General features: G+C 38.2%; 3 protein-coding genes across 8 annotated transcripts; all 3 read right to left on the bottom strand.

Moving 5' to 3' along the window:
* Positions 1–100363: 100363 nt before the first annotated feature.
* RAD54B (RAD54 homolog B) lies at positions 100364–189874 on the bottom strand. 6 transcript variants are annotated; one of them, XM_049854014.1, is made up of 15 exons: positions 189685–189874; positions 183726–183876; positions 178312–178468; positions 136138–136332; positions 132298–132579; positions 127669–127831; positions 124603–124828; positions 124155–124362; positions 118324–118463; positions 117401–117691; positions 111891–112066; positions 109810–110071; positions 108250–108316; positions 107688–107888; positions 100364–100777 (listed from the first exon to the last, which is right to left on the bottom strand). In XM_049854014.1, exons 2-15 carry the CDS (start codon positions 183858–183860, stop codon positions 100560–100562), a joined length of 2721 nt encoding a protein of 906 aa, XP_049709971.1. In that variant the 5' UTR covers positions 183861–183876; positions 189685–189874; the 3' UTR covers positions 100364–100559. The 6 variants fall into 6 exon arrangements, with proteins under 6 accessions (XP_049709971.1, XP_049709972.1, XP_049709976.1 ...); XM_049854015.1 differs by having other exon boundaries at positions 189790–189874; XM_049854016.1 differs by lacking the exon at positions 100364–100777 and adding an exon at positions 100912–100968.
* Positions 148708–153772, bottom strand: FSBP (fibrinogen silencer binding protein). Its single transcript, XM_049854020.1, has 2 exons — positions 153262–153772; positions 148708–150387 (listed from the first exon to the last, which is right to left on the bottom strand). The coding sequence occupies exons 1-2, from the start codon at positions 153633–153635 to the stop codon at positions 149862–149864; spliced, it is 900 nt and encodes a 299-aa protein (XP_049709977.1). The 5' UTR covers positions 153636–153772; the 3' UTR covers positions 148708–149861.
* Positions 189875–203087: 13213 nt separating the features above from the next.
* VIRMA (vir like m6A methyltransferase associated) lies at positions 203088–273923 on the bottom strand. Its single transcript, XM_049854552.1, has 24 exons — positions 273636–273923; positions 262602–262717; positions 258676–258762; positions 257165–257213; positions 255537–255705; positions 253183–253305; positions 252333–252605; positions 247683–248823; positions 244308–244799; positions 243127–243281; positions 228127–228209; positions 225976–226069; positions 225297–225841; positions 224564–224799; positions 223836–224088; positions 221939–222156; positions 216948–217080; positions 209075–209227; positions 208462–208622; positions 207490–207586; positions 206330–206496; positions 205355–205686; positions 204066–204209; positions 203088–203413 (listed from the first exon to the last, which is right to left on the bottom strand). Exons 1-24 carry the CDS (start codon positions 273696–273698, stop codon positions 203259–203261), a joined length of 5439 nt encoding a protein of 1812 aa, XP_049710509.1. The 5' UTR covers positions 273699–273923; the 3' UTR covers positions 203088–203258.
* Between the last annotated feature and the right edge of the window lie 14435 nt (positions 273924–288358).

Genomic DNA, 288358 nt, shown 5'->3' with positions numbered 1-288358 from the left:
ATGGAATACTATGCAACAATGAAGATCAACGATGAATCTGCAAAACATCTCACGACATGGATGAATCTGGAGGGCACTGTTGTTGTTGCTGTTAGGTGCCATCGAGTTGGTTCCAACTCGTACCGACCCTATGTACAACAGAACAAAACACTGCCCGGTCCTGATCCATCCTCACAATTGTTATGCTTGAGCCCATTGTTGCAGTCACTGTGTCAATCTGCCTCGTCCAGGGTCTTTCTCTTTATCGCTGACCCTCTACTTTACCAAGCATGAAGTCCTTCTCCAGGGACTGGTCTCTCCTGATAACATGTCCAAAGCATGTGAGACGGAGTTTACCATCCTTGCTTCTAAGGAGCATTCTGGTTGTACTTCTTCCAAGACGGATTTGTTTGTTCTTTTAGCAGTCCATGGTATATTCAATATTCTTCATCAACACCGCAATTCAAAGGCATCAGTTCTTCTTCGGTCTTCCTTATTCATTGTCCAGCTTTCACACGCATATAAGGCAATTTAAAACACCGTGGCTTGGGTCACCCTGGTGGAATAGTGGTTAAGTTCTACAGCTGCTAACCAAAAGGTCAGCCGTTCGAATCTGCCAGGCCCTCCTTGGAAACTCTACAGGGCAGTTCTACCCTGTCCTATAGGGTCACTATGAGTCGGAATCAACTCGACAACAGTAGGTTTGGTTTTTTGGTTTGGCTTGGGTCAGGCACACCTTAGTCCTCAAGGTGACATCTCCGCTTTTCAACACTTTGAAGAAGTCTTTCGCAGCAGATTTGCCCAATGCAATGCGTCTTTTGATTTCTTAACTGCTGTTTCCATGGGTGTTGATTGTGGATCCAAGTAAAATGGAATCCTTGACAACTTCAATCTTTTCTCCGTTTATCATTATTTTGCTTATTGGTACAGTTGTGAGGATTTTTGTTTTCTTTATGTTGAGGTGTAATCCATACTGAAGGCTGTGGTCTTTGATTTTCATCACTAAGTGCTTCAAGTCCTCTTCACTTCAGCAAGCAAGATTGTGTTATCAGCATAAAGCAGGTTGTTAATGAGTCTTCCTCCAATCCTGATGCTCCATTCTTCTTTATAGAGTCCAGCTTCTCTGATTATTTGTTCAGCATACAGATTGAATAGGTATGGTGAAAGGATACAACCCTGATGCACACCTTTCCTGACTTTAAACCATGCAGTATCCCCTTGTTTTGTTCAAACAACTGCCTCTTGATCCTTGCACAGATGCCTCATGAGCACAATTAAGAGTTCCGGAATGCCCATTCTCCACGATGTTACCATAATTTATGATCCACACAGTCGAATGCCTTTGCATTGTCAATAAAACACAGGGAAACGTTTTTTTGATATTCTCTGCTTTCAACCTGGATCCATGTGACATCTGCAATGATATCCCTGCTTCCACATCCTCTTCTAAATCTGACTTGAATTTCTGGTAGTTCCCTGTCGATATACTGCTGCAGCCCTTTTTGAATGACCTTCAGCAAAATTCTCCTTCCATGTAATATTAATGATATTGCTCAATAATTTCTGCATTCGGTTGGATCACCTTTCTTAGGAATAGGCATAAATATGGATTTCTTCCAGTCAGTTGGCCAGGTAGCTGTCTTCCAAATTTCTTGACATAAAGGAGTGAGCACTTCCAGCACGGCATCTGTTTGTTGAAATATCTCATTTGGTATTCCGTCAATTCCTGGAGCTTTGTTTTTTATCAATGCCTTCAGTGCAGCTTGGACTTCTTCCTTCAGTACCATTGGTTCCTGATCATATGTTATCTCCTGAAATGGTTGAACATCAACCAATGCTTTTTGGAATAGTGACTCTGTCCATCTTCTTTTGATGCTTCCTGTGTCATTTAATATTTTCCCCATGGAATCCTCCACTATTGCAACTAGAGGCTTGAATTTTTTCTTCAGTTCTTTCAGCTTGAGAAATGCTGAGTGTGTTCTTTCCTTTTGGTTTTCTATCTCCAGCTCTTTGCACATGTCATCATAATCCTTTGTCTTCTCAAGCTGCCCTTTGAAATCTTCTGTTCAGCACTTTTACTTCATAATTTCTTCCTTTTGCTTGCTTTAGCTACTCAATATTCAAGAGCAAATTTCAGAATCTCTTTTGACATCCATCTAGGTCTTTTCTTTCTTTTCTTTTTAATGACCTCTTGCTTTCTTCATGTATGATGTCCTTGATGTCATTCCACAACTCGTCTAGTCTTCGATCATTAGTGTTCAACCCACCAAATTTATTCTTGAGATGGTCTCTAAATTCAGGTGGGATAGACTCAAGGTGACACTTTGGCTCTCATGGCCTTGTTCTAATTTTCTTCAGTTTCACTTGAACTTGCATATGAGTAATTGATGGTCTGATCTGCAGTCAGCCCCTGGCCTTGTTCTGACTGATGATATTGAGCTTTTCCATCATCTCTTTCCACAGATGTAGTTGATTTGATTCCTGTGTATCCCATTTGGCGAGGTCCATATGTATTAAAAAAAAAAAATCATTTATGTCAGTGAAAAACGTATTTGCAATAAAGAAGTCGTTGGTTTTGCAAAATTCTATCATGTGATCTCCGGCATCATTTCTATCACCAAGGCCATATTTTCCAACTACCAATTCTTTTTCTTTGTTTCCATCTTTTGCATTCCAATCACCAGCAATTTTCAGTGCATACTGATTGCATGATGGATCAATTTCAGACTGCAGAAGTTGGTAAAAATCTTAATTCCCTCATTTTTGGCCTTAGTGGTTGGTGTATAAATTTGAATAATTGTCGTGTTAACTGGTCTTCCTTGTAGGCATATGGATATTGTCCTATCACAGACAATAGCAGTGGAACATTGTCTGATATAGTGCCGAAAGATAAGCCCCTCAGGTTGGAAGGCACTCAAAAGACAACTGGGGAAGTGTTGCCTCCTCAAAGTAGAGTTAACTTTAATAACATGGATGGAGTCAAGCTTTTGGGACCTTCATTTGCCGATTTGGCATGATTAAAAATGAGAAGAAACAGCTGCAAGAATCCATTAATAATCAGAACCTGAAATGTACGAAGTATGAATCCAGGAATATTGGAAATCGTCAAAAATGAAATGGAATGCGTAAACATTGATATCCTAGACATCCGTGAGCTGAAATGGACTGGTATTGGTCATTTTAAACTGGATAATCATATGGTCAACTATGCTGGGAATGACAACTTGAAGAGGAATGGTGTTGCATTCATTGTCAAAAAAAAATTTCAAGATCTATCCTCAAGTACAACACTGTCAGTGATAGGCTAATATCCACACACCTACAAGGAAGCCAAAGATTAGACAGGCCACAAAATGAGACTAAATGGGCACACCAGCCCAGGGGCAAGTACAAGAAGGCAGGAAGGGACAGGAAAGCTGGTAACGGGGAACCCAAGGTCAAGAAGGGGAGAGTGTTGACATGGCATGGGGGTTGGAAACCAATGTCACAAAACAATATGTATATTAATTGTTTAATGAGAAACTAACTTGCTCTGTAAAACTTCATCTAAAGGACAATTTTAAAAAATAATATTTACATGATTCATAATATTACAAATATTTTTATATGTCCCATTTTTATGGTAAAATAAAATAAAGATTCAGAAAACCACACAAAGCGAAAGTATAGCTTAATGAATCTAACCGTCACTCAGCTTAAGGAACAGAGCTCACATCAGAAGTCCCTCCGTGATTTACCATCCCAACCTCAACTTTCCCACTCCTCCCAAAAGTAAAACTATCCTGGCTTTTTTAGTAATCATTTCCTTGGCTACTTTATCATTTTATTACACAAGTGTGCATCCCTTGGATCGTCATTTAATCTTCACAATTTTTTTATTAATTATTTTTTAAGACTTTTTTTTAATCTTCAGGTTTCCCCTCCATCCTTTCCCTTTTCTGAGTGTGCATATATTGAAGGACAAGTCGTCTGGATTTTGTCCACACTCATGGTGCAATTTTCATACTCATGGTACAATTCAGCATATTCCTCTCCCCCTGCATTCCAGTAAATATGCATCTGGATCCAGAGATTGGATCAGACTCAGGTTCAGTTCTTTTGACAAGACTATAAGCGGTAATGTGTTCTTTTTTTCTTTTTCTTTTTCCTTTACTTTACTTTTTTATAACAGTTTTATGGAGATAAAATTCACATCCCATACAATTCACCTATTTAAGGCATACAATTCAATGGACTGTAGTATATTCAAAGAGTTGCACAACCATCATCCCAATTTTAGAACATTTTCATCATTCCAAAAGGAAGCCCTGGTACCCTTTAGCCAACACCCCTTGCATAATCCTCAACACCCCTCCATACTCACAGCTCTAGACAACCTCTAATCTACTTTCTGTCTCTATAGACTTGCCTATCTGGATGGTCCCAGGTCGTGCAAACAGTTTGTACTCAACTACTAACCTAAAGGTAGACAGTTTGAACCCACCAAGCAGCCCTACAAAAGAAAGGTCTGGTGATCTGCTTCCATAAAGATTACAGCCAAGAAATCCCTATGAAGCAGTTCTAACACATAGGGTCACCATAAGTCGGAATTGACTGTACAACAATCTGTTTGTTTGTTTGTTTGTTGGATATTTCATATAAATGGAAACATATGTGGCCTTTTATGACTAGCTTCTTTCACCTAGCATGTTTTCAAGGTGGTGATGTGCCCTTTCATCAGAAGGCACAAAATTCCCGTGTTTACTCTTTTTTAACATTAAAAGGCTTTAAGGCTGAATGCCTAAAACCATTAATTCATCAGGGATTGCAGCCTGGCGATATTCTACTTTTGTCATTTATTTTGTATTTATCAGCTCAAATACTTATATAAAGTGTTGCTTCCCCTCTTTTACTCTATGCTTAACCAGTAGCACAGTTCAGAGAGAAAAGGTAGCATAAATGCTTGATTCTTTCTCTTTCTTTACAATATTTCAAGATAATAAATTGTTTCTCTGTTATTCTCCAAATGTGGTAAGGGTATAGAATGAACGAAATTAAATATATTTGATAAGTTTTGATTGATTCCAACTATTATTCTTTTTCAAGCTCAAATAAATTGGATTATCTTTGGCCAGTGACACCCTCTTCAAGTCCTGAGTCTTTTTTACCGGACTCTATGTACACAACAGTCTCAAAATAACAGTACTAATATGATTGTCATCAATATTGAACCCAGTTAAAAAATTTTGCTTATGCTCTCCCATTCTTGCTCTATTTTTTTTTAATATTTGTAGTACATCTACATTGTCTATGCATTTAGTCATTCCATGCTATACTCTCTTCCTTTTGTCTTCATTTAGTCCTAGTTCTAAAAGGAATCGTATGTTTAATCATCCCCACTGGTTCTTGTGTCTACTGATCATTTTGATATTCTTAATCTCTACTAAATTCCTTAGGAAGGTCTCATATTCCCTGATTTTTTGCATGTTGATAACAAGTTTGCCATTTACACTTGAAAGTCAATTTTGCTGGACATTAAGTCCTTGGAGAAAATTTCATTCCTTGAGTATCTTAAATGTGTTACTCCATAAAATATAAAGCATTTTTACTAAAAAGTTTGATGATAATCTATCTTTTTTGTAAGTGACTTGCTATTTTTGCCCAAATGCCTAAATGACTTTAGGATATGCCTTTTCATTAGTTACTCTGGGGAAATATTCTCAGGTATGTGGTGTGCTTTTTCAATATGTAGTTTTAAGTCTTTTTTATTTTAATTTAAGGAAGCTTTGCTTGATTTATCATTTTTAGTACTTTTTTCTTTGCTCTTCTTCATGGGCTCCTATTATCCATATATCGGATCTTCTTCCCTGTATACAATATTTGTCATTTTCTCCTAAATCCTTCTTATCTCTTTCTTTGTTTCTTTTAAATATTTTTCTCCTTTTCACCTTCTATTTATCTTAAGGTATTTTCTGTTGTGTTAGTCCCTGTTATGTTCCTTTTAGTTTACTATACATTTCTAAAATAATTTTTTATTTTCTTTCTAATATTTTCTGAGCTCTGTCACTTCATTCCTGAGGTTGTCTAATTATGAGATATGTTGTTCTTTCATGTCTTATGTCATTTTCTTGATTATTTTGGCTCATTTTGAAATAGAAGGCCACAACTTTAATTGTAGGTAGGTCTTTTCTGGCATGCAGTCATTGTTTGTAGGGATATAATCCTGCTCCTATTTTTTTTTTTTTTTCTTATAATAACTTTGTATGGTATTTGACCGCAATCCTTTTCTGTTGTTTATTTTTATGTGATGTTAGTTTTCATGAATTTCAGAAGGAAAACTTGAGGTAGCTTTGCTAACTTCACAGAATTCTATCATTTGTATAACTCTAGTATCTGTTCTTTTTGTTGTTGAACTGTGGTGGTGAGTTTTTCTTTTCTTTTCAGGGTACAAAAATATTGTACTGTAATTTCTAAGATTTTCTGCCTGTTTCCCTCTCCCATTTTTTCTGAACCTTCTCTTTTCTTCCTTTCTATATTCCCTATCCTGTTCAATTTTTGTTCCACTCCCAGCAGTTTCTCCTCAGGTTGGAGCCCTGTCCTGGAAGAGAACTTTGGCTGGTCCAGCCCCTTCAGATCTTACCTTGGGCCCCTTGCATTCGTCAGTTAGTGGAGAGAGCAAAACTTCTCCCACTTTCAACTGCTATTCTCAAACTGGCTTTCCATGATCCTCAGTGAATATCTGTTGGGATTCTCCTGGTCTCAAGCCTATAAGGTGCCCCACTGTTCACTCTGCTTCATTCTGCACAGATATGATACTACAACAAGTTGTATGGATATTTGGGGTTTTTTTGTCATTTGTGTGTGTGTTGGGGTGCCTAGAGATAACCTGTCACCTAGTTTTGTTGTAAATGTTGTCCATAAGCTATTGATTTTGCTATCTAGTCACTCTGCCTACTTTTACATGGGGATTCAGAGTGAATCAAACACTCCCGGGATCCCATGTTTAGAACCAAAGCATGATTTCTTCACATTTATAGAACACAGTGCAAGCAATGGTAGAAAAATAATGGTATAACTGAGAAAGGCTGAGAAGGGGAAGAACAGGAGGAGTGAAGGGAAGTGCATTGGGCACTAATTTTCTCATCTTACTCAGTAGGGAACTAAGAGATAGTGTCTAAAACTGGTGGATAAAATGATGGTATATACCTTGATAACCCAAAGAATCCACTGAGGAGCTCTTAGAAATATTTAAAAAGTTCAATAAAATAGTTAACTACAAAATTAATTGATAAAAATCAATAGCTGTGCAACATATTAACATTTCTTCAGTGTAGCAGACGTTCCTCTGAGTGCTTTTCAAAAATAACTTGCTTAATCCTCAATTACATGGGGTAAGACAGTTATTATACTCATTCTGCAAAAGAAGAGGAATTCCTGGGTGAGTAAATGGTTAACATGCTCAGCTGCTAACTGAAAGGTTGGAGGTTCGAGTCCCCTCTTAGGTGTCTCAAAAGATAGTTCTGGTGATCGATCTACTAGTGAAAAACCCTACAGAGCACAGTTCTCCTCTGACACACATGGGGTCGCCACGAGTCAGAGCCAACCCAACGGCAACTTTTTTTTTTTTAATGAAGGAAGAAACCGAGACACACAGAGATATTAAGTAACTTGCCCTAGTTCACACAGCTAAAAATCAGAATAAATCAGGCAGCTCGCTTTGGCCACTATGCTTTGATACTGCTACTTCAAAAAGAAACAGCCACCAATTCAAAAATATAATAAAAGAAAACATCTCATTTATCAAAACATAAAAATGACAAAATATTTAGAAATTTACCAAGAAATGTGAAGGGCATACATGAGAAAAACTTTAAATCTATCTGGAAATAAAATAAGATTCAAATAAATAGAATTATATACCTTTATCTTAAACAGGACAATTCAGTAGCATAAAGGCATTAATTATCTGTAAATTTTTATTTAAAGTAACTCTGAATTGTCTATTTTCTCAAAATCAATCTGATTTCAGTAAAAGTACCCAAAGAATTATTTGTTGGACTAGACGAACTGATTCTAAACACAAAAACAAAAAAATGTGTGTTTCGTATGGCAAACAAACATGCAAAATAAGCCATAAAAACAAAAAGAAGAATGATGGGGGTGGGGATATTGTCTACTACATATTTTCCAATAATATAAAGGTATAATAATTGAAACAGTTTGGTACTGGGCAAAGAAAGAGAAAGACATACCAATGTAAATAGATTCAAATACATATAGGAATTTTATACATGATAAAGGTGGCATTTCAAAGCAATGGGGGAAGAGGGATTATTCGATCAGCAAAGTTGGGACTATTGGCTAACGGTTTAGAAGAAAATAAAACTGGACCCTCTTCTTTTCCTACAGTAAAATAAATCCCAGGTGGATCAAAACTTTAAAACAATGGGATCAGTAGTAAAACAAAGCAGATCAGTGGTTGCCTGAGGCTAGGAGTGGGAAGCCAGGGACACAAAGAAGCTTTTTAGGCTGTGCTGGAAGGTTCTCTATCTTGTGGGGGTGGTGGTTACATTTGTCAAACTCATCTAACTGCAGACTTAAAATAAGTTAAAATAAAGTTGATTTTTGAAGTAGATTCATGAAAGTACTAGAGGAAAATCTGGGAGAATTTTTAATATTCTTAGAATGAAAAATAAAGGGAATATATACATATTTGTGCTTTCATTTGCAAATAAATTTATAGATGAATATTTAATAAATTATAGCAGTATCTGCCTCCAAGAAGGATGACTGGGCTAAGAAGGAAAAAATCCTTTTCATTTTATTCTCTCTTGTACTGTTTAGATGTTTTATTATCTGCCTGTATTATCTTTTCAATGAAAAAAAAGTTTAAACAAAAGGAAGCCAATAAATTAAGAAATAAAAGGTTTTAAAGTTAAAAAAGTACTCAACAGAAGATCTAATATAAATTTTTTTTCAAAAGTAACAAAGGGATGGAGAAGGAAAGGGGATGAGAGAGTACAGTTTATATCTTATCTTTTATAACAGGGCATCGGTAGGTATGGTTTAAAATTGATGTATAGAGAAATAGAAGAATATAAGCAGAAAAACAGGATGGGTTCAAAGAGATTACCTCTACTGAGAAAACCAGGGTAGCAAAGAGTGAGGTTGTGTCATGCAGAAAATCACCTTCGTGCAATTTAGGTAGACTCCACGAACACTAAGGAGTCCTGGCGGTGCAATGGTTAAGTGCTTGGCTACTAAGTGAAAGGTTGGCAGTTTGAACCCATCCAGTGCTTCTGTGAAAGAAAGACCTAGCAATCTGTTTCTATAAAGATTATAGCCAAGAAAATCCTATGGGGCAGTTCTGCTCTGTCACATAGGGTCACTATGAGCCAGAATCAACAGCACCTAAAAACAATCAAGAACACTACCAAGCAAGCTATCTGGGAAGTCATAGAACAAAAAGACTCAGAAACCAAATTAAACCCATTTAAAACTCACAGCCAGAAGCAAGAAGGAAAATACAGGACAGGTTAATACCTCCATTCTGCAGAGAGAGGAAGAGAACATATAACCTGTCCTGTGAAACCCAGGATTAGGTACTATCTCTGCAGCATTGGCCTTCCTCACTGATGGTGTAGCTCAGAGGGCCAGAGTTGAGGTTTGAGGAAGGGGGCCCAACAGATGAAGGGCTCTGGAGCCAACACATACTCTTGTTCAAATGAAGAAATGCAGGACAAGAACACCCAGCAAGGGGCTGAAGCCTGGGGATCATAGTTTCGGGGAACATCTAGGACAACTGGCATAACAAAGTTTGTTAAAAAAATATTCTGCATCCCACTTTGGTGAGTGGCATCTGGGGTCTTAAAAGCTTGCGAGCAGCCATCTAAGATGCATCAATTGGCCTCATTCCAAAGGAGAATGAAGAAAAACAAAGACATAAGGAAAATATTAGCCCAACAGACTAAAGAACCACAAAAACCAGAGACTCCACTAGCCTGAGACCAGAAGAACAAGATGGTGCCTGGCTACCACCAATGACCGTTCTGACAGGGAACACAACAGAGAGTCCCGGATATAGTGGGAGAAAAGTGTGGAGCAGAACTCAAATTCATGTAAAAAGACCAGACTTAATGGTCTAACAGAGACTGGAGCAACCCCCGAAATTATGGCCCCTGAACACTCTGTTAACCCACAACTGAAACTTTTGCCAAAGCCCACTCTTCAGACAAAGATTAGACAGGACTATAAAACAAAAAATAATACACGTGAGGAGTGTGCTTCTTAGTTCGATCAGATACACTAGACCAAATGGATGGCTCCTGTCCGGAGGCAGGATGAGAAGGCAGAAGGGGACAGGAACTGGTTGAATGGACACAGGGAACCTGGGGTGGAAAAGGGGAGTGTACTGTCACATTATGGGGATTGCAACTAATGTCACAAAACAATATGTGTGTAAATTTTTATATAAGAAATTAACTTGAGCTGTAAACTTTCACCTAAAGCACAAGTAAAAAAAAAAAAAAATGGGAGCATCCTGGGTGTTCCCAGTGGGTGATGCTCTTGTTTGTTCCACTCTTTCTATCATATAATATGCATTCCAAAACCAAAAACTCATTGCTGTTGAGTCAATTCCAATTCAAAGTGACCCTATACATCAGAGTAGAACTGTCCCATAAGGTTTCCAAGGAGCAGCTGCTGGATCTGAACTGCCGACCTTTTGGTTTGCATCCGAGCTCTTAACTGCTGCACACCAAGGCTCCATAATGTGTCTACAGATTATTAACTTATTATCTGACACATCTTATGAAGCTGCTTTGTAAACCCTATGGGGCAGTTCTACACTGTCCTATAGAGCCATTATGAGTCAGAATCAACTTGATGGCAAGAGTTTGGTTTTGTTTGTTTGTTTATGAATCTGCCTGTGTCTCCCATGCTACTTGCTTACTTGCTAGCTATACCTACCAGTGGAGTCATTGGGTGGTGCAAATGGTTAACATACTTGGCTGCTAACCAAAAAGGTTAGAGGTTTGAGTCCACCCAGAGTTGCCTCAGAGCCCTGGTGGGGCAGTGGCTAAGAGCTACGGCTGCTAACCAAAAGGTCAGCAGCTCAAATGCACAAGTGCTCCTTGGAAACCCTATGCGGCAGTTCTACTCTGTCCTATAGGGTAGCTCTGAGTCAGAATCGACTCAACGACAATGGGTTTTTGGTTTAGAGTTGCCTCAGAAGAAAAGCCTGGTGATCTATTTCAAAAAAATCAGCCACAGCTCTACTACTGAGCACACTTCTACTGCAGCACACATGGGGTCGCCATGAGTCAGAATTGATGACAATTGGTTTTCTCATACCTACCAGTACCAATTACCATCAAGCAGATTCCAACTGTGCTCCATAATGTTTTCAATGGCTGATTTTTTGGAAGTAGATGGCCAAGACATTCCACCTAGGTGCCTCTTTCAGTTAGCAGCTGAGCACACTAACTGTTTGCACCACCCAGGGACCCTAGCTATGCCTACCAGTTCTTACAAGTTGCATCCATCCTGTTTGTTTTCTTTTATAACAGAAATGAATATTCTCAAATAATAGAAGAAATACTTAATACAGCTGGAAGACTTTCATTTTTCATTTTATACACTTCAAGATTGTTTGGAAAAAAAGTTATGTGCCTGAATTACTCTTAAAATGCTAATAATCAAAAATGAAAATGAAAACTGTCTATACTTTTACCTATGCATGATTGTAAATGTTTATCTTTTATTAATAGTTTGAAATTGAAGTATTAATTTATTTTAACATTATTGTATAGCTCATGTTCTAAAAATTTAATAGCTAAGAATTTCGTCGTATAAATCACCAGGTAGATCACAAGAGGGACATACAATAGAGCAGCTAAGAGTTTAGGCTCTGAGACCAGACAAACGTGGGTTTGGATCCTGGCTTGTTACTTTCCAGCTATGTGATCTAGGAAAGTTATTGGAACTCTGTACTCAGTTTTTCCATCTGTAATTTAAAGTGGAGACAATAAGAGTACCTACGTTCCAGAGTCATTGTGAGGAAGAAATAATGCATGTAAAATGCTTACCACATCACCAGGCACATAGTAAGATTTCTATTCTTACCTTCATTACATTGAGGGCAAGGGTACTAACTCCACAAAGGGTTAGTATTCAGCAGACTCTCAGTAAAGTCTTTGTGAATTGAATCAACCGTAGCTGCTGTACAGAAGGAAAAAAAAAGGAAGGCCTAAATAAAAACAGTCCAAATGTTTAAAGGAAGGAATTAAGGATAACAGTCCCAGTTAATACGAGCCAGCTACTAAGATTTGCAAAGTACCTGAGGGTTTCCCAACAATTAGTCCATTATGAAAAGTTTTGTTTGTTCCTTGACAGGAATTCTGAGTCTTTATTTAATTACACTGATTTTGGTCCCAGATCCTGGCAACATTCTTCCGGCATTCCCTACTCCATTAGGCTTCAGAATGGACAAGTTGAAGCAAGGCCTCTAGGATCTTTGTTATTTCCCCAAAGGAAACCTAGCAGTGGTCTCCTCGTAGTTAGTTATCCACAGGGGTCTTTAAAGAAGGTTGTTTAATTACTTGGTTTTGTAAACAGCCCTGAAATGGTGGGTGTAATCTGGTTGGTGTCAGGTAATCAGCTTTAGGACTGGGAGAATTTCTGGAGCCCATCCAGTCAACCTCTGCCTTCTAGAAGGACCAACCTTTAATTCCCTGGGAGAGATGTTGTCTCTGCTAAACCCAGATGTTGAACAATCTAGAAGAAAACAAATAAGGCTTGAGTTCCGCCCCCCCCCCCAAAAAAAACCAAACCCATTGCCATCAAGTCGATTCCAACTCATAGCGACCCTATAGGACAGAGTAGAACTGCCCTGTAGAGTATCCAAGGAGCGCCTGGTGGATTCAAACTGCCAACGTTTTCTTTAGCAGAAGGCTTGAGTTCAGGGGATATAAATTCTGATCCTAATTCAGGCACCCAAAGTGTCTGAGCAACTTCAGTGAATATTCATTCATTCATTCATTCATTCATTCATTCATTCATTCATTCATTCATCTGTTGCTCACTAACCATGCTAAGTTCTGGGAATTCAGAGATGAATAAAAATAGTTATCCATAGTATTTCTGTCTAGACAGATAAATAGATATACACACACTAATACATACCTATATACATTTATATATATACACATATACTGGATCCTGGTGGCACAGTGGTTAAGACCTATGGCTGCTAATCAAAAGGTTGGCAGTTCGAATCCACCAGCCACTCCTTGGAAACTCTATGGGGCAGCTCTACTCTGTCCTATAGGGTCACTATGAGTTGGAGTTGACTCAACAGCAATAGGTTTTAATAGGTTATAGTGTATATCAAACCAAAAACCAAACCCCGTGCAGTCGAGTCGATTTCGACTCATAGCAACCCTAAAGAACAGAGTAGAACTGCCCCGTAGAGTTTCCAAGGAGCACCTGGTGGATCTGAACTGCCAACCCTTTGGTTAGCAGCTGTAGCACTTAACCACTACTCCACCAGGGTTTCCACAGTGTGTGTGTGTGTGTGTGTGTGTGTGTGTGTATATATGTGTGTATACATATATATCGATAATTCCCCAATGTATGAGAAGCAAAGGTACAAAAGGTGCTTTAGGCTTTGTACCACACATGATTAAAGGACACTCAACCAGAGACAGGCAGGGGTTCTCTTTTTAGGTCCCTTTCAAACCTTCCGATTATGTCAAGGAGAAAGCTTCCGTTTGGTGCTAGTCTTAAACAAGCTTCTAACCCTTGCTAAGTTCCTTTTTTAGCTAAGAAAGAGCAGGTTTCCAGCTCAGAGTCTTCTGCAGACAAGAATAGAAGTTTAAGACACTTCACTGTTTATTGTATTTATTGTTATGGGGACCTATTCTTTATGGCAAGGGACACTAGTTCCTAATTAACATAACTCATACAAAGTTTAGTTTTTAAATATACTAAGTGGATTTAAACAAAAATGATAAGTAATTTACAGAAAGAAAACAAGTAAATAATAGTGCAGAGGGTAGAGGGCAAGGCAACAGCCTTTAAGATGGTAAGTAAATAACCTGAGTTGGGAGACAAACTATGTAAGGACGCACCACGTCTGCTCACCTTCCTTGCAGAATTGTTGAAAGGGTTAAATATGGAAATAAATGTTAACGCACTTTCAGAGAAGGCTAAAAGTCACTCAATCTGTGCTATTAAGGAAAATCCAGATACAAACCCACATGTTTACAACTGTATTAATTTGAAAGAAAAAGAACAAAATGTTCTACTAGTTCTTCAGATTGATATTTGTGTTATATTCTTAATATCACTCAGAGTATGTTTCTTCAGAAAAGCTGAGAGTTCATTTCATTTCTGTCCCATCCTAGCACGTACAGAACACTATCCAAATGATTTCATTTCTAGGCTGTTAACGATCAGTGCTTTTAGGATTAAGTATCTGTGGCATCACTGGAGAAAGTTGGCCCAAGGTGCCTTGAGGAGAATTAGAAAAAGGCATCCTCAGGCAGATGTAGGTCCCCCCGGGGGGCAGGGGCAGGAGTTCCTGGCACCTTTGTGCATGCACGACCTGCACAAGTGTACACAACAGCCATGCACAGCTGTTTCAGAACAAGTCATTACTGAAGAGTTAAAGGTCTTTTGTCATCATTATCCTTAACACGAGCCTCAGCATTTAACAATAGATACAGGAACTGTGGCCTGGGACATGTCAATACGTTTTGGTGCTGTCAGGCCAAAAGATGAACCACGAAAGGGATTCATTCAGAATTCCATAGACAAATACGAGAAATGGGGAGAAATATTTGCAAATACATGAGAGACGCAAGTCAACATATAAAGAGAGATTATACATCACTGAGAAAAAGATGGCTAGTATGACGTTTACATGGGCAAAGGACATGAGAAGACAGGTCTCCCAATGAGAAATAAAGTTGTTCAACTTCAGTAATGATCAAAAAAAAAAAAAAAGCAACTTTGTGACAATAAAAGCACCACTCAATCAATTGGACAAAAACCAGCCAATGTGTGTATATTGTTGCTGTTGTTAGGTGCTGTCAAGTCGGTTCTGACTCATAGGGACCCTGTGTACAACAGAATAAAACACTGCCTGGTCCTGCGCCATCCTTACAATTATTGTTATGTTGAGCCCATTATTGCAGGGTCTTCCTCTTTTCCACTGACCCTGTACTTTGCCAAGCACGATGCCCTTCTCTAGGGGCTGATCCCTCCTGGCAACATGACCAAAGTATGTAAGATGCAGTCTTGCCATCCTTGCTTCTAAGGAGCATTCTGGTTGTATATGTATAGGGTAATAGGTGCCTCATAGGCTGCTTGTGGGAATGTAAATTGGATGAATATTTCTGCAGGACAATCTAAAAATAATTTTCAAAAGCCTGAAAAATGTTTATACCCAACATACATATTTGTGGGCATTCATCTCAAGGAAATGGATATATATACATATTCATTAGAATACAATTTCTCATGGTATAAAATTGGAAATAACCTAAATGCCCAACAGTAGGGAGATTAAATAAGTTATGGCTCATTAATACCATGAAATAGAATGCAGCTATTTCTTAAATATTTTTATCCCTCCCCCATCCCTTGCTTTCTCCAAGACTCCAACTACACATATATTGGCAATCACTTAAAGCTGTACCATAACTCACTGATGCTAGGCTCTTTTTTTTTTTTTTTAATTCTTTTCTCTCTGTGTTTCCTAAGGGCATTGATGCCCTGCACACAGGCAAAGTGGGCTTTGGCAGCCAAAGCCAGCCTTCGTGCAAGGAGATACAGTGCTGGCAGTTGGAAATAGGGCAGGAATGAATGGAAATGGTGAGGGCCAAGGACAGACCACCAAGAGCCACTCTTGTCTCAACACTGCCCTTTCCCAGTTCCAGATTCCACTATGGCTTCTGCACCAGCCCCGCAGCCAGCTGACATTCCACGTACATCTTCACATTGAGGTAAAGAATTGTGGCCTCAGAGGAGTCAGGGACAGAAGGACTACATTCACGAGAAGGGGAAAAAGGAGACATATTCCTAGGGGCAAGCCATGCCATGGAGAAGGCTGCATAAACAGTCCTAGTTATCTTCCACTTCTGCTGGAGGGTAAGCCACCTGAGGGCTTCTTCATCTTTGTCACTGTTTGTCCTTGGATTGGTCCATGAAGCTTGGTTGGTTAAACCCCCAAAGTGGGCAGACAACGAGAACAGCTGTGACCTGTTTGGGCCTGCAAAGTAGGGTGGGGAGGGTTAAAAACAGGAGCCAAAGGGCCGGTGGCAGGCTGCCAGATAAGGGAAGGTGAGCCAGGCAGGCTGCCGTTCTGTTTGGAAACAGGAATAGGCTGCAATGAAGTGGGAAAATCAGGGCCGCAGATGGTCCATGCACCATGGAGAAAGCTGGGTATGGCAGGACTGAGGTGTGTGGGCCTCATGTCCTTTCAGCCAAGCTCTCAGGCTATGCTGTCAGGAACTGTTTTTGAATGACATCAAAATTCATTCCTAAGTGATACTAAGGAAACATTCCCAGGCTCCAACCTTGTCTCTGGCAATTTTTCCTCATACAGCCTTTTTTTTTCCACTTGCAGGGAGTTTATAAGTTATCCATAATTTATTTCCTCAGCTTTATCTCTCACTTCTCCCTCACACAAACTCCATGCTGTCCAAACTGATGTACCCACTGACCTTGAACAAAGGCTTCCATTTCCTGCCTCCCAGGCTCAGCCTGTATCTTAGTTATCTAGTACTGTTATAACAGAAATATTGACAGGTGAGTGGCTTTAATGAACAGAAATTTATTTTCTCACACTTTAGAAAGCTAGAAGTCTTAATTTAGGGTGCCGGCTCTAGGGGAAGGCTCTCTGTCTCTCTCCACTCCGGGGGACAGTCCTTGACTTATTTCAACTTCTAGTCCTAGGTTCCTTGGCAATCATGTGGCGTCGATCTTCCCCTCCATCTGTGCTTGGTTGTTTAAACTGCTCTTTTATATCTCAAAAGAGATTGACTTAAAACACACCCTACACCAATACTGCCTCATTAACATAACAAAGAAAATCCATTTCCAAATGAGGTTATAACCACAGGTATAGGGGTTAGGATTTATAACACATATTTTGGGGGGACACAATTCAATCCATCACAACCTGCGAAGTTCTACTACTCACACAGCCAATTCTGTTATTCACACACAGTCAAGCTCCCATGTGCAAGAACACACATACATCACTATCCAGAATTGTGAAAGGTCTCATATTTTGCCCTACTTACAAGCTAACAAATTAGTCTGCCAAAATTTCATGGATGCTGGCAGAAGACACAAGGCTCCTGGGTCAGAGACAAAGGACTTGAGCATCAGCATATTTTGCACTGGTTCCCCAAGATCCAGTTCCCATAGGGCAATATGAAGAGGGCCAAATGATACCTGTACACAGTGGGTTGCTTTCCAAGAAAGGAACCCTGATCTTAGGGAACCTGAATCTTTTAAAAGTGAGCACTGAGCCAGCTTGTCCCTTGCTCTGAAATGAGACACTACAGGTGTCTTCCAAGGCTGTTTACTATGCAAATAACTTAGAAAGATTGTTGTTGTTAGGTTCCGTCAAGTCGGTTCTGACTCATAGTGACCCTAGCACAACAGAACACAACAATGTCCGGTCCTGCACCACCCTTACAATCCTTGTTATGCTTGAGCCCATTGTTGCAGCCACTGTGTCAATCCACCTCGTTGAGGGTCTTCCTCTTTTCCGCTGACCCTGTACTCTGCCAAGCATGATGTCCTTCTCCAGGGACTGATCCTTCCTGACAACATGTCCAAAATGTGTAAGACGCAGTCTCGCCATCCTTGCCTCTAAGGAGCATTCTGGTTGTACTTCTTTTAAGCCAGATTTGTTTGTTCTTTTGGCAGTCCATGGCGTATTCAATATTCTTCACCAACACCACAATTCAAAGGTGTCAATTCTTCTTCAGTCTTTCTTATTCGTTGTCCAGCTTTCACATGGATCTGATGAGACTGAAAATACCATGTTTTTTTTTTGGGGGGTCAGGCACACCTTAGTCTTCAAGGTGGCATCTCCGCTTTTCAACATTTTGAAGAGGCCCTTTGCAGCAGATTTACCCAATGCAATACATCTTTTGATTTCTTGACTGCTGCTTCCATGGCTGTTGATTGTGGATCCAAGTAAAATGAAATCCTTGACAACTTCAATCTTTTCTCCATTTATCATGATGTTGCTTATTGGTCCAGTTGTGAGGATTTTTGTTTTCTTTATGTTGAGGTGTAATACATATTGACTGCTGTGGTCTTTGATCTTCATTAGTAAGTACTTCAAGACCGCTTCGCTTTCAGCAAGCAAGGTTGTGTCATTTGCATAACACAGGTTGTTAATGAGTCTTCCTCCAGTCTTGATGCCCCATTCTTCTTCATACAGTCCAGCTTCTCCAAGAAGCTGGACTTTGAAAGACAGTCCTGAACAAAGAGCAGGCATTACCTCACACAAAAGACATGTAGAAACACAAGAGACAATTGTCTCCCAACAACCACAAAAAGATACAAGTAGAAGCTTTAGGGATAGACTCACCTTTGTTCAAATCCTAGATCAGCCTCTCACTAGCTGTGTGACTTTTAACATGTTTCTTAAGTCTTCTGAAGTAGTGTTCTCATCTGTAAAATAGATAAGTAGCAACCACAATAAAGTTGCTGTAGACTGAATTAATAATATCTTATAGTGCTTAGCAAAGAGTGTGATTCCGTGTAAGTGCTCTATAAATGGTCACCATCATTATTATTGCTATTATTCAACTTTCTAATTCCATAAATCCTTAAAGCCCAGCTTGGCTCACCCTCTTTGAGCCAGACCCTCTATGTGAGTCATCCCCAGCACTTACAGGAAGGGTCTGTCAAGAACCCAGGAGGAGCTGTTCCCTTGGCAAAGGGAGAGAAATTCTGGCTAGTTTGAAAAGAGCCAGTTGATTTTATGTAAAAAAAGTGTTATCCTCTGGAAAGCCAACTCCCAGCCATCTTCTGGAATGAAAAATAAACCCTCTCCCGATCCAAATATCAGTGACATTTTTTAATGAGATGGAGAAACAAATCACCAACTTCATATGGAAGGGAAAGAGGCCCAGGATAAGTGAAAAAAAAAAAGCATTACTGAAAAAGAAGAACAAACTGGGAGGCCTCACACTACCTGATTTTAGAACTTATTATACCTCCACAGTAGTCAAAACAGCCTGGTACTGGTACAACAACAGATACACATACCAATGGAACAGAATTGAGAATCCAGACATAAATCCATCCACATATGAGCAGTTGATATTTGGCAAAGGCCCAAAGTCTTTTAAATGGGGGAAAGACTGTCTCTTTAACAAATGGTGCTGGCATAACTGGATATCCATCTGCAAAAAAATGAAATAAGACCTACACCTCACACCATCCAAAAAAACTAACTCAAAATGGATCAAAGACCTAAATATAAAATCCAAAACAATGAAGATCATGTAAGAAAAAACAGAGACCATGCTAGGAGCCCTAATACATGGCATAAAAAGTATACGAAACATAACTAAAACTGTACAAACAGCAAAAGCGAAATTAGATAACTGGAAGCTCCTAAAAGTCAAACACCTATGCTCATCCAAAGACTTCACCAAAAGAGTAAAAAGATTACCTACAGACTGGGAAAAAGTTTTTAGCTATGATTTTCCAATCAGCGTCTGATCTCTAAAATCCATATGTTACTGCAAAAACTCAATAACAAAAAGACAAATAACCCAATTAAAAAATGGTCAAAGGATATGAACAGTCACTTCACTAAAGAAGACATTCAGATAACAAACAGATACGTGAGGAAATGTTCATGATCATTAGCCGTTAGAAAAACGCAAATCAAAACTACAATGAGATTCCACCTCACTCCAACAAGGCTGGCATTAATCCAAAAAACACAAAATAATAAATGTTGGAGAAGTTGTGGAGAGACTAGAACACTTATACACAGCTGGTGGGAATGTAAGATGGTACAACCACTTTGGGAATCGATTTGGTGCTTCCTTAAAAAGCTAGAAATAGAACTACCATACAATCCAGCAATCCCACTCTTTGGAATATATTCTAGAGAAGTAAGAGCCATCACACAAACAGATATATGCACAACTATGTTCATTGCAGCACTGTTTACAATAGCAAAAAGATGGAATCAACCCAGGTGCCCATTAACGGATGAATGGATAAATAAATTATGGTATATTCACACAATGGAATACTATGCATCGATAAATAACAATGATGAATCTGTCAAACATTTCATAACATGGAGGAATCTGGACAGCATTATGCTGAGTGAAATTAGTCAGTTGCAAAAGGACAAATTTTGTATGAGACCACTATTATAAGAACTCAAGAAATAATTTAAACAGAGAAGAAAATATTCTTTGATGGTTATGAGAGGTTATTAGTTCTTGTCTACTATCTAACTAGATAGTAGACAAGAACTAATTCAGGTGAAGGGAAGGACAACACACAATACAGGAGAGGTCAGCACAACTAGACTAAACCAAAAGCAAAGAAGTTTCCTGACTAAACCAAATGCTTCAAAGGCCAGTGTAGCAGGGGTGGGGGTTTGGGGACCATGATTTCAGGGGACATCTAGGTCAACTGGCATAATATCTATTAAGAAAACATTCTGCATCCCATTTTGGAGAGTGGCATCTGGGGTCTTAAATCCTAGCAAGCAGCCATCTAAGATGCAACAACTGGTGTCAACCAACATGGAGCAAAGGAGAATGAAGAACACCAAAGACACAAGGTAAGTATAAGCCCAAGAGTCAGAAAGGGCCATGTAAATCAGAGACTACATCAGCCTGAGACCAGAAGAACTAGATGGTGCCTGGCTACAACCAATGACTGCCATGACAAGGAGCACAACAGAGAATCCCTGAAGAAGCAGAAGAGCAGTGGGATGCAGACCTCAAATTCTCATAAAAAGACCAGACTTAATGGTCTAACTGAAACTGGAGGGAACCCAGAGGTCATGTTCCCCAGACCTTCCGTTAGCCCAAGACAGGAATTATTTCCAAAGCCAACTCTTGAGACAGGGATTGGACTGGACTATAAGACAGAAAATGATGCTAGTGAGGAGAGGGCTTCTTGGATCAAGTAGACACATGAGACTATGTGTGCAGCTCCTGTCTGGAGGGGAGCTGTGAAGGCTGAAGGGGGACAGAAGCTGGCTGAATGGACACAGAAGTACAGGGTAGAGGGGAGGAGTGTGCTGTCTCATTAGGGGGAGAGCAACTAGGAGTATATAGCAAGGTGTATATAAGGTTTTGTATGTGAGACTGACTTGATTTGTAAACTTTCACTTAAAGCACAATAAAAGTATTTTTAAAAAAGAAGAAGAAAGAAAGAAAGAAAAATAAACCCTCTCTGCTTAAATGCCGTGACCCTGGGCGCAAAACACATATACCTCTAACCTGGCTGTAAACTGGCACATCAAAGACATCTTCTGTGGGCACTTTAGTAGCCACTTGACAGCTGACTAAATCCAGATGTGCTTGGCAGCCTTTTCTGGTCAGCAGAGAACAAACAGGTCTTCCCAGCCATGCTCCACCCCCACCAGGGCTGGACTCTGAGCTGTCACACTCAGCCTCCTGTGGGATTGGGGCTGTGCCTCACAGGCTCCCACCATGTCGCTTTTAAAGCAATCCCCACATCCAGCCAGGGGCATTTCTGAGAAAAACCGGCTCACTGCAAAATTCTGACAAATCTTCACCTGTCACTTCTCTGGAACACTCCTTTTAAAAGTCAAAGTACTGAAAATTCATAGTGTTAAAAAAAAAAAAAAAAAGTTGCCATCGTGTGGATTCTGACTCATAGCGACCCAACAGGACAAAGTAGACCTTCCCCATAGGGTTTCCAAGGAGTGGCTAGTGGAGTCGAACTACCAACTTTAGATTAGCAGCCAAGCTCTTAACCACTGCGCCATCAGTCCTCCAAAAACCCGTTACCATCAAGTTGATTCCGAGTCATAATGATAAAAAAAAAAAAAAAAAAAAATTTTTTTTTTTTTTAGATGCTGCAAAATGCATCGGTAGGGATAGCCCCAGCCAGCGGACTTGCACACTAAGTGCTTTTGGAGATGGAGCGTTAACTCTCTTCTCTTCTTTCGCTGAGGTGCAGTGAGAGGGAAAGCCAGGTGCAGCCATGGCACTGTGGCCAATACAGAGTGCTGACTGGGAAGCAGAGCATGGCACCTCCCCTCACACCACCAAATGGGAAAGGGCTTATGCTATGCAGCCAGAGCACTACCATAGGCTGTCCAGTGTGTGGGAAGGGTGGGGATGACAGGGCACAGGAGCAAAATACAACCAATCTGAAGAGATCATTGTGGTGGCCATTCTAACATGGAGGTCACAACTCCACAGTGGGAAGCTGAGGAAAAGATGGGGAGAGGGCAAGGCTACGGATGGTGGGAGGAGGGAGTCAGACCTAGCTCTGCCACTTATGAGGTGAGTGGCTCGGGTCTGGTTGCTTACCTCTGTTAGCTTCAAATACCCTCCCCACATAAGATGGAGAGGATCATACTAATTTTATCTTCCAGCATTGGTGTGAGGATAAAGCGCATGATGAGTGTTTGGTACAGAGCTTGGGGCATGGTAAGGGCTCAACACCACAGAGCTATTTTTAAGTCCCATTCAGATGACTCCATCACCTGAGGGCTAGTAAGTCAGCTTTAAGGCACAGAGTTCCCCACAGCAGAGATTACATGAAAGGAATCTTCTTCCCTCATCACCTGGTGCAGGGAGTAAGGACAGCAGGGTAGTGGTTTACGGGTAGTCAAATCCCAGTCCAGGACTGACAGTGCTCATCCTTGTCTCCATCCTGATAAAGACCTGCACCAGGCCCTGATTACTACACCCACCACCTCCATCCAAGGAGCTGGGAACCCAGAAATCTGGGGAGTTACACTTTTCTGCTGGAGTCCCTCCATTTTTCAAAAAGCTTTTCGGTGAATTTGTTGGAATGTATTTTAACCAACATTTATTGAATACCTGCTTTGGGGTTTCTCAAACTGGGGTCCTCATATGCTGCTGTTACAGAAGCTACAGATGACACCAGGCACAGCTCACCAAGCATCAGTTTCAATGGATGATAATAATTTAATGCATTTTGTACTAAAAAGAAACACAGGCTTGTCATGGAAGAGAACGCAAACCTTGCGCTTTAACAAAAGGTTAAGTATATAGCGACTGCTTCTGCCAATGTCCTCTGCCTCATCTTTAGAGGGTTCACATTTCTCTGCTTGTTTGGGGATTCTAAGGGCAAGTTTCAGAATCTCTGAATGTACAAAGTGCACTTTTGGGAGAGAAGTGTCAATGGTGGAAGTTTTAATCTTATGAAGGAGACAGAGAGGAACACTAACAAGACACGGGAACGGCCAGAGGGATGGGTTTGGGAAGCTGATGTGGAAGAAGTATAGATTGAAGCCTCCTTGATGTCAGTGAGGCAGAAAGTGTAGGCCCACACACAGCCGTGCTCCTAGCACAGAGCTGTGGGTGAAATTACCAGAAACCATCTCAGGCTCCCTTGGAGATCAATCACCAGTCTATGACTCAATCCTGGCCAGAGGGTCGTGGAGGGAAGTCTGCTGAGGAAGGGAAGTAGTCAAGGAGCTTCTGGAAAGGGTGTTTCTTCCCAAATAAAAAGAGACCCATGGGGAAAATGCCCCCTTCTTCAGTCAGATGACTCCTCCAACCCGATGCCTAATGCAGCAGCAGCCACCTTCTGACCTCAATGAGACAAACCCAAGAATGAGCCAATGTGCCAAGAACCCCTAAGAAGAAGGATGGAAGGGGCTAGGTCATTTTCAATATCATCCAGCTCCATGTTAACCAGCCCTGGAACCACCAACTCCAGGCATCTTGTTCTATGAGACACTGAGTGAGCTTATTGTTTACGCCATTTTTAGTTAGGTCTTGTAATACTTGCAGCTAGTAGTCAGTATGGAGGTGACACTCTTAAGTCCAGTGAAAGTTCAGGAGTCTTTCCTAGGTCTAGGAGAGAGGAAAGCAGCACACAAGGGCTGCTTTAATATGGGTGATTGCTCCCATTTACTGAGCTCTTACAACATGCGGCACCCTGTGCTTCACTTTAGAGTTCCTAACAACTCCATGACTCCAACTAGTTGTATTATATTCTTAATAGTTTACAGACGGGAAAACTGAAGCACAGAAGATTAAGTAACTTGCCCAAGGTCACTCAGCCGGTAGATGGCAGAGGCAGGCCTTGAACACACAGCGTAACACCAGAGCCCACAGTCTCAGTGACTCCTCTACACTACCAGTCTAGTACTTAGAGAATTACAAGAGCCCTAGGAGGCAAAGCAACTCCCTAAACACAAAAGTAGAAATGGTTGAACATTTCCAAGGGGCTCCAATGCCCCTCATTCTGCTTTAATGTTTTGTTTTCACATTACATAAACACAATCAAATTCACTGGCTTTGATTGCCCTCGTTCCAAAGTCATTGGGGATTCACCAGGTGTTGCCCAACATCTAGGGAGTCTCTTGAAATTATACGCAAAGTGCTATGTGGCTTAAGGACATTTTCCCTGGAAGAAAGTCAATGCTTTTCAAGGGAATCTATTACCCAAAAATGTTCTAAATCAGCTTCCTAGAGGGACATCTCAGACCCAGCCACAGCTCCACCAAACTTTTTTAGCAAGGTCTTGATGGGCCTTAGAGACCACCACAATCAATGCCCTTGAACTGAGAAGGAAAATGAGGTTAAGAGGTAAAAAGATTTGCTGAAGTTAGTTACGAAGAATGCAGGGACTGGAACTGACATCTGGTAGCACTAACTTCTCCATACTGGCATTGCTTGAAATTCCACCATCAGAATTCCTTTTTTGAGTTAATTAAGTCCTGGCCTATTAATAAGTCCTGCCATATGTTCTTCCCTTTCATGCTGTATTGTTGTTGCCTACCGTCTTAGGCTGGGTTCTCTAGAGAAGCAAAACCAGTGAAGCATACACACACACACATACAGAAAGAGAGATTTATCTCAAGGAAATGGCTCATGCAGTTGTAGAGGCTGTTAAGTCCCAAGTCTGTGGGTCAGGTGTCAGGCTGGAGGCTTCTCCCTACTCACGTAGCTGCAGGGGCTGACAAACCCAAGATCGGCAGGTCAGGTGGCAGACTGCTGGCTCACAGACTGCAGAGGCTGACGAGTCCCAAGATCAGCAGGTAAGCTGCTAGCTTAAGTCCCAAGAACCAGAGGTCAGATGACAACGAGCTGGATTCAAGATCCAGAGTGAGAACCTCACTGGAACATCCATTTATATACCAGAGGCAGGCCACGCCCCAAGGAAACTCCCTTTCTATTGATTGGCTGCTGATGGCAAATCTTACAAGAGTTGGTTACATCATTACATAACCGCCAAATTACATCATTACAGAGCTGCCAAACCACTGCGAATCATGGCCCAGACAAGTTAACGCAACCTTAACCTTCACACCTACTTGTTTGTCCTGCCCTCCAACAGTCCCTCTTATAAGCTCCATTAGGGTTGTTGTTTTCCGACACTCATGGCAACCCCGTGTGACAGGGTAAAACTGCCCCATAAGGTTTTCTAGGCTGTAATCTTGATCTTTATGGGATCAGATTGCCAGGCCTTTCTCCCTCGAAGATGCTGGGTGGGTTTGCACCACCAACCTTTCGGATAGCAGCCGAGAACTTAACCACTGTGCCGCCAGGACTTACTTGCTAGGCACTGCAGCCCAGGATCTAGCACATCCCATTAAAACCATTGCCATGGAGTTGATTCTAACTCATAGTGACCCTATAGGACTGAGCAGGACTGCTCTATGCGGTTTCAAAGGTTGAAATCTTTACGGAAGCAGAATGACACATCTTTCTCTTGAGGAGCAGCTGGTGGGTTCGAACTGCCAACATTTTGGTGCAGCAGAGCTCTTTAACCACTGTGCCATCACAGCTCCTTGTCTAGTACATAAAAAAAAAAATTTTTTTTTAGCAGGCTCTTAATAAATATTTGTTGTATAAAAAAAAAATGAATGAATGATAAACACCTCCTTAAAGAATAAGCCCTTGTAAGGCTACATGCAGTTTGGTATAATCAGCTGCTTTCCTCCTCAATGCTAGTTGATGTAAGGCTCATGCACACAGCAAAGAGGCCTGTCAATGGTTTAATGAGAAGAGGAAACAAATCCAAAATAACATGTTGAGGAAGGCCAGATGGGACAAGAAACCCAGTGGATATATGAAAGTCTGGCTCACCTAGCTGAGATAGGAAGACACAGTGAAAGGAGATGACGGAATGGATGAGACCACCACCCAAATTCTGCCTGGCCCACAGTTCCGTGCAGGACTTACCAGCTCTTTCAAACCAGGGCCAGCCCTCCCCACGCGCCAGCAGGTGTTTTCCAGCTAGGAACTTTGCTGACATTACCCATGTCCTTCTCCTTCGCCAAACACAACGTCTGAGCCATTAATTTTCTTTCAGCGTACAGAGGAGAATGCCAAGAACTTCCTGTAGCTCATGAGTCATGGCCCCTGAGCACAGAACATCTCCCGAAGCAAATAAGGGCTGCAAGGGGCTCCCGGAACCCTAAGGCAAGCTCTGTCAGAGGATGCACTAACCAAGAAGAAGCAACCCAGGAAAGGCCTCTCAAGATGCTGGGATAAACCGTACAGAGTGCCATGGAGACACCACTGTGTGGCCAGGGCTGCAAGAACTCAGAGCAGGCAGGAAAGCAGGCACCTGACCTGGGCATGGCAGCCTAACGTGAGCCTAATAGTGTTATCAAGGGAACCAAATGAGAAAATGTATGTGAGATTGATCTGCAACCAGTAAAGCATTGTTTACTACTAGTTGCTCTGACTAAGCAAAAGTTAGACATCAGAGCTACAAGGCATAATGTCCCTGTCTCTCCTTTCTATTCCCTTTGACTTCCATTTTCCAGGAAGGATTAATAAGGACAGAACACTCAGAATATCTTGATTGTAAACTTGAACTCAATCGGATTTGCTGCAGGTGGACGCATATATTCTCTTCGTCGATGGGAAGTTGCAAAGCAGAATCAGGGTGCAAGAGGAGAAGGGGTGGCATTCATGACTGGGGCTGGGACTCAGAGAGTCCTGCAAACCCAGTGCAGAAGGTGCAGCCTGTTAGTGGTGCACACACTTTCTTACACTTTGTTTTAATCCTCAAGTCAACAACAAATATTTATTCAGCACCTGCTATGTGTCAGGACTGTGTTAGACATGTGGTTTCTAGAAGCTATCCAGAATATTTTTCTCCCTTAAAATTCTAACATCCTACCCAACACCAGCAACAGAAACCCAAAAACAAAATCCGTTGCCGTTGAGTCGATTCCAACTCATAACGACCCTATAGGACAAAGTAGAACCACCCCATAGGGTTTCAAAGTCTGTGATCTTTATTAAAGCACACTACCATATCTTTCTCCTAAGGAATGGCTGGTAGGTTTGAACCCCCGATATTTCTGTTAGCCACTGAGAACTTAACCACTGCACCACCAGGGCTCCTTCATGTTAATATTCTCATCACTTCTCTGACTCAGATGACCGATATTACAGGGACAGTATGTCCTCAGAATTTACCTCCATTTCAAACGCTATTGTTTTCCCAAATTGTATCAGTTTTTGCTCCTGACTTTCTACAGAATCTATTCTCTTTGACTTGCCTCTGTGTCTCATGCAGGCTAGTCCCCACACGCACATGGAGCTAAAATGCTGACAACTGCAAGACACATTTCCCCTGAGGGTCAGTGTGATGGTTAATGTTATGTGTCAATTTGTCTAGGGCTTGATTGTAATTATCCTCTATTTTGTGATCTGATGTAATTATCTTACATTTTATGCGCTGTAAATTCTAACATCTATATGCAGTTCAAATCCACCAGGCGCTCCTTGGAAACTCTCTGTGGGGCAGTTCTACTCTGTCCTATAGGGTTGCTATGAGTTGGACTCGACTCAAGGGCAGTGGGTTTGGTTTTTGGTTTTTATATGTTAATGAGACAGGATTAGTATAGGGTGTATCATGAGTCACACCCTTATTCAAGTCATGCACTTATTCAAGTCATACCCTTACTCAAGAATTGATGAGAGGGAAATTTCCTTGGGGATGTGACCTGCATCCAATATATATAGATGCTCTGGCAAGGTTCTCCTTTGCTCTGGATCCTGCATCCAGCTCATCATCATCCAACCTCCAGTTCTTAGGACTTGAGCCAGCAGCCTGCTGTCTGACCTGCCAACTTTGGGATTTGCCAGCTTCTGCAGCCCCATACGTCAGCAGCCTGCCATCTGACCTGACAGTTTTGGGTTCAGCAGGCCCTGCAGAAATGTGAGTGAGGAAAGGCCTCCAGCCTGACACCTGACCCACGGATTTGGGATTTGCCAGCCTCCACAACTGCATGAGCCATTTCTTTTAGATAAATTTCTCTCTGTATATATATATATATACATATATATATATATATATATATTTACACACACTTCACTGGTTTTGCTCCTCTAGAGAACCCAGCCTAAGATATTTGGTACTGGGAAAAGTTCTAGAGAAACAAAATTGTAAGGATGATTTTTCTAAATTGGTTCTCAAGTCTAGCTAGTCTTAAAGATGCTGTTGACTCTGCCTCTAGTAGTAAAGAGTGCACTGCTAATCCATTGCATGAGGTGGCAATAAAAATACGCAAAATATCACCACCAATAGATCAAATATTTGAGAGAAACAAGGCCCCAGGTGATTGCATATTGGATACTTCTCTACAATTTTATCAGAATGAGAAGTATAAAGAAGCTGGTTCATTGGTCCTACTTTTGCTAGATAAAGTGGTAAAGCAAAGAGGTGAGCTCAAGGTTTCAGAGTCACAGCTCAAGTGCTGCATAAAAGTCCTGAAAGTTGTTACTTGTGCTCTGAAAGAAAATCTTATTTATTTTTTGTAGTAACAGAGCTGATATTGTCAAAAACCAAACCCAGAGTCTTATCATTAGAGTGGCTGAATTACAATACCAATTGAATTCTCAACCTCAAAAGATGTCTGCAGTCTGAAGTGAGGGCATTAATTACGAAGAAATGGGCTCCTAAAACTTGAGATGGGGACATATGGGCAGGTAATCAGGAAGCTGGGGAGGCTAGACCCCTAAATTCTGCTGAATCACTCCTGCCAATGGCATCACCCCTCCCATCTGAAGAGATTACTCTAGCTTTGTCTACTAAGCCACCCTCCCTGGTAAAACCATTAGATCCTCCACCTCCATCTGATGAGATTAACCCAGCTGTGTCTGAAAAGCTTTTGTCTGAGACATTGCCTGGGGCATCACCCAAGGCAGATGCTTTGCAAGAGGTTGCTGAATGTTCCTAGAACCCACCCCCACCACCTGTTTTTGCTTCTAGACTCATAACTAGACTTAAGTCCCAGTAAGTCCCAAACGGTGAAGTACAGAGTATGACCCAGGAGAAGGTACACTACACTCCAAAAGAACTGCTTGACTTTTCTAATATATACTAACAGGAACTTGGGGCACATGTGCATGAATGGCTATTAAGCGTGTGGGAAAACAATGCAAGAAACATAAAGTTGGATCAGTCTGAGCTTATTGATATAGGCCCACTAAACACATGTCCTTCATTTAATGTTTTAGCTTGAGAGTTTGGGAAAGGGTCTAATAGTTTATTTGGCTGCTTCACTGAAGAATGGATTAAGCAGTGGCCTACACTAAAGCAATGACTAAGAGTTCAGCTGCTAATAAAAAGGTCAGCTGTCCAAATCCACCAGCCGCTCCTTGGAAACCCTAGGGGCAGTTCTACTCTGTCTGCTATGAGTCGGAATCAACTTATTGGCAATGGTTTGGTTTTTGGTTTTTGGTACACGAAATCAAGTTGAAGTACCAGACCTGCCTTGGTATACTCTAGATGAAATTATTCAAAGGCTTAAGGAAACTGACATGTTAGAGTGGATTTATCAGATTGGGCCCAACAGACTGACCCCTGGAGTGCCCAGAGGACACACATTTTACCACAACAGTGAGGAAAAATTTGAAGACTGCTGTGAGTGCTATTTTATGTAAGTCAGATTTGATGGTGGGAACTAACCCAACTGACTTAAGACACCTAACTACGATGGGGCCGATTGGACTCCATGATGTAGGGACCAAGTGTCAGCACTTAATTGACAATGACAAGGTGGGTGTGGTTACCGTAACAGAAGGCAGAGTAACCAGAATAGTTGACTCATGGATTTATGCATTGGCTACTTAGTCGTGGTGTCCGTAGGAGTGAAATAGATGGGAAATCTACTAAAAATTTTCTTAATCTGTATAAGTGGAAGAATCCTAGGTCAAGTGAATGGCAATCTAACTTGAATCACCAGAATAGTCACAGCCCTCAATCAATTCTCAGACTTGAGCCAGTTTACAGACCCACAACCCCTTGAATGAAAGGGAGGGTAGATCCCCTTGAGGAAGGACCCCAGTGCACTGCCAAAAATTTATACTGTTAATTTTTTCCTAGCCTTCTCCAAAGAAGTGAAGATATTTACATTTCATGTAAATGGTCACCAAACGGTGACCTCGGCAGAGGAGGACTTTAACAATCAAGTGGATAGGATGATGAGTTCTGTCGAAACCAGTCATCCTCTTTCCCAGCCACTCCTGTCATTGCCCAATGGGCTCACAAAAAGTAACCATGGTGGCAGGATGGAGGTTATGCATGAGCTCAGCAACATGGACTTCCACTCACCAAGGCCAACTTGGCTACAGCCACTGCTGAGTGCCCAATCTCCCAGCAGCAGAGACCAACACTGAGTCCCCAATATGGCACGATCCTTCAAGGTGATTGGCCCAACCTGGTGGCAGGTTGATTATATTGGACCATTTTCATCATGGAAAGGGAAGCGTTTCATTCTTACTAGGAGAGACACTCTGGGTACAGATTTGCCTTCCTTGCACAAAATGTTTCTGCCAAAACTACCATCTGTGGACTCACAGAACGCCTTATCTGCCATCATGGTATCCCACACAGCATTGCCTCAGATCAAGGGACTCACTTCACTGCAAATGAATCATGGCAATGGGTGTATGTTCATGGCATTCACTGGTCTTACCATGTTCCCCATCATCCTGAAGCAGCTGGCTTGACAGAGCGTTGGAATGGCCTTCTAAAGATACAATTATGGTGCTAGCTAGGTGGGAATACTTTGCAGGGTTGGGGCAATGTTCTCCAGGGGGCTGTAAATGCTCTAAGCCAGCATTCAATACATGGTGCTGTTTGTCTCACGGCCAGGATTCACAGGTCCTGGAATCAAGGGGTGGAAATGGGAGTGGCATCATTCATTATCATCCTAAGAGACCCACTCGTAAAATTTCTGCTTCCTGTCCCTATGACTCAATGCTCTGAGAGTCTAGAGGTCTTAGTTTCAAAGGAAGAATGCTTCCACCTGGAGACAAAACACTGATTCCGTTGAATGGGAGGTTAAGAATGCCACCCAGCCCTTTTGGGCTTCTCATGCCTTTGGATCAACAGTCAAAGAAGAGACTTACTGTATTGGCTGTTGTGATTGATCCTGATTCTCAAGGGAAAATCAGATTGATATTACATAACAGAGGTAAAGAAGAGTATATCTGGAATGCAGGGGATCCCTTCCAGCGTTTCTTAGTACTACCATGCCCTATGATTAAAGTCAATGGAAAACTACAACAACCCAATTCTGACATGACTACTAATGGCCCAGACCCTTCAGGAATGAAGGTTTGGGTCACCCCACCAGGCAAAGAACCATGACCAGCTGAGGAACTTAGTGAGGGTAAAGGGAATACAGAATGGACAGTGGAAGAAGGTAGTTCTAAATACCAGTTACAACCACGTGACCCAGTTGCAGAAACGAGAACTGTAATTGTTATGAGTATTTCTTCCTTGTTTTATTATACATGTATGTGTGGAGATATATATATATATCTCCACACATACATATATATATCTGGATCCCTGGTGGAGCAGTGCTTAAGAGCACGGCTACTGTCTTACTTATATGTTGCTGCTATAACAGAAATGCCACAAGTGGATGGCTTCAACAAACAGAAGTTTATTCTCTCACAGTTTAGCAGGCTACAAATAGAAATTCAAGGCATCGGCTCCAGGGGAAGGTTTTCTCTCTCTGTCAGCTCTGGGGGAAAGTCCTTGTCATCAATCTTCCTCTGGTCTATGAGCTTCTCAGCACAGAAACCTCAGGTCCAAAGGATGCACTCTGTTCCTGGCGCTGCCTTCTTGGTGGTTATGAGGTCCCCATGACTCTCTGCTAGCTTCTCTCTTTTATATCTCAAAAGAGAATGACTTAAGACACAATCTAATCTTGTAGATTGAATCCTGCCTCATTCACATAATTTCCACTAATCCTACCTCACTAACATCATAGAAGTAGGATTTTTTTTATTAACTTTTATTCAGCTTCAAGTGAACGTTTACAAATCAAGTCAGACTGTCACATATAAGTTTATATACACCTTACTCCATTCTCCCACTTGCTCTCCCCCTAATGAGTCATCCCTTCCAGTCTCTCCTTTCGTGACAATTTTGCCAGCTTCCAACTCTCTCTATCCTCCCATCCCCCCTCCAGACAGGAGATCCCAACACACTCTCAAGTGTCCACCTGATATCATTAGCTCACTCTTCATCAGCATCTCTCTCCTACCCACTGTCCAGTCCCTTTCATGTCTGCTGAGTTGTCTTCGGGAATGGTTCCTGTCCTGGGCCAACAGAAGGTTTGGGGACCATGACCGCCGGAATTCCTCTAGTCTCAGTCAGACCATTAAGTCTGGTCTTTTTATGAGAATTTGGGGTCTGCATCCCACTGTTCTCCTGCTCCCTCAGGGATTCTCTGTTGTGCTCCCTGCCAGGGCAGTCATCGGTTGTGGCCGGGCACCAACTAGTTCTTCTGGTCTCAGGATGATGTAAGTCTCTGGTTCATGTGGCTCTTTCTGTCTCTTGGGCTCTTAGTTATCGTGTGACCTTGGTGTTCTTCATTCTCCTTTGATCCAGGTGGGTTGAGATCAATTGATGCATCTTAGATGGCCGCTTGTTAGCATTTAAGACCCCAGACACCACATTTCAAAGTGGGATGCAGAATGTTTTCATAATAGAATTATTTTGCCAATTGACTTAGAAGTCCCCTTAAGCCATAGTCCCCAAACCCCCACCCTTGCTCCGCTGACCTTTGAAGTATTCAGTTTATCCCGGAAACTTCTTTGCTTTTGGTCCAGTCCAGTCCAGTTGAGCTGACCTTCCATGTATTGAGTATTGTCCTTCCCTTCACCTAAAGCAGTTCTTATCTACTAATTAATCAGTAAAAAACCCTCTCCCACCCTCCCTCCCTCCCCCCCTCGTAACCACAAAAGTATGTGTTCTTCTCAGTTTATACTATGTCTCAAAATCTTATAATAGTGGTCTTATACAATATTTGTCCTTTTGCCTCTGACTAATTTCACTCAGCATAATGCCTTCCAGGTTCCTCCATGTTATGAAATGTTTCACAGATTCGTCACTGTTCTTTATCGATGCGTAGTATTCCATTGTGTGAATATACCACAATTTATTTAACCATTCATCCGTTGATGGACACCTTGGTTGCTTCCAGCTTTTTGCTATTGTAAACAGAGCTGCAATAAACATGGGTGTGCATATATCTGTTTGTGTGAAGGCTCTTGTTTCTCTAGGGTATATTCCGAGGAGTGGGATTTCTGGGTTGTATGGTAGTTCTATTTCTAACTGTTTAAGATAACGCCAAATAGATTTCCAAAGTGGTTGTACCATTTTACATTCCCACCAGCAGTGTATAAGAGTTCCAATCTCTCTGCAGCCTCTCCAACATTTATTATTTTGTGTTTTTTGGATTAATGCCAGCCTTGTTGGAGTGAGATGGAATCTCATCGTAGTTTTAATTTGCATTTCTCTAATGGCTAATGATCAAGAGCATTTTCTCATGTATCTGTTAGGTGCCTGAATATCTTCTTTAGTGAAATGTGTGTTCATATCCTTTGCCCACTTCTTGATTGGTTTGTTTGTCTTTTTGTGGTTGAGTTCTGACAGAATCATATAGATTTTAGAGATCAGGGGCTGGTCGGAGATGTCATAGCTGAAAATTCTTTCCCAGTCTGTAGGTGGTCTTTTTACTCTTTTGGTGAAGTCTTTAGATGAGCGTAGGTGTTTGATTTTTAGGAGCTCCCAGTTATCTGGTTTCTCTTCGTCATTTTTGGTAATGTTTTGTATTCTGTTTATGCCTTGTATTAGGGCTCCTAAGGTTGTCCCTATTTTTTCTTCCATGATCTTTATCGTTTTAGTCTTTATGTTTAGGTCTTTGATCCACTTGGAGTTAGTTTTTGTGCATGGTGTGAGGTATGGGTCCTGTTTCATTTTTTTGCAAATGGATATCCAGTTATGCCAGCACCATTTGTTAAAAAGACTATCTTTTCCCCAATTAACTGACACTGGGCCTTTGTCAAATATCAGCTGCTCATATGTGGATGGATTTATATCTGGGTTCTCAGTTCTGTTCCACTGGTCTATGTGTCTGTTGTTATACCAGTACCAGGCTGTTTTGACTACTGTGGCTGTATAATAGGTTCTGAAATCAGGTAGAGTGAGGCCTCCCACTTTCTTCTTCTTTTTCAGTAATGCTTTGCTTATCCGAGGCTTCTTTCCCTTCCATATGAAGTTGGTGATTTGTTTCTCTATCACATTAAAAAATGACATTGGAATTTGGATCGGAAGTGCGTTGTATGTATAGATGGCTTTTGGTAGAATAGACATTTTTACTATGTTAAGTCTTCCTATCCATGAGCAAGGTATGTTTTTCCACTTAAGTATGTCCTTTTGAATTTCTTGTAGTAGTGCTTTGTAGTTTTCTTTGTATAGGTCTTTTCCATCTTTAGTAAGATTTATTCCTAAGTATTTTATCTTCTTGGGGGCTACTGCGAATGGTATTGATTTGGTTATTTCCTCTTCAATGTTCTTTTTGTTGATGTAGAGGAATCCAAGTGATTTTTGTATGTTTATCTTATAACCTGAGACTCTGCCAAATTCTTCTATTAGTTTCACTAGTTTTCTGGAGGATTCCTTAGAGTTTTCTGTGTATAAGATCATGTCATCTGCAAATAGAGATAATTTTACTTCCTCCTTGCCAATCTGGATGCCCTTTATTTCTTTGTCTAGCCTAATTGCTCTGGCTAGGACTTCTAGCACAATGTTGAATAAGTGCAGTGATAAAGGGCATCCTTGTCTGGTTCCCGTTCTCAAGGGAAATGCTTTCAGGCTCTCTCCATTTAGAGTGATATTGGCTGTTGGCTTTGCATAGATGCCCTTTATTATGTTGAGGAATTTTCCTTCAATTCCTATTTTGGTAAGAGTTTTTATCATAAATGGGTGTTGGACTTTGTCAAATGCCTTTTCTGCATCAATTGATAAGATCATGTGGTTTTTGTCTTTTGTTTTATTTATGTGGTGGATTACATTAACGGTTTTTCTGATATTAAACCAGCCTTGCATACCTGGTATAAATCCCACTTGGTCGTGGTGAATTATTTTTTTGATATGTTGTTGAATTCTATTGGCTAGAATTTTGTTGAGGATTTTTGCATCGATGTTCATGAGGGATACAGGTCTGTAATTTTCTTTTTTTGTGATGTCTTTACCTGGTTTTGGTATCAGGGAGATGGTGGCTTCATAGAATGAGTTAAGTAGTATTTCATCATTTTCTATGCTTTGATATACCTTTAGTAGTAGTGGTGTTAACTCTTCTCTGAAAGTTTGGTAGAACTCTGCAGTATAGCCATCCGGGCCAGGGCTTTTTTTTGTTGGGAGTTTTTTGATTACCGTTTCAATCTCTTTTTTTGTTATGGGTCTATTTAGTTGTTCTACTTCTGATTGTGTTAGTTTAGGTAGGTAGTGTTTTTCCAGGAATTCATCCATTTCTTCTAAGTTTGCAAATTTGTTAGAATACAATTTTTCGTAATAATCTGATATGATTCTTTTAATTTCAGTTGGGTCTGTTGTGATGTGGCCCTTCTCATTTCTTATTTGGGTTATTTGTTTCCTTTCCTGTATTTCTTTAGTCAGTCTAGCCAATGGTTGATCAATTTTGTTAATTTTTTCAAAGAACCAGCTTTTGGCTTTGTTAATTCTTTCAATTGTTTTCTGTTCTCTAATTCATTTAGTTCAGCTCTAATTTTTATTATTTGTTTTCTTTGGGTGCCTGATGGATTCTTTCGTTGCTCACTTCCTATTTGTTCAAGTTGTAGGGACAGTTCTCTGATTTTGGCTCTTTCTTCTTTTTGTATGTGTGCATTTATCGATATATATTGGCCTCTGAGCACTGCTTTTGCTGTGTCCCAGAGGTTTTGATAGGAAGTATTTTCATTCTCATTGCATTCTATGAATTTCCTTATTCCCTCCTTAATGTCTTCTATAACCCAGTCTTTTTTCAGGAGGGTATTGTTCAGTTTCCAAGTATTTGATTTCTTTTCCCTAGTTTTTCTGTTATTGGTTTCCACTTTTATGGCCTGTGGTCTGAGAAGATGCTTTGTAATATTTCGATGTTTTGGATTCTGCAAAGGTTTGTTTTATGACCTAATATGTGGTCTATTCTAGAGAATGTGCGCTAGAAAAAAAAAGTATACTTTGCAGCAGTTGGGTGGAGAGTTCTGTATAAGTCAATGAGGTCAAGTTGGTTGATTGTTGTAATTAGGTCTTCCGTGTCTCTATTGAGCTTCTTACTGGATGTCCTGTCCTTCTCCGAAAGTGGTGTGTTGAAGTCTCCTACAATAATTGTGGAGGTGTCTATCTCACTTTTCAGTTCTGTTAAAATTTGATTTATGTATCTTGCAGCCCTGTCATTGGGTGCATAAATATTTAATATGGTTATATCTTCCTGGTCAGTTGTCCCTTTTATCATTATGTAGTGTCCTTCTTTATCCTTTGTGGAGGATTTAAGTTTAAAGTCTATTTTGTCAGAAATTAATATTGCTACTCCTCTTCTTTTTTGCTTATTGTTTGCTTGATATATTTTTTCCATCCTTTGAGTTTTAGTTTGTTTGTGTCTCTAAGTCTAAGGTGTCTCTTGTAGGCAGCACATAGACGGATCGTGTTTCTTTATCCAGTCCAAGACTCTCTGTCTCTTTATTGGTGCATTTAGTCCATTTACATTCAGCGTAATTATAGATAAATAAGTTTTTAGTGCTGTCATTTTAATGCCTTTTTATGTGTGTTGTTGACAATTTCATTTTTCCACATACTTTTTTGAGCTGAGACGTTTTTCTTTGTAAATTGTGAGATCTTCATTTTCATAGTATTTGAATTTATGTTTGCTGAGTCGTTACATTTTTCTTGGTTTTTATTTTGAGTTATGGAGTTGTTATACCTCTTTGTGGTTACCTTAATATTTACCCCTATTTTTCTAAGTAAAAACCTAACTTGTGTTGTCCTATATCACCTTGCTTCCCTCTCCATATGGCAGTCCTATGCCACCTGTATTTAGTCCCTCTTTTTGATTATTGTGATCTTTTACTATATATTGACTTCAATGATTCCCTGTTTTGAGCATTTTTTTTTTAATTAATCTTAATTTGTTTTTTCGATTTCCCTATTTGAGTTGATATCAGGATGTTCTGTTCTGTGACCTTGTGTTGTGCTGGTATCTGATATTATTGGTTTTCTGACCAAACAATTTCCTTTAGTATTTCTTGTAGCTTTGGTTTGGTTTTTGCAAATTCTCTAAATTTGTGTTTATCTGTAAATATCTTAATTTCGCCTTCATATTTCAGAGAGAGTTTTGCTGGATATATGATCCTTGGCTGGCAGTTTTTCTCCTTCAGTGCTCTGTATATGTCATCCCATTGCCTTCTTGCCTGCATGGTTTCTGCTGAGTAGTCTGAACTTATTCTTATTGATTCTCCCTTGAAGGAAACCTTTCTTTTATCCCTGGCTGCTTTTAAAATTTTCTCTTTATCTTTGGTTTTGGCAAGTTTGATGATAATATGTCTTGGTGTTTTTCTTTTTGGATCAGTCTTAAATGGGGTTCGATGAACATCTTGGATAGATATCCCTTCATCTTTCATGATGCCAGGGAAGTTTTCTGTCAGCAGATCTTCAACTATTCTCTCTGTGTTTTCTGTCCTCCCTCCCTGTTCTGGGACTCCAATCACAAGCAAATTATCCTTCTTGATAGAGTCCCACATGATTCTTAGGATTTCTTCATTTTTTTTAATTCTTTTATCTGATTTTTTTTCATCTATGTTGGTGTTAATTCCCTGGTCCTCCAGATTTCCCACTCTGCATTCTAATTGCTTGAGTCTGCTCCTCTGACTTCCTATTGCGTTGTCTAATTCTGTAATTTTATTGTTAATCTTTTGGATTTCTGCATGCTGTTTCTCTATGGATTCTTGCAACTTATTAATTTTTCCACTATGTTCTTGAATAATCTTTTTGAGTTCTTCAACTGTATTATCAGTGTGTTCCTTGGCTTTTTCTGCAGTTTGCCTTATTTCATTTCTGAGGTCATCCCTGATGTCTTGAAGCATTCTGTAAATTAGTTTTTTATATTCTGTATCTGATAATTCCAGGATTGTATCTTCATTTGGGAAAGATTTTGATTCTTTTGTTTGGGGGGTTGTAGAAGCTGTCATGGTCTGCTTCTTTATGTGGTTTGATATCGACTGCTGTCTGTGAGCCATCACTAAGATATTGTAGTGATTTATTCTATGTTTGCTCACTGAGTCTTATCTTGTTTTGTTTTCTTTCAATATACGTGGATGGGCTACTAGATTGTGCTGTCTTGATTGTTGTAGCCCTTGACTTACTTATGACCTATTACCAGCTGGTTAGGGCTGTTGCCAGATATATATGCCTGAGTCTATTCACTATTCTTGTGTAGAATCTGATTTTGGGTCATCAAGTGTGTGCTGCACTCTAACACCTATCCACCTTGAGAAGTAGTGGTGATAGTTGTGTGCACCAGATTCTATTAGCAGCTAGGGTTCACACTCCAGGGGGGGCAGGATGCTGACAGGCTTCCCCCAAGTGTCAGTGAGGTAGGTGTGTCTCTATTCCTAAAGCACCTTGGTGGGAGGGCTCTGCAGCTGTACCTTAGGCCCCCAATGCAAGTACCTCTACAGATTGGTAGGTGTCACCCTCCTTAGACCCCTAAGGCAAGAGGCTAGGTGGTCTGGGGGGAGCTTCAGCCCTCAGTTCCCTGTTGTGGGTCAGTTAGGGCTCTGTTGAATATGCAGAGATATCAGACCTGGAAAACTTGTTTTTCAGGAAATCAGCTAAAAAAAATGCAGTCAGATCCCTATTAGAAATGCCTTTGCATTGTAATAGCCACCTTGTTCCCTGTAGGGATGAAAGCCCGAGATATGGATCATATATGCTTGGCTGGAGCTGGTTCTGTGTTTTTAGTCCAATTAGGGAAGGATTTTTGGTTCCTGGGTTTTTTGTGGTTGCTTCTCTCAGGCCGGAAGAATGGGTTAGGAAAAGACCAAAAAAAAGAAAAGGGGGGGGGAGAAATGCCGCAGAGCCGGAGCCGTTCTCCCTCCGGCTCAGGAAATTCCAATGTTAATGAAGCCACCTGGGAAGGGGAGGGGAGGGTTCAGGAAAACAGGAGAGAGTAGCACCCCAGGATATAGCCAAAGTTGCTTATCTTGTTTAGGATGACTATTTTATCTGAGATTCCCGAGGGGCGTGTCGCCTACGTGTGCTGGCTGGGTAGAGATTACCCCCGAGGGTCTGGCCCACAGAAGCCGTGGTCAGTTCCTCCGCTGCCAGTCTACAGCCCAGCGTCAAGGTTCCCCGGCTGGGATGCTGCACTCCCGGTGTTTTTAGTCCAATTAGGGATGGATTTTTGGTTCCTGGGTTTTTTCTGTTTGCTTCTCTCAGCCCAGAAGAATGGGTTAGGAAAAGACCAAAAAAAAAAAAAAAAAGGAAAAGAAAAGCCGTGGAGCCGGAGCCGTTCTCCCTCTGGCTCAGGAAATTCCAATGTTAATGAAGCCGCCTGGGGAGGGGAGGGGAGGGTTCAGAAAAACAGGAGAGAGTAGCACCCCGGGATATAGCCAAAGTTGCTTATCTTGCTTGGGATGACTATTTTATCTGAGATTCCCGAGGGGCGTGTCGCCTACGTGTGCTGGCTGGGTAGAGATTGCCCCCGAGGGTCTGGCCCGCAGAAGCCGTGGTCAGTTCCTCCGCTGCCAGTCCACAGCCCAATGTCAAGGTTCCCCGGCTGGGACGTTGCACTCCCGGCTCCAAAACCAGTCACTGCCTCCCGGCGACTTCTCCTCCCAGCAGCCCCTTCGCCGTGCTGCTGGCGTGGACCAGCTGGGCCCCCTCCTGGGGTCAGTTCAGGGGGGTAGGGCTGCACCCCGTGTTTGTGCCATCACAGATGTCGTGTTTAGCTCCCCTGCGCCCAGTCCTAATCCTGGCACCAAGGTTACCTGATTGGGATGCGGGCTCCAGGCTCCGAAAACAGTCGCTGCTTCCCCGTAGTTGTTCGTTCTCCGTCTCTGTCACTCAGGTCAACTCTTTAAATCTGTGTTTGTTGTTCAGGGTTCAACAAACACATAGATTGTCGTGTATGTGATCGATTCACTTGTTTTTCCGAGTCTTTGTTGCAAGAGGGATCCGAGGTAGCGTCTACCTAGTCAGCCATCTTGGCCCCCAGTCCTCAGAGGTAGGATTTACAACACATAGGAAAATCACATCAGATGACAAAATGGTGGACAATCATACAATACTGGGAATCAGGGACCAGCCAAATTGACACATATTTTTGGGAGACACAATTCAATCCATGACAGCTGCTAACCAAAAGGTCAGCAGTTCAAATCCACCAGCTGCTCCCTGGAAACCCTTCAGGGCAGTTCTACTCTGTCTTATAGGGTTACTATGGGTCGGAATCGACTTGATGGCAATGGGTTGGCTTAGTTTACATATGTAAAAAAAAAAAACCCAGTGCCATATACATATATGTATATATGTGTGTATGTATATACAGATATATATATATATGCCAAATATTTTTGTTTTCTTTCCTCCCTTATCCCATTACTTATAAAATATAAGATGTAAAGAGGGCTAGTGCATTTTTGGTTGTACGCGTGTTAGTTTTATCATGTTAACGTGCAAGTATGACTTTAAAATTGTCTTTTTTTAGAGATTATGTATGGTTTAAGGAGGTGAGTACAGGTCCTAAGTTGACAAGAGGTGGTCTTTGATGTTTAATGTATGTGTCAACTTGGCTAGGCCGTGATTGTAATTATCCTCCATTTTGTGATCTGATATAATTATCCTCCATTTTATGTGTTGTAAATCCTAACCTCTATATGTTAATGAGGCAGGATTAGTATCCAGTCACAACCTTGCTTAAGTCACACCCTTACTCAAGTCACACTCTTACTCAAGTATCTGATGAGAGGGGAGTTTCCTTGAGGGTGTGACCGGCACCAATATATATAGATGTTCTGGTAAAGCTCTCCTTTGCTCTGGATCCTGCATCCAGCTTGTCATCACCTGACTGCCAGTTATTGGGACTTGAGCCAGCTGCCTGCCATCTGACCTGCTGACTTTGAAATCCATCAGCTTCCACGATCCTGTGAGCCAGCAGCCTACCATCTGACCTGATGATTTGGGGTCTGTCAGCCCCTGAAACCATGTGAGTCACGAGGAGCCTCCAGCCTGATGCCTGACTCACAGATTTGGGACTTGCCACCCTCCACAACTGCAAAAGCCATTTGCTTGAGATAAATCTCTCTCTCTCTATATATATATGTATGTATGTATGTATTTATATGCACACACACACTTCACTGGTTTTGCGTCTCCGGAGAACCCAGCCTAAGACATGCAGTTTCCTCATCTGTAAAATAAGGGTGTTGAAGAAGATGAACTCTAAGGACCACCCCAACCCCGTCTTTCTGGGGTCTGGAAGTTCTAAGTTTCCAAGTCTTCATTTTTAAATAAGGAAAGGAAGCCTAAAGCAAGTCATGGGCAAAGTAGAGATCAGAGATGCTAAATTGTTGAATTGCTAATTGCTCTGCCCACCCATATTATAGAATCCAAACCAGCTGCCATCAAGTCGATTCATATTCATTGGGACCCCGCGTGTGTCAGAGTAGAACTGTGCACCACAGGGTTTTCAACAGCTGATTTTTTTGAAAGTAGATCAACCAGGACTTTCTTCAAAGTTACCTCTGGGTGGCCTTGAACCATCAATCTTTTGTTTAGCAACCAAGAGCATTAACCGTTGTACCACCCAGGGACTCCACAGTATGTAGTAAAAAAAAAAAAAAGATAACCTGAATTGCATGAGACACTATACACCATTCAGCCATGTCTGAACAAGAGGAAAACTATTACATTGAGTTGAGGGAAAAACTATTAAATTTTAAAAGGATCGAGGTTCTTTAGGAAGTTGTTTTGTCACTAGCTCTTTACCAAGAAGGTCGACTCTGGCCTGAAATTGAGGATAGGAGCCTTGAGGTGGCAGCAAGCCAAGGATGACCAGGCAAGAAGAAGGATAGATTTTATCCCTCCTTAGACAGGACATTGGCCAGTCAGCATTACTGCCTGGCCCCCGATAGCCTCTCTAACAGGGGGCTGTGGCAGCTCAGAACACAACTCACCTCCAACACTTGTGTAACGGGAAAGAAAATTTTAAGAACTAGTCACAGCCTTCTTTACCCTCACATATTCGTGGAGTGCTACTCTGAGTAATAGGTAAACACACAATTGATGAAGGGAGAAAAAAGCCAGAAAGATTAAGTCAATTTGCATTGGAAACGGCAAGGAAATGCAAACAAAAGAAAATTAACACCTCCCTGAAGAAAAGAGCTAACACTAGCTGAAGTTCGAGGATGAAGGCTGAGAGAAAGAGAGAGACATGAAGGGATATTCTAGTAGAGGGGACAGCTGCTGTACTTGATGCAGTTTGGGGGAGATACGAAACTCAAATGAGTCCTTGGGTGGTGCAAACAATTAACATGCTTGGCTGCTAACTGAAAGGTTGGAGGTTTGACTCCATCCGAAAGTACATTGGAAGAAGGGCCTGGCAACCTACTTCTAGAAAATTAGCCATTGAAAACCCTGTGGAGCACAGTTTTACTCTGACTCACAACTGGATTCTGGTATAGAGACAGAAAGCAGATTAGTGGTTGCCAGGAGTTGGGATGGGGAGATGGGTGGTGAATGCGGAGTGAGTGCTTAAAGGGCACGGGTTTCTTGTTGGAGTGATGATGGGAATGATAAGATTGTGGCCATGGTTGCACAGCTCTCTACATATACTAATAGTCATTGAATTGTATACTTAAAAACAGACAAATTTTATGGTATATGAATTAAAGGTCGATTAAGCTTTTTTAAAAAAAATACATATGTACCTCACTGTCTCTGGTGGTGCAGTGGTTAAGAGCTCAGCCAAAAGGTCAGCAGTTGAATCCACCAGCCGCGCCTTGGAAATCCTATGGAGCAGTTCTAGTCTGTCCCGTAGGGTCACTCTGGCTTGGAATCAACTCAACAGCAAAGGAGTTTTGTTGTTGTTGTTGTTGTTCCCAATTTGATAGTCCTGGTAGAGGAGAAAGGGGGATGAATTTTGAAAGAAATATCTCAGCTTGTTCTTACATATACCCTCCCTGCCCCAGCGAGGGAACCACTGATAGGAGCCCTTGCCACTCAAAGAGCGACCATGGGCCAGTAGTATCTACCACCTCCTGGGAGCCTGATGGAAATTTAGAAGCTCAGGTCCTAAACCCAAAACTGTGATTGGCAGTTTGAAATTTGTGAGGGCATTAAGGTTCGAGAAGCTCTGCTCTAGAACATCCCACAAACAACGAGAATCGTGCCCTCTCAAGGCCCTTTCCCTTTTCAGAAAGGCCCTCGTCCTTTATAAACCAAAGCCAAACAAAACCCACTGCCGTCAAGTCGATTCTGACTCATAGTGACCCTATAAGCCAGAGTAGAACTGCCCCATAGAGTTTCCAAGGAGCACCTGGTGGATTCAAACTGCCGACCTCTTGGTTAGCAGCCATAGTACTTAACCACTACACCACCAGGGTTTCCCGTCCTTTATAAATCCATCATTTAATAGGACGAGTCCTTTCTCTTAGAACCTTTTTGCTTTCCTTAACCCAGGTAAGAGGCAAAAACCAAAAAATGTCTTTTATATTAAGGTCATTTGTAATTGGTTGTAAACAACACTAATCGGTGCTGCCTTTCTGCCTCAGAGCAGATGTTTACGTGAGGCTGCAACCAAGACTGCAACACCAGGCATCAGGGAGTGAGAGATTATACTGCGGCTGTCTACCTCCCTCTCTGCAGGGACACTGGAGAATCCAAACATCCATTTACTGTAGCTGAGAGGCCTCCCCACAATCTGTCATGTTGGTAAACTGCCCCCACTGATACTTCTCTCAGTAATCCCATTTAGCACAAATATCAGATGGCTGGCACTGCACAGTGGAAAACAACCTAAACATGAGCAACACTTCCATATTTTGATGACACAGAGTAAAAGATACAGCAGGGACCTGATTTCTAATTCGCCTGGAGAGTAGAAACAGAAACTGCGTTTTAGAGGCTGCTTTAAAAAAATTTTTTTTTTTTTGAGGACTGTTAATGTCTGAAGACAAAGGTTGCCCATCTCCAAAAGACAGTGGCCTTGACTATTGGCCTTGGGTATCTACTTTTTTTCCTTGCAATTTTTACTCTAAAATATGAACATCATCATTTCAATTGTATTAGAGATGTTGACTGTCATTGTTCAAAACTGTTGCGAAAGCATGATGTTCTCTTAGCACAACCCCATCTTATTAGGGAAGGCATTTAAAGAGTCCAGTCCTGCTGTCACTCAAGGTGGCAATCCAGCCTGGGATTCACATCTGCCTTTCTTTGGTACCATGGGTAGCTTCATTTTGATCATTTTTCTCCTCATCAATGCTGCCTCCAAAAGAAGAGCAAGAGAAAGATTACCAAAGTTGAGTTAGTTGAGTCTGTATTCTTTGGAGGTCTAAGGGTAATAGTTGGTGGTGGTGGTTGCTATTGAGTTAATTCCAACTCATGACGACCCCAGGTGTTACAGAGTAGGACTGCTCCATAGGGTTTCCTTGGCTGTAATCTTTACACAAATAGATCACCAGGCCTTTTCTTCCTCGGTATGTGGATTCAAACCACCAACGTTTAGGTTAGCAGTTGAGCACAAACCATTTGCACTAGCTAGGGATCATAGTTGAAAATATTTCCATTTTTCTAGTTCTCATTCAGAGAAGTCAAGCTCACAAAGAGATCCTATACAAAATGGCAGACAAATTTTTAGTCCAGTGCAAAAATAATAAACACTTTAGAAATTAATTTTTAAAAGAACATGCATTCATTCTTTCCAATAGTGGAAAGCATAAAGGATTTTTTAACTCTCTGCAAAATAGCTTTTTTCATAAATTGCTTTACCTATGGTTGATATGGGAAGAGAAAGAAGAATGGATTCATGACCTCTGGGACTCTCAGGCAAAAGCTCTAGAGACACAACCTACTGAAGGTAAGAAAAGGAAAATCAACATATGGTCCGAAGCTGGACAGACTGACCATGGCTGCTGACTGTCTATGGACATCAGATGAGGGGGGAGTCTCCAAACATGGCAGCTGGAGAACAGCTCAGCATTAGGTCAACCCCCAATGACTTAGGATCCTCTTGATATCTCCCATACAACAGGAAAAGCATGTGGTGTGTCTCTCATGGCTCTAATTTACTTCCCAGGATTTGAAGGGGTACACACTTGAATTAAGATGTAGGATAAATGAGTTTTTAAAGCCTATGTTTCCACTACCAGCCATAAGAGTCATTTCCAGCAAAGTCTGACTATACTGCCATCTACTTGTCATTACAAATAGCCACACTGAGCTATTAATCAATTTTTTTTAAAGATCTTAACAATTACCAAAAAGAAAATAATAACTACATCAAAAGTAGACTAGCCTTGGCTGGTAAAACAGTTTAACCACATGCCATCAAAATGTGCTTGTTTCTCGAGCAGGATTAAGTAATGTGACCCACTTTAGGCTTACCTTCCCATATGAATGACTGCACATTACGATGGCTGTTTAATATCATATATTTGATAACTGGAACCCATGGGTCTGAAGAAAGACAGCAGCTTTATAATTTATGTGCGCACTGTCATTTCTCCAAGGGTAAGTGGGTTAGGTGACACAGTGCAGGAGAAAGCATTGTGGGGAAACATTTGCTGTATTCTGCATGCTGAAGGCAAGAAATGAGTGTGCTGATTGGTGACTAAGCGGTTTGTATTGGAAGCGATGTGTGTCATCATGCACTTTGCCATTGAAATCACCCCACATTGGAAGGTAAAGGTCAGAAGCCTGTGAACCTTTCCAACTTGGCCCAGAGACAGAGTGTAGGTTACGGCTGGTCAGAATCACATACAGCTGGAACAGTCCCCTTAGCCAGACATAATATGGAGTGGGGTGGCGGGGGTGAAGGCGCATCAGCACCATTTGGTAATTGATGGAGCCATATAGCGGGTCATGAAAGTCTCCTCCGAGAAAGCCAGAAAAAGAACTGAAATGTTTAACATACTATATTTTTTTGTTGTTGTTAGGTGCCGTCAAGTCGGTTCTGACTCACAGTGACCCTACATACAACAGAACGAAACACTGCCCGGTCCTGTGCCATCCTCACAACCGTTGCTATGTTTGAGCTCATGTTGCAGCCACTGTGTCAATACATCTTCTTGAGGGTCTTCCTCTTTTTCCCTGGCCCTCTACTTGACCAAGCATGCTGTTCTTCTCCAAGGACTGGTCCCTCCCTATAACATGTCCAAAGTACGAGAGAAGAAGTCTTGCCATCTTCGCTCCTAAGGAGCATTCTTGCTACTATTTCCAAGACAGACTTGTTCGTTCTTCTGGCAGTCCATGGTATATTTAATATTCTTTGCTAACACCATAATTCAAAGACATCAATTCTTTGGTTTTCCTTATTCATTATCCAGCTTTTGCATGCATATGAGGCAATTGAAAATATCACAGCTTGGGTCAGGCGCACCTGAGTCCTCAAAGTGACATCTTTGATTTTAATACTTTAAAGAGGTCTTTTGCAGCAGATTTACCCAAGGCAATGTGTCATTTGATTTCTCGGCTGCTGCTTCTATGAGCACTGATTGTGGATACAAGTAAAATGAAATCCTTGCCAACTTCAGTCTTTTCTTCATTTATCATGATGTTGCTTATTGTACCAGTTGTGGGGGTTTTTGTTTTCTTTGTGTTGAGGTACAATCCATACTGAAGTTTGTAGTCTTTGATCTTCATCAGTAAGTGCCTCAAGTCCTCTTCACTTTCAGCAAGTAAGGTTGTGTCATCCTCCAATCCTGATTTTAATGAGATTTTTAATGAGTCTTCCTCCAATCCTGATGCACCGTTCTTCATACAGTCCAGCTTCTTGGGTTATTTGTTCAGCATACAGATTGAATAAGTATGGTGAAAGGATATAACCCTGACCCACATCTTTCCTGATTTTAACCCACACAGTATCCCCTTGTTCTGTTGGAATGACTGCCTCTTAGTCTAAGTATAGGTTCCACATGAGCACAATTAAGTATTCTGGAATTCCTATTCTTTGTAATGTTATCCATAATTTGTTATGATACACACATCTTTGCATAGTCAATAAAACATAGATAAACATCTTTTTCGTATTCTCTGCTTTCAGTCAAGATCCTCCTGACATCAGCAATGATATCCCTCATTCCACAGCGTCTCCTGAATCCAGCTTGAACTTCTGCAGTTCCCTGTCCATGTACTACCCCAACTGCTTTTGAATGATATTCAGCAAATTTTACTTGTGTGTGATATTAATGATATCGTTTGATAATCTCTGCATTCTGTTGTATTATCTTTCTTTGGAGTGGACACAAATATGGATCTCTTTCAGTTCGTTGGCCAGGAAGCTGTCTTCCAAATTTCTTGGCATAGACAAGTGAGCACCTCCGTTTGTTGAAACATCTCAATTGGTATTTTGTCAATTCCTGGAGCCTAGTTTTTTGCCAATGCCTTCAGTGCAGTTTGGACTTCTTCCTTTAGTACCATCGGTTCTTGATTATATGCTACCTTCTAAAATGGTTGACTGTCAACCAATTCTTTTTGGAACAGTGCCTCTGTGTATTCCTTCCACTTTCTTTTGATGCTTCCTGCATCGTTCAATATTTTCCCTGTAGAATCCTTCAATATTGCAACTCAAGGCTTGAATTTTTTTCTTCAGTTCTTTCAGCTTGAGAAATGCTGAGAGTGTTCTTCCCTTTTGGTTTTCTAATTTCAGGTCTTTGCACATGTCATTATAAGACTTTGGCTTCTCGAGCTGCCCTTTGAAATCTTCCATTCAGTTCTTTTACTTCGTTATATTTTAGAGACAGATAATAAGTTAAATGTCAGTATGATAGAGTAAGAAAAGGAAACTTAGCGAGATAAGTAGGTTCTGATTATGACTGGAGATCTAGTTGTTGTTGTTGTTAGGTGCCGTTGAGTCGGTTCCGACTCACAGCGACCCTATGCACAACAGAATGAAACACTGCCCTGTCCTGCGCCATCCTTAAAATCCTTGTTATGCTTGAGCCCATTGTTGCAGCCACTGTGTCAATCCACCTCATTGAGGGTCTTCCTCTTTTCCGCTGACCCTATACTCTGCCAAGCATGGTGTCCTTCTCCAGGGACTGATCCCTCTTGACAACATGTCCAAAGTATGTAAGACGCAGTCTCGCCATCCTTGCCTCTAAGCAGCATTCTGGCTGCACTTCTTCCAAGACAGATTTGTTCATTCTTTTGGCAGTCCGTGGTATACTCAATATTCTTCGCCAACACCACAATTCAAAGCCATCAACTCTTCTTCAGTCTTCCATATTCATTGTCCAGCTTTCACATGGAACTGATGAGATTGAAAGTACCATGGCTTGGGCCAGGCGCACCTAAGTCTTCAGGGTGATGACATCTTTGCTCTTCAACACTTTGAAGAGGTCCTTCGCAGCAGATTTACCCAATGCAATGCGTCTTTTGATTTCTTGACTGCTGCTTCATGGCTGTTGATTCTGGATCCAAGTAAAACGAAATCCTTGACAACTTCAATCTTTTCTCCATTTATCACGATGTTGCTCATTGGTCCAGTTGCGAGGATTTTTGTTTTCTTTATGTTGAGGTGCAATCCATACTGAAGGCTATGGTCTTTGATCTTCATTAGTAAGTGCTTCAAGTCCTCTTCACTTTCAGCAAGCAAGGTTGTGTCATCTGCATAACACAGGTTGTTAATGAGTCTTCCTCCAATCCTGATGCCCCGTTCTTCTTCATATAGTCCAGCTTCTCAGATTATTTGTTCAGCATACAGATTAAATAGGTATGGTGAAAGAATACAATCCTGACGCACGCCTTTCTTGACTTTAAACCAATCAGTATCCACTTGTTCTGTCCCAACAACTGCCTCTTGATCTATGTAAAGGTTCCTCATGAGCACAATTAAGTGCTCTGGAATTCCCATTCTTCACAGTGTTATCCATAGTTTGTTATGATTCACATAGTCGAATGCCTTTGCATAGTCAATAAAACACAGCTAAACATCCTTCTGGTATTCTCTGCTTTCAGCCAGGATCCACCTGACATCAGCAATGATATCCCTGGTTCCACGTCCTCTCCTGAAACTGGTCTGAATTTCTGGCAGTTCCCTGTCAATATACTGCTGCAGCTGTTTTTGAATGATCTTCAGCAAAATTTTGCTCCCATGTGGTATTAATGATATTGTTCTATAATTTCCACATTCAGTTTGATCACCTTTCTTGGGAAAAGGCATAAATATGGATCTCTTCCAGTCAGTTGGCCAGGAAGCTGTCTTCCATATTTCTTGGCATAGATGAGTGAGCACCTCTGGCGCTGCGTCTGTTTGTTCAAACATCTCAATTGATATTCCATCAATTCCTGAAGCCTTGTTTTTCGCCAATGCCTTCAGAGCAGCTTGGACTTCTTCCTTCAGTACCGTCGGTTCCTGATCATATGCCACCTCTTGAAATGTTTGGATATCGACTAATTCTTTTTGGTACAATGACTCTGTGTATTCCTTCCATCTTCTTTTGATGCTTCCTGCATCATTTAATATTTTCCTCATGGAATCCTTCACTATTGCAACTCTAGGCTTGAATTTTTTCTTCAGTTCTTTCAGCTTGAGAAACGCCGAGCGTGTTCTTCCCTTTTGGTTTTCTATCTCCAGCTTTTTGCACATGTCATTATAATACTTTACTTTGTCTTCTCGAAAGGCCCTTTGAAATCTTCTGTTCAGTTCTTTTACTTCATCAGTTCTTCCTTTTGCTTTAGCTGCTCAATGCTCAAAAGCAAGTTTAAGAGTCTCCTCTGACATTCATCTTGGTCTTTTCTTTCTTTCCTGTCTTTTCAGTGACCTCTTGCTTTTTTCATGGATGATGTCCTTGATGTCATTCCACAACTCATCTGGTCTTCAGTCACTAGTGTTCAAAGAAAAGGAAACTTAGTGAGATAAGTAGGTTCTGATTATGACTGGAGATCTAGGGAGAAGACAATATGCATTTGGTAGCATGAAAAAATACGTGTGTGTCAACACTAAAGAAAAATCATCTGTGTTTGAAGTGGGGGCTTGCAATGGAATCAGAAGGAGGGTTACTACCTGGGTAGGAGAGAGAGAAAGAATATTATGAACTTAGAATGGAGATTGAATATGATAAGTTTGATTCTAGTTGAAGTGGAGGGTTAATGTTAGAAATAATGAAAGAGAAAGTGATCAAGCAAGGTGGGGCTTGACTGAGGAGGTTGGTTTTGTCTCTTCTGGCTATGGTGACATGAAAGTTTTATCTTTTAGGCCAGCTCCACTCAATGGGAAGTGGCTGCCTAGAGCACTGCATCGAGGATTGTAAACAGTGTTTGAGCCCTTGAAGAAACAGCCATGACTGATTAGTAATGTCTGCACTGGAGTTGGACAATGGTGCACATCTTCTTGTTTGCTGACTTGGTAGAATCATTAGAGATTTAAAAGCAAAACCTAGCTTTACTAGACAAATAGTATTAATACCAACAAGCCTATTACCCAAGAAAATATTTGCCTCAAAAATTTTGTGCTTAAAAAAAAAGATGCAATAATGACCGCATCTTGAGTTTAACTTGTTTATTGATTCATTCAATAAATATTCTTTGTGTGCCTACCAGAAGCTTGGCACCAGATATAAATGATAAGACAAATGGCTCCTGATCTGCAGGAGTTCACAGTCTAGTATAGGAGACAGACAAGTAGACCAACCACCAAAAACACAGGAGCCATTTCTAGCAGAGTCTGACTATACCACCAAAAACAACAACAACAAACATCTACACAAGGAGACACAAAATCCAGTCTTGGTGGCTTCCGAGGAAAAGTAATGTTTAAGCTAGGACCTAAAGAGCCCATAAAATTTGCTGTAGGTGTTTGTAGAGTTAAAATATGTCATGTATGTGTGCGCACACCCACGCGTGCACACAGACATACTTGGCAAAAGTAAAACCCAGAGAGAGAGCTGATATAACTGATATGCTTAGTACTAAACAGCTCACCAGCCTCCTCCCCAATTTCAGTCATGTGATTATTTCCCTCCTGACCACAAGAGGAAACCCTGATGTCATAGTGGTTAAGGGCTACGACTGCTAACCAAAAAGTCAGCAGTTCAAATCCACCAGGCGCTCCTTGGAAACCCTATTGGGCAATTCTACTCTGTCTTTTAGGGTTGCTGTAAGTTGGAATCAACTCGACAGCAAAGGGTAGGTAGTGACCACAAGGTGTGAAATTCATCCAAAGGGACTTGGGAAAAGAAAAGGAAAATACAGGGTTGAAACCCAAAGATATCACATATGACACTTCTGGACTCCACTATAACTATGTTCTTGGGACTGTAATTTGGAACCCCCCATGCATCACTGGCTCTGAAAGCAAACAGTGCCACCGCTAGAACTAATGAAATGTGTATTCTATCGCTTAGCAACCCATATTGTTTGTGTGACTAACTCCTTGCTTGCACAGATACAAATGTAACATTCACTTTCTGGAGAATGTAACTGAGTCACAATTTTACTTTAATGAGATCAGGAAAGTACAAAGACATCATTTACCTACGCGGTTGACCACATCTCCTGAAATGAAGCAAATTCCAAGACCTTCAGGTGAGATGACTCAGAAGACTGAGAGGATAATGAGGATGAATGGAATGACAAATTGCAAGAACAGGCTGGAAATAAATTTTACTAACATCATCCTTCCAAATTGGTAGGGAGACCCAGTCTGAGAGGTCTCAGTCAGCCTGGGCACCAGTGTAGGGCCAAGATGGTCAGTAAAGTCAGTAGGATTAATGTTAGACACAATCGATACCTTGTTATTGTTCTTAAACTGGGCCTTCAGATCTAGAAGTTTCCTGGGGAAAATACAATACTCACATTATATGAATAAGATTAAAAGCAAATGTACTAAACGTTTCGCAAAAGTGTATCTGACTATTGCTATAAATAATAAGCCTATAAGCAAGTGAGATCATTAATCCTTCCCTAAGCTGGAATCTGCCATCACTCCTGCCACAGGCTGTTCCTTGGCATCTTGATCTGTGCCTGCCTTGCCCTGATGCCATCTTCTCCAATCGTCAGGGAAAGTACTATCAGGAAGAGGAGTCGTGACATTCCTGCCCCTTGGTGGTTGTGCCATGAGCAGTTTTCCAAGTCCCAGATTCCTCATCTGTAAAACAGGCAAAATAATAGTATTTCACAGGGTTGTTATAGAAATTAAACAAGAAAAAAATGAAGCACACATATCACTCCCTGACACATAAGAAACATACAATAAATGTATTGAGTTGGAATCCCAGCTTTACCACTTACCAGCCATTGACTTTGTACAAACTACTTCACCTATCTGAGCTTCAATTTCCTCCTCTGTAAAATAGAGCCTATCTTACAGAATTCTTGAGAATGTTGGACGAGATAACATATACAAAAGGGCCTGGCTCAGAATAGGTATTCAACTAATATTCATTGATCAGTGGGAACAGCTTCTCTGTTTCTACCAATTGTTCCATTTTTGTGTGGGTTAAACTAGTGGAAGGAATACACAGGGTCTCTGTACTAAAAAGAATTGGCCAGTATTCAACCATTTCAGGAGGTAGCATATGATCAAGAACTGATGGTACTGAGGGAAGAAGTCCAAGCTACACTGAAGGCACTGGCAAAAAACAAAGCTCCAGGAATTGATGGAATACCAATTGAGATGTTTCAACAAACAGATGCTGCGCTGGAGGTACTCACTCATCTCTGCCAAGAAATTTGGAAGACAGCTATGTGGCCAACCAATTGGTAGAGGTCCATATTTGTACCCATTCCAAAAAAAGGTGATCCAACAGAATGCAGAAATAATCTAACATTAATATCACACACAAGTAAAATTTTGCTGAAGATCATTCAAAAGCAGTTGGACATCATGCTTGGTAATGTAGAAGGTCGGCGGAAAAGAGGAAGACCCTCAACAAGATGGATTGACACACTGGCTGAAACCATGGGCTCAAGCATAACAAGGTTATGCGGATGGAACAGGCCCAGGCAGTGTTTCATTCTATTGTACATAGAGTCGCTATGAGTCAGAACAAACTCGACGGCACCTAACAACAAAAAACTAGTGCTTGGGCTCTCTAGGGTTATCTGGCTCTTTCCTCCAAAAAAGACAAATTTCTTTTGGTTACTGAGAGCTTTATAAACAAGCAGAGAAGCCATCTCTTATGCAGCTTCATGTCCTCAATGCCTTGTACACAATAGACACACAATAAAATTAAATTCATGAAAGAATTCCTCCTCTGTCCCTGACTGCTTGCCCTACACTACCTCCCAACAGCCCCCTACCTCCACCTCTTACTGTTTATGTTCTTATTTATTCATTTGATGACAAAGAAGGTAAACTCAGAAAACACAATATTGACAACAAAGATTCAATTATGAAAATTATTAATCATTTCCTTTCATCTTATTAGAATTAAGAGAATATTAAAAACCTTTTTCTTTAAACTAGTTAAGTAATGAATAAGTTGATGGTGTTGAAAGCATTCATGCACTCCAAAAAAGTGCACAAGTTGGGAAGAAAATATTAGAATTCGAATTCAATCAATAGTAATAAATATATATAGTGTATAAATAAATACATATCTTTATATTGGGGGTACATGCTCAAAAATTTCAATGGAGTTAAAGGCTACACAGTCAAAATTGTTTGAAGATCATTTAAACTTAAATTGTTTATTTAAGGTCACAATTTGTCATTATTCTTAAATCCAAAAAAAATACCATGACATTCTAACTTCTTTACTTTGGATGTATAGTTAGAACTACCCACATTATCAACTACACAGATAGCTTTTGAACGCCCAGTGTCTTTATTCACTTAATATAATTCAATCCAAGGGAGGAGGGACCAGGGGATTAATTTTTTTTAACTCTCAGGAGAGTAATGTAATCACCTGGGGCAACGTGTTAACTTTTCCACAACAGAAACCTCAAGGGAGAAACATATCTGACACCTATTTTCATTAGCCAATATAGAACAACACATAAACACACACCTGGTCCAAACTGAGTTAACAGAGATCGGCTTCTCTGGAGGTAACCCAAAGCTCAGTGTGGCCCAGGTTTGATGTCTGATTCACGGCTGTCTTTGCCTGACAGGTTTTTGCTGTTACCAAAGCTCTGGACTTTGACCTCCACATGGTCTTTGATCCTCAGCACCGGGAGGTTGTTTTTTAATTATCTGTCCTGCTCCCTCCGCATGTCCATTCTTTAAAGAGATTTTAAACATGACAGGTGGCCTCAAGACTGCCTTTGGCTTGCCTTGTGTAAACCAAAAACCAAACCCACTGCCGTTGAGTCGATTCCGACTCATAGCGACCCTATAGGACAGAGTAGAACTGCCCCATAGAGTTTCCAAGGAGCGCCTGGTGGATTCCAACTGCCAACCTTTTGGTTAGCAGCCGTATCTCTTAACCACTACGCCACCAGGGTTTCCTTTTGTAGTAGAACATCAATTTAAATTGCCTAAACTGTTAGAGCAGTTGCATAAGACCCTCTTTTGTTGTTGTTGTTGTTGTCGTCGTCGTCATTGTTGTTAAATATTATGGATTCACCAAGAAATTTCCTCAGAAACTTTTCATTTCTCTGTCCAGCCATATAGGCATGCATTTAGGTGCAGCATTTATTGCCTACCATCGGCTAGAGTGTGGTGGCTACACTCACTCCCATGGCCAGTTCTTGCCCCAACATTCAGGACTACTCAAGACCAATTAAAGCTGGTTTCTAGATGCACCCACTGTCTGGAAAATATGCCCTTCCTGTTAACTGAATGACCATTATTAATAAACAGGCTCCTCATGAGTCAGTCCCAGTCTTAACTGTTTGGACAAGTCATGGCTGACTAGGTCATTTCCCAGACTTGTGATCCAAGGATTCAGTGCCAACGTAAAAGCAATGCTTTCTCTTCTCCGTGGCTTTAGAGCCAAAGTCCTAACCAGCTGGAATATAAACTAGTAATAGAGACAATATTTAAAATAATTTTTCAATACAAATCAGATTTTTCATTTAAATGAAATTAAAATTTTTTTTGTTATTGTTAAAATGTTTTTACAGCTCTTTACTCTTCATTAAGGCTCTTCTTAAGGACTTCCATGTCTTCTTCACCCAATCTCTAAAACTTAGATTTCTGCTTTTCCAGAACATTCCTCCACACCATCCAGTAGACCCTCTCTTGAATCTGAGCTATCCTTATGACCTTTCTTAACCAAGAAAATGCAGCAGAATTGATGCTGGGCCAGTTCCAGACCTAAGCTTTAAGAATGCCTGGAAGCTTCTGCTTCTGTGCTCTTGGGAGCCCCGCACTGCCATGTAAGAAACCCAGCCTATAGGAAAGGCCATGTGGAAAGACCACGTGGAGAGGCCACATGAGAGGCAAAACCCTGAAACTACAGGGAGAAAGAGAAAAGCCCAGATGCCCCCGAGACCCGGCTGAGCATAGCTCCTACCAACTTACCAGCTGAATGCAGCCATCAAGTACCAACCCAATCAGCAGAACTGCCCGGGTGAGCCCACATTAAAGAAATGTAGTCAGGTAAAATGATTACCGATTTAAGTCGCTACATTTTGGGTTGGTTTGTTATAAAGCAACAATCAGGATGTATCTGTTCAAAAACAATATGCAGTTATGTTTTTGTGTGTTCTTCCATTTAACATGAATGACAGTGTGCATAACATTTTTTTATAATTTTTATTGTGCTTTAAGTGAAAGTTTACAAATCAAGTAAGTCTCTCACATAAAAACTTATATACACCTTGCTTATATACACTCCCAATTATTCTCTTTTTTTTTTCTTTTTAATGAGACAGCCTGCTCCCTCCCTCCACTCTCTCTTTCCATGTCCATTTCACCAGCTTCTAACGCCCTCTACCCTCTCATCTCCCCTCCAGACAGGAGATGTCAACGTAGTCTCAAGTGTCCACCTGATCCAAGAAGCTCACTCCTCACCAGCATCCCTCTCCAACCCTTTGTCCAGTCCAATCCATGTCTGAAGAGTTGGCTTTGGGAATGGTTCCTGTCCTGGGCCAACAGAAGGTCTAGGGGCCATGACCACCAGGGTCCTTCCAGTCTCAGTCAGACCATTAAGTCTGGTCTTTTTATGAGAATTTGAGGTCTGCATCCCACTGCTGTCCTGCTCCCTTAGGGGTTCTCTGTTGTGTTCCCTGTTAGGGCAGTCATCGGTTGTAGCCGGGCACCATCTAGTTCTTCTGGTCTCAGGATGATGTAGTCTCTGGTTTACGTGGCCCTTTCTGTCTCTTGGGCTCATAATTACCTTGTGTCCTTGGTGTTCTTCATTCTCCTTTAATCCAGGTGGGTTGAGACTCATTGAGGGCCGCTTGCTAGCATTTAAGACCCCAGACACCACTCTTCAAAGTGGGATTGTACATAACATTTTGAAACTTGATTTTTCTGAGTCAACATTATGCTTCCAGGTTCATTAATACTGAAACGACAGATCCAGTTCATTCAGTTTTAATTGCTGTATAGTATTGAGTTACATGCAAAACACAACTTGTTTTAAAAATTGAGTTGTTTCCAGTTTTTCTCTATTGCAAATAAAGAAGTAATGGACATTCTTTATGTCGATCTCCTTGTGCTTATGTGAGAAACTATCCCTAAGTTTATACATTGCAGTTGTTGTTAGTTGCCATCAAGTCCTGGCAAACTCCAAGTGTGCAGAGTAGAACTGCACTCCATGGGGTTTTCAAGGCCATGACCTTTCAGAAGCATATCACCAGGCTTACTACCAAGGCACTCTAGTTGGGTTTGAACCACCAATCTTTCAGTTAGTAGTCCAGCACTTAACCATTTGCACCACACAGGGACTACCTAAATTTATATACCTTAATATTATTGAACATTTCCCATGCTCTAGGCACCATGCTACTGAAACAACCCTTTTAGGTCGTAATGTTATCCCCATTTTATGAATGAGGAATCTGAGACTCAAAGAGGTTAAGTAACCAGCTTAAGCTCACACAGGAAGTAAGTTACAGACCTAGGATTTAAACAGGTTTATCTGGCTCTACAGCCTACACTCTCAACCTCTATACTTTTCTGTGTCCTAGTTTTCTACTTAGTAAATATCTGTGAATCTACGTCTTATTTTCCAGCAAAGAATTATAAACTCTTTGAGGGTTTATGATTATATTATTTATAAAAATGATGATAATAGTTACCATTTATTAACCACTTATGGTGTGCCAGGTGCTGTACACAGAATTTGAGATACTATTTAATTTCATTAAATCCTTATACAACCTGATGGCTGAGGTAATATTCCCATTTTTTAAATGAGGAAACTGAGGCACAAAGAGTTTAGGTAGCTTGTCCAGAGTCATATAGCTAGACAATGGCCAAGCCAGGGACAGACAAATTGGGGTGGGAGGGAAGAGCATATTTTAAAGAAAAAAAGAATTCAAATATACAAATACAAAACTAAATATGAAGATGAATATTCAGAATGAAAACAGAAATCACAAGTAATTACTTGTGTCTTGGATATACAAGCCTCTTTCTTCTGTGACAGCTTTGGACAATTCTCCAGAAATGCTTACATAGAAAATACCTTCTGGTTGTCACCTGGCTTCTCCTCCCCATCTAGGACACTCTCCAACTCCCTTCACTCACAGGGACCTTGCAAGTGGCAGGAGCTCTGAAACTGAAGCAGCATTAAAAAACCAAAACCAAACCCGTTGCCATCAACTCAATTCCAACTCATAGTGGCCCTATAGGACAGAGTAGAACTGCCCCATAGAGTTCCCAAGGAGCACCTGCTGGATTTGAACTGCCGACCTTTTGGTTAGCAGCTGTAGCACTTAACCACTGTGCCACCACGGTTTCCAAGCAGCATTAGTGCATGGCAAATCTGCCTCTGGTCAGAGATGGAATTTAACCCCATCTTCCCATCTCCAAGGATCCCTGGTGGCACAGTGGTTAAAGTGCTTGGCTGCTTGCTAACCAAAATGTTAGAGGTTCGATCTAACTAGCAGCTCTGTGGGAGAAAAATGCAGCACTCTGCTTCCATAAAGATTACAGCCTTGGAAACCCTACGGGGCAGTTCTACTCTGTTCTGCAGGGTTACTGTGAGTCAGAATCAACTCAACAGTAAAGGGGGCGCTTCTCCAGAGTTCCAATATCAGGTGCCATTTTGGATTCAACTCATCCAGAAGGTCTGGCCTCGTGCTCAGCATATACTGGGGAACCATGCTCTCGGGTGTCACCTGCCTTGGTAACTCTCCCTCATGTTACACAGATAATTTTCTCCATAGTATCTATTATTACCTACAATAATCTTATTTGTTTACTTGCTTGTTGTTGTGTGTTGCTTCCACTAGAACATAAAAGCCAAAGGGACCTTGCCCATCTTTTTTCCCCATTTTTTTTTATCCTCAACATCTAGAATACAGCCTAAGCCTAATTCACATCATCAATGAATATCTGTTCAATAAATGAGGCAACATGTTAGCTGAATGAATAAATTAAAATACTTTTGGTTTAAGATAGTTCAAAACTTAGAGAAGTCATAATGGAAAAGGTTTAAATCAGAGTTTGCAGTATTTGAAACAATGGATTTATATAATCTTCTTAAATGCAAATTTATATTTTGCACAAACCATGCATTATATTAAGCTCCTTTTCTTATCAATATGTTGAATGTTTTAAACCCTAAGTGAAATCAATAGTTCTCAAGAGTCATTATCCTTTCATTATATCAATTATAATAAGGCTGCAATCTCAAATAACACTATTCAAGAAATATCTTTATTAACAGGGTAGTCAAAAAAGACACATCGCACATGTTTTATGAATCAGCAGGCATCTAAAAGAGCTAACAGTGGCAGCTTCTCTTCACTCTGCATAAATGTAAATTTTGCCCCTTCATGGATGATGTACCTTAAGTTGAGAAATCAAGTGGCAACAAAAAAAGGAGAAATTTTCACTTCTAGACTATGAACCATAGGAGAGAACTGTGCCACGTGTGTTATATTTTTCAGACTGGTCCTCTTGAAAAACTAATTTCACATTTAAGTTAAAATTCAAAATAACACATGTACGTTTTCTTAAAGTCACATTATTGTTATTGAAGAAAAAAAACAGTACATGAACCTACTGTCTGAGAGAAATATTTAAGGTATAAATGTCTTTGATTTCTGTGATTTTTTTTTTGTTGTTGTTCTTCTATCCAGTATGACAAAAAAAAAATAACATAATTAATTTTTCAGTTGGGAAAGGTTCATTTCCTGGTTGACTTCCCAAGCCTCCCACAAGCCTGTTTCTGTTTGTTTTGCTAACAAGATTTCCAAATCTTCATTCAGCTTTCTGATGAGTTTGCAAAATTGATTTTAAGAGCATACTTTCAATATCAATTTATTTATATTGCTGTCAAATGTGTGGGGTTAATGGTGTTGGGATCATTGACGGAACCTCTGGAAAAACATAAGTTAGATACCTCACTCCTTACACCAAAATAGATTCCAGCAGAATCAGAGAGTTAACTGGAAAGAAAGAAAGCACAAAAGTACAAGAAGAAAATAAAGGGGACTTCTGCTTCTTGTAAAAGTGGATTAGGTCATTCAACCCATTATCCTGCTAAGAACAAGGCAAAATACTTAAATATACACCTACCACATGATCCAGCTATTCCACATGTCGGTATTTACCCAAGAGAAGTAAAAGGACATGTCCACACAAAGGCTTTTACACAAATAGTCATAGCAGCTTTATGTATAACAGCCCCAAACTGGAAACTATCCAAATGCTCATCAATCGGTGAATGGATGAACAAATTGTGCCTTATTTATGCAATGGAGTACTACTGAGTATTTAAAAAAAAAAAAAATGAACTACTGATACATGCAACAACACGGAAAGGCAAATGATCAAAAATAGCCAAGGCATTTTTAAAAAGAACAAGTTTGGGTATTAAGCTATAGTGACCAATACAGCATGATACTGGTGCAGGGATAGATAAGTATATCAATAATAGATAACAATGAGCCCAGAAACAGACCCATAAATATAGAAAATCAATATATATCAGAGAGTGAAAAAGTCAAGTCAACTAGTCAGTAAATGGTGCTGGGACGAGTAGTTATCCACAAGGAAAATAGTAAAATTAGATCATTATTAAAGAGCATATACAAAAATAAATTTCACATAGATTAAACACTTAAACGTGAAGAGCAAAAAATTAAAGCTTTTGGACTAAAATATTGAAAAACATACTTATGACCTTATGGTACGGAAGGATTTTTTAACCAAAACACAAGTAAAAATCACAAGGGAAGACTGAAAAGAAAAAAAGCTTAGTACATTAAAAGACATTACGAACGAAGTGAAAATACAAGCTACTTGATAGAAGATACCATGCAAAAGATTAGTACCCAGAATATATATAAAGAGAATATATAAACAATTCTTATCAAAGTATTTAAAAAAAGAAAGTCCAATGTTTAAAGTGAACAATTCTCAGAGGAAGGAGTCCCAATAGTTCTTAAGACAACAATATACTCGGTTCCACCTATAATTAAGCGAATGCAAAATAAAATAACAATGAGATACAATCGCACTCCCATTTAGATTGGAAAATACAACTTTGGGGAGCAATTCCTATAAAGATGAACTTACCTTGTTGTTGTTGTCGTTAAGTGCCATTGAGTCCGTTCCAACTCACAGCAACTCTGTGTACCACAGATCAAAACACTGCCCAGCCCTGCGCTGTCCTCACGATGGTTGTTATGCTTGAGCCCTCTGTTGCAGCCACTGCATCAGTCCATCTCCTTGAGGGTCTTCCTCTTTTTCGCTGACCCTCTACTTTACCAAGCATGATGTCTTCTCCAGGGACTGATCCCTCCTGATAACGTGTCCAAAGTACAAGAGAAGAAGTCTCCCATCCTTCCTTCTAAGGAGCATTCTGGCTGTACTTCTTCCAAGACGGATCTGTTGGTTCTTCTGGCAGTGCATGGTATATTCAGTACTTTCGCCAGCACCATAATTCAAAGGCATTAATTCTTCTTTGGCCTTCCTTATGCACTGTCTAGCTTTCACATGCATATGAGATGATCGAAAACACAATGCCTTGGATCAGGCAGGCCTTAGTCCCCAAAGGGACATCTTTGATTTTAACACTTTAAAGAAGTCTTTTGCAACATATTTGCCCGATGCAATGTGTCATTTGATTTCTTCACTGTGGCTCCTATGGGCACTGATTGTGGGTCCAAGTAAAATGAAATCTTTGACAACCTCAATCTTTTCTCCATTTATCATGATGTTACTTATTGGTCCCGTTGTGAGGATTTTTGTTTTCTTTATGTTGAGGTGCAATCCATACTGAAGGCTATGGTCTTTGATCTTCATCAGTAAGTGCTTCAAGTCCTCTTCACTTTCAGCAAGCAAGGTTGTGTCATCTGCATAATGCAGGTTGTTAATGAGTCTTCCTCCAATCCTGATGCCACCTTCTTCATGTAGTCCAGCTTCTCGGATTATTTGCTCAGCACACAGACTGAATAAGTATGGTGAAAGGATACAACCCTGACACACACCTTTCCTGACTTTAAATCATGCAATATCCCCTTGTTCTGTTTGAACAACTGCCTCTTAGTCTATGTACAGGGTGCGCATGAGCACACTTAAACCAAAAAAAAAAAAAACCCACTGCCGTTGAGTCGATTCTGACTCATAGCCACCCTATGGGACAGAGTAGAACTGCCCCATAGGGTTTCCAAGGAGCACCTGCTGGATTTGAACTGCTAACCTTTTGGTTAGCTGCCATTGCTCTCATGCCACCAGAGTTTCCTGAGCACCCTTAAGTGTTCTAGAATTCCCATTCTTCACAATGTTTTCCATAATTTGTTATGATCCACACAGTCGAATGCCTTTGCATAGTCCATAAGACAGGTAAACATCTTTCTGGTGTTGTCTGCTTTCAGCCAGGATCCACGTGACATCAGCAATGATATCCATGGTTCCACATCCTCTTCTGAATCGGACTTGAATTTCTGGCAGTTCCCTGTCGATGTACTGCTGCAACCTCTTTTGAATGATTTTCATCAAAATTTTACTTGTGTGTGATATTAAAGATATTGTTTGATAATTTCTGCATTCTCTTGGATCAGCTTTCTTTGGAATAGGCATAAATATGGATCTCTTCCAGTTAGTGGGCCAGATAGCTGTCTTCCAAATTTCTCGCCATAAACAACTGAGCATCTGTTCATTGAAACATCTCAATTGGTATTCCGGCGATTCCTGGAGCCTTGTTTTCTGCCAGTGTCTTCAGTGCAGCTTGGACTTCTTCCTTCACTACTGTCAGTTCTTGATCATATGCTATTTCCTGAAATGACTGAATGTAGGCCAGTTTTTTTGGTACAGTGAGTCTGTGTTATTCCTTCCATCTGCTTTTGATGCTTCCTGCCTCGTTCAATATTTTGCCCATAGAATTCTCCAATATTACAGCTCAAGCTTGAATTTTTATTTCAGTTCTTTCAGCTTGAATAATGTGGAGCGTGTTCTTCCCGTTTGGTTTTCTAACTCCAGATCTTTGCACATGTTATTATAACACTTTGTCTTCTCAAGCCACCCTTTGAAATCTTCTGTTCAGCTCTTTTACTCTAGCATTTCTTCCTTTTGCTTTAGCTACTCGATGTTCAAGAGCATGTTTTAGTGTCTCTTCTGACATACATTTTGTTCTTTTCTTTCTTTCCTGTTCTTTTAATGACTTTTGCTTTCTTCATGAATGGTGATGTCCTTGATGTCATTCCACAACTCGTATGATCTCTTGTCATTAGTGTTCAATGTGTCAAATCTATTCCCGAGATGGTCTGAGCAATTCTACTCTAGAGAAAGTCTTGCCCATCCATACAAAAATATATCCAAAAGAATGTATTTAGGAACATTGTAACAGCAAAAAATTGGAAACAACGTAAGCGTCCATCAACATGGGAAAAAAATAAGTAAATTTTGTTATATTTATACAATTGAATACTATTCAGCAACTAAAATAAAAAAAAAAAAACTAGAGCTACACATATATTAGCAAGGATAAATCTTTAAAAATATTTCATATTCTCCTGGAATCCAGGTTTTCTCCATCCATGGAGGCTGGATGAATCCCTGAAACTATTTTCCTGAGATAATCTTTAAACCTTAAACCAAAAATATCCCTGAAGTCTTCTTAAAACACAACAATAGTTTAGCTTAACAAGAAAAGAATGTCTGCCTTGAGCGTTGTACTCTTTTGAGATCTATCTATACGGGATCAAATTGACAACGGCAACTTAGAAGTTTAGATAGGAAACTTACGGGGCAGTGAGTTTATGTTAATGGGGGAGGAACAACTCAGAAAAGGAGGGTGAGAATGGTTGTACAACTTGAAGAATGTAATCAATGTAACTGAATTGTACATGTAGAAATTGTTGAATTGGTATATGTTATGTGTATATTCTCAACAACAAAAAATAAATTATTAAAAATGCTGAGTAGAAAAAGCAATTAGAAAGAGTACAGTAAGAAAAAGTAGAAAGAATACTCAGATGATTATAACACTTATATAAAGTTTTACAGTATGAAAAATAATATTATGAAAAAATATATAGAAGTATAAAACCATGCATAACCCACTGCCCAGTAGTAAAACCATGCATGTAGATGATAAATAACAAATTCAGGATTAATTATTTCTGCAGAAATAATTATTTCTGGGGAAAGGGATGGGATCAAAGTGGAGTTTACTATACGTGTTAGATTTTATTTCTTAACAACAACAAAAAAGATCTAAAGAAACAAAGCAAGGCATTATGATTGTGTAAAGTTGATGTGTACACAGGTAATTAGTATGATATTGATTTTTTATATGTTTGTAAGTATTTCCTAATTTTAAAAGGAGAAAAAATGTATGCACAAATGCTGGATACAAGTCTGGTGACAGAAGTAGTGTTGGGGAAAAAGATCAACTCACTATTGAATGAGGACATGTACGTAACCAAGAGGTCTGTGATGGCAGCAGCAAAGAGGAGTATCAGGCAGCATCATTCAATTGCGTATGCTTCACAGGGTCTAGGGTACGGGATAGACGAAGGAGCAGGCAGCCTATTACCAACATTAAATTTAAACTCCTTTGATTTTATTCATAGCAGAAGTCTTTACATAGGCATTAGTTAATCAGCTTTGCTAGCCTGGGGCCCAAATAAATAGATCTCTGTTGACCAAGATATTTGCTCATAGCCGTGGGGCATGGCAGTGCTTCTCAAACTGTGGTTGATAGTGGAAAAGAAAAAAAAAAAAAAAAAAAACTATTGCCATCCCGTCAATTCCAAGGCATAATGACAGCACAGGACAGAGTAGAACTACCATAGGGTTTCCAAGGAGCAGCTAGTGGGTTCCAACTGCAAATCTTTTGGTTAGCAGCCAAGTTCTTAACGACTGCACCACCAATTTCTCCCTGTTGCAACATTACCACAATGTGCTCCTTCACCACTGACTCAGGTCAGAAATTTCCGTTGATGGTGCAGTGCCCTGAAATTTTTGACCTGAGTCAGCGGTGAAGGAGCACATTGTGGTAATGCCGCAAGGAGGAAAAATTGGAGTCTGTTCTTCTTGCTCCAAGGGAGACATTAAAATTCTCTCTGAGAGGGAAGAAACCCAAGCCAATCTGATTATCAGAACACTTAAAGTTCTCAGGGAAACTCTGAGTCCCAGGAGGAAAGTTCATCTCCAGTAGAACACCTTCCCAAAATTTGAACTTCGAATTGTCTAGCAACATCTGGTTGCCAGGACTTGTTCATGTTTCTGTGGATTTTATCCACATTATAAAGCATACTCTGAACATCACTTAAAACTGCATTTCTGATTTACAGGATCTTTGGCATAACAGAGAGAGGTAGAAAATATCAACACTGACCTGTACAGGAAATCCTGAAACACAAGGTGATTCCATTAGCACTTTGAGCAAAGCCGAAGTTTTAAGCCTATTTATGGTATTTTATGGGTGTGTTTATGGGTGGGTTTTTTTTTTTTTTTTTTTGATGGGTGTGTTCAATTAGCAGTTCTATTAACAGCCAAGAAGCCCTGCTTGCACTGGGGTTAAAGCACTGGGCTGCTAAACAAAAGGTTAGCGGTTCAAACCCACCAGCCACTGCACTGGAGAAAGATGTGGCAGTCTGCTTCTGTAAAGATTTGCAGACTTGGACATCCTAGGGGCAGTTCTCCTCTGCCATATAAGGTCACTATGATTGGGAATCGACTGAACGGCAGTGGGTAATTAACAGTCAAAGAAGCCATTGAATTATAGCATCTCAGGGTAAGGAGAAACTTACCTTACTGTCCAGAGAAAGCAAAGGAACATTCATCAGAGATATAATAAGCCTCAGAATAATTGACATTGTTTTGATTGAGACTTGGGAAAGACTTAGGTACAACACTAAGCCTAAACCTCTCTATCAGCTCATAGGGTCAAAACATTATAACATGATTTCACTCACTAATATTGGGGGGAAAAGATAGATGCTCTGGGCTATTTTTAGAAAATCTATAATATATAATTAAATGTCTGCATACTGGGATTTCTTTGTATAATTTAAACTCTTGGTGGGCATGGTTGTTAGAAGATCTTCAGAGATTCACTAAATCAGAAAGAAAAAAAGGAAGGGGTCAGAGATGAGAGAGCAGGAAGGAGGGAGACAGGGGTAAGAAATTATCATAGCCAAGAAGAGGTAACCTGGCTTAGTATTAAAAACAAATAAAATTTAACAACAAAATAACACCTGAATTAAAAAATGGGCAAAGAACTTGAACAGACATTTCACCAAAGAAGATATACAACTGGCTAATAAGCACTAAAAAGATGTTCATTAGGAAAATACAAATCAAAACTACAATGAGGTATGCTTCACTCCCACTAGGAATGGTTATTATCAGAAAAGCAGCAAATCGCAAGTGTTGGTGAAGATGAGGAGAAATTGGAACCTTTATGCACTGGTGGGATTGTAAAATGCTGCAGCCTCTATGGAAAACAGTTTAGTGGTACCTCAAAAAGTTAAACATAGAACTAACTACCTTATGACCCAGCAATTCCACTCCTAAGTACGTTGCTGTTGTTGTTAGGTGCCATCGAGTCGGTTCCAACTCATAGCGACCCTATGCACAACAGAGCGAAACACTGCCCAGTCCTGAGCCATCCTTACAATTGTTATTATGCTTGAGCTCATTGTTGCAGCCACTGTGTCAATCCACCTCGTTGAGAGTCTTCCTCTTTTCCGCTGACCCTGTACTTTGCCAAGCATAATGTTCTTCTCCCTCCTGACAACATGTCCAAAGTATGTAAGATGCAGTCTCACCATCCTTGCCTCTAAGGAGCATTCTGGTTGTACTTCTTCTAAGATAGATTTGTTCATTATTTTGGCAGTCCATGGTATACTCAATATTCTTTGCCAACACCACAATTCAAAGGTGTCAATTCTTCTTCAGTCTTCCTTATTCATTGTCCGGTTTTCACATGCAGATGATGCGATTGAAAATACCATGGCTTGGGTCAGGCACACCTTAGTCTTCAAGGTGACATCTTAGCTCTTCAACACTTTAAAGAGGTCCTTTGCAGCAGATTTACCCAATGCAATGCATCTTTTGATTTCTTGACTGCTGCTTCCATGGCTGTTGATTCTGGATCCAAGTAAAATGAGATCCATGACAACTTCAATCTTTTCTCCATTTATCATGATGTTGCTCGTTGGTCCAATTGTGAGGATTTTTGTTTTCTTTATGTTGAGGTGTAAGCCATACTGAAGACTGTGGTCTTTGATCTTCATTAGTAAGTGCTTCAAGTCCTCTTCACTTTCAGCAAGCAAGGTTGTGTCATCTGCATAACGCAGGTTGTTAATGAGTCTTCCTCCAATCCTGATGCCGCCTTCTTCTTCATATAGTCCAGCTTCTCGGATTATTGGCTCAGCATACAGATTGAATAGGTATGGTGAAAGAATACAACTCCTAAGTATATACCTAAAAAAGCTGAGAGCAGGGATGCAAACAGATAATTGTACACCAATGTTCACAGCAGCACTATTCAAAACAGCCAAAGGTGGAAATAACCCAAGTGTCCATCAACAGATGAATGGATAAACAAAATGCAGTACAAACACAAAAGCAAAAAAAATCTACTGCTGTCGAGTCGATTCCAACTCACAGCAACCCTATAGTATACACACAGTGAAATATTATTCAGCCATAAAGAGAAATGAAGTTCCAATACACATTATGAAATGGATGAACCTTGAAAACATTAGGCTGAGTAAATAAGTCAGACACAAAAGAAGAAATATGGTATGATTCCATTTATAGGAAATTTCCAGAATAGGCAAATGCACAGAGACAGGATTAGATTAGTGGTCACCTAGAGCATGTGGGAGGGAGAAATTAACAAACACCAACTTGTGATCAGAAAACTGTCAGTTCTCAACCCCCTTAAAAAGGCCACCAATAAAATCTATCAAGCAAAGCTGAAAAAAAAACACCACTTTTGATGATCTTAATAGTGTGACAGATAGGGGAAGTCAGAGGCAGGTGTTTATAAGGGCTTGTGACCTAAGTTGACTGATAGACAGATCCTGCAAAATAGGAAACTGGAAGAGATCAGGCAAAGTTTATGACATAACTGTTTTGCACTGAAGGACACAGCAAGGCAAGGGCCTTGAAGGGAGTATTAACGAATAAGCCATCAGTCTTGATAAGTAAACTGTTTAGTGGATCAGTCTTGTAGAAGCAAATATTTCCTGAATATTTCATTTTTGAGTAGCTAATTTTTAATTAATTTTTGCCTGGCCTCACTATTTTTTAGGATAAAAACAAAAAATTGTGCTGGGCCCAGGATTGTTTAGAACAGGAAGAGCAAACAAAATTGGCTTCAGATCTCAAAGTGAACCCAGCCTTCTGGAATATGCACTGTATCTCTGGAGAGCAGGTATTCCAAACTGCCATTACTAGAAGGGAAACCAAGCTGGACACTTCTAAGAATGAAACAGAACACTATTAATAATTGCAACAGATGTAAACAGGACATACAGCTACCCCAAGTATAGGACCCATGGTTCAGAATTGGGGACCAAGGGATTCAGGTGAAGACAACTGCAAAAACCCCCAGGTAAACATAGAAGGAGAGAGGGAGTTGCAGGGAACAGAGCAAGGAAGTGCTCACTTAAAATGGGTCTGTCAACCAAAATTCCAAAACACAAGTCTACCTATTCATGAGCATGGTATGTTTTTCCATTTATGTATATCTCTTTTGGTTCCTTGCAGTAGTGTTTTGTAATTTTCTTTTTATGAGTGTTTACATCCCTGGTTAGATTTATTCCTAACTATTTTATTGTCTTTAGGGGCTATTTTAAATGGTATTGTTTTCCTGATTTCCTTTTCATTTTTCTCTTTATTTGCATATAGAAATCCAATAGATTTTTGCATGATTATCTTACATCCTGCTACTCTGCTGAATCTTTCTATTAGTTCCAGTAGTTTTTTTGTGGAATCTTTTGGGTTTCTATGTACAGTATCATATCATCCACAAATAGGAACAGTTTTACTTCTTCCATACCAATTCGGATGCCCTTTATTTCTTTTTCTTGCCTTATTGCTCTAGTTAGGATTTCCAGCACAATGTTAAATAGGAGTGGTAATCAAGGGCATCTTTGTCTTGTTCCCATCCTCAAGGGGAATGTTTTCAGCATCTTTTCATTAAGAATGATGTTGGCTGTTGGTTTTGTATAGATGCCCTTTATTGTTATAGAAGGAATTTCCCTTCTCTACCTATTTTATTGATAGTTTTTATCAGGAATGGGTGTTGGCCTTTGTCTAATGAGGTGATCATGTGATTTTTTTATTTATGTGGTGGTTTATGTTGATTGATTTTCTAATGTCAAACCATCCTTGTATACCTGGTATGAATCCCACTTGGTCATGGTGTATTATTTTTTTTGATACAATGCTGAATTCTATTAGCTAGAATTTTGTTGAGAATTTTTGCATCTATATTTATGAGAGATATCGGTCTGTAATTCTCTTTTTTGTGGTGTCTTGCCTGGTTTTGGTATCAGGGTTATGCTGGCTTCATAGAATGAATCCGGAAGTATTCCTTCCTTTTCTGTGTTCTGAAACAGTTTGAGTAGTACTGGTACAAGCTTTTTTCTGAATGTTTGATACAATTCTCCAGTGAAGCCATCTGGGCCAGGGCTTTTGTTGTTGTTGTTGGGAGGTTTTTTTTAATTACCGTTTCAATCTCTTGTCTTGTTATGGGTCTGTTCAGATTTTCAACATCAGTTTATTAGTTTGGGTAGGTGGTGTGTTTCTAGGAATTTGCCCATTTCCTCTAGGCTTTCAAATTTTTTGGAGTATAGTTTCAAAGAACCAACTTTTGGTTTTGTTGATTCTATTGTTTTTCTCTTCTCTATTTCACTTATTTCTGCTCTGATCTTTATTATTTCCTTTCTTCTGATGGTTGTGGGCTTCTTTGGCTGTTTTCTATTTGTTCAAGTTGTATACCTACTGTTTTGATTTTGTCCCTTCTTTTTTGATGTGTGCATCAATTGCTATAGATTGACCTCTGAGCACTGCATTTGCTGTGTCCCAGACGTTTTGGTATGATGTGTTTTCATTCTTCGATTCTAGGAATTTTTTTTTATTCCATCTTTGATTTCTTCTATTACCCAGTGGTTTTTAAGTAGGGTGGTATTCAGCTTCCATGTATTTGACTTCTTTTCCTTGTTCTTCCTGTTATTAATTTCTGCTTTGGTGGCATTATGATCAGAGAAAATACTTTGTATTATTTCACTACTTTGGATTTTGTTGAGGGTTGCTTTGTGGCCTAAGATGTAGTCTATTCTGGAGAACATTCCATGCACACTGGAAAAGAATGTGTAGTTTGCTGCCATTGGGAGGACTGTTCTATGTATGTCCATGAGGTCAAGTTGTTTGATTGTGGCCTTTAGATCTTCTGTATCTTTGCTGAGCTTCTTTCTAGATGTTCTGCACTTTACTAAAGGTGGTGTGTTGAAGTCTTCTACTATCACTGTGGAACTATAACTTTCTCTTTTCAGTGCTGTTACAGTTTATGTATTTTGGAGCCCTGTCGTTGGGTTCATAGATATTTACTATGGTTATGTCTTCATGGTGAATTGTTCCTTTAATCAATATATTAATGCTCTTCTTTGTCTTTTATGGTAGATTTTGTTTTAAAGTCTACTTTATCTGTGATTAATATTGCCAATCCTGCTCTTTTTTTTGGTAGCTGTTTGCTGGATATATGTTTTTCCAACCTTTGATTTTCAATAAATTTATGTCTTTGTGTCTAAGGTGTGTCTCTTATAGACAGCATATTGATGACTTGTTTTTTAATCCATTCTGTCACTCTCTGTCTCTTTATGGGTGCATTTAAGCCACTTACATTCAGTGTGTTTATTGATAGATGAGAGTTTATTACTGTCATTTTGTAGTGGTTTTTTTTTTTTTTTTTGGTGCTGATTTTTCTTTATTCCTCTTACTCTTCTGTGCTGAATTCCTTTTGTGTATGTTTTGCATTTCTTTCATTTTTGTAGATTTTGTGTTTACTGAGGCTTTGTGTATTTCTTCTTTATTTTGATGAGTAGGTTTATTAACTTTGTGGTTACCTTGAAAATTACCTCTATCTTCCTAAGTTTAAACCAGTCTTTTATTACTTGATGTCACCTTGACTTCCTCTCCATTTGCAAGTTCTATATCTATACCGTTTATTCCCTCTTTTATTGTTCTGATGTTGTCATTTACAGATTGATGTCTCTGGTTCCCTGCTGTAAATTTTTTATTATTGTTTTATCATTGAGAGCTCATTATCTAGGTTGGTATCCGACTGATGCTGTCTTATGTGCTAGATTCAGGTTGTTGTCTGATGTTGGTTCTCTAACTGAAGGACTCCCTTTAATAATTCTTGTAAGTTTGATTTGGTTTTTACACATTCCCTTAATTTCTGTTTATCTGGCAATATCCTAATTTCACCATCATATTTGAGCAAGAGCTTTGAGAATATATTATTCTTGGTTGATAGTTTTTTTCTGTGAAGAATTTATATATGTCATCCCATTGCCTTCTTACCTGCATGGTTTCTTCTGACTAACCAGAGCTTAGTCTTATTGTTTCTCCTTTGTATGTGACTTTTTTTGTTTTGTTTTGTTTTGAGCTGCTTTCAGGATTCTTTCTTTGTCTTTGGTTTTAGCAAGTGTGATCATGATATGTTTTGGTGTTTTTCTTTTGGGGTCTATTCTATATGGGGTTAGTTGAGCTTCCTTCATTTTTTTATCTTTCATCTTTCATGATATTAGGGAAGTTTTCTGTCAGCAAATCTTCAATGATTCTCTCTGTGTTTTCTGTTTTCTCCCCCTGTTCTGGAACTCCAATCACACACAAACTTTTGCTTTTGATTGTATCCCACATCTTTCTCAGGGTTCCCTCATCTTTCCTCATTCTTTTCTCTAATTTTTCCTCAAAGTGGTATCCAAGGGTTTGTCTTCAATTTCACTGATCCTGTCTTCCACTGTTTCAAATTTGCTCCTAAAACCTTCTATTGCACTATCTGTTTCTGAAATCTTGTTATCTTTTGGATTTCTAATTGCTGTTCTTCTATGATTTCTAATTGCTTATTTATTTTGAATTTTGTTCCTGTATTATTTTCCTGATTTCTTCCATTGTTTTGTCTGTCTTTCCCATGATTTCGTCTATTTTTTCCTTATTTTTTCTGCATTTTCCTTCATTTGTTGGAGAACCCTGAATACTAGAGTTCTGAATTCCATATCAGGTAGTTCCAGTGCCTTTTCTTCTAGTAGAAGGTCATCTGATGTTTTATTTTGGTCACTTTCTGGAGCCATCCTCTTCTCTTTTTTTAATACTTGTTGATATTGTCTGCTGTCTCCAGGTCATCTAGGAATTATTTTCTGCATTTATTGGTCGTAGGTTTGATTTTTTTTTTCCCCCTGCTGTTTTATTTGGTTACGCCTGCGCAGGCAGGCTGGGTGTTTTGTTGCTTACACACTGATAGGCATGATACTTCTCAACACCTTGTCCAGGTAGGCAGAGCCAGTCACTCAGCTATGGCGCATCAGGGAAGGCTCATTTAGTACTTGATCAAGTTCTTTATTGCTTCATTTGGTATTTAGGGTTCCAGGATTGATTTTTGTATCTGTTTTGCTTATTTTGGGGGGTCTTTGCTGCAGGGGATGGCATGGTTCTTCTGTCTGTAGTGACGTGTTGGCTCCCCCTTCCTCCAAAACACAAGAAGAAAGCGAAAGATCAGAAAGACCATCAACAAAATAAACAATTGCAACATGAATGGCTCCACAAAAAATTAACTTTATCTGCTTTAGTAATTTTTAAAACACACATTAGAAGGCTCAGAGCAGTAAATGGATAATTTCCATTTAAGAAAATAGTAATACTTTATGAAACAAAAGCAGACACACATAAAGCAAAAGCCAATGGATCGTAAATCTATGGTAATTAAGAGAGTTTGGTATTTCTGCAGGTTTCAAAGTCCATGGGTGGCACAAACAGTTAAGTGCTGGAATACTAATTGACATGTTGGTGGTTCAAACCCACCCAGGTGCACCTTAGAAGAAAAGCCTGGTGATCTGTTTCCAAAAGGTCGCAGCCATGAAAACTCTATGGAGCGTAGTTCTGTTCTAAAACACATGGGGTCACCGTGAGTAGGAATGGACTCAATGGCAACTGGAAAAAAAAGGTTAATAAACTAATTTTAAAAAATAAAAAATGTACAAACTTATCCATGCAACTACAGAACTTGAAATATAACAAAGGTGGCATTGCATTCCAGTCTGAAAAGGATGAATCTGTTCAATAAATATTATTAGGATGATTAATTAACCAAGCAGAAAAGAACAGAGATTCCTATCTCACATCACTTACAAAAATAAATTCCAGAAGAAGTAAAGACCTAAATGTGAAACATAAAATTTAAAACTTTAAGAAGAAATTTATGAATCTATGAGTTCAGGGAAAGAAAGGATTTCTTTAACAAATGAATAAATAAATTTTAAAAAGCACATACTCTAAAATATAGATAAATTTGGCTACATGAAAATTTAAGACTTCTATAAATATAGAAAAGGAAAACACTGATGGTGCAACGGTTAAGTGCTTAGCTACTAACCAAAAGGTCAGTAGTTAGAACTCACTAGCAACTATGCAGGAGAAAAGACCTAGTGATCTGTTCCAGTAAAGATTACAGCCTTGGAAACCCTATGGGGAAGTTCTACTCTGTCCTATAGAGTCACTATGAGTCAGAATCAACTCGATGGCACACAACTGCAACATACATAAAGAGACACAGACTATTTGAAAAAGATATAGTATTTGCAACTCATACAAATGACAAGGGATTAGTAACTAACCTAAATACCTTATATATATTATAGATAGATAGATAGATAGATAGATAGATAGATAGATAGATAGATAGATAGATAGATAGATAGATAGATAGATAGATAGATAGATAGATAGATAGATAGATAGATAGATAGATAGATAGATAGATAGATAGATAGATAGATAGATAGATAGATAGATAGATAGATAGATAGATAGATAGATAGATAGATAGATAGATAGATAGATAGATAGATAGATAGATAGATAGATAGATAGATAGATAGATAGATAGATAGATAGATAGATAGATAGATAGATAGATAGATAGATAGATAGATAGATAGATAGATAGATAGATAGATAGATAGATAGATAGATAGATAGATAGATAGATAGATAGATAGATAGATAGATAGATAGATAGATAGATCATCAATAAGAGGGAAAAAAACCAACAACTAAGAGATGGGTAACATAAATGAACAGGCAATTCACAGAAGAGGAACTAGAAATGGCCTATTAAACATACAAAAATATGCCTATGCTGACTGGTAACCAGAAAATTGAAAAAAAAAGGGATTCCATTTCACACCCATCAGATTGGAAATTTTTAAACCTGTCAGCGCCAAATGTTCACAAGGATGTGGAGCACCACGTGTTTTCATACCTTGCTGGGGTACACCTAACTTGCAGAGCAATTTGGCAACCTCTAATAAAGATGAAGATGTGCAGTCAACTTCTAATACATACTAGTATACTCAACGCAGCAATGTACATAATAGCAGAAAAATTGGAAACAACCTAAATTTTCATCAAGAGGGGAATGGAATAAGAAAGTATGGTATATTAGCCCAAAGTTAAAATCAAAGAACCAGAGCTACATATGTCACCATGGGTAAATCCCTAAAACATAACATTCAGTGAAAAAGGAAACTTGGGGGAAAAATTGTATCTATATATATGTATACATATATATACACACACAGAGCCATAAAAATCTTTCTTTACTATTATATACACATACATACATAGAGAAAGATGAGGCAGTCTGATTCAGCAGAGATTTGCAGCCTTGGAAACCCTGTGGGGTTGCTATGAGTCGGAACCAACTTGATGGCAGTGGGTGGGGTTTATACATACAAATATTCATTTTTATATGCACATTTACCATTAATTTTAAAATAAGAGCAAACAGTTCTACATCGTTTTATGGCTACATAAGTATGAATTAAAAGCATACGAACTTTTATGAAAATATTAAACATCAAATTTCTGACAACAGCTGTCTCAAAGAGCAAAAAAAGGGAACAGGATTGGAGATAGGTATACAGAGCCAGCTTCGACTGTATCTGTATTGTTTTCTTTCTTTAAAAAAAAAAAATCTGGGACAAATATGGCAAAATGTTAAGATTTCAAAGAGGTGGTGGTGGCTACAATTCATCCAATAAGTACTCATAATAGAATGTGGTAGACACTCCTGGGCTGGGGATACAGCAGTAAACAAGATACTCAAGTCCCCACCCACACAAGCCATACATTCTATTCAGGGAGACAGACCACATAAACATAAAACAAATATGTATGTCAGGTATTCAGTGCTGCAAAGCAAAATAGTTTTGGGGGAGAGAAGAAGTGTGATATTTAAATAGGGTGGTTTGGAAGGCCACTCTGAGGAGGTGATGACTGGTGATGACTGAGCAGAGTTGTAAACTACTTCAGATACAGTAATGATTGAAGATGCAATATGTCCTCCCAGGCTGATCAAATTTCTCCTGATAACAGACTCCACTGAGGTCCAATTTTGGCAGAATCCTTTTTATTTATATAAGAGGCCCTAGCTGTGGTTTCCACCACCCATCTGTCAGTTTATTGTACTGTGGTAGCTTACATGTTCCTATGATGCTGGAAACTATGCCACCAGTATTTCAAATACCAGCAGAGTCACCCATGGTGGACAGGTTTCAGATGAGCTTCTAGACTAAGATGGAAGAAAGGTTTGGCAATCTATGTCCAAAAATTAGCCAATGAAAACCCTATGGATCACAAGAGAAGACTGACCAATATAGGGCTGGAAGATGAGCACCCTAGGCTGGGAGTTACTCAAAATACACAGTGGCCACAACAATGGACTAGAACATACCGATGATCATGAAAATGGCACAGGACCTGACAAGGATTAGTTCTGATGTACATGGGAGTCACCATGATTCGGAGTCAACTTGATGGCAACTAACAACAGCTGTGATGCACTGACACAGTACCAACAAAAACAGAATTTCCTCAGTCTCATCTTCCTTGCCAGCACAAGCCCCTCCCCACCTTAGAATCAAGAAACGAGGCTCAGAGGTAGGGAGGTGTATGAGGCTCAACCACCAAGAGAGAAGGCAACATCCAGGTCAAAGGGTCACTGTCTGACCACAGAAGCCTTCTACGCCTGGCCTCCAAGCACGCTGCTGGCAGTCAGACGGCTCTGCTGGGGACAGCTTCTGCTGGCCTTCATCAAACGCTCAGAAACTGCGACAGCTGAAAATTTCACTTTATGGATACATCCTCAGGCATAAATATAGCAACCAAAACATTAATTTTCTACTGCTTATAGAATAAACTTCAAAGTTTCATCCACCAGTCAAAGAATCCCTTAACAATGTTTATAAAGGAGACCTGAAGACTAGTTACTGGACGTTTTTCAAAGCATTCAGAATAAAATAACAAACCTTGCATTCTGTTATTAACCTTGTATTCATGCTTATTAACCTTATATTCATCTTACAACAAAATTAGAAGTTGATATCAATTAACTATTGATTTCAATGGACTATTTCTATGAATTTTTAAAAGGTTGGCTCGCTTTTCATTTAATTGATAATACCCATCCCCCTCAACTTCCCCAACCCATGGGTAAAAATAAGCGTAAAGCTCTGGCAATATAAAATGTTGTGGAAAATAATCCTGTCAGTCATATTGATAGCTAGAATGATTCCCTATTTTTTATAGCTATCATAACAGCAGCCTGTGATTTGAAATCTTATAAAACAAGAAGCTCTGCGCTTGGAATTGCTAATGTGATGAGGGACAATTGTTGTGATCTGTTGCTGCCCTCTGCAGGTCATCCTCACAAAATGATATTTTCCCCTTGGCTTTTTGTTTCATTTCCAGCTCATCTACAGACATTTCTTGATTAATTCTATAATCGGCACAAGTAATTGGATAAAATAATAAATCCCTTTTATTGGTATCCCCAGTATCACTTTTTTTAAATCTATGTAACTTTGTTTTCCTTTTAGAAACAGACCTAATCTTTTTCCTTGTTTTTTATTTCTACTTGTTTTTTTCTTCACAAGCCTTGCTTTTTTAAGATCTTTTTCCCAGTAAACATATCTTAATATGAGAACAAGAAATTCTGGAATAATGGCCACAGTCCATCACACTGGATTACAGGCAGTCCCCGGGTTATGAATGAGATCCGTCCCTAAGGCTGTCTTTAAATCAAACGTGTAGCTAAGTCCAAACAGGTACATACAGTTCTTATTCAGCATTAGTCAAATGTTTGTCTGGCAGATAGTATATATTTTACCTTTCTATGCATAAAAACACTTAGGAAACACTTCCAAACCATTCATTATTATGAACCATTGTATTTAACTCAAAATGTTCTTATGTAATGGGCTTTATGGCAGTCCATTCCTAAGTATGAGTTGTCTGTAATTCAGACATTCGTAACCCGGGGAATGCTTGTACTGCTACATGGTTTTCCTTAAACTTTAGTTTGCAAATTTAAGGCTGGTGCATACGAGTGAGTTTTAAAGCCATATGGACCTGGCATAAGATCCAACTTCTACTACTAACTAGCATGATGATCTTGGGAAGTATTTAACCTTTCTAGGCTTTGGGTTTAGGCTTTTAGTTTCCTGCCCTATAAAATAGGGATAATAATATCTATGTCTTAGGATTGTTATGAGGATTAAATGAGATAATACATATATTTTGCAAAACGTCTGGCACGTAGTAAGCAATTGATAAATGATCCATGATTATTACTGCCAAAAAGTGCAAAAATTAAGTGACTTTCATACTATCAGAAGTCAAATCAATGGGAAAGTTCTGACTAGAATCTCAGATTTACTGGTTCCCAAGCCAGCACTCAGACCATCACATTGCAATGATGCTGGCTTTGTATTTGTCTAATTAACCTTAGGGTAGGCACAAAGTGTGGCACACATCGTTTTTATAAGGTGAAATCCTTTATAAGCCCAGATTTATATAAACCATTAAGTCCGCTGGGCATCCCTCCAACACCTGATGACAGCTTTCTTCCCATGGTGTGACAGAGTGGTATTTCCATGGTAGTATTTCTCATTTTTTTTTTTTTTTCTCATAAGGAGCAAGTACATGTGATTTCTCTCTACGATCTGAAATGTCCTTTTGCAGAGCTCCAGAGAAATAAAGCTGCTGTCCATTGTATGTTTCTGTCAGGCGACACCATTAAATATATTCATGGTGAAGCAAGCTGAGAGGATCCTTCCCCACTGCAGTGTGTGGAAATGACTTCTCACCTAGGCCAAACCAGTAACCGAAGCCACAGAGCCTTGTCACTTAAGACAAGTTGGAACTGATTTCTTGGATGTCTCACTGGGAAGCTTTCATGTAGCGTAAGATGGGACAACGTGAATTCTTATCTAGTTTTGGTGCCAAAGATTTGTGAATTCAGTTGCTGGGGAAGACCAGCAATGCCAAAGATCTACTTTGCCACCAAGAGAGTAAATGGAGGGCTGGTGCCTCAATGAATAGTTCCACTTAGGTTTTTTTTTTCTAAATTTTATTTATTTTGTTGTTGTTGAGAATATACACAGCAAAACATACACTAATTCGATATTTTCTACATGTACAATTTAGTGACATTGATTACATTCTTTGAGTTGTGCAACCATTCTCAACCTCCTTTTCTGAGTTGTCCTGCCCTCATTAACATAAACTTAATGCCCCCTAAGGTTCCTATCTAATCTATCTAATTGCTGTGGTCAGTTTGATCCCAAACAGTTCTTAAAAGAGCACAATGCTTAAGGCAGACCTTTTTTTACTAATTAAGCTAAACTATTGTTGGGTTTTACGATGGCTTCAGGAGTTTTTGTTTGTTTAATTGTACTTAAGATGAAGGTTTACAGAACAGACTAGTTTCTCAAACAGTAAACATATTCTTTTATAACATTGGTTAACAGCCCCATGACATGTCAACACTTCCCTTCTCCACCTTGGGTCCCTATTACCAGCTTTCCTGTCCCCTCCTGTCTTCTACTCCCTGCCCCTGGGCTGGTGTGCCCACTCAGTCTCATTTTGTTTTATGGGCCTGTCTAATCTTTAGCTGAAGGATGACCCTCAGAAGTGACTTCATTAGTAAGCTAAAAGGGTGTCCAGGGGCCATATTCTTGGGGTTTCTCCAGTCTGTGTCAGGCCAGTAAGTCTGGTCTTTTTTTATAAGTTAGAATTTTGTTCTACATTTTTCCCCAGTTCTGTCCGGGACCCTCTATTGTGATCCCTGTCAGAGCAGCCAGTGGTGGTACCCGGGCACCATCTAGTTGTACTGGACTCAGTCTGGTGGAGGCCATGGTAGTTGTGATACATTAGTCTTTTGGACTAATCTTCCTCTTGTATGTTTAGTTTTCTTCATTCTCCCTTGCTCCCGAAGGGGTGAGACCAGTGGAGTATCTCAGATGGCCACTCCAGATTGCTACTCGCCAAAGTAGAATGTAGAACATTTTCTTTATAAATAAACTATGTTATGCCAATTGAGCTAGATGTTCCCCGAAACCATGGTCCTACAGCCTTCAGCCCAGCAGTTGGGTCCCTCAGGGAGTTTGGATGTATCTATGGAGCTTCCATGACCTTCCCTTGTACAAGTTGTGCTGGCTTCTCCAGTTTTGTGTACTGCCTTTTTCAGGGGTTATTTTTGACTTAAGGTTTAAAGATTATCTCAGAGCTACAGTTTCAGGGGTTCATCTATCCTCCATGGCTCCAGAAAGTTTAGATTCTATGAGAATTTGAAATTCTGTTCTATATCTTCCCCCTTTTGATCATGATTCTTCTATGGAGTCTTTGATAAAAATGTTTAGTAATGGTAGCCAGGCATCATTCTTCTGGTCTCATGGCAGAGAAGGCAGTTGTTCATGGAGGCAATTAGCTACACATTCCATATCCTCCTATTCCTGACTTTCCTTCTTCCTCTGTTGTTCCAGGTGAATAAAGACCAACTGTGCCTTGGAAGACCACTTACAAGCTTTTAAGACCCCAGGCACTATGCAATGAACTAGGAGGTAGAATAGAAGCACTAAACACATTAGGCCAACTAACTGGATTGTCCCATGAAACCATGAGGCTAAACCTCTAAACCAAGGAACCAAATCTCATGAGATGTTTGGTTGTACATAAGCAGCCTCAGCAGCTTTTTTTTGGTCATTGTTGTAAATATATCATACTTTTGACAGTTCAATTTTTTACAGGTGTATAACTTATTGACAGCAATTACAGCAGGCAGCTGTGCAACCCTAACCTTAATCAATACAATTTTCCCATCACAGTAAACCACTTTTTTACCCCTCCCTCTCATTCCTGGTAACCACTAAGAAATTTTGGTCTCTATATATTTGCCTGTTCTTGTCTTTTTATATAAGTGAAGTCATACAATATTTGCCCTTTTGTGATTGGCTTATTTCACTCAGCATAATGCCTTCAACTTCCATCCATACTGCAGCATATATCAAGACTTCATTTCTCCTACTGGTTGAATAGTATTCCATTGTATGTATGTACCACATTTTCTTTATCGATTCATCTGTTGATGGACATTTACATTATTTCCACCTTTTGGCTATTGTGAATAGTGCTGCAATGAACATTGATGTACCCTTATCTTTTTGAGTCTCCACTTTCAAGTCTTTTGGGTATATACCTAGACATGGACTTGCTGGGTCATACGGTAGTTCTATTTTCAGTTTTTTAAGGAACTACCACACTGTTTTCCACAACAGCTGTACCATTTTGCATTCCCACCACCTATGGGTAAGGGTTCCAATTTCCCCACATCTTTGCCAATATTTGTAATTTTCTGTGTGTGTGTGTGTGTGTGTATCTTAGCCATCCTACCAGGAATGGAAGGGTATCTTATTGTGTCACTTAGGTACTTTTAAAGCACTAATCCTAACCTTAGAATCTTAAATTCTCTCTCACTATTTGAACAAGCAACCATTGTGGATTTGTTGCCTCCTCAAATGTTAAATTATATGTTAAATATTCCTGTGTCTGCAATGTTTTCTAACCAAGGATCTCCAAAGGCTTTTCCACACTTATGAGGTCATTAACTTTCTGTATCGAAACTAAATAGGGCAGGTGAGTGAGTTCCAGGCCCAGAGAGGGAATTTACAGGGTATGATTCCCAACCTAACCTTATTAAAGGAATTAGAGTTTTATAAATTTTCATGGACTGTTAGCAAGTGGTATAAAGTTTTGGCTATTAATATAAATCCCATCTCAGTACACAGGCACCAGAGCCTTCTTTATTGCTTGTTATCTGTTTTTAAGGCTCTAGTTCTCCACAGTTAATGGTGGGGCATAGTGTACGGAAAAAAAACAAATGGACAGCAATGCTCTTTGGTCTGATCAACACTCTCAATCATGTAGTTATGTTGTAATTACCTTTTAAGGGTTAAGTTCACCTCAGAATTTTAGCTCCAGAGACAGTATGTGTGATTGACCTCAAAAGTCTTTCTTAGTCCCTTCACTACAAAGAAGTTGTGACAAGATTGTGTTTCAACTTGGCTGGGCTATGATTCTCAGTGTTTACATGTAATCACCCCCATAATGGGATCTGCTATGTGTAGCCAATCAGCTGAAATGGAGTTTCCTTGGGCGTGTGGCCTGCATCCAAATATAAGCAGACATTCTGGCTTTTGCCTGCTCTGGATCCTGCAACTGACTCCTGTTTGTCTGACCTCTGGTTCTTGGGACTTGAGTTAGCATCTTACCTGCTGATCTTGGGATTCGTCAATCTTCACAGCCTGTGAGCAAGAGCCCTGCTCTCCAACCTGCCCAATCCTGGGTTCACCAGCCCCTGCAGCTACGTGAATCAGGAGAAGCCTCTATCCTGATCCATGGACATGGAGTGTTCCAGCCTCTACAATCGCGTGAGCTGTTTCCTTGATATAAATCTCTATATATATACACTTATACACTTTACTGGTTTTGTTTCTCTAGAGAACTCAGCCTAAGACAGAAGTCTTGCTACTCATCTAAATAGACTTTTCCTCTCCTACATTCATCATGTTTCCATAGAAAGGTTAGACACCACTGGCTACTCCCTCCTTCAGTTCAAGTCCCCAACCAGTTGCTGAGAATCTACATACTATGGACCAGGTCCCAGGACACCATGGGAGAAACTAAGGTGGGAGGATGTTTGGCATATTCAAGGAACAACAAGGGTGGTCTGAGTGTATTAGTGAGGCAGTAGATGAGGTCAGAAGGATAATGGGACCAGATCATGCCAGGCTTTTGCCCAGGATTTTGGATATTCTGAGTAAGGAAGAATGTTTAGGGGAAGAAGATAATAAATAGTAACTTTTTTCCTCTTTGGTGATAGGAGCAAAATTACCAAATGATTAAAAGGGGATGCCTCTGTATTAGATAGCATGTTTCCATCATCCTTGGCATTGTCACAGAGGCTTCCGTAGACATTCCAAGGCTCCTTAGGATTGAGTCAGAGGTTCAGAGTGGCCAATAGCCTGGCCTTGTAAATTAGCCCATAAACTAGGATCTGAACAGTGGCTTTGCCCCCACACCATTCACCTCCTTCTTGCTTCCCTACCCTTATCCACTCCTCCCAATTGCCCAATTCCCTTCTCCAGGAATTTTTCAACATCCCTGAGACTGAGCACAATAGTGGGGCTCTACGGGATGAGCAAAGGGCCTTATTCCAGCTGGGATGCCCTTGACTTTGCCAGAGTCATAGGGCTTCTCAGTACTGTGGGACCTCTCCTCACAGCTTTGTGTAACCTATGAGCCACCTTAGCTTAGTTTTGCCACTGAATAGAAGACAGATATACTTAAGGTTGCCATGAGTCAGAGCCGACTCAGTCAACAAAGGTCAGGAAGAAAGAAAAGACTGTCACCCACAGCAGCCTTCATGCCACCTTTTTTGCTGGCCCCTGAACTAAAAAACTGATTTCTGAGAACTACCCCGGGAAAGATCCAGCTACCTTTCCATCCTAACTATGTTTAATGAAGCCTCATAAAGAAAGCACGAGGCTTCCCTTCTATGGTTTCCTCCTATAGTAGAAGATCTGAGTGACTAAAGGGTAAAATGTGAAAGCAACTCATTTAGTATAATAATGCTAGCAGCATCTGCTTTTGCCAGTGATTGAATTTTAAAGTATGAACAGGATTTGGAGGATAAAGGTTAATGTAACACCCTATTGTGATGGTTATGGCTAACAGCACGAAACAGTCATTACTGTTTTATTTCCAAGTACTGATACAAGGCACAGGCTATTAGCACTAGTGCTGCTCTCATTGTGACAGATTAAATAGCAGTCATATAAATAATCACATTCAATCCAAAACGTAGGGGAAAAATTCAACTATGCCTTAAAAAAAAAAAAAAAATCTTAGCCTGCATGTACACCAGCCTTCTTTACAAAGTCGCCTTATAAGCTAGGTTTTCAAGGCCTTAATGGGTGCCACATTTGCTGCCATCCCCAGTGGTCTAGTGAATGACCCTATATCCTTCGATTGTGCTGACTGTCCATTATTAGTGGGAAGTGCTTCTTTCCCACTCATTCCAATGAAGAGGGCTCAATCAATGTAACTTCTGGCCTCCCTTTGCTCTCTTAGCCACCCCACTGCTTGGGAGGAGTGATTGGTAAATTTATCAAGAACTTCATCTCCTCTGCCTGGGCATGAGCATGTTTATGGAAAGCACAAGCTTTCCTCTGTGCTCCATGCCACAAAGCTAACCCAGGTAAGCTCTTCCATGTGGATGAGACAGAGTTCAGTATTAACAAACCCACTTGGATAACAGACCTAAAGCCAATGCCATCAACTCAACTGTTATCAATAAAGAAAGGGATATTCCGGCCTCCATATTCACTTTTATTTCCCAACGTTTCTGTTGTTGTTACTAGCTGCCATCAGGTCACCCACCCCCACCCCACCCCTCCAGGATGACTCCATGCGAAATGAAGGAAATGTTGCCCGGTCCGGAGCCATCCTCAAGATCGGTTGTGGATCGGACCTTTGTGATTCACAGAGTTTTCATTGCTTGATTTCCTAAAGTACTTCCCCATGCCTTTTTTCCTAGTCCGTCTTAGTCTGAAAGCTCCACTGAAATCTGTTCAATATCATAGCAACACACAAGCCTCCACTTGGCTGTGCATGAGATGTACTGGAATCAAATTCAGGTCTCCCACATGTAAGGCAAGAATTCTACCACTGCATATCCACTGCCCTGACCCAACCTTTGCAAGGTATAAAAGCTAAGGAACCCCAGAGCTGATGGCTTCCACTAACTGGAACAACTGAGATTACCTACACCAATCACCCTTGTCTCACATGACCACATGTATCTCAAGTGACTGAGACCTTTGGAAACCTTGTCTCGAGTCATGAAACTTCTGTTATGCTTTTGTCATACATGCTTTCTTGTTGCTTGTTCTGTATTCTTTCTTAAAGATAGGTAACCTTAAAGTTGGATGAAGCCTACTGTCTGTGAGTTTGTCAGTCTGAGCAGTCTGAGGAGAATGGATGATGCAATGAATCAGGTGCATCAATTGTAAACTTCGATTCAGTTGTTTCCATTGCTTTCTGATGGTATAAACAAATATTTCTATCAAGAGAAAAATTAAAAACAAAAGTAAACCGTAAGGGAAAAGATACTGAGATGTGCTTCTACTCTCAATTAATGCTATGTTACTACTATCCCCAGCCCATCCTGTGAAATTATTCACCCCTCAAGAGGAATCTCAGTGGTCACTGCCTCAGGCAACCCTTCCCAGAACGCACAGTCGCTGTTAGGTGCTCCTCCTCTTGTAATCCCAGGGTTGTCTATGGACATTAAAATAATCCCTTTAAATGCATGTCTACCCAAATAAAGCGTAGATTCTTCAAACTAAAAGGCTATGTGTTAGCCATATTTGTATTCCTGGAACCTAGTATAGTCTTTGTTACATAGCAAATAGTCAAAAAATACTGTTGAACAAATGAGTGAAAAGTCTCAGTAAGGTACATGAATGACAGTAGTAATACTTTACAAGATTTTTAAAGTTTACTGTCATCATATCTCCAAAGCTAATAATGTATTTAGATAAAGCGTTCTGTCTTCATTTGTTTGGGTAAGGCATAAAAGTTAATTTCCTGAGCATGGTATTCAGATCTTATGAAATTCACACACTCTAAGACAATTTTTTAAGGAATTCACTTATCAAGAGAAAGTGATACAGAACACACATATTTGTTTGTTTCTTATATATATATTTGTTTAAAGAAACTGGCATGGCAAAGTCATACAGAGAAGACAGGATAATGTGCTGTAAAGAGCTTTAGATACTGAGTTTCAAGGGAGGGGAGGGCAAGATCCTCAAATTTCAGCTCTGTCACTGAATGATCTTGAATAATTATTTCATCCCTCTAAGCCATAAATGTATAAAATGGAGATAATACTTGTTCCTTCGAACTCCCAGCAAAAGTAAACTTGATCTCATTTATTTACATTAGTCCATAATAGCTCTACTGCCAAAAAATAGAGGTTTATAAATATTAAATTCTTATTTAGCACCATTATACCTGTAGGAGAGAACCATTAGTTTGACATTCCTGTAAATAGCAATTATAATTTGCTCCACAAAGCTGCAAAAAAGTGGCATACATTCTTATTTTTCTAAATCAAATATGGTTCAATTCTCCCTATCCATCAGAGTTGTGGGAAGCTGAAATCTCAGTTACTTGAGGTTATTCTTCTCCCCAGCTAGGCTCTTCCAAGAATCCTGCAGGCTTATGTGATAACCACAGAGGAAGGTTATCATATGATTCCCTTAGCTCCTACCACATGGTTGGAGGGCCTCTCCCAGCTGGTGGCCGAGAACCATTCTCTGCGCAAACCTTCCTCCTAACCACAGGTTCCGACATGGAGGCCCTTGTAGCCTCCACAGAAGTCCTGCAGTCATCCATCCCCCAAACCCAGGGCACTATAATCAAATGAACTCAAAACTTCATCACTTCCCCAAACTCCCCTATCCCAGTCCCACTTTCTGGGAAGCTATCTCCTGAGGTCAATATTATTTTTGGCACTTAGCATCCATTTCCACCTCCTTCTATGGTCTGTCTATATTCCAGGGGTGTAGTAGGCTAAAAACTATTTCTCAGGCTCTCTTGCCACCAGGATTCTGGAGCGATTTAGCTTCTGCGATGCAGTCATGGGTTTGTGAAACGGAAGGGAGACAGAGATCAACTTTCCTTGAGCAGCAGCACAGTTAAAGAGTGGACTCCAGCCCACCTGAGTGTTTAGAGTAGCAAGATTCCATCCTTCACTCTCTAATCACCAGTTTTGTGGGTATATGGGCAGCTGTGATGTCAGCAATGGTTTCCTACATTTTCCTGATGTGATGTACAAAATGGCCCCACAAAGATGTCCATACCCTGATCCCTGGATCCTGCGGCTGTTACGTTACATGGCAAAAGGAACATTGCAGATGTAATTAATGATTCAGACCTTAACATAGGAATCTTATCCTAGATTATCTGGGTTGTTGTTGTTCAGTACCATTGAGTCGGTTTCGACTCATAGTGACTCCATGTACAACAGAATGAAACACAGCCTGGTCGTGCATCATCCTCATAATCATTATTATGCTTGAGCCCATTGTTGCAGCCACTGTGTCAATCCATCTCGTTGAGGTCTTCCTCTTTTTTGCTGACCATCCACTTTACCATCTTTTGAGTGCCTTCCAATCTGAGGGGCTCATCTTCTAGCCCTATATCACACAGTGGTCTGCTGTTATTCATCAGGTTTTCACTGGCTAATTTTTTCCACAAGTAGACGACCAGATCCTTCTTCCTAGTCTGTCTTAGTCTAGAAGCTCAGCTGAAACCTGTCTGCAATGTGTGACTTTGCTGGTATTTGAAAACCAGTGGCATAGCTTCCAGCATCACAGGAACAGGCAAGCCCCCACAGTATGACAAACTGGCAGACACATGGGGGTGGATTATCTGGGTGGACCCATCTAATCACCTGGGCCCTTAAAAGCCAAGAACTTTCTCCAGCTGGGGGGGGGGAGGAGCGATGTAGCAGCAGCAAAAGACAGATTTGACACTTGAGGCTTCAAGGTGAAGAGGGCGACAGAGGAGAAATACAAGAGGTCTTAAGGGGCTGAGAGAGGCAGGTGCCAAGAAGGAAATGGGGACCGCAACCTGCAACCTCAACGAACTGAATTCTGCCAACAAACTGAATGAGCAAGGAAACAGATTCTCCCCTAGAGCCTCTAGACAGAAACGCAGCCCTGTCAACACCTTGATTCTGACTCTATGAGACTTTAAGCAGAGAACCAGCTAAGCCACACTGTGCCCACACTTCTGACTCACAGAAACATGAGATAATAAATGGGTATTGTTTTAAACCACTAAATTTATGGTAATTTATTACAGTAGCAGTAAAAAACTAAAACTCCTGATACCTGGGTAGCAGCAGTTTTCTGACTTCTAAATCTGCAGTGAGAAAACTTGGAAGCTAGCAGTGGCCTCCAGAAATCTACTTGAGCCCTCCCAATGAAACAGTCAATGCCCTGCATTAAATCCCTTTCTCCTTGAAATGCCTAGACTGGTTTATTTCCTAAACTGAAGCCTGATCGCTAAAATGTTTCATATCATCTACTCTGTATGGCCTTGGAGCAAGAAAAGCCTAAGATCCCCAGGCCACATAGCCTTGCTTGTCCTGAGAGGAGGAGAAGGAAAATCCCTTCCATTACTTCTGATTTATGCTTGTGATCCTCCAGAAAAATAAGACAGTGAATTTCCCCATAAAGCTATTATACCACCCTAGTTTTAAAATCAGCTTGGGGATCTAGGCTTCCTAGAAAAAAGTTGGATGACAGGGAGATACCAACCAAATATTTCTAGATTGCTATGCTCAGGGAGGATTTTAACTTCCAATTTCAAAGTATAGCCTCATCATCTATAATGACCACATAAACTATGCATACCATTTTGAGAGGATATTTTTTTAACAATAAAAACAGGAAAACATGAAAATAAATACATTGCAGGAACAAAGGAATTTTTATGCCATAGGTATCTGTGACTTTATACATATTTAAAACTACTGCAAAAATGCCTTCAGTATTTTGGTCTGCTTTGTTGGATTTTCATTGACTTCTTACTCAAAAAGACTTATAATTTTTTTTTTTATAAATCTAAAAAAATTTTGTAAAGAAAGATTAAATTACCTTTAACACTTCAGGTTTTCAAATAAGTGTAACAAACTTCAGAAACCATTTGTCTGTGTCAATAAGGCTTTTTTCATTCTTTTTTCTTTTTTTAACCATAAAGGTTATATTTGGAATTGGTATTGATTTTGTGGGCAACAAAGGGTCTAAGGTTGGAAGTTTGTAATGGTTTGAAGGAAAGAACACAGATTAGCTACAGAAGAGTGCCACAGGAAACTAATCTAAAAGAAAATACATTTGTATATATAACCAAGATAAGAGAAAATAAATACCCTTTTGTACCAAGCCATGTTGAGTCCTTCCTTGAACACCCAAAACAGCACGTCTGCAAACCCCCCTGGGACAATATACTCGTTCAGACACAACTCAGAGAAACAGTGCCATCTGCTGATTATACATGTTATTTGCTGTGAGTCACAGTCAGAATTTGAATCTTGCCAAGATAATATCAAGACACTAAGTTGCCCAGTCAGCGTGACTGTAGGCCATGATTGTACCATGCAAATAAAATGCCAGAAGGGTCTTTTGAAGTGCTCCTTTATCATCCTGTTAACTGGACAGATATGCTGTGGGGAAGTTGAGTTCTGCAGATCAGAGTGGCTCACATTTTAATTCATTATTAACGAGTCAATCTTAATGAGAATGTGATTAAAATGTATCTACATTGTCCTTTAGAGCCAGAATATTTTCACACAAAGATGTGTGAAAGGTGTATTTAGGTAATTAAAAGTGAATTATGCATGTGACTGAAATTATCACCCATCACACTGACAGCTTTTGTCACCTCACGCAAACAGACTGCTAGAAATCATAGAAGCAGAAGGGGAAGAGCTGTATGCTGCCACAAGGCAAGAAAAAAACTGCTGGTTCTGCTTTGTTTAGGCTCAAGTGCAGGCCCATGCTCAGTTATTAGCTTAATAAATAAGTTAAAACTGAGATCCATGAGCAAGGAAAACTAGATCATGAAAGTTAAAAAGATAAAAGAGGTGAACTACTTCATTCATTCACCCATGCATTCCCTTATAAAATAGCTGATTTGCACAAGGGACCATACAAAGTTCTGACAACACTGGGAGTAAGATAAAATGCCTGCCCGCAAAGAATTCGGCCTAATGGGAGAAGCAGCCAGGTAAATAAACAGTTATAGACAATGTGTTAAGTGCTACACAGCAGAGCTATGAACTGGAAGCATACATAAGGGGAAACAGAGGAAATTCTTATAAATTTAGCCTCTGCCATAGAAAAGGTGCTTTATATATGCAACTCAGATGCTAACTGGGGGACCTCTGAGATCTGGATTAAATGGGTTTGAACCTTCACAAACCCCTAGAGTTTCCAGCTCCACCATTTTGTGACATCACTCTCTCATAGGTTTGTTGTTGTTGCTGTTAGGTGCCATTGAGTTGGTTCCGACTCATAGCAACCCTATGTACAAGAGAACAAAATACTGCCCAGTCCTGCACCATCTTCACAATTGTTGCTATGTTTGAGCCCATTGTTGCAGCTAATGTGCCAATCCATCTTGTTGAGAGTCTTCCTCTTTTTCGCTGACCCTCTACCAAGAGTGATGTCCTTCTCCAGGGACTGGTCCCTCCTGATAACATGTCCAAAGTATAAGAGAAGCAGCAGCTGTCTTCCAAATTTTTTGCCATAGACGAGTGAGCACCTCCAGCACTGAATTCGTTTGCTGAAACTTCTCAGTCGGAATGCCATCAATTCCTGAAGCCTTATTTTTTGCCATTTCCTTCAGTGCAGCTTGAACTTCTTCCTTCAATACCACTGGTTCTTAATCATATGCTACCTCCTGAAATGGTTGAACATCGAATAATTCTTTTTGGTACAGTGACTCTGTGTATTCCTTCCATCTTCTTTTGATGCTTCTTCTGTTGTTCAATATTTTGCCCATAGAACACTTCAATATTCCAACTCAAGGCTTGAATTTTTTCTTCGGTTCTTTCATCTTGAGAAACACCAAGCATGTTCTTCTCTTTTGGTTTTCTGATTCTGGGTTTTTGTACATTTCATTATAATACTTTATTTTGTCTTCTTGAGCTGCCCTTTGAAATCTTCTGTTCAGCTCTTTTACTTCATTTCTTCCATTTGCTTCAGCTGCTCTGCATTCAAGAGCAAGTTTCAAAGTCTCTTCTGGCATCCATTTTGGTCTTTTTTTTCTTTCCTGTCTTTTTAATGACCTTTCACTTTCTTCATATATGATGTCCTTGATGTCATTCAACAACTCATCTGTTCTTAGGTCATTAGTGTTCAATGTGTCATATCCACTCTTGAGATGGTCTCTAAATTCAGGTGGGATATACTTAAGGTTGTATTTTGGCTCTTGTGGACTTGTTTTAATTTTTGTTCATACTATCAATTGCATAAGAGCAATTGATAGTATGTCCTTCAGTTGGTTCCTGGCTTTGCTCTGACTGACGATATTGAGCTTCTCCATCGTCTCTTTCCAAAAATGTATTCTATTTGATTCCTGTGTATTCCATCCAGCAAGGTCCATGTGTATAGTTGCTGTTTTGAAAGAAGGTATTTGCAGTGAAGTCATTGGTCTTGCAAAACTGTATCATCCAATCTCCGCTGTCATTTCTATCACCAAGACCACATTTTCCAACTACTGATCCTTCTTCTTCACTTCCAACTTTTGCATTCCAATCACAAGTAATTATCAATGCGTCTTGATTGCATGTTTGATCAATTTTGGACTGCAGAAGTTGGTAAAAATCTTCAATTTCTTCATCTTTGGCATTAGTGGTTGGTATTAGAGAGATGCGAATTAGAGGCAAATCAAAACTACAATGAGATAATATCTCTCTTACTAAAATGGCACTGATAAAAAAATAGAAAACAAATGTTGGCGAGGATGTGGGGAGATTGAAACCCTTATTTGTTGCTGGTGGGACTGTAAAATGGTACAATCACTACAGAAAACAGTTTGGAGCTTCCTCAAACAACTAGAAACAGAGCTACCTTATGATCCAGCAATTCCACTCCTAGGAACACATCCTAAAAAAAACCAAATACCAAACCCACTGCCCTTGAGTTGATTCCGACTCATACCGACCCTATAGGACAGAGTAGAACTGCACCGTAGAGTTTGCAAGGAGTGCCTGGCAGATTCGAACTGCCGACCTTTTGGGTAGCAGCCATAGCACTTAACCACTATGCCACCACGGTTTCCAGAATATGCCCTAGAGACCTAAAACTACTGACACTACCAGATATGTGCACTCTTATGTTCATTACAGCTTTATTTGCAATAGCAAAACAATGGAAACAACCAAAGTGCCTATCAATGGATGAACGGATAAGCAAATTGTGGTACATACACACAAAGGAATACTACACAACCATAAAGAACAACGATGAGTCCGCAAAATATGTTACAACATGAATAGAGGGCATAATGCTAAGTGAAATAAGGCAAGCATATAAGGACAAATATTGTATGAACCCTCTTTTATAAGAAGACAAGAACAGATAAATATAGAGAGACCTATGTTCATTGGTGGCTACCAAGGAGAAGAGGGGGTAGGGGTAAATATGCTTCAGAACTCAGAGACTTGTTACTTTTGGTGGTGGGAAATGCAGCTCCAAGTGTGGAAGTACTGAGGACAGCACAACCATAGTAAACGTAAGTGTTTGAGCACAAATAAAAGGTACAGACACAAAGAGCACACTGACAAACTGTGATAAATGTCAATGAACAATTTATGTGGAAATTTGTAAAAAAGAAAAGAAAAAACCTCATTGCGGGACATACAATTTTCCAGTAACAGTAATAACTAAAAAATATGTGTTTGGTTACATAAATATATGAGTATGCTTAAATATGTACAGGAAGACATATATGAATAACTGTAGGCAAATGTATATACATGTTTACATGTGTTGCATATATTTTTAAGTATAAAATTAAGCACATAGGGAACACAGTTATGGATACTTTACAGACACAAACACCACATGGAACTGGTCTATCTGCTTTGAAGGTTTGAGGGCTAGGGACACAGTGTCATGGGGCAACTCAGTCAACTGGCATAATATAGTCCATAAAGACAAAGTTTTATATCCTAGTTTGGTGAGTAGCATCTGGGGTCTTAAAAGCTTGCAAGCAGCCATCTAAGGTACAACTATTGGTCTCCACTTATCAGGAGCTAAAGAGAAAGAAATCAAAGATTTAAAGAAGAAACTAGTCTACAGAACCAATAGTCTGTATGAACAACATCACCTACCTTGAGACCAGAAGAACTAGATGGTGCCCAGCTATTACTACCAATCTTTTCTACCAGGAACTCAATAGATGGTCCTAGATAGAATGGGAGAAAAATGTAGAACAAAACTCAAATACCTAAAAAAAAGATCCAGACTTACTGGACCAATAGAGACTAGAAGAGCCCCCAAGACTATCTCCCTGAGATACTCTTGAAGCTTGGAACTCAAACCAATCTCAGAGGTCACCTTTCAGCTAAATGACAGATTGGCCCAGAAAATAAATAACATCATCTGTGAGTACTGTGCTCCTCAAAATAATCATCTAGATGAAACCAAATGGGTAACATGTACACTAGACCAAAGATGAGAAGGCAAGGGGGGGACAGGGAAGCTAGATTAATGGAAGCAGAACAACCAAAATGGAAATAAAGAGAATGCTGATACATTGTGAAGAATGTAACCAATGGTCACTGAATGCTACATGTAGAAATTGTTAAATAAAAACCTAATTTCCTGTGTAAACTTTTACAAAAAACACAAAATATTAAAAAAAAAAAAACCTAATTTCCTCCACAAACTTGTCCACTCAGTCTTCCTATCTCAGTAATTGGCAGTTCCATTCCTTCACTTGCTCAGGTCAAAAACCTCATTCATTCTTGATTTTTCTCATTTTTTTACACCCTACATTCAATCCATCAAAAATCTTGTTGGCTGTCTTCAAAGTTATCCAGAACCCAACCACTCCTTAACACTTTCTCTGTATCACCTGGTCTGAATCATCATCATTTCTTGCCTAGATTATTGCAATAGCTTCCTAACTAATTTTGCTTCCACTCCTTGTTCCACCACAATCTGTTCTCATCAGAGTTAAGGTAATTCTTTTAAAATCATGTCATTCCTCGGTTCAAATCCCAGTGGTTCTCTATCTCATTCAAAAGTTAAAACCCTCACAATGGTCATCAATGCTGTATGTCTGGAATATTTTCACCAGAGAATATCATGGCTCTCAATCTTCACTTGTTTCAGGTCTCTGCATAAATACGCCCTATGTGAATAGCAATCCTAATCCCCACTTTAATTTTTCCTCATAGAGTTTATCATCATGGGCCATACATGTATGTGCTTTCTCTCTGTGCACTAGAATATAAGCACCATGAGGGCAGAAATTTTGTGTTTTATTCATTGCTGCACACATAGCACCTAAAACAATGTCCAACGTGTAATAGGTGCTCAATAAATTATTTGTAGAATGACTCAATAAATGTAATCATTTAATCAAAATTAAGGAAGGTGAGAATGTCAATTAGTAATTAATCACCAATATCTAATGTGAACACAAGATAAGGATTGAAAAGTACTCACTGCATTTGTGAACTAGAGAGCCATTGGGATGGAGATCTTGAGTGCTAGGGGATACGGCCAATAGCTTTAGGTTGAGGGTGATGGGAAGCAGGCAAGGGAGACGTTAAGAGAATTTTCTTTAATAAGCATGACTCCTCAATGCCTGGGACAAGTACTCACTAACCAGTGCCGTCGAGTCGATTCCGACTCATAGCGACCCTATAGGACAGAGTAGAACTGCCCCGTGGAATTTCCAAGGAGCGCCTGGTGGATTTGAACTGCCAGCCCTTTGGTTAGCAGCCGCAGCACTTAACCACTATGCCACCAGGGTTTCCAAGTACTCACTAGGTATTAAGAATTAGAACAAGAGGTCATTCTTCTTAGCATGACCTATTTTTAAAATGTGGTATAAAGCAAAACTGTCGTACTTTTTTTACTATGAATCTATCAGCTCACTCCATTAAATGGTCACTCTGCCAAAAGTATTGACAATATGTCATTTAATAAATAAATTTAATCATTTAATCAAAATTAAGGAAAGTGAGAGTGTCGAGAAGTAATTGATCACGAATATCTAATGTGAACAGAAGTCAAGATAAGGAATGAAGTGTTCATTACATTTGTGAACTAGAGAGCCATTGGGATAGAGACAGTGAGTGCCAGGGGATGTGGCAAATAGCTTTAGGAAAAGAAGCCATGCTTACTGAAAGAAAATTCTATTAGTGTCTCCCTTGCCTTCTTCCTATTACCCTCAACCTAAATGCTTTTTTTTTTTTTTTTTTTTTTTGATGACACCCCTGTGGATAGTGTATTAGGTCAGGTTTCCTAGGAAATACACTGAGGTAGATCTGCATAGGGGCAGTCAGTTGGGGAGGGCTCTTAGGAGCAACAACACCTAAGTGAAGTAAGGGAAGCAAGAATAGATGAAGAACAGAGGGAGAAACTGAACTGCAATGCAGCTGTAACAAAGGCCTAATCAGATCCCCCAGGGGCTCTGGAGCTGGAATGGTCATGGAGAGTTGTACTAAATTGAGGCAAGAGGGTTGGGCCTTTCTACTCTGCATTTACAAATCAGTAGATGGCAGTCACCCAGGAGAAGGGATGTAAACTTAAGCAAGGTAGTTCCTTTCAGCTGAGGGCTATTCTTGAAGAGGAACTTGGCTATGAGTGGTCAATAAGCAACAGTCCTGGCAGTTGGGGTAATGAGTGCCCTGGTCCTGAAGGGGGGTGATCTGGGAAGCACACCCTAGTATCCACTACAGTTAGTATAGACAATAAAGTTGTTTTTCCTTATTGTTGTTTTTTAAGGATGTTACACCTGAGAATAATGTGATACAAGATTGGTCGACGTTCAATCCCTTTAGGAGGTAGCATATAATCAAGAACCGATGATACTGAAGGAAGAAGTCCAAATTAACTGAAGGCATTGGCAAAACACAAGGCCCCAGGAATTCACAGAATACCAATTGAGAAGTTTCAGTAAATGGATGCTGCACTGGAGGTGCCTGCTTGTCTATGCCAAGAAATTTGGAAGACAACTACCTGTCCACCGACACGAAGAGATCCATATTTGTGCCCATTCCAAATAAAAGTGACTCAGCAGAATGTGGAAATTATAAAATAGTATCATGCAAATAAAATCTTGCTGAAGACAATTCAAAAACAGTTGCACTCAATACACGGCAGGTCAGCTCAACTGGACTGGACCAAAAGCAAAGAAGTTTCCAGGATAAACTGAATGCTTCAAAGAAGGTCAGCAGAGCAAGGGCGGGGGTTTGGGGACCTTGGCTTAAGGGGACTTCTAAGTCAATTGGCAAAATAATTCTATTATGAAAACATTCTGCATCCCACTTTGAAATGTGGTGTCTGGGGTCTTAAATGCTAACAAGCGGCCATCTAAGATGCATCAATTGGTCTCAACCCACCTGGAGCAAAGGAGAATGAAGAACACCAAGGTCACACGATAACTATGAGCCCAAGAGACAGAAAGGGCCACATGAACCAGAGACTTACATCATCCTGAGACCAGAAGAACTAGATGGTGCCCGGCCACAACTGATGACTGCCCTGACAGGGAGCACAACAGAGAACCCCTGAGGGAGTAGGAGAACAGTGGGATGCAGACCCCAAATTCTCATAAAGAGACCAGACTTAATGGTCTGACTGAGACTAGAGGAATCCCGGCGGTCATGGTCCCCAAACCTTCTGTTGGCCCAGGACAGGAACCATTCCCGAAGACAACTCATCAGACATGGAAGGGACTGGACAATGGGTAGGAGAAAGATGCTGATGAAGAGTGAGCTACTTGTATCAGGTGGACACTTGAGACTGTGTTGGCATCTCCTGTCTGGAGGGGAGATAGGAGGGTAGAGAGGGTTAGAAACTGGCAAAATTGTCACAAAAGGAGAGACTGGAAGGGCTGACTCATTAGGGGGAGAGTAAGTGGGAGTATGGAGTAAGGTGTATATAAACTTATATGTGACAGACTGACTTGATTTGTAAACGTTCACTTAAAGCTCAATAAAAATTATTTAAAAGAAAAAAAACAGTTGCAGCAGTACACAGACAAGGAACTGCCAGAAATTCAAGCCAGACTCAGAGGAGGACATGGAACTAGGGATATCATTGCTGCTATCGGATGGACCTTGGCGGAAAGCAGGGAATACCAGAAGGATGTTTACCTATGCTTTATTGACTACGCAAAGGCATTCGACTGTGTGGATCATTAACAAATTATGGATAACATTGTGAAGAATGGGAATTCTAGACCACTTAATTGTGCTCATGAGGTACCTGTACATAGATCAAGAGGTAGTGGTTCGAACAGAACAAGGGGATACTGAATGGCTTAAAGTCAGGAAAGGTGTGCGTCGGGGTTGTACCCTTTCACCATACTTATTCAGGCTGTATGCTGAGCAAATAATCTATGAAGCTAGACTATATGAAGAAGAACGTGGCGTCAGGACTGGAGCAAGACTCATTACAACCCGCAATATGCAGATGACACAACCTTGCTTGCTGAAAGTGAAGAGGACTTGAAGCGCTTACTAATGATGATCCAAGACTACAGCCTTCAGTATGTATTGCACCTCAACATAAAGAAAACAAAAATTCTTACAACTGGACCAATAAGAAACATCATGATAAACAGAGAAAGGATTGAAATTCTCAAGGATTTTATTTTACTTGGATCCACAATCAATGCCCATGGAAGCAGCAGTGAAGAAATCAAGCAACGCATTGCATTGGGCAAATCTGCTGCAAAAGACCTCTTTAAAGTACTGAAAAGCACAGATGTCATTTTAAGGACTAAGGCACGCCTAACCCAAGCCATGATATTTTCAATTGTCTCATACCCCCTCATATGTGTGCGAAACCTGGACTATGAATAAGGAAGACCAAAGAAGGGATGCCTTTGAATTATGGTGCTGATGAAGAATACTGAATACATCATGGACTGCCAGAAGAATGAACAAGTTTGTCTTGGAAGAACTACAGCCAGAGTGCTCCCTGGAAGCGAGGATGGTGAGACTTTGTCTCATATACTTTGGACATGTTATCAGGAGAGACCAGGCCCTGGAGAACATCATGCTTGGTAAGGTAGAGGGTAAGTGAAAAAGAAGAAGACCTTCAACAAGACGGACTGACACAGTGACTGCAACAATGGGCTCAAACAAAGCAACAATTGTGACGATGGTGCAGGATCAGGCAGTGTTTCGTTCTGTTGTACACAGGGTCACTGTGAGTCAGAACTGACTCATCAGCACCTAACAACAACGCCCGAGAATAATGTGATACAAGATGGATACTGAAAGAATTTTTATTTAAAGCCCCATTTGTGGCCTAAAGGTTCCTGGGTAGTGCAAACAATTTACAATCAACTGGTCACACAAAGATTGGTGGTTCAAACCCACCCAGCAATGTCGAGGAAGAAGGGCCTAGAAATCTGCTTCAGAAAGGTAAGAGCCTTCAAAACTCTATGGAGCAGTTCTACTCTGCACACGTGGTGTTACCATGAGTCGGAATCAACTCAACCACAGCCAACAGCAAACATGGGGCCAAGAAACACCATTTTTACTTACTACTCAACGACTTTTTTTTGGGGGGGGGGTCTTCGTGTGTGTGTGTGTGTGTGTGTGTGTGTGATTTAAGTGAAAGTTTACAGCTCAAGTTAATTTCTCGTTCAAATATTATACGAATATTGTTTTGTAACATTATTTGCAATCCCCACAACGTGACAGCTCTCCCTTTCCACCCCAGGTTCCATGTGTCCATTCATCTAGTTCCTCTTCCTTACTGCCTTCTCATCCTGCTTTTGGACAGGAGGTGCCCATTTGGTCTTGTATATTTGACTGAACTCGAAGCACATTCCTCGCTGTCTTGGTCATCTAGTGCTGCTATTAACAAAAATACCACAAGCAGATGCCTTTAACAGAGAGAAATTTATTCTCTCACAGTCTAGTAGACTAGAAGTCCAAATTCAGGGCCTCAGCTCCACAGGAAGGCTTTCTCTGTTGGCTCTGGAGGAAGGTCCTTCTCATCCATCTTCCCCTAGACTAGGAGCTTCTCTGTGTGGGAACCCTGGGTCCAAAGGGCACACTCTGCTCCTGGACTGCTTTCTTGGTGGTATGAGGTCTCCCACTCTCTGCTCGCTTCCCTCTCATCTCTTGTAAGTTAAAAGGTGGTCCAGGCCATACCCAAGGGAAACTCCCCTCACATTGGCTCAGGGATGTGGATGTGACCCGAGCAAGGGTGTTACATCCCACCCTAATCTTCCTTAACACAATCTAATCTTGCCTCATTAGCCACAGGCAGAGATTAGGATTTACAACACATAGGAAAATTACATCAATTGCAAAATGGAAGACAACCAAACAATACTGGGAATCATGGCCCAACCAAATTACATATATTTTGGGGGGATACAATGCAATCCATGACACTTACATGTGTTATTTTTTGTTTCACAAGCCTGTCTAATCTTTGTCTGAAAAGAGGGCTTTGGAACGGTTTCAGTTCTGTGTTAGCAGAATGCCCAGGGGCCGTAGTTTCAGGGGTTTCTCCAGTCTCTGTCAGACGGTTAAGTCTGGTCTTTTTATGTGAACTTGAATTCTGCTCTACGTTTTTCTCCTGCTCTGTCCGGGACTCTCTGTTGTGATCCCTATCATTAGGGTGGTCATTGGTTGGTATCCGGGCATCATTTAGTTCTTCTGGTCTTAGGCTGGTGAAGTCTCTAGTTCATGTGGTCCTTTAGTCCTTTGAGCTAATATCTTCCTTGTCTTTGGTTTTCTTCTGACTACTTTACTGTCAAATTTGGCCCCAAATTGTCTGTTCATGAATCCTAGATGTACAACTACCCAGGTATGGCACCAGAAGTCTAAAGTACTCAGATTTGATGATACATAATTATAACTGGGTGTTTATCGAACACCTCAAGACAATACTCAGTCAAAAAGAAACTTTCCTAAGTGGAAGCAAAAGTGATTACAGAAGTCCCAATTAGAGAATAAATGGATAACTCCTTTCTCTCTGCATACTTCAGTCTTATAAACCTTGCTTTATTTGTTAGAACTCTCTTTTAAAGCTAAATATCATTATAGACAATCTCAACATCAGAGCAGTTGAACTTTTATTCACTGTAAAAACAATGTTTGGTGGGTACACATTTATAGATTGTGTTCCAACCACCCACAAGTCTGAGGACACAGATAAGGATCTAGTACCCTGAGGTGTCCCACAGTCCCTGATCTCTGCCCAACCTACTGACTATTGTCACTCAAACTGAGTCTCTGATTTCTTTCTCCTTTTTTGAGCTATAGTTTAAATTTACCAAGTTTTCCAGTTGTCTCACATATCTGTACCTAATACCCCCATCAGATTAGATTTCTCAAAGGCACAGACTAGGTATTTTATCTTGTTTAATTCCTTAAAAAATTTCTTTAAAAAAAAAAAAGCTGTCGAACTGACCCTAACCCACGGTGATCACGTGCACTTCAGAGCAGAACTACACTCCACAGGGTTTTCAAGGACTGTGACTTTTCAGATGTAGATCACCAGGCCTTTCTTCCCGAGGCATCTCTGGGTCTATTCGAACTGCCAACCAGGGACTCCATAAAAATTCCTTAGTAGGTACTTACTTAAAAGTGTATTAGTCATAGAATTATTAATAATTAACAACTGTATGATGATGGAAGCACTTTAATGTTTTGTTTCATCATTTAAAAATAGACACAAAAAATTAAACAGCTCTCAATTTTGGCTACTGTATCAAAACTATATGATACATTTTGCAACAAAACCTATTATTCTAACACAAATACTCCCGTTAATTTTCAAAAATTACATTTAATTACTAAATTAAGATCTCTATATTAACTTAATTTCCAGGGGGGACTCCCAAGGGAATGTCATGAAGTGATCTTCTTTCATTATACAGCAGTAGCTTGATTAGTTATATTCTGAAAAAAGAATGACACATTTTCTCTTATTCTTTCAAGAAAAGGATCTGGAAGGTTTAGATGGTCTGCAGAAAAATGTTTCCATTGCTTCAGCTGTGACATGGAGAGAGGTTTCAGGGAGTTAGACTTCTGGGGATGTAGACCAAGCTGACAATTTCTAGATATAGAGAGTTTTCCCAAAGAACCATCTGAAATAAATAAAACAATGAGAAAGAAAATCCTTAGGCCAACTCATATCCTACTATATGTAATATTTTTACTTTATATTTAATGGTTTTATATAATTTATTACATTTGATTACCATACCTCAAGTTGAAACAACTTCATTTATTCCTTCCACAAATATTTATAAATGGTTTACTCTGGGCTGGTTAAGCACTGAGGGTAAAAATGGTGAATAAAAATAGAAGATGGTCTTTGAATTCAAGGACCTCAGTCTAGTGGGAGAGACATATGTTAAGCAAATAATCATCCAAAGAAATGTATTAAGGTTCACAAACCCTAAACCAAAACCTTTGGGGTCAGATGTGTTTCCAAATTCAGTATACTTACTAGCCCCAGTGGGGCCTAGGACAGCACTCCATAATAAAACTCATTAATGTTCTGCAACAAGTGATATGAATAGTCTTAAATACGTTAAAATACGGCTATTGATAAACTCGTGTCAATTTAGGTAAGTTTTATATACAAAATGAGTTTGCTGCAAATTTATAAAATAAAAATCTCTGTGCCTTTAGAGTTTTCTGGATTTCAGAGTTGAAGATAAGAGACTGTGGAACTGTAATACAAATGGAGAGAAGAATATAAAAGAAAATGGTGGTGACTATGAGCACGTATAACTAGACACCCTGATCTGGTCTGGAGGGTAAGTGGAGGGACTCCCTGAGGAAGTAATGTTCTATTAAGATCTGAAGGATAAGGCAAGAACCAGGAGGGGTAAGGAGGGAAAACATTCCCAGGGAAGTACATACAGGAGCGATGAAAGGGAAAGGACACTGGCTCAGGTGAGGAACTGACAGGTGCCTAATGCAATTAGAGCCTAGAGAGCAAAGACAAAAAATTGCTCAGAAGTTGAGCAATACAAGGTAAAGCAGATAATCAAAGCCCCCTCCCCCGCCCCCGCAAAAAAACCCAAACCCGTTGCTGTCCAGTCAATTCGGACTCATAGCATATGCAAAACACTGTAAGCAAAACATGAATGGCAGAAGCCAGCAGTTATCCATCAAACCCATTTCTCTTTCCTCCAGGGCATTTAGCTAGACCACATTTCCCAGACTCCCTTTCAGTTAAGTGTAGCCACAGAGTTCTGATCAATAGAAAGCAGATGGAAACGATTTATGCCACTTCCAGATCTGGCCTATAAAAATCCCCCCCATGAATATCTACTTTTTTCTCTTCTCTTGCCTGCTGGCTAGCAGTTGCAGGAATCCCAGAAGAGGACTCTAAGGCCTAAGAGCATGGTAGAGCCCAGTGTGGAAAGAGCTCAGATCCTTGAATCACCATATGGAGGCTGTCAACTAAATGCCTACGGTGAACTGTTATGTGAGTGAAAAACATACTTCAATTGTGTTAGGCCACTGTGGTAATTTGATTTTTTTGTTACTCAGCTAGCCTACCCTGACTAACTCACCACTTTAAAGATTCTAGTCTTTATCCTAAAAGCAACAAGACACTATTGAATGTTTAATTTTTTTAACCTTTTTATTACGGGAAATTTCAAGTATATGTAAAAATCGACAAAACAGAAATAATCACCCGCTTATTTTTACTATAAATACTCTACATTCAATAACTATCAACTAATGGCCAATCTTATTTTATACAAAGCATATATCACTTCACCTATAAATATTTCATTCTGCATTTCTAAAAGACTCCTTTAAATACTATCACATTTAAAGAGAATAAGTCATTCCTTAGTATCATTAATATTCAGTTAATACTCATTAAACCTAGAACCAAAACTATTCCATGAGGTCATCTTTTAGCTAAATAAACAATATCACCTGTGAGTGCTGTTCTCTTTTAAAAAATCATCCACATGAGACTGAATGATGAACACTTACTCTAAAGCAAAGACTGAGAAGGCAAGGGAGTCAGACAAACTACCGTATTTTTGCACAAATAACATGCGCCTTCTGCGTTTGTCAGCCGCACCCTCCCCCCATGGTTTCATAAGTGTGCTAGGTTAATTTTTTCCACAGTGACATATTGAAGAGGATTGGCATGGCCGCGTTTGTGAGGATGTCTCACAGGGGAAGGGCACAGCTGGCAAACAAACACAGAAGATGTGCATTATTTGCGTAAAAATACAAATTACTAGAAACAGAACAACCAGAATGGAAATGAGACAGTTGACATATTGTGTAAAATATAACCAATGTCACTGAACAAACTGTGTAGAAATTGTTAAATGGGAACCTAATTTACTGTGTAAACTTTTACCAAAAACACAATAAAATGTTATTTAAAAAAATATATTCAGTTAGTATTCAAAATCACTGAGGTTTTCAGAAGGGAGTTGATAAGATTGCTTTGAGAATTCAGGAGACAGAATAATATCTTCAAAGCACTGAGAGAAAATGCTTTCAACTAGGTTACACTTTGCAAAGACAGTATTTGAGAGAGATAAAAAATATATATATACGTATACTTTGAAAAAACAAATATTTAACCACTGATAGGTCCTTGCTAGGGAAGAAAATGAAAAGACAATAGAAATGAACCAAAATATACCAATAATTATAATAAATGTAAACATACTGAACAGTCTAGTTAACCAACTCATACTATAGGGTCACTATGAGTTGGAAAGAACATCAAATTTGATTAAAAAAAAAAAAATCCAGCTTTACGCTGATTATGAGACAACTGAAAATATAGGAACACAGGACAATTTAAAGTAAAAGACTGGTAAAAGCTACACCAGGCAAATTGTAATCACAAAAAAAACCGTTGTAATATATTATCTTAAGACAAAATGAAAGCAAAAGGGATTAGGGGTAAAAGGTCACTGCACATAATAAAATAAATAAAACATAATTTAAAAAAGTTTCACCAGTAAGATATATATAAAGCAAAAGTTAACAGAACAAAAAGTCTTAACAAACATTACTATACTGTGATTTTTTAACATCTTTCTCAGTAATGGATATGTCAAGCAGAAAAAAATACATATCAATAGAAAAATGGGCAAATGATCCAAACAGATGGTTCACATAAAGGAAATATGGCTCTTAAACATAAGAAAATATGCTCAATTTCACTCAGATATGAAAAAAAGCAAATTAAAACTGTATCAATACGTATTTTTTCCTATCAGGTTGGCAAAAATCAAACATCTGGCAAGGCTAAGTTGACAAGGCTGTGGGGAATTCGATATTCTAATGTACTGTTGGTAGGATGTAAACCAATAAATACCACTCCCAACAGACAATGTTCTGGTAACCTATCAAAATTATTCTTGGACCCAGCAATACTAAGAATTTACCTTATATGTACTTGAATGTATGAAAAAAGACATATGAATAAAGATACATACTGACTTGAAAGAATCTAAATGTATATCAGAATGGGTAGTTAAATAAATTATGGTATACTCATACAATGGAGGACTATATAAAATATATAGCTGGAGGAAAAGAATAACAAAACCCTTTATGTACTAGTATGGAAACATTTTCGAGATATACTGTTAAGTGAAAAAGATACAAAACTATACATATAGTATGCTATCATTTATGGAGAAAAAACTAGGCAAGAATATATTTTAAGAGTTGCTTGCATATGCATAAAAATGTATCTGGAAGGATACATAAGAAATTAGTAACAGTGGTTTCTTATGGGGAAAAGGGGCTAGAAACTAGCCAGACGATGGCGGGAGGAAGCCTTTCTACTATGTACATTTTATATTTTTAACATGTGAGCCACATAAATACATTACCAATTCAAAAATTAAATAAGTCACTTTTTAAATCCATAAAATAAGAAAAAAATTGGTTAAGTAACAGAAAATTTGACTACTGTGGCAGGACTCCAAGCTAAGCAATTAAAAGAATACATATAAGGTCACAATGAGTCGGAATCGACTTAACGACAATGGGTTTGGTTTTTTGGTTTATATGATTTTCATGCAAAAGAGACACACATATACAAAAAATGGCCATACTAAGCCACACACCAAGTCTTTATACTTACCAAAAACTATCAAGCAGATCGTATTTCTGATTACAGTACAACAGTCAGAATTCAATTACCAAAAGTTAACTAAGATAAATTTTAAAACATGCTTCTAAATAACTTACGAGTCAAAGAAGAAATCATAATGGAAAACAGAAAATCTTTAGCCCTGAATAATGAAAAGACTACATCTCAAAATTATGCAGTTCAGCTTAAAGGAAAATTTATAGCCTTAAGTGCCTATTCAGCAATGATTATTGGTAATGGTTGTTCAACATGATTAATGTAATTTATATCACTAAAATGTACACATGAAAAACACTGAAAGGGCAAATGATATCTTACATATTTTTAAAACAATAAAAAGGAGGGGGCAAGAATAGTCAAAACAATTTTGAAGAATAATGAAATAAGTTGAGAGGGCTCCTTAAGTACTATTAAAAAGGTATGATACTTAAGATTGATACACAGATAGATAAAAACAATGGAAGAGAACAAAGAGCCCAGATAAGGGCCCAAAAATATGTGGAAACCTGATACATGACTGAGGTGATATTACATACAAATTGAAGGGAAAAAGACTTTTCAGTAAATGCTTCTGAAACTATTAGTTATATATCATGAAAAAAATACAACTACATCACATGCTATTTAAAACAAATTCTAGATGAACTGATAATGTAAAAACCAGAATTTAAAATTTTCAGGGGGAAAAAAGGAAATATTTTTTACCTTAGGGTGAGAATTTTTTTTTTTTTTAGGTAAAACACAAAAAGCCCAAGATTGATATATGCGAATACATTAAAAATTTTTTAATTATATTTTCAACAAATTATACCATAAAGTAAAAAGCTAAGGCACAAACTTGGAGTAAATATATACAAAAACAATAGCTTCAAAAACACCTAAGAAACCCCTACAAGTCATTAAGAAAAACAACTGACGTGTGGGAAATATAAACAAGTAGTTCACAAAAAGGGAAAAAGGAATGGCCAACAAGCATATGAAAAAAATGGGTCCACATCACTAGTTAGTAAGCAAGGAAATTTACATCCAGGAACCGCTAGTACAAAAAAGCTGGAGAGTATTTTGCAAAGCTGAAGATGAGTGTACCTTAGGATCTACTCCTAGATATATGTACCAGAAATTTTCCTGTATGTGTACAAGGACTCCCATACAGGACCATTTATTTCAATAATTTTTATACAGTGAAAAGTTGGGAAGCAGCCTAAATGTCAACCAACAGAAGAATCAATAAATAAATTGTGGTATGGCTTCTGATGGAATCCTTCATAGCTATTAAAATGAAGGATAACTATTAAAATGAAGTAGAGCTACATGGATAAATCTCAAAAACATAATGTTGAATGAAAAATCAATTTGTAATATGATTCTTATGACTTATACAAAGTTTAAAAACCTGCTTAAAATATTATATATTGTTATAGACATATACTCATATAGTAAAAATATAAAAACATCTATGGGACTGAGGAACGTTAAATTCTGGACAGATCCTACCTCTGGAGGAGATGAGAAGGAGAATTCTATAGAGGAAGGGTACACAGTGGGCTTCAACATTACATATAATGTTTTAGCTCTTTTTCAAAAGAGACATATTAAGCATGCACAATAAAATGTTTGAAAACCCTGGTGGTTTAGTGGGTAAGAGCTATGGCTGCTTACTAAAAGGTCAGCAGTTAGAATTCACCAGGTGCTCCTTGAAAACCCTATGGGGCAGTTATACTCTGTCCTGTAGGGTCACTGTGAGTCAGGATCAACTTGACAGCAATGGGTTTTTGGGTTTTGGATAAAATGTTATGATTTGAGAGTTAAAATGGTGGGTACATAGGAGTTTGTGATTATTCTCTGTACTTTTCTGTATACTTTAAATATTTCATAATTTTTTAATGCTAAGTTTAAAATGTTACTCTCACACTTAAAACACTCTTTGGCATGACAAACATGGCCTCTAGAATCTAACCACTTCATAATTTTCCTGTGACTTCCTCTCCTATTTCCATTGAACTGGCCCGGCTATTCCTTCCTCATGCTGTTCTCCCCTCATTGCAGTGCCCTCCCTAAAGTCCACCTGGCACACACACCTTGTCGAAACTCATCTCTGTGTTGAAATAATTCCTAGTTTTTGGGTAAAACCAATCACTTCTGCCTTGAAGTCTCCATAATGCCTTGTACTTTCATCATAAGAGCTAAATTTTTATTGCAATTATCTGTTAACATGTGTTTCCCCTATTAGAGAATAGATGAATGAATGTCCAGGCAAACTGGGGTAATAAGTACAGGATAGATGTATAAAAGCAACCAAATTAAATTCTTTCACAGTCTACCTTCTTAAATCTATCTCAGTGCAATTTATCAGGTGACTTCCCACGAATGGACATTGCTTGCCCACATCCAGCTCCTGATCCAGGTCCTATATGAGTGGTGACCAACTCTGTTGGATTGTCATTTTTAGCTTCACTTATGCAGCACCAGCAGTTCATCAAGAACTGAGGAGTATGAAAGCCCATGCTAACTGCCTCAGAAAGTATGACCCTATGGGGATACATACAACAGAACCAAAACAGCAGGAGTCTTGTGTCAAATGTATGTTCTTTTGAAACAGAAATAAGGATTAAAAATTTTTTTCTAACTCCAAAACCATTATATCAGGATTTGCAAGATTTTCCTAAATAAGCTAAAATTTTCACAACTGATTCAGAGATAAGAAGATAAATTTAGAGAACTAATAAAGTTCTAATTCATATTATCTCAAATATCCATCTGGCAATTGCCCTGTGAGCTGAGGGAAAAAAAGAGAACTAAATATGCAAAGGGTAAATTTTTATATTATTCTGTATTTAAATATTTTTCACTGCTAAAGAGAGACAAGCTAATAGAAATAAAATACAACTAACCTGTATGATCTTTTTCTCCTGTACAATCACAGTCAAGCAAGTCATGAGTAGCACAATGTGAACTTTCATGTAAAGTGAATAAATTTTTAAGTTCCTCTACTGAAAACTGAATATGTTCAGATGTCTTGGTCAGGTCCATAACTGCCCCAGAAAGACCTTGCTTACTGATTTGTCTCTGGTAGATCTTTTCTTCTATTGTACCTGAAGAGAAAATATTCATCAGACTTGCTGTACATCTTTCTATTGCTTTTGCAAGGTAAAATATGTTTATCAAGTTAAAGAAGGTCTCTGAGTGGTGCAAATGGTTTGAGCTCTACTACTAACCTAAAGGTTGGCAGTTTGAACCCACCCAGCAATGCCACAAAAGATTACAGCCAAGAAAATTCTATAGAGCAGTTCTACTCTGTAACATATTGAGTCATCATGAGTCGGAATCAACTCAATGACAACAGGTAAGTTAACAGAAAAACAATATTGCTGACACTGAAGCACAATCTAACCCTAAAAAAATTTTTTTTAATTTAAAGGGTAAACATTTTTTGTCACATTGAGGGGTTATTACCTGTGGTTAAAAGTCTGTAAATATGTACAGGATGCTTTTGTCCATCTCTCCATACTCTAGACATTGCCTACAGAAAATAAAAGAGAATTCTGAGACTACAACAGAAAATAATGGCTTTTTCCACATAAGCAATTTACAGAAATATACTTAAGATTGGGAATTCTAGATTTTACTTATTGCTCCAAAAAACAAAGCCCAGGCATGCCTAAGCAGGCCCCCACTCATATCTTTTTCCTGGGATAAAAAAAAAAGCATGGTTGCACACTTACTGTAGTACTGTATATATAACTGTGGGGATGCCACCCAACAGTGAGAAGATCTGTTTCAAAAGATGGACAGTGAGTTTGGACAGTAGAATCCAAAAGAACCAAGTATAGCATTGAGGGTTTATTCCTAATCCAAGTAGCTACTTAAACCCTGGTGTTACTGAGTCTCTCAGATGTCTGCTCATACTCTAGGTGGATCCCTGTGGTTTAAGAACTCATCAATGATATTGTGCACTAATGGACTGACTCAGAAGGTCTGGGATGTTCACATGGTGCATATTCCAAAGGAAGATCTGACCCTTGATCACTACTGGAAGACAGCCTCTTGGAGTACTCTGCCTTATCACAGTATTATCACCTTGGCCCTTGGACCAGGTAGGATAGTTCATGCTAACAATATGATTTAAGGCCTTGGATCACATGCTATCAGTTTGATCTCTGGAGGGGCTGGAGACTGAGTAACTAAATTCTGCTACACTAGTGCTCCATATGTCTATGTGACTGACCTCCAGTAAAAACTCTGGATGCCGAGGGTCAGGTGAGCTTCCCTGGGTGACAGTACTCCATACGTGTTGTCATACGTCAATGCTGGGAGGATTAGGCTGTCCATACAACTACACTGGGAAAGGACAAGGGTGAGCTTGCGCCTGGTGTCTCCTGGACTCCACCTTAAGAGACTTTCACCTTTACTGATGTTAGTCTGTATCCTTTCACTGTAATAAACTGTAATTGTGGTAACAGCTTTTCTTAGTTCTGTTAGTCCTTCTAGTGAATCACTGAACCTGAGGGCAGTCATGAAGACGGTCAATTCAGAAACCAACTGAGGTGCAAATCTGCAGACAGAAGTCCCAAAACATATTAAGATAGACTGCACACTGAAGAAAACCAAACACTTCTTCTGAAATATTTGCCTGAATGTCAATTTTATACCCTCAGCCTACCCTGTACAAATACTGATCATAGCATCTATAACACTTTACTGTCTTCTCTTGATAGTCATGAGTACCCTCAAGGCCAAACTCTGTAATAGAGCCTGGAGACCTACAGGTTTGGGTTTGAATCCTGACTCTGCTGTATATCCTAGAAAACTTTGATCTTCATCTGTAATGCTAAAAATATCTGCACTTGTAGAGTTATGAAGATTAAATAAATAGAAGGCACTTAGCAATGTGCCTGATACACAATAAAGGGCTCAATGTGCAGTAGTTATTATTACATCTTCATCTTTGTATCCCCAGCAGGCATTGTATACCCAGTATGCATTCAAAAATATTTAACGCATAAATATTCCTACCTGGATATCAGTGGCTGGATTCCAATCAATGTCATAGAGAATTAAGTGAGATCCTCCAATAAGGTTAAGCCCTACACCACCAGCCTTTGAACTTAACAAAAAAATAAAATCAGAAGAGTATTTACTATTGAAGCCATCAACAATGTGCTGCCTTTGAGAGATCGGTGTTTGTCCATCAAGCCTTGTATGAGCATATCCATGCCGCTTGCATACTTCTTGTAAAATATCCAAGGTTTTTGTGTAGTTAGATACCAACACCACCCTGTCAATCAAAAAGGAAGACTTTTTATATATGAAGACAATATTAAATTTTTAATTTGAAATAAAATATCACAATATATTATGGCTAGTATTTAAAGAATATGCAAAAAAATGACCCTGTACAATTAAAGCACAGATTCTCTCTCAAATGCAATTTTAAAGCCCATATCTAAGAGACTTTCAGTTTTAAAATAGTAAAGGCCTTTCTGCCGTCTACTTCTGAAGTAACCCTAGAAACAGCAGACAAATGAAAAACAGAAATACAAACTCTACCTTTGTTAAAACAAGGAGACATCTCTAAACCTGAACCAATATATGAAAACAGAAAAAGAACAGAGGAATGGTGATCTGCTCAGGAGTACAGAAGAAGGCGAGCCCCAAGTGCCCAAGGGGCGGGGCGGGGGGGACACCAATGAGAAGCAAGTGCAAGTTAATTCACATCACAGAATCTTATTAAGACTCAGGTACCTCAGAAGGAAGGAGTTTAGACTGGAACGATTATAAGAGCACTGGTAAATAGAGCCCAGGCCCTATCCCCATGTGACCGGTTGACATCTCTTTCTTAAACAGAACCTTTACTCTCTAGAGAAATCAAACCAAAGGCACTTAGACCTGGGACTCTGGCAGGCAGGTATACAGAGGCAGATCAAAATGAAAGTATGCATACTAAATGTTAAGATCCCAGCCCACTTTCCCTGCTAACTCCTAGAACACCGGCAATCACAGTCCAGGGAAGATAGTGGAGAATTCATCTCTAGAGAGACTTCAATGACACCAGAGAAAAGACACACAGACTGGAAGCACCCAAATGAAAAACCCAGTTTGCTGCCTGATTATCTCACAATGAAGGCCATCAGTTAACAAGCCCTGCCTATGTATACGGAGCATTCAATTAACAAAAATCTTGGTACCAGAAAGTAGAGGATGAATTCCTAAGATTAAGAAAAAAAAATCAATATAATTTAGTGACTGACTAGGTATTAGGAAAGTGAAGAAGAAAAGTGAGTCTAGAATGGCTTTCAGGTTTTTTATGTGCATTAAGCTAAGGAATAATGAAAAAAGGAACAGGCTTGTAATGGCTAAACGATGAAATGAGTTTTGAACATGTGAAGCCTTAAGTCCTACAGGACGTCCAGGTAGATTTAAACGTTCATTAAACCGAAAGAAGGATGCGGAACTTAGAAGAGAAGGCTAAACCAGAGATAGAGAATTAGAATCAATACTGCCTAGGTGATAGGTGAAACTATGGGAAGTAAAGATCTCCCAAGAACAGTGTTTAAAGTTAGAAGAAGGCTAAGAACAAAATCCTAAGAAATGTCAACATTTAAAAAACAGTAAAAGAAGGAAGCATACTGAAAGAGACTGAGAAATAAGTTACCAAAAAACCAAACCCGTTGCCGTCAAGTTGATTCCGACTCAGAGCAACCCTATCAGACAGAGCAGAACTGCCCCACAGGGTTTCCCAGGAGCAGCTGGTGGATTCGAACTGCTGACCTTTTGGTTAGCAGTCAAACTCTTAACCACTGTGCCAGCAGGGCTCCGAGAAACAAGTTATATATCAAAAGACATCACTAGGTTTTTTAAAAATGTACATAAACATTTAAGTGTTCTTAAAACCTGTAGACACACTGTTTGTTAATCATGAGTTCACAAAATACTGGGAGAAGGCCATGCCCCAAAAGAAGAAAGCTATTAACTTATTTCTATTTTTTTCTTTTTTAAAATGAAGGACAGAATATGGAGAAAGCAAGAAGTAGGAACACAGTCCAAGCCAAAAGTCCACAAGCATTTATAAGCAGCTTATTAAATCAACCTCTTACTTTTCAGAAGGACGAAGTTCCTGGATAACTTCTAAGAGCTTTGACAACACTTGTAGTTTTCCTGACTCCTTCTCAGTAAACATGAGAGGATTGTAATCATCAGGGAACACATTTATCAAGCCTTCATACAGACTCCTTTCTTCATTTTCATCACAAGTTGGGCTACATTCTTTTTCCTATTCAAAATAATTTGAACACTGGTTCATGTTTGTTTTTTCAGTGGGAAGAAAAAAATGGTAAAATTAGATGGGGGGAATGAAGATTAATAGCTACCTAAAAAGACCAAGCTAGCATTTAGATAAACCTTAACAGGTCACAATTTGATCGTTTTTGAAAAAAAGGTTAGCATGCATCCTACTTAATTACAGAGCAGTCCTAATGCAGTCCCCTAATGCCTGCTGCCTCCACTCCACAGGTGCAGTATCATTGCCCATATGTAACTACGGATAAAATCTGTCCTTTCCAAAATCCTGAGACTTACTGTCACTGATATATCTGCTTCTCTCTTTCTTTCTCTGTTCCCTCCCTCTCTCCTGATTATTGCTTTTCTCTTCTGATTTGTGGGCTTCACACAATACTTCTCAAGTGATAATAAAAAACAAGCCTAATTATCTACTCAATCTCATCGCTTTCTTCTTCTAGAAGGGACAATTCTACCAATATGTTAGAATTTTAACCTTATAACATATTTTTTTTCTTTTTACCAATAGTTTTTAGAATAATTTTATTCCAAAGTGATTATCAGCAGCTCTGAAATCTCCCCTCCAAAATCCCTACCTCACAAACGAACACATAACTCGACATTACGGTTACTGATGACTACATCGCTCTTTAGGATAAATTCATATGACTGGTTTACTCCCACATTTACTGGATTCATCACTGCTTTTGAAACTGTTGAACCTGCTCCCCCGTCTGGAACGCATCCTCATTTTTCTAATTATCCCAATCTTATCTTTTTTTTTTTTAATCAGTAATTGAGGACCCAATGCAAATGCCACCTGATTATTCATAGCCTTTTTTTTACTTTGGGTCTTAACCTATAACAAAGGTTAAACACAGTACCTTTCAGCTTTGATCTTACTTGAGCAATAAACTATATACTTCTTTGTACTTACCTAATATTTTCATGTCTGTTGTCTTCCCTTTTTAATAATATTAGAAACATCTTAAAGGTAGTCAATCTCTGTCCCTTAAAAAATATTGAGCATACAGTACTAATTTTAATTTAGCTTATTCCCAAAATACAATATTTGAGTAAAGTTATTTAACTGAAAAATGTGGCACCCAAAGATATTTATATCACTGGGATATACAGGGGGAAAAAGATGGCTGCTGGTTACTTCAGGTTAAAAAAAAAAAAAATTTTTTTTTTTTTTTTTTTTTTTTTTTTTCAGGTTAGGCCTACTGAAATGCTTTACACCTTGAAGGGGTCAACAAAGGGCCACAGGTCCAGGGTCTAGCACACAGCTTTTCACGTTCAAAAATGTGAATATGTTTAAACTCTAGGAAAATGATTCATACTAACCAAATTAAATTAGAAAACTGAACACTAAATCAGAATAAAATTTATAGACTTACAAATGAGACCAGCCTACTTAAACCATTTGTTCTATGCATTCTGTCCCATGAAAGAAGGTCCATAGGAGAAGCCAAATCATTAGCAGAAGGTTGTCTGGATTAAATCAGAGTACAAGGGTGTTGTGGATTGAATTATATCCCCACAAAAATGTGTGTATCAACTTGGTTAGGCCACGATTCCCAGTACTGAGTGGCTGTCCTCCATTTTGTGACTGTAATTTTATGTTAAAAGGAGTATGGTGGGACTGTAATACCACCCTTACTCAGGTCACCTCCCTGATCCAATGTAAAGAGAGTTCCCCTGGGGTGTGGCCTGCACAACCTTTTGTCTCTCTGGAGATAAAAGGAAAAGGAGGCAAGCAGAGAATGGGGACTTCATAATCACCAAGAAAGAAGCACCAGGAGCTGAGCGTGTCTTTTAGGCTCAGGGTTCCTGTGCAGAGAAGCTCCTAGACCAGGGGAAGATTAATGAGAAAGACCTTCCTCCAGAGCTGACAGAGAGAGAAAGCCTTCCCCTGTAGCCAACGCCCTGAATTTGGACTTTTAGCCTTCTTTTTTTTTTAATGTGAGGAAATAAATTTCTCTTTGTTAAAGCTATCCACTTGTGGTATTTCTGTTATAGCACCACTAGATGACTAACACAAAAGGGAGATGGGTAATCTTAATGTATGAATTCTTAACCTGGAACACATGACCAGAATCACTTGGGAAACCTTTTTTCAAATTCCTCATACCTGGGTCCCACTCTCAGATTCTGAATAAGTAGGTATGTGTTGAGGCCTAGACAAAAGTAGTTTTAAAAGCTTCCAAGGAGATTATAATGCATAGGCCCCTAATTAAGAATCAACTAATGGATAATATCTTTATCCCATGACAGCCTGATGTATCACCTCCCTGACAGGGATTTACCAGTCAGACTTCTCATATAAGCTAAGCATGGTACTCTCTCCTCTGACCTAGGCAGACATGTTAGAGTCCATACGAAACAATACCCTTGGGTTATGAGTTGTGATTTTTTTTATTGGTTACATTTCATTCATGTTTCCTGACAGAGAGCCATTGCCTTGACTGAACTTGGGAAACAACCTAGTTTTAATAGGAACACATTTCTAAACCATTGCTTAAAGAAGATTACTTATACATGTAAAAGGCTCATTTCAAGTATTTTATAAAGATCCTTACTTTTTGTGATATTAGAGGAAAGCCTTTTCTGAAGAAGTCTCAGATTATAAATATGAACGCTATTTGAAGCCTGTATTGCTCTATGCCTATTACTAGTGGGCATATGGCAACAAGAGAGAAAAACTGAGTCCTCTGCTGCTTTCTTCAGGAATGTGCAAGGATATTCTAAGTTAACTGGTGTATTCTGGGCCATCATAAGGTCTTCCTTTTAAGGAAGAACTTTTGGCTTCTATTTTTGCTGGGCATCATGCCTAAAAGGTGTAATTTTTATGACTGTATATAAAATCTGTTTCTTAAAAATGTTGCTTAATAAATTGTTATAATCCTGCCTACTGCAGAGTTACAGAAAGCTGTCTTCTCCCATCATAAACTAAGATAAGTCATTGTAGGATAAGCTTGGAAAATTGTGATATAACACTCCATTTTCTAAGTTTATAATTAATGACTTCAAGCATAATGTAGCATCCAGAATTTTATTATTTGCAAATTTCAATTTTATTGTTAAAAAAAAAAATACCAGAATAAAACTTAAGGGCGACTTGGGGATAAAGGGTGCTAATAGTTCCTGTACATTTTCTATGGCCAGGCTTTCTACTACGTTCTTTCCAAACTATCTCATCAAATTTCCACAATAACATTATCAGGAAGTTATTATTGTCTGTGCTTGCCAGATAAGAAAACTAAGGCTCACAAATGTAACTTGTCCATAGTTAAACTTGCCCATGGTTAAGGAACTAGTAAGTAGTAAACGGGGACTGAAACCAAGGTCTAACTCCAAAATATAAAACTCTTGCTATACTCCAAACTCCCTTATGGTCATTACATATCCAAATAATCACCTCAACGATGTAACCATTAAAAATCATACTTGCGGAAGGTAACCTACTTGGGAAAATTTTTATTATTTTTTTGGGTGGGGGGGAATAGTAGCATTTTAAAACAGTAAGCACAGTATTATTAAAATTAAGTTTCCCTAAAATAAGATTATATATATACATCTCTGAGCCCCCATTTCCTCTCAAAAATGGGGATGATCATGGATAAAGAACAATGATGAGTCTGTGAAACAGTTCATAATATGGAGGAATCTGGAAGGCATTATGCTGAGTGAAATTAGTCAGCTACAAAAGGACAAATATTGCATGAGACCACTATTATAAGAACTCGAGAAATAGTTTAAACTGAGAAGAAAATATGCTTTGATGGTTACGAGAGTGGGGAGGGAGGGAGAGAGGGAGAGGGGTTTTCTCTAATTAGATAGTAGATAAGAGCTATTTCAGGTGAAGGGAAAGATAACACACAATACAGGAAAGGTCAGCACAACTAGACTAAACCAAAAGCAAAGAAGTTTCCTGAATAAACTGAATGCTTTGAAGGCCAGTGTAGCAGGGGTAGGGGTTTGGGGTTTCAGGGGACATCTAAGTCAACCGGCATAATAAAATCTATTAAGAAAACATTCTTCATCCCACTTTGGGGAGTGGCTCCTGGGGTCTTAAATGCTGGCAAGCAGCTATCTAAGATGCATCAATTGGTATCAACCCACCTGAAGCAAGGGAGAATGAAGACCACCAAAGACAGAAGGTAATTATGAGCCCAAGAGACAGAAAGGGCCACAAAAACCACAGGCTACCTCAGCCTGAGACCAGAAGAACTAGATGGTGCCCGGCTACAACTGATGACTGCCCTGACGGGGAGCACAACAGAGAATCCCTGAAGGAGCAGGAGAGCAGTGGGATGCAGACTTAATGGTCTGACTCAGACTAGAAGGGCCCCAGAGGTCATGGTCCCCAGACCTGTTAGCCCAAGACAGGAACCATTCCCAAAGCCAATTCTTCAGACAGGGATTGGACTGGACTATGGGACAGAAAATGATACTGGTGAAGAGTGAGCTTCTTGGATCAAGTAGACACATAAGACTATGTGGGCATATCCTGTCTGGAGGGGAGATAAGAGGGCAAAGGTGGTCAGAAGCTGGATGAATGGACACAAAGAGAGTGGAGGGAAGAAGTATACTGTCTCATCAGGGGGAGAGCAACTAGGAGTATATAGCAAGGTGTATATACAAGAGACTGACTTGATTTGTAAACTTTCACTTAAAGCACAGTAAAAATTAAAAAAAAAGAAAAAAAATTTACAAATCAAATGGAAAAAAATGGGGATGATAATAACAGTACTTATTCCAAAGAGTTTTTGTAAAGAATAATGCTAGGGAAGTACTTAGTATGGCATTTGATACATGATAAGTGCTTAATAAATACCAGTTAATATTACTATTAATATCAAAAAAGTTTTTGTTTCTGGCTGGAGAGCTTAAGATTTTCATTTTCTTCTTTGAGATTTTTATGAATTTTATAAATTTCACACAACAATCACATATCACTTTTATAATGAGGAAAAATAAGTTATTTTTTAATGGTTAATTTCTATATTTGCAGCACCAAACCAACAAAACTGACTCTATTGCCATGGCAGAGTATATGAAAAGGCGCCAAAGGGCATGGGGCAAAAACCTAGAAGGCAGTGCCTCAAACCCGTTTTATCCCCAGTCTAGCTCTGTGAATACGAACATGCTCTGAAGAACAAGTGAAAGGCTGGATAAGCTCTATAGCACTATCATACTGGAGTGGCTGCAGACCTTTTGGAAAGCCCACAAATGTAACCACGGGGATTAGTGCAACCTTCTCTCCAAGATTACATGACACAGGCCTTTGTCTCATACCCCTGGCCTAGTCCCGCATACTACCTACCTTTATAGACCTGAACAAAAGGCAGGGATGATTGCACAGTTTTTTAAGAGCTCCTATACATATTAGATGAGGACTATTTTCCAACAACCCTTGAAGACAGAACCTGACAGCCTTAGAATTCAATAGCTTCCGATAAAGTTCAATCTGTAGTGCTCCTGGCTGGCAAAAGACTACATTTTCTATTTTAGGTGGAAGATATTTATTTATGACTTCCTGGGTCCTTCTAAGGATAAAGAGTCCAGTGAGGCGAGTAAGTTCAGCTGCTCTTCTCACTCCTAAATTCTTTTCCTCCTAAGGAAAAACAGCAGATTTAAAATAAATATGTTATAGACAAAAAAAATACTTTCACAGTTAAAATGAACACTAAACATTTTATAATGATAAATCAGATTTTTTTTTTTTTAACAGAATAAATGAAATACAAGTTTGGGATGGAAAAAACAACCTTGCTGTCATTAATTGTTCAGTATAACATTTAGTTAAGTGAGGCCACAGTCTCCTAATCCTTGTTTGTTTGGCTACTGCCTCCATTGAGAGCCATCAGAAATCAAGTCTACAAACTAAATCATTCTAAAAGGAAGTTTTTACACAAAGATTGTATTGGCATATAGTCTTAAAATCGCCAGCAAAGAGCTGATACAGCAAGCTCTTGGAAGCCAATAAATTTTGTCAAGTTACTGATCCTAAAACTTAGCCTACCAGAAATTACTGGCACAAGACGCTGTAGATTCTTTCAAAATCATTTCAAATTGTTCATTAAATAACACTACTGTTTTTAAAATCAAAATATACTATGAATGAAATATACATTTCAATTGTCTATATACAATCCTTTCAAGAATACAGAATTTCACAGTAAGGCTTAAAAATAAACCATTTGTGTGTATGTATACATACTTTTTCTAAATTAAAGTGAGTTATACCTCAGAAGCAGAAGGTTCTCTCGATATAATGATGGGTTCTTCATATACTTTTCTATAGGACGACAAAGAGCCTAATATGCCTGGATTTACAAAATCAATTAATGCAAAAAATTCTTGCAGATCATTTTGAACTGGAGTACCTACAGACATCAAAGCGACGAGAAGGTCAAGGTGGTGTTTTATAATCACAGGTGTTTATAAAAATCTATACTTTCATCCCTAAGAGGACTTTATATATAAGCAAATTCCCTAATGTTGAGGAAGAGCAGTCAAAACAAGTTGAAAAAAATTAGTGATCACATAAATTTTTAACTCTGGTTTTAATTCTGTATTAAATTCCTATTTAGTACAGCATTTTTACAGCATAGTGGCTTAGCGCAGGCTTTAGAGTCTGACTGCTTGGATTCAAATCCTGCCTATATCACTTGCCACCTGAGTAACCTTGAGCTAGTTAGTTAACCCAGTTTTATTTGCTGTAAAATGGGGATATTAATAGTGGCTCCCAGGGCTGAAAAGGTCAAATGACTTAATCTATATGACATAATAAGAGTAGTACCTACAGTAAATAATAAGTGTCAGCAATTCTCATTATTATTATTGTGTGGTTTTGGATAAGTTGCTTAAGTTAAGTTAGGCTTGGGATTTTTTCCATTTATAGAAGTGGGAAGATAATAATATCCCAGGGGTATTACAATAAAAAGTAGACAAACTGTGTGAAGTGCCCAGCACAGGGCCTGAACTGACACTTGGTAGACACTCTGTGAATGGTACCTATTACCTTTCAAAGTTACCAGATCAAACTGGGACTTTCACTCTCCTAAAGGCTAACATAAGACCATAATGGATAAATATACCTTGCATATAGTACACATATTCAATAACTTTTGCTAATTTCAAAAAAACATTCAATGACAACCATTGTGCCACCAGGGCTCCCCTTTAGAACTCACTAAATGTGTTAAATAAAGAAAAATCAGCTAGTATTGGTCTAACTTGGGCGGACCCTTTAGTTTTGAGGGAGGTGGTCATTGAACTCCCTGACATTGTAAAATTTGTGTTGATATTAATGAATAAATGCATTTTTATATATTTCTTACATTATGTTACTTATATCTTTGGGCAACTTTTTCTAGTTTGCTATTTGAAATTATACTTTTGGACTGTACTGGTTTATATATATTTTTTGACAATATTATAATTATTGAAGCATTGCTAATGTTTTTTTGAAATTAGTAAAAAGTTATTGAGTGTGTGTACTATATGCAAGGTATATATATCCATTATGGTCTTATATTAGCCTTTAGGAGAGTGAAAGTCCCAGTTTGATCTGGCTGCTAACTGAAAGGTCAGCAGTTGAAAACATCATCAGCCTCTCCATGGAAGGAAAGATCTGGTGATCTGTTCCCATAAAGATTTCAGTCTAGGAAACCCTATGCAGCAGTTTTACTCTGCCCTATAGGATCACTATGAGTAAGAATGATACAGCATTATATATGTGTGCGTGTGTGTGTATGTGTGTGTGTACCAGAAAACCAAACCCATTGCCATCGAGTCAATTCCAACTCATAGTAACCCTATAGAACACAGTAGAACTGCCCCCAAAGGGTTTCCAAAGCTAAAATCTTTACAGCGACAGACTGCCAACAACTTTCGCTGATGGGTTCAGGGTTCAAACTGTCGACCTTTCAGTTAGAAGCCGAGCATTTAACCACTGTGCCACCTGGGCTCCTTATACACACACACACACATATTCTTTTAAACTTTTCATTATCAATAAGAATTCTCTTTTTATGATATAATGTAAAATCATCTAACATCTTGAAATAATCATTCACTTCTATTAATCAAAATGAACCTTAACCATTTTCTAGTAAATATTCACTGAATGCTCTCCAAAATCCTGGGCTAGATAATACCAGGAAACAAAAACTTCTGTCATTTGATTCTGAGATACCTATTGAGCATCTATTATGTACATAGCATTGCACATAATCATATACTAATGTGTACTCTAATAATAAGAAACAAATCCTCTTGGGAATAAAATATTCTGCTGTTATAAAAGAATTCATTCAGGCAATTATAAAGACATTAAAAAAAAAACTACTAGAATACCTAAATTTAGCTGTTATTGTTTTTGTTAGGCGCCCTCGAGTCAGTTCCGACTCATAAAGACTCCATATACAGCAGAACAAAACATTGCCTGGTCCTGCATCATCGTCATGATCATTGTTATGCTTGAGTCCTTTGCTGCAGCCACTGTGTTAAGCCATCTCATTGAAGATCTCTTTTTCGCTGACCCTCTACTGTACCAAGCATTATGTCCTTCTCCAGGAACTGATCCCTCCTGATAACATGTCCAAAATATGTGAGACGTAGTCTCGCCATCCTTGCTTCTAAGGCCCATTCTAGCTGTACTTCTTCCAAAACACATTTGTTTGTTCTTTTGGCCCCCATTGCCATTGAGTCAATTCTGTATATTCAATATTCTCTGCCAACACCATAATTCAAAGCATGAATTCTTCTTCAGTCTTCCTTATTCATTGTCCAGCTTTCACATGCATATGAGGCAACTGAAAACATCATGGCTTGGGTCAGGCACACCGTAGTCCTTAAAGTGACAGCTTTGCTTTTTAATACTTTAAAGAGGTCTTTTGCAGCAGATTTGCCCAAGCAATGTGTCTTTTGATTTCTTGACTGCTGCTTCCATGCGTGTTAATTGTGGATCCAAGTAAAATGAATTCCTTGACAACTTCAATATTTTCTCCATTTATCGTGACGTTGCTTATTGGTCCAGCTGTGAGGATTTCTGTTTTCTTAATGTTGAGGTATAATCCATTTTGAAGGCTGTAGTCTTTGATCTCCATCACTAAGTGCTTCAAGTCCTCTTCACTTTCAGCAAGAAAGGTTGTGTCATCTGCATAATGTAGGTTGCTAATGAGACTTCCTCCAATCCTGATGCCACACTCTTCTTCATATTGTCCAGCTTCTTGGATTATCTGCTTAGCATACAGATTGAATACGTGTGGTAAAAGGATAAAAGCCTGACGTACATCTTTTCTGACTTTAAACCACGCAGTACCCCCTTGTTCTGTTCAAACAACTGCCTCTTAGTCTATGTACAGGTTTTGCATGAGTACAATTAAGTGTTCTGGAATTCCCATTTTTTGCAATGTTATCCATAACTTGTTATGATTTACACAATCAAACGCCTTTGCATAGTCAATAAAACACAGGTAAACATCTTTCTGATATTCCCTGCTTTCAGCCAAGATCCATCTGATATCAGTAATAATATTCCTGGTTCCACGTCCTCCTCTGAATCCAGTCTGAATTGCTGGAAGTTCCCTGTCAATGTACTGTTATAACCGCTTTTGAATGATCTTCAGCAAAATTTTACTTGCATGTGATATTAATGATATTGTTCGATATTTTCCTCATTCGGTTGGATCACCTTTCATTGGAATAGGTATAAATACGGATCTCTTCCAGTCAGTGGGCCAGGTAGCTGTCTTCCAAATTTCTCGGAACAGACAAGTGAGCACTTCCAGTGCTGCATCTGTTTGTTGAAACATCTCAATTGGTATTCCTTCAATTCCTGCAGCCTTGTGTTTCGCCAGTGTTTCCAGTGCAGCTTGAGCTTCTTCCTTCTGTCAGTTCTTGATTATATGCTCCCTCCAGAAAAGATTTAACATCGACCAATTCTTTTTGGTACAATGATTGTGTATTCCTTCCATCTTCTTATAATGCTTCCTGCATCATTCAGTATCTTAGACATAGATCCTTCACTATTGTAACTTGAAGCTTGAATTTTTTCAGTTCTTTGAGAACTGTCCAGTTAGTGCTAGTTTTTACTCAAAACCATAGCTCAGAGGACTGTAGTGACAAGAACAGGAAAGCAGAGACAAGCTAAGGCTGACTAAGAAAGGAGATAAGGCTAATTCCTCAAATTAAATAATCTCCCTAGTCACCACTGGGACATTCTTTTTGTATGGAAGTCCCAGGATCCATTTTCTACTACAAAAATGTTAAATTTAATTTGGAATGATAGTGAAATTAGTATTTGGTTATAATTGAGAATATTAGTAAAATTATCCATTTGTGCTAAAGAAAATTACTGACGTTAAAGTGGGAGAGGGTCCTATTTTTATCCCTTCCCTCAGTACTTTTCAGTAACCTTTACTCTTTACTCATCCTCTTATTTCTTTTTCTCTCTCTTCTAATTCTAACTTATTTTACTCTGTAGCTGCTGTTACTCTTTAAATACGCAATATCTACCTTACACTGGGCAGTAGGGAGAAACATGTCTCCTGTGTTTCTCTTCTAACACAGTACGACTAAATTTAGTTATATAGTTTTTTTTTTTTTTCATTGCTTTTCTGAACCCCAACGATCTCAAGATCAAAGGCTAGTCAAGAAGTTTTAATTGCAGCTTTGAGAATCAAGTATACAGAATTTACTCCACTCCTTCAACAGCCAAAGATATAAAAATCATGTAGATTGTTTCCCATTTCCCCAACTCATTTTTTCTTTAAAAATAGCATTCTATAAACATTCAGCATCAGTTTTTCTATACTTTGGTTTCCACATCACTACTATTCTCAACAAATATTTGTTGGGCATATACTAAATCTTGGGAATATAAATAATTATGAGGCTTAATCCCTGCCCTCTGATCTTTATTATCTTTAGGTAAATTTGAAGACTAAAATGATCATTTCACATTTCTCAAAATCATGTTTACAAAACACATACAATTTTAAAAACCACTTTTTGTAATGATTAATACAATCCTCCTACATAAATTGGAAGTCAAATAACCACGAATTGTTTAATGATGGGTACTCTCCACCCCAATTCAGTAAGAGCAGAATAGTGGGGAGTTTCTCTTCTCTGTTGCTCTGGAGCACATTCCTATCCTTAGGATGTACGAAGGTTGAACAAGTTGTTGGTCATACACCTTCTCTCCCCTCATTTTAACGTCAGAGAAGAGCCCTGACATGAAGGACAAAATGACACAAGAAATCATGATGTAATAAGAACACTCATGCCCTGAACATACCTTCTAAAAGGATTAAAGGCATTAGGGAAATGGAACCTTGAGAAGAAAATAGAAGGGTTATGGATATTAGTAATGAATACAACTCTCTTCCTGCTTCTGATGCCAAAGGGCAAATTGGAAAGGCCAAACAAGACCAAGCTGAGGTGTGGGAGAAAAGCTACATTAAGCTACTCAGGCCTGACCCTAGTCTAGGTCTTAAGCTAAAAAGGAGTGGGTAGGAAAGGATCCTTGTATTTACACATGGTCCATCCCACCTTGCCAGACAGCCTGGGCTGGAAGCTTTGGTAAACAATAAACCAGGCACCTGTAGCACATACATATGAAAGTAACTGACATTTATCAAACATTTATCATGTGTCAGGTAGTTTTCCAAGAACTTTGCAAGGTTTAATGCCTTTGACCCTCAAAATAACTCTGAGAAGTTGATGGTATCATTATCACTATTTCACAGGTAAGGAAACTGATGTAGTTATTAAATAAGGTACCCAAAGTTGGACCTTTGTAAATGTCAGAAGTGAGAAACAAACACAGGCAGTCTAGCCCCAGCTCCCACATTCTTAATCATTATCCCACTTGTAGTTATTTCTCAAAAACCCAAAAGTCTGGGATGCTGAAGATTATACAGGGATTTGAAGATTCAGAATTCTCTCAAGATTCATTTAACACAGGTTTATTATTATGAAATCTATTGATATCAAGTGTCATATTATAAGTCCTATATACTCACTAGGCAAAAATTCCACCATATATCCAAAAAGTAAATACTGACCAGTTAGAATTATTCTTTTCTCACAAGACAGGCTAATGAGGGCTGTCGTTGTCTTAATGGCACTGTTCTTCAAACGATGCCCTTCATCACAGATTAGAAGATCAAATCTGATATTCTTAATTTGATCCAGGGAACGAAGTAACATTTCATAACTGATGATAAGAACAGAATATAATGGAGATCTGATAAATTCTTCTACTTTGTGGTCCTAAAAAACAAGGATAAATCTTTAACAAATCATGGGCAGAAACTGTGTGAAATCAAATTTAAGCAGCACATTCCTGACCACCAGTTATCATGTATTAGAATACATTAACTCATTTTTGTGCATAGGTGTTAGAGAATTATATACACTTGAAAAACTGCAATACAGAATGAAAACTGCAGTAGATTTAAAAAGCTTGTGACTTACGAAATGACTAAGACTAAATTTTTAAAAGCCTGTTACCTGATCAACAGTAAATATCTTGATCCTTTCACTTCCCAGCCATTTTTGAAATTCCTTCCTCCAATTATTCACCAAGCTTCCAGGTGTGACAATAAGTGTCTTCTTTATTACTGGTTTGCCTCCATAGGGTCCCTGACACTGTAGTGTCCAGATGAGCGAAATACATTGCAATGTTTTCCCTAAACCCATTTCATCAGCAAGAATAGCTCCACATCTGCCATCCACTCTGTTAGAAATAATTGTACTTCTTTTAATCACAATAGGAAAATATTTCATGCTCATAAAATCATCACTTACTAGTCAAGAACCACAGCTGATGTTTTACAATTATGATAAATTCTAGCACCCACTAAGGATTTTTCTAGTTTTTAATTCAGCTGATTTATAGCCACATCTATCTTTTGTATCTTTGGTAATTATATTCATTATATATTGGCAACTAAATTACTAAAACATAAGCCTGAAATTAGAGAGCTGAATCTAAATTATCTCTCACCATTATATATATAGAGAGAGAGAGAGAGACAAGAAATTAATTCCAATTTTAAATCAATATTTGGGTAGTAATTAAATTATAATTGTGTTTCTTATCACTAACAATACAGCAGCTTTTATCAGTTTCAGTATTAGACATCAAAACAATTTAAAATATATTATAACTTTAAATGACAAAACCTACTGAGCTGTATTTATGATTTCTCTGACAGTAAAGGAAGTCCTCAACCAAAATAGCTCTATGCACTGCAGCAAAAATTAAACACTAAAGGTTTGATCTAATATACTTAATTTAATAAATGTCTGTTATCACACAGACCTATTAATACAATTTAAAATTAAATGTTATTAGGAATATTATTAATATGGCCATGCATTTAATACTTTATATTGTTAAAGTCTCTATTTATTTATACAAATATATATATACATATATATATATATGAAGCCCTGGTGGCAAAGTGGTTAAGGGCTCTGGCTGCTAACCAAAAGGTCGGCACTTTAAATCCACCAGCCACTCCCTGCAAACCCTACAAGGCAGTTCTACTCTGTCCTATAGGGTCGCTGTAAGTCAGAATCGACTTGACAGCAATGGGTTTGGTTTCTTAATATACGTGTGTGTGTGTATTACAAAGTCCAAAGGAATTAAGGATATTACCAAAAACATAAGTATAGGTTATTAGTTGACCATATTTCTTACTAGTAGAAATAACCAAAGACCAACCTTAGGCTTTCCATTTCAAAGTACTTAGAGAAATTTAGAAGCATGAATTATAGTCACTATTATCATTTTGGAAACCCTGGTGGAATAGTGGTTAAGAGTTTGGCTGCTAACTAAAAGGTTGGCAGTTCAAATCTACCAGGTGCTCCCTGGAAACCCATGGGGCAGTTCCACCCTGTCTTATTGGGTCGCTATAAGTTGGAATCAACTCAACGGCAATGAGTATTATCATTTTAGATCAACAATTTGCCAATGTAGGGCCCAATATCCAAAAGGAAGTGCAGATTTGGGAGAGGAGATGAGTCTAGTTAATGTTTCTAGGAGATAGTTATCCCTTAACCTGTCATCATTCAAGTAGTTCTTAGGAGTTCTACCCCGTATTAAATAACACATTTAAAAATCAAGGGCTGATCCATTTAAAAGCAAAACAAAACAAAACCGGAGCAAAAAAAACGCTGGCAGGAAACCTACCAATATGTTAGCAAGGGATTATTTTTTTCTTCTTCTTCTTTCTGCTTTGTGCTGTGTGTATGTGTCTTCAAAAATATCTTTAAAAGAGGTTATCACTATGATTTAATCAGAAAACTCAATTTAAAATAAAAAGGAAGGGGGGACTCCATTTTTTTTTTTTAAGAGGTAGAAGTGACATAGAAAAAAACCTTTTTCCAAAATCCTCCTAAGCAGAATTAAAAGCTTCTTTCATTGTGCTCCCATAGCTCTGTATCATATGAATAGTGAGCTCTTTTTGTACTATATCAAGGCTGGCTGTATTTATCTGTTTCCTGAAATACCTTATAAGCTACATAAGAGTAAAAGATCACAGTCCTGACTCTTGTATGTCCAGCTTCCAGCAGGATGTCTAACACAAGACTCCTATCAAGAGCCATTTTTGAAATAAATGTATAAATAAATACCATTTACCCTTTCCTACAAACTAAAATTCATGATGTATCCTCTGAGACTTATTATATCAGGCTCTTTCTACAAAACCATTATTGTTACAGGTTAAATCAAAACTCAGATTAGACTAATGTTAGGGACTCAATTATATTCCAATTCTAATCAATTCATATGATCTGTTCCACTTCAGTTCTGACATCAACTGCCGATGCAGTGCTTCTTCCTCTGACCCAAACCACCAGAGCTAGGTCAGACCTCACAAATTTAAGGGCACAGTTTACCATACTGCCAAGTTAGCCTAAGACTTCAGACACCAGCCACAAGCTTGGGGGTTCCCAAAACAACCTCACAACTGACCTGCTGGCTACCCCTCAGGAAGCTAGCTGTAAGCTCAGAGGTTCCCAGCTCCCCCTCATTTCTGACCTGACGACTCCTACTATTCCCTTGGATTCAATAATTCACTAAAACTACTCAGAGAACTCAGGAAAGCACTATATTTATGATTAGTTTTATCATAGCAAAAGGATACAAATGGCGAGACACATAGAGCAAGGACTGGGAGAGTTCCCTATGCAAAGCTTCCATGTCCCAAAGAACACACTATCCTCCCAAGCACCAATGTCTTTCACCAACCAGGAAGCCCATGGTGCCTTTATTAGGGCCCCAGACATGATTGATTGAACTCAACCTCCAGATCCCCACCTCCCCTGAGGTAAGGGCTAATATCACATGGTGGGACTTTCTGGCTTGGCCATCCCCAAACCCAAGAGTTACTTCATCAGCATAACCTGTTAGGTAGGTGTGGTATAGAGCACTCATCAAAGACAGGAATCACTGGGGAAATACCAAGGTTTTAGAGGTTATCTCTCAGGAACCAAGGACAAAGGCCAAATTCTTTAGGTAAAATTAACTGTAAACCGTACAACTAAACGAAGTCTGTATTTTCCCACCTCATTCCCATCACACATTCATAAAGGAATATGACTCCTCCTTTCTGATGTGGTCGAAGATGACATACAAGGTGAGGATCTATCACTACATCCACAAGAGGACAACAGTTCTTATTGGCTATCCACTGATGATTCTTGTTTGGACGTGGCATAACAAGGGAATCTTGAGAAAAAAGTAAATGCATAAGTATAAATGCGTTGTAATTTCACTTTGTCAGCAACTGCATTTTATCTCACTTTAATTACTTATAAGATAGAACTGTTTGCCATCATTTGTGGCCAGAAAGTATTTGAAATTTAGAAACAATAGCACTAAGCAAGAACACAAAATTTAAAAAAGAAAACCTTTTTTATTCATGCAAAGAATTACAAAGATTGTTCCAAACTTCATATGCCCAAAAATGCTTCCAAACCACCAGAACTCACTATTGTCTAATAAAGAATTCAGTCATCCACAAAATTCAATAGTTCAGTATTCAGGGCAAAGAGAAGTATTTCCAACTGAAAGCACAGGTTGGAATTTTGCCATGATGCGCTTGCCAATGCTCACAGTTTCTCACTCATTATAAAGGCTCCCCAAACTTAACATAAAGACTCCCTTTATTTCAGTCTATACACAGTAACAATGGCCATTATCTCTATTAATCAGAAGAACTGAGAAAGGCTGACAAATTTTCCATTGACTTGGCCATCATTAATTTGCTTAAAGTTAATTACTGTATTCATGAAAGTCAAATTCATGAACCTTTGTAAAGCAGCATAAAGTAACCATCAAATAATAATGATTCTTTATAAATATGCTAGCACAGTCTAAAAAATTTTAAATATCACCAAAAAAAAATAATTCAGATATAATTAGAAAGCAGGTCTCAATTAATAAATCTGAAAAATAAATCTGAAGTCAGATAATAAACCCATCAAAATTATTTTTTAGATATATTTCATAACCCCATCATGATTGAAAACTGAATTAGATTTAAAAAATAAAAAAAAAGGACAAAGAGATGAGAAGGAGGATACAAAAAAAATAGGTTCCAGTAGATTCAATAAAATATCCATCAATGAGGAAACACATACTCACAGGAATGAGTTTGCTCATGTTTACCACTAGTCATTACCCAGAGGACAAGCTTTCTGTGGATCTTCCTAGGCTTCTGAGGAACTCTCATCTCTGAGGTCAATTCCTTGTGTGTAGAAGATTGTTGTGGTTGTTGTTAGGTGCCATCGAGCTCATTTTCAACTCATAGCAACCCCACATGATAGAGTAGAACTGCCTCATAGGGTTTTCTTGGCTTTAACCTCTATGGAAGCAGATTACCGGGTCTCTCTCCTGAGAAGCCGCTGGGTGGGTTTGAACTGTCAACCCTTTGTTTAGTGGCCCAGCACTTAACCACTGCACCACCATGGCTCCTTAGGTAGAAGATTAAGGAGTGAAAATGGAAAACGTGGCCCTTATCCCTCCTCTATGTCCCGTAGCAAAGCAAGAGTGTATTCTCTGTGGATTTCCAACCAAGAAATGGACCCATTTCCTTCTATCTTTAAAAGAACAAAAGGGAAGAAGAGAAAATAGAAGTGGAAAACATCATATGCTGCTCAAACAAGAACCATAGGATAAGTTATTTAACAAAGGCCCATCTTCAAGAAAGACAAACTTAAATCCCACATGATCATGGCAAATCAGCTCCAATATTAAGACACACACAAATAAAAAAAAAAATTTATAGGTACACACAAATACATATATACACACACATACACATATATCAAAATATAATGTGGAAAAATTATCACAATAAAAGTTTCACTCAGTCTGAAAGGAGGGTACAGTGGAGAAGGAGGGTTGTCAAAAGCAGCTGGTGGGGCAGATACAATATTTGGGCAAAAGAAGAGAAATACCAAAAGCACAAGCTTCTATTCTCTATACTTCAATTAAGTCTCTAGGGTAAGCTAATACCACAGAACTAAGAATTTCAAATTTTAGGATTTTGTCCTACTTATACCATTGATTATTTGAATTTGGGTTAAGTCAATTCATCTTTCTGGGCCTCAGTTTCCTCAAAATGCAAACTGAAGGGTCTGATCTAAATGATCTCAAAGGCTCCTTTATCTCAAAAATTCTGTCTCTGTAATATTTGCAACAGAATAATTATGGTACTTTATGTCTTTAATTTTACTTCTGTTATGCAAGAAGCTTACTCAATCACCCAACTTTCACATCCACTGTATGAAACTTTCATTCAAATTTCCTTACCCATTTCCTCACCAAATCAGAAGCTCTGTAATGACAGTTTTACCTCTGGGCACAAACACATAAAAGACACCCAAGTCCCACTTATATGAAGTATCCACAATAGGTAAATGCATAGAAACAAGAGTTTATTAGAGGGTACTGGGAGCTAGCTGTTGGGAAGGGAAAACGGGAAGTTATTGTTTAAGGGGTACTGGGTTTCTGTTTGGAGGACTGAAAAACCTTAGAAAATAGACAGTGGTGATGGCTGCAGAACATGGTATGGTGAATGCAATTAATGTTACTGAATGATACACTTAAAAATGATTAAAACAGAAAATTCTGTGTTACATATGCTTTAGGAAACCCTGGTGGCGTAGTGGTTAAGTACTACGGTTGCTAACCAAAATGTCAGCAGTTTGAATCCACCAGGCACTCCTCGGAAACTGTATAGGGCAGTTCTACTCTGTCCTATAGGGTTGCTATGAGTCGGAATCGACTGGCCGGCTGTGGGTTTGGTTTGGTTTTATACGTTTTACCACAAAAGGTTTAAAAGAAACAAAAAAACGCATGCAAGAAATATTCTTGGGTAAAAGGTTTATATACAAAAAGAAACAATCTTTGATGGTTATGAGGGAGGGGAGGCATGGGGATTGAAAAACACTAAATAGACAATAGATAATTGGTAACTTTGGTGATGGGTAAGACAGTACCCAATACTGGGGAAGCTAGCACGAATTGTCCAAGACAAAGTCACGGAAGCTCCACAGACACATCCAAACTCCCTGAGGGACTGAATTACTGGGCTGAGGGCTGTGGGACCACAGTCTCAGGAACATCCCGCTCAACTGGTATCACATAGTTTATAAATAAAAAAATATTCTACATTCTACTTTGGTTAGTAGCATCTGGGCTCTTAAAAGCTTGTGAGAAGCCATCTAAGATACTCCACTAGTTTCACCCTGTCTGGAGCAAGGGAGAATGAAAACAAAGACACAAGGGAAAGATTAGTCCAAAGGACTAATGAAGCACAACTCCCATGGCCTCCACCAGACTAAATCCAGCACAACCTGATGGTGCACAGCTACTACCACTGACTGCTCTGACAGGGATCACAATAGAGGGTCCCAGACAGAGCTGGAGAAAAATGTAGAACAAAATTCGAACTCACAAAAAAGGACCAGACTTACAGGCCTGACAGAGACTGAAGAAGCCCCGAGAGTATGGCCCCCAGATACCCTTTTAGCTCAGTAATGAAGTCACTCCCAAGGTTCACCCTTCAGGCAAAGACTAGACAGGCTCATAAAACAAAATGAGACAAGAGGGGCACAACAGCCCAGGGGCAAGGACTAGAAGGCAGGAGGGACAGGAAAGCTGGTAATAGGAAACCCAAGGTCGAGAAGGGGAGAGTGTCGACATGTCATGGGGTTGGTAACCAATGTCACAAAACAGTATGGGTGCTAATTGTTTAGTGAGAAGCTAATTTGTTCTGTAAACTTTCATATAAAGTACAATTTAAAAAAAAAAAGAAAGAAATGGAGGGTAAGAATGGTTACACTATTTGAAGACTATGATCAATGTCACTGTAGTATACATGTAGAACTGTTGAATCCGGTGTATCCGGTGTATGTTTTGCTGTGTATATTTTCAGCAACAACTAAAAAAATAAGTTATTTTTAAAAAATAAAAAAATATGTATTTCCTGGGTAAACAAACATAAGAATAGTCAGAAACAGGCTAAGTTTCATTTTCTTTTGTGTTTTTTGGATTTCTCATACAAAAATTTATACACACATTGTTATGTGACCCTAGTTGCTCTCCCTATAATGTGACAACACACTCCTTCTTTCCACCCTGTATTTCCGAGTCCATTCGTAAGTTTCATTTTCTAATACGATTTTTTTAATTAAATTCATTAATGTGAAAAATAGGAGTCCTGGCGGCACAGTGGTTAAGCACTAGGCTGCTAACCGAAAGGTCAGCAGTTCAAACCCATCGGCTGCCCTGAGGGAGAAAGATATGACAGTCTGTTTCTATAAAGATTACAGCTTTGGAAACCCTGTGGAGCAGTTCTGTTCTGTTCTGTCCTAAAGGGTTGCTGAGTTGGAAACGACTCAACAGCAATGGTTTTTTAATGTGAAAAGTGACTAAATGTAATTGGCCAAATAACGTGTTTAGTGATTCTGTTCTACCTCCTGATTCACTGCCTAGTGCCCAAGGTCTTAAAAGCCTGCAAAAGGCCATCCAAGATAAATGAGCTGAATTTAATTTTCAAAAGTAAAATTCGATAATATTAATACTTTCAACTGAACATGTTAAAACAAAATTTAAACCTCAAATTTGCATACCAAATATCTTTTAACAATAAAAACGGAATATTCAAGTTATTTTTAAACTCTTACTTGGTGCATATGGGTCATAGCGTGGTTTGCAATTTTGGAAATCATTCTGTATATTTTCCTTTGAATTTGGTTTACAGACATTTTTGAAGGGGTTAGAGAAACACTTCTTGGCAACCTGAGAAGAACTTGAGACAGCAGGACTTCCTCCTCCAAGCTGAAAACACTTGCCACTATTGAAGTCATCTGAAGAGATTATACCCATAATTTCTATTTCTTTTCCACCAATCATCAGTGTTTGACCCTCGTCAATCTTTTCAAGATCTTTGAATTTATATCCAATGCCTTGAAATTGAAGGAAAAAAAAAAGGTAATTTAATTTACTAGCACTCAGCTCTAAGATTACTTAATTGCCATACTCATATTATCTCAACTTACATTATCTCAACTGTTAGGAATGAAAACTATGTTCTGAATTTAAATCGCCTTATATAACATAACACACTAGCCAAAATGAAAACATAATTTATCATTTTGGTTAAACAAAAATAAAATCCTAAAAAACAGAAGAAAAAAGCAAGTAGACAGCTATAAAAATCGGCTAAGCTCAAGGAAAAGACTTGTTTTTTTATGGAAAATATTGTGTTCTTACAGTTTTGCATCTTGTCTGTGGAAAATCAAGACAAATTTGGTAGGCTATATGGGTCCTCCTCCTTTCTAGTGAACAAACTAGAGAAACAGACATTTATTAAGTGTTGCCATGGGTGAGGTGCTGAGGAAATAAAAACATGAATAAGTCGGTCACTGTCTGTTCTAAATGAGCTCATTAGCCACTTAGAATGATGGAATTTTAAACCCCTATGCGCAGTTACTGTGCCATTAGGAAGGGCAGGAACTGTGTATACCACAAACCTTTTTTTAAATCTCTAAATAAACTAAAAGACTGTCACATTTTAGAAAATGACTCTATTCACCTAGCTGAAAATTTCTACAATTTGCCCTATTAAAACTGGGCTAAAATTTATAATCTGTGCCAATCTGTAAGTAGTATATATTCCTTAATTATTTATGGCAGAACATTTTTTAATTTTAATACTCTGATTTAGGGACAAATTATTTAGCCGATGTTTCTAAATGTCAAAGGCCCATTCCTTCATGCCCAAACTACCATCTATATACAACCGTGATCTTGACCTTTTCATAATAATGAAGACTATAGTTTCATCTTCATATGGAATTCAATTATTATTAACCTCGGTTTTACATGGAAATGGGAGACAAGAATAATCTTTTAATTTGGGGGCTCTTTTAGAAGTTTCTCCAACTCAAGGATCTCTCATCTCACTTTGATCCAGAGTAGTGACTCAACAATCTCCACATCTTCAGGTCCACCCACCCACTGCTATTGGGGGGATTCCAACTCATAGCAACCCCATAGGGTCTCCAAGGCCGTAAATCTCTAGGAAGCAAACTGCTACATCTTTCTCCCACGGAGCCCCTAGTAGTTTCAAACAGCTGACCTTTTGGTTAGCAGTCAATCACTTAAGCCACTGTGCCACAAGGGCTCCTTAAATTCCCAGAAGACATTCTTAAAACCCTCAAACATTGTTTCCCACACTTTTTTTTTTCTGGACATTGTGTAAGGATGGCCAGTTGAGCTTCACTGCATTACAACAAGTTATCAGTAATTTCCTGGAGCCTTGGTGGCACAATGGTTAAGCACTAGGCTGCTAACCAAAAGGTCACGGTTCGAACCCACCAGCTACTCTGCAGGAGAAAGATGTGGCAGTCTGCTTCCATAAAGATTCACAGCCTTGGACACCCTATGTATGGGGCAGTTCTCCTCTGCCCTACAAGGTTGCTATGAGTCGGAATCAACTCAATGGCAGTGGATTTGGGGTTTTTTTTAATCAGTTATTTCGGCATTACGGCCTTTGATTTTTTTTTTAGAATCTCTACCCCTACTTTAACAATATTTAAATTTTGAATACCCAATATATAAAAGAAAAATTGCTTTGATTCTAGGCTATAACTTGCAAAATTAACTCTGGGTTGATATATTTATTAATATTATAATTATGCAAACAAGTTCTACGTTTGGATGTATTTTGAAGGCAAATATAATCCCCTTTATTGTTTAAACCAGTGATTCTCTACTCCTGGCTGGATATCAGAATCATCTGGGAAATTAAAATATACTTTTGCCCAGTCCCTTTACCCCCACCACTCAGGCCAATTAAATCAGAGCCTCAGAGGTCAGGGGCCCGGCATTGGCACTTTTTTTAAAAACACCTCATGTGATTCTACTGTGTAACCAGAGTCAAAAACCACTGGTTTAAGCTTAAATTATCTTCTTTGCTACCTGAAACTGAAAGATCATTTTATTTTAAACTATATGTACAGAAGGAGCACCGGTGGCGCAGTGCTTATTGCTCAGCTGCTAACTGAAAGGTCAGCAGTTCACACCCACCAGCTGCACAGTAAAAAGATGTAACAATCTGCTTCCGTAAAGATTTGCAGTCTTGGAAACCCTATGGGGCAGCTCTACTCTGTCCTATAGGGTGGCTATGAGTAGGAAGCAACTCGACAGCAATGTGTTTGGTTTTGGTTTTAGATGCACACAAAACCATGTATATTATACTTTAATGGTAAGAGACATTCTAGGGTAATTTTGTTAATTTTTAGTTGATTTTAGGACATAATTTCACTAAAGATGCAACACCACTGCATGAACAGACTCTCCAAAAACCTAGCCCCAATCTACCTTCACCACCACCGTGGAATGCGTGGTGTAGCTTTCCTTTTAATTCCTCTAACCATGAGCATAATACTGTGTACACTGTAAACAATTCAATATTTTTATAATAAAACTCTGTTGCACATAATTCAGTTCAGCCTCAAATCTTGCAACTGTGTCACTGTTCTTCATATACTAGTTTCCTGCAACACTGAACTAGTTTTAACTCTCTCGTGCTTTGTGCATTTGTATAAAGCTATTCCCTCTTGCCTAGCAAACGCCCTTTTCCTATAACCTCTAAAATTTCATCCTTCAAATTTTACGTAAAAAATAACACTTACGAAGCCTTCCCCTATAAATGGTCCTTCTGTGCATCCACTGTGCTTTATGAAAACTCCTCATTAAAACAATTACCTTACTGCTTCCTAATTATCAATTACATTGCCATTTTCCTACATAATTATAAATTACATTCATTATTGACTCTTCACTCTTAGCACAGTGCTTGGCACATAACAGTCACTCAAAAACTATATAAACTTCACACTTTTTTAATTTAATGACTGAACATGCAAAACAGAGATTATAATTATGGACCACACTCAAAATTGAACAATAAGAGACAAAAAATTAAGGCTGATGCTTAGACATTCCGAATTTGTGGACATAAGTGTATTAGCACTAGTCGTGCTGGCAACATTTTATAAAGGAAATTATAACTTCCAATTTGGATATATTAATCTAGGCCATGCCAAATCATTATCTCCTTGTTTTTTTCAAAATTTTAAATTGGGTGTCATTGAAATTCTACTCTTGATACCAACATCTTTTAAATTTTTAATCACAACATTCTGGGAGGAGAAAAAATGTACACAAGACAGCTGAATTTCAGAAAAATGCCAAAATAACTGTATATCACTAATAGGCCTTTTCGTTTTGGGAACAAATGAAACCACAGGATGGGATTTGCCTCAGTGAATTAGCGTAGGTCGTAAGATTGTCAGACTGATTAAATGTTGTGAGATAATTTTATGTATGGCATGAAAGTCACTTAAAGAACATTTTAATCTGTCCCTTTTATAAAACCCCATTGTATTTCAACCATATAACCAGAGATACACACTGATTTCAGGTAAAATCATAAACATCAGGTAATATCACAATACCTTTTCCAATGTCTTTGCCTTCCAAATCCTTTAATGTAAGTGACCTGCCTTTTACAATAAGAACAGCATCACCTTCCCACTTTTTGTGTTTTTTCTTTGAAGCCTTACACCAAACAACACTGAAATATTTAACTACATTATTGGGTTCCTCTTCTTTTGCCTTGGACAGTGTCAGTTCTGTTGGGGCTGAATGAGCTAGAATAAAAAATAAAGTAAAATAAAAACTACATTTTTAAAGGTGATTCTTTAATGTTTAAGTAGTGAGGTCTTTCAAACAAAAATAAAGACACAAGTAATTAATGCCACTGAATTTACACTTAAAAAGGTGTTTTACATTAGATATTTTATCACGATAGATTTTAAAAATTAAGACATAGGAAAATCAGATTGTATTAACAAAAGTATGAAAGAATATTGGATCATACTCATATTTTTTCTAAACTGAGAAATCCAAATGTCAGGTGTTAGCATTACAAGTACAATGAATATACACTTCTTACATTCAGCTGAAGTGGAATAATAATCATTATAAACAATTTAAAACTCTAGTAATTAAGGGTAATATTTCAAAGTCTATAATCACATATTTTGAACAATGATTAACAGTAACATAAATAATAAGCCGAGAAAAGGTAAAACAAGATTACAGAGCTCTCTGAAAGAAAAATCTGTACTTTTTTTCAAATAAGAACAAAAACAGCAAAGAATGAGACTAAATTTCATTAAAATAATTTTGTCTCCTAGTTAGGGAATAATCAGATTAGACCATTGATTCCCAGAATTTAGCAATATCAGGAAAAGTTTCTTCTTGCAGAAGTCTGTAATTTCCTTAAAAACATTACTGTATCACCTGATAAAAACCTATCTAACCCATATTACACAGAAAATATTCCACAGCAGGGAAACTGATCTATGGTGACAGAGCTCAGAAAATCGTTGCTTCTCTAAAGTCAGCAGAGTGACTAGTAAAGTACAGGAGAGAAGAACTTGTTACAAGTGGAGGTTACATTAAAAAAAAACAAACAAACCCGCTGGCGTCAAGTCGATTCTGACTCACAGTGACCCACAGAACAGAGTGGAACTGCCCACAGGGTTCCAAGGTCGCCATCTTTACAGAAGCAGACTGCCACATCTTTCTTCCTGCAGAGCTGCTGGGGAGTTCAAACTGTCAACCTTCTGGTCAGCAGCTTAACGGCCGCACCACCAGGGCTCCTCTCACATCCATTAGATTGACTAAAATTTAAAAAAAAATGACCACACTGTATGGAACAAGTGGAAATATCACACCCAGCTGGAAGGAATGTAAAAGAGCACAATCACTTTGGAAAACAGTTTGGCTGTTTTTTAAAAAGTTAAACATATAAAAAACAGCAATTGCAAAGATTAGATAGGAACATTAGAGGCCACAAGTTTATGTTAATGGAGGAGGAACAACTCAGAAAAGGAGGGTGAGCATGGTTGCACAACTTAAAGAATGTAATCAAAGTCATGGAATTGTACATGTAGAAACTGTACAATTGGTATATGCTCTGTTGTGTATATTCCCAACAAAATTAATTCAATTAAAAAAAAAAAAGTGAGGTCATCTTGGATTAGGGTGGACCCTAAATCCACTTTAAAAAGAAAGAAATACGAAAGAGACACAGACACATGGGGAAGGCCATGTGAAGATGAAGGCAAAGAAAGGAGCGATATATGTATCTACAAATCAAGGAATTCCAACAATTGCTGGCAACCATCAGAAACTAGAACGGCAGGAAAGAACTCTTTCTTAGAGCCATTGGTTACAGTCCTGCCAACACCTTTATTTTGGACTTCTAGTCTCCAGAAAGGAAACCCTTGCGGCGTAGTGGTTTAGTGCTATGGCTGCTAACCAAAGGGTCAGCAGTTTGAATCCGCCGCGTGCTCCTTGAAAACAGTATGAGGCAGTTCTACTCTGTCCTACAGGGTCGCTATGAGACGGAATCGACTTGACGGCACTGGCTTTGTTTTTTTTGGTTTTAGTCTCCAGAAGGAAACCCTGGTGGCGTAGTGGTTAAGAACCATGGCTGCTAACCAAAAGGTCAGCAGTTCAAATCCACCAGGAGATCCTTGGAAACAGTATGGGGCAGTACTACTCTGCCCTATAGGGTTGCTATGACTCGGAATCCACTCAATGGCAATAAGTAGTCTCCACAACTGCAAGGGAATAAACGTCTGTTGTTTTAAGCTAAGGGGCTTTGGTGGCGCAGTGCTTAAGAGCTCAGCTGCTAACCAAAAGTCAGCATTTCAAATCCACCAGTGGCTCCTAGGAAGTGAGTTCTACTCTGTCCTAAAGAGTCGCTATGAGTTAGAATCAACAGCAATGGGTTTTGAGCTAAAAAAAAAAAGACGTACATCTACTGTAACCAGCCATTTCATTCCTAAGTATTAGCCAAAAAGAAGAGAAAATTAACGTCCACACAAAAAAACTTCAACCCAGGTAAATAAATCTTCCAAAAGCATGAAAATCCATGTCACTAAAATTCAGATCACTCATATTTCCATCCCTGGCATTCATAGATTTAGAAAGTGAGGCTTTACTATCTTTAAACCTCAGAACTATCAAGGTTGTTTCCTGAGAAAACAAATGATTCATATCCAGCTGAGTCAGCTGTCAGGATTTCGAAGCAGGTACCAACCCCTAATGCACAGCCCAAAGAACTCATCAGTCCCAGAAAGGATTCAGGCTGCTGTAACCCTGAACAGGAGCCAAGGAAGCACAGGACTGAAGTGCAGTTGCCCCAATTTCCTGGCCTTCCATAATTAGGGTGTGGACAATGGGTTAGTTTTGGATGGTACTTTGAGGAAAAATAATCCTTCTAATATACCAGTAAATATTGTGTATAGTTTTTATTATCCTCTTTTCATATATTAGTGTAAATACATTTCCCATATCATTGAATAAAAAAGTAAAATGATGGTTAATGTCTGCATAATATGGTTTTTTTAGTCTCCTATTGTCGGCCATTTGTTTCAGATTGTATTGACTTCTTTTTCTCTTGGTGTACTCATCCTTCCGTATAGTAGTTTAAATTTTCAATTGCTAGATCAAGTTGCCTTATTTATCTCAGCATTTTGTACTTCATCTTTGTTGCACTCATCTCTGGCAGTTGTGTTGGAAATTAATATCAGTCTTCCTTATAAAACTATAAGGTCTTGAGAACAGAAGTCTGTTTCTATCTTGCTCCTCACTATATTCTCAGAACAAAAGCTACTTTTAGAAAGGGCCATTTTTACTTCAGGGACATTTTGTCTCCATATTAATGAACATTTATTTAAAATACAATCATCTTAAAATTAATGTTTTCACAGGAAAAATAACACCAAACTCGTCCCTGTTTTTGTCCATTTTGGTTTTCATTTTAATGAATTGTTTCCTTCAGGATCAATTATTTTCCAATCAAATTTTACAACAAAGATTTGAGTCATCATTTTTTAATGTAATAAATTTTACTGATTAGTTTTTCCCGTCATGAGCTTTCTTTTATAACCATAAATTTCACCAAGTCAGAGGTCAACACAACTGAACTAAACCAAAAGCAAAGAAGTTTCCTGAATAAACTGAATGCTTCGAAGGCCAGTGTAGCAGGGGTAGGGGTTTGGGGACCATGGTTTCAGGGGACATCTAAGTCAATTGGCATAATAAAATCTATTAAGAAAACATTCTGCATCCCACTTTGGAGAATGGCATCCAGGGTCTTAACTGTTAGCAAGCAGCCATCTAAGATGCATCAATTGGTCTCAACCCACCTGGAGCAAGGAAGAATGAAGAACACCAAAGACACAGGGTAATTATGAGCCTAAGAGACAGAAAGGACTACATAAACCAGAGACTACATCAGCCTGAGACCAGAACTAGATGGTGCCCGGCCATAACCGATGACTGCCCTGACAGGGAACACAATAGAGAACCCCTGAAGGAGCAGGAAAGTAGTGCAATACGGATCCCAAATTCTCATAAAAAGACCAGACTTAATCGCCAGACTGGGACTAACAGGAGCCCAGAGGCCATGGTCCCCAGACCTTCTGTTAGCCCAAGACAGGAGCCATTCCCAAAGCCAACTCTTCAGACATGGACTGGACTGGAATATGGGATGAAAAATGATACTGGTGAAGAACGAGCTTCTTGGATCAAGGAGACACATGAGACTATGTTGGCATCTCCTGTCTGGAGGAGAGATGAGGACAGAGGGGGCCAGAAAATGCCCAAATGGACACAAGGAGAGAGAGTGGAGGGAAGGACAGTGCTATCTCATTATTGGGAGAGCAATTAGGAGCGTATAGCAAGGTGTATGTAAATTTTTTTATGAGAGACTGACCTGCTTTGTAAACTTTCACTTAAAGCACAATAAAAATTAATTAAAAAAAAAAAAAATTTCACCAAGTCGTTTGGCTGAGTTAAATTTTGCATATCTAAATATTATCAATATTGTATTAATCCATCAATTTTAATCCAAAAAATTGACCAATTTTGAAAGTGGTCATTGTCTTGTGTTATTTTTGTTGTTTTAGCAAATCTGATTTTCCCAGATTAAGTTCTAAGTTTTTCGGCATTAACAAAAGATGAGATGCTCTGATTAGTTTTTCGATTCTAACAAATTTTATGGTGTTACTTTTAGCCAATTTTAATGTTTCATTTTGCATTATTTCTAACAATAGCAGTCATTATACATTGAATAAAAGATGGGCCGTATCTTTCTGCATTTTTTCATTATTGCCATTTTTTATTAGGTTGTACAAAAGAAAAATGTAATGCCCCTTAAAATAGCTCAGGACTGCTCTAACAAGGAGGTAAAAAGAACACCTTCATCAAAATGGCTGGGAAAAACACCCTCAACGTAAAAAATCCTATTGCATTCCCGGGGTCCAGAAGAATAAACTGTTATGTCCAAGCCTATCTTCCACGCCCCACACCCCAAAAAAAATGCTGAATAAAAAGGGCAATAATTAAATTTTGAGAATTCAGAAATTATAATTTTGAAATATTGTAAGACTCTCAGACTTAGATATACCCGTTCTTTTGCAGAACAGCAGCAGTCGAGGATAAGAGCATGAGCTATGGAGCTAGGCTGGATGGGTTTGAACCTTATATCTGCCACTTACTAGCTATATAACCCTGGGCAAGTTACTTAACCACTTTGTGTCAATTTATGAATCTGTAAAATTAATGTAATACTAATACCTACCTCATAGAATTGGGCATTAGATTAGCTAATATATGTAAAAGGCTTAGAACAGTACTTGCCATGTAGTAAGTGCTCCCTAAATGTCCCTTTGCTATTTAGTTCCATTTGAAATTATGTAAGCCACGGGGCAGGAAACGAAGAGGGTAATAATTCCAAAAAGTAGAATAAAGGTAATTGGGAGTTAACCAAATACGGGACATTAACAATAATTATAGTACATAAAACTCAGACTAATTACCCCTACAATTCCACTCTGTAATTTTTACTTTGAAACTTGGTTCTGCTCTATTTCTCCCTTGACCCTGTAACGTACTTACCAAATCAGTAACAAAAAAATGGTCCGCACAGACAAGAAACTTAAACGTCTTACTAGTAAGATTTACAAGGTGATGATGCTTAAAACCATGCAACCATAAAGGAGGAAGAGGAAGATGTCATTTTAATAAATAGTGATTATTATCTTAATGAATTATTATAAAGCATATTTGCTCTAGGGTTGGATAATTACATATTTCAACATACCCAGGCCTTGAATATTCTTATTTTACTTCAACAATTCTTGATACATACCTTGTTTTCAATGGAGCAATTGATTTAAAATGTGTCATATAATCAAATTCAATAAAAAATGTGATTACTCTTACAGATTGTATTTCTTGAGTTTTATCAGAACTTTAAATAGGCAGTATCATGTAACTGCAATATAAATTTAAGATTTTAACATAGTTTTTAATTAAACTAAAAAATACACAAACTCCTTAGAACTCATAATAATGCATAGTTTTTTCTTTAATAAAAGAAAATGAATGTCAACTAAGTACAAATATCATTATGTATTTAAAAATAAAAAAATACTGCTCAGCAACAAAAAGGAATGAACTACCGATAAACGCAGTATCGTTCAACATGGGATGAATCTCAAAAATCTTGAGATAGGTGAGAGAAACCAGAAACAAAGAATACATATTGTATGATTCCAATTACATGAAGTTCTAGAACAACACTAATCTATCATTTCTTAAAAATTATAGCAAAGGTTGCCTGGGGTGCCTGGAAACTGACTAGGAAGGGGCGAGAGGAAACTTCCTAGGGTGACTGTAACATTCTAAATCTTGACAGGGATCCAAGTTACACTGGTGTATTCATTGGTCAAAACTCATTAAATGGTACACTTAAGATTTGTGCAATTCACTGTATGTAAATTTTACCCCCCCCCAAAAAAAACACATAAATACTGAACTCAAGTTAATAATATTCATGCTTAAGTGTTTAGGGATAAAGTGTACTAACATCTACAATTTGTTTTAAAACACATTTTTTTAAAAAGGTAGATTGACTCTCTATCCGCCTGAAGCAATAGAGGAAGAAGGAACTCAAGAATCAGAGGCAACTAAACTACAGGACTAAGTCTCCATGAACCACTGCTTCGTCTAACATGAGACCAGAAGAACTGGCTAGCATTACCAAACACCTCAGTCAGGGCCACAATAGGTGGATCCTAAAAGAAAGGGAAAAAATGTGGAACAATACTTCAAACTCCCAAAGAATCCAGACTTTTGGGATCCACTGAGGCTGGAGGAACCCTGGAGACTATTGCCCTGGAATACTCTGCAAACCTTGAGACAAAACTATACCCTGAAGTCATCTTTAAACAAAAACACAGTTTAGCTCAAAAAGTAAACAATGTCATCCTTAAGTACTGTAATTAAAAAAAAAAACGTGTGTGTGTGTATACATACAAACATATATATATATATAATCTTTGAGACTAAAGGGACAACAGCAATTCTAAAGCACAGATGAGAAGTTTAGGGAGTCAGTGAGTCTACATTAATGGGAGTGAAACAACTAGAGAAGAAATACCAAGAATGTTGACACAATGTGAAGAATGTAACCAATGTCACTATACAATATGTGCAGAAATTGTTAAATGGGGGTTACGTTTTGATGTGCGTTTTCACCAAAAATAAAATTTAAAAAAAAGAATTCTTTTTTAAGGTGGATTGATAGATGGCTAGATGGACAAATTTGTAATAAAGCACATGTATCAAAATACTAATTGCAGAATCGAGGTGGCAGGTATGAATGTTCACTATAAAATTCTTTCAGATTTTTCCATACATTTGAAGAGTTTCTAAATAAAATGTTGGAGAAAAAAAATCTTTGTAGCAGAAGTGAATTCACGGATGATTTTAAAAAACCAGAAACCTATTAGCACAGTAATTCTAGTATGTATCGATTTTAATGTTTAAATTGGGTGGATTTGGGTTTTTTTTTTTAATTTTGCTTTCTACTATCGATAAAGCAATTGAAAATTAAAAATAATGTGAACTCAAATTATAGCTACTAGTTTTAATCAAATAATCCAAGAGATATATATTAAACCAATTTCTCAAAATCATATACAGATTTAGCATGATAGGTTGCATATTTTAAGAATTTAATCTTTTGTATTTTTAAGTACTATAACCATATTTTATCTAATTTTTTTATGTATTTACAATCAAATATTTAACTGATTTTGAGAATTTGTAGGCCTTACATTTTTTTAAAAGAACATGATATTTAGATACAGTACATTTGTCATTTATTATAATACAATCTTCCAAATAAATGTATTTTAATAATGCCCAATCAAAATTTTTTACCTCTATAGGACTGAATTCTTTGATTTATGGCAAACAAAAAGTATACAAATCAATACAATGTATTGCTTTGCTTTACCTTGTATTTAAAAGGACACGTATTAACAGAGCACTTAACTATTATCTACAGTACATATACAAATTACTACACTCTAAATTATTTAAACATGTCTATTTAAAATTTGACATTACTCTGAAAGAAGGCACATGAAAAATGACTCATTTTATGCATTGTCACATAAGTCAAGATGGAATAGGGTAAACAAATTTTTTTAAAAAACAAAATAACCAAGTTCAAACCCCTGCCAAGAATTTGCATTTCTAACAAATTCCTTGCTGAAAATTTGCATTTCTAGTAAGTTCTCAGGAAGTTATACATGAGAATCAACGGGGGATCTGGTTAAAACATAGCTTCTGATTCAGTATATCTGGCATGGATGTGCAAATTCTCAGCAGGGGTTCGAACTGGAACAAACCAATTTGAAATCCTAGAAATAACATCAGGCTGATGTCTCATTATACAAAAAGTACTTAATTTGAGTGTTGTAAGAAATCTTCAGGCATTTGAGATGCCGCTTTAACATATTTAGTTTAGAATATGACAAGTTATAACAATGTATCCATTTAAGCTTACATGTATACAGGGAAAACAAAAAGGTGGCAAAAATAGCCTATCCACTATCTAAAGGACCAATACATTGGATGAAATAGTCTTTTCAAATTTTTTGCATTTCTAGAGAATCAAGTCTACATTTTAAAAAGTAAAATCGCTCTTCTCTATGTATTCCCAGCATTGCATTTTATAGGTAAAGCTCATAGCCCCAGATGGTTCTCTATGGTTTGTAAGCTGTCTGGTGCCTTCAGTGTATTCGACTACTACTAGCACGATTTTCCCCTGTACACTCCATTTAGTGAAACCTGTCCTCAACAAGAACTGCTAATGTGGGCTTGCTAAGTATTTCCCAAACTCAAGTCTCAATATCAAAAATAAAAGAAAAAAGCTTTAGCTCAGAATTTCTCTAAGATACTCTAAAAGATACTCTGCAGGATGATAATTAAATACTGCCTCCAAAAAGGGATCTACTGTCAAATAAGTAGTTTTCTTTATGCAGAAATTCTCATCAACTGTACATCTATATAATGGAATGCTGGAGAGGAGAAAGAATTCTACAATGAAGCAGAATCATATGCTGTTGTAAATTCACTTCAATGAGTGTCATTCTGGTGTTTAAAAACACACAAAAGTAAGTTTTTTAAAAATTCTATGTTGTTGTTGTTAGGTGCCGTCGAGTCGGTTCCGACTCATAGCGACCCTATCCACAACAGAACGAAACGCTGCCCGGTCCTGAGCCATCCTCAAAATCATTGTTATGCTTGAGCTCATTGTTGCAGCCACTGTATCAATCCACCTCGTCAAGGGTCTTCCTCTTTTCCGCTGACCCTCTACTTTGCCAAGCATGGTGTCCTTCTCCAGAGACTGATCCCTCCTGACAACATGTCCAAAGTATGTAAGACGCAGTCTCGCCATCCTTGCTTCCAAGGAGCATTCTGGCCACACTTCTTCCAAGCCAGATTTGTTCGTTCTTTTGGCAGTCCATGGTATATTTTATATTCTTCGGCAACACTACAATTCAAAGGCGTCAACTCTTCTTCAGTCTTCCTTATTCATTGTCCAGCTTTCACATGCATATGATGTGACTGAAAATACCATGGCTTGGGTAAGGCACACCTTAGTCTTCAAGGTGACATCCTTGTTCTTCAACACTTTAAAGAGGTCCTTTGCAGCAGATTTACCCAATGCAATGGGTCTTTTGATTTCCTGACTGCTGCTTCCATGGCTGTTGATTATGGATCCAAGTAAAATGAAATCCTTGACAACTTCAATCTTTTCTGTTTATCATGAAGTTGCTCATTGGTCCAGTTGTGAGGATTTTTGTTTTCTTTATGTGGAGGTGCAATCCATACTGAAGGTTCTGGTCTTTGATCTTCATTGTAAGTGCTTCAAGTCCTCTTCACTTTCAGCAAGGAAGGTTGTGTCATCTGCATAATACAGCTTGTTAATGAGTCTTCCTCCAATCCTGATGCCCCATTCTTCTTCATATACTCCAGCTTCTCAGATTATTTGTTCAGCACACAGACTGAATAGGTATGGTGAAAGAATACAACCCTGGAGCACACCTTTCATGACTTTAAACCAATCAGTATCCCCTTGTTCTGTCCGAACAACTGCCTCTTGACCTATGTAAAGGTTCCTCATGAGCACAATTAAGTGTTCTGAAATTCCCATTCTTCATAATGTTATCCATAATTTGTTACGATCCACACAATCGAATGCCTTTGCATAGTCAATAAAACACAGGTAAACATCCTTCTGGTATTCTCTGCTTTCAGCCAGGATCCATCTGACATAAGCAATGATATCTCTGGTTCCACATCCTCTTCTGAAACCGGCCTGAATTTCTGGCAGTTCTACAGCCATTTTTAAATGATCTTCAGCAAAATTTTGCTTGCCTGTGATATTAATGATATTGTTCTATAATTTCCACATTCGGTTGGATCACCTTTCTTGGGAATAGGCATAAATATGGCATAAATATTCAAAAACTCTATACAGCCCCTAAATGCTAGTGAATTATGTCACCTAATACAACCAAAGAAACAACAATCTTGAACAATACTAGAGAAGAATATGACTGTAGCAGACTATGTTTGCATTATTTTGTGGGGAAGAGGATTTTCAAAGGCAATTTTGTTCATACATAATTTTTACCTTCCATCCTTTTTTTTTATCCTGATTTTAGAACTTAGTTACCAAAAACAGATGTACTTTTTTGAACACAAAACTCTTCCCTAGAAATATCTCACAGAATTCATGTTCCATAGAACACAGTTGGAAAAATTGACTTAGCTATACAAAGTCAACATTCAAAATGAACATTATCAATTCATAGCAGCATGCTGAGACTGTAATATGAAGTACATTTCGTACAATAATTTGCTTTCAAGTTAAAGCTCACTATTGTAAAGATGCATTTAATAGAATTATGCTGTAAAACATCTTCTCCAATTAGAATTATAAAATTCATTAGACTCAAAGAGAAGTCATAACAGATTAAAGAGAGAAGATAAAATGATAAATACATATTCAAGGCATTTTTATAATAGAAATTTTAACTCTAATGAAGAATATAAAATGCCAGTTTTTTTTTTCCTTTAACCAATTAGGCAGTCAACAAGCTAAAACAGTACCATAAAAGTCAACTTCACCTTTGAATTTTCTTCTATAACCATAACCTAAATTTTGAATTTAATTTCCTCACTATAATGTCACCTCCAAGTGCTGCTAACTCTCTTCCTATACCATGCCTCTAATCACATCATTCCCCTAATCAAAAGCTTTCAATGGTTTCCCATTGCACATTCAGTTAAATCTGACTTTAAAACTAGCATTTAATGTAATACATAATCTGGCACCAAACAACTTTCAAATTTATACTCTCAACTCACCTTCACTCACTCTTCAATAAAAAATCTGAGAATCTAGTATGATTTAGGTACCAACCTATATTCCAAAATACTTTTTTCCAGTGGTTCTCAAATTTTATCTTGCACCAGAATCATTGAGAGAGTTTAAAACACAGATTACTAAACCCCACCCCTAGTTTATGATTCTGCATGAAACGGGTGAGGCCTGAGAATTTACATTTCTAAACAGTTATCAAGTGATGCTGAGGTTGCTGGTCAGGATCTACACTTTGAGAACATTTCTATAGTCCAGAGGTCACAAAACTGGAAGCCCACTGGCTGAATGAGGCTCACTCAAAGATTTTGTCTATCTAGTATTTTGAAAACATGTTAATTTGAAACATTTAAGACCTAGAAAACTTAACAAAAAATTCAGATTTCTGGCTTATTCCTGCATATAAAAACTCAGCTGGAGCTAAACAGGTACACCTTATTTAGACAGGGGAGATGTCTAGGTTACCACAGCCCTCGTTGATATTCTCCACACTCAAATCACCCGACTGAGCACTGTATTTTGCTTGTACACCCTGACCCACTTTTCCGCATCTCTATGCCTTTTTTTAAATTGTTCACTCTGACTTCAAACACCCTTTCTTCCTATACTGCTGAAATTCTGTTGCTTTTAGGCACTGTCGAGTCAGTTTTCAACTCATAGCAAACCCATGTGACACAGTAGAAACGCTCTAGAGGGTTTCCTAGGCTGTCATCTTAATAGGACCCGATTGCCAGGTCTTTCTCTCACAGAGCCGTTAGGTGGGTTCAAACCCTGAGCCTTAACAGTTGTACCAGCAGGGATCCTTTGCTGAAATTCTACTTAAAAGCCTTTTTCGATGAAGCCCCAACAAAAATAGAAATCCTTAAGGAATATACATACTAAAGATTTAACATAAAGTTGTGTATTTTAACAGTCAAGGTTTTATTTATTTCCACAAATACCAAAATTGCACTATTTACAAAAATAAACATAAAAGCAACAAATTGTACCATAAATTATAAACGTATATAGTATGTTTTTGGAAATCTTCATTCTAAGCAAAATTTTAATTTTGTCCATTCTGATTTTTACTATGAAAGAAATCTTTAGGATAAGACACTTAAATTAAGGCATATTTTAAAATCACATAAGCTCCATTAGAATATTGTATCTTATTTTGCTGGCCAAAAAAAGGGAAGGGAAGATTAGGGAAATTGATAGAATTCCCCTGATCAAATCTAACAATCTTTTACAGCAATTCTAATAAAATAAATATTTTTAGTTTTTAAATCTAGAGAATGGAGCATTTCTGCCTCTATGGGATAAAAAAACCAAACCAAACTGCCACTGAGTCGATTCTGACTCATAGCGACCCTACAGGACAAAGTACAACTGCCCCATAGGGTTTCCAAGGACCAGCTTAGTGGATTCAAACTGCTGACCTTTTGGTTAGCAGCCAAATTCTTAACCACTGTGCCACCAGGGCTCCTCTACGGAATAATAAAAAAAAAAAAATAGCAAGGGGGAAAATTACAGAGAGCCAGAAATGCTGAGTGCTGGTCATTGCTCTGCCATAAAAAGCTTTGTTATTCCATTATAAGTCACTGACTTCTCTCTGGACCTTAGTTTCATTACCTTTAAATTGAAAAGACGGGAAAAAAAGTGGTCTCCAAATACCTTCCATCTCTAAAATCCTAGGACTACTCCTCCAAAGATGAAAACATATTAAAAAAAAAAAAAATCAAAGTCATACAGACAAGCTTCTTGTTATTCGGTTAGCACAGCTTTCATATCAGACTGACTTAAAAACCTTTAGTTTTCAAAGCTCTAATTTAAAATGCTGGAGACTTAGAACTTACAAAGAATACAAAGAATATGTGCTTGTAAATGTGTATGTATATGTTAAATTTTTAAGGTCTCATGATGGTGTGATGGTTAAGTGCTTGGATGCTAACTAAAAGTCGGCCTACCAGCCACTCTGTGGGAGAAAAGATCTGGCATTCTGCTCCCATAAAGATCACAGTCTAGGAAATTCTATGGGGCAGTCTGACTCTGTCTTACAGGGTCACTATGAGTAGCAATCAGCTCAAGGGCACACAACAACAGCAACATGCTGTATTTTAATGAGAAATAATCTTTTTATAAAGACAACAATTAAACTTCTTAGAAAAAGAAAAATGAGAGGAAGACAAATTAAATATATAACCGTGTCAACCAAAAAGTAAATTTGAATATATCTCAAAGGAAAACTTAGTAAAAACTCACATCAACAAAGTTTTTCATTAATAGAAGTAACATTTTTCAAGAATATGCATTTTGCTTTAGGATACTCTGAAAAATTAAAACTATTAAATTGCAAGGTTCAAAAAAATTTTAGAGACCATTATACTCTGGCAGACCATGCCGTAAGCGAATTGCTTTCAGCCTCTCCACTTCAATTTTTGCTCTTAGCAGTTCTTCCTGTAGCTGTTGCCTTCTTTTCAATCCATCCCTCTTCTCCTGAACATATAATCCAAAATTTTTTTGATTTTCTAAGATTATCTGATGCTCCTCTTTCAGCATTTGCAGAACCTGAGGATCATACCCTAAAAGTGATCTAAAGTGTTCTCCACTCTCTTGTCGAAAAAATTCATCTCTCCTTGGAATAGAAGATGGAGACAATGTCATTCTCATGTCAACAGAGGACAGAGATGGCGACAAAGATCTTTCCATAACATGTACTAATTCATGTTCTTCTCTTTGCTCTAAAGTATCATCACTCTGTTGAGAATTTAAAGCCAGTGGTGGAGGTGGTTTAACGTCTTCTTGCTTCACCTCCACTGTAATAGCAACAGGTTGGTGATCCAACATTACCTGTAGTGAACTGGTACCAGCCTGTGCTTCCTCATCCAAGTTTGCACTACAGCACACAAAAAAGCATTATAAAAAGTAAATGAAATGAAGATAAAAGTATATTTATAGCATAATCTATTTAATATACATTGAATTACTAAGCTTTAAAGCTATAAAGAAAATTAGGAAACAAAAATTTTTAACCCTTGGAATAACAAAGTAACTAGGTCAGGATTTAAATGATATACACACAGAGGTCTCCATATGTAAAAAGATCCTTAACTTTAAGGCAGGCTGTTAAAAAGATAGCCCTAATAATTACAAAAGTCAACGAGGTAAGTAAAAAAGAGAAACCATTTCTGATGCTCTCAAAGAGACACCAACTGTCCCTACAACCCTGAGGTTCCTAAATGATGTAAAACCCCAAAATAATGCATTCTACATGGATTAAAATGCTGGAGCAAGTTCAAGTAGAACCTAAAGGAAAAAAATTAAAACTGCCTAAATGTCAGTAATGGCATTAAATTGTCAGAAATATCAGATACTTGCCAAAAAGATACAAGTGAAATAATTCAACAAGGTTTATGGATTATATAAATTATTTCATTTTAATTTTTATCATTTTATGATTTGCAAAATCAAAAGAATGGAATATAAATGTAATTAAAATTAGTAAGGTTTGCTCCTATCAACATTTCTTCTAAAAACAGTCATGGGAAAAGGCTAAAATTACACATGAAAATAAAATTTTTTTTTTAATCCACAATAATTACTATTTCAAATTAGCATGTATAATAAAGATTATGACTCACAATTAAACACAGACATTATATTCCCAGGTAAATTAATAATATGTCTGATCTCTGGAACACTGCATTCCATTCTGGTTAAAACATTAAAAGTAAGGCATAGTAAAGCTGAAGAAAATGCTTTATTTTATTCAGAAAGTCACAAAAAAAACAGGCAAGGACTTCTAAAATTTATGAGTCTGAATTCTGAGGATCAAACAGACTACAAAAACAATTTAATTGGGGACAATAAAGATATAAATCAATGTAAATTTGTAGAGATAAACAGCCTTACAAAATAGGTATTTTTTTAATATGTTAAACAATCTAATCAGTAATATTTTCCTATTAAAGGAGTTTGGAGAGATTAACAGGCATATTTATATAGAAGCATAATTAAGTTTGTAAGAATAAACTTCTGAGATAATCAAGATTGAAGATGATGTCAATCAGATAAGTATAAGCACATTAAATATACAAATATATTAAATTAAGCTTAATATAGAGAAAATGGCAGTGTAAATATACTAGCATAAATATTTAAGTGACACTTAAAATCTGGAAAGTTGATGTTGTTTAAATAGAAGGTATAGAAATGCATAAGTCAATCAAATCATTTTATCAGAGAAATCATGGCGCCCCAGAAGATGTCACAGAATATGTATTTTCCAACTGCCCAAGATGTAAAGATACTTGTATACTTACTATTTCCCTTCCATACTATCCCTATTATTTTTAAGATATGCGACTAACTAGTTTCTACCTGTAGTTTTCAATACCCCAAAGATACACAGCTTTGTTTTCCCTCTATGGTTCAAGGGAAAATATTTTTTAACAAATAGCACAGAATAAAAAACAGTTTTACTGTGGAGGTTTTTTTTAGACATGTGGCACATTAGGATTTGTCATCACTGAACATTTTAACCAGTGGCTCCCAGAATTAATCCACTGTGTGACTGTGCCTTGGATCCCCACTGATGATGTTTTTTACTGTGTTATCAAAACTAAAAAAAGCAGTTAAGAAGCTAGACTCAAAAATATTTTCCTAGTAAATTACCAAGATAACAAATAGGTTTGGCTAACAAGTTTTGGAGTTTTTGTTTTTGCCTGTTTCCCTCCTAACTTCAAAGGGACTTCACAGGTAATCAAATATTTTGCTTCTAGAATGGCTCTTCCACCAACAGGAAAAGCACATGGTAAAGCTTTGCTTAAAAACCTCAAATAACAAGAAGGTGTGGGTCTGTAATTTACCTAAATGGTTCAGAACAAGAAAGGAGCTGGCATTTTTATCTTTTGCCAGGAGTTAAGATCTGAATTAATGGCAAAATAACTTTTGAAGATTCCCAGGCAAGTATTTACAGACAGCAAAAATATAACCAAAAATCCATTTCAAACCCTAAAAGAACCCAGTCCCTCTTATGAGTGTACTAAAATTAATAGTTTGATATCCTTGCAAAGCAGTATGAGAAAGCTTAACCTTTCCTGTTTAACCCATGATCAAAGTGAAACTAGGCCATTAACAAGCATTAAAAAGAACAAAAAAACTTTCTACTTTATTAAGGAATCTGAGTCCCTAATTAGTCTCTTTCCTTGTGCTCATCTTTTAAATTAGCAAAAATAATTTAAATTAACTTAATACATGGAATCTTGCCATTATTAAGTTTACTTAATTGCCGACTTAACTTCTATTTTTTAGTTCAATGCATGTATTCAGTAAGTGTTGACAGAGACCCTTCATAAAATGATTAAGATTACAAAAGCAAAAGTTACATTCCTCTTGAAACTTCTAACTTTATATAAATTATAAATAAAATTGAAAATCCCAATTAAATGTAATCTTAAATAAAATAAGGCATCTTTCAAAAGCTACTTTTAAATAAAGCTTAAAAAGTTTATGACAGCAACGGGTAACCTTTACTTTTTAGAAACTACACAGGAAGGGAAGGGGGAGGGGAAGAGTGCAAAAAGTGGCTTAAATCAAATGCAGCAGAAAAATTCCTTAAGCTACACTTTTTTAAGAAAGCAAAACAAAGACACTATTCATTGCTCCCATTGTGGAGATGCTTACTATGCATATCTCTATCAGAACTAAACCAAAGCGCAATAGATAGGAGGCGCCATAATTATGCACAACAAAATAAAATAAAGCTTACCTTTGTATGTGGTTCCTGTCTCTTACCAGGCAAAAACTGGAAATCTGGGGTATCATCTCCATAACTTTCTTGGTTGGCTCAGAAATATTGCTTTTAAAATCTGATTGGGTCTCTTTTTGCTGCAATAGCTCCTGTTTGGCACATTCTTTGAGCCTTTTGTAAAGGGTGCGTAGGCCCTGCGCTGTTCGAGGAGGACGGTCTACTCCAATTGCATTATAGTTAACTGCTATGATATCCCAACATCTATTCTTTTCCACTATTACTGAATGTTTATTAGTGTGTTGTTCAAGAATTTTAACATATGGCTTCACAAGCTTTAGCAAATCAAGCTTTTCAGATAAGGTAAAATTGGAAGATCTAGCCTTTCCTACCATTGTTCTTTTCAAATTAAATAGGCAGTTTCTGAAACCACCATGCAGCCTCCAGCTCTGCTCAGCTATTTTCACAAACAGAAAAAGATCAGGCTTAACTAGGCTAGCCTCATTTAGGCCCACGCCTACAGGGGAGGGTTTATTAAAATTCCTCCAGCTTAAGCTGACGCAGGTTCAGGAAATCTGCTTAAGCCAAGCCTGACCTACATAAAGCTTCTCACTGAAGAAGACAGGAAGGCACAAGCAAAACACACTTGTATATAAAGAGAACAGCTCGAGATAAGATTTAATACACAAAGGTCTGGAGATAAGCATGGAACACAGCTAAAAATTAGCTAATTTAAGGAGAATATCAGATTTCTACACATGTATGCCTAGCTGATAGACTGAAACTACACTACAGTATTACTTTAATAAAAACAAAAGAGGCACTGTTCTGTGCTATCTGTTTATAAATCCACTAGACAGAGAAATAAAAACCTAAAGATCTGAGTGGTGAATGAACAGATTCCTAACAGAGCCTCTAATCACTGTTCTGAGCAGCAGCTCTCTCCTACAGAATCTGCATAATGCTGGTCCTCCTGTCAATCAGGAATTGCATATCCTCTAGCTAGTTAGGTTACACCCAAGCTCAGACTCTACCGTAAAGCTAAGCTTCTTCTTCATTTTACAGTCTACGTTCCCTCCTGCACATTTTTTCCCAGTTATTTAAGAAGAAATTTTTGTTGAACACTAAATCTAAAATGCAGATGAAAACAGATGTTTTTAAAGCAATGGATTATTCTAGCTGTAATGTAAATGAATATGCTAGCCGGCTTTATCATGTGTAAAACCCACCATGCACGGTGAGAAACAGCATACCTTAATAACACCTTAAGTCTGCACACAATAAAATCACATTTGCTATTACAATAGAGCAGATTCTTATTTAGCTAGACTTGCAATTTGGACTATGAAAGAAAACGCTAATACGGCCATTTGTAAAGACACCAGTTTGCATGTTTAGAATACACCAGTCTGAAAACATACAATAAATAACAATGTAAACAAAATAAATCTATTTTCTTCTCCTATACATGTTCCAGATAGGGTAGAATTAGAACATACTTGAACACAGTTCCAAACAACCAAATAATTACAGAGTTCCAATCAATCAAATAATTACTGATCATCTATTAAAACTACTCCCAAGCACTGTCCAAGGCACAAGAAAACAAAGGTGAATCTAGATATAGTCCCTACCCAGGGGATTGCAGCTCTACAGAAATACCATAAATTCTCAATTATCCTGTTTTCATTCTTTCAACAGAAACCACACAATGAGCTAGAGGCTTTAAATGTGTTATGGGTCAGGATGAAAAGTGAAAGGGTGATGACAGTTCCACAGAATAGTAGTGATGACAACCTTTCATTGTCTTAGAGCAGTTTACAACTCAGTCAATTGTAGAAATCTAACAATGTTTTATTGACTACGCAAAGGCATTCGACTTTGCAGATCGTAACAGATTATGGATAACATTGTGAAGAACAGGAATTCCAGAACACTTGCTTGTGCTCACGAGGAACCTGTACGTAGACCAAAAGGCAGTCATTCAAACAGGACACTGGGATACTGCATGGTTTAAAATCAGGAAAGGTGTGTGTCAGAGTTGTATCCTTTTGATACCATCAGTACATCCTGAAACAGCCTAGTTTACATAATACTTGCTAAGAACAGCAACTTTCTGTTAACCTTTCAGAACATTAATTACAAGAGACCAAGTGTCAAACATTAAACCTTGCACCATAATCTTGAGCCCAAAGGTTAGAAAAAGGGCTCACAGGGTCACTATGAGTTGGAATCGACTCAATGGAATCGGAGTCGACTCAATGGCAATGAGTTCTTGGTGACAGGTATGTCAGAAGATTTGTGACCATGTGTTGGAAACCCTGGCGGTTGAGTGGTTAATGCTACGGCTGGTAACCAAAAGGTCAGCAGTTTGAATCCACCAGGCGCTCCTTGGAAACTCTATGGGGCAGTTCTACTCTGTCCCATAGGGTTGCTAGGAATCAGAATCAACTGGAGGGCAATGGGTTGGGTTTGGTTTTTGGTTTTAACATAGTAAAAATCACTCCCCTAGGCAGAGACCTAACAGGATAAAGAGACATGCTAACATTATAATGAGATTAGGATTGCACTGCGCTTGCACATAGTATGTTAGAAAATGTAGAAATCTGTAGTTGTGATTTGCTAAGAACTTCCTCCTTCCTCAGAGCATAAAAAATACGATCTGAGTAACCCAAAAAGCCAGAATCTAAGGACTGCATTCCTCTGCCTCAGCTTGTGCACAACCTCGGAATAAATCCTCTTTGTTCCTCACCCTGGTGTTGTCTCTACTGGCGAAAGTCTCATCAGGCCCAAACACAGAACTTGAGTTGGGTAACCCTTAGGCCATACTTTATATATATGCTGAACAAAGAATCCTAGAAGCTGGAATACATGAATAACATGGTATCAGGGTTGGAGAAAGACTCGTTAACAACCTTCGATTTGCAGATGACACAACCTTACCTGTTGAAAGCAAAGAGGACTTGAAGCACTCGCTGATGAAGATCAAAGACTACAGCCTTCAGTCGATTCCGACTCATAAAAAAAAAAAAACCGGTTGCCGTCAAGTCAATTCCGACTCATAGCGACCCTACAGGACAGAGTAGGGGTGCCCCACAGAGTTTCCAAGGAGTGCCTGGGGGATTCAAACTGCCAACCTTTTGGTTAGCAGCTGCAGCACTTAAACCACTACGCCACCAGGGTTGTAGAACTGCCCCACAAGGTTTCTAAGGAATGGCTGGTGGATTTGAACAAGGTTAGCAGCCAAGCTCTTAACCACTGAACCACCAGGGCCCCAGTACAGATTACACCTTAATATTCTAAAAAAACAAAAACCCTCACGTCGGGACCAATAAGTAACATCACGATAAACAGTGAAAATATCGAAGCTGTCCAGGATTTCATTTTATTTGGATCCACAATCAACACCCACAGAAGCAGCAGTCAAGAAAACAACATATTGCATTGGGCAAACTTGATGCAAAAGACCTCTTTAAAGTGTTTAAAATCTTTAAAGTCTTTAAAAGCAAAGGTGTCGCTTTTTTAAGGTGTACCTGGCCCAAACCAGGTGTATCTTCAATCGCCTCCTATGCATGCCAGAATGCTCCTTAGAAGCAAGGATGGCAAGACTTCATCTTACATACTTTGGGCATGTTATCAGGAGGGACCAGTCCCTGGAGAAGGACATCATGCTTGGTAAAGTACAGGGTCAGGGAAAATAAGAGGAAGACCCTCAGTGAGATGGATTGACACAGTGGCTGCAACAATGGGCTTACACATTGCAACGATTGTGAGGATGGAGCAGGACTAGGCAGTGTCTCATTCTCTTGTTCATACAGGGTCCCTATGAGTGGAAACTGACTTGAAGGCACCTAACAACAATAGTAATGCAAGTGATTCTTGTCCACGGAGATGCAAATTGAAATAGCCAATCTGAACAACAACTTGACCACAGGTACTTAAAGTCATTCTAGCTTTTTCTGAATTTTTAAACAGTAAAAAGAAAACCAAGGAAAGTAAGTATACAGTCAGGATATATATTTCTTTAGATAATAGTTTCTGTTACTTTTGAAGGAAATACAGATATTGTCTTAACAAATGAAATGATAAAAATATTAAAAAATGTTCAATCTCCTAGTTATCATGGAAATACATAATAAAAATTATTTTTTATCTAAAAAATGGCAAAATTTTTTAGAATTTGAAAATGTCAGGAGTGGATGAGGATATAGAGGAAAGAAATACTGTGTTTATGGGCTTGTAAAACGGCATTTGGATGACAACTGAAAAGTATCAGTATTTTACATGTGCAAAATCTTCCAAAATTACAGTAATTTACATCAAATATACCTTAGAAAAATACTCAAATGAGCACAAAGAGCAAAAAAGTATTCTATGCAGTTAGTTGCACAGTGCTGGAAGCAACCTAAGAGCATATCAGTTGGAGACTAGCTGGAGACTAGTTAAATCACTAAGGTACAGCTATACTATATGGTCTACTCTAAACCAAAAAAAACCAAACCCAGTGCCCATGGAGTCAATTCCAACTCATAGAGACCCTATAGGACAGAGTAGAACTGTCCCACAGAGCTTCCAAGGAGCACCTCATGGATTCGAACTGCTGACCCTTTGGTTAGCAGCCTTAACCACTTAACCACTACACCACAAGTGTTTCTCTAGGACCATTAAAATGAAAGACGTAGATTTCTACATACTGACACAAAACAAGCTCCAAGACATATGGTAAGTAAAAACAGCAAGTAAAACAATAAGGCTGTTGCTGTTGTCAGCTGCCTTCCAGTTGATTCTGACTCATGGTGACTGCATGTGTGCAAAGCAGCAGGCAGTATAATCCCAGCGTGCTCACAAAAAGCACCAGAAGCTAAATATTTCTGTAGGTACAGAATGTATGTATGTAGGCAGAGAATGTACCCAAAAAAGGTCTATTAAGCCGATAATAGAAACTGGCTGAAATTTATGGAATATAAAATTTGCAAATTGGGGCAACATTTCAACTAGAATGTCAGGTATGTTCTGAACATGAAAAGAACTTCAAAATTTTTTATACTGAGTCTTATGCACATTGCCATGGAAAAAAGACTGGGAACAAAATTGATGAACAAATTTGTGGTCAGAAAGGATTCTCGCACAGCATTGTCTTGAAGTACAATTATAATTACTGATTTACCCTCAGCATAGCTCCCAGTCTGACCTTTGGAGTCTGTTTCCCAAAACCAACTGAATTCTTTAAAAGAGCACAGGGCAGGTTACAGAACAGTCACCAAGGACATGCCATATATTCTAAGAAAGTCTCCAGTCAGACCCTGGAGTTCCTGCTTCTCAAGATGGCTGCCCATAGATAATTTCCCAAAAGAATTCAATGCCTGAAGGCAAACATGTCCACTAAGCTGTTTATTAACCTATTGTTTGACCTGAAGGTACTCCAGGGAACCAGTTCCTACAAGGTTCAAAAAGGACACCTAAGGGCAATGGCATGTGTGGGTTATACTAGCTTCCACAAAAGCCAGAAATCTGGGTTCCAAGAGAATTAAAATATCAAAAAATCAATTAATGAAAGATAAATTCAATATCAAATATAGATATTAATATCAAAGATCAATTAATGCAAAATTTTTAAAATCTCAAAAACTTTAGTTTTAAATGAGTAGTGCAATACCAGAGACATTGTCCAATTAATATTTTGCATTACATTTTATCTCAACAAAACTAAAACCAAACCCACGGCTGTAGAGTGGATTCCGGCTCATAGCAAGCCTATAGGACAGAGAACTGCCCCAGAGAATTTCCAATGAGCCTGGTGGATTAGAACTGCCAGCGTTTTGGTTAGCAGCTGTAGCTCTTCACCACTACACCACCAAGGTTTCTCATTTTATCTCATACGACTTCCAATTTTATGAAGAAATGCTGTCAATTGATGGAATAGGTACATATATACCTCATAGTATATATATTTTTGAATCTTCTGTATTTGTCAGAAGGAGCCCTGGTGGCGCTACAGTTAAGAACTTGGCTGCTAACTGAAAGGCTGGCAGTTTGAACCCACCCAGCGACTCCCAGTGAGAAAGAGCTGGTGATCTCCTCCTGTAAAAATTACAGCCCAGAAAACCCTACGCGGCAGTTCTACTCTGTCACATGGAGTCACTATGAGTAGAAAATTGACTTCATGGCACCTAACAACATAAGGAGGCGGAGTGGCGCAGTGGTTAAGTGCTCAGATAGGTTGGCAGTTCAAACCCACCAGCTGCTCCACGGGAGAGACGTAGCAGTCTGCTTCCGTAAAGATTTAAACAGCCTTGAAAATCCTGTGGGACAGTTCTGCTCTGTCTATACGGTCACTCTGAGTTGGAATCCACTCAACAGCAACACGTTTGGGTTTTTCTTTGGTTTTAACAGCAACATATCTGTCAAAGAAGAATTTCAGCTAGAAATTTTTTAAAAATTAGTTTCTACCACAATAGTGCTCCAGCTATGTTGGCTCAAAAATCCAGATTTACTGATTTTTAAAACAAGAGACTAATGTTTTGCTTATTGCTTCATTCACATACATATAATATGCTCAATTTTCTGAAGCAGACACTGTGAAAAATGTCATAGTTATTAGAATCATTTAGAACGCATATAGAACTGTTAAAAGAAATGAAAGACAATTTATTGATTTTTTTTGTTTTTTGCCAATGCAAAATTGGTTTTGCATTGGTTTGCATATGCAATAGTTTTATAAAGAATTCTTGTACTGCTCACTCCAATTAGAGGTTTTTTTTAAACAAAATGAATGCTTGCCAAATGCTCAATAATCAAAGACCAGAAAATGGCAGTGTGATTTACGTTTTCTCATCAATAGCACACCACATACTAATAAGCTAAATTTGAAGTTCCAAGGAAAGGAAAAGTTCATTTGTGGCCTAATTAGACAGGTAAGAAAATTTATGCTCAAAGTGAAAATCTTCATAAAAATAGAAATCATTAAGTGATTTCACACATTTTTCTAATATGAATCAATATGCAGAAAACTTTATAATTGACAGCTCTATATAAATTGCCTACAAAAGCTACATGAAAAATTTGAAAAAGGCCTTTTTGATATTGTTAAATTTAGAGATACTTTTTAATTTATGCAATACATCTTTAAATCCAACTTTAATAATATAGCATTGAAATAGTGTTAGTAAATTTACTTGGACAGACATACTTTTGAAATGGATATGCTTTTGCTTCAAAGTCAAATCAATTCTTCTAAAAAAGAAATCATTTTGTCAGTGTAGATGCATATATAAAAGAAAAATTATTTTTAACTCAATTCAGTTATCAGAAAACTTTTAAATATATTTAAAACAACCTTGGGGTGTACAGAAACCTTGGTGACGTAGTGGTTAAAAGCTATGGCTGCTAAACAAAAGATCGGCAGTTCGAATACAACAGGCACTCCCTGGAAACCCTATGGGGAAGTTCTGCTCTGTCCTCATAGGGCTGCTGAGTCAGAATCGACTCGATGGCAACGGATTGCGTTGTAGGGTAAAAACATCACAGAGTTTAGTAAAGCAAAAAGAAAGTTTTATTTGGTATAAAATCAAAAAGACAAAGGTTCAGATGCGGAAAAGCATGCTGCCAGAGCTAATGTCCGCCCGAGTCCAATGAAATATTACAAAATAAGAATGGGAAAACGGACAAGTATGTTGCCACAGCCATGTCTGCCCAAGTCCAAGGGAACTACAGAAAAGCAAGAATGGGAAAACAGACAACAATGCTGCTGCAGCCATGTCTGTCCAAGTCCAAGGACATATTACAGAATAGACAAAAGTGGGAAAATGGACAAACATGCAGCCAACAGCCACATCTGCCCGAGTCCAAGGAATGTTACAGAGTCATCAGTCTATATTAACACTACAAAATAGGCAAAACCATCAAAAGCTTCACCTTTTCACGGATTGGCTAGAAACTGTGATCCTATATTTTGAATTGTCCCTCTCAACAATCACTGGAACAGGTTTCAGTCATGACAGAAGGGTCTTCATTGGTCTAACAAATTTCTATTCACTAAATACTAATAAAAAAAAAAAACAATGCTAATAGGTATGGTGAAAAGATACAACCCTGATACACACCTTTCCTGACTTTAACCCACTCGGTCTCCCCTTGTGCTGTCTGAACAACTGCCTCTTGATCTATGTAAAGGTTACTCATGAGCACAATTAAGTTTCCTGGAATTCCCATTCTTTGTGACGTTATCCATAATTTGTTATGATCCACAGTTGAATGCCTTTGCAGAGGCAATAAAACACATCCTTCTGGTATTGTCTTTCAGCCAGAATCCATCCGACATCAGCAATCCCTGGCTCCACATCTTCGTCTGAATCTGGCCTGAATTTCTGGCAGGTCCCTGTCAATATACTGCTGCAGCCGTTTTTGAATGACCTTCAGCAAAATTTTGCTTGCTTGTGATACTAATGATATTGTTCAATAATTTCCCCATTTCGTTGGATCACCTTTCTTGGGATTAGGCATAAATATGGATCTCTTCCAGTCTGTTGGCCAGGAAGCTGTCTTCCATATTTCTTGGCACAGATGAGTGAGCACCTCCAGTGCTGCATTTGTTTGTTGAAACATCTCAATTGATATTTCTTCAATTCCTGGAGCCTTGTTTTTTGCCAAAGCCTTCAGTGCAGCTTGGACTTCTTCCTTCAGTACCATCAGGTCCTGATCATATGCTACCTCTTGAAATGGCTGAACATCGATTAATTCTTTTTGGTATAATGACTCGGTGTATTCCTTCCATCTTCTTTTGATGCTTCCTGCGTCACTTAATATTTTCCCCATAGAATCCTTCACTATTGCAACTCAAGGCTTGAATTTTTTTCCATCAGTTCTTCAGCTTGAGAAACACTGAGCGTGTTCTTCCTTTTTGGTTTTCTATCTCCAGCTCTTTGCACATGTCATTATAATACTTTACTCTGACTTCTCGAGCTGCCCTTTGAAATCTTCCGTTCAGTTCTTTTACTTCATCATTTCTTCTTTTGCTTTAGCTGCCCAACACTTGAGAGCAAGTTTCAGAGTCTCCTCTGACATCCATCTTCGTCTTTTCCTTCTTTCCTGTCTTTTCAATGACCTCTTGCTTTCTTCATGTATGATGTCTGTATGCTGAGCAAATTCTCCGAGAAGCTCAACTATATGAAGAACATGGCATAAAGATTGGAGGAAGACTCACTAACAACCTGCGTTATACAGATGACACAACCTTGCTTGCTGAAAATGAAAAGGACTTGAAGCACTTACTAATGAAGATCAAAGATCACAGCCTTCAGTATGTATCACACCTCAACATAACGAAAACAAAAATTCCTCACAACTGGAACAATAAGCAACATCATGATAAATGGTGAAAAGATTAAAGTTGTCAAGAATTTCATCTTATTTGGATCCACAATCAACAGCCATGGAAGCAGCAGTCAAGAAATCAAAAGATGCATTGCACTGGGCAAATCTGTTGAAAAGTAAAGATATCACCTTGAAGACTAAGGTGTGCCTGACCCAAGCCATGGTATTTTCAATTGCATTATATCCACGTGAAAGCTGGACACTGAATAAGGAAGTCCGAAGAACTGATGCCTTTGAATTGTGGTGTTGGCAAAGAATACTGAATACACCACGGACTGCCAAAAGAACGAACAAATCTGTCTTGGAAGAAGTACAACCAGAATGCTCCTTAGAAGCAAGGAAGGAGAGACTGTGTCTTACATACTTTGGGCATGTTGCCAGGAGGGATCAGTTCCTGGAAAAGGACATCATGCTTGGCAAAGTACAGGGTCAGTGGAAAAAAGGGAGACCCTCAACAAGATGGACTGACACAATGGCTGCAACAATGGGCTCAAGCGTAACAACAATTGTAAGGATGGCGCAGGACCAGACAGTGTTTCGTTCTGTTGTGCATAGGGTCGCTATGAGTTGGAATCAACTGGGCACCTAACAACAACAACAAATGGTCTTAGAAAATGGTAAGAGTGGAAAGTCTTTTGTGTTCTGGCTTATGTAAAATGTTCCCAAAAAGATACCTTCCAAGATTATCTTAGCTACTGTTTTTATACCTCAGGATCCAGTTGATGTGTCCTTGTGAACCCTTAAGAGCCGAGCTCCAGATGGGTCACATTCTCTATTGCTTAAGGACAGGGAATAATGACTCCAATATTATTTCCTAAATCAGCTGGGATGTACATCTTTTTTTTTTTAACTGTAAATATTATAAAATATAAATACTGATCAAGAACTTCAACAAATATTTAACCCTCAAAAATTAAGATGTTTGTAAATGTAAAATATACACGAAATTTAGAAGACTCGGTATGAAAAAAATGTAATATGCCTTAATTTTTATATTAATTACATGTTAAAATGACATATTTTTGACATATCAGCTTAAATAAAATATAACAATTTCACTTTTTTTTTTTTAATGTGGTTACTAGAAAATTGTAAATGCTGGTCTGAAAGGATATTTACCAAAGTAATGACAGCAGCTACCAGTTGGGTACCACTCAGCTACCACTGAGATTAAGGAGAACAGTTAAGTAGAACTTTTAACTGTATTATTAGAGTATTTTATTTAAAAAATCCATGTATCACTTACATGATCAAAATTAAATTATAAACAGCGCACACAAACTAAGAAAAATAATGCAATAGGAAAATGGACATAGAATATGAACAGAGGACTTAAAAAGGAAAATACATGTCCAATAAATATATAAAAGGAGCTCAACCTCACAAGTAATAAAGGCGATGATACAAATTAAATGATAGTAGTTTTTAACCATTCAACAGGCAAAAGTTTAACAGCATGTGTTGAAGGTAGGAAAACAGGTACTCTCATACTTTTTTTTAGATGTACAATTCAGTGACATTAATTACATGCATCATGCTGTGCAACCATCACCATTATCCATTTCCAAATTTTTCCAGCACCCGTAACAGGAACTCAGTGTCCCTTAGTAATAATTCTCCCTTTTTCCCAACCTTTGGGTTAGCAGCAGAGCACACCATTTGCACCAGCCAGGGACAAAGGATAAAAAAAAAGAGGGGATAAATAACAAAATATTGTTTTAAGATTCACATATAGGTAAAGTAGCACAATATTTGAAGGCAGACTATGGTAAGTTAAGACGTACATTATAGAATCTACGGTAACTACAAACAAAAAGATGAGACTAATAAACTAATAAAGCAAATAATAAAGAAAAAATTGAACCATATAAATGAGAAAGAGGCAGAAAAGGAGAAAAGTGGGGGGGGAACAGATGTGACAAAGAGAAAACAGATAGCAAGATGGCAGATATATACTCAACCAAATCAATAATCACATTAAATGCAAATAGATTATAAATAATAATTAAGAGGCAGAACTGTCCAATAAATAACAAAATCAAGACCCAACTTTATGCTCTCTCCTAGAAATCAAACTTTAAGTGTAAAAACACAGGTTAAATGCAAAATGATGGAAAAAGATACACCACAAAACTCCTAATCAATAGAACGTCAGAACAGCTATAGTATCAGAGAAAAACAATACCCAACTTTATGATCTCTCCTAGAAATCAAACTTTAAATATAAAAACATATACAGGTTAAACATAAAATGACGGAAAAAGATATACCATAAAAGTAAATCAGAAACCAAAGGAGACTTACATAAGTGGAAGAACATACCTTGCTCATGGATAGGAAAACTCAACATTATAAAAATGTCTATTCTACCAAAAGCGATCTATACATTTAATGCAATTCCAATCCAAATCCCAATGACATTCTTCAATGAGATAGAGAAACAAATCACCAACTTCATATGGAAGGGAAAGAGGCTCCAGATAAATAAGGCATTACTGAAAAAGAAGAACAAAGTGGGAGGCCTTACTTTACCTGATTTTAGAACCTATTATACCGCGACAGTAGTCAAAACAGCCTGGTACTGGTACAACAACAGATACACGGACCAATGGAACAGAATTGAGAATCCAGACATAAATCCATCCACATATGAGCAGTTGATATTTGACAAAGGCCCCAAAACAGTTAAATGGGGAAGAGACAGTCTTTTTAACAAATGGTGCCGGCATAACTGGATATCCATCTGCATAAAAATGAAACAAGAGCCATACCTCACTCCATGCACAAAAACTAACTCAAAATGGATCAAAGACCTAAATATAAAATCTAAAACGATAAAGATCATGGAAGAAAAAATAGGGACAACATTAGGAGACCTATTACATGGCATAAACAGTATAGAAAACATTATAAAGAACATAGAAGAAAAACTAGATAACTGGGAGCTCCCGAAAATCAAACACCTATGCTCATCCAAAGACTTCAGCAAAAGAGTAAAAAGACTACCTACAGACTGGGAAAAAGTTTTTAGCTATGACATTTCTGATCAGTGCCTGATCTCTAAAATCTACATGATACTGCAAAAATTCAACTGCAAAAAGACAAATAACCCAATCAAAAAATGGGCAAAGATATGAATAGACACTTCACTAAAGAAGACATTCAGGTAGCTAAAAGATATATAAGGAAATGTTCACGATCATTAGCCATTAGAGAAATGCAGATCAAAACTACAATGAGATTTCATCTCACTTCAACAAGGCTCGCATTAATCCAAAAAACACAAAATAATAAATGTTGGAGAGGCTGTGGAGAGACTGAAACACTTATACACTGCTGGTGGGAATGTCAAATGGTACAACCACTTTGGAAATCGATTTGGCGCTTCCTTAAAAAGCCAGAAATAGAACTACCATACGATCCAGCAATCCCACTCCTTGTAATATATCCTAGAGAAATAAGAGCCTTTACACAAACAGATACATGCACACCCATGTTTATTGAAGCACTGTTTACAATAGCAAAAACATGGCAGCAACCAAGGTGCCCATCAATGGATGAATGGATAAATAAATTATGATATGTTCACACAATGGAATACCACGCATCGATAAAGAACAGTGAGGAATCTGTGAAACATTTCATAACATGGAGGAACCTGGAAGGCATTATGCTGAGTGAAATTAGTCAGTTGCAAAAGGACAAATATTATATAAGACCACTATTTTAAGAACTTGAGAAATAGTTTAAACTGAGAAGAAAACATTCTTTTGTGGTTACGAGGGGGGAGGGAGGAAGGATGGGAGAGGGGTATTCACTAATTAGATAGTAGATAAGAACTACTTTAGGTGAAGGGAAAGACAACACACAATACAGGGGAGGTCAGCACAACTGGACTAAACCAAAAGCAAAAAAGTTTCTTGAATAAACTGAATGCTTCGAAGGCCAGCGTAGCAGAGGCAGGGGTCTGGGGACCATTGTTTCAGGGGACATATAAGTTAATTGGCATAATAAAATCTATTAATAAAACATTCTGCATCCCACTTCGAAGCGTGGCGTCTGGGGTCTTAAACGCTAGCAAGCAGCCATCTAAGATGCATCAATTGGTCTCAATCCTCCTGCATCAAAGGAGAATGAAGAACACCAAGGACACAAGGCGATTACAAGCCCAAGAGACAGAAAGGGCCACATGAACCAGAGACTACATCAGCCTGAGACCAGAAGAACTAGATGGTCCCTGGCTACAACCGATGACTGCCCTAACAGGGAACACAACAGAGAACCCCTGAGGGAGCAGGAGAGCAGTGGGATGCAGACCCCAAATTCTCATAAGACCAGACTTAATGGTCTGACTGAGGCTGGAAGGACCCCGGTGGTCATGGCCCCCAGACCTTCTGTTGGCCCAGGACAGGAACCATTCCCGAAGTCAACTCTGCAGGCATGGATTGGACTGGACAATGGGTTGGAAAGGGATGCTGGTGAGGAGTGAGCTTCTTGGATCAGGTGGACACTTGAGACTATGTTGGCATCTCCTGCCTGGAGAGGAGATGAGAGGGTGGAGGGGGTTAGAAGCTGACGAAAAGAGAGAGTGGAGGGAGAGAGCAGGCTGTCTCATTAGGGTGAGAGTAACTGGGAGTGTGTAGCAAGGTGTATATGGGTTTTTGTGAAAGAGACTGACTTGATTTGTAAACTTTCACTTAAAGCACAATAAAAATTATTAAAAAAAAAAACTAAATCAGAAGAATGCTGGAACAGCTATAATATTAGACAAAAAGATTTCAGAATAAGAGGAATATAGCCAGGCTTAAAGAGGAATACTTCATAATAATAAAAGGGTCAATTCATCAAAAGAACATAATAATCATAAATATGTACTTTTTAAAAAAAAAAGAGCTTCAAAAAGAAGCAAAAACTGACAGAATTGAAAAATGGAGAAGTAGTTGGAGATTTAAATACTATTCTCTTCACAGAACAAATAGAAAGAAAGTAGAATATAAAAGAGCTGTATCAACTATCTGGACCAAACGGCACTTCATGCAACAACAGCAGTACACACAGAACATTTATCAAGATAAACAATATTCTGAGCCATATAACAAGTTGCAACAAATTTAAAAGGATTGAAAGCATACAGAGCATGTTCTCTGGCCAAACAGAATTAAACAAGAATTCAGTAAAATAAAGATATGTGCAAAGCAATAAATTTTTGGAAATTAGACAACTGTCTTAGGCTCAGTTCTCTAGGGAAGCAAAATCAGCGAAGCTTATATATATACACACACACACACATACAGAGATTTATATCAAGGAAATGGCTCACACAGTTGTAGAGGCTGGAAAGTCCCAAGTCCATGGGTCAGGCTGGAGGTTTCTCCCAACTCATGTATCTACAGGGGCTGGTGAACCCAAGATCAGCAGGTCGGATGGCAGGTCACTGGCTCACAGGCTGCAGAGGCTGACGAATCCCAAAACTGACAGGTAAGACAGCAGGCTGCTGGCTCACAGGCAGCGGAAGCTGATGAATCCCAAGATCAGCAGGTCAGACAGCAGGCCACTGGCTCATAGGCTGCAGAGGCTAACAAATTCCAAGACTGGCTGGTAAGCTGCTAGCTCAAGTCTCAAGAACTCGAGGTCTGGTGAGGAGCCAGTTGCAGGATTCAGAGTGAGCAAAAGCCACTGAGCTTTGCCAAAAAGTCCACATCTATAGGATGCAGGCCAAGCACCCAAGGAAATCCCTTTCTACTGAGTGGCTGCTCACAACAGATCTCATCACAGAGGTGATACATTATATCAGATCTCATTCTAGAATTGATCACATCATTACATAGCTGCCAAACTACATCATAACTGCCAGATCACTGAGAATCATGGCCTAGCCAAGTTGACACAACCTTAACCATCATAATAACATAGTTCTAAATAACCATGGGTCAAAAAATAAATACAAAAAAAATAGCCAAGAGAAATTAGAAAATATTTTTAAGTCAATGAAAATATATGACATATCAAAATTGATAGGATGCAGCTAAAGCAGAATTTAGACAAATTCACAGCAACAAATGCTAATAAAAATAGAAAACAGGAAGTTCTCAAATCAATGATCTAGTTTAAGGAGAGCATATTAAACTCAAACTAGGTATAAGGGAAAGAAATAAAACGTAAGAGCAGAAATAAATGAAATAGGAAACAGAAAGACAACAGAGAAAATTAAGAAGCCCAAAAGCTTGATAAAATTGGTAAAAGTCTAGCCAGACAGATAAGGAAAAGAAGACAAAAACAGAAACCACCAATATCAGAAAAAAAGAGGAGACATTGCTAACACCAAACCAAAAGCAAACCCAATGCCGTCAAGTCAATTCTTAATCACTGTATCACCAGGGCTCTGCATTACTATATAGTCTATAGATATTAAAAGAATAATAAGGGAATATTTCAAACAACCTTATGTCAATAAATTGAATAACTCAGATACAATGAATAAATTTCTTAAATGGGACAAACTAATAAATCTCATTCAAAAAGAACAAGATAGCCCAAATACACCCATAACTACTAAAGAAATTAAGTTTAAGTTACCCAAAAGAAAACTCCAGGCACAGGTGCCTTTGCTGAGGAAAAAAAATATTCATTCTACAAAATTTCTTCTAGATAAAGAGGATAAATCCTAACACATTTTATGAAATGATCTTTACTGACACCAAAGCAATGCAATATTACAAGAAATGAAAACCACAGACCAATATATCAACAGAGCATAGATGCAAAAATTCTTTTAAAAAATGTTTTTAGCAAATCAAATCTAGTATTATAACAAAAGAACAATATATCAAGACCTAGTGAGGATGATCCCAGGAATGCAAGGGTTGTTGAACATTTAAAAAAAAAAAAAAAACCCAGTGCCTTCCAGTCGATTCTGACTCATATGGTAAAAAGAATATGGTAAAAAGAATAAGGTACCTCTAAATGTACTGACAAAAAGATTTCAAAGATATGTTGTTACAGAAAAAAAATGCAGCTGGTGAGCAATCATTTGTATGGGGAAAATATATACATAAAAAGATTTCTACATGTTTAGACTACTTCAAAGAAGATACACAAAATACTGGTAACCAGCTGCCTCTAGGAAGGGAATTAGATGGCTACCAATCAGGGAAGGGAAACTTTTTCTATATTCTTCATGCCATTTGAATTTTTCACCATGTGTAAAAAATATATTGTATTACCCATTAAAAAAAAAAAACAGAAATGTTTTTAAGACTCCTTTGAAAATAAAATTACTGAAAAGGTATTACTTTGACAAACGAGAATGGGGCCATAACTTCTACTTGAGAATTACAATTCTAGTTCTTTGACTGAGTTCCCTGGCTGAAAGAAGTATGTTAGTGAGAGGAGTGATAGACAAATTGTGACCCCAATACTCCCCAGCATGTTTTCTCCTTTTTCAAAATGGGTGACTGAAAGCTTGACATAACTAATGCCATGATGAACCTATAAGTTCTTCTCCTTACTCTGCCTGCCTTCTCCTTCACATACCTCCGTTAATGACTGTTTTGACCAAATATTAATGGCTTTGTTCTTTGTTTTAAACTGATGCAAATAACCTTTTGTTCTGTCCGACCACCTGTGGCCTACAACTCCCATGAGAAAATAAGAGCCCAGGTATCTGATATGTATATCTTTAGCCTAATAAAGAAATGTCTGACGGGGGACTACAAAGACACTTGTAACCCTTACAAGATTCTATATAAACTCTAACGTAAAATTGTTCTTTGAGACTCCAGAGAGACAGGCTGTGCTGCTGCCCGGTCCCTGGTGATGTATGCATCTCCTGAATAAACTTTCTCACTCTTTCTGATTTAGAGTATGTTTCACTGGCTCGACTGCTCCAGGGCACAGACCCTAATCAGGTAACAGATTTTTGGCGCCCAGCGTGGGGCTCGAATTACTCAGGTCTTTGTTCCATCTCCTTAAGGACCGAGCCCCTGGGATGGACCCGAGAAGTGAGAAGGTGCACCCCTCCTTGAATTGTGGAGGTCTCTCAACCTGTGGTAGCCCAGAGGTCTGGCAACAGGGGAGGATTCCATGGCAGCACGCTCCAGACAGAAAGAGAAAGTTTCTGTTGGCCATGGTAGGTAACTGGTGGTAAATCCTCTGTAAAAGTCGCAGAGGCGTCGGTTCTCATAGACTCCCTCCATGAATAGTGACTAGGTCCCATAAGGTTAGACAAGAGACCGGTTAGGTTCCCCATTGCTAGTGGGTACCCAGGAGGTAAGATTCCAGCTGAGAGTCCACTAAGAACTTGGCTTATTTAGAATGGGATTCCCTAAGAGACATCTTAATATTTTGCGTGATCAAGTGTGGTCTGTAAATGGTTCTAGGGGTTTTGGTACTATTATGAAGCTTGATCTGTACTAGAACTAACAAGTGAGATGAAAAGCTGTATGTAAAATGTTTTATGACTTTGTGACATGGAAAAAAGATAAAGCCTCTGTTTTAGCCCCTCTTGTTTTTTTGTGCAGGCGAATGATGATGATGACATTAAGAGATGAAGAATCAGATGACGTTCTTCTCATTCCACCACCTCAAAAAACCCCATTCATGACCCTCCAACGTGGTATCAAAAGATGAAGACAGGAAGGCATTGAAAGGGGAGGTAAAGATGGGCCCTGACTAAAAGAAAAACCAAAGTACATTTTACGAACAAAAGAGACACTAGAAAAATGAGTGCCCCCAAAAGAACAGAAAAGGGCCAGACAAGATTGAAAGGAGAGAGAAGCTTTTTCAAAGAATTATGAAAGAACGAGAGGAGGACAGCCAGTAGGCTTTTTGGTTGATGCCAGAACAGCCTTCTCAGTACTCACCCAGAAACCTAAAGGAACTCCCTCAGCCAGCAGTACTCAAGTTGTCAGGGTGACTAGAAAAGAAGTTACTCAATTCTTTTTTACAGCCAATAGACTATGAAATAAGAAAAGCTAAGCTATCCCACCAGTTTCTATACATGCCTGAATTCTCGATCCCCCTATTTGAGACGAGATTTCCTAAGTACATGCTGAAATCTCTTTGGATGAAAAAGGCCCGTCTCTGACAGTTCCACCTGCAAACACCTAGAAAGTGCTAGCAGCTCTCTTAACACTCACCCAACCGGTACTATCCCCGGCGACCATCCCACCCGTGGTTCAAAGAGTGGTTGATGTCATGGCCCAAGTGGTTTGGGCCAGTGGCTGGCCAAGACGACCTTAGACTGTCCTCTCTGTGACTGTAGAGCTATTACTCAACGTCATGCCTCCTTAAACAAGCTGAAGCTCACCTGGAGCTATAGGGACTGACCGCTAGATACCCAGAGTGAAGACTGTTGCGAGAGTGCCGATCCCCATTCAACATTCCTGTTCTCTCGGTGAAGAAGACATCGACCGGTGAATACCGTTTTGTTCAAGATTTGCAGACTGTTAACAAAGTTGTAAAGACCTTATACCCAGTAGTCCCGAACCTATACGCCCTACTATTGGCTGGTCCACCTTCCAGTACTCATTTTACTGTTTTAGATTTAAAAGACTCTTTCGTAACCCACCAACTACAGACAGCCAGCTAATCTTTGCTTTCAAATAGAAAGGAGACAAAAGAGAAGAAATAACTCTGTTATACTGTGCTACCTCGAGGGTTTAAGAACTCCTTCACTATTTCTAGAACAGTGCTGGCCCAAGATCTAGAGCGATTACCTCCCTTCAAATGAAGAATATTCCTACAATATATAGACCTCCTGATAGAAAACAAGTCTGAGAAAGACTTACAAATACTGTGATTGTCTTAAACTTTTTGAGAAAGTTACAAGCTAACTTCAATCAAGCTACTCAGGGGACAGAGAGAGATCCTTTCAAATAGACTCCTGAGTCTCTAAGAGCCTTTTGTGATTTAAAGTCACCATTAATGAAAGCCCCTGGGGCTCCCAGGTTATCAAACACCATTTGAATTGTATAGAAGAAAAAAGAAGAACTGCTGGTATATTAATCCAGTTGCTGAGACCTTAGAGACACCTTGTTGCCTATTTCTCCAAAACTCTAGACGCTGCCTCAAAAGGCTGGCCAGCCTGCCTCCAAACAGTTGCCACAGCTAACATTATTGTTAAAGAGGCTAACAAATTTACTTTGAGACATAATACTACTGCGTTTGTCCCCTACACTGTGACTGTAATATTAGGAAAAAAAAAAGACATTTGTGGCTCACCTCCAGCCAGCTAACAGTGTATCAAACACAGCTTTTGAGAGAAATCAAATTTAACTTTTGTGAAGTGTTCAAAACCAAACATCAGATAAAGTACTTACTAGTATGTGTGTTGTTTTTTTTTTTTTAGTATGTGTAGACTCTTTTTCAAGATGAGTAGAGACTTTTCTCTGCCAGACTGAGACGGCTAGAGAAAAGTACAATAGGTTTCAACCACTTTTAGAATAAAGTAGAAACCTCACAGCACAGAAACAGCCTGTGCTGCTGCCAGGTCCCCAGTGATATATACATCTCCTTTAAAAACTTTCTCACTTTTTCTGACTTAGAGTATGTTTCATTGGCTCAACAGCTCCAGGACACGGACCTTAATCAAGTAACAAAATGGATTGTAAGAGAGGTACACTTTCACATTCCTGCACTGTGGCAGAGACTGCTAGTTATCACCCAATATCCATTCTTCCCTTCTTTCTCACCATGACTTTTAGCTAAGCACATGGTCACGTGAACTAAAGACTATGGTACATCTCCTAGCTTCCCTTGACGCTAAGTGTGGTTATGTGATTAAGGGTCAAGGGAATATGAGGCAAATATTTACAAACGTAAAACAGTGATTCTAAGTGTATTTGATTTTACAGTTGTGTGAAGTATATACATACACATACATATGTGTATGTATATACTTCACACAACTGTAAAATCAAAAATATTTATAAATATAAATAAAACCAACAAAATTCAAAAATTAACATTAACATTAACAGATTATGATAGATATTTTGCTGAAATTAAACCAACAGGGTCACCATGAGTCAGAAGCAACTCCACAGCACCTGACAACAACAACATTCACAGTATAAATACAGTACCAACTGATCTGGCACAGGTTCTTGTGTGTTCAACAACCTTTACTCCGATAGGGTATGGGATGCCTCAAGTCTTTCCCCATTCCTATCTGCATACACAAAGCTTTCATTTGGTATACTACTTACACATTATATCTACCTCTCCTCTCATTTGCAGGCATGAAATCTTAAAACAGTACTCAATTATAATGTGGTTGTTTGAAACACTGAGCATATGCTCATACACTTTTATTAATATCATTTAAAGGATAGCATAAAATTCTAAATTTCTCTGAGAATTTTTAAACCCCTAAAGATATGTCTAACCATCCCCTGGGACCTCAGACCAGAGAGAGGTGTTATCACTCTTTTTATATCTTTGGGGCCCCGGTAGCACACTGGTTAAAAGCTCAACTGCTAACCAAAAGGTGGGCAGTTTGAATCCACTGGAAGTTCTACTCTGTCCTATAGGGTCTCTATGAGTCAGTTTTAACTTGACGGCAATGGGTTTGTTTTTGGTTTGGCGTTAATAATGTCTCCTCTTTTTTTCTGATATTGGTGGTTTCTGTTCTTGTCTTCTTTTCCTAATCTGTCTGGCTAGACTTTTATCAACAATTTTATCAAACTTCTCAAAGCTTTTGGGTTTTTTTCTCTTTCTGTTCACAGTTTGAATCCACTGGCCTCTCTCTGGAAACTCTATGGGGCAGTTCTACTCTGGTCTATAGGGTCACTATGAGTCAGAATCAATTCAGTGGCAATGGGTTTGGTTTTTTGGGTTTTTTTAATCTATCTTTAATCCTCCCTTCTTTACCAACATTTTCCTCTCAGCCTACAACACACTACTTAAAAAAAAGAACTTCTCTGGTCCCCTGGCATCCCTCAAGATACTTCACCTTCCTTTTATAACCAAATTTCTTTGAAAAGGTAGCTTACACTCACTGTCTCCATTTGCTCATGTTTCCACACATCCATCATATCCATCACATATCCATTACAATTTGACTTTTGTTTCAAACACTTTCTGAAACTATTTTCAGTCACTACCAAAACCTGCAAACTGTTCCAGTATGTTCTTGACTACTCGAATTCTCTGAAGCACTTCAAAACTAAAGGACTAATAAGGGGCTCAACTATAGAAAACGACAGGTCTCTCAAGATTCCTTCACTCCGTCATAAAAGGTTTGGGAATTCATAACATTTGAATTAAAACTCAAATAAGAGAAAGTTTCTGTCCCTGTATTTTATAGTTTTGTGAAGCAGACACAGGCAAATCGATAAAATATAATACAAACAGTATCGTTGATCTGCCTGAAAGAATTAATGATAAAGGATTCACGGTAATCAGTAATGGTATTAGTAATTTTATAAACTCATCAGAATAAGAAAGAATCAGAACAAATGGAAGACTTTCATTTTCTACAGAAGGGAAGTACAGCTCTGAAAATCTAGGAGGTCTAGGGATCCCCTTCTCCCAGCCTTCAGTTTTCACAAGCTCAGGCTCAAATGTACAGAGCTGGATTGTTCATGAAAAGAGGGGGATCTGGAGCTTTTGGATGAAAAAAGGCAAAAGTGAGTCCTTCTACCACAACCTCCAGAAAGGGTACATTCCCTGAGCCTTTGGGGAAATTAGAAGTGGCAGACCTACACATTCACTCTCATACAAGTAATATTAATCTGCAAACAGGTAGGTTTATAAAAAGACTTGAAGTGCCAGTGAAGTTCAATGGGGTGAAAATGTACTTACTTGACAAAGAAACCGAACTCAAACTTGTTTAAGCAAAAAATGTTATTACTGATATTAAACCAAAAAACAAAACCAGTTGCCTTGGAGTCGATTCCAGCTCACGGTGAGCCCACGTGTTAGATTAGAACTGCACACAGGGTCTTCAACGGCTGTGACCTTCCAAAAGTGTATCACCAGGGCTTTCTCCCAAGGCGCCTCTGGGTAAATCTGAACCACCAAGCTTTCAGTTAGCAGTGGAGCACTTAACCATGTCTGCTCCCCAGGGACTCAATATCATAAGTTACTGTTAATCTTCTTAGGTGTAATAATAATATTGCGGTTATTGAGGAGAAGGCATTTATTTTAAGAATTACATGCTCAAATATTTAGGAGTACGGTGGAATAATATGTCCAACTTACTTTCAAATAACCCAGCAAAAAAAATATGTGTGTGTATACATGCACACAGAAAGGAGAGAGAGAGAGAAAGCAAATGTGACAAACAAATAGGATGTTAACTGGACTGTTCTTTCATCTTCTCTATATCTACGAAATTTTTCAAAATAAAAGATAAGGGGGGAAATGGGGCCATAGGCTTGGACCTCACTTCAAGGTGGATTAAAGCTAGGATTAAAAGGATGCCAAAAGGTAAGTGTTTAAAAAAAAAAAAAGTGAGTGCACACTACATAGGTCTCTTACCTCCATGTTTTTCTATACACTACATCCCTCTCCAGCAATCCATGATAGAAAGCAAGATGCTTCTCACAAAGCTCTTTTCCCCAACTACCTCATTCCCTCACTGAGAGGCAAGAGTTGTCAGGAGGTTGGCACAAGTTCCCCAGTCCAGTGAATGTACTAAATCAGAAAAGGGATTAAGGGATTATGGGTTGTGTAAATTAACTCCCTATTCAATTTGTCTTAACTCTTAACTCCTTTCTCCTACTGAGCAAGGAAGGGGGTGAAAAACTGTAAAACGCCAATAAAGCCCAAAATAAAATCGGTAACACAGGATATGCTATAATCCAGACGTCACAATATCATTTTTTGGTGAAGGATTAGCTACCATGATAGAAAAGAAATGAGTACACTGTCTTGGGTTGCCAACAGAGAAGAAAGTCTGAGAAAAGAAAAAATTCCCCTCATGAGGATGAAAGGGAAAAAAGAGGAAGAGAGGAAAGAAGGAAGGAAAAAAGGAGAGAGCAAATCAGTGAGCTGGGACAGCAGCTAAACTCCTGCCCAGAGCTGTCTCTAGAGATCTCCCTACACTGAAACTACTGCCAAAAGTCCCTCTCAACCCTGGGAAAATACAGAACCCCTTTCTGCCCCAGGGCAAATGAACAAATCAGTTTTCTATTGTTACTGTAACAAATCACCACAAACTTAGTGACTTAAAGCAACATAATACCCATTCAGAGGCAAAATTTATTCATCACGAAGTTCAAGAAACACCTGTAAACTAATTAAGCAGCTAAAGGGTTAAGTGCTTAAGGCACTTTGTTGATCCACACTAGCATCTTAAGGATGGCAGTTACTATTCTCTAGCCCAACAGATGGGATTCTCTCTCTGAATCTGTGTATTTAACCAAAAACTGAATAAATGTAATCTGAAATATATGTTCTTAATGATGCCTTTCACAAGGCCAAATAAACATCTGGGATGCCTTTTTTTTTTTTTAATTACCTGAAAAACAGTGATCTCTTACAGATACAAAAAGAACCATAATTCTTACGTTAATTCAACAACGGAGGAATAAGGGGAAGAACATTTGTTAAATGCTTCGTTTTCCTATAATTCTGTATCTTGATAATTCAAATCTAACCAATTTGAAGTTATGCCACGAATTATAATGAGTTCTTCTTGTTGTTGTTAGGTGCTGTTGAGTTGGTTCCGACTCATAGCATCCCTACGCACAACAGAACAAAACACTGCCCAGCCCTGCGCCATCCTTATAATCGTTGTTATACTTGAGCCCACTGTTACAGCCACTGTGTCAATCCACCTCGTTGAGGGTCTTCCTCTTTTCCACTGACCCTGTACTTTGCCAAGCATGATGTCCTTCTCCAGGAACTGATCCCTCCTGACAACATGTCCAAAGTGTGTAAGACTCAGTCTCGCCATCCTTGCTTCTAAGGAGCATTCTGGTTGTACTTCTTCCTAGACAGATTTGTTCCTTTGTTTGGTAGTCCATGGTATATTCAATATTCTTCGCCAACACCACAATTCAAAGGCGTCAATTCTTCTTCAGTCTTCCTTATTCATTGCCCAGCTTTCACATGCATATGACTCAACTGAAAATACCATGGCTTGGGTCAAGGGCACCTTAGTCTTCGGGGTGACATCTTTGCTTTTAACACTTTGCAGCAGATTTACCCAATTCAATGCATCGTTTGATTTCTTGACTGCTGTTTCCATGACTGTTGATTGTGGATCCAAGTAAAATGAAATCCTTCACAACTTCAATCTTTTCTCCGTTCATCATAATGTTGCTCATTGGTCCGGTTGTGAGGATTTTTGTTTTCTTTATGTTGAGGTGCAATCCATACTGAAGGCTATGGTCTTTGATCGTCATTAGTAAGTTAGTCATTTAAATTCACCTCTCAATACTATTTACAAACTTCTTCGAAAAAATGTTTTTTAATCAAATCTTTAAACACAATTTGACACTTGAGGAAAAGATCATATTTGACCAAAGAGTTTACAATGAACACTCTTAAACAGAGCTATTATGAAATATAAAATTACATAGTTATCAATCTAATCACTAAAGGTAAATCATGACCAAAAAAATCTAAATTGCTGACAATTTAACGGTATTACATTAACATTATTCAAATATATTCATTCTTGAAAATAATCAATGTAAAGAATAATATTATTGGCCAAGTGTAAATCCAATCACTAAAGCATAGTCTCACCTGTATGAGGTGGATCTAATGTTGGCATTGCAGATGCTTCAGAACAATATTTTCCACTGTAATTATCCCCGTGATTAATTTCTCTAGGATTCTCTTTAGTATGCAGAAGACTTAAACTACATGTTCTGGAATCATTTTGTGACTTATTTGCAGCCACCTAAAAGAATAAAATATATATTTCAAACAGAAATTAAATGTCATTTCTATATTTTCACATAATAGATTCCTGATTTAAAATATGAACTACCAGTTTCTCTATATCTAAATAAGAGAATATATAAAAATAGACTTAAAATACAATTTTTATTGTTTATTTATTTTAAACCAGTTTTAATTATGTTCTAAAAGCTGTAAGACATAACAGAATGAAAATTATGCTTATAATTAGTGTATCTAAAACAACATATCAGAAGAGTTTTTAAACACATCATAATATGTCATGCTCATAGCCAACTGTTCTTTTTTTCTTGCTAAATTTCTCAATATAATAAAATCAACACTTAAATACTGCTGTTTTAGGAATGATAACAGTGCTACAGAATGGGAATTCCAGAACACTTAATTGTGCTCATGAGGAACCTTTACATAAATCAAGAGGCAGTTGTTTGGACAGAACAAGGGGACACTGATTGGTTTAAAGTCAGGAAAGGTGTGCTCCAGGGCTGTATCCTCTTACCATACCTATTCAATCTGTATGCTGAGCAAATAATCCAAGAAGCTGGACTATATGAAGAAGAACTGGGCATCAGGATTGGGGGAAGACTCATTAACAACCTGCTTTATGCAGGTGACACAACTCTGCTTGCTGAAAGTGAAAACAACTTGAAGCACTTACTAGTGAAGATCAAAGGCCAGAGCCTTCAGTATGGATTGCACTTCAACATAAAGAAAACAAAAATCCTCACAACCGGACCAATGAGCAACATCATGATAAACTGAGAAAAGACTGAAATTGTCAAGGATTTCATTTTACTTAGATCCACAATCAACAGTCATGGAAAGAGCAGTCAAGAAATCAAACGATGCATCGCATTGGGTAAATCTGCTGCAAAGGACCTCTTTGAAGTGTTGAAAAGCAAAGGTGTCACCTTGAAGACTAAGGTGCTCCTGATCTAAGCCATGGTATTTTCAATTGCATCATATGCACGTGAAAGCTGGACAATGAATAAGGAAGACTGAAGAATTGACGCCTTTGAATTGCGGCGTTGGTGAAGAATACTGAATATACCGTGGATTGCCAAAAGAACAAACAAATCTGTCTAGGAAGAAGTACAACCAGAATGCTCCTTAGAAGCAAGAATGGCGAGGCTGTGTCTTACACACTTTGGAAATGTTGTCAGGAGGGATCAGTTCCTGGAGAAGGACATCATGCTTGGCAAAGTACAGGGTCAGTGGAAAAGAGGAAGACACTCAACAAGGCGGACTGACACAGTGGCTGCAACAATGAGCTCAGGCATAACAATTATAAGGATGGCACAGGGCTGGGCAGTGTTTCATTTGTTGTGCGTGGGGTCACTATGAGTCGGAACTGACTCGACAGCACGTAACAACAACAACAGTGCTATCATTTTTTTTTTTTTAAATAGCCCTTATATTTTAGAAATATATGCTAAAGTATTTACAAATGAAAAAGATATTACTGGGATTTACATCAAAATAACAGGTGGGGAAGGGACCAGGGAGGGAATTGGACAGGTAGAGATCAAACAAGATTGGTCATGTGGTGACAACTGTTGAAGCTAGGGTGACGGATACACGGGGGTTGGTTATATACTCTTTTCTCTACTTTTGCATGTTTTTTACTGCTGCTATAACAAGTCATCACAAACTTAGTGGCTTCAAGATGACATAAACATATCATTTTACAATTCTGTAAGTTACAAGAGACCAACAAGGGTATCACTGGGCTAAAATCAAGGTGTCAGCAGGGCTGCACTTAGATGCCTACACTATTCAATGGATTATAATCCCTTAGTACATTTATTTTGAGGCTCAATTTCTCCCAGATTTTGCCATTTGTATTTATCAGGCCAATAAACAACCCTGATGTTGGCCTATTCACAGTGGAAATTGTGAATTGAAGTATCTGTGATGTCAACATCAGGGGTGTTTATTTTGTTGGCCTGATAAATACAAGTGGCAAAATCTGGGACAAACTGAGCATCAAAATGAACATACTAATGGATTATTAATTGAATAATATTAATAACTGAATATGACCATTTCTTAATATGGATTAATTCAATCTAAGATAAGAAATAATTTAAGAACAAAAATTTCAAGAATGAAATATGGAGGTGACAGAGTTAACTGATAAGCCTAATACATTTACGCTTATCGCGCTGCCTTGCCTAAAATAGTTACGTGCTCTCAAAAATGCCTACTTCTTTAGATATAGAAAGTAAAATAACTACTTAGTTTTCTGATATAATTAAAAGGAAAAAACATAGTAAATCAGTGTTTTGGGTCTGGAATTAGCCCTTAGAAACTACATCAGAAAACAAACCTTAAGACAAGGGTGCCAAAACAATCCAATGTGGTAAAGAATAGTCTTTTCAACAAATGGTCCTGGGACAACTGAATACCTACATGCAAAAGAATAAAATTTAACCCTACCTCACACCATAAATAAAAATTAACTCAAATAGTTCAAAGACTTAAATGTAAGAGCCAAAACTATAAAATTCTAAGAAGAAAACGTAGGATTAAATATTCATAGCCTTGGGTTAGGCAAAGCCTCCTTAGATATGGTAACAAAAGCACAGGCAACAAATATAAGATAAACTGGACTTCAAAATTAAAAACTTTTGTGTTGCAAATAATACCATCAAGAAAGTGAAAGGGCAGCCCACAAAACAAGAAATACTTGCAAATCATGTATCTGATAAGTGACTAGTAACTAGAATATACAAAGAGCTCTTATGACTCAATAATAAAAAGAAAAAAAAGAAAGTACTAAAATCAGGAATAAAGGACAGTACACCAATATCAACAACACCGAAAAAAAGGATTAAAAAAAAAAATACTTAACGATAAAAAGACAACCCAATTAAAAAACGGACAAAGGATCTGAATAGACATTTGCCCAAAAAAGATACATAAATGAAGATACATAAATATCTTCATATAAAGATGCTCATGATCATTGGCCATCTGGAAAATGCAAATCAAAACCACAATGAGATACCACTTTGCTCACTAGAATGGTTATAACCAAAAAACCAGAAAATAACCAGTGCCGGTGAGGATGTAGAGAAATCAGAACCCTTTACACTGCTGGTGGGAATGTAAAACGTAGTCACTTTGGAAAACAGTCTGGTAGTTCCTCAAAAGGATAAACACAGAGTTACCACATCACCTAGCAATTCCACTCCCGGGTATACATAAGAGAAATGAAAATTTTTGCCCACATAAAACTAGTATATGAACATTCATGGTGGCATTATTCTTAATAGCAAAAAAGCAGAAACAACCCAAATGCCCATCAACTGATAAATTAATAAATAAAAAGTGGTTTATCAATACAATGGAATATTATTCAGTGTGGCAGGCAGAATAATAGCTCCCAAATATGTCCACACCCTAATCTCTAAAAAAAATTAGAACTACTAAATATGTTACATTACAGGGCAAAGGGACTATGCAGGTGTGTTTAAGGTTAAGGATCTTAAAATGGAGAGATTATCCTGAATTATCCAGATGAGTCCAATCTAATCATCTGAGTCCTAGTTGCAGAGAATCAGAGATGGCAACATGAGGACTCAATCTGCTACTGCTACCTCTGAGGATGGAAAAGGAGGGGCACGAACCAAGGAATAAAGGTGGCCTCTAGAAGTTGGAAAAGACAGTGGAACAGATTCTCCTCTACAGCCTATCCTAATGAATGTAGTCCTGCCAACATCTTGATTTTGTGTCAGACTTTGGACCCACAGAAACCGTAAGATAATAAATTTATGTTGTTTTCAATCACCAAGTTTGTGGTAATTTGGTACAGTAGCAACAGAAAATACATTCGGCAATAAAAAGAAAAAAGAAATTCATACCATGACATGGATGAATACTGAAACAAGCCTATTACAAAGGACTACACATTGTAATTCTATTTATATGAAATGTCCAGAACTGACAAATCCAGAGACAGAAAGCAAATTAGTGGCTGCTTTTAAGAGCTAAGGCAGTTAGGAGAAAACGGAATGACTACCAATGTGTTTGGGTTTCTTTTGAGGGTAATGAAAATATTCTAAAACTGATTGTGGTGATGATTGCACAACTCTGTGAACATACTAAAAAATCGTTAAACTATATACTGGAAGTGGGTGAATTGTATGGTAAATGCATTATATTTCAATAAGGGTATTTAAAAACCAAAAAAGGAAACCTTTTTAAAAACAAGCAAAAAAAATGTTTCCTCATCACAGTACAGTCAGAATTCTTATACTGGTAAGCGCTAACAATCTACTACGAAAGTGATAGCTATGAAAACTAAAGAATTGCAGGGCAAAACAAATACATGCAAATCAAAAAAAGCAGATAAAAATAAGTAGACTGTTCGCTCCATAGCATAAATGAACCAGATAATTACAGAGTAACAGGAAGTCTGTACTACCAATTTTATATACCTTCTAAGTATAGAACAATCCTTTTAGTTTTAACAAACGTATATTGCTTAAAGTATTCATTTTTTATAGACAAAAATGAAACAAAATGTATGGAATAGTAACTCAAAAGACTACATAAGTTTTCTCTTTAAATCACCATATATAAAGATGTTTCCACTTATTTATGTGATGACTTTAAGAAGAATAAAGCTTAAAAAGTTCTGAAACTAGGTAACGGTGATGGTTGCACAACACTGTGAAAGTACTTAATGCCACTAAATTGTACACTTTAAAATGGTAAATTCTGTTACATGTATTTTATTATAATTTTTTTTAATCTCAAAGAAAAAAAAAGTGTATACCCTTTAATCAACTAAATCCTCTTCTAGTAATCTATCCCAAAGAATTTTAAAAAAGATTAGCCAAAGACTTATGTAACCAGATATTCAAAGGGCATAATTTATAATGGGTGACAAAACTGTAAACACCTATATATCCAATAATAATGGATTGGTTAAATAAAATATGATACACTCAAAAAGAAGAAGAATACTGGTTAGAATAATTTATTTACAAGAATTATTTCCCCTTCCCTCAAAGAGGTATTTATTTAGTTACCAAAAGTTTAATTTATAGACCCAATGCCACGTCGCTTATTTAAAAAATTATTTAATCATTATTTCTAAGGTTTTTAGAAGACTTTGTCAGAGATATTGAAAATTTCTATAGGCAGTAAGTATTGTAACTGTTTCAATGGTATTTTTTAAAAATACCTGCTTCTCTATATTATGCTACCTTTTTTTTTTTTTTTTTTACCTCAAATAATTTTACATCTGGACTCAGCTTTGTAATCTCTTCATTTGGACTTGGATTACTTCTTCCTGGTGGTATAAATCTTGGCTTTTTCAAGGGATTCCCCTGCAACTGACTTGGTGCTACAGATCGTCTCATATTCAATAGCACTGACCTGAAAAATATCAAAAAACAGAAATTATTCATTAATCTGATCAGAATTACCCCCCAAATAAAAACAGCTCATCACTACAACCATGACATCTTAAAAAATATAAGAGAATAAGCCTGTAATAAGCCTTAGAAAACATGTTCAATGGCTAATTAGATTTTCTTTTTTCATAATAAAGAGCATTTTATAAAGTTGAAATTTAAGGATACATAAACTAGAGCATATATTATGTCAATTTTGATAATACTAAAAATTAGTACCATGAGATAGTCTTCAAAACAACTTAAGCTAAAATTTCAGAATCTAAGGAAACACAATTACTCACATACGTATATCAAGCATGTTGCTGTTTGTCCATTTCACTAATCCAAAAGCTGCACTGACCACAAAACCAGACATTTACATTACTAACAAATATTTTTAAATGCATGTGTGAAATCCTGGCCATTCAGTTTGTTTTTTACTACTTTATTTCCTTTTAAAACAATTGAATATTTTTTATATAAATCAAGATACCAGAACCAGGTTTTCTGACTTTACTCAATACTATTTCCACCAGGACTAGACAGGCAAGACAGATGGAAACCTAAATGTCCATAGTGAGGTACTAGTAAATAAATTACAGTATACCCACACAACAGAATACTCTCTTCATATACTGTTAAAACTCTGTGCTTCAGTCAATTGGCATAACAAAGTTTATTAAGAAAATGTTCTGCATCCCACTTTGGCGAGTGGCATCTGGGGTCTTAAACACTAGCAAGTGACCATCTAAGATGCATCAACTGGTCCTAAACCACCTGGAGCAAAGGCGAATGAAGAACATCAAAGATAAGGAAAATATGAGCCCAAGGGACAGAAAAAAAAACAGAGACTCCATCAGCCTAAGACCAGAAGAACAAGATGATACCCAGCTACCACCAATCACCACCCTGACAGGGAACACAACAGAGAGTCCCTGACAGAGCAGAAGAAAAGTGGGGTACAGAACTCAAATTCTAGTAAAAAGACCAGACTGGAGGAACCCCAGAAGACATGGCTTCCAGACTTTCTATTAACCCAGAAGTAAAACCATCCCTGAAGCCAACTCTTCAGACAAAGATTAGACTGGACTATAAAACATAAAATTATACTCGTGAAGAGTGTTCAAGTAGATACATGAGACTAAATGGGCAGCTCCTCTTCAGAGGCGAGATGAGAAGGCGGAAAGGGACAGGAGCTGGTTGAGTGGACATGGGAAATGCAGGGCAGAAGGGAGGAGTCTGCTGTCACATTATAGAGAGGGCAACTCAGGCCACATTAACAACGTGTGTATAAATTTTTGTATGCAAAACTAACGAGCTGTAAACTTTCATTTGAAGCACAATAAAAAAATAAAAAACTGTGCTTCAGTACTACAGTTCCCCAGGTTCTCTTCTCCTTTAGGCCTCTGATCAAAGTTTCCTCTATACGCTGTTGGGAGTGCCCTTTACCATTTTTCTTTGCCTGATTAATTCCACCTTATCCTTCAGGAGTCTTAACTATGAGGCCTCCCCACCTCTTCCCAAAGACTGCATTAGGGGCCCTTCCGATGCATGCACAACCCGAATACTTTCATAGTGTAATAAAATTGCCTATTGTTTCTCCCACGCTATAAACTTCTGGATCAAGCAAGCACAAAGTCTTCTATTCCATTCATCACTATACCGCTAGTACCAAACACAGAGAAGGTATTCAATATTTGTTATATAAATGATTCTGCAGCTACTAAAGGGAGAAAAAACTCTTCAGAAAAATGGTTAATGGCACGGGAAAATATTCTTCATATAATAGAAAATACAAAACATGCTCAGCATCTTCCAATTTTATAAAAACAAGAAAAAAAGGACAAAAAAAGCAGTATGTGTGTACGTACTCTTAAAAGACTACATAGCAAAGGGGTATGAGAGAAGTTTTGAGGTGACAGAAATGTTCTATATGATGATTGTATTGGTGGTTACAGGGATTTGTATACATTTGTCAAAACTCATCAAATTGTATACATTGAAATGTACACTGTAAAACATACTTCTATATGATTTGACACAGTGGATTTTTTTTAAAAAGCCACAAATTTAATGCTGATCATCTCTGGGTGTTAGAATTACCAGTAATTTTTATTCTCTGCTGAGTTCTTTTCTATATATTTCATATTTTGTACAATGGAAATGTTATCTTTGTAACAGGGAAAGTAGCATTAATTAGATTTTTTTTAATTACCATTGCACTGGGTAAATCTGCTGCAAAAGGCCTCTTCGAAGTGTTAAAAAGCAAAGATGTCACCTTAAAGACTAAGGTGTGCCTGACTTAAGCCATGGTGTTTTCAACTGCTTCATGCATGCCAAAGCTGGACAATGAATAAGGAAGACTGAAGAACTGGCACCTTTAAATTGTTGTTCGGGAAGAATACTGAATATATGCCATGGACTGCCAAAAGAACAAACAAATCTGTCTTGGAGGAAGTACAGTCAGAATGCTCCTTAGAAGCATGGATGGCAAGACTCCAGCAGGATAAGCCCTTGGCTATCATGCTTGGTAAAACAGAGGGTCTGAGAAGAAGAGGAAGACCCTCAACAAGACAGACTGACACAGTGGCTCCCAACAATGGGCTCAAACATAACAACGATTGTGAGGATGGGGCAGGACCAGGGAATGTTTCGTTCTGTTGTGCATAGGGTTGCTATGAGTGGGAACCGACTCCACGGCACCTAACAACAACAACATTACTTTATGTATCCAAGAAAGAAAAAAAAAAACAATGCAACCAATTAAACTGTGACATCCCATTGACTACTGGACAGTTCCAAATTTCAGACATGTTAAAATGATGAAATATACGAGTATTCGGTATTTAAGAGACCTTTACATAATTTGAGGAATTAGTAGTAAGAGACAGTCTGCTGTTTCTTAAGAGCAAAACACTATATCTCTATTAGCACCATCTAAGAGCAAATTATAAAGAGGATGGGTTAGGACCACTTTAGAAGTGGTATTTACCAATACCTGAAGTCAACACTAACTCTGTCCAAACCAGTCATGCCAAAATAATCTCATTTCCTTTTTGTTACGGCTCAGGAGAATACCACAAGTCTCTAGATATGTACCTGACACAAATTTGAAATTGACGCATGCTACCTACCGCAAAATTAAAGAGGTAAATGTTAGGCCCCGCATTTAGGCTCAGTTACTTACTGGTCAAATGAAACAGAACAGAGGGGCAGTTCAAATGAAAGACTGCATGTTTCTAATTAACTGTAGTTCAACTGAAATAACAAGATGATGAACCTACTGAAACTAATAATTCATAGATAGCATTAATAAAAATATGATGTCTGCATCATGAAATATAATAAGTTCTGTACTTTGGATTGGTCAGATCCCGGTAAAATACTGTGAAATCTTTGGTTCACGCCTCTTTGAGAATACTAGAAAAACAGCGCAGCAAGAAAAAATCAATAGCAGAAATGAAGGAAACCTGAGTTTAATTCTGATTCTGCTGCCTAAGGGATGCCCAACTTTGAACAAGCTGTTTTAAACTCTGTGAACCTCAGTTTTCTCATTGGTAAAAAGAGAATGGAAAAAAAATTAAAAATAAATAAAAGAGAATGGACTAGATAGCTGAGATTTCTTTCAACACTAAATCATCACTCTAAATCCTTTTACACCTAACACACGATTTCTACTTTCTTCTACCCTCCACTTATCCTGTAAATAATAAAAAATGATGAATCTGAGAATGTAGGCATATGAGCAATACAGAGAAATGGCTGAGAAAATAAGACTCTGGAGCCAGTCTACGTGGGCTTGAATTCTAGCTCTGCCACTTACTAGCTATATGACCTTGACATCCATCAATCTATCTTAATTTGTTGACACATTTCAAAGTGAACTGCAGACATCAGTACATTTCCCCCTAAATATACTTGAGCACCCTTACCGCCTTTTTTTAATTACTGTGGTAAAATACGTATCACAAAAGATTTGCAATTTGAATGGACACGAAAAGAGAGAGTGGAGGGAAGGAGCAGGCTGTCTCACTGGGGGAGAGCAATTAGGAGTATATAGCAAGATGTATGTAAACTTTTTTAGGAGAGACTGACTTGATTTGTAAACTTTCACTTAAAAGCACAGTAAAAATTTTAAAAAAACAACAAGAACAAAACAAGACTAAATGGGCACAGCAGCCCAGGGGCAAGTACTAGAAGGCAGGAGGGGACAGGAAAGCTGGTAACAGGGAATCCAAGGTCGAGAAGGGAAGAGTATTGACAGATAGTGGGGTTGGCAACCAATGTCACAAAACAACATGTGTATTAATTGTATAATGAGGAACTAGTTTACACTGTAAACCTTCATCTAAAGTACAATAAAAAAAATTGCCATTTCACTCACTCTTAAGCGTACAATTCAGTGACATTAATCACACTTACCCTTACTGCTTTTTAAACCCTTCTAATTTAGGCCCTTTTCCCAGGTCCTAGAAATAGCCCATTTGTCAACCCTGTTGTTACACTACAACTTCTATACCAATGCCCACCTTCTTCTGTCCCCCCAAGGAAAATGCCATGGCCAGGCTGACAGGTGCAAAACATCACAAAGCCAAAAGTACTCAAAAATACCAGTAGAATAAATAAGAGGAAGGCTTTGGATGCAAACGTCAGAATATAAATCTGGACTCACATTTCCCAGCATTTTATCTTGGACAGTTTACTTACCTCTCTGTGTTTCAGTTTCCTCATCTTTAAAAGGGATTGAATAATCACCTTTACTGATAGGATTTTTGAGGGGGTCATGATATTTTTATGATATGGATATATATGCTACATGTAAAGCACTCTGAACAAACAGTAAGCACTCAAGGTGATCTGTAATATTACCATCTATAGTTATGATTATTGGGTGTTTAGTATGTAAGGTAGCATGAGAGTAGAGATGATGAATGGTGGGGTGTGGGTGTGGATAAAGGATGTAGTTCAACAAAGGGGACCAGAAACTACGGGTTCACTTGGGCTTTAGGAGGCAAAAGGGAGTGCAACAATCTCACTTGTAAGATGCAAGAGTGTAAAGAGAACAACTCTACAAAAAAGGAGAACCCGACCTTCCCTGCTGTTTCTGCTTTTCACTTTGCAAATATATTTGATAGTAGTTATTTTACTTCATGGCTTAAGTTGTTTCTTTGACATTTTGATCTCACTTTTTTTATACCTGTCTAGCAAACACTGGTGGTGTAGTGGTTAAGAGCAATGGCTGCTAACCAAAAGGTCAGCAGTTCGAATCCAGCAGGCGCTCCTAGGAAACCTTATGAGGCAGTACTACTCTGTCCTATCGGGTCGCTATGAGAGGGCATCGACTCGACGGCAATGAATTTTGAGGTTTTTTTATACCTGCCTACAAACTCTTCCATAAATTAATTAAAAGTTGGAGGGAAAAAAAAAAAAAAAAAACCTGACCAGTGAAGAGGTAAAAGCCCCTAGAGAAGGCGCTGGTTCTAGACATCGTTTTTGTGACCACTAAAATCCAGGGCGCTCACAGGGCCTCACCTCCAAGCCCCGGAAACTGGCTTCACAGTGCAGAGAGCAGATGAGTTCTGGATAAAACCAACTCAAACGCCGCAGGACCCTGCGCACACCGGCCCTCTGCTCGAACTCTCCCCTCTCTGCGGCCTCCCACCTCGATCAAGCACACCCCCATTCTCCGCTAGAAGCCAGCCCCGGGGCCAACAGCCCGAGAGTCCCTCTAACTAAGGATGGCGGCTCCCGGCACGACAGGCGGCCAAGTCCGCGTCCCACAGCCTACCTTCTCCCCTCCTCGGAGGCCCGGTCCCAGCGGCTCTGGCCGCTTTGTCCACTATGAGCCCTCAGGCTGTCGCAGCCTCACAGGCCCTCCCCTCCCGGGACGCACCGCTGAGAGGGCCACAGAAGACAAGAGTCCAGCGAAGACCAACCGCTGTAAGCACCGCTTCCCTCACGGCCCGAGTAGATCGAGGCTCCCGCCTCCGCTCAGCCAACCGCGACGAGCCTGCCGCGCGTGCGCACTACTTCTCCGCCGTAGCGCCTGGTCCAGCGCGACAGTGATTGGATGCCCTTACCGCACAATTGCGCATGTGCGTTTGTGCTGTTCTTTAAGCGGTTCCAAGTTTGATTAGGTTCCTCGGTTCAATTCTAAAAATATTCATTTGGTGTCTACTCTGTGTCAGGCATTGATGTAGACGCTGAAGCAACAGACGTCACAACGTACAAGGACATGTAATAAATTCTGATTTGGTGTGATAAGTGCAATAATGGAAATGTGTGCATCGTAGAGGGGTGGACTTTATCCTATGTAGTTATTCATTAATTCAAAAAAACATTGATTTAGAGCCGCCTGCAAGATATTTTCCAAACCCCCTATTAGGTTCTAGGGATATAAAGATTAATAAGTGATTATTGAAATCTCAGAAAGAGGGCACCTCCTGAGGACTTGGACAGACATTAAAGGATGTTATGCAGGGAAATGGCATCATTCAATATTTACTTAGCACGCTCCGCGTGCCAGGCAATGACACACTGCCAACCCTGAGAAATATGGACTTAGAAAGGCAACACTGAAGAGAGAGACTGGTTAAAGGCATTTCATCCAACAGTGACAAAAATTAAGAAGTTGAAAATATCAAGAGTTAATGAAGACGTGAAACCTTATGCTGCTGAGAGGAGTGTAAATAGGTACAGTCATTTAAACGAGTAATTTGTACAGAAACCTGTTTAGCATTGGAGGAACGCATAAGCCTCCACTGACAGACGGGCGGAGGCTCTGCATAAGGTGCGTTGGCCAGGAATCAAACCGAGGTCTCTGGTTGGAAGGCAAGAATTCTATCACTCGGCCACTGCTGCCCCCTCTTCAGCCCTACACCGATAGTAAATTACGTTTGTGTGGTGGCCCTTTACTGTTTTCTGAGAACATTCATCTACATGTTGAATTCTTTGAAAAACCATGTCTTTTACTGCTAAAGAAATGAGGCTTAGAAAATTGACTAATGTGCCTAAGGCAGTGTCGAGGGCTCAAGATTGGAAGCCTGTGGTTGGCAAACCAAGAGCCCATCACTGGGGAATAATATTGTTTGCCAACTCATGTGCTAAGACTTATTAACTGGGAAAAAAATTTGTAAATAATAATTTTCATTTGGCTATTTTAGTTTTGGCAACCCCATGTGTTACAGAGTATAGCTGCTCCATAGGGTTTTCTTGGCTGTAAACTTTACGGAAGCAGTTTGCCAGGCCTTTCTTCTGAGGAGCTGCTGGATAGGTTCAAACTGCCAATCAGGCTCCTCACATAGGGCTGCCATAAGTTGGAATTGACTCAACAGCAACGCAGGTTTGGTGGGGGGGGTTTGTTTGTTTTTTTAGTTTTGCCCTTTGCTTTAAAATGAAAGCCATGTGAATTCAGCATTTTTTCCAAATTAATACCTCAAACTTTTTTCATTTACAACCTAATATGTAATATGACAAATATACTGTTATGGGTTGAATTGTGTCCTCCAAAAATAACTGTTGTAAATCCTAACCCCTATACCTGTGGTTTAAGGAACCCTGGTGGCACAGTAGGGGCCCTGTTTGCCCAGTGGGTAAAAGGATCAATTGCTAACTGAAAGTCGGCCATTGGAAACCACCAGCAGCTCCTCAGGAGAAAGATGTGGCAGCCTGCTTCCCTGAAGATTACAGCCTTGGAAACCCTAAGGGGTCGCTATGAGTTGGAATCCACTCCAATGCAGTGGGTTTTGTTTGGGGGCACAGTGGTTAAGTGCTCAGCTGCTAACGCAAAGGTCTGCAGTTTGAACCCACCAGCAGGAAAAAGATGCGGCAGTCTGCTTCTGAAAAGATTACAGCCTTGGAAACCCTATGGCGCAGTTCTACTCTGTCCTACAGGATGGCTAAGAGTTGGAATTGACTCCATGACAACGGGTGTACCTCTGGTTTATAATTCCATTTGGGAATGGATTTTCCTTTTTATGTTAATGAGACAATCTTAGTATAGGGTGTGTTTTGAGTCTATCTCTTTTGAGATATAAAAAGGAGCATGTCATGGATTGAATTATGTCCTCCAAAAATACATCAAGTTGGTTAGGCCACGATTCCCAGTATTGTGTGGTTGTCCTCCATTTTGTGATTTTCCTATGTGTTGTAAATCATAATCTCAGCCTATGGTTAAAGAGGATTAGGGTGGGATGTAACACTCTTACTAAAGTCACATCCCTGATCCAATGTAAGGGGAGTTTCCCTGGGGTGTGGCCTGCATCATCTTTTATCTTACAAGAGATAAAAGGAAAGGGAAGCAAGCAGAGAGTGGAGACCTCATACCACCAAGAAAGCAGTGCAGGGAGCAGAGCCTGTCCTTTAGACCTGAGTTTCCCGCTCTGAGAAGCTCCCAGACCAAGGGAAGACTGATGGCAAGGACCTTCCTCCAGAGCCGACAAGAGAGAGAAAGCCTTCCCCTGGAGCTGGAGCCCTGAGTTTGGACTTGTAGCCTGCTGGACTGTGAGAGAATAAACTTCTCTTTGTTAAAGCCATCCACCTGTGGTATTTCTGTTATAGCAGCACTAGATGATTAACACAGAGCAGAATAAGCAAGGAATCCCAGTTAGGGGAAAAGAGATGTGATGCCACATTGTGATCGCTAAGGAACCAAGCAAGCCATTGCCCAGAAGCTAAGAAGAGATAAGGGCCTTCCCCTGGAGCCAAGAGAGAAAGAAAAACCTCCCCTAGAGTTGGTGCCCTGAATTCGGACTGTGAGAAAATTAATTTCCATTTGTTAAAGCCACCCGCTTGCGATATTTTTGTTAAAGCAGCACTAGATAACTAAGACATATACTAACAAGAAGAGGGTCATCAAAAATTACACTTCAAGGATACTTAAGCAGCATAAACAGTGAAGCATACTTAAGCACTTTTTAGGTATGAAAGAAACAGACATAAAAATTGAGAGCTCAACAATCGAAAATGGAATTTCCAAAGCAGTCTGTACTCAAAAGTGCAGAAGCCAAAAAAAAAAACACTATAACTAGGTTCTTTACATATAGTCTAGGGTCACAAACCCAAAGGCAATCTTTACATATAAACAATTGGAGAGGCAATGACTTTGGTACACATAGATTTTAGCAAACAATCTCTCCCCAACAAATCTCTCCAGTCGATTCAGACTTATAGTGACCCTACAGGACAGAGTAGAACAGCTCCACAGGGTTTCCAAGGAGCAGATGGTGAATTTGAATGGTCGACCTTTTGGGTTAGCAGCCAAACTCTTAATCGCTGCGCCACCAAATCTCCACAACAAATCTCTATTCACTACACAATTGAAAAAGTACCCGTTGTCTATCCTTTCTTTTAATCAAGTCAACAAGTATCATTATGAATTTTGCTTCCCTTTCCCCAAATTCCCACTCCAATAAAATTGCCATCACGAGAGTTATAGAATCTTCCAAATTGCCAAATCTAATCCTCTCTTTATCTTCACCCTTTGTGATCCAGTTGGAGCAGGTGGCACAACTTATCATCCTCAAGGTTTGAGACTCTTGAGGTTCAATTCTGTTTTTCTGAATGTTAACTATTTTTTCCTGTTCTGCTCCCAAGCACCTGCCCCACTCTTCTCCCACTAAAAAGTTCTTCAGAGTTGTAACTGCTTTACTCAATTTTATACCATCATGGCCTAATATAGCTCTAGAGACATTAGAGTATCTTAGAAATATATTTCTATTTGGTCCATCTATTTCCATTATCACTGTCCTATTTTTCATTTAGGTCACTAAATCCAAACTAGGCTGATTATCAGAATTTCCTGTGAAGCTTTTTAAAAATAGATTTGTGGGCCCCTGGAACCTATATTTTTAATAACCTCCCTAGATGATTCCTATGTATTTGAGAACCATTGATACAGATCGGTGGTTCTCAAGCTTTAGGGTACATCAAACTTTGGCACCATCACTTGGAGGGCCTGTTAAGACACACATTGCTGGGCACCACCCCTTAGGTTTAGGGTGGTGCTTGAGAATACAAATTTCTAAACAAATTCCCGGGTGATGCAGAGCTGCTGGTCTGAGGACTACCCTTTGAGAATCGCTGATATCTGTCTTTGCTGTAATCTCATAATTAGTCTTCCTGCCTTCAGTTTCTTCCCTCTCTAATCCATCCTTCTGTGCTGCACCAGAGGAGATCTCTAATGCATGAATTTATCATATATGTAAAAACATCTTTCACAGTGGCTGGCCCACAGAAGATGCTTTCAAAATGTATCAGAATTGAAAATGCCACTCAAGTTAAAAACAGAAACAAAAAACTTCAATTACTCCCTATGGCTTAGTACAGCAAAAAAGACCTTTCATAACTTGGCCCCAATCTCCAAGGACACCTTCCCTCTACCCCTAATCCTTCATCTGACACTAGCCAAAGTAGATCTCCATGCTGATAGTCGCCCTACCAAATGTTCCATAATATAGAAGTGTGAGGCAGTGACAATAAATGTTATCCCCTTGAATACCTAAAATTTTGGTTTTTAAAAATATCACCACATGCTCTCAAGTATCTTGGGAATTCTGCTTAGACAGAAGCTGGACTAACCTCACTTAGAGTCTATGTTCACAGGACCAAAGTAGTGTTCCCAAACTAAATATCTCCCTAAAAAAACACACCTAAATTATCTGGTATAGTGACAAATTGGTATAATTCTATCTCTGTAACTTACAGATTTTTCTCAAGGAGGCACTAATTTCTATGACTTCAGAAATAACTTAGCTAGGAAGTTTATCGTATTAAGTAGACTTCCCCCCACTCCTAGGTAGTACCTGTTGCTTTGAGTCGATTCCTACTCATAGCGACCCTGTAGAACAGAGTAGAACTGCCCCACAGGGTTTCCGAAGAGCGGCTGGTGGATTCGAACAGCTGACCATTTGGTTAGCAGCCAAGCTCTTAACCACTGTGCAGCAGGGCTCCTTCCCAGGTAGTAGAGGCTTTTATTTAAAATAATAATACTCTATGTAAAAAAAAAGTCAAAGACATTATCTTATTAAATCCCCAAAACTAGTGAGGTAGATATAACAAATAGAAAGATTAGCAACAGAGAGATTCAGTGATTTAAACTTGTACAGCAAATAAATGTTAAAGCTCAAACCCAGGCTTTTTGGCTCCAAAAAACTTCTCTATTGTGTCACGTCCTATTGCAAATTTATCTGGTAAATTTTACCTTCCCAATGAAAATAAATTTTTGCGGCAATACAGCTTCAATTTCTTTGAAAAAGAAGAAAACCAAACTCGTTGCCAAGGAGTTGATTCCAACTCAAAGCAACCCTATACGCTATCAAATTCTTCAGGGTGGAACCCTCCAGCCACATTTGGCCCTGCACATGTGTTTAGTTTGGCCCACACAATGTTTTCAATTTTTTAATTTGAATTAATTGCCAATATTTAAAACCGATTACATTTTAATCCAGATTTTTAGCTTCTCTTTTTAAAAAGTCAGCAGATGCATCAGCACTGGACCCACCGCATCCTTCCAACGTTATCAGCTGAAGCTGAAGAGCAGAGTTGTTTCCTTTTAACACTCTAGGCAGGCATGCTTCAGGGCCACTGGGTACAGATATGAGTTCTTCTCCCTGGTTCTGAGGCCAAAGTGTCAAATGCCATCTATCCTCCAGTTTTCACTGCTTTTTCTTTATCTGGCCCTCTTCACTCTATTGCCTTTTTTGGCCGCTGCTAGTACTTGATTTTGCACCCTTGTTATGGATTGAATTGTTTTGTGTCCCCCCGAATGACATGTTGAAGTCCTAACCTTTGCTCCTGTGAATATAACCTTGTTTTCCTTTGCAGATGTTATCAGGGAAATTGACATCATACTGGAGTCGGGTGGGTCATAATCCTGTATGACTGACATTTTATGAAAATAGGACAGACACAGAAAAATACATACACAAGGGGAAGACAGCTTGTGAGGATCCATCTATAAGCTGAGGAACGCCAGAAAGTGCCCAGGGGTATAGAAGCTGAAAGAGACAAAGAAGAATCTTCTTCTAGAGCTCACAGAGAGGATAGCCTTGCTCCCGCCCAGATTTTGGACTTCTAGCCTCCAGGACTGTGAGAAAATAAATTTCTGTTCTTTAAAGCCACACACTTTGTGGTTATTTTGTTACCGTAGTCCTAGGAAACTAGGACAGCCCGTCTTCTCTAGACTACAGGGTTTTTGGGATTCTTATAAAATCGTGTACACTACTTCCTAATAGTACATGAATCTAAAAACAAAAATCACATATATATGTTTTTTCTCAACTAAACTAGTCTTTATACAAAAACAATTCCAAAAAAGATGTTATTTATGGCCTGACATATAATTGTAATTTCAAGGCTTTTTTTTTTTTAATTCAGCAACTTTTTAAATACAGTTACCTTAAAAATCCCACAATCAAATCAGTTTCAAATGTAGTGGTTGGATTATTCAAGAACTCTGAGTGTTCATATTCATATACGTAGGATCTCACTAACTTTGCTTTTAGGAACCTTCTTTACATGATTGTTTCCTCTATTAGATTATGAGCTTCTGGAGGGCAGGAAATATATCTTACTCACCCTTATACTCCCCAAGTTGTATTAGGGTATATGGAACACAGTAGGTGCTCAGGAGAAATATTCTACATTCTCAATCTGTAGGTTTTCATAATTACTTTCACCCGGAGCAATAAACTAATGTAACTGGACCTGCTACTGCTTTACACACACAGATTACTGACAGCAACACTGTTTTTAAATGAACCATAACGGTATTTCAGAGCATTTCTTTCTTCTTAGTCTTAGGAAATAAATCACTCTATCAACTCCTTGTGCTATAGGTTAAATAGAACATATTTTGCTCTCAAAGATATTCTGCACGTTTTCCACTAGTTTTTAAGTATCACTCAAAACTTTTCCTGAGATGTTTTGTATGAGACAAAGTAGTTTTGCAAATAACATGTATACTTATTTCTACCAAAGCACATTTGAAGTACTTATTTTTAAAGGCATATGCAGATCTACATGTATAGAGACAACTCTCCCCCAATATCTATCTGGATCATTTCTGAAATAACTAAAACAGAGTGTCAAGTACTTGGAAATCCATTTCCATATAGTTTTGTCTCTAAAACCACTGAACTTAAAAATCACCTACTTAACCTCTCCAAAGAGAAAAGGAGAGGTAAAGAATTCAGAGCTAGACAAGCTGGCTTTAAATCCTGGTTCTACCACTTTTGAGTCAAGCTCCTCAGCCTTTTCCTTCTGCAAAATTAAGGTATTATTTTCTTTACTGAATTGCTATAAAGACTGAGTTATAAATGATGTAAGAACAGGTCAGTGTGTTGGTTTCCCTCCCTTCTCTTTTATCTAAGACTCTTAGTCACTCAGGACATTTTCAATTTGTCTGGCATTAATTAGCTTCTACGCTACTTATTTTACAGCTGCTAACCAAAAGGATTAAGAGGCAGTCATTCGAACAGAACAAGGAGATACTGGATGGTTTAAAGTCAGGAAAGGTGTGCCTCAAGGTTGTGTCATTTCACCATACCTATTCAATCTGTATGCTGAGCAAATAATCCGAGAAGCTGAACTACGTGAAGAAGAACAGGGCATCAGGTTTGGAGGACGACTCAGTAACCTGCAATATGCAGATGACACAACCTTGCTCACTGAAAGTGAAGAGGACTTGAAGCACTTACTGATGAAGATCAAAGACCACAGCCTCCAGTATGGATTACACCTCAACATAAAGAAAACAAAAATTCTCACAACTGGACCAATAAGCAGCATTATGATAAAAGGAGAAAAGATTGAAGATTTCATTTTACTTGGATCCACAATCAACACCCATGGAAGCAGCAGTCAAGAAATCAAAAGACACGTTGCTTTGAGCGAATCGGCTGCAAAAGACCTCTTTAAAGTGTTGAAAAGCGAAGATGTCATCTTGAGGACTAGGGTGCACCTGAGCCAAGCAATGGTGTTTTTAATCACCTCATATGCATGCAAAAGCTGAACAATTAATAAGGAAGACAGACGAATTGACGTCTCTGAATTGTGGCGTTGGTGAAGAATATTTAATATATCATGGGCTGCCAAAAGAATGAACAAATCTGTCTTGGAAGAAGTACAACCAGAATGCTCCTTAAAAGCAAGGATGGTGAGACCACGTCTCACATACTATGGACATGTTATCGGGGGGACCAGTCCCTGGAGAAGGACATCATGCTTAGTAAAGGGTCAGCAAAAAAAGAGGAAGGCCCTCAAGGAGATACGCTCACACAGTGGCTGCCACAATGGGCTCAAGAATAGCAACAATTGTGAGGACCGGGTCGTGTTTCGTTCTTTTGTGCACCGGGTCGCTATGAATCAGAACCAACTTGATGACAACTAACAACAACCAAAGGGTCAGTAGTTCGAATCCACCAGACACTCTTTGGAAACTATGGGGCTGTTCTACTCTGTCCTAAAGGGTTGCTATGAGTCAGAATCAACTTGACGGCAACAGGTTTCTGTTTTGTTTTGTTTTGACACTACTTATTACCTTAAAAAAAAAAAAAAGCTGGCCAGAATTACTGGGTTTTAACCAGGGCTTCCAACTGGTTCATTCTGGTTCGAACCCCTGATGAAAATTTGCATTTCTAACAAGTGCCCAGAAACCCTGGTGGCGTAGTGGTTAAGTGCCACAGCTGTTAACCAAGAGTTTGGCAGTTGAGATCTGCCAGGCGCTCCTTGGAAACTCTACGGGGCAGTTCTACTCTGTCCTATAGGGTCGCTATGAGTCGGAATCCACTGGATGGCAGTGGGTTTGGTTTTTTTGGAACAAGCGCCCGGGGATTGCTAAGACTGCTGGTTAGGGACCAATTCTGAGAGCCACTAGTAGAGAAGTGGTTCTCAAAATTTATTATAGGTAACAATCACCTGGGGATCCGGTTAAAATATAGATTCTAATTCAGTATATCTGGGGGGAAATGCAGATTCTCAGCAGGAGATTGAACTGGAACCAGGTGGAAGCCCTGGTTTTAACCTGAAAAGATTTAATCACACAACAGAAACAGCTGTTGGATATTTCCCAAAGATTATATTCACATTAAAGCCTAAAAAAAAAAAATCAATTATATATCTCAATATAGATACATATTTTTACTACTTAAAAAAAATTACTTAAGAAACATTAACCATTTTTACATGTACTTGCCAGGCGTTAAGGATGAACTCCAAGTTCTATCTAAACCTAATGTAAAAAATGTATCTTATTTTTTTAATTTTCCTTTAGATGTAAGTTTAGAGTGAATTAGTTTCTCATTCAATGATTTATATAGGAATTGTTTTGTGACGTTGGTTGCAATCCCCCGTAATTTGTCAGCACTCTACCCTTCTCCACCCTGAGTTCCTCATTTCCATTTGTCCTGTTTTCCTTTCCCTTCCTGTCTTCGCTTTTGGGCAGGTGTTGCCCATATGGTCTCATTTACACAATTGAGCTAAGAAGCATGTTCCTCACATGTGTTATTGTCTTATAAAAGACCTGTGTAATTATTGGCTGAAGGGTGAAGTTGTGATGTGACTTCAGTTCTAAGTTAAAAGGGTGTCTGGAGGCCATGGTCTCAGAGTTCCTCCACTCTCTGTCAAACCAGTAATTCTGGTCTTTTTTTGTGAATTTGAATTTTGTTCTACATTTTTCTCCCACTCTGTCCGGACCCTGTATTATGATTTTTGTCAGAGCTGTTGGTGGTGGTAGCCAGGCACCATCTAGTTGTTCTGGGCTCAGGCTGGTGGAGGCTGTGTTACTTGTGGTCCATTAGTCCTTTGGACTAACATTTCCCTTGTATTTTTTGTTTTCTTCATTCTCCTTTGCTTCAGCTGGTGTGGAACCAGTAGTCACATTTTAGATGGCCACTGACAAGCTTTTAAGATCCCAGACGCTACTCACCAAAGTCAAATGTAGAACATTTTTAAAACTATGTTATCCTAATTGACCCAGATGTCTCCTGAGACCCAGCAACTCAGTCCCTCAGGGTATTTGAATGTGTCTATGACATTTCTAAGACTTTGTCTTGGTCGTGTTGTGCTGACTTCCCCTATGTGTACTGTCTTCCCTTCACCAAAGTTACCACTTATCTACTATCTAATGATTTCTCCTCCCCACCCCATCCCTCCCTCATAACCATCAAAGATGGTTTCTTTCTGTGTGTAAGCCTTGAGTTTTTGTAATAGTGGTCTCACACAGTATTTGGCCTTTCATGATTGACTTTTGTGATTGACTCAACATAATGCCCTACAGATTCAACCATATTATGAGATGTTTCAGATTCATCATTGTTCTTTATTGTTGCATGGTATTCCATTGTGTGTGTGTACCACAATTTGTTCATCCATTCACCTGTTGATGGGCACTTAGGTTGTTTCCATCTTTTTGCTATTGTGAATAATGCTGCAATGAACATGGGTGTGCATATGTCTATTTGTGTGATGGCTGTTATTTCTCTAGGATATAGTCCTAGGAATGGGATTGCTGGATCATATGTTATTTCTATTTCTAGCTTTTTAAGGAGGTGCCATCATCTTCCATAGTGGTTGTACTATTTTACATTTCCACCAGCAGTGTGTAAGAATTCCAATCTCCCCATAACCTTTCCAACATTTTTTTGATCTCTGCCAGTAATGTCGGGATGAGATGGTATCTCATTGTAGTTTTAATTTGCATTTCTCTAATGGCTAATGATCACGAGCATTTCATGTCTGTTAGCCACCTGTTTTCTTTGGTGAAATGTCTGTTCATATCTTTTGCCCATTTTTAATTGGGTTGTCTTTTTGTTGTTGAGGAGTTGGATTTTCCTAAAGATTTTAGAGATTAGACCTTTGTCAAGTATGTCATAGCAAAAAATTTTTTCCTGGTCTGTAGGCTCTCTTTTTACTGTTGGTAAAGTCTTTCGATGAGCGTGTTTAATTTTTAGGAGCTTCCAGTTACCCAGTTTATCTTCTGGTGCTTGTGCATTGCTAGTTATGGTTTGTATCCTATTTCTGCTGTATAGTAGGGCCCCTAGCATTGTCCCTATTTTTTCTTCCATGATTTTTATAGTTTTAGGTTTTATATGTAGGTCTTTGACTCATTTTGAATTAGTTTTTGTGTATGGTGTGAGGTATGGGTTGTTTTTTTTTTTTTTTTACTAACGGTCATCCAGTTTTGCCAACACCATTTGTTAAAGAGACTGTGTTTTCCCCATTTAATGGACTCTGGGCCTTTGTCAAAGGCCAGCTGACCATAGTTGGATTTATACCTGAGTTCTCCATTCTGTTTCATTGGTCTGTGTCTGTCATACCAGCACCAAGCTGTTTTTCCTGTGACTGTACAGTAGGTTCCAATATCAGGTAGTGTGAGGCCTTCTACTTTGTTCTTCTTCTTCAATAATGCTTTATTTACTGGGGACCTCTTTCCCTTCCATATAAGTTAATGATGAGTTTTTACATCTTGTTAAAGAACGCTGTTGGTATTTAGATTGGGATTGCATTATATCTGTAGATACCTTTGGGCAGAACTGATGTTTTTAAAATGCTCAGTCTTCCTATCCATGAGCATGGTATGTTTTTCTATTTATGTAGGTCTCTTTTGGTTTCTTGCAGTAGTGTTTTGTAGTTTTCTTTGTACAAGTCTTTTACATCCCTGGTTAGATTTATTCCTAAGTATTTTATCTTCTTGGGGGCTACTATAAATGGTATTGATTGGTGATTTCCTCTTCAATGTTCTCTTTGTTGGTATAGAGGAATCCAACTGATTTTTGTATGTTGGTCTTGTATCCTGCTACTCTACTGAATCTATTAGTTCCAGTGGTTTTCTTGTGGAGTCTTTTGGGTTCTCTAGGTATGGTATCATATCATCTGCAAATAGGGATAGTTTTACTTCTTCTTACCAATTTGTGTGCCCTTTATTTCTTTTTCTTGCCTTACTGCTCTAGCTAGGACTTCCAGCACAATGTTAAAAAGCAGTGGTGATAAAGGGCATCCTTGTCTTATTTCTGAAAAACATATCTTTGAAGAAGACCCTACTAGCTTTCAAGATTGAAAGGGGTTTATCTTGGGTTTTGCAAGGCCAGCAGTTATAAAAATATTTCCATTTACCTTTCACTTAAACATCAAAAGCTTTAGCCAACTTAGTCAATTTTTATCCAGGGGAAAAGAACTGAGGTTTTCTTTAAGGTGTTTTCCTAAAAACAAACTTCCTATTTACTCACAAATAGTTCCTCAAAATAGACTGATAAAGGGGCAGAATGAGACTCATACATTGCATTTTTGCTTATGATAACTCTATATTTTATGCCAATTATACAGGCTCAGTGTGTTAAAATGCCCTTTATGGAGAACACAGCTATTTTGACAGTTAGTAGCTTTACTTCTACATAGAGAAGTCTAGATTTTATTAGATGTTTCTGATTCCTAAAACAACAGCATTAGGATATGCCTCATTTTAGGCTTTAATTAAATAGTATAAGTAGATCTAAATCTGTGACACAAAGTAAATAAATATTTCTAACTTAAAGGAGAAAAGTGTCATGTTTCTTTCAGTATAGTCATTGTTCCCTAACTGTGCACCAGGGCAGTCCAGTAAATTCACATGGGTGCCGCAGGATATTTTTAAGGGAAACATGGAAACATCTGTTGGACATCATCAAACTACTAGCTCAAGGTAGTTCATATTTTCAATATTAAACAGCATTATATTCCTTTCCATGACAGCTTATCTTTGCAAAGCTGGGTTTCTGTACAAAAATCAAGGTGTAACAGGAAATGAGACTGACAGTTTCCAATGTTGATTCCAAGGTTTGAGACATTATGAAGTGTCCACAATTACCAGCGGTTATGTAAGAAGGAAATACAAATTTAATTGTTCTTTTAATTTATGTGTATTACTTTTCCAACTGGCTAAGCTGTTAAGACATAAATTCTTATTGTTTGGATGAAACTGCTTATTAAACAGAAGTATTAGATATATCTTTTGGCCTAGGTGTGCTGTGTAAAAATTACTGAGACCCTAAAGGGCTCCATAAGCCGAGAAACTTTGGGAACCTCTGTGGTATAATCAAGAAATACACTAAAACAAAGATCATTTAGTTTTTCACTTCCTACCTAAGGAATTTCTTAAATAAGTAATCATACAAGAAGGGGAAAAAATATATACAAACATACGTAAAAAGTCTGGATTTTTATTGAAATCTTGTATTAGGTATCAAACAAAATCTGCTTTCTTTAGATAAAAATATTCTCTCAAATGTCTTCAGATAACTGCTAAGTCTAAATTGGTCCTTCGATGTCTTTATTTTTAATGTCCTTGTGAAATGTTCATATACATTTAGGATGTTCCCAAAAGAATTTTTATCGTGTAAAGGACCGTACGTGACGACCTCTACCACTGCCTCCACTAACAAACTTTCCTCTTGAGCCTCCACTGCCGCTATTTGCACTTGCCCAGGAAGGTCCAAGTCCCCCACGACCTCTGGAAGCACGGTCACGAGGACTTGGGCGATAGCCTATAAAAGAAAGAATATAGTCTTTAGTTTCAACTTCTCTTCCTTTCCCACAAAATGAATACTGATCTATGACACTGAGCTCAAACCAAGACAGGAATTACTCCTGGCTCCTTTAAAACCCATACGCAAACTGTGAATCTACTGAAGACCATTAACGTGTACACTATAAATAAGTAAATTATATCACACGTGAGAATTATATCTCAATAAAGCTGTCATTTTTTTTTAAAAGTGCATTTAAAACCAAAAAATATCTCTACCAGCAGAATTTTGGACTTGATATAGTACTGTTTTAAAAAAGGTTATGTGCTTACATATGCAAGACAATACTATAAACAAAAATAGAATATACTGTGCAAAGATACCTATGTTATTAAAATATTTTGGTAAAAAATGTACCTTACAGATTTATTGAAATATAAAAATACAACACCAGGAAACTGTTTAGACTCTACAAATAGTTCAGTATCTGAAATTTTATTACTTGTACAGAAAATGCAGGCATTCATTCTCAGATACACAATTGACTTTAGAGTCATAAGTCTATATTCCAAAATATGCTCTCCAAGGATGTAAGTATGACATTCAACGATTTGAAAAGGAGGAATTTGCCTCCCTTCTCTCCACAATAACGAGGACAGAGGATATATACCTGTAGAACTAAGTGGTCTTAATGGCGGAAGAGGACCCCTGTTAAAATTGCTCTGGCCTCCACGACTATCATTGTAAGTTCCTCGAGGAGTATTCTGAGCACTCCAACTGGAGCCTCGTGTCCCCTCTCGACGACTGTAGTTTCCTAAACACAAACAAGACAATCAAATTCTACTTTTATCACAAACTTAACTGGATTAAGGACAAATGGACAGTTTGTTTTTTTTTTTCAATCTTCAGAGTAAAAACTATGAAATTCTATAAATATAATGTAGTCTAGAGAGGCAGCATCACACAGTGGTTAAAAGCAGAGGCTCTGGAACTAGACGACCAAGACTCAAATGCTGTTCTATCACTTCTATTTATGTGCCCTGGCAAGGTGACTCACAGTTTTCTGTAAAGTAAAGATACTAAGAGAAGCTACTTCATGGGGTTGATGCTAGGGTATTATACATAAAGCGTTTATAATAGTTCCTGAAACACTTATGTAAGTGTTCCCTATTAACATCAACTCTTAAATCCTCTTTTACTTTCACCCTCCTAACTAAGCAAGTATTCAGACATGTCATTGATCTACTAGTGAAGTAAAATTTCTACAAGTATATTCAGACAGTTTTAAAAATCTTTAAGCCATTTAAAACATTAAATGTTACATTAGGAAGCAAGTAGATAAGAGAATCAGTGATGAACTACATGGAACAATCCTAAGGAAACTGTCGATAAGTACACTTACTATGAAAATAATGTATGGCTATTTCTCAGAAAGTAAACACAAATCTCAATTTAAAAAGGAAAAGAATTAGAATTTCTTTTAAACTCATCTATAAAAGAGCAATTTACCAAAGGTTAACTTAAAAAAACGTTTTTTTCTATCAAATAGAGTCTCTGCAAAGAGTACCACTGGCCTGTTAGATATTGTTGTTAGGTGCCACTGGGTGGGTTCCTACTCACAGTGACCCTATGTACAACAGAAGGAAACACTACCTGGTCCTGTACCATCCTCACAATCATTGCTATATTTCAGCCCACTGTTGCAGCCACTGTATCCATCTTATTGAGGGTCTTCCTCTTTTTCACTGACCCTCTACTTTACCAAGCATGATGTCTTTCTCCAGGGACTGGTCCTTCCAGATAACATGACCAAAGTACATGAGACAAGTCTTACCATCCTCGCTTCTAAGGAATCTACCACTGTCTAAAGGCAGGTTAATTGTAATAACAGAAAAATATTTCATCTGAATCAATTCCATCTAATATTCTAACCCACTGGAAAACACATACAGGTAGTACCTTTTGAAGCAGGTGGTGTGAAAAATCTATTCTGACTGTGAAAAGCACCACGTCCTCCTCGATTGCCCGAAAATCCACCACGAGAAGAAATCTTCTGTGATACTTTGAGTGGCCGTTTTGGTGGCGGTATTCCATCTTGAGGGACCACTTCTTTACTTTCGGCTGCAACAAAGTCATCCACATGCATAGATGGTGGTCTACTTGTGTTCTGTTTCCTCTGACGAAAAATATCGTGGGGTCGTATACCCTGTCCAAATCCTCCCCTGCCTCTTCCTCTTGGTGGTGGCACGACATGGGCTCTCTTGGCAGGTTCAATGTATTCAGATTTTCCACTATTGAAACAGAAACATGCTCTATGAAAATTTTTTTTCATATTTCCCGTGAAAATACACAATCTTTGCAATATTGAAAACTACATTTCAATTTTTCTTATTCCAGTTCTCAATATGGAAAGCCTGGTGGCATAGTGGTTAACTGCTACGGCTACTAACCAAACGGTCACCAGTTCAAATCCACCAGGCGCTCCTTGGAAACTCTATGGGGCAGTTCTACTCTATCCTATAGGGTCGCTATGATTCGGAATCAACTCGACAGCACTGGGTTAGTTCTCAATATAACTTTGGAAATCTCAATATAACTTCCTGGAAAAAGACAACAAGCTAATAATGATACTCGTACTTTATTGTTATGACTAATAACTTTAAAAAATAATCCATTTTATCTCTTGTTCAAACTTTCCAAAAGTAGTACATACGGTAGTAGAACATGTTCTTCATAAAGTAAAACAACATTAACAAATGTACTAAGTATGTCCTGGCCAAATTATTATCTTTTCAAACAAATCTAAAAAAAATTCATGATTCAAGTGCCAATTTATGTCAACTTCTTTTTTTGTTTGTTTAATAGTCATGTGTCTACCTTAAAATATAATAGTTTACATGACCACAATCAAGTTCTTTGGTGGAATAAATTTACCTTGAAGTTATAAAGGTTTCATGCTTGTGCTTCCCAAGTTTGAATCCTTTGGTAGTCTTGGTTCTCCCTGGAGACGATGGTTCTGACAAAAATGAACGCTCTAATTCTGAATGTAAGTCAAAATCACTACAGCACTTTTCAGAGAGCTCAATTAAGTCAACCTTTACCTGCAGTCATAAAATTGAAACAAAATGAAAAATACATCTTAAGTAACTATTAATGTAATATTTGATTACACAGAGTCTTATTATATATAATTTATAATAACAAATATATTAGAGGTCTGTTTCTTTCATCTTTTCAGAAAGCATATCGTTAGTTGGTTTAATAAAAAAGGGCAAAAACACACTTTGAGTTTAGCTTTTTTTTTTTTTTCTTAAGGACCGCATTCCTTCTCAAGGGAAGACTATTAATGGAGATACTTGCTGCCTGACAGGAAATTCAGAACTTCTCTTTAAAGATTAACACTACAATATCTCCAGAACTTTTCCAGCGGAATCGGAAAATAACCCACTCTGAAAAGCCCTGTATTGCCAAGGTTTCTGTTATAAAAGGATTTTGTGACACAAATCCCAAAGGGGCTGTTAATAGGGTTACCAACCTAAGTTTAATTATATAGAAATCAAAATGAAGTTTACTTTGGTTTTATTCAAATTTACCAAATCTAAGAGATCTAAATTTTCTCTGAATCATTTAAAACCACAATCATCATCTCAAGATATTTGTGATCCAATTTACAGTTAAATATACCTCATATGTAAAGCAAATCACTCTTTTAGTTTTATTGAATATCATGGACACTAGCATTTTTTGGACCAGGAAATATCCTAATGTTTTCTTTGATCAAAAGAGGCAGTATATGGTACAATACCAGTGGTTAAAATGATCTTCCCTGCCAATATAAGAAAACAAAGTGCTTTAGCGTACTTATGCAAAAACGTAATTTTCCCCAAAAGGTCTCATTCTCAAATATATAGATCATTATCAAGAAAAAAGCAAAACAAGCTGAGAAGCTTGGACAACTGGCATAAAGTGGGCAACTGGCATAAAAATAATGCAGAACTGGTCCCCAGATGAAATTTTCACAACTATATAAAATTTTAGTATTAACAGTATATAAAGAAACTAATCATCAATATTCTTTTCTAAACTATTTATACCAAATCCAGATCCGTATCAATCTCTTCAGCCTGGAATGGAGTGAACCACATAGATTTCAACTGATCATCCATGACATCGGCTAGCACATATGCAGTCCTAGAATAGAGAAAAGTACTTGGTGAAAAAATTCCAGAATTAAACATTTTAGTTTATCTTCTAAGAAAAATCTATGGAAAGTACAATTAAAACTGTTATTCTCTGATGTATTAGGAAAATTAGCACTTGAAAAGACTCCTTCAAAAGTTATCCAAGATTTAAGTATCCTTAAAAACCAATAACTTGGAAACTTTTTTTTTTTTTTTTTTAATTTTTATTGTGCTTTAAGTGAAAGTTTACAAATCAAGTTAGTCACTCATACAAAAATTTATACACACCTTGCTATATACTCCTAATTGCTCTCCTCCTAATGAAACAGTACACTCCTTTTCTAGTCTATTGGGCCAGCTTCTGACCCCCTCTGCCCTCCCATCTCCCCTCCAGACAGGAGATGCCAACATAGTCTCAAGTGTCTACTTGATCCAAGAACCTCACTCTTCACTTGGGAACTATTTTTGATGTGATAAATTCTGACCTTTAGTAAATAAAATGGAGCCCTGGTTTTATTTTGAAAAGCCAACTCTACAGAAACTGCCCCTATTTAATTTTTCTAAATTTATAGAATAATTCTATCATACTGAACAATTATTATCGCTACAGTCCTCCAAAGATTCAGAGGTATATATCTTCTAGACCAAGGACTGGCAAACTATTCCCTGTACTATCAACCTGTTTTTGTATAGCCTGTGAGCTAGGAACAGTTTGTTTATTTTAAAAGTTTTTAAAAAAAACAGAACAAAATAACAGAAGAATATGCAGAGAATGTATATGGATGGCAAAGCTTAGAATTTTTGCTATCTGCCTCTTGGCTGATCTTCTTTCTTAGCAACTATACAAACAACATCTACTCAACCACAAAACATTGCTTGTTTTACCTATTGTTAAACAGATTCTGGAGAGATTCTGGAGCTGAAAGTACTGGCTCTACATCCTGGTCACTGAGCGGTAAAGGATCACCTGATGATTCCAGCATCTGCTTAAGTCCGACTATATTGTCCAACAAAGAATCCAGATTGTCATCATCTTTTGAATGTTCCTAGGTACAAGCAAAAGCAGAATAAGAAGGTGCAAGTAAAATTTAAACATTTATGTCCATAGTCTACTGACTCTTTAGTAGAAAAGGCTGTATTATTTCACTACTAAGAAATACGAAGCACCATCAAAAAACTATCAACATTAATACAAATTAAAATAAAGCAAACACCAACAACGCATATCATTTTATTTCTAAAGAATGGCAGTAGGAGACACCCTGCATCCAAAGGATAAACAATTAAAAAAATACTGCTTTCATTTACTTCTTAAGATTCATAACAGCAGTAGAATTTTGCTCCAAATTATTAAATTCGAGAAGTTATTTGGAACAATATAAACACCCAACTGAGGGTTCACTAGTTTAAAAGGTCACTATGAAAAACTTGTACTAGTCAAAGTGAGGAGAAAATATGTCTTGGGGATGTGTTGCTTTAATTTTGTTTTTGTTTTTACCAAAACAAGCTTCTCTAGTTCAAGGAACAAATTTTCTGGACTTTCTTCTTTGCTTTGTAGAAGCTGTTTTAACTCTGCAGCATTAATACTCATTGTCCGTGATGGATGAGCTCCCTCTACTTCCATGAGACCACTATCATCTCCACAACATCCCTGTAAATGTCACACACAAGTTAAATTTGAGAGCAGAGAAATTTGCAAAGATGCTTCCAACTTATTCAAATATATAAGCCATTTGCTGCAATCTTCCCCTCAATGTTTTGCTCTTACATCACTACAAATGGCTAGTTTCAAGCAGGATTTAGTTAGCTCAAAGTAGAAATAACTTTTCTTTGAGTAACACAAAATAAAGAGGTAAACAAACATATTCAATTTACTCGCACCAAGATTTCTCAACAAAAATATCCAATGGCAAAATACACTAGCACTTGCGGGGTATGTAACATACTGATTTATGCTCAATAGTTAATAAAATCTGCTATAATAAAGAACTGACAGAACCTGAAATTATCCTTCTGGAGATACGGCAAACAACTAAAGAAAATAGTAACTACCCATATTTAAGACTATATTCTGTCATGTAGAAAATTTAGTATTTTCTGCTTTAAAATGTATTCTATACAATAAAATGAATTTTGGAGTGATCATAGTTCAATACTAGAAAATCCATCCAGCAAAAACAAATCTTGGTTCATGACACTAAAACGATACATATTCTCAGACATGGAAGAACACTTATAGTAGAGAACCATGCATCTACCTAATAGTTTCAAATCTTTAGAACACCGCCCTGTGTTTAAATGACTCAAAATGAGTATGGCCTCTCAGGAGTCTGCATCCACCTACTCAGATGCAGGACTATTTGAAGTGAGCATTTACAATTAAAAATGTGTTTGGAGCTCATATTATTTGTTCTATAATTGGTCAAATGTTAATGAAAGTAGGATTAAAATTATTCTTAACAGTTACCCCCTCCAACTGATAAATACTGTGCCATAAGCACACTGGCACACAGGAAAAGGGCATAAAGTTTTAATGAGAAATTCAATAAACCATTAAGTCTACAAGGGTTCTATTTGCTCTGTTTGGGCAAGCGGGTAGGCTGGTGTATAGTCTAGCCTATGCTTTATCAAAAAAAAAAAAAAAAGGTACATGAGTTAAAAATAATCAGAATGCACTCACAGGGACAGATAGCAAACAGTCCTTTTTAAAGACTGTGTCTCCTAAACGTTAATGACATTTGTAAATTAACAGATTAAATATATTTTATAGAAATAAGAATATTAGCCAGACTACAAACTACCAAGACATCTATCTGGTTTCTCTTCTCCCAGTTTCACAGTTATTTACAGCACTTTCACCAAGAGATAGGAAGGTTCAAGATATGGTTGAATCAGATAATATTACAATGATTATTTTTAATAGAGAAAACAGAACAAAGTAATCAAGTTAAAGGGAAATAGGGTGCCAGTGGAGGGAACTGAAGGCTGCTAAATATTGTTGTCAATACAGATTTAAAAAAAAGATTATTGAGGGCTAAGATAAAAAGTATGGACTAATAAAAACATTCAGAATGATCTAAAACTTTCAACTCTCCATACTATCTTTCTTTTCCATTATTATGAATAACAGAAACCATTTTGAACAAAAAATCTCTTTTGATAAAATAAAAAAAAAACTTGCTTTTTATTAAGATCAAATTTAGAATATTTTGAAGTTTTCTGTATATGCACTACTGTGGTGGCTAGTAACAAAGAATTTTTTAAAACTGTAATCTACAAAGTTGTTTCAGGAAAACGAAAATTCTACCAAATTTGTGTGTGGTATCTTTTCAAATTTCCTTATTCATTTGTCAAACACTTCAGGTATTAAGCTGTACAAGGCATCATGCAAGTACTCCGGGAAAAAGACGTTACGACGTGGTCTCTCCGGCCTGACAGGGAACACAATAGAGTCCCTTATGGAGCAGAAGAAATGTGTGGTGCAGAGCTCAAATTCACTTAAAAAGTCCAGACTTAACGGTCTGACTGAGACTAGAGGAACCCCAGAACACATGGTCCCAGACTCTGTTAACCCAGAACTAAAACCATTCCCAAAGCCAACTCTTCAGACAGATTAGACTGGACTATAAAACATAAAATAATACTTGTGAAGAGTGTGTGTCTTAGTTCAAGTAGGTACACGAGACTAAATGGGCAGCTCCTGTCTGGAGGCGCGATGAGAAGACAGAAAGGGCTAGGAGCTGGGAATGGGCATGGGAAACCCAGGGTGGAAAGGAGGTGTGTGCTGTCACATTGTGCGGATTGCAACTAGGGTCATACAATAATATGTGTAAAATTTTTGTATGGGAAATTAACTTGAGCTGTAAACTTTCACCTAAAGCACAATTAAAAAAAGACATGGTCTCTGACCTAAATCACCTTACATGCAGAAAGGTGGGAAATGGTAAATAGATGTATAAATGATATAGAAAACATAAACCTAAGTAATATGATGTGAAGAGTACATAAGGAAAAGTAATCCCAAAGGCTTCACAAATTGAGATGCATGAAATACAGGCACTGACAGATTATAGTCTGACCAAAGAAGAGGCCAAACTAAGAAAAGCATGGCCAAGAAAAGGTAAAGTTAAAATAGGTAAGATTTATTGAAAATAATGTAATATAAAACATTTTCTAAGGGAGAAAAAAAGTAGCTTTTTGGCCAGACAGTGAATAGTCTTGACTGTCAGGCTAAAAAGTCCAGAATTTATCCTACAGATAACAAAAGTTTTTGTAGGGTAAAGGGACATGATCTGATGTCTGCTCTATTCAGACAGTATTAATTCAAGCAGAATTACTTAGAATGTATCAGAAAAGTAAATGCTTGGAAGGAAACTGGAAAGAAGGCTGCTACAATACTCTCCAAGAGACTATCAGTAAAGAGAAAATAATTATAAAAAACAACCAAATAGAAATTCTGGAGTGTAGAAGTACAATACTTGAAACAGACAACTCTAGTACTAGAGGGGCCCAAGAGCAGATCTGAACTAGCAGAAGAATCAGTGAACTTGAATTGAGATTATCTACTTTAAGGAAAAGAAAGGAAAAAGACTAAAGAAACACAAGCATAGGCTCAGAGACCTGTGGGACACCGTCAAGAGTACCAAAGTAAACATAATGAGAATCCCAAAAGAAGAGGAAAGTGAGAAATGGCCAGAAAGAACATCTGAAGAAATAATGGTTAAAAAGTTTCCATTAATCTATACGTCCAAGATACTCAACAAACTTTGAGTGAGATAAACTCAAAGAGATTCATACTTAAAAATACGTCATGGTCAAACTGTCAAAAAATAAAGACAAAGAGAATCTTGAAAGAAGCAAGAGAAAAGCAACTTATATAAAAGGGACCTCCAACAAAATTAACAGAAGACAGCAAGAAAACATATTCAAAGTACTGAGAGAAGAAGACTATTAACTCAGAATTCTATATCAGGTAAAACTGTCCTTCAAAAAATGAAAGAGAAATTAAGATATTTTCAAATAAAGAAAAACTGACAGAGTTAATCACTAGCAGATCTGCTCTACATAAAATATCAAAGGGGATCCTGCAGGCTGAAAGGACACTAGATAATAACTTGAATTCACATGAAGGAATAGAGAGCAACAGTAAAGGTTAACTACATAGGTAAATATAAGAGCATAAATATATATTTTTTATAACTCTATCCGATTTAAAAGACAACTCCATATGGCGTAATTATACAACTATGTTAATGGGCTAATAATGTATAAAGATCTCAGTTGTATGGAAATAACAGTATAAAAGAAGGGGAAGAGGACAAAGTTATGTCGTAGCAAAGTTTTTGTATATTAACGAAATTAAGCTGGCATTAACCTGAACTAAATTGTATTATCCTAAGGTGTTAATTTTAGTCCCCAGGGCTGCCACTAAGAAAACTAAAACTAGATATATAGTTAAAAAAAAAAAAAAAAAAACAAGGAAATTAAAACAGTAGAAAACATCTACTTAACACAAAAGAAATATAATGTAGCAAGAGAGGAACAAAAAACACATAAGATATATAGAAAACAGCAAAATGAGGGACATAAACCCTACCGTATCAATAATTAAATGTAAATGGACTAAATATTTAATCAAAAAGGAGAGACTGGCAGAATGGATTAAAAAAACATGATCCAACTATATGCTGTCTACAAGACACACTTGACACTGGAAGACATGACAGGTTGAAAGTATTAGGAAAAAGAAAAAAACAACAATGTAAACAGTAATGAAACGAGCACTGGAGTGGCTACACTAATAAATCAGACAAAATAAACTTTAAGACAAAAATTGTTACTAAAGACAGAGAAGGACACTGATAATGACAAAAGGGTCAATCCATCAGGAAGCTATAACAATTATAAACATATATGCACCTGACAACAGAGCCCCAAGATATGAAGCAAAAATTGACAAAACTGAAAGGAAAAACAGGCAATTCAATATTAATAGTTCATAGATTAATAACTCACTTTCAATAATGGATAGAACTAGCAGAAAATCCACAAAAACAAAAAGACTTGAAAACACTATAAACCAACTGGAACTAATAGATATCTACAGGACATTCCATCAAACAGCAACAGAACACACATTCTTCTCTAATACACATGAACTATTCTTCAGAAAAGACCATATGCTATGCCAGAATACAAGCCTCAATATATTTAAAAGGACTGAAATCATACAAAATATGTTCTTCAGCCACAATGGAATCAAGTTAGAAATCAATAACATAAGGAAATTCGGGAAATGCATAAGTATGTAAAAATTAAACACATATCTAAACACTAGTGAGTTAAAGATGTCACAAGTGAAATTACAAAACACTTTTAGATGAATGAAAACAAAAACACAGCATACTAAAACTTGTGGGGTGCGGCTAAAGGAGTGCTTAGAAGCAAATTTACAAGATGTAAATGCCTACATTGAAAAAGATCTCAAATCAGTAATCTGATCTTTTACCCTAAGATACTAGAAAAAGAACAGCAAGCTAAACCCAAAGCAGGCAGAAGAAGGAAATTATTAATAAAGATTAATAATCATAATGGGAAATAAATGAAACAGGGAACAGAAAAACAACAGAAGAAATCAAAGAAACCAGAAGTTGGTCATTTGAAAGATCAACAAAAATGACTAAACTTTAGCAAGACTGACCAAGGGAAAAAAGAGAGAGAGAAGACTCAAATTATTAAAAGCAAGAATGAAAACAGAGTCATTGCTACTGACTTTACAGAAATAAAAAAGACTTTAAGACAATATTATGAATACAGCTGTATGCCAACAAGTTAAATAACACAGATAAATGTACAGGAACAAATTCCTGAAAAGACACAAGCTACCAAAACCAACTTCAGAAGAAAGAGAAAATCTGCACAGACTTACACCAAATAAACAGGTGGGATTAGTACTGAAAAAAACTCCCCAAAACAAAGTCCAGACCCAGACGGCTTCACTTGTGATTTTTACTAAGTGTTTTAAAAAGAATTAACACCAATTCTTCACAAACTCTTCCCCAACTCCAAAAATAAATAAATGAGGAGGAAATACTTCCCAATTCAGGGTACGATCCCTGATACCAAAATCAGACAAATATATCATAAGAAAACCACAGACCAATATCCTTTATGAATATAGATATAAAAATTCTCAACAAAATAAATCAAACTGAATCCAGCTACATATAAAAAGGATTATATACCATGACCAAGTGGTTACGCAACTCTGTGGATATACGAAAAACCACCGAATTGTACAGAATAAAAGTGTAAATTGTACTGTATGTGAATTAAAAAAAATTACTCTGCAAAAGGGACCAATCTAAGGCAATGGTGGTGAAAATACAAAAGAGGGAATGAAGTACAAAATGTTTTGTAAATAAAATGACAAGAATGAGCAGTTGCTGAAGATGAGAAAAAACAGGGAAAGTCAACTACTATTTCATGACAGCCATATTGGAAGTCAGGGAGATCAACGGTACGAAAACAGGGTTCATAAAAGATGAATCAAGTTTAGGAGAAAGATAATGAATTTAATTTTCAACGTTCAAAGATTCTATATATTAGTCCCTTGACAAGACTGACTGACACAGTGGCTGCAACAATGGCCTCAAACATAACGATTTTAAGGATGGTGCAGGACCAGACAGTGTTTCATTCTGTTGTACACAGGGTCGAAATGAATCAGAACTGACTCGATGGCACCTAACAACAACAATATACATTAGCCACAAGCAAGGGGAGGGTATAGATAGGAGAGGGGAAAGGAGCTGGGAAAATATTAGAAGGGATAGGATCATAGGTAGAAATGAAGTGGCGCAGGGGTACTTTGCTTCTGATTAAGAAAGAAAGAACAGATGAGAAGAACAGGACAAAAATCTGAAAGGAACAGAAAGAATTTAGTCATTGAACAGAATGGCCCTGATCTTCTCAATGTAAAAGGTAAGAAGAAGAAATTCATTAATGAGGGATGAATAAAAGCGTTAATTACTGAGGGTCCAGCAATTCCTGGATAACACGAATAAACAATGGTTAGTGGTTTTTGATCAAGAACTGTTAACTAATGACAGGTATAAGACAATCTGTCAAACTGATTTGTTAACAACATGCCACTTAGGATCTGGTAAAGCTAGTAAGTATTCTTCCATCAAATCCAACTTTCAAACGTCTTCAGGACAGCAACAGTCATACTTTTAAATATGCCATCTTTCAAAATCAAAGTATCTGGTAAACTGACTTTAATAAACTAGATATGGCACAAAACAAACAATATTTTTCCAATAAAATTGGCACGACAATAAACACAAACAGAACAGTCAGCCGAGGAGGGCTTACTAAATATTCTCAATGTAAATTACATAGGTAAGAGAGAAACCCACTAAACAAATTTATTTTATTTTTCTCACCAAATGATCCCATACTATATTAATTATGGTAACACTGTATTAAACAGGTCCTCTATAACTGTTCTCAAATAGAAATCTTAATTATGAGCTTAATTTCTTAAACTGCTGTTGACAGAATACTGATCCATAGGATATTAACAGCTGTGCACATACACACAAAAGGTATTTTGTCGGCAACACACTAGGGCAAGGTTGGGTTAGATTGCAACAAAACAAGTTTCTATTTACTCCAGACTTTCTTAGAGCTTTCAATATACTAATGTGCGTGGTCAGGCTCCATTAGGGAAAGCATTTCCAAACTTATCTGACCACAAGTACTGTTTTAAAAGCAGGCCTGTTAATGGCTTTTGGAATTATGTCCACAATATACTATGATTTCAGAAAACACTAATGAGAGAAGTTCTTAATCAGATTTTAACAATAAGGTTTTAGAGCTGAGGAAATACTCTTCAATTGATATCTATGGTGGATCCAAAATACTCTAGTATAATAACTTTACTGTCACTCCGAAATCACATCGGAAACACAATCAGCAAATGCTCAACTAAGTGACACTACATAAATATTTGATTAAGAGACTAACAAAACTTGACTATTCTGAGTTACCCTTATGAAGTAATTTAATGCCAGGAATTATTTGAAAAAATTAAGGCACTATAGGTAGTATCTCTCTGTATTTAAATTTCAAACTCATAGGGTATTCACAAACTAATGATGACTAATACACTAAAGAGTATAAAAATTTCTCTCTTACACAGCTATCTTTTTTTTTTTATAAATTGAAAACCCATATTTACTATGAAGGTAAGAGTACAGAAAAAACCACTAGTCTAAGTCCCAACATATCTCTGAACCAAAGTGATTTTTTAACCTATCATAAAAGCTTATAAATTTAAGAAACGCCAAATACATATAAACACTTACCATCGTGTCAGAGTTTAGAATTTGTCTCATAAACTCCAAGAACGAAGATGCAAGTTCTCCTGTGTCCTTACTAAATGTGCTGACCACTCGTTTCAGTAAACTATGCAGAGCGCTACTGTTTTTCCTTAAAGAACTGTAATTAAATAGGAGATAGCGCCTTAACATGAGTGTATAAAACTAGTATGAGTAATGAATTATCTCAGTTCAGACAGAATAAAATTTAGTCTACTATTTCAAACAATACAAAAAATATTTTAAATTTTAAAAGTACTTCACTGTACATGTGTACACAAACCCATTATAAAGCAGTAACTACAGTTAACACTTCCTTCTAAAGCTAAGCCTCAAGCTCTTGAAGAAAAAAGCTTCCCTCAAATAATAAAGGTATAAAATAGTACAAGAAACTTGAAGGTCCCCTACTTTCAAACTTTTTGTAATCTAAGGATGTCTTTAACATGAGCAGGTTACAGCTCTCTCAGAAGTCTGCCTAGAAAGCCTAGCTTATATAATAAGTATAAAGAACGACTATTTTTATCTGCTTCTGTAATCTGACAGAAGGGTATAGGGCAGGGGGCTGCAAACTTTTTCTATAAACACCCAGATAGTAAATATCTTATGTTTTACGAGCCATATGGTCTCAGTAACAGCTACTCAACTCTGTTTTGATAGTGGGAAAAGGGCCAAAAGATAATATGTAAACAAATGTGTTCCAATAAAAGTTTGTTTGCAAAAATTGGCAGGCACAGGCTGGATTTGGCCCACGCACCATAGTTCGCCAACACCTAATATAGAGAAACTTCAGCATAACAGGCAATCATGATATCTATCTAAAACTATGACAATATATAAACCAAAAGAAAACCCACTGGCACTGGGTTGATTCCGACTCATGGCAACCCCAAGTACTACAGAGTAGAACTGCTCCATAGGGTTTTCTTGGTTGTAATCTTTACAGAAGCACATCGCCAGGCTGCTGTGTTGCTGGGTGGGTTCAAACCACCAATCTTTAGGTTAGTAGTCAAGCGCAAACCATTTGCACCACCCAGGGACCTATAATAACATATGTTGTTATTGTTAGCTGCCTTTGAGTCAATTCCAACTCATGATGATCCCATGGGCACAGAGTAGAACTGCCCCATAGGGTTTCAAGGCTGTGACCTTTTGGAAGCAGATTGCCAGGGCTGTCTTCCAAGATGCATCCTGGTGAGTTTGAAATGACAAACTTTCAGCCAGTAGTCCTGTGCTTAACCATTTGCACCATGCAGGGACCTGCTAAAAATACTCATACATTTATACAGTTCTTAGTTGATCAAAACAGAATTTTAAAGGCAAACAATCCTAATATTCTATTACATCTAGTAGCTATAACACAATTAACCAAAACTGAAAATATGACATTAATACTAAACATGCAGTGCTTGGATTTGGAAAATGCTCTTAGATTCTGACATGCCATCATAGAAGACTTTGATAAACCAATACAAAACAAAGATTCCTGTCTTGAGAGCTTTATACCATGATGAAATGGACAAGACATAATCAACAGGAATAAGATTAAACACTAAGATAATATGGTTAATGGAAAAAGCTTGGGCTCAAAAGCATGGAACTATACCAATTACTGATCACTATGCATATTTTAGGAAACCCTGGTGACTAGCGGTTAAGAGCTACAGCTGCTAACCAAAAGGTCTTCAGTTCAAATCCATCAGGTGCACCTCAGAAACCTTATGGGGCAGTTCTACTCTGTCCTATATGGCTGTTATGAGTTGAAATCGACTCGAAGGCAATGGGTTATGGGGTTATGTATATTAAGGAGCCCTGATGGCACAGAGTTTAAAGCAACTGACTGCTAGCCAAAAGGTCGGCAATTCAAAACCACCATTAGCTCCACAGGAGCAAGATGTGGCAGTCTGTTTCCATAGAGGTTTACAGCCTTGGAAGCCCTATGGGGTTGCTATGAGTTGGAATCAACTGGACAGTGGTGGGTTTTATGTATAACCCTGGAGCCCTGGCGATGCAGTGGTTAAGAGCTTGGCTGCTAACCAAAAGGTCAGCAGTTCAAATCCACCAGCTGGTCCTTGGAGACCCTCTGGAGCAGTTCTAGTCTGTCCTATAGTGTTGCTACAAGTCGGAATTGACTCAACAGCAACAGGTTTGGGTTTTTTTTTTTTTTAATATGTATAACCTTAAGCAAGTGAGCCTTAGTTCCATGATCTATCAAAGCTGGGACCTACTACACACCTATTAGAATGTCTAAAATTAAAAAGAAAAAAAACTGGCCATAGCAAGTGCTGGTGAGGATAAGGACGAGTTGGAACTCTAACAGATTGCTGGTGAGGATGCAAAATAGTATAGCCACTCTGGAACTCAGTTTGGCAATTTCTTAAAAGGCTAAATATACACCTACCATATAATCCAGATATCTAACCAAAAGAAATGAAAACTGGGATTCACACAAAAACCTGTTTGCAATTTTTTCCAGTAGCTTTATTTATAATCACCAAAAATTAGAAACAACCAGACTGCTGAATATTACTAACCAATAGAACAAATTATTGATTCATGCAACAACACAGATGAATCTTAAATGCGTTTTGTTAAATGAAAGAAGCCACACCCAAAAGACTACATATTATATTATTTCACTCAGATGACATTCTGAAAAAGGCAAAACTATATGGAGGAAAATAGATCAGTGGTTGCTAGGGGCTGGCTACCACAAGGGAAATTTGGGGGCAATGAAACTGTCCTGTATGGAACTATGGTAATAAATACATGACTATGCATTTGTTAAAATCCATAGAACTATACATGCTAAATCATGAATTTCACTAGATGTAGATTAAAAACAAAAATCAATCAAGATGAGGGATAAAAGACAGGATGCAGACTAAGACGAATATAACTATACTACAAATGAATCAGATAACCACACTGAAGGAGACAGAGAAGAAAAGAGGTGACCTAAGTAACTTTGGAAAAGTGTTTCGACTGGATACAGTAAGGCTAAAGACAAAAAGAGCTGAGTATTAGAAACTACTTCATTTGTATATCAGAGTTAAAATAAACAAGTAAATGTATTACAGATAATGAGAGCCAGATTTCTCATTGCTGGAGAATACAGTTACAAAGAAAGAAGCCAACCTGAAAGATCTGTAGTGGTCAAAGCTGAAACAAGTTGAGCAAGGATACAGTAACAATAGTATTGGATTATTATACAAAGAAAAAAAATTAACGTCCATTGAGTCCATCCGGGAGAGACGAGAAAACTCCTTCCTACAGAAGGATAACTGATACATGTAAAAGGAATAAGGGAAACAGGAAATCACCATTAGACCACCACAGTAGCAACTGTCATATGCAAGATCCACTGATGGATAGTAAAATTAGTGGAAGAAAGTGTTAAGCAGAAATAGAGTACTTGTATAGTCTCAAAGCATATCCTCCAAAATACTATTTAATTAGTAATTAAGAAGGGAAAAATAGTAAGTTTATAGCGCAGAATACTGGCAGACAGCACCTCAGTCAAGTGATCAAGATTATTATCATCAGTAACTGTATTTTCTGTTATGATGCACTGAGAAGGGAAAATATGCCTCTGTGATGTCCTTCCCAATAAAGCATAACCTCAATCTAGTAATGAGAAAACATCAGGTAAACCTAAATTGAGGAACATTTTACAAAATAACTAATGAAAAAGTATCAGTTTTTTGACTACTCTCCAAAAATGCCAAGGTCATGAAAGACACAGAAAGAGAAGACAAAGGGTACAGAACAATGAAATACAAGGTAGGATTCTAGCTTGGATCCTGGACATTAATAAAAGACTGGTGAAATCCAAATAAGTTCTGTATTTTAATTCACAATATTATACCAAAGTTAATCTCTTAGTCTTAATAAATGTTCTATAGCTATGTAAGAGGTTAATTTAAGAGTAAGCTAGGTATGGGGGCACAGTTATGGAGACTTCCTAGATATAGCCAAACACCCTGCAGGATTGGTTTACTGGGTTAAAAGGCTTAGGACCATAGTCTCGTGCGACAACTCAGTCAATCAGCATAACACAATCCATAAAAATAATGTTCTACATCCTGGTTTGTTGAGTATGGTCTGGGGTATTAAAAGCTTGTGAGCAGCTACCTAAGATACAACTATTGGTCTCTATGCATCTGGAGCAAAAGGGAACAAAGGAAAGCAAAGACTCAATGAAGAAACTAGTCCACAGCACTAATAACCCACACAAACCACAGCCTCTTATAGCCTGAGACCAGAAGAACTAGATGGTACCCAGCTACCACTACCAACTGTTCTGACCAGGGATACAACAGAGGGTCCCAGGTAGAATCGGGAGAAAAATGTAGACTGAAATTCATATTTCTAAAAAAGGCCAAACTTCCTGGACCAATAGAGACTAAAGGAACCTCCAAGACTATCACCCTAAGAGGTGACTCCCAGAGGTCACCTTTCAGCCAAACAATAGATTGGCTTATAAAATAAACAGCATCATCCATGAGTAATGTGCTCCCTTAAAGAATCAACTATATGAGACCGAACGGTTAACATTTATCCAAAAGCAAAGATGAGAAGGCAAGAAGGGGCTGGGAAGCTAGATCAATGGAAAAAGAACAAACAGAATGGCAATTACAAGAATGTTAACATGTTCTGAAAATTGTAACCAATGTCACAGAACGATTTGTATAAAAATTGTTGAACAGGAACCTAATCTGCTGTGTAAACTTTCACCTAAAATATAATATTTAAAAAAAATAAATAAGGGGATACCTATTCAAATCACATTTCCAATCCCAAAGATTCTATTATGAGCATGATATTTCACGCTAATGAACCTTTCACATAAACACAATTATTTCTCCACATAACAGAGAGCAAACCTTCAACCTTCTATGACAGGTATGAATTAATTAAATTTGGGAAAGTAGCAGATTGAAAACTCAAACCTGATTATATTAAATTAGACAAAGTTTTACCTTTTTAAATGGAACAATCCATAATCATGCTCTGCAAGAAACATCATTGTTCTGACACATGTCAGTAGACAGCTGTAGCTGCTCTCAGGGTTAGCTAGCGTGGCCAGTAGACAGTCACAGATTGAGGCCATCAATTCCTTGTTTGGTAGAGAATTGGAAAGCTGCTCCAGTTCAGAAATTGAACCTTCAGAAGAGCTTGGCAAAATAAGTGCAATGTCCTGTGGGGCGGCGGAGGGGGCATGAAAAAAAAAATTTTTTTTTTAAATGATCGTCTCTACTACTTACCATTTTTATATAATACAAAACAATTATACTTGTAATTATTTCATTAAAATATTATTTTTACCTCACCACCCCAAACATATACTCAAACACATTAAGAACAAAAGGAGTTGTTTTGCCCTTTTCTAACACCAGGATACACACCTAAAGGAATAAATATTTTATAATGTTTTTAAAAGCATCTTTTGAAAAATTTTCCCCTCTCTATTACACTAAGTACAGTTTCTATTTTCAAACAGTTAACTAAAAAAAGTGATGTATTTTGGTGCTATTTAAAATCAATATATTATTCATGAATTTGTATGTTTTTAAAATTTATGAGAAATCATTCAGAAAAATAAATGTTAATAAACATATCTATGTTGGGATTTAAAATGTCACAAAAAGGGATAGAGCAACTAAACATTTAAGCACAGTTTTCCAATTATTTTCCTCTAAGTTTTATATACTTTTAAAATCCAAGTTTTTCGATGTCAAACAGGTTTAGCTAACGGTAACTGTACCCCTACCACTTTTTTCACAGAAGTGAGTAAATTAGATTTTACAAGGAATATTTTTCGGCATGTTCCATCACCTTTAAACACTTCAACATACTGCATACCAGCATTCAACTTGGTTTAAAAAGTCAAAATAAAGCTTGAATCAGGAGGGAAATATAACAAGATGAGGCTGTACATGAGGTTTATGGGATCAGGGCAGCTAGGATGCTATACAGTGCTATTCTGTGTAGTCATGCAACTTGACATGGGTTATAATATGACCAACACCAGTCAAACAGACACTTCGAGGTATAAAGAACTTAAAATACTTCCATTCCAAAATTATTTTCTACCAGGCCACCTTTTTGTGGAACAACAACAACAAAAAAATCACACCAAAAATGTTTCTTCTTGATTTTAATCTTAAATGTAATCAAACTAGATTTTTGTTAAACTAGAAAAAGATAGTCTTCCAATCTGGGATACTATTAAAAATATTCTGCCTGGGGGCAAAAAAAAATCACATTTCATGACCAAAACACAGGTGCATTTTACAGAAATCTTCTCCAAGGATATCAATCACAATGGACTTTAAAAGTTAAAACAATTCTCACTGACTCACAGAACTATAAACTGGAAATCAATAATACAGACAGCAGGAAAAAATACTACTTCTTTTAGTAAACATCTGTAAGCACAGTAGTCTGAAACATACTAAAATTGTAGTAACCTGGGATACCTTTAAAAGCTGTCATTACAAGAGAACACAATATTAATTCAACCAATCACAATGTTACAAAATTCAAGAATGATTCGGTTTGTAACTGGAAGGAAAATGAACATATTAGACATAACCAATCCCAAAGAATACAGAAACAGTGGCAATAAAGCAATTACCAGAGGACACAATCTTATAAAGAAAAAGGAAAGAGCTCTCAGAGAAACCTGTGAAGTACAAACCCAAAGAAAGCTACACAACAATAACAGCTAAACCATTTTATTGCTGGTTAACTAGTCAAATTTGTCCCTAAACAGCAGGTATAATAAAACAAAGGTGAGAGCTCTTTAGTCACAGCCAAGGTTGATGTCAAGAGAAGCTTTAAGGCAGACAGAATTTATAAAATAACTATAAATACCTGATCACAGAGAGACTGCAAAATGGATGTGATATATTCAACACACTGTTGGCGAATAACACTATCTCCAGGAGACCGCACCAAAGCTAACAGGTCTTGAAATATCTCTGCATATCTTTCATCACCTTTAATAGTTCCATTAATTAGATGCAAAATAGCTAATTTACAAGCTTTGTGTGAAGCCAGAGCATCAAGAAGAGCAAGCAACCTGGCGGTTTGGCTAGAATACTGTTTTTCTTTATCTTCTGAAGTGCTGAAATAAAATCAATACATTTAGTAAACAAAGTCCTTGATTTTAAGGCACTATTCAACTAATACTTATCATCTTATACAAAATTGTATAAAACATTTCATTCCTTGGATATAAGGCCAACTTCCTTGGAATTTTACAATTATTATAAAATTTTGTAAATTCAGGTTTTCAATAATATATTTTCTTAAATCAAGAGTACTTCTTTATAGCTCACTTTTTCAAACACCCAAAATCAAGACCTTCAAGGAATTTTATAAGTAAAATGATGACATAAGTTTTTCCAATTAACAACTATGTATAGATATACACACATATATACATGCACGTCTGTGTGTATCGTGTGTGTCCGTGTGTGTGTATGTATGTTTGTATCCTGGGCATCTAAACCCTGGTCTCCAAATTTTAAGTGGAAAAAATATATCTGTGACAAGAGTAACTTTGGGGAAATTTTTTTTTTAATGTAAAATGAAAATACCTTTGCAAGTCTTCTACAATCAAATCCAACACAGTTCTCATAATCAGAAGTGCAGTTGGTGAGGCAAGGTCACACAATTGAACACAAATACGCCGTAACATATGTTGAATGGGCTGGCAGGTTGTGCCAGAGAAAGAGCGAACTATTTCTTGGAGCAACTTTGCTTGAACATGAAGGTGCATGCTCCACAATTTTCGAGTGTTGAGGGCCACTGATATATCATGTGGCTCAATAACCTGTTAAAAAAGTATAATGTGTGTGTACAAAGATTTTTATATTTATTTATAGTCACAAAAACTGTTCAGGAAGAACTGTTATGAAAAGAACATCTTTACTGCATGCTCAAAAAACAATTTTCTATTATACAATTAGACATTTGCTTGACTTCAATCAGTCTAAAAAAATCTTATTGTTCTTAGATTAGCAGTCAGTAGAGCACAGTCCATTGGTGATGCAAATTCTAACACATGAAAAAAAGATTTAAAAATAACAGAAAAATAAAAGTACAAGTATACACAACAGAATAAAACGTTAACAAAAATTTATTTAAATTGTTACCCCTGTGTTTCCTCAATGACCAACTTCCTTCAGTTTTATCTCACCCTCATTGAGTTATTTTATGTCTTTTTGGAGGGGAGGAAAAAGGGGTTTTGTTTGGTTTTTTAACAAAGCCATGGGCTTTTTTAATGTTACCGCAGTCATTTATAAGATGCATGTTATACGGAAGTGATACCTGAGTTGTTTGCATGGGCAATGGAAGAGGCAGCAGCTCTGAAAGGAGTATAAGTCCAGAAAAAAATCCTTCAGGAACCTTCAAGATTGAAGAAAGAACTTCTTTTAACATTAAAGACCAAGTATTATTGGCCAGAGTCTCTTCTGAGATTGTGAGTTTTTCATTAACTCCTTGTGTAAAAGTCAGTAAGATATCAATGATATCATTCTGAATTTTCTGTTCATCACTATCCAAACGACCTGAGAGGGGGATAGAGCACAGGAGCATGTGTAAAGTAACAAGTGCTGAGGGAACACGCATGTCCTTAAACTCAAAGGATCCACCTCTCAGGAGTTCCGTTAACATAGTTTTAAGAAGAGTGAGTGTGCAGCGAGCCATTGAAATAGTAGTAACTCTGTGAAGAGTAGTCCCCATGTTGACATGGAGCCTCCACGGCTGAGTCAGAATACTGTTCAATTTTTGCAGAACCCGAATAAAGGTGTCCATTCCTTCAGCAGAAAAAAGCTGAATTACAGCAAGATTCCATTTCAGGTCTTTCTGCTGACCTTTATATAGAAAAAGGAAAATAAAACGAATTACTTATACGTTAAATAATTGGTTATGATTTTTGGATATTTTATTGAATAAACTGTATTTATTTATATTAGCCTTAAAGAATAATCGAAGGTAGCCATATTACCTTCAACAGGAGGTGGTGGGCATGCCACATTACAGAGAACACGTAGTGCAGTGGTAAGACCAACTCCTTCTGGGGTCATCAAGTTATCAATATTCTTTAAAAATAAAAATAAACAGAAAATTTAATTTTTTGGTATGTAGCAAATCAAGAGAAAATTCCAGACAAGGTTTTAGTTAAAAATATGTACTTAACTTCAAGTTAAGTACATTGCAACATTTCAAATTTATTAAGTAAATTTATAACATTAATAAGACTCTAGCTAAAGAAGTTTATAAATTTACCATAAGTTGTACCATGCTTTTGTGATATTATATGAACAAAAAGAACTGTACTAAAAAGAACATACAGAAATATATAAGACTCTCTGTATTAAGAGTTTAAAACAGTTCCTTTCTGTATAATCTTTCTGCACATCCTCTCTCCCCAAAGTGAAGCGATGACTGTTTTTACAAAGTCCTGCGGCACTGAACTACTTCCAAAACTGAGGAAGCAAAAGGGAATATTTTAGGATTATATAGCCTCTGTTTTTAAAAAAGTCAGATACCACGGGAGTCTAGTTATGATGACCAGTTGGGGCAAGATTAGAGGGAAAAAATATATATAGTTGCCTATGTCCTTAGTACATGCCTATGCTATATCTCCTAACAACAAAGTTATGTTTAATTTACTTTGTGTTTGTAGCTTTCACAGAGCAACATACAGATGGTTAAAGAACTTGCACGCTGGAAGATTTAACATTCAAAAATATCACTATTCCAGCTTCTAAGCTTCAGGAGAAAAACTTGAAGATAACAAAATTCCTGTCCCTCATATATTTCGCACATTAGATTAGCCTTTCCTCTAATTTTTTCCTTGCTGCTTTTCAATAATTCCACTCCAAATTAGACACCTAAGACAACACGAAGCCGAGGGTGAAACTTCAATGTTGGATCAAATGTTTTTAGTATATGTTGGAACAAGAGCCACTTATAATAATCACAATTAATGGGATAAAGATATACATAAAAATGAATTTTCTTTTAATAACAACATGTAATTCAAATTTCTAGGATTAATTTTCTTACTGGTTAAATACTTTTACTCGAGCCACCTGATATTTATTAGACATCTTGTATATTCTGCTGACAATCATGCATAACTACCCAGAATAACTGACCATCTAAATTTACAGGACACTCCTTGTACTTCTGCTAAGTGACAGACTGAATATAAATGAGAAGAACTCAAGATGTTGTCTTAGGCAGAGTAAGGAGCACAGAAGGATATAAGGCAATACAGGCAGTAAAGAGAGTCTTAAGAGAGTTGGGATAAAGCGAGATGAGGACAGACAAATCAGTGAAGAAAAATCGGAAGCAGGTAAGTCCAAAGAATACTTTGTTGCTGCATAAGAATAGCAATAGGTTAGATACTACACATGAATTCTGTTAAGAACATACATCGCAAATTGAAGACCAAGGTGGGTTTACATACACTCACACACATACATGCATACATATAGCACATCTGCTAAATGAAGGAAGAGATAATTCCCAGGGTTCATTATGCCCTTTTCACTTAAAACATTTTACTATCTATGAGCTCCTTTAACACTTCTTCCTATGCTACATACTGGATCAACTAAGGAGCATCAAAGAAAGAGAGAAAACTTCCAAAACTAACAATGCAGTGATTTTAACCTTTTAAGAGTTATTTCAACAGTATTACTGACCATCTCAAATTAACAACCAACAGAACCATCTACACTATAATCATCTGGAATTCATCCTACTCATTTTCACCTATATTCAGTTTTGAGGGAAATCCTTCTTCACTAATTACAGTTTAACTAAAATGTTACATTACCGTAAGATTTAACTTTCAAAACACTTTTGTAGGTATCATCAATACAGTTGGTCATATTTTTATTTAAGGGAAAAAAATAGAACAAACCTGGTAGGACAAAAAGCAGTCCAGCTCGGGGTTACGCACATGTGTATTCACGCACACACACAATCACATAACCATCTGTATCCATATAGCAATCTGTACCCACAAGGTCTCGTAGATGATTAACAATTTCTATACTATCTATACAAGTGATTTAATGCAATACTACTATATACTAACTAAATACAATTTCATAAAATCCAGGTACTTTTAAATTTTACTTACCTGTTTAACATACTCAATTAGGTTTGGTATGCAGTTAATTTCAAATCTAAGGTTTTTCAGAGGTTCAAGCCACTTGCCAAGTTCTTAAAAACAAAAAGTAATTTAAAATATTTAAAAATAAAAGCTTTTATAATAAAAGAGTAAAGGTATTCTTTCTCAAAGAAAAACATTATCAGATATGTACTGATTTCAATAATCTAAATTTCATACAGGGATGAACTTGTATCTAATCCTTTCAACAAGTTTTATAATGAAATATAAACATAGCCCTACTATACTGATTCAGAAATAAGAAGTAACCACTCTTTGTTATTTGCTTTCTTTTAATGTTTAAAAACTTAAACTAATTTTTGGTAATATTAACGTACATTAAAAAAATTATAAAACTGCTTATAAACTAACATGTAAAGATTAAAAATTCTTTGTATTTGTTCATTCAATTGTTTATTCAACTATCCCTGCCTCCCACCCCAAACAGAAAGCATGCCCAAAATATATTCATTTCTAATGGAACTGAGTCCATGGGGGACATTTGCTGGGTGTCTTTTCCCTTAACGTGAATTTTGAATTATCAATTTCCTAGTTTGCTTTCATAAAACTGAAATGAATTGCAATCACTCCAAAATAATGACACCAAATTTTGCTAATGAATACAAATGAAATAAAGGGGAAAATCCCCAAATATACCATTTATCACAACTGAACTCAAAACTTTCCTAGAAACTATGCCATAACACCTGTACTTTATCAACAAAACTGTTTCTAGAAAAGTATCTGATGTGCAAAAGATGTACCAGTCCCAGAACATTTTATAGAAAATGGTAGTCATGTCTGTCCTTAGTTCCATAATTCTCCATGAGGATTACAGCTCTGCACATTTTGGTATTTTTCCTATGCATTTTTAAATGTACTCTTTCATATATGCAGGATATATAGCTCAAATGAAAAATATAAATAATAAAACAAATACCTGTGTACCCATCACCCAAAAGAAGTGATAAAGCACTAATAATAGCTTTAAAGACTGTTTATGTCCTCCTTTTGTAAAGACATACTTCAGGGAAAATCTATTTCCAGTACGGAAAGTTTATTATCGAACTTTTAATGGAGGTAGTAAAGATACGAATTATAATTAAAAATAAGAGGCCATATGCTATTTTAAAGCATTTTTATAATATTTACTCAATGTTATCAAATTTTCTGCTCAACAGGCCACAAAGCCAGGAATGAAAGTAAAATAATAATAAAATATTGTTAATTAGATATCTTAAATGTCTCAAGATGGCCACAAAAGGTTTGCCACAAACTTCATTCAAGAAACATTTATTTATTTTAAAAAATAATGTTCAAATTTGCTATTCTTCACTTTTAAGGACAGCACAAGTATGCTAATTAACTACAGATGGGTTTCTAAGTTGTACTTAAAAATACATATGTAGCAAAACACAAACACACATGCAAAACTATACCCAAACTGAACTTTTTATCTTTCAACCACCTCTTCTATTTTGATTAGAACCTTCAACTAAACACCAAATTTCATGACTTTCCAGAGACAGTACTTTCAACAATTTCCTAAAAATCTTATTATAAATGCCATATAAACTATCTTCATAGAAGGTAATTTTAAGAAATTAAAAACAAAACATTAACAGGTATATTATCACAACACGACAAAACTCCTGAATTGATTCCATGACACAAACATAACTCTGATACCCAAACCAGACAAAAGTACCACAAGAAAAGGAAACTACAGGCCAGTATCTCTTACGAATATATATGTAAAAACCCTCAACAAAATACTAGTGAACAGAATCCAACAGCATATTAAAAGAGTCATACACCATGACCAAGTGGGATTTATTCTAGGAATGCAGGAATGGTTCAACATTAGAAAATCAATCAACGTGATACACCACATCAATAGAACAAAGGAAAAGAACCACATGATCATCTCTGTGTATGCAGAAAAAGCATTTGATAATATCTAACACTGCTCTTCTGGATGAAAACCCTAAAGAAGACTAAAATAGAAGGGAAATTCCTCAATATGATTCAGAACATATATGAAAAGCCAACAGCCAATATTATACTTAAAGAAGAAAGACTGAAAGCTTTCCCCTTGAAACTGGGAACAAGACAAGGGTGCCCACTCTCATCACTTCTATTCAATACTGTATTTGAAGGCCTAGCCAGAGCAATATGACAAGAAAAATAAATAACAGGTATCCAGATTGGAAGAGAAGTAAAATTATCTCTATTCACGGGTAATATGACCCTATATATAGAAAATCCCAAAGAGTCCACAAGAAAAATTCTAGAAGCGATAGAGAAATTTAGCAAAGTTGCAGGGTACAAGGTGAACAAACAAATATCTGTTGAGTTTTAATACACCAGCAATGAGAAATCTGATGGGAAAATCAGGGAAACAATTCCATTAACAACCACATCGGAGAGAATAAAATACCTAAGAATAAATCTAACCAAGGGCAGAAAGGACTCATACAATGAATACTATAAAACACTGCCAAAAGAGATTAAAGAAGACTTAAATGAATGGAAAGATATTCTATGTTCATAGTTTGGAAGATTTAATATTGTTAAGATGTCAGTACTACCCAAAGCAATCTACAGATTCGATGTAATCCCATTCAAAATTCTCATAGCCTTTGTTACAGGAATAGAAAAACCAATCTTCAACCTTATACTATATAAATAGTTAAAACAATATTGAAAGAGAATAACAAAGTAGGAGGACTTGCAGTTTCTGATTTGAAAACTTACTATTCAGCTATAGTAATCAAAACAGCCTGGTATACTGGTATAACAATAGACACACAGACCAAGGAATAGAATTGAAAGTCTAGAAATAACCCAAACACCTATAGTCAACTGACTTTTGACAAGACTGCTAAGTCCACTCGATGGGGAAAGAAGAGCCTCTTCAATAAATGGTGCTAGAAAAATTGGTTTTCCATGCAGAAAAACGAAACAGGATCCATGCCTCACACCATACACAAAAATAAATTCAAACCATGGAAAATGGTATGATGCTTCCTCAAAAAGCTAGAAATAGAAATACCGTATGATTTAGCAATCCCACTCCTACATATACGCCCTAAAGAAATGAATCATAACATAAATAGACATATGCATACCCATGTTCACTGCAAAATTATTCACAACAGCAAAAAGATGGAAACAATCTAAGTGCCCATCAACAGATGAACGGATTTATAAGCTGTAGTACATAACACACAATGGAATACTACACAACAATAAAGAATAATGATGAATCCATGAACATCTCACAACATGAATTAGTTTGGAGGACACTATGCTGGGTGAAATAAGTCAAACACAACAGTATAAATACTGTATGTGACCACTATTATAAAGTAACAACAAAAGATTTACAAACAGGAAAAAAAAAAAAAAAGAAAGGAAAAACATTCTTTGAAGGTTACCAAGGATGGGAGAGAGAGAGTGGGAAAATTACCAATTAGATAGAAGACATGAGTTAACGTTGATGAAGTAAAAGGCAATATATAATATGGGGAAGTCAGCACAACATTGTCAAGGCAAGAGAGGACACTAAGAGGAACGTAAGAATAAAGGGCAACTACCGCAACTGGCTGTGGGAGGATGTAAAGGAACATATCTACCAGCAGTTACAGGTTTGATGGTGGATATTCCTACATACGTGTCTGCAGGTGTGGCTCATATAGAGCATACAAGATGTAAAGGCAGGGAAACCTCTTAGAAATAACCAAACACCTTATGGGATGAAATTCCTAGGCGAAAACAAAGGACCACAGACTTGCAGGCATCTATGTCAACTGGCACAACATACTTCATAAACACAATATTCTGCATCCTACTTTGGTGAGTAGCACTTGGGGTCTTAAAAGTTCATGAGCCGTCATCTAAGATACAACTATTGGTCTCTTCCTATCTGGAGCAAAGAAGAGTGAAAGGAACCAAATAATCAAGGGAGCCATTAGTCCAAAGGAATAATGGACCACATGAACCACAGCCTACACAACCCAGAGACCAGAAGAACTAGATGGTGCCCGGCTACCACTACCAACTGCTCTGACTAGGATCACAACAAAGGGTCCTAGACAGAGTGGGAGAAAATTATAGAACAAAAAATCTAATTCACAAAAAAGACCAGACTTGCTGGTCTGTCAGAGGCTGGAGGAATCCCTGAGACTATGGCCCTAAGACATCCTTCTGACTTGGAACTGAAGCCATTCCTGGAGACAACCTCACAGCCAAACAATAGATAAGCACATAAGATAAATAATAACACCTGAGACGAATGTACTCCTTAGCAGACTCAATTACACAAGATCAAAAGGGCAGTATCTGCTCAAAAGTAACGATGAAAAGGTAAGAACAAGTAGAATATCATGAGGAACCCAGGGCAGAAACTGGGAGAATGCTGACACATTGTGGGGAATGAAACCAAGGTCACGAAACACTTTATGTACAAACTCTCGAATGGGAAACCAATGTGCTCTGTAAACTTTCACGTAATGCACATGAGGTATAATAAGAAAAAATAATAAATTCAAAATGGATTCAGGTCCTAAGTGTGCAAACTAAAACCATAAAATTCTTAGAAGAACAAGCAGGGGCAAGACTGTCAGGCCTAATTTTCAACAATGAATTATCTAATATAATAACAAAAGCACAAACAGCAAAAGACAAAATAAATGAGACTTCATAAAAATAAAAACTTGCTCATCAAAAGACTCTACCATGCCAATGACTGCCCTGACAGGGAACACAACAGAGAGTCCCAGACAGAACAGGAGAAAAATGTAGAACAGAACTCAAATTCACGTAAAAAGGCCAGGCTAAATGGTCTGACAGAGACTGGAGGAACCCCCAAAACTATGGCCCCCAGGAGCACTGTTAACCCAGAACTGAAGCCATTCCCGAAGGCTACTCTTCAGACAAGGATTAGACAGGGCTATAAAACAAAAGGAAATCCTGGTGACGCAGTGGTTAAGCTGCTAACCAAAAGATCGGCAGTTCCAATCATGCAGGAGCTCCTTGGAAACTCAATGACGCAGTTCTACTCTGTCCTATAGGGTCGCTATGAGTCAGAACTGACTTGATGGCAACCGATTTAGTCTTTTTGGTTTTATAAAACAGAAAATTACACACGTGAGGAATGTGCTTCTTAGTTTAATAAGATATATGAGACCAAATGGGCAGCTCCTGTCCAAAAGGAGAATGAAAGAGCAGGAAAGGACAGGAACTGGTTGAATGGACACAGGGGGCCCAGGGTAAAAAGAGGGAGTGTGTTCTCACATTCTGGGCAAGGTAACTAATATCACAAAACAATGTATACATTTTTGAATGACAAATTGAGCTGTAAACTTTCACCTAAAGTATAACAAAAAATAAAAAGACTTTACTAAAAAAGTGAAAAGACAGAGGGAGGCGGAGCCAAGATGGCGGACTAGGCAGACGCTACCTCGGATCCCTCTTACAACAAAGACACGGAAAAACAAGTGAATCGATCACATACATAACAATCTACGAACCCTGAACAACAAACACAGATTTAGAGACGGAGAACGAACTAATACGGGGAAGCAGCGATTGTTTCCAGAGCCTGGAGCCAGCATACCAGTCAGGTACGGCACAAGCACAGAGACCTGCTCCACCCCCCTGAACTAACCCCGGGAGGGGGACTAGCCGGTTCCACGGGCGGCGTGGGACGCAGCCGTTAGGAGAAGTCCCCGGGAGGCAGTGACTGATCTTGGAGCAGAAAGAGTAGCATCCGAGCCGGGGAACCGTCCCACAGGGATTTGGACTGCACGCAGGTACGGCATAAACACGGAGAGTTGCTCCACCCCCTGAACTAACCCCGGGAAGGTGACCATCCGGGTCGCGCGGGCGGCGTGGGACGCAGCCGGTAGGAGAAGTCCCCGGGAGGCAGCGACTGGTATTGGAGCGGGGAGAACAGCGTTCCAGCCGGGACACTCGGTCGCGGCACAAGCATGGGGAGCTACTCCACCCATCTGAACTAACCCCGGGAGGGGGCCCACCTGGTTCACGGGGGCGGCACGGCCACGCGGCTGGAGGGACGAGAAGTCCCCGGGAGGCAGCGACTGATTTTGGAGTCGAGAGTGCACCGTCCCAGTAGGGGAGCCTTGACGCTGGGCGTGGGGCTGGAAGCGGAGGATCTGACCGTGACTCCAGCGGGCCAGACCCCCCGGGGGCAATCTCCACACAGACAGCACACATAGGCGACGCGCCCGCGGGAATCTCAGATATAAGAGTCATTCCAAGCAAGACAAGCAACTCTGGCTATATTCTGAGGTGCTACTCTCCTATCTCTCTGTTCCCTCCCCCACCCTCCCCAGGCGGCTTCATTAACATCTGAATAGCCTGAGCCAGAGGGAGAACTCTGATAGGGATCTGACTGCAGTTTTTTTTTAGCGGATTTTCTGGAAAAACTAGTTTCCCAGTGATGGCTCGGAGACAACAATCCATATCAAACCACTTAAAGAAGCAGACTGTGACAGCTTCTCCAACTCCCCAAACAAAAGAATCAAAATCTTTCCCAAATGAAGATACAATTTTGGAATTATCAGATACAGAATATAAAAAACTAATTTACAGAATGCTTAATGATATCACAAATGAAATTAGGATATCTGCAGAAAAAGCCAAGGAACACACTGATAAAACTGTTGAAGAACTCAAAAAGATTATTCAAGAACATACTGGAAAAATTAATAAGTTGCAAGAATCCATAGAGAGACAACATGTAGAAATCCAAAAGATTAACAATAAAATAACAGAATTAGACAACACACTAGGAAGTCAGAGGAGCAGACTCGAGCAATTAGAATGCAGACTGGGACATCTGGAGGACCAGGGAATCAACACCAACATAGCTGAAAAAAAATCAGATAAAAGAATTAAAAAAAATGAAGAAACCCTAAGAATTATGTGGGACTCTATCAAGAAGGATAACCTGCGGGTGATTGGAGTCCCAGAACAGGGAGGGGGGACAGAAAACACAGAGAAAATAGTTGAAGAACTTCTGACAGAAAACTTCCCTGACATCATGAAAGACGAAAGGATATCTATCCAAGATGCTCATCGAACCCCATTTAAGATTGATCCAAAAAGAAAAACACCAAGACATATTATCATCAAACTCACCAAAACCAAAGATAAACAGAAAATTTTAAAAGCAGCCAGGGAGAAAAGAAAGGTTTCCTTCAAGGGAGAATCAATAAGAATATGTTCTGACTACTCAGCAGAAACCATGCAGGCAAGAAGGGAATGGGACGACATATACAGAACACTGAAGGAGAAGAACTGCCAACCAAGGATCATATATCCAGCAAAACTCTCTCTGAAATATGAAGGCGAAATTAAGATATTTACAGACAAACACAAGTTTAGAGAATTTGCAAAAACCAAACCAAAGCTACAAGAAATACTAAAGGATATTGTTTGGTCAGAGAACCAATAATATCAGATATCAGCACAACACAAGGTCACAAAACAGAACGTCCTGATATCAACTCAAATAGGGAAATCACAAAAACAAACAAATTAAGATTAATTAAAAAAAAATACACATAACAGGGAATCATGGAAGTCAATAGGTAAAAGATCACAATAATCAAAAAGAGGGACTAAATACAGGAGGCATTGAACTGCCATATGGAGAGTGATACAAGGCGATATAGAACAATACAAGTTAGGTTTTTACTTAGAAAAATAGGGGTATATAATGAGGTAACCACAAAAAGGTATAACAACTCTATAACTCAAGACAAAAACCAAGAAAAACGTAACGACTCAACTAACATAAAGTCAAACACTATGAAAGTGAGGATCTCACAATTTACTAAGAAAAACGCCTCAGCACAAAAAAGTATGTGGAAAAATGAAATTGTCAACAACACACATAAAAAGGCATCAAAATGACAGCACTAAAAACTTATTTATCTATAATTACCCTGAATGTAAATGGACTAAATGCACCAATAAAGAGACAGAGAGTCACAGACTGGATAAAGAAACACGATCCATCTATATGCTGCCTACAAGAGACACACCTTAGACTTAGAGACACAAACAAACTAAAACTCAAAGGATGGAAAAAAGTATATCAAGCAAACAATAAGCAAAAAAGAAGAGGAGTAGCAATATTAATTTCTGACAAAATAGACTTTAGACTTAAATCCACCACAAAGGATAAAGAAGGACACTATATAATGATAAAAGGGACAATTGATCAGGAAGACATAACCATATTAAATATTTACGCACCCAATGACAGGCCTGCAAGATATATAAATCAAATTTTAACAGAACTGAAAAGCGAGATAGATACCTCCACAATTATAGTAGGAGACTTCAACACACCCCTTTCGGAGAAGGACAGGACATCCAGTAAGAAGCTCAACAGAGACACGGAAGATCTAATTACAACAATCAACCAACTTGACCTCATTGACTTATACAGAACTCTCCACCCAACTGCTGCAAAATATACTTTTTTTTCTAGCGCACATGGAACATTCTCTAGAATAGACCACATATTAGGTCATAAAACAAACCTTTGCAGAGTCCAAAACATCGAAATATTACAAAGCATCTTCTCAGACCACAAGGCAATAAAACTAGAGATCAATAACAGAAGAACGAGGGAAAAGAAATCAAATACTTGGAAAATGAACAATACCCTCCTGAAAAAAGACTGGGTTATAGAAGACATCAAGGAGGGAATAAGGAAATTCATAGAAAGCAACGAGAATGAAAATACTTCCTATCAAAACCTCTGGGACACAGCAAAAGCAGTGCTCAGAGGCCAATTTATATCAATAAATGCACACATACAAAAAGAAGAAAGAGCCAAAATCAGAGAACTGTCCCTACAACTTGAACAAATAGAAAGTGAGCAACAAAAGAATCCATCAGGCACCAGAAGAAAACAAATAATAAAAATTAGAGCTGAACTAAATGAATTAGAGAACAGAAAAACAATTGAAAGAATTAACAAAGCCAAAAGCTGGTTCTTTGAAAAAATTAACAAAATTGATAAACCATTGGCTAGACTGACTAAAGAAATACAGGAAAGGAAACAAATAACCCGAATAAGAAATGAGAAGGACCACATCACAACAGAACCAAATGAAATTAAAAGAATCATTTCAGATTATTATGAAAAATTGTACTCTAACAAATTTGAAAACCTAGAAGAAATGGATGAATTCCTTGAAAAACACTACCTACCTAAACTAACACATTCAGAAGCAGAACAACTAAATAGACCCATAACAAAAAAAGAGATTGAAACGGTAATCAAAAAACTCCCAACAAAAAAAAGTCCTGGCCCGGACGGCTTCACTGCAGAGTTCTACCAAATTTTCAGAGAAGAGTTAACACCACTACTACTAAAGGTATTCCAAAGCATAGAAAATGACGGAATTCTACCCAACTCATTCTATGAAGCCACCATCTCCCTGATACCAAAACCAGGTAAAGACATTACAAAAAAAGAAAATTATAGACCTATATCCCTCATGAACATTGATGCAAAAATCCTCAACAAAATTCTAGCCAATAGAATCCAACAACACATCAAAAAAATAATTCACCCTGATCAAGTGGGATTTATACCAGGTATGCAAGGCTGGTTTAATATCAGAAAAACCATTAATGTAATCCATCACATAAATAAAACAAAAGACAAAAACCACATGATCTTATCAATTGATGCAGAAAAGGCATTTGACAAAGTCCAACACCCATTCATGATAAAAACTCTTACCAAAATAGGAATTGAAGGAAAATGCCTCAACATAATAAAGGGCATCTATGCAAAGCCAACAGCCAATATCACTCTAAATGGAGAGAACCTGAAAGCATTTCCCTTGAGAACGGGAACCAGACAAGGATGCCCTTTATCACCGCTCTTATTCAACATCGTGTTGGAAGTCTTAGCCAGGGCAATCAGGCTAGACAAAGAAATAAAAGGTATCCGGATTGGCAAGGAAGAAGTAAAGTTATCACTATTTGCAGATGACATGATTATATACACAGAAAACCCTAAGGAATCCTCCAGAAAACTACTGAAACTAATAGAAGAGTTTGGCAGAGTCTCAGGTTATAAAATAAACATACAAAAATCACTTGGATTCCTCTACATCAACAAAAAGAACACCGAAGAGGAAATAACCAAATCAATACCATTCACGGTAGCCCCCAAGAAGATAAGATACTTAGGAATAAATCTTACCAAGGATGTAAAAGACCTATACAAAGAAAACTACAAAGCTCTACTACAAGAAATTCAAAAGGACATACTTAAGTGGAAAAACATACCTTGCTCATGGATAGGAAGACTTAACATAGTAAAAATGTCTATTCTACCAAAAGCCATCTATACATTTAACGCACTTCCGATCCAAATTCCAATGTCATATTTTAAGGGGATAGAGAAACAAATCACCAATTTCATATGGAAGGGAAAGAAGCCCCGGATAAGCAAAGCACTACTGAAAAAGAAGAAGAAAGTGGGAGGCCTCACCTTACCTGACTTCAGAACCTATTGTACAGCCACAGTAGTCAAAACAGCCTGGTATTGGTACAACAACAGACACATGGACCAATGGAACAGAATTGAGAACCCAGACATAGATCCATCCACGTATGAGCAGCTGATATTTGACAAAGGACCAGTGTCAATTAACTGGGGAAAAGACAGCCTTTTTAACAAATGGTGCTGGCATAACTGGATATCCATTTGCAAAAAAATGAAACAGGACCCATACCTCACACCATGCACAAAAACTAACTCCAAGTGGATCAAAGACCTAAACATAAAGACTAAAACGATAAAGATCATGGAAGAAAAAATTGGGACAACCCTAGGAGCCCTAATACAAGGTATAAACAGAATACAAAACATTACCAAAAATGATGAAGAGAAACCCGATAACTGGGAGCTCCTAAAAATCAAACACCTATGCTCATCTAAAGACTTCACCAAAAGAGTAAAAAGACCACCTACAGATTGGGAAAGAATTTTCAGCTATGACATCTCCGACCAGCGCCTGATCTCTAAAATCTACATGATTCTGTCAAAACTCAACCACAAAAAGACAAACAACCCAATCAAGAAGTGGGCAAAGGATATGAACACACATTTCTCTAAAGAAGATATTCAGGCAGCCAACAGATACATGAGAAAATGCTCTCGATCATTAGCCATTAGAGAAATGCAAATTAAAACTACGATGAGATTCCATCTCACACCAGCAAGGCTGGCATTAATCCAAAAAACACAAAATAATAAATGTTGGAGAGGCTGCGGAGAGATTGGAACTCTTATACACTGCTGGTGGGAATGTAAAATGGTACAACCACTTTGGAAATCTATCTGGCGTTATCTTAAACAGTTAGAAATAGAACTACCATACAACCCAGAAATCCCACTCCTCGGAATATACCCTAGAGATACAAGAGCCTTCATACAAACAGATATATGCACACCCATGTTTATTGCAGCTCTGTTTACAATAGCAAAAAGTTGGAAGCAACCAAGGTGTCCATCAACGGATGAATGGGTAAATAAATTGTGGTATATTCACACAATGGAATACTACGCATCGATAAAGAACAGTGACGAATCTCTGAAACATTTCATAACATGGAGGAACCTGGAAGGCATTATGCTGAGCAAAATGAGTCAGAGGCAAAAGGACAAATACTGTATAAGACCACTATTATAAGATCTTGAGAAATAGTAAACCTGAGAAGAACACATACTTTTGTGGTTACGAGGGGGGGAGGGAGGGAGGGTGGGAGAGGGTTTTTTTATTGATTAATCAGTAGATAAGAACTGCTTTAGGTGAAGGGAAAGACAACACTCAATACATGGAAGGTCAGCTCAATTGGACTGGACCAAAAGCAAAGAAGTTTCCGGGATAAAATGAATGCTTCAAAGCTCAGCGGAGCAAGCGCGGGGGTCTGGGGAACATGGTTTGCGGGGACTTCTAAGTCAATTGGCAAAATAATTCTATTATGAAATCATTCTGCATCCCACTTTGAAATGTGGTGTCTGGGGTCTTAAATGCTAACAAGCAGCCATCTAAGATGCAGCAATTGGTCTCAACCCACCTGGAGCAAAGGAAAATGAAGAACACCAAGCCCACATGACAACTAAGAGCCCAAGAGACAGAAAGGGCCACATGAACAAGAGACCTACATCATCCTGAGACCAGAAGAACTAGTTGGTGCCCGGCCACAATCGATGACTGCCCTGACAGGGAGCTCAGCAGAGGACCCCTGAGGGAGCAGGAGAGCAGTGGGATGCAGACCCCAAATTCTCATAAGAAGACCAAACTTAATGGTCTGACTGAGACTGGAGGAATCCCGGCGGCCATGCTCTCCAGACCTTCTGTTGACACAGGACAGGAACCATCCCTGAAGACAACTCATCAGACATGAAAGGGACTGGTCAGCGGGTGGGAGAGAGACGCTGATGAAGAGTGAGCTAATTATATCAGGTGTACACTTGAGATTGTGTTGGCAACTCTTGTCTGGAGGGGGGATGGGAGGATAGAGAGAGAGGGAAGCCGGCAAAATTGTCAAGAAAGGAGAGACTGAAAGGGCTGACTCAAGACGGGGAGAGTAAGTGGGAGTAGGGAGTGAGATGTATGTAAACTTATATGTGACAGACTGATTGGATTTGTAAACGTTCACTTGAAGCTTAATAAAAGTTATTATAAAAAAAAAAAAAAAAAAAAAAAGTGAAAAGACAAACTACCAACTAGGAGAATATCTTTGAAAACCACACATCCAACAAGAATCTAATAACCAAAATATATATAAAACTTTGACAATAAAAAGACAAATAACCCAATCACAAAATGGGCAAAGGACTTGAATAGACATTTCACTAAAGAGGACATCTGAATGGTCATCAAACACATGAAATGATGCTCAGCTTCATTACCCACCAGAGAGATTCAAATCAAAACCACAGTGAGATACCATTTCGCTCCCACTAGGATGGTTAAGATAAAAAACAAAACAGAAAATAACAAATGTGGGTGAGGATGCTGGGGAAATTGGAACCCTCATTCATTGCTGATGGGAATGCAAAATGTTATAGCCAAAGTGGGACAGCTCTTCTAAAAACTAAAAATGGAAGTACCATAAAACCAAAAAGCCCATTGCCGTCGAGCTGATTCCAACTCTTAGTGACCCTACACGACAGAGTAGAACTGTTCCATAGGGTTTCCAAGGAGCGGCTGGTGGATTCGAACTGCCAGTCTTTTGGATAGCAGCCGAATGCTAAACTACTTTGCCACCATGGCTCTTAAAACTACCATATGACCCAGCAATTCCACTCCTAGGTATATACCCAAAAGCCTGAAAAGCCGAGAGTCAACCAGAGACTTTTACACCAATGTTCACTGTAGCACTATTCACAACAGCCAAAAAGTGGAAACAACCTAAATGCCCATCAACAGATGAATGGATAAACAAAATGTGGTACATACATACAATGGAATACTATTCAGCCAGTAGGAGAAATGAAGTCTTGACACATGCTACAGTATGGATGGAGGTTGAAGACATTATGTTGAGTGAAATAAGCCAAACACAAAAGGACAAATATTGAATGATCTCACTTATATAAAAAGACAAGAAAAGGCAAATGTATAAAGACCAAAGTTTATTAGTGGTTACCAGGGGCAGGAGGGAGGGGAAAAGGGAGGTAAAATGGTGATGGAGAAAATCACACTGAATAAGGGTAGGGTTGTACAGCCACGTTCTCAATAAGTTCTACACCTGTAAAAAGTTAAAATGGCGAAAGTTGTGTGACAGATATATTCACAACAATAACAACAACAAAAAAAAGGAAGTAGCTGCTGAGGCTGCTTATGCAAAACCAAACACCTCATGGAATTTGGTTCCTTGGTTTGGGGGTTTAGGATCATGGTTTCAGGGGACATCTCAGTTAACTGGTTTAATAACATGTTTAGTGCTTGTTCTACTTCCTAGTTCGTTGCATTGTGCCTGGATCTTAAAAGCTTCCAAGTGGTCATGCAAGGAACAACGGTTGATCTCTATTTACCTGGAGCAACAGAGGAAGGAGAGTCAGGAAGAGGAGGAAGACATAGAATGTGTGGCTAATTGCGTCCATGAACAACTGCCTCCTTTGCCATGAGACCAGAAGAATTTGATGGTGCCTAGCTACCATTACTGAACATTTTGATCAAAGATTCTATAAAAGAATCCAGATCAAAAGGGGGGAAATGCAGAACAAATTTTCAAATTCTCACAGACTCTTCTGGAGTCATGGAGGGTGGATGAACCCCTGAAACTATTGCCTTGAGATAATCTTTAAACCTTAAACCAAAAATGTCTCCTGAAGTCATCTTAAAACTGAACAATAGTTTAGCTTAACTAGTGAAAAGAAAAGTCTGCCTTAAGCATACGGTCTTTTAAGAACTATCGATATGGGATCAAACTCAGAAGATTAAATAGGAACCTTAGGGGGCAGTGAGTTTATGTTAATGAGGGAGGAACGACTCAGAAAAGGAGGGTGAAAATGATTGCATGACTCAAAGAATGTAATTAATGTCACTTAACTGAATGTGTAGAAACTGCAGACCTGGTGTATGTTTTGCTATATATACTCTCAACAAAACCAATAACAAAATAAGTAAAATTTAGAAAAACAATGGCAGTGCCCAGAAAACCCAGTGCCCTCGAGTCGATTCCGACTCATAGCGACCCTATAGGACAGAGTAGAACTGCCCCATAGAGTTTCCAAGGAGCACCTGGTGGATTTGAACTGCCAACCCTTTGGTTTGCAGCCGTAGCACTTAACCACTATGCCACCAGGGTTTCCAATGGCAGTGCACTAATTAGATATTCAAAGGCTTTTTCCTTCACATATTACTCATGCTTAAATAATACGAGATACCATACCTTGCAATTTAGCATTATTTTCATCTGCTTTACAAAGCTTCAACAGAGATGCTGCATGTTGTTCTAGCATTTGGACATCACTGGAAGACTGAACCACCACCAAAATAAGTATGCATGCATAATTATAAGCCACTGACTTCTTAGACTTGGAGTCACTGAAACAAAATAAGGTTTTTAAGTTTTTGGTACGAAAATAACTTAGTTTTAAAGAGATAAAGGAAATTTACAATGAAACATGACTAACTTACTTAAGACCAGAAATCAGATTTTAGAGCTTGCATCCAATTCACATGAAAACACTGCTTAAAAGTGTATACAAAAAAAAGTATGTGCATTACAACAGAAAATGAAATACTATTGAAAAAATAAGATGAGATAAACAACGAAATATTAACAATTATATACTTCATTAGCAATGAAAGATTAGAAAATATGCTTCATTAGTCTCCTTTAAAATATTTTTCCACTCTGGGTATGAATAAATGTGATGAATCAATCTACTGCCATCATCACTCAGTCTTCATCACATGCTTACAGAGCAGTTAAGATACAGCAAGGCATAGAAGGCACTGGTAGTTGCGTTTCATATGCTCCCAAAGGAGACCTGTCACTCAAAGAGTCATACCAAGTCCCTATAGTGAGGCCAGCTACCTGGATACCACTACTTTGTGTGCCATGAGCCAGGAAGAGGGCATGGCTCTCTTCCCATACACTAAACCCTCTGTCCTACTGAGCAGGCATTTCAAAACCATTATCATTCCCAACTACTCCTATTCTGTCACAGAAATCTAAAGCCAGAGCACCATGAATACTTTAGAAGGCAAGGGCAGAAGACTAACAAATATTCCTCAGTGCTCTTACAGTATATGTTCTTGTGACTAGGACAGGGTTTTCCTCTACCCAAATCAGAAGGGGTATTACACTTGCAATCTGTCAACACCATGGGGAACTGGAAGAAACTGCTAAAAGAGCCACTCATCTCATTGCTTTATAGCTAAAATCTATATTTCAGAGATTATTTCTGTCATTCCAATCCTTAATTAACAAGTATTATGTTAAAAAATAAGTATTAAAAACCTTTAAGTATAGTTTTTACTTTCAATGAAACATTTTTTAAAAATCTAGGCCATTAATGGTCTAGTTTTCTAACATAATAGAAAATTTAAGGAGTAGGAAATTACCCTAAGGCTTCTTTGGAATAGTACTCCATTAGAGTAATAAGACTTTGGAGATTTTTCTCAAGACTGAAAACATGGCCAACAGCTGATCTTCCCACAGGATTAAAAGTAATCAAGTAAAGATTGTGAAGGGTTCCCAAGAGATCGGAATGGTCAGTTTCTTCACTGGCTGTACAACGCTGAAGATGGGTGAACAGTTCTGTAATACACTGCAACGTTTGTGTTGAATCCTGTAGCCACAAGGCAAATGCATCATCGATAATACCATCAGACTGGAGACCTTCGTCTTCATCTTGATCATAAAGGTGACATAGAGCTCTGATCAACAAATTTGTTGCTTCGTATTCTGACATAAAAAAAAGAAGACCTTTCTGTGATTGTGCGAGAAACTTTAAAACATCTTTTGTGGCTTGCAGCACACCAGGATGAGCACTTGTTACAGGAATTGACAGAAGCAAGGTAACCAACTCCAGGAAGTGATGACTGTGAAGATACCTGTAGAAAAGTTAATTAATATATGTAAAGTCAGTTCAAAGCATTCTTAATGTAGTCAGTATTCCCTGGAAGGAAGAGAGGTAAAATCTTTAATGGCCAGTCTTTATCCTCAGTATATAGTGCTTTAAGTGAAAACATAATATGAGTAGCAAGTCTTCTCTCCACTGGGCCAGAGACAAGTGGAAGTTCTGTGAGGCTTTCTCCTAGCTATGATTCAACAAATATTCAATAGATAACTGTTGATAAGTTTTTTCTTTCCAGAGTCAACCATGACTTTAAATTCTGGGCCTTCTTCCTAGGCCACGTATCAAATGCTCCTTTTTCACCATGGTCTTACTCTACTCATGGCATATCGGTATACCTGCAATTAGTTTATTCAGTGAAATCATAATATATAGACTATAGAAATACATAGCACATTGAAATATACATAAATACACGAATTGGTATATCTATGAAAAAAATTTCAAATTACCTATTTTTAGTACTTAAGTAGTTAAAGTTAATACCGCCATACACAACACTCTTTTATCAAATCCAAGAACCACTGTTCACTATACATAGTTTTAGGGGGAGAAGTTTGAATTTATTCAATATACCAAAATAGATACAAATACAACTGATAACCTCTTTGGGCATGTGTTTCCTTATTTATAAGGGTTTCCTTAACTGTAGGCCCTGTCAGGTTAAAACTCTTTTCTAAAATTAACTTGTTCAAAGTGAAAAAATGATTTGGAGAAGAAAGAATTAAAACACAATACTTTTTTTCAAAATTCAAAAATGGAGGAAAAAATCAGTCAAAAATGTCAAACTATAAGAGAAGCCTAGCCTAGTGTAAATTTATTTATTAATTTTGAGTTAGGAAGAATATAATTTTTTTGAAAGCTAAAAATTATAAAATTACTCAAAATGCTAATCTCTTCCCTCCATATTTTTAAAGGACAGTCACTGCCAGTGGTTACACAATAGCTTCCTTTAACCCCTGGTAAAATATTACTAACAGGCAGATTAAAGGCCAGAATTTATTTTCATCAACAGCCTCTTCACTCAAATTACTGCTTAAAATCAGACCTCTACTTCATGATAATAGATACCTCCAGTGAGGCATCTATTTACTACAAAGGCAAACAGAACCCTAAAGAAGACAAAACTCCAGAATTACTAAACCCTTTAAGAGCAGGAATGGATTATCTGATAAACAAGGTAAGCACAATTCTTACCCTGCTTACCAGATCATCTGCAGTGAACAATTTCACATGGGTTTCATCACATCTGCAACTGTTCATTACAGATTAGTAAGTAAGCACAAGTAAGGCTGTACTTACCTTGCTTACTGGGTCATCTGTACCTGTTAGGGATTGTAAATTTAAACAGAGGCTTTGATTCTGTAGGAAGGTGCTATGGGGTTGGGACAGAGACAGATGCCAGTCATACCTAGAAGCAGAATCTTTGATGTGGTAAAAAACGTGGAATTGTTCACTACAGATGATCCAGTAAGCAAGGTAAGCACTGTGCTTACACCTTGCCTATAAGACAATCTGCCCACATATAAGAGCATTTTTTAACCAACTTATAGACTAGGCAGAAAAAATTAACATAGCAGGGCTCGGCCTGTTTAAGAAGAGCCTGCTTACAAGGCTGGCACTTGGAGGGCTTCTAGCTCCCTAAATGATAAGAGCAGCTCAATTGTGCCTCGACTGTTTATGCTGAATACCTGCTTTCCTTCTGGGAGTCTAAAACACTGATACATGCTAGGCAGAGAGTACGTATGTGGCTAGCCCACAGTAAAAATTCTGGGTGCTAAGTCTCTAGTAAGCTTTCCTCGTGGGCAACATTTCACTCACGCTGTCCTAACTAGTTGCTGGGGAAATTAGGCACAGCCTGTACGACTCCACTGGGAGAGCACACTGGAAGCTTGCTCTTGGTTTCCCCCTGACATCGCCCCATGCACCTATTTTCTGTGCTGACTGTGCTTTGCATCCTGCATTTATTTTTACTTGCATTTATTTCACTGTAATAAATCATAACTGAGTAAAACTATACATTCAGTCCTGTGAATTATCAAACCTGAGATAGTCTCAGGGACCTCTGACACAGGACACTACTGCCTTCCCATCACTTCAAACTCAATCTTTCCAAAATACAATTATTTCTCTTCCAAAAGTCACTCTCCCTCTTACTTACTGGCAAATGCCAGAAAAGAAAGTCTCAAAAAAATAAAACAAAGACCCTACTCTGGGTGCTGACCCCAATAATGGCAAAATTTTATCAATAGAAAATTAGAGATGTAGATGACAGAAATAAGTGATAACTGAACCTCAAAGATATCTTTAACCAGAACTGTAAAATTTAAGTTTAAATTATTATGTATTAGAGTAATAAGGTACAAAGGAGTTCATCCAGAAAATCGCTCCCCTTTCCTATGTCATTCCCCTGTACCACAGTCCCAGAGGTAACTCAGCAGTTTCTCATTTATCCTGGCTCATAAGCATGCTTATCCAAACATTGTTGATTATTAGAATCTTTAATTTAGGTTCCTATTACGACTTTGGAAAGTTGGTGCCGTAGTGGTTAAGTGCTATGGCTGCTAACCAAAAGGTCGGCAGTTCAAATCCACCAGGTGCTCCTTGGAAACTCTATGGGGCAGTTCAACTCTGTCCTATAGGGTCGCCATGAGTTGGAACCGACTCCACGGCAATGGGTTTGGTTTAAGTTTTATTACTGCTTTAAGTACGAACACAATACATCTCACCCACAGCAATAACATACTTGTCAGTTTCACTACTAAGTATCTACTTTGAAAAATGGCTAATATCTTTACACAGACATGCACTGCCTCCAATGGTCTGTGAAATATATTTCCCCAAAACAAACAAGTCTTACCTGAAGAGAACAGGGTATGGGTCATCCCTCTCTGGAGGTCCAGTAATACGTGCCATTGTTGGGAAAGACTTAACAGGAGGTTGGACCATCGTATGAGGTGCAGTTTCCATTAAATGAAAAACTTCTTCTAGGAGGTTAATCAGCTTTTCAATTTCCCCTTCACTTATATTTGAGGATTCCAAAAGATCTATATCCATGGAGGCCTCCACCTCATTTTCATATTCTGGGTTTGTTCTCTCAAGTCCGGTATCTGTGTCATGATCAGGTTCACCGTGATTAGGAACAGATGACGTCTTCTCTGCTAAATGGTCACCAAGTCTTTTAATTTCTGACAAGATTTCATAGAAATGGCATTTCTGAAGGATAGCTGAACCAGCAGTGACAACTCTCACAGTCTGATCTAGAAGTATGAGCTCCAAAAGTTTTTGATAGCCACTTTTTTCATTCTGCCTACCTCTTAAAAAAGCTTCCATTCCTTCTGTCATACTAATGACACTGTCCAAAGCTTTAAAAGCATTTAACTTAAGGGAAGATGAGACATGATCAGCAAACAGGAGCTCAAATAGTCCACTGATCACTCCTGCTTGTAGCAGTCCCACGACTCCTTGAGCCCCACATTCTGCCAGTGAGGAGACTAATTTGGTCCCAGCTTTGAGCTGTCGGACATTTAAGGCAATGGGTTGGCGAAGGGCAACTTGTAAATTTAATGCTTGCATAGTCCAGTCTATCAGCTGGCCAAGAGAGTCTTGTTTTGTGTTTTTCAATTGCAAATAACTTAATCCCTTTATTATTAAACTTGGAATTTCTTCTAAAGCTGTTACCCATTTTGCACCTCTATCTTCTCGATACAAATCTAACAATTCAGTTAACTTCACTGAGGCCTCTATTGCTCCTGAATTTTCTTTATCTGGACCTTGATCCTTCATTCTACTGACTTCAATTTCAAAAGTAGTCTTGTATGGACAGCTGAAGTATAAAAGTGGTACAAGTTCTCTGTCATATGGATCATATGTCATAGGAGGAACTGAAGCTAAATCTTCAGCAGTGTATTCAACATCAAAGTTCGGATACTTAAATGTTTCACGTTCCAAGTCAGCAATTCCATCTTCATCACTGGAAATTTGTTCATAACCATCATCCCCTGAAAAATTGTTTGAATAATATTTAAATATTACATAATTGTTGAAGGCACAAATTTTGACTGATCAAAAAAAAATCGCTTATTTAATAGTGTAGCAAACATTAAAAGAATTTATGATTTCCTTAAAAAAATTAACTTCTGTCCCAATATCTTATCAACAATCACCAGCTTTTTATAATTTCTAATAAAAACTGTAAAAAACCTGTTGCCATCAAGTCAATTCTAACTCACAGTAGCCCCACAGAACAGACCGCAACTGCCCCATAGGGTTTTTGAGGGGTGCCTGGTGGATTCGAACTGCTGACCTTTTGGTTAGCAGCCATAGCTCTTAACCACTACGCCACCAGGGTTTCCAATTTCTAATAGATATGGACAAATTTCCTAACCAAATTCTTCAACTACATCTGTTCAGCTTTACAACTAGCTATCTGGTACAGATATTATTTCCTTATACAAATAAAATTACAAATACCTGAAGTAACAAAAACACCTCTCTCAGAAATGAGTCTTGCCTTCCTGAGAGATTACTTTTAAGATGGAAAAAAAATTGGAGGACAAAGATCATAAAACCATATTTTCAAAGCTAAACCAAAAATTTCCAGCAAAAACATTCTAAGTTCTTTTTATAACATTAATTTCATATTCCTGAAATTTTACTTCTCTGCATTTATCTGTGACAGTTTCCTCTGCCAGTATATATTTCTAGGGAAAATCTGTTCATTTAAGATGCTCAATTTTGCCAAAACAGCTTTCTTATGGTGACATTTGTGTAGTGTTTTCCTCTATGTTAAATAAAATAGAAGTACAGACAGAAAACTTGTTGGTTTTACTTTCCAGCACAACTACAGTGATGGGCCATAATGGCCTAAGAAGGAAAAGAAAACATTTCCAGAACATTCCTCCAGTATTTGACATTCCTTTGCTCAAAACAATTTAGCCTTAGCAATACTACACTCATATTTGAAAAGACAGGGGCCTAGAGGGGATTGACTCTGAGATAAGATGGATGTCTTCTATTAAAAATCAAACTACTTAGCCTCATTCTGTCACATTCTTTACAAAAATGTTCTGTTTAAGGGAGAAAGATGTGGCAGTCTGCTTCCATAAAGATTTATAGCCTTGGAAACCCTATGAGGTAGTTCTACTCTGTTCTACAGGTGGCTATGAGTTGAAATCAACTTGATGACAGTGGGCTTGTTTTTTCTGGTTTGGTATATACATAAATGGAATACTACACAGCTATAAAGAATAATGATGAGTCTGCAAAACATTTTATAACATGGATGAATCTGAAGGACATTATGCTAAGTGAAATAAGTTAATCACTAATAACCACAAATGTTATATGGTCCCACTATTATAAGAAGTCAAGAATAGATACACACAGAAAGCAACGTTCTTTACTGGTTACCAGGGGTGGGAGTGGGAGGGAAGGGGAATCACTTTGTAGATAGCAGACACTTGTTATTTTTGGTGATGGGAAAAGCAATACCAAATATAAGTGAAGTTTGCAAAACTTGGCCAAGGTAAACGAGGACACTAAGACATCCACAAGAAAAAGGGACAATTTTGGGAAACGCTATAATGTATACAATTTTTCAAGAACAGTAATAACAACCAAAAAAACATGTGTGTGGTTCCACAGGAAGATACGTATGCATATATGTGTATAGGAAGGCATATGCAAGAACGTGCACAGCATGTACGGGCGTATATGTAAACATATGGGTATACATTTGTATGAGCTGTATATAAACTCATATACGTAATAAGGCACACAGGGGCACAGTAATGGAGACTTCCCAGACACATCCAAACAACTTGTGGGATTGGTTTACTGGGTAAAAATGCTTAGGACCATAGTCTCATGAGACAATTTAATCAACTGGCCTAACACAGGTCATAAAGATAATGTTTCACACTTTAGTGTGGTTGAGTAGTATCTGGGGTATTAAAAGCTTGCAAGCGGCCATTTAAGATAAAACTATTGGTCTCTACTTGTCTGGAGCAAAAGATAATGAAGGAAACCAAAGACTCAAGGAAGAAACTAGTCTGCAGGACTAACAGCCCACAGGAACCATGGCTTCTCCTAACCTGAGACAAGAAGAGCTAGATGGTACCCGGCTACCTCTACCGACCATTTTGACCAGGAACACAATAGAAAGACCTGGATAGGATAGGAGCAAAATGCAGAACAGAACTTAAATGCCTAAAGAAGGCCAGACCTGATAGAGACTAGAAGAAGCCCCAGATCATTGCCCTAAGATACCCTTTGAACCTGGCACTGAAGTTACTCCTGGACGTCATCTTTCAGTCAAATGATAGATTGGCTTATAAAATAAACAGTATCACCCATGAGTAATGTGCTCCGTTAAACAATCAACTATATGAAACCCAACAGTCAACATTTACCCAAAAGCAAAGAAGAGAAGGGAAGATAGATCAATGGAAATAGAACAAACAGAATAGAAATAATGTGAATGTTGACACACGGTGAAAATTTTAACCAATATCAAAGTAAAAGCTGTATAAAAATTTTTTAAATGGGAACCTAATTTCTTGTCTAAACTTTCACCTAAAACACAAAAAATATTTTTGAAAAAAAAAAATTCTCTGATTAAGAAAAACTGCCTGCCTGAAATCTAACTGCTCTTTGCTGGTCAAACACAATGAATCCAGAAAGAGTTATCTGGTAATCTGGAAACAGGACTAAGCTAAGAAAACCATCACTCAATAATCTATCTGTGCATTTTGTTAAAAGGCCCCTGGTGATTCTGAAATGACCCTCACTCTCATGTCGAATCCTCACTATTGCTGAAAAAAGCCATGTCATATTATTTGTCGGTTTATACAAATGCATCAACATTGACATACCATTACTTTGACAAAGTAAGGGTCTATTAGCTTGAGTATCTCTCACTTTTTCTCTTCAAAGGAAAAATAAAGCCAAATTAAAGGAATGTATCATACTGTCACATGTCCATGTGTAACTAAGATTTCTTTTTCTGAATTTTTAAAAATAACGTAGCACTAGGCTGAAATGTCTAGGTAGTAGACATCTTTACGGTTCCTACCTAGCTTACAACACCACTCCTTACTCTGAAACCAGTTCCCAAATCCCTAATCACCATATACCTGCTGCATATTCCTGCTTCCCTGGCCAAAGCTGATGGTATCAAGGCGCAACTCATATCATAGCAAACCAAATAGGCTCTCTCTCCCACGAAATTGGAAATAGGGGTGACATACAGTTAGGCATTAAGCTGCTTGATTAAACTGAGATTAAAGCTGTGGCGTGAACAGAGAAAACAAGAACTAGCTGACAGAGAATAAAACAGACACACAAAGCAGAGTTCCTGTTTCTAATCATGCCTTGAGGCCTAGCTACATTCGGACCCCCTTTAGTTCCTTGAAACCCGTTTATCTTTGGTATAAATTCTCTTTAATTGCTCAAAGCTACATAATGTTTCTAATACTTAAAACCAAAAGTCCTAGCCAATGTAACCCACCTTCACCTTCCTCATCCTCTTCACCTTCTTCCTCTTCATCCTCCTCTTCCTCCTCAGGGACACTGTCTACTGTATGACGATCATCCTCATCCTCATCTTCCTCTTCCTCTACATCCACATCATCTTCATCATCTTCTCCTTCTTCTTGCTGTTCCTCTTCCACTTCTCCTTCATCAGAATACTGACCTTCCTGGGGAACAGAATTCCCATCAGGAGAAATTGGCTCAAAGTAGTCTTCTCTATGAGCAGCATCCTCTTCTGTGTCACCTGACACTGAAAAATTGAGATTTAAGGCAAAAATTATTTTAATGATTTTAATAAAATGCAGCAGCAAAGTGGATAGTGTAACCACTTAATGACATTTTGAATGATTTAGCTCAAAAATCCCCTTAAAAAGGGATGAGAATTACTTGCTGTTAAAAACAAAAAAAGTTGAGTACATACACTGTGCAACTTTATACAGTGAATTACTAAAATACACTATTTTATGTTCCAGTATCATAAACTAATAAAACAAACCCTTTTCTTTTTAGCTGTTAACGAACTACATGGATTTTTGCCTTTCTCAATACATGCTGCTTATTGTTACCTGGTACTCTTTTGTACATAACACTATAGCACATTACCATTTTATTTTTCAAAGCAATTTTGACACAACTTGAAATGAATTTACTGATTTTTTTGGAACAAGCTAACTTGCCAACTGAAAAGCACAACGAAACACTGTGCAGGATGAAAAAAGAGGGCATTCATCAAGATTTCATTACCAGCATTTTTTTTTTTTTTCCTCTAATCAAAAAGACATTATTAGCACTAATCGGGGGAACACTAGCCCTGGTTTTACATATACCTGACACAGGAATGGGGTCGTCTTCATCATCATCAGGTGGAGGGGGTCCTGGAGGAGTCCTTGGTCCCCTTGGCTGTGGCCTTGGGGGACTTCCATTAAACTGATCTTCTTTCTCTCCATCAGCTAGAGTTTTATTAGAGACGGAAAAGAAACTTTAAAATTATTAAAGAATAATGACATGAGTGCATGTCAAAAATGTTTTTCATCATTAGAGTTTTTCATCTTCTGATTTCTTTATAATAAACGTTTTCTTTCTGACATCTAAAAGAATTTTTGTTAATTAAGCTACATTTGGAAAGTTAGAATTTTTGACTTTCCATTTATCAAAATATAATGTATACACTCTTGAGCATTATTCCAGAGAAACAAAGACTTACTCTCATGCAGGAAAAATACAATTAATGTTCACGACAGCTTTATTCATAATAGCAAAAACCTGGAAATTACCAAAATGTCCTTCAATGGGTGAATAGTTAAATAAACTGTGGTACATCCATACTACGGAATACTATTCAGCAATAAGCAGGAACACACTATTGACACACACGAAAATTTGGATGAACCTCAAGAAAATTACGCTGAATTAAAAAAAAAAGTCATTCTCAAAGGATACATACTGCATGATTCCATTTACATAGAGATAAAGAACAGATAAGTGGTTGCCAGAGGTTAAGGATGGTTAGATAAGTGGGTGTGGCTACAAGGGGGTAACACAAGGGAGACTTGTGGTGATTGTACAGGTAATTATCGTGTTTGTGGTAGCAGTTACACAAAGCTACACATGACATAAAACTGCAGAGAGCTACACCAAAAATGAATGCATGTATAACTAGTGAAATCCAAACAAGCACTATAGATCATACCAATGTCAATTTTTGGTTTTCATGTTAACATTGGGAGAGACTGGGGAAGACTGGACAAGATTCCCCTGAACATTTCTTTGCAACCTCCTGTAGGGCTAATTATTTCAAAATAAAGTTAAATATATGTATGTAGATACAATGTATGAGCTTAAGTATCAATTTTATGTCAGTTAATAGAACAAAATTTTAGAGAAGCTACTATATATGCCAGGTACTTGACACACCTAGAGCTGCAAATATAAGAAAACATACTGCCTGCCCATAAGGAGCTCACAATCTAGTAAAAAAGACAAATGAAACAAAATCAAAAGAAAAAGGAAAGTTTAACTGTGCTTGCTGTTGTTGTGTGCCTTTCAGTCAATTCCAACTCAAAAAGACCTTATAGGACAAAGAACTGCCCCACAGGGTTTCCTAGGCCATAGTCTTTACAGGGAGACCTGGTGGTGCAGTGGTTAAAGCGGTTCAATCCCACCAGTCAGCAGGCATGAGAAAGTTGGGACAGTCTGCTCTGGAAACCCTGTGGAGCAGTTCTATTCTGTCCTTTAGGATCACTAAGAGTTGGAATCGACTCAATGGCAATGGGTTTGGGTTTTTTTTTGGTTTTAATCTTTACAGGAGCAGATCACCAGGTCTTCTCTTTTATGCGGAGCAGCTAGAGGGTTAGAATGTCAGCCTTTCAGTCAGCAACCAAACACTTAACCACTGTGCCACCAGGATTCCTAACTGTGCTTAGCAGGTAAGATAAAAGAAATGAAAATATAGTGTCCCCAACATCAGAAAAAGTGTTCACGCTATTCTGTTCTATCAGGATTAAGAGAAACACAGATCATTTAATTTTTGTGCATAAAATACTAACCATAACACAAAATGTTTTTCCCCAGTGACTTCAATTATAATTTTGGTATGTGTTCCTGAATCTCCTTTATTTCAGCTCCTGATAGTGAGTAACACTGGTATGAGAAGAAGAGACCCTAGAAAACTTGAGCCCAGCTGCCTGCTTCACAGGAGGAAAGCTACTGAAGTATACTGGAGTGCCTATTTTTCCTGTCTCCAATAATGAACAAAAGGTTCTCAAAGTGGGGAAAATCCGCGCTAGCTAAGATTTATACATCTAAGCAGATTTGAAATGAACTCCTGAAAAAAATTCCATTAACATCAATACTCTAGAAATACATACTAAACACCACCTACTTCAATTCTTTGGATAGTAATTTGATAGTAAATCATAAATAACCACTGGCTTGCATTATCATTAATGTATTTTAAATGGATAAAAAACCCTCAGGGCATTTAAAAAGTACTCTAAGTAGAAGAACAAAATAAAACGCAACCACTTCAATATAAAAACAAACTCAGAGAGAAAAGAATGGGAGGCTAAGAGATATGCTTGCAAGTCTTAAGAACTTTCAAAAAGTAGAAGAGCTCTTTGAATTAGTTTTTCCTACAATAATGAAAAAGTTTCACTGGCAAAGGCATATTTAAAATCCTCACCATGTTTTGGATTCCTTTTCAAATTTGGCTGTGGCTGGGGAGGAGGTGGAGGTGGAGGTGGTGGTGGTGGAGAGTCTCTATCGTGACTTATCACTCTATCAACCGATCCATATATTGCCAGTGTCAGACAGTTATACCAGCCTCTTAGCACCAAACCATCGGTATTCACCTGATTTTTAGAGGGAAAAAAATCTTTCAAATTAATGTCTTAATATGCCAGAGGTAAACTGATACCAAATTAGTTTGTGGTCAACTAAAATCATTAAAAATATGCTGAAAACACATGGGTCTGTATTGGTGAAAATTCAAAGACAAAGTTTTTACATGGCCCTCCAGAGTTATTATAACTAATTCTGTTCTGAGGCTACATCTCCCTAGCCTTACATTTTATGTCAACCCTCTTCAAAAAGCATAACCAGATTTCACACCAACTAGAGAGAAATGGAAATGAAATTAAGTGGGAGTTATTAACAATTAATATATCTAACCCTAATAGCTACGAAGGTCATGCATGTCCATAAAACCGCAAATTATACTGTCTCAAGAATTACACAGCACACAGAATTGCACAGTATTCTTCCTATGTGCCCAAATCACACATACAAGCATATTTTATTTACTTGCAGTGTCCTTAAAAAGCATTAAACAAATTGTTTTTGCAAAAAAACCTTTCTCCTATAAAGATCAAAGTCTTTACCAATATCATTAAACCCCCATTTGCTTATGAAATAAAAATAACATCTTTTTATGCTTTCCAAACATATCTACATTGATCTCTAGATCTTCACAACAACTATGAGAGGCAGTCAGAGCAAATACTACCATTCCATTTTAACAAATGAGTAAATGAGAATGGCAGTAGAAGAACCTGGTAAAGGTAAAGATGATGTAGTAAATAGTACTGAGGCCCCTTCTAGAGGCACAATAAGAAAGAAATTACTATTCTGGCTGCAAGGCTATAAAGGGAAACTAGGGACCAGAAGAAAAGCTCAAAGATTATCCTGAGGGAGTGAGACACTTTAAACAGAAAACTCCACCGGCAGGAAGATAATCAGATAAGGAAGATAATTTGTAGTCTGAACATTATGCACAGTTACCCCTCAGCAGATTATCAAACAGCAAGCTGGGCAATCCTATTCTATAGATCACATACTACCACTATTATTTTTGCATTTCAGATCTTCCATGATTAGATACTTCTAGAATGGCACTTGCTATGCCAAGGAAAAGGACATACTTTTAATATGAAGGAAAAAATATCAAATTTTTCTAAATCGTAATTAAGGCACAGTGATGTCTAATAAAAATTTACCCACCTATCATCTTCTATACTTGCCCAATTAAAAGTAAACAAGGGAAGTATAAATGCTGACCTCTTCCTGACTCAAGTATAACGTTACAGGAAGAAAGAGCTTTCTTTGTAGCCACAGAGAATAGCATTACAATGTCTTTGCTCCATTTTAAAATAATTTCTGGATCCTAGAGGAATCAGACAAGAAATGATCATCTGTAGAACTAGAACTAAATAAGGTGACATTCTACATCACTGGTTTATTTGGATTTAAAACTTTGAATGGAGGTGAAAAAAAAACATTAGTGACAAATTGAAAACTGATTTCCATAATCACCTTTGAGTTGGGTCTAAAGATGATGGAAGTATTCTCATCATACTCCAGGCTGCAAAAAAAAGTAGAAATAAATATATAAGCTCAAACACAGTTCATGAAGTCTTTCTAGGTTCAAATATTTCAATATACTCAAAAGTTAGATTTTTGTTTTGTTTTAAAAAGGCATAAAGATTTAATTTACTCTCCCAAAAATGTCATTTAACAAAAGGATAAAACAAACACCCCAGAGAGTCTGAGTCAATGGGCTTAGGGTGAGTCTAGGCATTGGTATTTTTTAAAAAGCACCACAAGTAATTCTAATGTACAACCAAAGTGGAGAATAATTGCACTGTGGTCCTCTAAAAAAAGGCAAACCAAACTAGCTGCTCTAGAGTCAATTCCAACTCACGGAGGCCCCATGTGTGTCAGGGTAGAAGTCTGCTCCATAGGGTTTTCAGTGACTGATATTTAGGAAGTAGATCTCCAAGTTATTCTTCTGAGGTACCTCTGGGTATGCATTAACTATTGCCTTACCCAGATGCTACCCTAAAAATGTATACTAGGACCAAAATTAAGAAAAAATCACCTACTTTTTGACACTATCTGCTTTATGAAGTAGATACTGACAAAAGAAAAACACTCTAAATTATTAAAAATTAGCTGCTTCAGATTATCTACATTTTCCTTCATTAAAAAAAAGGTTATCAATATAATTTAATAAGAAATGAAAGAAGGATGATTTAGTGAAGTCTAAGAAACTTTGCATCTCTGACAGGGATAAGTTTTTTCATTTTTAAGCTACTTTTTTTTTTGTTTTATAAATGAGTTTCAAACAAACCCTTTTAACAGTCAATGTGCAGACATCACAACAACTACCATATTTGTACGAAAATAACACACACCTCCTATGTTTGCCAACTGCTCCCTGCCCCCATGAGGTACTTTTGTAAGTGCACTATGCTAATTTAATTAAAAATTTTTTTTCTTTAAAGTTTGTTTGGCAAGCAAACATAGAAGGCATGCATGCGTTATCTGCATGAAAATATGGTAGATTGTTTTAATATACCTAACATGCATTAAAGAATCCAAAAAGGGGTTATCTATTAACAAATTCTCAGTTTACAAAATATGTGGTTATGGAATTTTACGTTTTGTAGTAATGCAATATAAAAAAACAGACAAAATATTAGCTCTCAATGTTTTTATATGCATATTTTTTTAAAAGACTCAAAAAGCAAGCATTCCAAATTAGAAGGTTACTATCAAATCATGTGGTCTGTGTAAGAAATTCATGCACCAGTAAAAATTTTAAAAATATGGCTAATAATTCACAAATTTAAGGTTTTATTTTGTATATAAACTCATCATCTCCTTAGGAGCTTGACATTCCTTTGACATTGCCAGTGGATAAATTAAAGCCTGATTTCATGGGTCTGGCACCAGATACATATCCTTTTTTTCTGTTTAAAGAATAAAAAGATTCTCCTGACTAACTCATGAGTTTCTGGTGAAATTACCTAACAAGTACGTACCTTCCCAACCTATCGAAAACTGGGGCACTTGGTTTGCTTACATTGTTGAAGAATAAATCTAACTGAAATGTATGCGGAGAAGTCTCCCTGTGAATGAAACAAAGTTCAAATATTAACTTGTGCAACAATCAGTTCCTAAATTAAAAAAAAAAAAGTACAAATTTAAGAGCAATTCTAAAATTATGAAATGATAGTCTTAAGGTTATATAACAAAAATATACAATTAATTATAAATTCTCCATAATTTTATTCATATTCAATCCTCAAGTAGCTTACTATCCACTCTTGAGTATGACTGAGAATAAAATTTAATCATTCAAGCACCTTCCCACTGCTATTTGGACCATTTTAAAACAACTAAACATTTAAATTTTAAAATGTTATTTTAAAGGCAAGTGTTATTTAACTGCTATGATATTAAATTTCATAATTCTTTATATCATTGTTCCCTTTCATTACTAAGAGTCAGAAGATAACTATACTTCAAGTTGTATATTACAATTACAATTTAATTTTAACTAAATTCACACTAAAATAAGACTATAATAATAAAGTAAGCAATTTTAGCATCAGAGCCCTAAATTCTGACTTTAAGTCTAAATTAAAGTTTTTATAGCAGACGGCAGTGGGTTTTTTAATTTACACATATTTTGATTTTTGGGGAGATTTACATAGTTAAGATTAAACACTACTCAATTTTTGTTAGAATGAAATCTTGCTGTACTTGACGTAAAAGATACTGAAGAATAGCATCTTTGGCTGAAATTCCTTAGGCACAACTAAAATCTTGATTTTTAATCACTGCATTGTTTGTTTACGTAAAAATCCAAATGGCGCAAAGTATAATGCCTGAGTACTATCAAGAATTTTCTCATACACTGCTGGTAGAAATACAAACAGGTGCAATCATTCTGAAAAGAAATATGGCAAAAAGTATCAGGAGGCTGAGAAAATGTTCACACAATTTGATCCAGAAATACTTTTCCTAGGAAATGTTTCTATGGAAACACTCAAGGATCAAAGATTTTTTTTCTCAACAGAATGTTCATCATACATTACTTATAATTTGAAAAACTAAAACCTATCTAATGGTCCCCACGTAAGAGACTAGTCAAATTATAGTACAGTCATTTGTTAGACTATACACTCATTAGAAATTATATTTTCAAATAACATTTAATGATGTGAAAATGCTCCTGATGTAAATGAGATAAAGAAATATACAAAAAGTAAACAGTGGGGTCAGAGTAGCATCATACATTTACCTTACCCAAATTCAACCATATTACCCTTCCTTTCAAACTAGACTTTGGCTCCAATACCTCAAAGAAACAACAACTACTACAAAAGGCTGACAAGCAAATTCTTTACTTTTGAGCTCCCAAAGGCTCAGGTCTTGGTCACTGAACATGATTTAAAGAATCAAAAGATAATTTTATCTTACAACCTGTTTGACTCTAAAACCTAATCTCAAATAAAATGCTACATTTGTAAGAAATAACAAAATATACAAATACACACATTAAAAAACACAATATATCAAATGTTTTTAGGATTCTCTTGGGACAGAGGAATTAACCAGTTGCCACTGAGTCGATTCCTAGTCACAATGACCCCATGTGTGTTAGAGGAGAACTATGCTCCCGTAGGGTTTTTATAGCTGATTTTTTAGAAGCAGACAGCCAGGCCTTTATTGTGAAGCATCTGTAGGTGGATCTGAACCTCCAGCCTTTCAGTTAGCAGTCAAGTGCATTAACTGTTTGCACTACCCAGAGACTCGAACCAAACCAGTTACCATTGAGTCTATTCGAACTCATGGCAACTCCATGTGCATCAGAGTAGAACTGTGATCCAAAGGGTTTTCAATGGCTAAGTTTTAGGAAGTAGGCCTAGTCGCTCAGTGGCGCAAACAGTTAACGGGTTTGCTGATAATCAAATGGTTCGAGGTTCAAGACTACCCACAGGCATCTTGGAAGAAAGGCCTGGTGATCTACTTCTGAAAACCCTGTGGAGTACAGTCCTACTCTGACGCACATGGGGTCACCAGGGGTCAATACTGACTTGATGGCAACTGGTTTACAGAGGGATTACAGGGACTTTAACTTTTCCTATACACTTTTGAATTTTATCATGAGAAAAAAACACTATTGTAAAGTATGCTGCACAGACATCATTTGATCTGTAAGATTACTCTCAACCTTGAGATTCTAGGCTTCATAGTGCATTAATACTTTACTGTTCTGTAACATATTAATCACTATAAAGGTATTTCTAATACTTTTGTATTTGGAGTTATTAAAACATGAAGAGTCATTCATCCCCAACTAAGAAAAAAGAAGAGAGATAATCAGGGGGAAATGTAACAAATACTTCTACCCTGGGAAGCTAATAACAGAGACCTATTTTGCCTGCTATGGTAACCAGCTTCCAAGATGGCCCCCCAATAATCCCTGCTTCCTGGTATTCTCACCCTTATGTAGTCCCCTTCTGCACTGTACCAGGGCTGGTCTGTATAACCAACAGAACATGGTAAAAGTGACAGCATGCCACTTCCAATATTATGTTATAAACCATACTACCTGTGGCTTTAATCTTCAGCTTGTTCTCTCATTCTTGAATGACTCACTCTGGAGGAAGCCATGTCGTGACCTGAGCAACCCCATGGAGAGGTTCTCCTAGAAAGGAACTGAAGTCCAACTCCAACAGCTATGTGAGTGAGCTTTCAAGAAAATCTTCCTGCCCCAGCCTGTATCCTGACTATAACATCATGAGAAAATCTCAGTCAGTTAAGCTGCTCTCAGATGCCTGACCCTCATAAATGGTATGAGAAAATGTTTACTGTTTAAGCTGCTAAATTTGCTGTAATTTGTTACACAGCAAAATACAGCTAATAGACCTTCCTTGGCCAAAAGAAATATATAAGAAAACATGGGTTTTTCTTAAACATGGGGGCGGGGGGGACCAACTATGAGGTCAATTACAATGATTCTTCATTAGAAATATTAATTAAATACTCTCATTGCTTCATTTTAATGGCACCTTTCATGCTTTTATATCTATTTCTACAACTAATCAACTAGTTTTACAAATTTGAAGAAGTAATTTGTTAACTTTGTTTCTATATCATAAAACTCCCCACTAAGTACCTGGCTTAACTCCTTTATGTAACAGAAATTGAGTTATCTATAACATGCATACAATGAAATACAGTGTTGATACATAACCTAGGTTACAAGCTAAAAATTCACATAAGATATATTATATATATTCATGTTTCTATGACCATAATTTAGCTCACATCTCCAACCCATGGAATTAAAATCAGAAGATAATGATTACTCAAGTTATGACAAAGATCAAATTCCTGTTTTATGTAGGTTGTTAAAGTTATCAAGTTATCAGGGATATTGTCTTACATTTTCTTTATCTCCCACAGAGCCTAGGAGGAAAAAGTATCAAATAATTACTTGCTAGTTTAAAACCAGGCTAAGATCAACATTAGGTCATGGAATCTGATACTATGTAGTGAAAATACATTTTTAAATATTCAGACTAATTCTCATTTATTTTCAAGGGAAAAGTCAGGTTACACATACTTCATCTACTAGACACATGCCCCCCTAGAATATTTTGGAAAGCGTAAGCCTATTTCGACCAACTTTTTTAAAAAAGGAAATGAAGAAAGAAAAATCTGATTTAGTACTTAGGTTAAATAACTATTCTTTCCAAGCTTCTGGTTTATGATGACATTAAGCATAATATACGCTGCTACAAAAACCTACAGTTTATTTCAATGCTGCATAGCCATAATTGAATACGGTTTTGTTTTTAACTTGGAAAATATTAACTTAAGCTTTTGCATTTAAGAAAATGTTTCTAGGACAATCTTTAGTCAAAAAATACTTCAGAAGAGAGAGCTGGCTTACCCATACGCTCTACTGTCAGGCAGGCTGCTGTGGGCTCTTACTCCTGGAGGTATGACGCGGACTTCATTAATGTAAACCACACATGGAAAACGAACCACATCTATATGAGAGCTTTGCTTTAAGAAAAAAAAAAAAAAGAGGAAGGGGCAAACTCTAAGCAAAACAATTGTTTCTCTATTCACAATTTACTCGTATTTAATTTAGTTTCTTTTTCATTCACAATGCCACAAATAATTTTAAACTCTGTATCATTAAAAGTGAGCTATTATATTACTTGCAATGCTACATAATTACTCTTTTAAAAATAGCTGATTATAAAATACACCTAGTTAAGTCTCTCTCCGTTTGTATGAGTGGCTGTGTAACACTTTCTGCCATGTATTTACCTCCTTGCTATTTTGCTTAGGACCACAACCCCTTATCTGAAACCTCTGGAGGCAGAGGCCTTTCAGAATTCTGACTTTTCAAATTCCTAAAGGTAATATGCTACAAATACTGCACATTACTTAACACTCCCAGTGGTTTCTGAGACAGCACCTTATAGCCAGCACATTAATATTTCTATACCATATGGCTTCACACTATATAATAAAGACTATAACTAGCATCATGTCAGTTCAGATCAGGTTGTGTGGCCAAATGAATTGAAGACAGATTTTTCTGCCACCCTGGAATTTCAAAATTTATAGATAAGGGATTGTGGATCTATGATAAAATGAGCTTAACTCACTAAATTAGTCGGTGTACAAACGACTAATATCAAGGAATCCAGGAAGGCCATTTAAGTAATGAGTAGTTGAGGTTAACCACTCTGAGATTAAAAAAAAAAGAAAATCCTAACCCACATGGAACAAAGGAAATGAAGAAAACCAAAGACACAAGGCAAGTATGAGCCTGAGAGTCAGAATAGCCTACATAAATCAGAGGCTACGTCAGCCTGAGACCAGAAGAACTAGATGGTGCCCGGCTACAACCAATGACTGCCCTGACAGGGAACACAACAGAGAATCCCTTGAGGAGCAGGACAGCAGTGGGATGCAGACCTCAAATTCTCATAAAAAGGCCAGGCGTAATGGTCTGACTGAGGCTAGAAGAACCCCAGAGGTCATGGTCCCCACACCTTCTGCTAGCCAAAGACAAGAACCATTCCCAAAGCCAACTCTTGAGACAGGGATTGGACTGGACTATAAGACAGAAAATGATACTGGTGAGGATTGAGCTTCTTGGATCAAGTAGACACATAAGACTATGTGTACAGCTCCTTTCTGGAGGGGAGATATGAAGGCCAAGGGGGACAGAAGCTGGCTGAATGGACACAGAAATACAGGGTGGAGAGAAGGAGTGTGATGTCTCATTAGGCGGAGAACAACTAGGAGTATATAGCAAGGTGTATATAAGGTTTCGTGTGAGAGACTAACTTGATTTGTAAACTTTCACTTAAAGCACAATAAAAATATATTTAAAAAAAAAGGAAATCCACAAAATAAAAACTTATCACAATAAAAGAAATGCATAGCATAAATTGTATTTTGTAAGGTATACTAGGTCCCAAAGATATAAAGACAAGACATACTCTGCCACGAAGAAACACACTAATCTACTGTAGCAGACAAACAGATATATTGCTATGATATAAACTCACACAGGTTGTTATGAAAATTCAAAGGAAGGGTACTTACTTAACCCATCACTGTGGCCAAACACTTGTAAGGGAAGAAAAGGAGTGTCACAGGAGGTTTCCCAAAAGAAATAGCACCTGAGCCAAAGAAATACTAAGTCTTTAAGGAAAACAAGAATCAGTGGAAAAGTGGGAAAGGAAGAGCTTTTCAGGCAAAGGGAGAAGCTTGCCCAAAAAGAATACTCACAAGTAAGTTCACCAAGACTAGAGGAAGACCCTCAACAAGATGGACTGACACAGTGGCTGCAACAATGGGCTCAAGCATAATGACTGTGGAGATGGCAAAGGACCAGGCAGTGTTTTGTTCTGTTGCATGCAGGGTCACTATGAGTAGGAATCAACTCAACGGCCCCTAACAACAACAGAGGGTAAAATGGCAGGGGAGGACAGGCCACAACCAATAGAATTACAAGAAATAAAAATTCTCTTCTCCTTTACACGAACAGATACACACACCCATGTTTATTGAAGCACTGTTTACAACAGCAAAAAGATGGAAGCAATCAAGGTGCCCATCAATGGATGAATGGATAAATAAATTATGGTATGTTCACACAATGGAATACTACGCATCGATAAAGAACAGTGAGGAATCTGTGAAACATTTCATAACATGGAGGAACCTGGAAGGCATTATGCTGAGTGAAATTAGTCAGTTGCAAAAGGACAAATACTGTATAAGACCACTATTTTAAGAACTTGGGAAATAGTTTAAACTTAGAAGAAAACATTCTTTTGTGGTTACGAGAGGGGGGAGGGAGGGAGGGTGGGAGAGGAGCATTCACTAATTAGATAGTAGATAAGACCTACTTTAGGTGAAGGGAAAGACAGCACACAATACAGGGGAGGTCAGCACAACTGGACTAAACCAAAAGCAAAGAAGTTTCCTGAATAAACTGAACGCTTTGAAGGCCAGCGTAGCAGGGGCAGGGGTTTGGGGACCATGGTTTCAGGGGACATCTAAGTTAATTGGCATATTAAAATCTATTAAGAAAACATTCTGCATCCCACTTTGAAGAATGGCGTCTGGGGTCTTAAACGCTAGCAAGCAGCCATCTAAGATGCATCAATTGGTCTCAACCCACCTGGATCAAAGAAGAATGAAGAGCACCAAGGACACAAGGCAATTACGAGCCCAAGAGACAGAAAGGGCCACATGAACCATAGACTACATCATCCTGAGACCAGAAGAACTAGATGGTCCCTGGCTACAACCGATGACTGCCCTGACAGGAAACACAAGAGAGAACCCCTGAGGGAGGAGGAGAGCAGTGGGATGCAGACCCCAAATTCTCGTAAGACCAGACTTAATGGTCTGACTGAGACTAGAACGACACCGGTGGTCATGGCCCCCAGACCTTCTGTTGGTCCAGGATAGGAACCATTCCCAAAGACAACTCTTCAAACATGGATTGGACTGGACAATGGGTTGGAGAGGGATGCTGGTGAGGTGGACACTTGAGACTATGCTGGCATCTCCTGCCTGGAGGGGAGATGAGAGGGTGGAGGGGGTTAGAAGTTGGTGAAATGGACATGAAAAGAGAGAGTGGAGAGAGCGGGCTGTCTCATTAGGGGGAGAGTAATTGGGAGTGTGTAGCGGAGTGTATATGGGTTTTTGTGTGAGAGACTGACTTGATTTGTAAACTTTCACTTAAAGCACAATAAAAATTATTTAAAAAAAAAAATTCTCTTCTACTGAAGACAACTCCAAATCTACATCTCTATCCAGGACCTCTCTCCTGAGCTCCAGGCTACTATATCTAACTGCCTAATGGGTATCTCCACAATGGGTATCTCCACTTCGATATCCTTCGGCCACCATAAATCCAACAAATCCAAAACAGAACTCTCTTATACTGGGGATGGTGCCACACTCACACAATGCCCCAGAAAGACAGCAGTATCATCCTTGGCTTTTCATTCTCCCTCACCTAAACCAGTCATCCACTGAAACACCAAATCCTATTGATTAAACCTCCAAATCTCTCAAATATATATATTTCCCTCCATTCCAATTAACTGTCACTTCTCTAGTTCTGGACACTGTACTCTCTAATCTGGATTACAGCAACAGGATTCTAACTGGTTTTCTGCTTCTTTCTTGCCCCACCCCAATCCATTCTTCTACTGGAGCATAGTCTTTTTAGAATATAAATGCATCAGTTGCCTGCTACTTATTGCCCTCAGGCCATATTCCTTAATAAGCTTTATAAGACCCTTTACCATTTGGCAGAAACCCTGGTGGGGTAGTGGCTAAGAGCTATGGCTGCTAACCAAAACGTCAGCAGTTTGAACCCACCAGGTGCTCTTTGGGAACCCTATGGGGCAGTTCTACTTTGTCCTGTAGGGTCGCTATGAGTCGGAATCAACCCAACAGCAACAGGTTTGGGTTTTTTTGGTTTTTATGAATTTGGTCTCTTTTCATCACTCTAAATTTATACCCCCAATACAGCATACTTTCTCATCTTCATCCCCTCACTCATGCTTTTCTCCCTGCTTAGAGCCCTCCCACATCCCTCTGTCCCAACTCCCTCTAGATGTTGACCTTCTCTTAAAAGTTGAGCCAGATCCCAAGTTTGGGTAGGTGTCTCTCCCTTTGTGTACCCAAAGCCCCCTAGCAAACTGATTTGTAATTGCCTTTTTAATCTCTCTCACTAGAGTATGTTTTCCAAGAATTCAAGAACAAAGTCTCAGTTTCCTGTTATATTCATAGTTAGTGCCTAGCATATTCATTCAAAGAATTAAAGACTTTTTTCTTCTTCTTCTTCCTTATTATACTTTACATGAAGGTTTACAGAACTAGTTTCTCATCAGTTAGTACACACATTGGTCTATGACAGTGGTTAAAAACCCCACGGCATGTCAACACTCTCCCTTCTCAACCCTGGGTTCCCCATCACTAGCTTTCCTGTTCCCTCCTGCTTTCCAGTTCTTGCCCCAGGGCTGGTGTGCCCCTTTAGTCTAGTTTTGTTCCATGGGCCTGTTCAATCTTTGGCTGAAGGGTAAACCTCAAGAGTGACCTCATTACTGAGCTGAAAGGGTGTCGGAGACCATATTCTCAGAGTTTCTCCAGTCTCGGTCAGGCCAGCAAGTCTGGTCTTTCTTTGTGAGTTAGAATTTTGTTCTACATTAAGAATGAAAGACTTTTAACAGATGCTTAATAAAAGCTGACTAAATTGTGTTTACAGAGAGTTAAAAATATTACAATGAAATAGGGGCTTAAGGTATCCAGAAGAGTTAAGTAAGCCTAGAAAGACAGGTTGATAATGATGGGAAATTATAAAGGGTTTATGATTTGGAAGGTAGCAGGAATGTTTAGAATAAATAGGTCAGATTTCAGGACACATAACTAAGCCTCACTTACCTGTGGAAGGAAGGAGTCATTGTGTGTTTAAGGCCCACAGTATAGCTGTCTCCCACTCCCTCTTCTATCCCTGCAACTATCTTTTCTTTTTACCCTCTCTCTTAGCAGTATCATCTATTCCTACCACTTCCATTATCACTTCTGTTTAGATGAATTCCACACTGGTTTCTTAAAGAAACTTAAAATGTAGTAGGATTTTCTAGAATCAGCCATTCCTCTAAGACTTTATTTTAACCCTGCAATTCCACTCTGGAAAGTAATGTTAAAGAATTAAAGACGTATAAAATAATCTAACTTCAAGAACATCACATCACTGTAAAAAATCAGTAACCTAAATGCAAGAGAATTCAGTATGTAAATAATATATTACAAAAAAAAATTATGCAACCAATAAAAAATGATAGTGTATAGATGATCTCTAGAATATATAAGAAACTGGTCATGGTGATTTCTTCTAGGGAGGGAAACAAGATAGGCGGAAGATGGAAAATTTGCTTTTTATTATATACCCTTTTATACTTTTTGAATGTGTACCTCATATATGTATTACCTAGTCCAAAAAAAAAAAAGATAACTTTTTAAATGAAACTTATTTTTAAAAATTATATATAGGTGTATTTTAGTCCAAAAATATGTAATACATTGTTACGTGAAAATGAAGCCACAAAACAGTATGCAGAGTTTCAGTTCATTAATGTGGATGTACATATTTAAATATATATTCACTACACAGTTTGGAAAATATTAAGTAAGCTGTTTGTAGCTGGGACTATGATTTAGCCCCTCCTACTTAGTCTCATATGGAGCCCTGGTGGTGCAGTGATTAAGCATTTGGCTGCTAACCAAAAGATCAGCAGCTGGAATTCACCAGCTGCTCTTTGGAAACCCTATGGGGCAGTCCTACTCTGTCCTATAGGGCCACTACGAGTTGGAATTGACTAGACGGCAATTAGTTTTTTTATTGTTTAATTCACTCCCCCTGGGACTTTATACCATGGATTTAGAGCCAGGAAAATGTGTGTTGATGTGTCTTAATCTACCTATGCCATTTTAGGAAAGTCACCTAACTTCTCATTCTTAGTTCCCTTATCTATAAAATGGAGATAACTACCTTTCAAAGTTGATGGAAGGATTACATCGACTCAACAGCAGTGCGTTTTGTTTTTTTAATTTATCTAAACCATTTCAGACATTACTGATCAAGTAATCCACTAATCATGTAATCTGACTGTTTGAAAAACTACCAGTTTCTACAAAATAGTCTATACTCCTTTGGTGAGCATTCAAAGAGCTCCATGACCTGGCTTCAAACTGCCCTTCAGATGTGACTTCATACTGCTACTTTCTTTATACCCTACAGAGGACTAAGCTACTTTGCTATAATGTCCTCCTTACCTATCCACAGCTGTGGAACATATACCCTTCCAGCAAACACCAAGTACATATGTCAGCCCACCTTGATGAAGTCTTTCCTGATCTCCTCAAGGGTGATCTCCCGTTCCTCTGAAATCACATAGCCTTTATATACACCCCCCAAACAGAGTTAAATACTGATTTGGAACTGGAATGTGTCCAACACTGCTGGACATTTTGGAAACAAAGTCAATGAACCCCAAGGAATTCCCACTCTGCCTTTTTATGTACTCATCACATTCTAACTTGAATCATAATTTTGTGGATCTAATCTCTAATACATGGTCCCTAAGTGGTGCGAGGTTGTATCATCTGCATATCACAAGTTGTTAATGAATCTTCCTTCAATTCTGATGCCCTGTTTTTCTTCATATAGTCCAGCTTCCCAAATTATGTTCTCAGCACAAAGACTAAGTATAGTGAAAGAATACAACCTTGGTGTACACCTTTACTGATTTTAAACCATGCAGTATCCCCTTGTTCTCTTCGAACAACTGCCTCTTGGTCTATGTACAGGTTCTCCATCAGCACAATTAAGTGTTCTGAAATTCCCATTCTTTGCAATGTTATCCATAATCTGTTATGATCCACACAGTCGAATGCCTTTGCATAGTCAATAAAACACAAGTAAACATCTTTCTGGTATTCTCTCCTTTCAGCCATGATCCATCTGACGTCAAAATGATATCAATCATTCCGTACCCTCTTCTGTATCCAGCTTGAAGTTCTGGCAGTTCCCTGTCAATGTACTGCTGCAATCACTTTTGAATTATCTTCAGCAAAATTTTACTCGTCTGTGATATTAATGATACTGTTTGATAATTTCTGCATTATGTTGGATCACCTTTCTTTGGAATAGATATAAATATGATCTCTTCCAGTCGGTTGGCCAGGTAGCTGTCTTCAAAACTTCTTGGCATAGACGAGTGAGAGCTTCCAGCGTTGCGCCTGATTATTGAAACATCTCAACTGGTATTCCGTCAATTCCTGGAGCTTTATTTTTCCTAGAACCAATACCTTCGGTGTAGCTTGGACTTCCTCCTTCAATACCATGGGTTCTTGATCATATGCTACCTCCTCAAATGATTAAACATCGATCAATTCTTTTTGGTATAGTGACTCTGTGTATTCCTTCCATCTTCTTCTAAGGCTTCCTGTGTTGTTCAATATTTTCCCCATAGAATCTTTGAATGTTGTAAGTTGAATTTTTTCTTCAGTTCTTTCAGCTTGAGAAAGGCCTAGCGTGTTCTTCCCTTTTGGATTTTTAACTCCAGTCTTTACGCATAAAAAAAAAAAAACGCATTACATTATAATAATTTACTTCATCTTCTCGAGCCACCCTTTGAAATCTTCTGTTCAGCTCTTTTACTTCATCATTTCTTCCATTCACTTTAGCTACTCTATGTTCAAGGCCAAGTTTCAGAGTCTCTTCTGACATCCATTTCGGTCTTTTCTTTCTTTCCTGTCTTTTTAATGACCTTCTGCTTTACCTTCTTCATTTGTGATGTCCTTGACATCATCCCACAATTCCTCTGGTCTTCGGTCATTAGGGTTTAACGCATCAAATCTATTCTTGAGATGGTCTCTTAAATTCATGTGGGATATACTTGGGGTCGCATTTTGGCTCTTGTGGGCTTGTTTTAGTTTTCTTCAGCTTCAACTTGAACTTTCATATGAGTAATTGAGAAGGACATCATGCTTGGTAACGTAGAGGGTCATCGAAAAAGAGGAAGACCCTCACTGATAGACACAGTGGCTACAACAATGGGCTCACGCATAACAATTGTGAGGATGGTGCAGGACCGGACAGTGTTTTTTCTGTTGTACGTAATGTCACTATGAGTCGGAACTGACTCCACGGCACCTAACAACAAAGGTGGTGCAAATGGTTTGCACTGGACTACTAACTTAAAGGTTTGCAGCTCAAATCTACCCAGCAGTAACTGAAAAGAAAGGCCTGGAGATCTCCTTCCGTAAAGATTAAGAAAACCCTAAGGGGCAATTTTCTGTAACCCATGAGTCGGAACTGACTAAAAGAATGGGTTCTGGTTTTTTTTTTTTTAAATCCCTAATACTTATCTATAAACTCCTTGAGCATAGAGATTCTGTTTTATCTCAATGTCCCCTACAGCACTCAGCAAAGTGCCTCACACATATAGAATTCATTAACCATCTCTGTTTTAAGACATACTAATTATTTTTAACTGTGAAACTTGATAGCTCTCACACATTTCTTGACCACCAAAGCTGACTTCCAGATAGACTACTCTTAATTTTTCACTCTCCAACACTGTTTTCTAAACACCCTATCCTTAGATCACAATTACTATCCAATTCCTAAATATATCTTACACAGTACCTCTGCACACACCTCTGCACACACCTAGTCTGCTGTTGAGAACATCTCTCCCCCATTCCTTCTCTACACACAAGCCCATACTCCACCAAGACTCTGTTCAAATTTGATCTATACTATGCCCAGTCACCCCCACAAGGAGATATTTACTCCCTTCCCTATGCTCTCACTGTCCTCACTTGCTAAGAATAAATGAAGGAATAAGAGATTCTTGTTGTTAGGTGACATTGAGTTGATCTCAACTCATAAGGACCCCGTGTGACGAAGGAGAACTGCCTCATAGGGTTTTCTTGACTGTGATCTTTACTGAAGCAGATAACCATGTCCTTCTCCTGCAGAGCCACTGGGTGGGTTCAAATTGCCAACCAATATGTGATAAATGACTGAACGCCAACTTTTCTTAAACCAGACTACTACTAAATTGACTTACCATGTGATTTTTCTTTCATTTTTAACTGTTCTCCATCTCTGTACACAATAGGTTTGTTCTGATCCAACCACTGACTCCACTGTAAGTTTTCGAAAGCCTAGCTAGAACTACAGTCAGAAAAGATGTCACTGAACAGAGCTAACTGACCTACAAGAAATGTGAGGTTATCAGTAAGATGTTAATCCATGGTTCACAAAATTTTGACTTTCACAGACTTGTAAACCATTTGTTAAAAAAATCACATCACGGTTGTCAACGTTTCATTCTGACAAGCAAAGCATTAAAATACACCTTCTATCACCATTATTTCATAAGTGAAAACCAAAACCAAACACCAAACCCAGTTCCCTCGAGTCGATTCCAACTCATAGCGACCCTATAGGACAGAGTAGAACTGCCCCATAGAGTTTCCATGCAGCGCCTCGTGGATTCGAACTGCTGACCCTCTGGTTAGCAACTGTAGCACTTAACCACTACGCTGCCAGGGTTTCCTCAAAAATGAAAGAACAATCTAAAAGACTTATTCAAATATTTATTGAGCACCTACATTTTGGTCTAAAAGGTCACTATCAGTCGGAATCGACTCGGTGGCAGCTGGTTAATGGGTCACCTACATTTTACAGGATACTGTTCTAGGCACTGGAGATACAGCTGTGAAGAAGAGAGACACTACTTATCCAAATGGAGCTTGATATGCACACACACTCCTCTGATAATAAAAACAGAAGAATCTCCGAATAAAGAACAGTTCTCTAAATTGATTAAATCCAGATTAAGGGAAGAAATGTGAGGGTTTTTTTTTTTTAATTTCACTGGGGACTTCGTTAATATTAGTTTGTGGCCTGCTTCTGGGAACATTTAGTTAACTAAATCGAAAAAGCTCGATGCCATCCAGTCGTTTCCAACTCACAGCGACCCCACAGGACAGGGCAGAATTGCCCCCTGCGGTTTCCAAGGCGCGCCTGGTGGATTCAAGCGCCAACCTTTTGGTTAGCAGCCGAGCTCTTAACCACTATGCCACCAGGGCTCCAAAAGTGACATTCCATTTACATATTGCAGAGCCAGTCAAACGTTCAGGGGTGCTCGAAATTGTCTGGTACAGAACAGCTGCTGCACAACACCGACTCTCCAAAACGTCAATACGTTTGTGCTTTCGGACGGAAGTTTGGCTACACTTCTCTCAATTCTCCCCTCTTTGCAAGTATTCTCCACACAAGGGACGTTCCGTATAAGCATTTCGTGTACAAATGTGTGAAATCTTTCCAAGAGGTAAATACTGAAGTTTCAGGATAAACTGGAAAACGCCGCAATCCTAATTCTCACAACTGAGCTTCAGAACTCCCGTTAGAAAAGTGACCTGAAGAAGATTCAGAGAAGTCTTAACCAAGAACTACCAAACCAGCGTGAGGTGCTCGGACTCCTGCGTTACTGTCAAACACAAGCTGCCCAAGACCTCTCCCAAACACCTGAGGTAAATCTGCAAACCATGATCCTTCTGAAGGCCCAAAACTGACAGGAATGAGAAAAAAAAAAAGAGGAATGCGAGCAGAGTAGCCAACTCGACTAAAGACACGGAGGCCTAAGTTAGACCAGGGAAATGAGAGGGCTGCTGTAGCCCTTTCTCAGACATGGTGCCCACACCCATGTTGGGGGAGGGGGGGTGTACGTGAGGAATTAACGCGACAATCGGCGGGAAGAAAAATGAAGGCATGTCTAATGGCCTTTTTTTTTTTCTTTTTTGGTATGGATGCCCAAGTGGAGAAGCAGGTCGGAATGAAGTCACAAGGCCTTACCTCAGCGCTCGGGTGCTTAAAAGTATCTAAAAATAGCAGCTCCATCGCCGAGTCCACCGCCATGTTTGCAGCGGGCGGGGGCAGGGGGAAGACTTCCGGGGCAGTGTGCTACAACCTCGGCGACAGCGGCTCAGGAGAGGGAGAAACGACAACGGCTCAGGAGACGGAGAAACGACAGCACTTCCGCCGCCCTGCGCGCTTGCGCTGCAAACCTCGGCCTACCGTAAGGCGCCCAGCTGCCCGAAATCGTCGCCCCGCCTACTCCAGCGCGGCGGACGGAGCCCTCTGAGATGCAAGAGGAGAGGGGAGGAGAGGAGCTGACTACGGAGGCTCCAGTGGTCCAAACCTTTCTCTACCGCGCGCGTTACAGAGCCACGACGGCCTCCGGGTGGCGGAGTGCCGAGTAGGTTTTGCACGTGGTGCAGGTCGGGTGGGGAAAGGTGCCAACTCTTGATACCCCGCCCTACCTTGCATACCCTCCAACAAGCAGCCCCTACACGACGTGGAGGAAAAGATGCAGTGAGAGAGGATGAAAAGAAAAAGACATTGAAAAAAAGAAAAGAAACGTCTCAGAAAACGAAAAGGTCCTTTGATTTCTCATCTGTAAACTAAGAATAAGAATACCTAACCCACAAACTTGTGAGGATTGAGATAAAATTCAAGACATTTTATAACGTGAAATGCCAGGAACAATAAAAAGGGCTCAGAGTGGAGAGTAAGTCTCCCTGCCAAGTGTTGAGCATGTGGAGCAACTGGAACCATACCCAGCTACTTGGTGGTGTGAATTGGCACAACGGTTTGGGAGAGTAATTTGGAAACATCTAGTAAAAGTAAACAAGTGACTGCCCAACTCCTGGGAAAATTCTTGCAGATGTGCCTAAAAAAAATACCTACCGATAGAATGTTCAAGGCAACAATTTTTAGTTGCAAAAAAGCTGGAAACTTAATTTCCATTAACGGAAGAAGTGAAAAGTAAACTGTGGTTGATACAATGTAATAGCGTATAGCACTGGGAGAGCATGAACTAGTGCTGTTACCTACTAACAGGGATAATCTCAGCAACGGAGTTATACGACCACAGGTTAAAAAATAAGTAGTGTAAAATAACCTCTACATAGTTCAAAAATGTGCGAAATAGCACTTTTTAAGGGCCTGCATATGTTATAAAATGATAAAGAAATGCTTTGGAAATATGAACACTAAGAGTTCAAACTCATGGTGAGCTGGAGGGAGATGTAATGGAGAAGCACACAGGGGCTTCAAACATTTTGATGATGTTTTATTTCTTAGGTTGATGGTGGTTTCATAGGTGTGCTTTATATTGTTCTTTGCACCTTTTGATATGCCTGAAATATTTAACAATATATTATTTTTTAAGTAAATATCCCATCCACCACCTTCTACAACTATGCAGTTTCCTTCCCAAAAGCAAGCTCTATTAACTAACAGTTTATCTCCTTTACTATTTGTTTTTTTCAAAGAACCAGCTCTTGCATTCACATGTATTATTTCTAGGACTTTCTTTTTTTCTAATTCTTCAGTTTCTGCATTTGGCTTTACTGATTCCTTCCTTCTGCTTTTTTTAGACTTATGTGTTTTAATTTTTCTAATTTTTGTAATCAATGCTTTATTTATGTTCATAATGCCTTATTTATTACAATATGTATTTGTGTTTATCAATTTTCACATAAGCTTTCTTTTAACAGAATGTCATAGTTTTTACCATGTAGTGCACTTGTACTTTTTTTTTTTTTTTTCCCATCACTCAAGTGTCTCATACTGTGGTGGCTTGTATGGTGCTGTGGTGCTGGAAGCTATGCCACCAGTGTTTCAAATACCAGAAGGGTCATCCATGGTTGACAGTTTTTGGCTCAGCTTCCACACTAACACAGACTAGGGAGAAGGAGCTGACTATCTACTTCTAAAAGAACTGGCCGGTGAAAACCTTCTGAATAGCAGGGGATATAGTGCCAGAAGATGAGTACCTCACTTTGGAAGGCACTCAAAAGATAACTGGGGAAGAGCTGCCCCCTCAAAGTAGAGTCGGCCTTAATGATGTAAATGGGGTCAAGCTTTTGGGACCTTCATTTGCTGATGAAGCACGACTTAAAATGAGAAGAAACAGCTGCAAACATCCATTAATAATAGGAATGTGGAATGTACAAAGTATGAATCTAGGAAAATTTGAAGTCATCAAGAATGAAATGAAATACATAAAAATCGATATCCTAGGCATTAATGAGCTGAAATGCAATGATATTGGCCATTCTGAATTGGCCAATCATATGGTCTATTATGCTGGAAATGGCAAATTGAAGAGGAAGGACATAACATTCATCATTAAAAAGAACACCTCAAGCTCTGTCCTGAAGTACAATGTTATAAGCGGTAGGTGTAATATCCATACACCTACAAGGAAGAGCAGTTAATACAACTACTATTTAAATTTACACACCAACCACTCATACCAAAGATGAAGAAATTGAAGATTTTTGCCAGCTTCTGCAGTCTGAAATTGATTAAACATGTAATCAAGATGCATTGATAATTACTGGTGATAGGAATGCAAAAGTTGGAAATGAAGAAGAAGGGTCAGTAGTCAGAAAATATGGCCTTGGTGATAAGCACAATAGTGGCAGTCACATGATAGAATTTTGCAAAAATGACGACTTATTGATTGCAAATACCTTTTTTCAACAACAAATACTGCATGACTATACACATGGACCTTGCTGAATGGAATACACAGGAATCAAATCAACCTCATCTGTGGAAAGAGACAATGGAGGAGCTCAATATCATCAGCCAGAACAAGGCCAGGGACTGACTGTGGAAAAGACCATCAATTGCTCATATGCAAATTCAAGTTGAAGATGAAGGAAATTAAAACAAGCCCATGAGAGCCAAAATAAGACCTTGAGTATATCCCACCTGAATTTAAAGACCGTATCAAGGACATCATCATACATGAAAAAAGCAAAAGGTTATTAAAAAGACAGGAAAGAGAAAAGACCAAAATAGATGTCACAAGAGACCCTGAAACTTGCTATTGAACACAGAATAGCTAAAGCAAATGGAAGAAATGATGAAGTAAAAGAGCTGAACAGAAGATTTCAAAGAGTAGCAAAAGGAGACAAAATAAATTATTACAATAAAATGTGCAAAGACCTGGAGTTAGAAAAACAAAAGGGAATTTCTCAAGCTGAAAGAATTGGAGAAAAAAGTCAAGCCTTGATTTGCAATATTGAAGGATTCTGTGGACATAATATTGAACAACACAGGAAGCATCAAAACAAGATGGGAGGAATACAGAGAGTCACTGTACCAAAAAATTGGTTAACATTATTCACCCATATCATGAAGTAGCATATGATCAAGAACCAATGATACTGAAGGAAGAAGTCCAAGCTACACTGAAGGCATTGGCTCCAGGAAAAACAAAGCTCCAGGAATTGATGGAGTAATAAATGACATGTTTCATCAAACAGATGGAGCACTAAAGGTGCTCACTCGTCTATGCCAAGAAACTTGCAAGACAGCTACCTGGCCAACAGACTGGAAGACATCCATATTTGTGCACATTCCAAAGAAAGGTGATTCAACAGGATGTGGACATTATCAAACAACATCATTAATATCACATGCAAGTAAAATTTTGGTGAAAATTATTCAAAAGCAGTTGCAGCAATACATAAACAGGGAACTGCTAGAATGTCACAACTTCAAGCCGGATTCAGAAGAGGACGTGGAATGAGGGATGTCATTGCTGATGTCAGATGAGTCTTGGCTGAAAGCAGAGAATACCAAAAAGATCTTTACCTGTGTTTTATTGAGTATGCAAAAATATTCAACTGTGTGGATCATGATATTGCGAAGAATAGGAATTCCAGAACACTTGATTGTGCTCATGCAGAACCTGTACGTAAACCAAGAGGCAGTCATTCAGACAGAATAAGGAGATACTTCTGGGTTTAAAATCAGTAAAGGTGTGCATCAGGGTTGTATTCTTTCACTATACTTATTCAGTGTGTATGCTGACCACATAATTCAAAAAGCTGGACTATATGAAGAAGAATGACATCAAGCTTGGAGGAAGACCTATCAACAACCTGTGATATTCAGATAACACCACTTTGCTTACTGAAAGTGAAGAGGACTTGAAGCACTCACTGATGAAAATCAAAGACTACAGCCTTTAGCATGGATTATACCTCAACATAAAGAAAACAAAAATCCTCCCAACTTGACCAATAGGAAACATCAAGATAAATGGAGAAAAGATTGACGTTGTCAAGGATTTCATTTTACTTGGATCCACAATCAATGTCTGTGGAAGCAGCAGTTAAGAAATCAAAGGATATATTGTATTTGGCAACTCTGCTGAAAAAGACCTCTTTTAAGTGTTAAAAAGCAAAGATGTCACTTTGAAGACTGAGGTGTACCTCACCATGTCATGGTATTTTCAACTACCTCGTATGCATGTGGAAGCCCTGGTGGCATAGTGGTTAAGTGCTATGGCTGCTATCCAAAAGGTCGGCAGTTTGAATCTCCCAGGCACTCCTTGGAAACTCTATGGGGCAGTTCTACTCTGTCCTATAGGGTCGCCATGAGTCGGAATTGACTTGACAGCAGTGGGTTTTTTTGGGTCATATGCATTTGAAAGCTGGACATTGAATAAGGAAGACTGAAGAATTGATACCTTTGAGTTATGGTGTTTTGGCAAAGAATATTGAATATAACATGGACTGCCAAACGAATGACCAAATCTGTCTTGGAAGGAGTACTGCCAGATTCCTCCTTAGAAGCAAAGGTGGTGATACTTTGACTCATGTACTTTGGACATATTATCTGGAGGGACCAGGCCCTGAAAAAGGACATGATGTTTGGTAAAGTACAAAGAGGGTCAGAGAAAAAGAGGGAGACCCTCAGTGAGATAGACTGACACAGTGGCTGCAGCAATGAGCTCAAACATAGCAAAGATTGTGAGGATGGCACTAGACCGGGCACTGTTTCTTTCTGTTGCACATAGGGGTCACTATGAGTTGGAACTGCCTTGACTGCACCTAACAACAACAAGGGTAGCTAAGATAAAAATAAAATAATATTGGCAAGGATGTCTGGAAATTGGAACCCTTATCCATTGCTGGTGGGAATGCAAAATGGTATAGCCATTGTGAAAAATAGGGTGGCAATTCTTCATAAAACAAAAATAGAACTACCATATGACCCAGCAATTCCACTCCTAGGTATATACCCAAAAGACTTGAAAGCAGAGAGAAAAACAAAGACTCTACCAATGTTCATTGCAGCACTATTCACAGTAGCCCGAAGGTGGAAACAACGTAAATGCCCATCAGTAGATGAATGGATAAAGAAAACGTGGCACATACATACAATGGAAGACTACTCAGCCAGTAGGAGAAATGAAGTCTTGATTCATAGCGCAGTATGGATGGAGCTTGAGGACGTTATGCTGAGTGAAATAAATGAATCACAGAAGGGCAAATATTGTATGACCTCACTTATGTAAAAAGACAAAAATAGGCAAATGATGGAGAACAAAGTTTATTAGTGGTTTCAGGTGTGGCAGTTAGGGGGCAAAAGGGATTATTGCTTATGGAGTACTGAGTTTCTGTTTATGTGATGGAAATACCTCATTGATTAAGGATAGGGTTGCACAACTGATTAAGTGCTGCCAATAAGTTGTACACCTATAAAAAGCTGAATTGGCAAAAGTTGTGTGATAGACATATTTACAACCACGTAAATCTACAACTAACTGCCTCATGGGATTTAGTTCCTTGGTTTGGAAGTTTAGGGTCATGGTTTCATGACACATCCCAGTTAATTGACCTAAAAAGGTGTTTAGTGCTTCTGTTCTTCATCCTACTTCATTGTGTAGTATCTGGGGTCTTAAAAGCTTGCAAGTGGCCATCCAAGGAACAAGAACTGCTCTCTATTTGCCTGGAGCAACAGAAGAAGAAAAAAGAGGAAGAGGAGAAAGAAATGGAATGTGTTCTGATTGCCCTCATGAACAACTGCCTCCTTTGCCATAAGATGAGAAAAACTCAATGGTGCCCGACTACCATTACTGAACATTTTGATCAAAGAGTCTGTAGGAGAATCCTGATCAAAAGAGGGAAAATGCAGAACTGAATTTCAAATTCTCATGAACTCTAGACTTTCTGGAGCCACAGAGGATGGCCGAACCCCTGAAACTATTGCTCTGAGATCAGCTTAAACCTTAAACCAAAAATATCCCCTGAAGTCTTCTTAAAACCAACAGTAGTTTAGCTTATCTTGTAATGTCTCTGCCTTGAGCATTGTGCTCTTTTAAGATCTATCCGTGTGGGATCAAAAGGGGATGGTGAGTTTATGTTAATTGAGGAGGAACAACTCAGAAAAGGAGGGTGAGAATGGTTGTACACCTCAAAGAATGTAATCAGCGTAGCTGAATCATACACGCAGATCTGCTGTGTATGTTTTCAACCACAACAACATTAAAATAAATTATTCTCTAAATGATTAAGATGAAAAATGGTGTTTTATATATGCATTTTACTATAATTTTTTTTAAAAACCTATATATTCTCTAAATCCATAGCCTTTCTGCGGTTGTTATCTGCCTTCTCTAAATTCCTTCCTCCCAATCTACTCCCCCTATTTGTCAGCAGATTTGACATTCTGTCATTCATGACATCAGAGTATGTTCAACAGTTGTAATAGCACTAGTACCCAATCAGTTTGTTGCACTTATTTATTTACAGGTTGTTGTCCTCCTTCAAGACTGTGAGCTTCTTCTATATAGGGATTGTATCTTGTTTACAAGTACGCTCCCAGTACTTGGCATATACTAAACATCCAGAAATATCTACTAAATGAATTAATTTTTTTAGTTTGAATTTTATATGGAATGCCCCCCATGACAGTGCTTTGCAAACAGCCCAGTTAGCTATTATTATTTTTTACAAGCTACTGTTTTTTTTTTTTTCCTTCTTTGATTTCCACCACCCTGAAGGAAGAAGAGCAATTCAAAGAAAAGCAAAAATTTCCTGTAATGTGAAAAGCAATTTAGCTCATCAGAATACTTGCCAGGAGTATTCAGATTGACAAACAGGAAAAGATGGTGGGATAGGTCTAACCAGGGAACAAGAATTCAATGTTGCCTTTATTTGATAACAGATGCGCTTCCTTTGAAGGTGACTGATTTAAGCACTTTTTTATACAGAGCAGGCTGGTCTGAATGAACTGCCAAGTATTTCAACTTCTGCAGAGACCAAGCACATGAAAGTAATTAATCACACCACATTCACTTTAGAAAGAGTATCTCAACATGCCCCACACCACGGGACCCCCAGAAACAGCGCTGAGGTGGAAGACACCTGAATTTTTGTCTATTATTACCCTCTAGCACACAAATGTTTTACCATTAAGTCCAGAGTCATTGACACTTCTTCCTTACTAGGCCCAATTAGCTTAATGTCATCAATGTAATAGATGAGCGTCTTGTGGAAAGGAAAAGTGATCATGGTCCCTATGAACTAAATGATGACATAGGGCTAGAGAGTTGATATACCTCTGAGGTAGGAAAGTGAAGGTATATTGCTGGCCTTGCCAGCTGAAAGCAAACTGCTTCTGGTGTTCCTCTGAAACCAGAGTCAAGAAAACAACATTGGCTAGATCAGTAGCTGCATACCAGATACCAGGAAATGTACATATTTATTTAAGCAACGAAACCACATCTGGAACAGCAGCTGTAGTTGAAGTCACCACCTGGTTAAGTATTTGATAATTCAGTGTCATTCTCTAATATCTGTTTTCTGCAGAGGCCAAATAGGCAAGTTGAATGAGGATGTTGTGGAAATCACTACCCCTGCATTCTTCAAGCCTTTGATGGTGACAGTAATCTCTGCAATCCCTCCAGGAATGCAGTACAGTTTTTTGTTTACTGTTTTCCTAGGTAAGGGAAGTTCTAATGGCTTCCATGTGGCTGTTCTACCATAATAGCTTTTACTCCATTTGTCAGAGATAAATGTGGGCGTTCTGCTGGTTGCTGAGTATGTCTATTCCAATTATGTTTTCTGAAACTGGGGAAAATCACTACAGGACGAGTTCAGGTACCCACTGGACCCACTATGAGAGGAAACTGAGCTAAGACTCCACTAATAAACTGACGTCCATATGCCACCACTCTGACCGGTGGCCCACAGGTAACGTTTTGTGTCTCCTGTAATTACTGTCAGTAATCCTTAAAATGTCTGATTATTTCCTTTTCTCCAATGAACAGTTGCTCTCATAAAAAGTCCTAGATCCCTTTGGGGAAGGCTGGGAGAAAGATTAACAGTATAAATGCTTGACAGTGTAGTGGGGTTCTTCCTCAAGAGGACCCAGTCTGCCTTCATTCAAGCGGTTGTGGGTCTGTAAACTTGCTCAAGTCTGGGAATTGACTGGGGTACCATGACTCTCTATTCTGGTGATTTGAGTGAGATTGCCATTTACTTGACCTAGAATCTTCCACTTGTACAGTTCAAGTAAATATCTAGTAGATTCCCATTTATTTCACTCCAAAGAACACCATGACTAAGTACCCAACGCCATAAATCCATATGAGTTAGACTATTCCATTTAGTACTCAGACTCCACAGTTCATTACAGTAACCATGCGCATCTTGTCTTTTTCATTTGAGTGCTGCCAGTTGGCCCCTAACACCACAGGGTCAAATCAGCCCCATTGCAGTTAAACCTGTATCTATGGCTGTCAAGTCAATTCTGACTCATAGCTACCCTATAGGACAGAGTAGAATTGCTTCATAGGGTTTCCAAGGAGTGGCTGGTGGAGTCGAACTGCTGACCTTTGAGTTAGCAAACATAGCTCTGAACCACTGCCCCACCAGGGCTCCCCATTGTTGTTAGGTGTCTTAATTCAGTAAGGGTAGTTCCCACTGTCAAATCTGACTTACATAAAATAGCAATCATAGCAGTCTTCAAGGATGCTGGGGCTCCCTTCACAAATTTGTTTCTCACCATTGTGGTAAAAGGTGTGTCCTCTGGGCACTCCGTATGTGGATCTGGGGGTCTTATCTAATAAATCCACTCTAACTTGTCAATTTCCCTAAGCCTCTAGATATCTTCTGCTACAGTATACCAGGCAGATCTGGTACTTCAACATCATTTAGTGTAGGCCACCATGCAATTCATGATTCAGTAACCCAGCCAAATAAACTATTAGGTACTTTCCTAATCTCTTGAGCTGAAACATTGAATGAAGGATCTGTGCTTAGTGGGCCCATATAGATAAACTCAGACTGACCTACCTTTCTGTTTCTTGCACCATTATCTCACATCCCTAATAGCCATTCCCATACATATTTCCCAGGTTTCTGTTTGTATGTATTAGAAAAATCAAGTAGTTTTTTTTGGAGTGTACCATACCCACTCCTGGGTCACAGTTTGTACTTCGCCTTTTAGGGCTTGCTGGGACTTAAGTTTAATTATAGGTCTAGAAGCAAAAATGGGGGTGGTGGTGCATTCTGAGAACATTTAGCAACGTGTTATAAGGCATCTGCCTCAGACAATGCCCTAGACAATGACTCAGATGCCTCTCCAAGTGATGATTCAGACACCAACCGAGGAAATATTGCAAAGGCTCTTCAGACACAGCTGGGTTAATCCATCAGATGGGAGTGGAGGGGGTAATGGTTTTACTGGGGAGGGTGGTTTAGCAGACAAAGATGGAGTAATCACATCAGATGGGAGTGAGAGGGCTGGTTCTGTTGCAGGAGTGATTCAACGGAATTTAGAGTCTCACTGTACCCAGTTTCCTATCTGTCTATGTCCCCATCCCAAGATTCAGGATTCCATTTCTTCCCAATCAATGCCCTCACTTTAACTTCAGACACTATTCAAGGTTGAGAATTCAAGCGGCGTTGTAATTCAGCTACTCTTACAATAAGACTCTGGGTTTGGTTTTTGGCAATATCAGCTGTGTCACTACAAGAAATAAGGTTTCTTTCAGGGCACAAGCAGCAACTTTGAGGTCATTTATGCAGCACTTGAGCTGTGACTCTGAAGCCCTGAGCTCATCTCTTTCTTTCACCACATTTCTCTTGAAAGTAAGACCAATCAATTAACCGCTTCCTTATACTTCCTTTTCTGATAAAATTATAGGAAAGAATCAAACACACAATCACCCAGAGCCTTACCTCTCACTAATGCCTGGTCTATTGGTGGTGATATTTTGCATATTTCTATTGCCACCTGAGGCCGTGGATTAGCAGTGCCTCCTTTACAATTGGAAGCTGAGTCATCAGGCTAAATAGACTTGAGAACCAATTAGAAAACTCACCCTTACAATTTTGTTTTTCAAGAGCCACCCTCAGTACCAAATATCTTAGGCTGGGTTCCCTAGAGAAACAAAACCAGTGAAGCATGCTTGGGTCAGGCATAAGGCTGGAGCCTTCTCTGACTCATATGGCACCAGAGGCTGACTGACAAACCCAAGATCAGTGGGTTGGACGGTAGGCTGCTGGCTCACAGGCTGCAGAGCCCAGTAAATTCCAAGATCAGCGAGCAATATGGCAGACAAGTGGCTGAAGTCCCAAGAACCAGATGTAAGATGATGATAAGCTGGATGCAGGATCTTGAGTGAGCAAAAGCCAGCAAGCTTTGCCAGAACATCCATATGTATTGGATACAGGTCACACATCCAAGGAAACTCCTCTTAAAACTGATTGGCTGCTTACATCATGGAGGTGATTACATAATATCCCAAAATGGATAATAACTATTTCATTACATGACTGCCAAGTTACATCATGCCTTAGGCTGGGTTCTCTAGAGAAAAAAAGTCACTAAAAGCATATAGATATGGGGATACAGATAGAGATAGAGATATAGAGGTACAGAGATAGAGATAGAGATTAGAGATGAGATAGAGACAGAGACAGAGACAGAGACAGAGACAGAGATAGAGATAGAGATATCTATCTCAAGGAAATGGCTCACACAGTTGTAGCAGCTGTAATGTCCCAAGTCCGTGGGTCAGAATAGAGGCTTCTCCTGATTCACATAGCCACAGGAGCTGTTCAACCTCATCGGTATTGTTAATTTAGGTACAGTGAGGAGCGTTTGGTATAACACAAACACCTCCTTGTTAGGCTAAAATAAAACATATGGCTGTAATTACTGGCATTAATTACTGATTGGGCTAATTCAATAAATGCATTTTCTCTCCAAGCATTAGAAGAAACTGTTGGAAAGAAAGGAATAACTTCATAGTTGTTATGGATTGAATTTGTTCCCTAAAAATGTGTGTCAACTTGGCTAGTCCATTATTCCCAGTATTGTATTATTGTCCACCATTTTGTCATCTGATTTGATTTTCCCATGGGTTGTAAATCCTATCGCTATAATGTTAATGAGCTGGGATTAACAGCAGTTATGTTAATAGGGTAGGACTCAATCTACAAGATTAGGTTGTGTTTTAAGTCAATCTCTTTTGAGATATAAAGAGAGAAGCAAGCAGAGAAATATGGGGACCTCATACCACCAAGAAAGCAGTGCCAGGAGTAGAACATATCCTTTGGACCTGGGGTTCCTGCACTGAAATGTCCTAGACCAAGGGAAGTTTGGTGACACGGACTTTCCCCTAGAGCCGAGAAAGAGGGCCTTCCCTGGAGCTGCCATGCTGAATACCAACTTCTAGCCTCCAAGGCTGTGAGAGAATAAATTTCTCTTTGCTAAAGCCATCCACTTGTGGCATTTCTGTTATAGTAGTACTAGATAGCTGACACAGACTTTGATGCTGAGAGAGTGGGTTGCTGTTCTAACATACCTAAAATGTGGAAGTGGCTTTGAAACTGTGAACAGATACAGGCTGGAAGAGTTTTAAAGTGCCTAATAGTAAAAGCTTATGTTGCCTTGGAGAGACTCTTAGTGGAAGTACGGACATGAAAGACAATTCTGCTGAAGACTCAAAAGGAAACGTGGGGAGCTATTACACTGGAGACAGCTCAGAGGACAAGAAACAGCAGCAGAACAAAGAGATCAGCATGAGACAGCCCTGGAGCTGACCCATGGAGCGAGAGAGCTGAACGCCTTTGGCAGGAGGCTAACTGGGGTGCCTCCAAGCACTTATCGGTGGAGCTAGGCTTGCCGATCCACGCAGCAAGAGAGATGAGTGCCTTCTGGCCGAAGTTTACTGGCACGGTGGGGTGCCTCCAGGCACTTATCAGCCAAGCTAAAGAGCTTTGGAAAAATTGTTCCAGCAGAGCAGATAAGGGTGGTGAGGCCCAAGGGGCTGAGAGGCCAAAGAACCAGGAAGCAGAAGCTGAAGAGACAAGGAACACAGGAAGCAGATCTGCCTCAGTCTCAAAGGGTGGAGTCGCCAGTCAGATGGACTAGGAGAAGAGTGCCCCCAAAGCCAAGGGAGCAGAGTTGCTGATCCAGTGGGCCTGGAAGGCAGAACTGAAGTCCAGGGCTAAGGGGCCTCAACCTGGAATCCTGAGAATGTGGCCAACACCCAGAATCTGGAGGGCAAGGCCGATGCCTAAATGGTGTCAGAGAACAGAAGATTATTTTCAAGCCTCGGGGGCTAAAGTAATGTCTTCTGCTGACTTGCTTGGTACGTGTTATCCCTTCTTTCCATCCAATTTCTCCCATTTGTAATGGACATGTCTAGCCTGTGCCTGTTCCACCATTGTACTTTGGAAGCAGATAGCTTGTATTATAGATTTCACAGATGAAGAGGAACTTTTGGATTTTTGACTTGGAGTTAATTTAAGATATTTGCTAAGATATGATGGGGTGAATATGTTTTAGATGTGGCAAGGACATGAATTTTTGGGAGGCAAATGGTGGAATGTAATGGATTGAATTGTGTCCCCCCAAAATGTGTATTAACTTGGTTAGCCCATAATTCTCAGTGTTGTGTGATTGTCCACAATTTTGTCAACTGATGTGATTTTCCTACGTGTTGTAAATCCCATCTCTATGAAGTTAATGAGGTGGAAGTAGCAGCACTTATGTTAATGGGGCAGGATTCAATCTACAAGAATGTGTCTTAAGTCAATATCTTTTTTAAGATATAGAAGAGAGAAGTGAGCAGAGATGTGGAGACCTCATACCACCAAGAAAGCAGCACCAGGAGCAGAGCATGTCCTTTGGACCTGGGGTTCCTGCAATGAGAAGCTTCTATACCAGGGGAAGATTGATGACAAGGACCTTTCCCCAGAGCCGAGAGAGATTGAGAGAGAGAGCCTTCCCCTGGAGCTGACACCCTGAATATGGACTTCTAGCCTCCTAGGCTGTGAGACAATACATTTCTCTTTGTTAAAGCCATCCACTTGTGTTATTTCTATTATAGCAGCACTAGATGACTAAGACAATGATGAACAAAAACTCTTAGGAAGTAAGACCACAAATATACCATGAAGCTAAGCATAAGAACAGCTATGATTATAAAGCAAAGTTCTAAATATTTGCATGAGGTCTTGTTACATGGCCTTGGAACTAGCTGTCTACCTCAGATGTCATCTCTTCTGGCCACCTGGGCATTTCAATGATATTTTTAGTTCTTCATAGTGTCAACAAGTCCACAAGGGCAGCAAGGGTGGCTTGGCTTTCTTTGGCTGAAATGGATGAGTTTAGATCTTAAATCCCTGTAATTTGTCGGCACATTGATTAGAAGGAAGGACCAAGCATAGTCCTTTCCATTGGGGCACCAATGAAACTTTTAATAGGAATCTTTTACAAGAGCCATTTTCTTCCAGTGCGAGGTCAAGCAGATTTTGGGACTCTAACTTCTGGTCATCAAAGTTTTCTTTAACCTGTGAAAAAATATTCTTTCAAAGCTGAATTAAGTATGGAGTCATTTAAACCACTCATAATACATTCAGTTAGAACTTTGACATGCATCATAATGTCTTCTAATCCATAGAACATCGTGTAGCCAACATAATGTTACTAGTTACTGAAATAACTGATTCTTATATTGAAAGAGGGAAAGGGGAACAAAAGGTTTCTTGTATCTAAGAATAGAATGTTGAACATCAGCAATATTCTCATATAAATCTTACAGTAATTCTTTTAGTTTACTAAATCTTAAGTTTCATTCCATGCAATTCTGAATCAACAGCAGTCTGCAAACATTGTAAGCTTTTATATAAGAGTTCTGGAAATCTTGATTAAGTTTAGTAGTATCCATGTTCAAAATGTCATAGTCCTTTTCATAAGTCCAATATAGTCCATCTTTCTGTTGAAATATTTCAAGCACTTTCAGCAAAGTAAAAACTTACCTACAGATGACAAATTTTAATATAGTCAGGGTTAACTTATAATAATAATATTTCATAAATAGTGAAAGACCTCTGTGCAAGGGTCCCTCAACTGAGGCACCTGGTGTGCCTAGGGAAGCTGGCTCAGGTGTAGGCTTCACTCCTTTTTGTGACTTTTCCTTCTGTATTCCTGAGAATGTAACCTTGACTTCGTCATATCTATAAGGACTTGGGCCTCTGACCTGGTGAACCAGCAGACTAACTTCTTCCCGTTCATATGCATATGACCCTGGGCATCTAGCTGAGTGGAACCAGCAAACTGACTTCTTCCCATTCTTATATATATTACCTTGGGCCTCTGGTTGGGCAGAGCCTGCAGACCCTGGCCAACTATCATTCATTTTGTGACACCCCCTTGTGAGCAATTACTTCCACAATTATGTGAATACG

Source organism: Elephas maximus, chromosome 15 (assembly GCF_024166365.1).
Source record: "Elephas maximus indicus isolate mEleMax1 chromosome 15, mEleMax1 primary haplotype, whole genome shotgun sequence".
Taxonomy (NCBI): Eukaryota; Metazoa; Chordata; class Mammalia; order Proboscidea; family Elephantidae; genus Elephas; species Elephas maximus.
The sequence above is the reverse complement of the archived record's forward strand: the minus strand, read 5'-3'. Positions and strand labels throughout refer to the sequence as shown.

Excerpts from the sequence above, each read along its gene's own strand:
- VIRMA (XM_049854552.1), bottom strand. The coding sequence starts at position 273,698 with ATGGCGGTGGACTCGGCGATGGAGCTGCTATTTTTAGATACTTTTAAG. Across the intron at positions 209,228-216,947 it reads TTCTAAACTCTGACACGATG|GGATGTTGTGGAGATGATAG; the intron begins GTAAGTGTTTAT and ends TGACATTTACAG. Across the intron at positions 205,687-206,329 it reads GAAACCTTTATAACTTCAAG|TGGAAAATCTGAATACATTG; the intron begins GTAAATTTATTC and ends CTGTTTCAATAG.
- RAD54B (XM_049854014.1), bottom strand. The coding sequence starts at position 183,860 with ATGAGACGATCTGTAGCACCAAGTCAGTTGCAGGGGAATCCCTTGAAA. Across the intron at positions 117,692-118,323 it reads GAGAACCTTCTGCTTCTGAG|GAGGAAAAGAATTTAGGAGT; the intron begins GTATAACTCACT and ends GTTTTTCCTTAG. Across the intron at positions 108,317-109,809 it reads ATCCAGCCACTGATATCCAG|GCAATGTCTAGAGTATGGAG; the intron begins GTAGGAATATTT and ends TATTTTCTGTAG.
- FSBP (XM_049854020.1), bottom strand. The coding sequence starts at position 153,635 with ATGGTAGGAAAGGCTAGATCTTCCAATTTTACCTTATCTGAAAAGCTT. Across the intron at positions 150,388-153,261 it reads GACAGGAACCACATACAAAG|TGCAAACTTGGATGAGGAAG; the intron begins GTAAGCTTTATT and ends TGTGTGCTGTAG.